General features: G+C 41.5%; 2 protein-coding genes across 4 annotated transcripts; both read left to right on the top strand.

Moving 5' to 3' along the window:
• The first annotated feature begins 5,348 nt into the window (after positions 1–5,348).
• On the top strand, positions 5,349–195,460 carry megf10 (multiple EGF-like-domains 10). The gene is made up of 25 exons (XM_087995653.1): positions 5,349–5,628; positions 42,441–42,574; positions 44,293–44,394; positions 44,830–44,930; positions 65,901–65,993; positions 105,024–105,270; positions 117,455–117,575; positions 121,261–121,397; positions 133,876–134,088; positions 147,073–147,247; positions 149,358–149,478; positions 153,308–153,471; positions 156,477–156,579; positions 163,207–163,353; positions 166,016–166,150; positions 168,538–168,666; positions 169,988–170,116; positions 170,735–170,863; positions 180,437–180,565; positions 185,014–185,250; positions 186,795–186,922; positions 189,394–189,520; positions 190,352–190,399; positions 191,887–192,093; positions 193,852–195,460. Exons 2-25 carry the CDS (start codon positions 42,459–42,461, stop codon positions 194,010–194,012), a joined length of 3,399 nt encoding a protein of 1,132 aa, XP_087851779.1. The 5' UTR covers positions 5,349–5,628; positions 42,441–42,458; the 3' UTR covers positions 194,013–195,460.
• A 9,954-nt stretch (positions 195,461–205,414) lies between these two features.
• On the top strand, positions 205,415–243,450 carry prrc1 (proline-rich coiled-coil 1). 3 transcript variants are annotated; one of them, XM_043717006.2, is made up of 9 exons: positions 205,415–205,459; positions 210,932–211,044; positions 214,022–214,405; positions 215,209–215,354; positions 219,841–219,943; positions 225,279–225,442; positions 236,260–236,363; positions 237,530–237,632; positions 240,449–243,450. In XM_043717006.2, the coding sequence occupies exons 2-9, from the start codon at positions 210,954–210,956 to the stop codon at positions 240,656–240,658; spliced, it is 1,305 nt and encodes a 434-aa protein (XP_043572941.1). In that variant the 5' UTR covers positions 205,415–205,459; positions 210,932–210,953; the 3' UTR covers positions 240,659–243,450. The 3 variants fall into 3 exon arrangements, with proteins under 3 accessions (XP_043572941.1, XP_043572957.1, XP_043572964.1); XM_043717022.2 differs by having other exon boundaries at positions 214,022–214,402; XM_043717029.2 differs by lacking the exon at positions 214,022–214,405.
• Positions 243,451–248,135: the final 4,685 nt, after the last annotated feature.

The following is a 248,135-nucleotide window of genomic DNA, read 5'->3' on the forward strand; positions in this document are numbered from 1 at the left end:
TTTCAGTGCTGATGTAGAGTAATATCTGGCAGATCATATCAAGCAGCATGTTCCTTCAACTGTATGCAAGTTATTGACCACATTTGCAAACCCTAAACAAAATGTCCAACATCACATGTGGTTTCAAGGTTTGTCAACATTTGCTAAATAATCTTGAGTGTGTTACGAATTATGCAGATAACTAAGTTAAGATTACCAGATAAAAACCACCAGTTTAAATTGGAATTTGCACTTGTGAAAGCCTCATTCCATCTCACAGAGTCCAAAAATCTACAGAGCAGTTCTACAGGCATACTTTGTCATTCATTAGAAGCCTGAATGACCCCTGCTTTTCTCATCGGGAAGAAAAATGGATGATAACAAGGAGTTAACAGTTGAGACATGAATGTTCAATCACCTTGACCATCACAATGGCTGACAAAGTATCAGAGATTACTTGATTTTCTTTTGTTGGAGGCATCAAAATTGACAACAAGAGGTAAGGAATGGTCTGGTGTGATCACAATAATACCTCCTTTGAAACTATGACTCAGCAGTTTTGAAAGCCAGTCACATGGCAGTAGGCACTTTGGCAATCAAGGATGAAAAAGTCAGGACCAGCTGCTACCAGGCAGAACCATCGCAGCTCTTCCTCTCCAGAACCATCCTGCAACATTGTAAGAGGTTGACACAAGGACAAAAGGACAATAGCTTTATCTGTCTCTGAGATCTCTCAAAGCTTGCACCTTGTTTGTTGGAAACATTGAAAGCATATCCATCTCAGAGAGATATTTAAAGGAAACTGTCTGCTCAATACTACTACCTCCAGGAGAATAGCCCAAAATAAATGTTTACGTTTTTATACTAATATCACAGATCATTGACTGTAAATTTCTTTTCCTTATCAATGTTAACTTTCATCTATCTTTCTTTCTCTACCTTGTACTTTGTATTTTTGCCTGCATGTATTTGTATGTCACAGAATGGAATGTATTTTTATCTGCTATTAATTTTCTGTCTTTTTATTAAAATTTTAATTAAAAATTAACTCTTTAACTCAAGAAGTCTAGCATATCGCTTTGCATTGAGCCACAGATAGCGCAATTCAACATGTACTTACCTATCACAAACTTTTAAAATTCTGACTCTGTTCTAGCCAACCCAGAAGAGAGGAATCAGTTCATCCCTCCTAACCTAGTGTAACAACTGAACATTCCTAAGTATAATATGCCAGATACAAAGATGCTTACACATGCAAGTTCTTTCTTTCTGTTAAGTTGACTTTGTGGTGTGATCATGTTGTAATTTGGACTAAACATTATGTATGGGTATCAGTGCAAATAATGAAGCATGCAGGAAAAAGTATAATACTGCTTTGATGGATAAATTTGTAATTTGAAATCTATAAGCAATTTGACAAACAATTGCCTTTGTATTTTGTTTCTTAACCTGCTGGGGGAAAAAAGCTAAAGCTCCTATTGTTCATAAAACAAAGGAGCAACAATGTTGAAAATGTTAACTCATTCAGAATATTGCTCAAGAGTTTGCCATTACACGGGAGCACAGAAAGGCAGCTACAATGAGTTGAAAATAAAGACAGTTGTTTATAACACTAGTGCACAAGACTGACTCACCATTAAGATGCTGGCTGAATTGAATTGCCTTTTCTTATCCTTTATTTCCGTTTTAGTGTAGTGATGACTAATGTTTGTGCCAATGTTTGCCATTTATCTAAAAAATAAGTGCTTATCTTGTTCACAATTTTTATTTACTTCTGTTACATTCTCTTCAGTTTTTTAAAAGTACTGTAAATAATGAATGTTGTTTTCCTTTCACTAATCTATATGTAAATGTACATGGATAGTCAAACTGGTTAAAATATTGTTTTACACTTCAAGATGAATTTCAATCATTCAGTATGCCTATTGGACTGATGATGCAGTACAGTCAATCTTTGCTGTAACAATCACATTAGATATTCTTTCAAACTCAAAATTATGAATAAACCAAATGCAGAAAAAAAAATGCCAAAATTCTACAAATTAAACATTAAGCAGCCTAGATTTAGAGGGACTGGAATTTAGTGAAAGCCAGATCCCAACCCGAATTGATTCCCATATCCCTGTGACGAACCTAGGGAGGGAGAGGTAAAGAGAAATAGAATTAAGTTTGAACTGCATGCCTTTGTTTGTCTGATAAAGTAAGAGCACCTGAGACAAATCTGCTTTTGGAGTAACAAATTGATTGAAGTGTCTGTATATGAGGAGAAAGTGAGGTCTGCAGATGCTGGAGATCAAAGTTGAAACTTTATTGCTGGAACAGCACTGCAGGTCAGGCAGCATCCAGGGAACAGGAGATTCGACGTTTCGGGCACAGGCCCTTAATGTCTGTATATATTCACAGACAACAAACCTGCTGAGTACAAATTTAGATAGAAAAAAATCAGATTAAGAATCTGTGTAAACTACTATACTGTAAATAAGAGCAGAAATTACTTTGATCTTTCATTTTTAGATGAACTATGTAGCTGTTTATTGGAATTGTATTGCTGGCTTTTGTAAGTAAAGTATGGAGGCAGCAGTTGGGATCCAGTGATTATTGGAAGTGGACATTGTGTGTACCTGTATACATAACCAAACATTGATCTGTGTAGACTGATGGAATTGAGAGATGCTTCCACCCACAACTTCATGCATGTTAATTTTACTTGCAACATGGAAGTCAAGTCCATTTGTGTTGATGATTTATACAGAACCTCAGATCACACTTGCACTTACATCAACTGCACCTGAAAACTGTGTCCTGTAGGAAATGAAGGACCAAGGACAGGAATAGTTGTGTGAAGTACAGGTAAAGTGTTGTAGAGTCATAGAGTCAAATAGCATGGAAACAGACCCTTTGGTCTAACTTGTCCATGCCGACCAGGTTTCCCAAACTAAACAAGTCGGTTTTACCTGCTTATGGTCTATATCCCTTTAAATGTTTCCTATTTATTTACCTGTCCAAAAGTATCTTAAATGTTGTAACTGTACCCACCTCTATCAACTCCTCTGGCAATTCATTCTATGTGTGCACCACCCTCTGTATGAAAAAGTTATCCCTCAGTTCCCTTTTAAATCTTTCCTCTCCCACCTTAAACCTGTGTCTGCTAGTTTTGGACTTCCTTACCCAAGTAAAAAGACCTTTGCTATTCACCATATCCATGTCTGTCCTGATTTTATAAACCACTATAAGGTCACCCCTCCGCCTTATGTGCTCCAGCCACAGCCTATTCAGCCTCTCCTTATAATATGAATTAGAACCAGTAATTTTGCACCCTCAAGTGTTCAGTCACCACTATCATGTCCAAAACCTTTATCCATCATTAATAAAGAGTTGGTCAAGAGGTTGTTTAATCAAGAGGGTTAAAAGATGCTGAAGGAAATTACAGTTCAGGAGTTTCTACATTTAGTGGCGTAGATGAGTGCTATAAGTGATTAATTAAATCAATTAACTTCTCTAGTTAAAGGAAAAATAGCTGTGATGAATGATAACGCTGAACTTAGTAGTCATATAGGGGACATCACCAACAGTGCTACTTTTCAGAACGTTAGCATCTTAGAATCCCACGCCGGTGCAATTAACAAGTTAATGTGAGAAGCAGGAAAGAGATGTCAACACCAAATGAATGTAATCTTGTGTAGTATAGATGTCAATTGGTTGTTAGATCAGTAGAGAGAAAATGCTAAATAAAATCAAAAAGGGGAAAGTTCCCACACGGGTTGATGACACTAAATTGAGGAAATTAGCTGATGGGACATGGACTTTAAGTAAAATGTCAATCAGTGAGTTAAGGAGATTTTTAGTTCAATGCAAAATTAGATTAGTAAAGCAAAATGAGAGGGAAAGAGATGAAACTGAAGGAGACAACAACAAAACAAAAAGTTCCTCTTTATTTTCATTTTCTGAATCTTGAACAATTAAAAACCGAAGGACTGTTAACTTGTTGAAGTTAGTTTTCAGGGCCAGAGCGGTTACCTAGCAACAATTAAAACTTATCATATCTTTAAAAATTTACTGACACTGAAATGGAAGCTCTAAAGTTTTCTGATAATATAGTGGATAACCATCATCTAAGTATTTGTCTTATTTCATGTGTTTTAAAGAATCACAGAATTGTTATAGTAGAGAAGGAGGCTATTTGGCCCATTGGTCTTCTAATGACATCACTGCCGATTGCCAATCTCCTGCTTTTACCCCATACCATTGCACACTATTTCGACCCAAGTAATCATCCAGTGGTCTCTTGAATGAACCTGCCTCCATCACATTTCTAGATTGTGCACACCTTAATTACTTGCTGTGTGAAAACATTATTTCTCATATCACCCTTGCTTCATTTGCTCATCATTTTCAATCTGTTTCCTCTCATTCTTGCTTCTTTTTATGAGCAGGAACAGCCTCTCCCTCTCTACTCTGTGCTGACCATTCATGACTTTGAAAAGCTCTATCAACTACAAAATCTCTTTTCAACCTTCTGCTCACAAAGGGAAACAGTCCCATCTTCTTCAATCTATCCTCATAACTGAAGTTTCACATTCCCAGGACGATTCTTATGAATTGCTTCTGCAGCCTCTCCAATACATTCACGTTTTACAATCATGTGGTGCCCACAACTGTACACAATACTCCAGCTAACGGCGAATAGCTGTCTTACACAAGTTCAACATCACCCCCTTGTTCTTCTATTCCTTATCCCTATTAATAAAATCGAGAACACTATGTTTTATCAGCTGCTGTATCCACCTGTCCTGCCACCTTCAATGATCTGTGCACATATATGCCCAGGTCCCTCTGCTCCTACTTTAGAATTATAGCACTTTTTAAATTGACTTTCAATGTTCTTCGAAGCAATTGCCGTCTCATTAATTTTTGCACACTCAAGGACAATGTTTTTTTTTTAATGAAAATAGAGAATATATGCGTTAACCGAATTTCGAGCGCAGTGGTGAACAGCTCCCAGTTGAAAAAAAAACTTTGCCAAGGAAAAGACACTAAAATTTGCGAATGACAATATTATACTGCATCGACTTGCTTTGTATTCCCCAGAGCACAGCTCCAGTAAGACCAGTTTGTTCGTTGCTATTGTGTTTACCTCTAACATCCGCGGTATTGCTTGTGATTTGGGGGTCAAGCTGGATGCTACTCAACAACATTATTTTAGGGTCCCCTTGAGAAGAGGATCACTTTTATTGTGGGGTTCTGCTCGATGACATTTTGGCAACCCGGCTTTCTGAAGGAGAAGCGATGCCACTGGCGTACATCCGGCGCTGGCCACTGGCGTAAATCTGGCGCTGGCGAGCCGCAGGAGGCAAGTCCCGGACTGTCAGAGCAGCGCAAAGTTTTCACTCAAAACACAAGGACACTTCAAATCAAAAGTGCAAGACACTGTCTTAGTTGGGAGGAGGAGAAGGAGAAAAGAACTTACATAGATGAACGGGGCCCCTACTCCAAAGCAAGACAACCTTGTGACCAATTTTATCTCGTTGACTCTGCATCTGGACGCTGCGGTGCAGAAGAAAATGATTTAATTGTCTTGAACTAACTGAGTTACAGAGAGGGAGGAAAAATATACCCTCGGGAATTGCACAGTAAACTGCCCATGTTGAGGTAAGCTTTTCAACAATTTTTTTCTTTGCGCTGCTGTTCAATGGATGTGCAATGCTGTCCTCTTTTGTTTAAAGACGCCAACGTGTAATTTCCATGAATCGGCTTTGGTTTTGTTTGTACGTGTAAAGTCTTAGTCGGAAGAATGTTTTACCGTCAGGGGGCAAAGATTTGCAAAGTGTAAACACATGGGAAAGCATAACAAAACCAAGTGCAAACTGAAGGAACATCTGGAGTTAAGGGTTTAATGTTTATAACATCAAATGATTCAATATAACAGGTTGGAAACTGTATTTTTCACAGGCGACAATTGGAATAAACTGTAGGAAAACGTTTTTTTCTTGTTAGGTCAGGTGGAAAGCTTTTAGAATTTACGATTCAAAAACATTTGCATGCAACTAGGCTCTTTGTTACCTCTTTCATATTGTAAACTTAATCACTTCTATGCGAGATCTTAAAGTTTGTGTAAAAGATTAGGGACTGGGTGCGTTGGTTGCAGTTAAGAAAGCATTGGAATCAGTGTGAATTACAAGTAAGTTACTGACAATAAATAAAGCCTGCTCCCCATTGCAAAAGTTTGAGACAGTCAGGTACCGAAAAGGAAACTTGCCATGCGCGTGCACGGGTGTTCCAGTGCACGCGCGATCTCACCAGGAGAGTTTGCAATGGGGTTGGATCGGGCGAGTGAGCCCTCACATTCAAAGTTCGAGGATGGATCACCATTGTTTCAAAATAAACTTTATATATGTATAAAAAAGATCTTTTAAAAATAAATAATCACTGTGTAGTACTATATAAATGAAACAAACGTTGGAGTTTGACTCTATCCAGACAAGCCAAAGGCATCTCTTACTTGAACAAAACGATATTTACCTGCATTTCAGGCACCAGGAGAGTCCAATAACTGAACGGACCCCAATTTAACTTCGGAGGATGGACCTCAGACAGTGGTCTTGCCCCACTGCACTTTGGCTAGGAGATGATGTGGAGGTGCCTATGTTGGACTTTCAAATAAACCTGTTGGATTATAATCTGGCGTTGTGTGATTGTTATCTTGGGCTGGAATAGGTCACTGACCTGTACGATAATGAGTATGAAAAGTTTTGTATTTCCATCTAAAAACAAACTGGTGAGCAGCCTCCAGCCCTGCAACTGGCCTTACAATGCGTGTGATTTGTTATCCTTACAGAATAATGATCTCAGTAAACATGATTCGTTCACAGTTCCAGTTCTGTTATGCTTTACTTTCGTGCTAAGGGTGAAAATTGGATTGGGGTTGGCTTTGTGGTTGAGTGTTGGGTTTGAGTAGAGGTTAGGACATTGGGGAGTTAAGGATTGAGATTGAGCTAAGGGATTGGGATTGGTGGAGTGGGAAGAGATTACGTGTTGGCACAGGGAGTAGGATTGGGTTGCTGTAGTGATTGGGGTAAGGTTTTGGGGTTGAAGTCAGCATTGGAACTGTTGGTGGAAAGTGGAGTAGGAAACTAGACATTTGTTAATAGGGGCTTGTGAGCCAAGGGGGTGGAGAGACAAATGGGAGGGGGGTGGGGCTGAGGAGAAGGTAACTGAGTTGCAAGTATGGGTAATGGTGATAGGTCAGAGAGGAGGGTGGAGTGATAGGTGGGAAGGAAGATGCACACGTAGGACAGGTCATGAGGGCAGTGCTGAGTTGGAAGGTTGAATATGGGATAAGGTGGAGGGAGGGGAAATGAGGAAACTGGTAAAATCCACATTAATCCCATGAGGTTGGAAGGTACCAAGGCAGAAGATGAGGCGGTCTTCCTCCAGGTGTCGGGTGGTTAGGGTTTGGCAATGGAAGAGGCCCAGGACCTGCATGTCCTTGGAGTGGAAGGGAGAGTTGAAGTGTTCGGCCACGTAGAGGGGACCACAACAGGAGCAACGGATACTGTAAATGACATATGTGGAAGTGCAGGTAAAACTCTGATGGGTGTGGAAGGCTCCTTTGGAGCCTTGGACAGAGGTGAGGGAGGAGGTGTGGGCGCAGGTTTTGCAATTCCTGTGGTGGTGGGGAACATGCTGGGAGGGGGCAGTGGGTTGTTAGGGGGTGTGGACCTGTTGAGAGTCACAGAGGGAATGGTCTTTATTGGGGTGAGGAGGGAAATATATTTCTGGTAGTAGGTTCCAATTGTAGGTGGCAGAAATGGCAGAGGATGATGTGATGTATATGGAGGTTGGTAGAGTGGAAGGTGAGGACTGGGGGGTGGTGGTGGTGTTCTGTCCTTGTTGTGGTTGAAGGGGTGGGGTTTGAGGGCAGAAGTGCGGGAAGTGGATGAGATGCGCTGGAGGGCAGCACCGACTATGTGGTAGGGGGAATTGTGGTCTTTGAAGAAGAAAGCCATCTAGTGTGTTCTATGGTGGATTTGCTCCTCCTGGGAGCTGATGTGGCAGGTGCAGAGGAATTGGGAATAAGGGATAGTGTTTTTTACAGGAGGCAGGGTGGGAGGAGGTGTAGTCCAGGTAGCTGCAGGAGTCGGTGGGTTTGTAGAAGATGTCTGTATTGAGTCAGTCACCATTAATAGAGAGAGAGAGGTCCAGGAAGGGGAGGAAGGTGTCCGAGATGGTCCTGGTGAACTTGAGGTCAGGGTGGAATGTGTTGCTGAAGTTGATGAACTGTTCATCAGGAGCACGAGGTGGCACCAATACAGTCATCAAGGCAGAGGAGGAATAGGTGGGGAATGGTGTCAGTGTAACTGTAGAAGTTCCACATAATTGACAAAGACAGACAGAGCTGGGGCTCATGCGGGTGCCCATGGCTACCCCTTTCGTCTGGAGGAAATGGGATGCTTCAAAGGTGAAATTATTGACAGGACCAGTTCAGCCAAACAAATGAAGGGAAGGGACCTGGGAGTGGACGAAATGGAGGGCTTGGAGGCCCTCGTCATGGCGGATGCAGGTGTATGGGGACTGGATGTCCATGTTGAAGATGAGGTGTTGGGGACCAGGGAAACAAAAGTCTTGGAGGAAGTGGAGGGTGTGGGTGGTGTCTTGAGTGTATGTGGGGATTTCCTGGACCAGGGGAGATAGGGCAGTATCAAGGTATGTGGAGATGAGTTTGCTGGGGCAGGAGCAGGCCGAGACGATAGATCGGCCAGGGCAGTCAGGTTTGTGAATCTTGGGTAGGAGGTAGAATCGGGCAGTGTGGGTTTCCTGAACTATGATTTTGGAAGCTGTGGGTGGGAGTTTCCCTGAGGTGATGAGGTTATGTACGGTCTGGGAGATGATGGTTTGGCGATGGGAAGTGAGGTAGTGGTCGATGGGGCAGTAGGAGGAGGTGTCTGTGAGTTGGTGCCTGGCTTCAGCATTGTAGAAGTCAGTGCACCAAACTACGACTGCGCCCCCCCCCCCCCCCCCGGTTTGATGGTGAGGTTGGGGTTGGAGCGGATGGAGTGGAGGGCTGTGCATTGCGAGGATAAGAGGTTGGAGTGGGTGAGAGAGGTGGACAGGTTGAGGCAGTCAATGTCCCAGCAGCAATTTGAAATAAAGTGATTGAGGGCTGGTAACAGACCAGCACGGGGTATCCAGATGGATGAGGGGTGTTGGAGGCAGGAGAAGGGGTCCTCGGAGGGTGGGTGGGAGTCTTGGTGGAAAAGTAAGCCTGCAGGTGGAGGCGACAGAAGAAGTGTTTTATGTGTGTTGAATTTGTTGATCTGGGAGTAGAGGGGGATGAAGGCGAGGCCTTTACTGAGGACTGATCATTTATCCTGAGGGGGAGGTCTGGGGGGATGTTGAAAACACAGCAGGACTGGGAGCTAGGATCTAGTGTAGGGCTGGAGCTGGGAGTCGGGTTGGAGACCCCAAAGGAATCTTCTACATCCATCAAAGTTTTACCTTCACTTCCACATATGTTATTTAATGCATCCGTTGTCCCTGTTACGGTCTCCTCTATGTTGGGGAGATAGGACACCGACTTGTAGAACACTTCAGAGAACATCTCCGTGGCACCAGCACCAACCAAACCCACTGCCCCGTGGCCGAACACATCAGTTCCCCCTCCCACTCCGCCAAGGACATGCAGGTCCTGGGCCTCCTCCATTGCCATTCCCTTAACCATCCAATGCCTGGAGGAAGAACACCTCATTTTCCGCCTTGGGACCCTCCAACCACACAGCATCCATGTGGATTTCACCAGTTTCCTCATTTCCCCTCTCTTCCACCTTATCCCAGATCTAGCCTCACAACTCAGCACTGCCCTCAAGACCTGTCCTAACTGTCCATCTTCCTTCCCACCTATCCACTCTACCTTCCTCTTCAACCTATCACCATTACCCCCATCTTAATCTACCTATTGCACTCTCAGCTACCTTCTCCCCAGCTCCACACCCCTCCCATTTATCTCTCCACCCCCTTTGCTCACAAGCCTCAATTCTGATGAAGGGCTTTTGCCTGAACCCTCGATTCTCCTGCTGCTTGGATGCTGCCTGACCTGCTGTGCTTTTCCGGCACCACACTCTCGACTCTGATCTCCAGCATCTGCAGTCCTCTCTTTCTCCATTAGTTAATAGGGGCTTGGAATTGTGTTGGAGATTGTGGTAGGTTTGGGTTAAGTGTTGGAATTGGAGTTAACAGTAAGGGAAAGCATTAAGGTTGCAATGGAGGGTTGGGTGGAATTAGTGAATGGGGAACAACATAAGGTGACTCCTCAAATTGACTGACTTTGATCATTAAGTTTCTGCAGAGATTGAGCTTCTAGTATAATTGTAGGCCTTGCTGGAGCATATCAATAATCTGATTACTCATATTATTTTGTCAACATATTTATTAAAACGAAGACACAATCTAAATTTTGACAATATATGTGGAAGTCTAATTTATTCGTGGCTGGTTGTCAGTCCAGTGCCACTGGTTGTTACGATACTAGTAATACAATCTGCACAATTCATATTTATGTTCTTTTAATATTCTGGAAATGACTGTATTCTGAGTCAAATGTCAAATTCTTTTTACCCATTTGGTTTGTTCAATTCTGAACTTTTACCATTGCTCAGTCTTGTTCTCAAGTTAGCAAATTATATTTTGTGTCTTAAGGTGCTATCTTTGGAATTTGCTCCCGGAACCTCTCCATTGTTTGAACTCAAATTCCTCTTTTAAGATGCTTGTGAAACATATTTCCTTGGTACTTATCCCAATATGTCCTAATATGTTGAATTCTGTTTGTTAGTGCTCCTGTGAAGTGCTTTGTAACATTTCGTGCATTTAATTTACTAAAGTTGTCGGTGCACTCAGATGGAAATGAATTGCTCACAGAAAAGTGATTAGCTTAGAAGTGCAGAATTAATTGATCTGCACTGTATAATTACAGTGAACTACAAGCATTAATCAAAATTCAGAACCTGCTGAATAATTCTAGTTATGATTTTCACAATGATGTAGATTGGGGAGAGGGCATCATTTGGGGTGATGAGCATGAGTGTCGGGTATAGAACAGATCATGAATAGGTAGGAATTGGGACAATGCTTTGGAGCTCGCAGTTAGTTTAAAATCCCTTTAAAGGCTGCAAACAAGAACTTGAGCAACTGAGGGAAGTGCATATGGCACAAACAGGTTTTCAGAGAAGGGGCTATATAACAGGCATTAGTTCCCTTATTGTGTGTGTCAGCCATGGCTTGGTCGGTATCAGTCTCACCAGATTTAGTAGGCTGGGAGTTCAAGTCCCATTCTAGGCTCTTGAATGTAGAATCCAGGTGTAGTATTCATTGAATGCTGCAATGGTAAAAGTGCTACCTTTCTGCTGAGATGTCAAACTGAGGTCCCATCTTCCTCCTCAAGCAAGATAAAAGCAGCCATCACAACAATTTGAAGAGGAATTTGAAGAAGACTTCTCCCAGTGTTCTGGCCAATATTTATCCCTCCCCAAAAAACCTCACAAAAACAGATTATACATTCATTACTCTCAATGCTGATTGTGGAAGCTAGCCATGATCAGATTGGTTACATTACAGGATCAATTAGCATTCAAAAATTATTTAATTGACTGGAAAGGACTTTGGGATGTTATGAGGTTGTAAAAGGCAGTAGAAAAATATAAGTTTTTCTTATTTTTCTTTGCTTAGCTTATATAAAGTGATAGTGATCTGATTTGTTATTACATTTAATCGCATCTCCTGAGACTTTCTTGCCTAAAGGTAGCGATTCTACCACTGTGCCACAAGAACCTTGAGCCCTGGCTTCAGTTAGTGACCAAAAACGCCTGAAAATTGCATGAGTTAAAATTGTATTTTAGGCATAGGTATGCTCTGCAAAGTTAGTTGTTTTTGAACCTATTTTTATGTTTAGATAGCAGGCCTAACCTTGTCCAGCTAGACTGAATCCAAATAAGGTCGTCAGCTTATCCACAAGGGAATATAGCCATCTCACCCTGTTAGAGAGCCAATTGATTAAGCAGAGAGACACCACTCTGTAACAAGCATGAAGCAAATTATCAAGTTAGGCCTCCATGACCTACCACAGCCAGTAAAGGAATTGATTCCATACAGTTAAATCTCTTCTGGACCATTGTGTGGCCACCTAACCGACCAAGCTAACTAACCCACATGTTCTACTGATAAATGCCCACTGTGTCATCAGGAGAAAAGGAAGTTTTCTTTAGCATCTTTTGTGATGTCAGGACATCCCAATGCAATTTACAGCCAATGATATACTTTTGGAAGTGTAGTCATTGTTCTACCATAGCAAGCACAGCAGTAAATTTACACACAGCAAGATCCCTCAGATGGCAATGTGATTATGACCAGATACTCTCGTTCAGTAATGCTGATTGAAGGATAAATTTAGCCAAGACACTAGAGAGAAACCACCTGCTGTACTTCAAAACTGTGCCCTGGGATCTTTTATGTCCACCTGAGAGGCAGATTGAGCCCTCGTTTTGTCATTATATCAATAAGACTCTATTTAAGTTTATAAAATGCCCATTAAACACTGACAAACTGAATAGATTTGGAGCCAGTTTCTCATCAGATTATAGTACTAAAAGGATGTCTTCCTACTTGGCTTAGATGTTCATGTTAGTTAGAACAAGTATTGCACCCCAGAAACTGCTCTCCGTTCATACAAACTGTGACAGCTTAATTGCTGCTTAATACGATTTTAAATATAAAGTAATTGGTTATAGTTGATTGCCAGCTTTTTAATTTTTCTTTTGAGACTAACTATTATACATAAAACCCTCACAAATAATTTGTACAATACGTCAGTCATTGCTTACATTTGATCGTACTAATTGCATTTGCAAACTACAAATAACACTCTACCAAAAAGTAATTTCTTGAAATTAATGTTTTTGCAAAACTGCAAGGAAAAAGCTTTTTTTCAGTCATTATTTAATACACAAAATTAGTTAATACTTGACAAGCAAGTGCTCAGCAATAAACTACTCCTCTATTAGATTATTCAATTTGGCATGCTGTACTGGCATTTAATCAAAATGTTGTTGTTTTGTGTATATAGTAAATCCTACTTCTGTAACTTTTAAAATTTACAAGCTATCATGATTTGGAGCCAATCCCATTACACAATAAAAATTGCATTAGCCAACAAATACTTAAATGTGCAAAGTAACATTTTTAAACTGATCAGGGATAGATTGGTATGATGAAATTAAAAAAATAACATAAACAGTATTCAGAGATTCTGAAACTGTAAAATTCTTTGCTAAGCTCTTGAATGCCACAGGGCGAAAACATTTTAGTCATAGTGATCCTGCTATAGCAAGCTCAGTCGAATTGGTTGATGTGAAAGCTTGCTTCACACAATGAGCCTGAAGTGAAGATAATCAGAGTGCTAGACTGTTCATGTGACAGCAGGACAAAGGAGGCATTATTAACGGCCGGTGGGCATGCACGGCAGTTGTGGTCACACTCAAATTGGCAGCCTGAAGGGAGTCTGGAATCCTCAAAACTAAAAGTGGCCAGTAGATTTATTTAGAGTGTGTTAGTGCTCTCAGTGAGTTTCTGCATGTTCTATTTGTGATAAATGGCAACCAAAAATACACGTCATTTCTACTTAAATATTTGTTCATGCATCATGAGACCAGAATCTCTTGGATAATATATAAATTACCTAAACAAACAGCAAAAAAATTAGAATGTTCTAAATTACAGGTATCACGTGCAGACGAGTCACATCATTGACTAGACATGACATGTATGGCTAAAAAATTTTGAAAAAATAAAGTTTGATCTTGCTACCACAAAAGAAGGAGCTGTGGTTGATAATCTCATATCTATAATGTTTATGTAGAACATCGTGAGCTACTTAAAAGCATTAGCCCGTTGGTCATATGCTGTTCTGTGATGTTGTCTATTTTAAATTCAGCCTCAGACCAACTTAAGCACCTAAAGCTCTGTTTTCTTTACTAGGATTTTACTTTCATATATATGCAGTGTCTTCCTTAATTTGAAAATGATGGTAGAATTTATGAATTGAGAAAGTTCATTAATGGATATATGACTCCTATCTTGATTTTTGTGCCAGTTTAATTGATATATTTATTAAATTCTGTGCACAAATCTGCCCTTCAGCTTTTGCAGAACAATCAATGATGTTGAACAGACTGAAATTTTCTTTTGTTTCTACACTTTTGTGATGGTGTTTTGAACTTATGCTCATTTAAGTCATCAAAGAATATAACATGATAAATAAATTGCCTTGGTTCTGTGGTTTCAAATATTAGATCCAAAGGGCTTGGTGAGTTTTTTTTATTGCATTTCAGAGCCAGTAAACAATAATTACATGAGAAATAGAAATATCAAAATCAGATTTAGCAAATCAGACTTGGGGACCTGTTCTCTTCTCTGCATCCTCAGTCCCACCTCTTGCATGTCCCATCGTGGCATCACTAACAAACTTTCCTGGAAAATTAGTCTCTACTGTAGAGCTCAGCTAAGTGAGTCAGGTGAACGCAAAGCTTTTTCTAGTTGACAGCCAGACTAGACATACTGTGTTTATTCAATGCACAACAATTTTCTTTTCAAAAACAAGCTGCACTCCAAGCTTTATTGAGAGTTTTCGAAAGTAATTCGCATTCAGACTCTGCCAAGAATGTAAGAAACGTCTTTCATTTGTGACAATCTTTATAAGTTCTGAAAAGCACACAAAGTGAGCTTAAAATGGAAAGAGAGTTGAAAGGCATGAATATTAATTCTGATAAAATTAACTTGAATTATTCACTTCTTTAGAATGGATCATTAGTCCTAGTGTTTTCTTTAAATTAAAATGCATGAAAATGATTATTAAAGACAGCAGGTGCAATGGAATGGTTGAAACTGGCAACACTTCAGAACAGTTGTCATTATTTCTGTACATTCTAAAAAAAACTTCCAAAATCTATTTGATTTTACATTTGTTCATTACACAAGATCTTCTGTTCTTCACAAATTCTGTGGTTAAACTGGCAATGTCTTGGCGATTAGTAGATGGTCAGATTTTTTTTCCTTCACTTGCTGAATTTCTACCTAAGTTACAATGGGTTAAAAAATGTTTTTTTTCCTCTCACTCCCCCACTCTGGTCTCCCTGCTATAAGAAGGATGTTATGAAACTTGAAAGGGTTCAGAAAAGATTTACAAGGATGTTGCAAGAGTTAGAGAATTTGAGCTATAGGGAGAGGCTGAACAAGCTGGGGCTATTTTCCCTGGAGCGTCGGAAGCTAAGGGTGACCTTATAGAGGTTTATAAAATCATGAGGGGCATGGATAGGGTAAATAGACAAAGTCTTTTCCCCAGGATGCGGGAGTTCAAAACTAGAGGGCATAGGTTTAAGATGAGAGGGGAAAGATTTAAAAAGGATCTAAAGAGCAACTTTTTTCACGAAGAGTGTGTTGTGTTTATAGAATGAGCTGCCAGAAGTGGTGGCTGGTACAGTTACAACATTTAAAAGGTATCTAGATGAGTATCTGAATAGGAAGGATTTAGAAGCATGTGGGCCAAGTGCTGGCAAGTGAGACTAAATTTATTTAGAATATCTGGTCGGCATGGACAAGTTGGACCAAAGGGTCTATTTCTGTGCTGTATATCTCTATGATTCGATGATTTATGAAGAGGGACAGTGCTCATGCAGTGACTTGAGAGCTCTGTATGTCAATTACGTTTACTCAACTTTTTGGCACTGTTATGGACAAGTATCAGTTGGAGGCTTAGAGTCTGATTCAAAAAAAGGAAGAAATCATGTTTAGTTCCACTAATTCCAAGTGAAGTCATAACTTGTGAGTAACTTAATGGGAACATTGGCTCTTCAATGATATGCTGTCTTTGATCTTTGATATAAAAGGGCACTATAGATGGTGAGACTGTCACAATGGAGGAGTGTCACTGATGGCTATTATGTAAGAGGATCTAAAGATAGCAACAAAGTCTGGGCTTGTGGTCATGTTTAGTCTGAAATCAGACAACGGCATAAACACCATGGAGGTACAGTAACATAATATACATATATACCCTGTGACAGAAGAGGTTGGGTTGCAAAGCTACACAATGCACAGCCCTGGCTTATGAAAAAGTTCACTGTGCTGTATTACTTTATAATCCCAACACATTTCACTTGCCACAATATAGACAGGAGACTCCCTTGTTCCTTAGTGGAGCAGTTGTTGAAAGTTTGTTTTGCAGCTGTGTTGCTGCTTGAGAGCTGGTGGACATCAATCAGTGTAACGTGACCTTAAACCCACATTCACAGCTATCATAAATAGCAAATGTCTCAGAGCCACCAACCACCAATTTGAATTTTTATAGTCACAAAGATAAAATACAAAGATAGTCTTCAATATAAAATAATATTTGAAGAAATCTGCCTTTGACTAACAAGAAAATTTCAGATGTTATATTACAACATTATATTTCTAAATCTGTTACATATTTAGTTTCCAGATATACACTGTTCAATATTTCTGCTCTAAAGCCAGTGCTAAATGCTAACTACTTCAGTTGCTGTTTCTTTGAAAGAGATATTAAACCAAGTCCCTACATGCACTGTCATGTAGATGCAAAAGATTCCATGGTGACAGTCTAAAGGGGAGTAATGGCGATCTTCACAGTGTGCTGGCCTAATATTTTTACTATTCAAGCAAAATAGATTACAGATTACTTGGTCATTACTAATCTTACGTTTCTGGAATTTTGCACTGTAAAAATCAATAGCCCTGTTTCCTATATTTAACAGTGATAAACACTTCTGTAGCTGCTTTCTAAAACACTTTGGACCATTCTGAAGTTGTGAAAGATGATAGGGAAATCCAAGTCTATTTTGCATTCAATAAGATTGTATCATTTAAGAATAATGGGTGTGCTTCCCACCTCGAACGAACTCGTTAACTGTAAAACTTCTGGCGTAATCCAACATATCAAATCAGATTTGTAATAGGAGTTTTCCACCTGTAAATGGGATGATGGCTTCTACAGTTCTCTGCCCAAAGGCAGGTGCAAACCAGAGTGCTATAGTTTTTGTCCTAGGGCAAAGAGACAGGTTACAAACCTCAGCTGCAATGGGGATCAGACTCTGGACTGTTGACACCAATCTGATCTACACTGGCTGTCCTGCCAACTAAACCAAACAGCCCCTGAGGAGTCTGCATTGCTGTGATAATAAATATTTATTAAATATTTATTAGATATTATATACATTTATTATTTATTAAATATAATAAATATTGCTGTGATAATAAATGTGCCAAGTTGTGAGTAGCAGAGGTTCCAATGTTCCTACTGTCACTTGGTTGACAGGATATCTTCCCTGATCTTAGCACATACTGTTGGTATATATTGAAAGGATTTGATCAAGGTTGATATTCAACCTGCTTGGCCAAGTTAAGAACACACCTTCCATCAGGATGTGGAGTAGTCTTGAACTCAGAATGTCTGGCTCAATCCTGAGCATGCTAAGAATTATACAAACAACCAATTGAAAACTATAGCCGACTCCTGCTTGCTAGAAACTTCATATATTCTTACACAATAACCTGCCTTCTGTCAGCAAAAATAACTTGCCCAGACATGATGTCTTTTTTGAATTAACCAAAAGCATGGGGCCAATAGCTCCTTTATTTTCTACGATAAGTGAAGGTAGTCACCCAGTGGTATTGTCACTAAGCTATTAATCTAAAGACTCAGTGTTTGGGGAACTGGGTTCAAATTCTACATAGCAGATGGTGGAGTTTGGTTTCTTAAAAAACAAATCTGGCATTACAAGTCTAATGATGACCGCAAAACCATTATTGGGGAGATTAAAAAAACCCATCTGATTCATTAATGTGTTTTAGTGGAGGAAACTGCCATCCTTAACTGGTCTGGCCTACTTGTGACTCTGAACTGTTAAATGTAGGCAATCTAGCAAAAAGTGCTTGTCTCGTCAGTGACACCAAACTGTTGTGAATGAATAATTTTAAAACTCAGAACTGATTTGTTTATTCAATTTCCCCTCCCCCCCCCCCACCTCAACTCATGCAGTATCAAATTGTAAATGGAATAACAATTAATATTCTTGTGTCGATCCTAATGAATGCAAGGCAAAAAGCTTCGACAGTATGTTTCTTCTTTCACTATGCTCAAAATGTCTTTCTGTTCAAAAGCAAGTTGATAGTTTTCTCTTGTAGTTTGCACCCTGTTCAAAGAGTTATATAGTGTTGTTGCAATGGAATACTCAAATGCGGAAATAAATGGCACAAAGTTTTGCAGAAATCTACTCTCTTGGTTTTAGCAATTGGACTTTACCTGTTACAATTCTTCTCAGGAATTGTTGAATCTAAGTTTACAATGTGCATATTGTAAAATTGGCAAAAGCTCTGATTCAAAGAAGTGTACAGTATAATCCACACAAATAATGGCTCAGAAATGTTGGATTTGAAATTATTTCTCAAAATTGCAGTTTACATTTGTGGATTTCTGTCATGTACAAATTTGGCTTCTGTTATAAACGTGTGATTTAGTTCAAAGGCATTCATCACTCCTGTAAGTAGATTAAGCATTAATGACTTTAGTATAAGTTTACACATTCTGCACTGCGTCTACTTGTATAGTGAACTGACATGTTGATAGAACAGTTGTATTCCCTTGTGATCTTGACCACTACCTCTCCAAAGACAGGTTGAACAAATACCACAGTAAAGGCAAACCACTGTGGATATATAAATCTGAAATTAAAACAGAAAGTGCTGGAGAAACTCAGCAGATCTGGCAGCATCTGTTGAGATAGAAAGAGTTAACATTTCAGGTTTGAAATGATTCTCCCTGGGAAATGTTCTGAAGAACCTACTTGACTCAGCGCTTCAGGGAACATCTTCGGACACCCACACCAATCAAACCCACCACCCCGTGGCCCAACATTTCAACTCCCCTCCCACTCTGCCGAGGACATGCAGGTCCTGGGCTTCCTCCACCGCTGCTCCCTCACCAACCGATGCCTGGAGGAAGAACACCTCATCTTCTGCCTCGGAACACTTCAACCCCAGGGCATCAGTGTGGACTTCACCAGTTTCCTCATTTCCCCTCCCCCCACCTTACCTCAGTTCCAACCTTCCAGCTCAGCACTGTCCTCATGACCTGTCCTACCTGCCAATTTCCCTTCCCACCTATCATCTCCACCCTCCCCTCTGACCCATCACCTCCATCCCCACCCCCATTCACCAATTGTACTTTTTGCTATCTTCCCCCACCCTCCCCTCTGATCTATCACCTCCATCCCACCCACATTCGCCTGTTGTGCTCTTTGCTGCCTTCTCCCCAGCAGACTGTTGTTAGTGAACTCCTGGGTGTGGATCGTTGGGCCGAATGGCCTGCTTCCACGTTGTAGGGATTCTATGAATACCTTCTATGAATGAATAAAGATTATTCTGTCATTCCCATATCAGTTGATTCTTTTCCTTGAATTAAAGTGTTTTATTTCTGATTCCTTATATTAGTGAACCTAAGCAACAACCTGGACAACATACGTCTCTCATCCAACATCGTTAAACAATGAATTGACTGGTCATTTACTCGCTGTCTGTGGTACCTTTCTGTGTACAAATTAGCTGTTGCTTGTGCCTATTAATACTTAGAGACTTATAAGTGGCCATTTTGCTGAAAGCTTTCACAACCTCTGCTTTAACGAACACAATCCTTTTAGTGGGAGAAATATCTGTGTCTCTGTCTTTTTCATCTCAATGGATAGAGTTTGAAGGATTTTACAACAGAATGGGTCTGAAGTGTTTTTATGCTCAGACATTCTATATTTATTGTTTTAAACTATATTAGGGAAAACAAACTGTTGTATATTGATCTGAGAGGGTTAATATTTGATAGCATGTAATAAGCACTGCTGACTATAGGAATGTCTTGGGGATTTGGTCAAATACAGAATTTGTGGGAGATAGACCTTGTTAGTGAACTCCTGGCAGTCTCTGTAGTAGCTGGAAGTAGGTACTGCAGATGTTGGAGATTAGAGCCAAGATTAGAGTGGTGCTGGAAAAGCGCAGCATGTCAGGCAGCATCCGAGGAGCAGGAAAATTGATGTTTTGGACAAAACATTGATTCTCCTGCTCCTCGGATGCTGCCTGACCAGTCCCTGTAGTTGTGTATACTCATTCATCCATGGGGGTGTGTGATGGCTTTGTGGTGTTACTGCTGGACTGTTAATCCAGAGATCCAGGTCATGTTCTGGGGACTCAGGTTCAAATCCTACCTTAACAGATGGTAGATTTGAATACAATTTTTTAAAAAAGCCTGGAATTGTTGATTTTCAGGAAAAACCTATCTGGTTCACTGATGACCTTTATGGAAAGAAAAATTCTTACCTGGTCTAGCCTACATTTAACTCCATATCCACAGCAATGTGTTTGACTCTTAACTGTTCAATAGACAATAAATGCCTAGCCAGTGACACTCTCATCCCATGGGTGAATTTAAAAACAGTCTCTGGTTGCAACAAAGTACTAAAGTTAATATTGTCTACTTCATAAGACTCTTCTATTTAGACCAAAAAGATAGATATCCTAATTCACACTAAACCACTTTAGGCTTGAAGGAACCCATAAACAACATGAACCACATTTCCAAAGTTTTGAGAGGATCTAAGATATTTTTAAAACAATTAAAATAGTGGAAACAGGATTGATGGCTTCTTTCTATGTTATCTTCCAATTATTCAATGACAGAAGAAGGTTACCAGCGCTGAGAGGTTATAACTTTCAGGAAACGCTCAAAAGATTGTTAGTTACTGTTTACTCCACAAATGGTTTACTCTAGAAAAGTCTTTAAAATGATGAAAGGGTTAAATAGATGTGGAGATGTGTTAGATGTGGAGATGTGTGCAGCATATAGTTGTTGGGGGGAAGGTGATGCTCAAATAGAGGAGCCATACTGATCACTTATAATCCTAGTGAGAAATTTAGGAGAAGCTTCTTTACTACAGAGGCGTAAGCCTATGGAACTCACTATCACAAGGTATAATTAAGATGAATAGCTTTGGTGTATTTAAAGGAGAATTTCGATAAGCAAATGAAGCTAAGCAGATAGAAGGCTACTCTGACAGGTTGAAACGAAGAAGGGTGAGTTGGGAGACATATGAGGGTCATAACAGTGGATGGACTAAATATGATGGATGGCCTGTTCCTGTGCTTTAAAATACAATGTAACATGGAGGGGACATGGTGCCACGGTGGTACTGTCACTTGGCAAGTAATTTGTAGAGGCCCAGATAAATGTTCTTGGGGCATGGGTTCATATTCCACGATTTAGGGAAGGAAATCAGTTATAGTCATGTTAGAACATAGAATATAGAACAGTACAGCACAGAACAGGCCCTTCAGCCCACGATGTTGTGCCGACCATTGATCCTCATGTATGCACCCTCAAATGTATATGACCATATGCATGTCCAGCAGTCTCTTAAATGTCCCCAATGACATTGCTTCCACAACTGCTGCTGGCAGCGCATTCCATGCTCTCACAACTCTCTGTGTAAAGAACCCGCCTCTGATATCCCCTCTATACTTTCCTCCAACCAGCTTAAAATTATGACCCCTCGTGTTAGCCATTTCTGCCCTGGGAAATAGTCTCTGGCTATCGAATCTATCTATGCCTCTCATTATCTTGTATATCTCAATTTGGTCCCCTCTCCTCCTCCTTTTCTCCAATGAAAAAAGTCCGAGCTCAAAATAAGCCCTCCAGTCCAGGCAGCATCCTGGTAAACCTCCTCTGAACCCTCTCCAAAGCATCCACATCTTCTGTATAACTGGACGCAGTATTCCAAGTGAGGTCTAACCAAAGTTTTATAGAGCTGCAACAAGATCTCACGACTCTTAAACTCAATCCCCCTGTTAGTGAAAGCCAAAACACCATATGCTTTCTTAACAACCCTGTCCACTTGGGTGGCCATTTTAAGGGATCTATGTACCTGCACACCAAGATCCCTCTGTTCCTCCACACTGCCAAGAATCCTATCCTTAATCCTGTACTCAGCTTTCAAATTCGACTTTCCAAAATGCATCACCTCACATTTATCCAGGTTGAACTCCATCTGCCACCTCTCAGCCCATCTCTGCATCCTGTCAATGTCCCGCTGCAGCCTACAACAGCCCTCTATACTGTCAACAACACCTCCAACCTTTGTGTCGTCTGCTAACTTGCTGACCCATCCTTCAATCCCCTCATCCAAGTCATTAATAAAAATTACAAACAGTAGAGGCCCAAGGACAGAGCCCTGTGGAACATGACTCACCACTGACTTCCAGGCAGAATATTTTCTTTCTACTACCACTCGCTGTCTTCTGTTGGCCAGTCAATTCTGTATCCAGACAGCTAGGTTCCCCTGTTTTCCATTCCTCCTGACCTTCTGAATGAGCCTACCATGGGGAACCTTATCAAATACCTTGCTGAAGTCCATATACACCACATCCACAGCTCGACCCTCATCAACATTTCTAGTCACATCCTCAAAGAACTCGATAAGGTTTGTGAGGCATGATCTGTCCCTCACAAAGCCGTGTTGACTGCATTTAATCAAGCCATGCTCTTCCAGATGGACATAAATCTTATCCCTCAGAATTCTTTCTAACACCTTGCAGACGACAGACGTGAGACTTACTGGTCTGTAATTGCCGGGGATTTCCCTATTTCCTTTCTTGAAGAGAGGAATTACATTTGTCTCTCTCCAGTCCTCCGGTACGGCTCCAGTGGAGAGCGAGGATGCAAAGATCTTCGCAAGGGGTGAAGCAATCGCATTTCTCGTTTCCCAAAGCAGCCGAGGACAAATCTGGTCCGGGCCTGGCGACTTGTCAATCTTAATGTTAAAAAAATTTTCAGCACATCAGCTTCCTCTATCTCTGTCCATTCCAGCATGCACACCTGCTCTTCAAAGGTTTCATTCACAACAAAGTTCGTTTCTTTCATAAAGACAGAAGCAAAAAACTCATTTAGGGCTTCCCCTACCTCCTCAGACTCCACACACAAGTTTCCTATGCTATCCTTGATCGGCCCTACTCTTTCTTTGACCATTCTCTTATTCCTCACATAAGTGTAAAATGCCTTTGTGTTCTCCCTAACCCGTTCTGCCAAGCCTTTCTCGTGCCCCCTCCTGGCTCTCCTCAGATCATTCTTGAGCTCCTTCCTCGCCTGCCTGTAATCCTCTAGAGCTGAGGTTGACCCTAGCTTCCTCCGCGTTATGTAAGCTATCTTCTTCCTTTTGATGAGACGCTCCACTGCTCTCGTCATCCAAGGTTCCTTTATCTTACCCCTTCTTGCCTGTCACAGAGGGACATATTTATTCATCATTCGCAACAACTGTTCCTTAAACAGTCTCCACATGTCTATAGTGCCTTTACCATGGAACAATTGCTCCCAGTCCATGCTTCCTAACTCATGTCTAATCGCATCATAGTTTCCTCTTCCCCAATTAAATATCCTCCCATTTTGCCTAATCCTCTCCTTCTCCATAGCTATGTAGAATGAGAGGCAGTTGTGGTCACTATCACCAAAATGCTCTCCCACCACAAGATCTGATACCTGCTCCGGCTCGTTTCCGAGCACCAAGTCTAGAATGGCCTCTCTTCCCACGTCGGCCTGTCAACGTACTGAGTTAAGAAACCCTCCTGAACACACCTTACAAAAACAGCTCCATTCAAATCTTCTGCTTGAAGGAGGTTCCAATCAATATTGGGAAAGTTAAAGTCACCCATTACAACAACCCTACTACGTCCACACTTTTCCAAAATCTGCCAACCTATGCTTTCTTCAATCTCCCTGCTGCTATTGGGGGGCCTGTGGTAAACCCCTAACGAGGTGACTGCTCCCTTGCTGTTCCTAATTTCCACCCATACTGACTCGGTAGGCAGATCTTCCTCAACAATGGAAGTTTCTGTAGCTGTGAAACCCTCGCTGATTAGTAGTCCTACACCCCCTTCTCTTTTTCCCCCCTCCCTATTCTTTTTAAATGCTCTAAACCCTGGAACATCCAGCAACCATTCCTGCCCTTGAGAAACCCATGTCTCTGTTATGGCCACAACATCATAGCACCAGGTACTGATCCATGCTCTAAGTTCATCACTTTTATTCCTGATACTCCTTGCGTTAAAGCAAATACACTTTAGCTGATCCCTTGGTTCCTTCCCAGGAAAATCCTTCCCACTAGCTGGTCTACCTCTTGCTATTGCCTCAACTGCATCAACTCTCACCTCCGGTATACAGAGCTGAAAATGTGTTGCTGGAAAAGCGCAGCAGGTCAGGCAGCATCCAAGGAACAGGAGAATCGACGTTTCGGGCATAAGCCCTTCTTCAGGAAAGGGCTTATGCCAGAAACGTCGATTCTCCTGTTCCTTGGATGCTGCCTGACCTGCTGCGCTTTTCCAGCAACACATTTTCAGCTCTGATCTCCAGCATCTGCAGCCCTCACTTTCTCCTCCGGTATACAGCTCAGGTTCCCACCCTCCCGCCATACTAGTTTAAACCCTCTCGAACTACTCAAGCAAACCTTCCACCCAGGACATTGGTCCCCTTCCAGTTCAGATGCAACCGGTTTTTCTTGTACAGGTCCTACCTTCCCCAGAAGGCATCCCAATTATCTACATATCTGATGCCCTCCCTCCCACACCAGCTGAGCAGCCACGTGTTAAGCTGCGCTCGCTCCCTGTTCCTCGCCTCGCTATCTCGTGGCACCGGTAGTAAACTAGAGAACACTACTCTGTTCGTCTTGCTTTGCAGCTTCCATCCTAACTCCCTGAAATCACTTTTTATATCCTCAATCCTTTTTCTGGCTATATCATTAGTGCCAATATGTAACATGATTTCTGGCTGTTCGTCCTCCCCTTTTAGAACCTTATACACCCGATCGGAGACGTCCCGGACCCTGGCACCAGGGAGGCAACATAACTTCCGGAAATCCCGATCCTGACCACAAAATCTCCTGTCGATTCCCCTAACTATTGAGTCTCCTACCACGAGTACTTTTCTATTCTGCCCCCTTCCCTACTTTGCCACAGTGTCAGGCTCAGTGCCAGAGAACTGACTACTATGGCTTTTCTCTGGTAGGTCATCCCCCCCAGCAGTATCCAAAACGGTATACTTATTGCTGAGGGGAATGTCCACAGGGGATCTCTGTTGTTTGGTCAACACATGAATCCAGATCCATTCAGTTCAAGGGTAATTAGGGATGGGCAATAATGCTTGCCTTTGTCAGAGATACCCATACCCAATGAAAGGGTAAGCATGTAATAATATGTTGAAATATTATGCAAGTAATAGTTTCATTAGAATTTTAATGATGGCATTTGATTTGTTGTGTTGAACATGAGGAACTGGAGGTTGTTTTATGTGTTGGTCCAGCACAATTCTCTACGTGAAGATAATTTTCAAATCTGGTGCATGTTTACCAGAGTGAACTATTTACAATTTTCTTTGAGTTATTAACATGGTATATAGATTACAAGATTGTTAACATAGATTTTTTTCATATGAATTGTTTCTGAATCATTCAACAAAATGAATACAAGTAACAGATTAACCTAATTGTTTCTTTATGTACTCAGTTATGGTTTACATCTGTTGAGGGTGATGAAAAGGTTAAATAATGGAGGTTAACAATTTTGGCATAATTATTAATGAGAATGTGATGACTAACAAAGAACAGCCTCTTCTTTTTCCAATTATCTTATCACAGTGCTACTTTCCCTTTTGTCTGTGGTTTATCCCACCAAAACAAATGATGTCCACATTAATAATTGTTATATAATCATTGACTGAAATGCCCCATCTGGTACAAATCTCTAAAATTCTTAATCTGTTACTTATTATCTGTTGGCTACTGTCAGTAGCTGTTTAGTTATTCATATCATTTGATGGTCAATGAGGAACTTAGAAAATATTTCCAAGTAAATGTATTTTTCAGGAAATCATTACTATTTATGTGTTCATGCGTTTAACATAAGCTATCCTGTGTATTCTGACCCAGAATCTTGTATTCAAATACAAATAGGTCTACATAGGGAGCAATTAAATCAAATTTGTCCCAATTACTGATCAAGCCATAAACCATCATAGGATCTTAGAAGTAAGAAGAGGCCATTCAATCCCTCAAGGTCTGTTCCCCACTCGGTGAGGTAGCTGATCTGTATCCTAACTCTTCACATCTACCTTGGTTCATATCCATGAATACACTTGCCAGCAGATGTTTGCTGTGAAAAGTACCAAGACAAGAAAATGTAGGGCCGTGGAGATTCTGATTGTTCCTGTTTAATACTAAATAATTAACTAATAGAAATGTCAAATATACACGGTACTTGTGGAAGAATGTTAATGCAATGGAAGCAGGTCAAAGAAGGTTTACAATAACTGGAATGAGCAGATTGCCTTATGAGAACAAGCTGGACAGGCTAAGCTTGTATTCTCTGGAGTTTAGAAGAGTCAGAGGTGACATGATTGAAATATATAGAATCCTGAGTGGATTTGACTGGGTGGCTATTGAAAGCATGCATCCTTTTTGTGGGAGAATCTAGAACTAAATGTCATAGCTTAAATATAAGGCAGCAACCATTTAATACAAAGAAGAGGAAACACTTTTTTCTTTTAGATGTTTGTGAGTGAGGAATTTCCTTCCTCAAAAGGCAGAGGATACAGAATTTAAAAATATTTTTAAGACATAGGTTGGCAGATTCTTGATTACCAAGGAGATGAAACATTATTGGAGATAGGCACAAGTATAGAGTTGAGGTTAAAATCAGATCAGCTATGATCTTATTGAATGGCAGAGCAGTTTCAAAACTGACCCATTCTTCTTCCTTGCTCACATATACTATAAGTAATTGATAAGGGCTAATAAGCCTAACAGGGACTTCAAGAGAATTCCAAAGAGTTTTGAGAATGTGGAACTCACTTCCATGATGGGTGGCTGAGTCCAAAATAAGAGGAATCAAATTTAACTTAGTATCAGGTCATTCAGAAATGATGTTAGAAAACATTTCTTCACTCAAAAGAAACTGTAGTAATCTGGAATCTCTTTCCCCCAGGTAAGCTGTTGAAACTGGAAGTCAATTGATACTTTCAAAACTTAGTTTTTTTTGTTGGGTAAGGGGATTAAGCAATGTTAAACAAGCTGGTTAGGTAGAGTTAAAGTACAGATCAACGATAATCTAATTTATGGGAAGAAAGGCTTGAGGAGCTGAATTGCTCTATACTTTTCCACATTTGATGTCACGTTACTTCCCAACTGGGACTTAGTTCATGTTGCAACATTTGTTGGAGTTCTTCATTGTGGAAGAATAGCTTATCTTTGAATATTTAAAACTGATCCAAATAGTTGACGTCAGTTGAAGCCCTGGTGAGTAATGAAACCATCCTGTCTGAAGGAAGTCTCAGGAGAAATATTAGTTTCTACTCGGAAAGACATGATAACTTTTATTATGTAAAAATAAGATTAATTCTTGGGAAACAGGCAATATTTATCTCTTTCATGATGTCAGGAAATTAGCTTTTAAATAATCTACATATCTACAATTTTTATCTATCTTATAGCTGAGCACTTTCAAAGGGCCCTCTGTTGCTCTGCTCAATGGGAATACTTGCACTTTGTTCAACTGCCGCCTAGCTGAGCTTCAGCAGAGATTTTCTCATCATGGTTTGTCTTCCTCCTCCCACACCATTTCCTATGGAGTTCCTTGGGGATGCATTCTTGTTTCCTTGTTTTGTATTCCATGCAGATATATGGACATATTTAACAAGACTCCATGCATTGACCATTCCTTATTTCCTCTTGAGAAGATAAGGGCATATGGTGTTGGGTGACATATTAGCATGGATAGAAGATCGATTCACGGATGAAAGCAGAGTGTAGGGAGAACTGAGGCATTTCCAACTTATTAGGGTGCTGCAAGGATCGGTGCTGGGACTTCAGCTAGTTACAATTTATGCTGATTAGACAAAGAGACTGCGAGTTTTATATCTTAAGTTATCAAAGTTTGCTGATTATAGAAAGTTAGGTGGGAATGCAAGCTTTGAGGAGGACATGGCTGCAATAAGTATTTTGATAGATTAAGTGAGTGGACAATTAGATGAAATTATTCACTATGGATGTAAGAATAGAAAAACAGAAAATTAGCATGCAGCTACAGCAAACAATTGGGCTCCCAAAAGTTTACAATACTTAGATTAGATACCCTAAATTATGGAAACAGGCCCTTCAGCCCAACAAATCCACACCAACCCTCTGAAGAGCAACCCACCCAGACCCATTCCCCTACATTTACCCTGACTAATGCACCTAACACTATTGGCAATTTAGCATGGCCAATTCATCTGACCAACACATTTTTGGATTGTGGGAGGAAACTCCACACAGACAGTCACCCAAGGCGGCAGTCAAACCCGGGTCCCTAGTGCTGTGAGGCAGCAGTGCTAACCACTGAGCCACCATGCCACTCTAACTTAAGATGCCATTTGGATGGTACTGTGTCTGATGGTTACCATTTGTATTTTCAGTTAGCCAGGAAGTATTTAAATTATTGAGAGTGCATCTGGTTATATTTGTATAGTTGACCAGATCATGGTCATGGATAAGACAAAGGCAGAATATTACCACAATGTTCAAGTGTGGATGATAGCACCACCACAATAAGGATTGGTCAGTAATGAAGTATGAAGTATTATTGGTCAGAGTATTGAGTACAGGAGTTGGCAGGTCATGTTGCGGCTGTACAGGACATTGGTTAGGCCACTGTTGGAATATTGCATGCAGTTCTGGTCTCCTTCCTTTCAGAAAGATGTAGTGAAACTTGAAAGGGTTCAGAAAAGATTTAGAAGGATGTTGCCAGGGCTGGAGGATTTGAGCTATAGGGAGAGGCTGAACAGGCTGTGGCTGTTTTCCCTGGAGTGTCGGAGGCTGAGGGGTGACCTTACAGAGGCTTACAAAATTATGAGGGGCATGGATAGGGTAAATAGACAAGTTTTTTCCCTGGGGACGGGGAGTCCAGAACTAGAGGGCATAGGTTTAGGGTGAGAGGGGAAAGATATAAAAGAGACCTAAGGGGCAACTTTTTCACGCAGAGGGTGGTACATGTATGGAATGAGCTGCCAGAGGATGTGGTGGAGGCTGGTACAATTGCAACATTTAAGAGACATTTGGATGGGTATATGAATAGGAAGGGTTTGGAGGGATATGGGCCGGGTGCTGGCAGGTGGGACTAGATTGGGTTGGGATATGTGGTCGGCATGGACAGGTTGGACCGAAGGGTCTGTTTCCATGCTGTACATCTCTATGACTCTAATTACCAGGTCAAGTTCAGCCAAATAAACTGCTTTGGGTATGTTTATTCCATCTACGGTGTCTGTCCCAAATGAGGTTAATAAACAAATGCCTATCCTAAAGAATAAAATTAGATGTTTATTTTCCTATCGCACTATGTTCCCAACATGGGGAGCAAAGTATCTTTGCACAGAGCTTTGTTGGAGAAGGACATGCTGTCTGCGTGGCAAGACAGTATCCTTCGTGTCTTTCATTCCGTCAAGCAGGGTCTGTTTGCAAAATATTGTCTATTGAAATATTATGACCCCAGGAAAGATGCCATTTCTGAAATGGATGCATCAAAAAAAACGTATCAGTGTAGGTCTTCTGAAAGACAAACTTGTAGCTTTTGCTCGGAAAACCCTGTCATCTGTGCAAGCCAGCTATCTCAATATTGAGCACAAGTCATTTGCTCTGATATTCAGCACCTTGAATTTTCACACATACTTGTTGCCCAACAAGTATAACAGTTGAAACAACGTGTCCACCACTGGGTATGACATGCCACATGCTGTAACAAGGAGAGGGAGCCTCTACATTCAAACGGATGCTCTACTGTTTGGATCAAAGTGCCAACAGACCTTTAAACAGTCCATGGCGGAGATTATCTTCTTGTGACAAATTCCTTCTCTAAATTTTCCATTATTCTGATGACTTATCAACATAGCAGTTTTACTCAGAATAAGTTTCTTGGATGCTGTGCTATTGGCAATGATATCTGGATGAGCGGTTTATTTCTCCTGTTGGTCTGTGGAAAATAAAATTACAACTCAACTTTATTGTGGCATCATGTAGATGTCGCAGTATCATTATCTGAGGTTTTTTTTAAGTAGACTGGTTTTCAACATCTGTGTTTTGTTGATTCTTTGGAGTGGAATCTTGCAGCGATCTGAACAGCATGAACTAAAGAAAAAAATGTGTCAGAACAACACAAGAAATCCAGTGAAGCCTATTTCAGCTTTGGGAGCAGATCACTGCCTCTTTTAACTACTTTCTTGACATCAAGGCATGAATTTCAAGGGACAGTGTAAAGTTGTCAATGAAGAGGGATTATTGCTTGTCAATGACCTTGTTAACTGTGCATATCACCTCATTAATATGCTGCTTTCTATCCTACCACCTGCTATGAGCAAACTAGAGGCTGAGAATTCTCATTATGGAGGTCAGATTTTTATCTGGTTATATCAGCTCACTGCTGGGTGCAAAGTGCTTCTACATTGCTCACCACCAAACAGCATTTTAAGGCAGGATACCAGTCACACACACCTCTTATCCTTGGATGTCGGCACCTGATATTTGCCCATGCCATAGTATCCTCACGGTACCTCTTTCACCCATTTGCAGGAAGCTTAGGAAGTATGAACCTGCACCACAGACTGCATTAGCATCTCGTTTTGAATGTCTGCTGCAAGACCAATTGATGCTCAAGAACAGCATTCTGTGTTAAAACCTTCACCTATTGGTTATCGGTACAGCTGTGTTGATGTACTATTTATTGCAGACGCGTAGAAATTATGCTTGTGATTGTTGTCAGTAGGGACCTGTCAGAGGATGCAGGGAGTGGGTGGGGATGGGGATAATCTTGCTGTACAATAAAGCAAAATGTTGATCTAACATCTGCAGCATGTGCAGCAGAAACACTGTGTTTATTGACCAAGATTTGGAGATGCCGGTGTTGGACTGGGGTGTACAAAGTTAAAAATCACACAACACCAGGTTATAGTCCAACAGGTTTAATTGGAAGCACACTAGCTTTCGGAGTGACGCTCCTTCATCAGGTGATAAAGAATCAGAGGAAATCAGGAAAAAAAGGGGACATGAGATAGCTTTGGCAAGTAGGGTTAAGGAGAATCCAAAGGGTTTTTACAAATACATTAAGGACAAAAGGGTAACTAGGGAGACAATAGGGTCCCTCAAAGATCAGCAAGGCAGCCTTTATGTGGAGCCGCAGGAGCTGGGGCAGACACTAAACGAGTATTTTGTAACAGTGTTTACTATGCAGAAGGCCATGGAAGACATAGAATGTAGAGAAATAGATGGTAACATCTAGAAAAATGGCCATATTACAGAGGAGGAAGTGCTGGATGTCTTGAAATGCAAAAAGGTGGATAAATCCCCAGGATCTGATCAGATGTACCCTAGAACTCTATGGGAAGATTGGGAAGTGATTGCTGGGCCTCTTGCTGAGATATTTGTATCATCGATAGTCACAGGTGAGGTGCCGGAAGACTGGAGGTTGGCTAAAGTGGTACCACTATTTAAGAAAGGTGGTAAGGGCACGCCAGGGAACTATAGACTGGTGAGTCTGATGCAGTGGTGGGAAGTTGTTGGAGGGAATCCTGAGGGACAGGATTTGCACGTATTTGGGAAGGCAAGGACTGATTAGGGATAGTCAACATGGCTTTGTGCGTGGGAAATTATGTCTCACAAACTTGTTTGAGTTTTTTGAAGAAGGAACAAAGAGGATTGATCAGAGCAGAGCAGTGGATGTGTTCTATATGGACTTCAGTAAGGCATTTGACAAGGTTCCCAAGGTTAGCAAGGTTAGATCTTGTGGAATACAGGGAGATCTAGCCATTTGGATACAGAACTGGCTTGAAGGCAGAAGACAGAGGGTGGTGGTGAAGGGTTGTTTTTCAGACTGGAGGCCTGTGACCACAAAGATCAGTGATGGGTCCTCTACCTTTTGTCATTTATATAAATGATTTGGATGTGAGTATAAGAGGTATAGTTAGTAAGTTTGCAGATGACACCATAATTGGAGGTGTAGTGGACAGTGAAGAAGGTTACCTCAGATTGCAACGTGATCTTGATCAGATAGGCCAATGGGCTAAGAAGTGGCAGATGGAGTTTAATTTAGATTAATGCGAGGTGTTGCATTTTGGGAAAGCAAATCTTAGCAGGACTTATACACTTAATGGTAAGTTCCTAGGGAGTGTTGCTGAACAAAGAGACCTTGGAGTGCAGGTTCATAGTTCCTTGAAAGTAGTGTTGCAGGTAGATAGGATAGTGAAGAAGGTGTTTGGTATGCTTTCCTTTACTGGTCAGAGTACTGAGTACAGGAGTTGGGAGGTCATGTTGCGGCTGTACAGGACATTGGTTAGGCCACTTTTGGAATATTGCATGCAATTCTGGTCTTCCTATAAGAAAAATGTGACACTTGAAAGGGTTCAGAAAAGATTTACAAGGATGTTGCCAGTGTTGGAGGATTGAGCTACAGGGAAAGGTTGAACAGGCTGGGGCTGTTTTCCCTGGAGCATTGGAGGCTGAGAGGTGACCTTACAGAGGTTTACAAAATTATGAAGGTCTTGGATAGGGTAAATAGACAAGGTCTTTTCCCTGGGGTGGTGGAGTCCAGAACTAGAGGGCATAGGTTTAGGGTGAGAGAGGAAAGATATAAAAGAGACCTAAGGGGTGACTTTTTCTTGCAGAGGGTGGTGCGTGTATGGAATGAGCTGCCAGAGGCAGTGGTGGAGGCTGGTACAATTGCAATATTTAAAAGGCATCTGGATGGGTATATGAATAGGAAGGGTTTGGAGGGACATGGGGCAGTACTGGCAAGTGGGACTATATTGGGTTGGGTATCTGGTCGGCATGGACAGGTTGGACCGAAGGGTCTATTTCCGTGCTGTCCTGTTTCCGTGCTATACATCTCTATGATTCTGTGAATAAACCATGGCCATGGAGGAAGACTCCCATGCACTTCTTAAATAGATCTTTTAGAGCCACCTAAGAAGATAAATAGGGAATCAGTTTCGCATTGTATCTGAAGGACAGCATCGCCAACACTGAACTGACCCCACCCCATACCATACTGGGCGGCTAGATATTTATCTTTAAATCTCTGCAGTAGGACCTGTTCCATTGAGCCACAGTTTAAAAAGTCCATATTTACATTGATATTTATGTAATTTGTGCAATTAAGTAAATCTAAATACAGTACTATGCAACCAACGTCAAGTTAATTTAAATGTTGTTTCTGTACAACCGATTTAGTGTTTAAATTTATTTTTCAAATACAACCAAAAATATCTTCAATAAAATTTACATTGAGTGAATTAATTATTGGTTTGTTCGAATGTCTTGTCAGTTATAAATAGAAAATTGCGTTGTTAGTTAAATATGGAAACCTTAAACAGCAAAGTACATGCTCAGATGTTGTCTCTATTGAGCTATTTAATTATCTCTCAGAAATTTACAGTTTGAGGGATTTGGGAATTTAAGTGCAGTAACAGCAGTACAACAATTATGATATTAATTAGAAGAGCTTGGATCCTGCTTTTAAAACTAGTTGGTAGCATCTGATTAGATGTGTCTGCACAGTAATTAAGATGAAAAATGGAACCTTTCTCCGCCCAACTCTGTCCATGTTGGAAGGTCATAAAAGGACAAAATTGTTGGGAGCTCTGAGTTATAACAACTTTTTGAGTTTGTAGAGCATTCCATGAAACACTGTTTAGGTTGAATGGAAGTAAGAATAAATAAGGGTTTAAACCTTTGTTACTGTTCATTCGTGGGCTGGATGTGGCATTGGTTTGGCCAACATTTATTGCCCATCCCTATCTGCCTTTGAGAAAGTGCAGGTGAACTGCTGCAGGCTTTGGGGAACCAGATGGGGTTACTCATTGGAAGATTCCTAGCCTTTAACCTGCTCTTGTAACCACTGTATTTATATGGCTAGGCCAGTTGAGGTTCAGATCAATGCTAACCTCCAAGTATGGGCAGTGGGGGTGAAATGATGATGAAATCATTGAATGTCGAAGGGTGACGGTTAGATACTTTTTTGTCGAAAATGGTCAGTGGCTGGCACTTGTGTGGGTGTGAATATTACTTGCCACTTATTACTCCAAGCCTGGATATTGTTCAGGTCTTGATGCATATGCTTCAGTATCTGAGGAGTCACAAGCGGTGCTGAACATTGTGCAATCATCAGCGAACAATCCCACTTCTGACCTTATGATAGGTGGAAGGTTATTCCTGAAGCAACTGAAAATGCTTGAGCCTAGGATGTTACCCTGAGAAAATCTTGTAGTGATGATCTGGGGCTGAGATGATTGACCTCCAACCATCCATTGACTCCAATTTTGCTGGGACTATGTGATGCTATTTTTGGTCAAAATTGCCAAGATCATAGGCAGTCAGTCTCACCTCTTCAGTTCGGCTATGGTCGACTTTTGAATCTAGGTAGAAAAATGAGGCTATAGATTCTGGGTGAATACAATTCTGCTGCTGATGGTCTGCAATGCCCCATAGATGTCCACTTTTGAGTTTCTAGATCTGTTTGATATCCACCCCATTTAGCATGATGGTAGTGCCACACTTGGAAGAGGGTGTGTGTAGTGTGAAGGTGGGATTTTGTCTAAGGGGTGGGCACTCCTACCAATATAAGGAACAAATGCATTTGCCACAGATCAATGAGGGGAAGGTTGAATAGGTTTTTCCCTCTTGTTCACCACCTCTTGCAAATCCAGGCCAGCAGTTATGTTATATCTGTATTGACATTCTGTGTGGTGTTTAATTAAAGTGACCCGAGTCTATGTCTGGATCATCTTCAATTTGTTTGGTGCAGTTTCCTCCCTTCATTTCAGAATGTCTGCTCTTATACCATTATCATTGACAAGAACAAACTCTCCATCCTCTCTTTCCAATTTATGTTGACTGTTATTGCCAAACCAGACTTTTATTTTTGGGAGGCTCTCAAGGTCGCCTAACTTATACCTTCACAGCTCATCTGTGTAATATTTGACCAGTTGGCAGATACCTTGCTGAACAATCAATTCAGCAGGTTCTTTCAAATAAATTTGGTTCTGTTATCAGGTAATTAATCCTAGGTTTGAATCAATTATTTAGTTTCCTTATGACTACCGTTGAAAATTCAACAATCCTTTGGATAATATGGGAGAAGGAGCTATTTAAATGGAACAGTTCTTGAAATAGTTTTTATTTGCATCATTCCATCTATTCCTGTTATTCGCTACAAGAAAGAATAACATGAAACCGAAAAGTGATAATTTGTTTTAGATAAAATATGTTTGTTCTTGCTGTGGAGTGTGTATTTCAGTGAAACTACACAAGACTGATTTTGGGATTTGATCCATTATGAGGTATGGTTTAGTTGGCTTGACAACTTGAATTAACCAAAATAAGTACTAACGATCATTAGTGGCAACTGATCCAATCCTTTAATATACAACTTAAGAAGTTTATATAACATACGCTCCAGTAACCATTTAGGAGGTATGACGGGACCATTAGTGTGTCCTCAAGGGTTGGATTATGAAGAGTGTTGGCATAAACTGAGCTTATTTCAGCTCTTTGAATGAAGCTTTTAGGATTTTGCAAGGAATTGATAGAATTATTAGAAATGATTTTGTTTTGTTTTGAAGCCAAGGATGAGGGAATGTACATGTTAAATCGGAACCATTTCAGGAGAAAAGTCAGGAAACATTCCTTTACACAAAGGGTAGTGGAAGTAGGAGATCTCTCCCATAAAAACAATTGATGTTGACTTGGAATAACTTTAAATCTAAGATTGATAGAGTTCAGCTAATTAAGGATTTTAAGAGGTATAGAACCAAGGCAGATAGATGGAGTTAAGGTACAGCTCAGTCAGGATCTCATTGAATACAGAATAGGCTCAAGGGGCTGTGTAACCTTCTCCTGCTCGTAAGCTAGAACGTCATTACTTTGGTAGCTCTTAGGTATTTTTAGCAAGACTAAATGCTGTCCAAAATTGTCTGCTTCATTTTATGTCGGATGCAGCAGGAAAATGCTACTTTCTTTACATTTAGTGTTTTCAGTTCATTAGTAAGTTTATTCAAGTCCGTTTTCCTGACTAGTGCTCAGGGAGGCTGGTATTAAACAGCAGAATGTCAGGAAATCTGACCTAGCTGCCTGTTTAGTTGTAATTCTCAGTTTTCTGTTGGTAAAAAGAAACACACGAATGCACATTTAATCACAGAATCCCTACAGTGCAGATAGTGGCCATTTGGCCCATCGAGTCCACACTGACCCTCCCAAGGGCATCCCATCCAGACCCACAACCCCATCCTTTCCCCACAGTCCTGCATTTCCCATTGTTAATCCAACTAATCTGCACATCCCTGGACACAGTGGGCAATTTAGCACTGCCAATCCACCTAACCTGCACATCTTTGGACGGTGAGAGGAAACTGGAGCAATTGGACAAAACCCACACAGACATGGGAAGAATGTGCAAATTCCACACATGCAGTCACCCGAGGCTGGAATCGAACCCAGGTCTTGGCACTGTGATGCAGCAGTTCTAACCATTGAGCCACCTTGAATGCAAAATGGCTTAAAACCGTTTAAGGTGCCTTACCGATCTTAACCATAATTGGTGCACATTGCAGTAAAGTGATTTCAATGGTAGTGGAATGCTCTCCCCTCACACCAGCTGTTGAAGAATTTCAGAACTGAGGTTAACATATTTTTGTTGGGCAAGGACATTAAGGATTTTGGAACCAAGATGGGTCAAAAGTATTGAGATACAGATCAGTCATGATCTAACTCAATGTCAGAACAGGCTTGAGAAACTGAATGACCTCCACTTGTTCTCTTTACTTCACAGTGAAAGGGCTGTGTTATCACAGGGGACAGTGTGGTGGAGAATAAAGAAATGCATTTACTGGATCTGCTCAGATTTTCTCTGGCAGTGCAGTCTGCAATCCTGCTCCATCTGAGTGAGAGCTCCTCCTCACTGTCCCTGCTGTTTTCTTACCTAAGACTCCTATAGTGACAATCAGGGTCAATTCATTTATCATTCACATGGCACAACATTCTTTTTCACTGAAGGTACCATGGCTACTGTCCTTTGTGGGAAATTGGTTACTACATTTCCTATGCTACAACAATAGTTACACTTTGGTAATTACTTCATTGACTGTAATGTGCATTGCGATGATCTAAGGATGTGAAAGGTGCAATAGAAATGCAAGCTTGAATGCCACAATGCTTAATGCAGTTGCAACTTGGGTAGAATGGTTGATAAGATTTGAGCGATTGGAGGTTTTTATCCAGAGTGACAATTAAATTTTCCTAAATATGATGGAAACTCACAGACTTGAAACATTATTTCACCCCACGCAGATGTCTCCTTGATCTGCTGAGTATATTTCCAGGATTTTCTATTTTAAAATTCCAAAATGTTTGTGTCTGGTGAGTTTCAATAAAGGGAAGTTCTTGTCTAACTATCTGCCATAGCTCTGATAACTCTCCCATAACTGTCACATTCGGGAGGAGTAGTTTGTAATCTAGTATTTAAAGCCATGTTGCACAGGAGGATGTACAACCTAAAATTTAGCAAATGGTGCATGTAAACCTGCATTTGTACAGTGCCTCACACATGGTGAGGCATTCCAAGCTATTTCACAAAAGTGTGTCAGACAACATTGGAAACTGAGCTGCATGTAGACATTTTAGGATCGGTGGTTTGCCAAAGAGATGATAGGTTTTATGGAGTAAATTAAAGGAAGCGAGGGAGGCCAAGAGCTAGAGAATTTAGGGAGGTAATTTCAGAGTTTAAGATTTCAGCAGCCAAAGACCAGTCATGAAGTGATGGGAAGTGGGGATGTGCAAGGGACCAGAATTGTGAAGCAGTGTAGAGATCTCAGGGAATTGTACAACTAGAGCAGGCCTCAGAGATAGCTATCCATGAAATTGAATACGAGTGAGATGATGCTGTGGTGTGCTTTTAGCTATATTGGATATATTTTCCTCCTCCCATAGAGGTGGTGAGAGAAAGCATGAGCAGTCTAAGTAAGTTGGGCCTATAGAGATTCTTCTCGCCACCTCACCAAAACACCGCTGTGAGAGAACGTCCATCAGGGACTTTCTCAGCTGGCCAATAATTCAAGCTGCCAAGTAAAAACTGAAAATACTGCAGAAACTCAGCATGTCTGGCAGAATCTGTGGAGAGAGAAACAGAAAAACAAAGGGCCTCAACCTGCCACCTCTTGACGATGCACCTTCCTGACAAGTGAGAAAGTTACCCTGACTGGGAAACAAGGGTGACTTGCCAGTTTGGTTATGGGGAAGGGGGCACCATTTGCTCCAATCTGCACCCTGATGCCCCTCTCCTCAAGACCCCTGTGTGGCAAGAAGCAAAAGGAAAATACCTACCTCTCTGCCATTGGATCCCCTGACGAATAGGTCTTAGTTGACTATCATTAGGGCACAGAAACAGTTCAAGACTCATTGGGCTGTAGCTTGTGGTGGGCTGGAGTGCCACTATTGAGGCCTGAGGAAGGCTGAGAAACTCATTGGTTAGTCCTTAACAAGCTGATATACACCCAACATAATGGGACCAGCCTATTATGCAATACCTAACAAGCCTGTACCCAACAATTATTGTCAGAAAGGGAAAATATTGGCAATTGCACAATTATCATCACCTGTAAGATAAGGCAGTAAACACGACTTGATGTAGACTATATCTATAACCAATAAAGTGTGGCACTGGAAAGTGTGGACATGATGAAGGGTTATGCCCAAAATATTGACTCTCTTGCTCCTCAGATGCTGCCTGATCTGCTGTGCTTTTTCCAATGCCACACTTTATCAACATTGACTTCTCCAGCATCTACAGCCCTCACTACCTCCTTAGACTATATCTATAAAAAGAAGTATATTTATAAAGCAATGCTGTTTTAGTGTATAAGTCATGAAGATCTTCTTTAATTCTACTTACAAGTTGACTATCCATTGATCAAATGGAACTCCAATTTTATAAAGCAACTAACAAAAGGATAATTATATCCAGGAAGCAACCCTGTCAGAGTTCTGGAAAACATCACATTTTCAAAGAGATAAAAAGAGTGGCTTTTACAGGTTTTTTTTCAAATTAAAATCAATAACAAAATCTGTTTTTTTTATTCCAAATGTTGGTTTTGTAATTCCAAAAACTTGTATATTTAAGGTTGACTAAGGACACTGAAGAAAAATTGTGAAATGAAAATGGTAACATACAAAAATATGCTTTTTGGAGGCAGGGGTTCCTGTCATTAATTTTGTAAAGGAAGATGTTGCTTCAAAGGAGGAAGAAGGTTGGTTGAAATCTGCCAACCACGTACTCTGGATGACTTTCTGAGATTGGCAGAGACCTCATTTATATTGATAAATTGCCACTAGGGTCACATCAATGATGCTGCCATGCTGAGGCTACTTTGGCAGAGGTTGCTATCATTTTCTTGCCAAGGAGTGAGCTTTTGGCAGGAGACCAGGCTGTGCCACTGGCTTTCTTCAGATGCATAAACCATTTGTACCTTCAGCTGGCTTCCTGGAGATGGAGGCAAGAACCCAGCACAACGAATTTCTGCCTCCCACTCTCAATTCTCCCTTTTTGCATGACTGACCTTTGACAGAAGACGGGTGTTGCATCTGTGGTTAGATGGAAACACTTGAGGCAAAGTTTGGATCTAATGCGCTGGATCTTGCTGGAACTGTAACAGTCTGCTGAATCTTATGGTTTGTCGTCATGCAGTTCAGCAAGTTCTTTTGTCTTTTCTTACTAATCTTGTAGCATTAATTCCTGATCCTATTCCAGTGGCACCACTCATGTCAGATTTCCACTCCATCTTACCATACATCGTTCCAGGAACAACTTGCCACTCAGAGGATTTCTGCCGGAAGACTTGCATCCCTTGTGCCTAACGCATCTTTCAAAGTGCTTGTGCACTCCCACCAGCACTGTCAGTCTGGAGTTGGCCTGCCTGATTTCTGGCATTTGTCCCAGACATGACAGACAGGAGGAAATCAGTGCCCTGCTTTGTGGACAGGGTCCCTGAGGTCTTGCTGGATGGGATGGTGCAAACATGCGACTTTGTCTTCCCAGTGATGGACACCATGACCCAGACCATGCTAACCTGGTCTGAGGGTACCACTGGGTTAAAACATTCTCAGCTATCCGCAGAAATGCCTGGTATTGTAGGTGGAAGGTCAATGACCTTCTCTACTTTGCCAGCTGCCATCCTCTCTCTGAAACCATCCACAATCTGTTTCTGTAGCCATCTCCCATCAAGGCTCACACTCTACCATTTCGCACTAATGCCTGCAACATCTTCCCTCACTCTCTGTCAACACAGTCAGCCTCTGACAACAGTAAGCTTACATGCCTCCTGTGCTGCCTACCCACTCACTTGGGACACCTCCCTACTTGCACCAACAGTGATACTGTGTCACCCATTTTCATCCCTTAATACCTGCTCCCTCTCTCACCTTAGGAGAGAAACAGCCCGCAATAGGGCAGAAAGAGTCAAGACGTTTGATGGGGGGCCCTGACATCCCACCACTCCTCCCTTACATGGAGAGAATTTTGTCTCTTCCTGGCCTGAGCAGACCTTGGAATAGTTAATCCAGGCTGCTCTTGACTTACTGTGCCAGAACCCCCTGAGTAGAGGCTGTCCTCCCTTTACTTGACTGAGGCCTGCTGACAACTGTAACAAGCTTCCTTCCTCTTTGTCTGTGCTAAATGGCAAGGTGAAACAGAAGTACGAGGAGCCTGGTATCTCTGGCTGAGGGGAAAAGCACAAAAAGGCAAGGCAAGGCAATGCAAGGATGAACATCCAGGTAATTCAGAGTTACTAAGCCTAAAGAGAGCAAGCAAAGAGCCCTGGATGGAGCCTAGTCCATCCATGAACTGGGTGATGTGTGTCCCTGAATGCTCAGTGTCCTGTCTGCAGCATGACAATGACAGTTGTTGGTGCAGCTCAAAGTGCAGCACTGAAGTGCAGAAGTGATTTGTATATCATTGGATATATGCCCTGAGAGTTCTCGGAGGCTCGCACAGCTCAGATGACAATGTTCGTGGACATGGGATGCATGTGGCCAGTGTTATTGAGTGTGTCCTGAGATGTAGGTGCCTGAACTGGTTCAGAGCGAGTGGTGAGCTGAATTCACCAGGTACATGCTCTAGTTTCCATGTTGGGTTTCCTCAACGTCTAGTTTGTTCAGAGCATTTGGTAAGATAAAAAGCTGACTATTAATGAGATGAGTTGGGCTGTCAACTTGGCATTTAACAAGCAATAGCCCCCTTTAATTGTTGACTCACTGCTGCCTAGAGAGAAACTCACTTCACCAAAGCACAAATGACAAAGCGAGATGCTCTCGATGTCCAGATATGCCTCTCTGCATTTGTTGTCCAATTCTGCATATGTCTTGCCATAGCTCACATTACACAAACCCTATAAGATACTGCCCAATAGTTTTGTTAGTAGGTGAAGAGCTCCACCACATGTTATGATTCCTTGGAAATTGATGGTTGATTTATTCCGTTCCCTGATTACTTTTCATGAATGGTATCTCATCCTAGGCTTCCCTATTATTTTTAAGAACTTGCTGGCTTTGCATGTTAACCCATTAAGCTGATTGCAAAAAGTTTGGATTGGACCTTAATAACCTATATACCTACTTAATGAGGAGATAATAGTTAATGGAAAGCCAATCAATCTCACTTGTCCAGAAACAGAACAATTTAACCTGTTGCATCTTATTGTTTAAAGAATTGAAGTGACGGTGTTTTAAAGATCCCAAAATTTATGTATTTTTCTTTTATGTCTACTCCTCTCTTCATCCATTTTTTCCTTTTTTTTGTTGTTTCTGTTTTTGTATTGGATTTGATTCAAATCCATTTGATTTCCTTCCAATTTGTTCCTCTGTTATCTCCTCAACCCTGAATTTGTGATTAAAGAGAGAAACTCTCTCTCGAAAATTCACCATGGTTCCTGATTCCTTTTGCCTTTGCCCTGTTTTTATCGATGTACTGAACCAACGAGTTACAGTGTAAGATTAACTCAAGCTGAACGGTACCTTCAGCGGGAGGCCCAATTCCAGGAAGATGGGAGCCAATCTATCCAGCTCCTCATCTAAGTTGTGACCTATTGTACACTGCTGTCAGTTATAGCATCAATGTATCTTAGATGGCTAGGTGATATTTAACACTGGCTATTCTGTATGTACTGTCTTGTAGCTTCAGCTGTTTAAATTGTTTAGCTTCTTGAGATGCTTGTGTTATGCAATAAGTAAATGAAACATTTTCTTCATAAACAGGTCCTGACTTCTGAGAGGATGATTTCTTGTTCCCGTTTCCATTTGTTCTTCATGATCACCCTTTTGTATGGTTTCTGGTACAACGTGGAATCACTAAACCTCGAGGACCCTAATGTATGCAGTCACTGGGAGAGGTAAGGCAACATCACATCTGCCTGAACTGGTTACAATTGACCAAGTCTTTGATTTTCTGATCATGTTTATTTCATTTAGAAGCTCAAGAAATGTGTCAGTTTATATATCGTTGTTTTCTGCATGAATGGGAACTTAGATTTCTATGCATGTTTAAAACGTTAAGTGGGTTTTAACATCCTATTTTAAAATGCATTGGAAACTCATGCTTCAAGCTCCCTCTGTGGCAGAAGCTATTGAATGTAGTACCAAGTACACCTGTCAATGGATACATGCTGTCACATAACATTAGCAAAATGAGCTGTCAATTGCGTTTAATGTTCTGAGTTTATCACAGTGTAATAGGAAGATTAATTTACCTGGCGCTAACAGTATCAAAATATGAAATTATGTAAATAAGATTGATATAAAGTGTGGATCTATTTCTTTCTATGGCAGTCTATTGTTCTGAACTCCCCTACATGAGGCATGTTGCCGAAACTCTCTGGTTTGGTCTTGCCAGTGAAACTTACATTCTATTCATGATATTTTTATAAAAGTTAATCATGGACATAAACTGAAGTCATGCTGTTGGCATCCCTCCATATCACAAACCAGCTGTCCAGCTAGCTGAACCCCTTAGGCATAACCCTGCACCCCTCTCAATCCAAAAAGCATTGCTAAGGATGAGTGTATTACTGACAAAGCCATCACTAATTGTCTTGAGATAATTTTATGGTGAGCTGTATTTTTTAGCTCACTATAATTTGCCTGAGTAGCTATGCTCAGTACTGGTATGAAGAGTGTTCCAAGTTTTTAATGAAGGAATGGCAATATATTTCCAAGTCAGGATTCAGTGTGAATTGAAGGGGAACATGTGGTTGTTCCCATGTATCTGCTGCCCATGTTCTTCTAGGGATGAAAGTGTATCTACCTGCTCGGTCGTCAATTTATCAAGAGTGAAATTGAATACCATTGTTCTGAACAGTAAACAGAAACGGTGGCACGGTGGCACAGTGGTTAGCACTGCTGCCTCACAGCGCCAGAGACCCGGGTTCAATTCCCGACTCAGGCGACTGACTGTGTGGAGTTTGCACGTTCTCCCTGTGTCTGCGTGGGTTTCCTCCGGATGCTCCGGTTTCCTCCCACAGTCCAAAGATGTGCAGGTCAGGTGAATTGGCCATGCTAAATTGCCCGTAGTGTTAGGTAAGGGTTAAATGTAGGGGTATGGGTGGGTTGCGCTTCGGCGGGGCGGTGTGGACTTGTTGGGCCGAAGGGCCTGTTTCCACACTGTAAGTAATCTAATCTATAGAAAGGAGGAAATCCCAGATGGTAGCATTTATTCCTCAACAATATTGTTTTCTCTATCATTCATGGGGTATGGGCACCAGTGGCGAGGCCAGCATTTATTGCCAATCCTTAATTGCCAGCAATTGAAAGCAACCTTTAGGCTAGTTTTTTTTTAAAGTTCCATATTTTAAAGATTTAAATTCAAATTCCACTATGGTAGGATTTGAGCCCAAGTTCCTCGAATGTTAACCAGGACCTCTGGATTGCTAGTTCAGCAATATTACCACTACACCATCACCTCCCCTTGTTTTAGGTTTGTGTTAAAGTATTTATTGGAAAAGATATTTTAAAGTTTAACAAGCACTTTTGGAGACTTTGGACTTCAAAAAATTGTGTCAATAAATTCAAATTCACTATTATATGACAAGTATCTCACTGTTTTCCTTCCAAGCTATTCAGTAACTGTACAGGAATCTTACGCTCATCCATATGATCAGATATACTATACCAGCTGTGCTGATATCCTGAACTGGTTCAAATGCACAAGGCACAGGTAAGATGTTCTCAGAACCTCAAGGTAATCTCTTTGTGGAAATTAAATTAAGTACCCTGTCTTGATATTCTCACATTTGATTCATTACTAAAGTAAAAGAAAGTAAAGATCAATTTAGATATTGGATTGAGCTTTTCGTAGTGGGTCTGGTCTCTGAAAACATTTGCATCCCAACATGGGTGGGACATGCATGGCCCAATTTCTGAAAGAAATGCAATTATTTAGTAGCAGCTGTATTCTTCAGTGGGTGGGCTCTCTAAGCTGGATGGCGACTTAAATGTGATCAAAACATTGTCTTGGCACAAAGGGTACTGGGAATCCAAAACTCCAAAGGCTAACTGAACATACTTTCATGTCAGTTAAAGCTCATTTGATTGTTTTAGCAGCTCGTGGTCTATTATAATATAAACCGATGTTCTGGGATTTGTCTTCCAGAGTAAGTTATCGTGCAGCCTATCGGCGTGGTGAGAAAACAATGTATCGCCGTCGTTCTCAGTGTTGTCCAGGATTTTACGAAAGCTTAGAGATCTGTGTTCGTAAGTACAGCTTTTATCTGGAAACAACTTGGGGCGTATTTTTGAGGCTTCAGTTGGCAAGGCAGTGGGTGTCGTAGAAGCACGAAAATATCATTTCCTGCACCTTATCGTTTATGCGCTACCTTTTTTATTTGAAACTCCATAGGAAGCCAACACAATACCATGCAATCTACTGTGGATTTATTATGATGGCTTCATATTCACATGCAAGCCGCCAGCAAATCTATAAATACTTCTTTCACTACAGCCAAACTATGTGCATGCTTGCAGATTACTCGGTACTGCAAAACATGTATCTACATTTGATCTTACTGTGACATTAATAATTATTTAGTCATAGTGTCATAGACTCACAGAGATGTACAGCACGGAACCAGACCCTTCAGTCCAACTTGTCCATGCCGACCAGATATCCTAAACTAATCTAGTCCCATTTGCCAGCACTTGGCCCATATCCCTCTTACCCTTCCTATTCATAAAACCATCCAGATGTCTTTTAAATGCCGTAATTGTACCAGTCTCCACCACTTTCTATGGCAGCACATTCCATACACGCACCACCCTTTATAAGGTCACCCCCTCAGCCTCCAATGCTCCAGGGAAAACAGCCCCAGCCTGTTCAACCTCTCCCTATAACTCAGATCCTCCAACCCTGGCAACATCCTTGTAAATCATTTCTGAACCCTTTCACGTTTCACAACATCCTTTCAATAGGAAGGAGACCAGAATTGCATGCAATATTCCAAAAGTGGCCTAACCAAGGTCTTCAACAGCCGCAACATGACCTCCCAACTCCTGTACTCAATTCTCTGACCAATAAAGGAAAGCATACCAAACACCTTCTTCACTATCCTATCTATCTGCAACACTACTTTCAAGGTGCTATGAACCTGCGCTCCAAGGTTTCTTTGTTCAGCAACACTCCTTAGGACCTGACCATTAAGTGTAAACATCCTGCTGAGATTTGCTTTATCAGAATGCAGCACCTCGCGTTTATCTAAATTAAACTCCATCTGCCACTTCTCAGCCCATGGCCCATCTGATCAAGATCCTGTTGTAATCTGAGGTAACCTTCTTCGCTGTCCACTACACCTCCAATTTTGGTGTCATCTGCAAACTTACTAACTGTACCTCTTATGCTCACATCCAAATCATTTATATAAATGATCAGGTCCTGGTGATTTATCTACTTTTATGCGTTTCAAGACATCCAGCACCTCCTCCTCTATAATATGGACATTTTTCAAGGTGTCACCACCTATTTCTCCATACTGTATATCTTCTATGTCCTTCTCCACAGTAAACACTGATGCAAAATACTCATTTAGTATCGCCACCAAATCCTGCGGCTCCACACATAGGCTATCTTGCTAGTCTTTGAGGGCCCCTCTTCCCTCTTTTTCTCCTTCATGTATTTATAAAATCTGAACTGTACAGGACATTGGTTAAGCCACTTTTGGAATATTGCGTGCAATTCTGGGACAGGATAAATAGGCAAGGTCTTTTTCCTGGGGTGGGGGCGTCCAGAACTAGAGGGCATAGGTTTAGGGTGAAAGGGGAAAGAAATAAAATAGATCTAAGGGGCAACTTGTTCACACAGAGGGTGGTATGTGTATGAAATGATCTGCCAGAGGAAGTGGTGGAGGCTCATATGATTGCAACATTTAAAAGGCATCTGGATGGGTATATGCATAGGAAGGGTTTGGAGGGATATGGGCTGGGTGCTGGCAGGTGGGACTAGACTGGGTTAGGATATCGGGGCAGCGTGGACAAGTTGGACCAAAGGGTCTGTTTCTATGCTGTACATTTCTATGCCTTTAGGTGCACCCTAGAATTCTGTGGGAAGCTGGGGAAGTAATTGCTGGATCCCTTGCTGAGATATTTGTATCATTGATAGTCACAGGTGAGGTGCCAGAGGACTGGAGGTTGGCTAACGTGGTGCCACTATTTAAGAAAGGTGGTAAGAAAAAGCCAGGGACCTATAGACTAGTGAGCTTGATATCAGTGGTTGGCAAGTTATTGGAGTGACTCCTGAGGGACAGGATTTGCATGTACAGAGGAACCTCGATTATCCAAATATCAATTATCCGAAGGAGATCTCGAGGTCCCGATAGAAACATTACATCAAAGCGGTGTTTCCAACAGTGATCGTGCCTTTTGTTTACAATGATTAAAAATGAACTCGGCCTTCTGCTGTGCTGCCGAGAACAGTCCTGGACATCGATGGGAGCCCAGGCACCATCTCCAAATGACTGACCACCTGCTCTCTCTCTCTCTCTCTCTCTCTCTCTCTCTCTCTCTCTCTCTCTCTCTCTCTCTCTCTTCTCTCTCTCTCTCTCTCTCTCTCTCTCTCTCTCTCTCTCCCCCCCTCCCCCCCCCCCAACACTTTCCCTGGAGTTCTACACAGGCGTGTGCCCTGAACCCCCTTTCCTTAGAAAATCTCTCTAACATTGTCCTGTACAGGGCAAAGGTGGGACGTGCAGTAAAACATTGTGTGTGTGTGTTTGTTTTTCACCCCCCAAAGGTAGCAGCAGTCTTACTGTTGGTGCCTAGTGTGGCTGCCCCAGGGGAGGGGGGAGATGGGGGGACGGTGGGACAGACGGGGCAGGATGGGGCAGACGGGGGCGCGGATGGGGGAGGCGGTGCAGACGGGAGCATAGATGGTGGTGGGGGCAGACGGACGTGCGGGTGTGGACAGGGTTGGGGGCTGACAAGTGTGGGGTGGATGAGGTGGGTGTGGGGTGGACTGGGGGTGGGGCGGGGTAAGATTGGACAAGGGGCAGGGTGGACAGGGTTGGGGGTCGCATGGAGGCTGGGGGTGCATGTGAGGTGGGAGTGGCGGCAGATAGGGGGTGTTGGATGGGGTTGAGGGGAGGACAGGGGGGCAGGGACCCGCATGCAGTGTGCTGCTGCCTAGTCTCCTGAACAGGGAGGGAACTTAGCAAGTGCTGGCTGCGTCAATCCCATTGAACTGATGGGGTGGTGGGCGGGTTCGGTGGGGGGGGGGGGGGGGGTTGTGCTAGACGTGAGCAATGCTGCAGGTCCCTTACACACAAGCATGTGTCTGCTCAGAAACAAACCCTGAGACAGAGAGAGGGACCAAGGCAGGCAGAGCGAGGAAAAAGGAAACCAGAAAACTCCAAGCCCCAGAGGAGAGGTATTAAATGGATTAATCAATTATCGGAACGAAATAGTGCCCGCCCATCTCATTTGGATAACCGAGGTTCCTCTATATTTCTAAAAGCAAGGACTGATTAGGGATAGTCAGCATGGCTTTGTGCATGGGCAACCATGTCTCACGAACTTGCTTGAGTTTTTTGAAGAAGCAACAAAGAGAATTGATGAGGACAATGCAGTAGACGTGATCTACATGGACCTCAGTAAGGCATTCAACAAGGTTCCCCATGGGGGACTGGTTAACAAGGTTAGATCTCAGGGAATACAGGGGGAACTAGCCATCTGGATACAGAACACAGAGGGTGGGGGGTGGAAGGTTGCTTATCAGTCTAGGGGGTTGTGGCCAGTGGAGTGCCACAAGGATTGGTGCTGGGTCCACTGCTTTTCGTCATTTATATTAATGATTTGAATGTGAACATAGGTATAGTTAGTAAGTTTTCAGATGACAACAAAATTGGAGGTGTGGTGGACAGCGAAGAAGGTTGCCTCAGATTACAACAGGATCTTGACCAGATGGGCCAATGGACTGAGGAGTGGTAGATGGAGTTTAATTTAGATAAATGTGAGGTGCTGCATTTTGGAAAAGCAAATCTCAGCGGGACTTAAACACTTAATGGTAAGGTCCTGAGGAGTTTTGCTGAACAAAGAGACCTTAGAGTGCAGGTTCATAGCTCCTTGAAAGTAGAGTTGCAGGTAGATAGGATAGTGAAGAACGCATTTGGTATGCTCTCCTTTAATGGTCGGAGCAGTTATGGAAACAATTGGTCTAAATTCATTTATAATTTTATTTCACCCCTACTAATATGAACATTACCTGTGGCAAAATATTTTACCATTTAACAACAGAGCGTGAGGTATCTACTCGATATTTTATTTGAACAGTACAGTTGAAGGAGTAGTACCCTCCCCTCTGATTCAGTAGTTTCTTCAGTTCAATCCTATTACAAAGACTTGAGAACATACTCTATGCTGACCTCACATTGTAGTGCTAAGGGAGTGCTGCCCTGTGGAAGTTGAGGTCTAATTTGTTACAACTGGTCCTTGAGTGTGAGTCCTAAATCGATTACGATCCTGGTTCCCCTTCATTAATCAACTCCTTTGTTGGTTTGCAACAAAGTTAACTTCCTTTGTGGATACCTTCCTAGTTCCTTTGAATTTATGTTTTTAGTGAGCCAATTTAACCAGGTTTTCTTGGTTTGAAGAAGGAATGCATTCACTGGTTACTAAAAGTTGAGGACCCGCATGGGCCCCAGCTATGCCTGCCTCTTCGTAGGATATGTGGAACAATCCATCTTCCGCAACTACACTGGCCCCACCCCCCACCTTTTCCTCCGCTACATCGATGACTGTATCGGCGCCGCCTCGTGCTCCCACGAGGAGGTTGAACAGTTCATCCACTTCACCAACACCTTCCACCCCGACCTCAAATTCACCTGGACAGTCTCAGATTCCTCCCTCCCCTTCCTCGACCTTTCTATTTCTATCTCAGGCGACCGAATCAACACGGACATCTACTACAAACCAACCGACTCCCACAGCTACCTGGACTACACCTCCTCCCATTCTGCCCCCTGTAAAAACGCCATCCCATTCTCCTAATTCCTTCGACTCCGCCGCATCTGCTCCCAGGAGGACCAGTTCCAAAAACGCACATCCCAGATGGCCTCCTTCTTCAAGGACCGCAATTTCCCCCCCGACGTGGTCGACGATGCCCTCCACTGCATCTCTTCCACTTCCCGATCCTCCGCCCTTGAACCCCGCCCCTCCAACCGCCACCAGGACAGAACCCCACTGGTCCTCACCTACCACCCCACTAACCTCCATGTACAGCGCATCATCCGCCGCCATTTCCGCCACCTCCAAACGGACCCCACCACCAAGGATATATTTCCCTCCCCTCCCCTATCAGCATTCCGTAAAGACCACTCCCTCCGTGACTCCCTCGTCAGATCCACACCCCCCACCAACCCAACCTCCACTCCCGGCACCTTCCCCTGCAACCGCAGGAGGTGCAAGACTTGCGCCCACACCTCCCCCCTCACCTCCCTCCAAGGTCCCAAAGGAAACTTCCATATCCGCCACAGATTCACCTGTACCTCCACACATATCATCTATTGCATCCTTTGCACCCGATGTGGCCTCCTCTATATTGGGGAGACGGGCCGCCTACTTGCGGAGCGTTTCAGGGAACACCTCTGGGACACCCAGACCAACCAACCCAACCACCCTGTAGCTCAACATTTCAATTCCCCCTCCCACTCCACCAAGGATATGCAGGTCTTTGGACTCCTCCATCGTCAGACCACAGCGAAACGACGGTTGGAGGAAGAACGCCTCATCTTCCGGCTAGGAACCCTCCAACCACAAGGGATGAACTCGGATTTCACCAGTTTCCTCATTTCCCCTCCCCCCAGCCTGTCTCAGTCAAATCCATCAAATTCAGCACTGCCTTCCTAACCTGCAACCTTCTTCCCGACCTCTCCGCCCCCACCCCAGTCTGACCTATCACCCTCACCTTGACCTCTTTCCACCTATCACATTTCCGACGCCCCTCCCCCAAGTCCCTCCTCCCTATCTTTTATCTTAGCCTGCTGGACCAACTTTCCTCATTCCTGAAGAAGGGCTAATGCCCGAAACGTCGATTCTCCTGTTCCCTAGATGCTGCCTGACCTGCTGCGCTTTTCCAGCAACACATTTCCATCATCGAAAAACTGACTGTAACATGGAAATATACAGAATTGAGCTGAGTAAAGGATGACATTTACAAATGATGTATACATCAATTTTTGGTTTGTCTGTACAAAGTGGTGGGTGAAATATTGCAGCCATTATGTTTGGTGATCCTGGTGACATAGACTTCAGCAGCTGAGGAGTTGATTGGGTGACTCTGAGTTTAACAAATTAGCTGAAAGGAGTTGCATGATTTCCTATTTGACTGTAGCTTTTGACTGGTGGCTTAATCTAGCAATCAGAGAGACGCAGAGACCTTCTGTTCTTCTCCTGTTTATCTCCAAGTGCAGAGGTGTCTAGTAGTTGTTCTCATCTGCAACCTTCACAGCAGACACTAGCCCAGTGCACTCGAGCGCCACACCAGTATCAAAAAAAAAACAATCTAGCGTCAGAGGTGCAGCTGATTTTATTACCATCTTTCATCTTATGCGTTCCTGACAGGAGAGAACATAGACATAGACTGCCCACACATTATGTCTCCAGTCTTGGGGTGGAAGCCACAGAAGATGGTTCAGTTTGCATTGTATCTCTCTCTTTGAAGTGATTCACGAAAATTCTTTGACACCCTTCTGTCCTCTCAGATGGACACAAAAGATCCCATGTCCCAATTTTGAAGAAGAACGAGCATTCTTCCTGATGTCCTTGGCCTATGCTTAACCCTCAGCAACATTAAAACAGATTGTCCAAGTCACTATTACATAACTCTTTGTGGGATCTTAATGTGTGCAGTTTAGTTGCTGAATTTCCTGCACTAAGACAGTGACTGCAGTTCACAATTTCAATCCCAAAAACAGAGGTTGTGAAAAGTGTTGTATAAAGATTTTCTTCTGATGCAGTGTAAACTAATGTTGTACTGTACCAATATATAACTTGATTATCTCTGGAACAGCTTAATTATGCAAGTTTCTATATTTATTAAAGAATAAAGAGATGATATAGCCTCTTCGAGACAAATGTGATTTTCTTTAATCGATATGAAATTGATTGTTGAAGCAGTAAAAGGATTTAGTATATACCCTTAGTCCTTTGAGAAGAAACAGTAAGATGGCAAATGGTTTATTACTTTGACTGGCAATAACACTTAAAGTAATATTAATAAAATTGTGTTCATTTTGTGTTGAGGGACCTTTCAGGTTGAGAAAACAGGTGGCAGCTGAGAGATTGGATGTTGTGAATGTGAATGAGCTTGGTTACACCAGAATAATTGGTTTACTTGATAACTGAGGCACAATAATGTACAAATTAACTGAAACAAATGGGGGAGGGAAAGGAATGAATAGCATTTATATAGCACCTTTCACAAGCTTGAACATTTTAAATTAGGTCACAACCATGAAGCACTTTTGCAACTTGGTCACTGTCACAACAGTGGAAACTTGACAGGCAATATGCACTTGGCAATGGCGCAAGTATATATTACTTGTGATATGTAGCCAGGATGTTGGTTTAAACTCACTGCTTTTCGTTGACATGGTGCCAAGAGATCTTTTATATCCATTCAGGCAGGCAGAAAGGACCTCATAACATCTCATCTGAAATACAGTACCCTCTGACAACATAGTACTCCCTCAGTAATGCACTATATTGTCTGGCTTGATTTTTGTGTTTAAGCTTTGGAGGAAGATTAGCATTTCGAACATTTCTGTTCAGAGGCCAGAACGTTAGTCACTGAGCCACAGGTGATGCGTAACTATGTAAGTAATGCAGTTAGTTTCTCAGTACATTGAAAGCAAACCAAGATTTTCAAACAAAATGCCATGCACTTACTAACAAATATGAGTTGTAGCTCTGTAGGTTGCACTCTGGACTGAAGAGACTGAAGGTTTTGAGTTTAAGGCCAACTCCAGAAGGTTGAGTACAAATAACAGACTGGCACTTGTAGTGTGGCCTCCTGGACCCTCTCTAGTGGCCATAAGATATTTTGGTGCATTCCGCTGGTGTCGTGGCCGTTATTGATTTTAAACTGGTATCAACAACACCAATTATTATGCTGTTCTGTTTGTGGGATATTGCTGTGCATAAGTTGGTTGCCACACTTCCAAATTACAAGAGTGACTATACTTCAGAAAGAGCTTCAGAAGCATTAAAGCACTTTGCGATGACTGAAGCGTGTATAATAATAAACATAATTTTTTTTTAAATTAAAGCAGTATCCTTTTATAAAAAAAGCCTTTTATTTTTAATAAGAGTAATGCCTTTTTTCTGCACAGGTTGATGTGTATGATAACTGTTCTGTTGCTTTCTGCAGCAGCATAGATTTTACACGGGGACAATTCTATGTCACCACAAAGGCATGGTTGTCTGTTTAATCAAAGCTGAATCAATATACACGCTGATTATTTTCCATCAGACTTGACAACTGATTAATTAGACAATGAAGTGTTACTGAAGTTGAACTAGCAACAAATATCCCTAATCAATTCATTTCCCTACAGGTCGTTTGCAGATGCTATTGCAAGCGGTGTAGGAGATAAATATTGAGATGTAAGGGTGAATCGATATAAAATCTGAGCGAGACAATTGCAGTGGTACTGGGTGCATATTTAGGCTACACTATCACATGTGAAAATATTGAAGCTTCAGAGGTAGTCCAGCACAGATTTACTGCATTGTTATCTGGCAAAAGAGTATACAAATGTACCAAATATTTAAACATTGGGTCTGCTTGCATTAAATCAGACAGATTAGGAATTGGATAAAGGCTTAAAGGCAAACATATGCATTCATGTGGAGGTGAGGGGAAAAGCAGGGGAATGAAATTAATTGCACAGTTCTTTCAAAGAACGGGTACAGGAATGATAGGCTGAATGGTCTCCTTCTATGATTTGAGAGAATTTTTAAACATTTTGGATGGTGTAGGCAGAAACAGTTTGATTCTAAATAGTTGAGGGGTCAGGATTAAAGGGACACAGACAGATGATTAAGTACAAGAGACCCACAACTAGGATTGGAAACAATATGTTTCCATAGACAGTTGCTCATCACTGATAAAGCAGATGCAATGTAAACATTTCAAGAATAGGCCATAAAGATGCTTAGAAGAAAGGAAATCAAGAATATGAAACCAGGGTCGACGCTGAATAAGGGGGGCAAAAATGCATGTGCAGGATAAACACCAAAATCATCTGACTAAGCTGACTGATCTATTCTACTGCTGTCATTCTGAGGGTTGGATTTTAAATAAGAAACATTCAATATTAATCCTTGAATATTATGAGGGATTTTGACAGCATAAATAAGGAAAAACAGTTTCCAATAGCAGGAGGGTCAGTAACTAGAGGGACACAATTTTAAAATGACTGAGTAAAGAACCAGTGTTGGTGAGACTTCTTCATGAAGCAAGTTGTTGTGATTAAATTAGATTACCTACAGTGTGGAAACAGGCCCATCAGCCCAACAAGTCCACCCCGACCCTCCGAAGAGTAACCCACCCAGGCCTGTTCCCCTATCCTACATTTACCCCTGACTAATGCACCTAACACGATGGGCAATTTAGCATGGCAAATTCACCTAATCTGCACATCCTTGGATTGTGGGAGGAAACCACAGCACCCAGAGGAAACCCATGCAGACAAAGGGAGAATGTGCACACTCCACACAGACAGTCACTTGAGGTGGGAATTGAACCCAGGTCCTTGGTGCTGTGAGGCAGCAGAGCTAACCACTGAGCCACTGCACCATTCCAGAGAAAACATTACAGTGCTTATAGAACTTTCTTTCTATGAGGAGCAGTTCAGCAGTCTGAGTCTGTACTCAATGGATTTTAGAAGGATGAAGAGGAATCTGATTGAAACCCACAGAATATTGAGAGGCCTGGATAGACTGGATGTGGACTGGTGGGAGAGACTAGGACCTGAAAGTGCGCTAAAGTGAAGGGATGACCCTTTAGATTGGAGGTTAGGAGAAATTTCTTTAGCCGGAGGATGGTGAATCTGTAGAACTCATTGCCACAGAGGGCAGTGGAGGCCAAGCCATTGAGTTTATTTAAGACAGAGATAGGTTTTTGATTGGTAAGGGGATCGAGAGCTGTGGGGATAAGGAAGGAAAATGGTGTTGAGAAACATATCCGCCGTGATCAATTGGTGAAGTAGATTTGATGGACCAAATGGCTTAACTCTGCTCCTGTATCTTATGGTCTTTTTACTCATTCATGCAATGTGGGTTTTGCTGGCTAGACTAGCATTTGTTGTCCATCACTAATCATCCAGAGGGCAATTAAGAATAATCCACATTGCTGAGGATCTGGACTCACACGTAGGCCAGACCAGATAAGGATGGCAGATTTCCTTCCCCTAAAGGACATTAATGGATGGTCTCAGATTTTTATGCTCAAGTCTCTGGAATGAGGTTTGGACTGTAAATCTTTTGACTCAGAGGCAAGGGCAAAACATCATCCTTTAGTACTGTAATCATCCTATGGTTCTACCACATTCCTCAAGCAATGTGCTGCCTTAAAAGGTGGTGAAAGCAGATTCAATACTAATTTTCAAAAGGGAATCGGATAAATACTTGAAAAGGGAAAATGGAGAACAAGCTGGGAATGAGAACTTTTACAAAGTTTAGCACAAGCACAAAAGACTGCCTTCCTCTGTGCTGTATGGTTCTCTTAGCCTTCCTACAAAGGTTTAAAAATATGTTGATGCTTGAAGCTATGCTAGAACACTATTATTTTACCAGCCAGGGATTTTGCTTTTTAAATGCTGTGCATGACGTTTATTGCAGTATGAAATTGGCAGAACATTGCATGCTTTGTTTTACTGTATAGTCCGGTAATCAAAAATAACAGTATTTGCACAAAGCGACATGTGACGCTGGTCACCGTAACTCTTGGCATTTTTTCTAACTCATGATTAAAGCTGGTTGTTCATTTTCAATAATACTTTATTCAGATATAATGCTTGTTATTGTGATCATGTGAATGATTACTTAGCATAAAGAAGCTCCCAATATTGAATTTGCCATTTCTTTCATGCAGCTGAGTGTCCTGTATTTATTTCATACAAAAGTAAAAAGTAATGATGGTTGGAGATTCCTACATATGATATATGTTTATTCCACTCATTTTCTGGAACTCGTGTTCACACCATGAACATCTTTCTTGTTACAACCTATTTGTCTGATGTGGAGGTGCCGGCATTGGACTGGGGTGGACAAAGTTAAAAAAATCACACAACACCAGGTTATAGTCCAACAGGTTTATTTGGAAGTACAAACTTTCAGAGCACTCCTTCATCAGGTAGCACACGTACAGACACACTCTTACACATGATCACACTCACACACCCATGCAGACCCTCTCTCATACACACCCTCTCAGATGCACAGGCATAAGGTTTTATTTGGAGTCTTCTGTGTCTTTTATTTGCAAAGTAGGAGTTTATAAATTGTGTGCTTTTTGAACAAAATAGAATTTATCTTCAAACAGGGCCCAATTTATAGACAGTCAGTCAATGTGGCATTTTATAAACTACACAGACAAACTCCAAACAAGACCTCATGCCTAAAATACATTGTCTGACGGGAGGTAGCACCTCCTATATATTGATAACACCTTAAGTTGTCTCAGGGCTGAGACCTGAAAGAAATTCTGGGATTTGCATATTAATCAATCAAAACTGAATCTCCATTCTAACTGATTAAAGATTTAAGAGCCATCTAATGTGTGTTCAATTCATTCGCATGATTTGTGTGACCCTTTGATCTTTTCCTTGTAAATTCTGTGTCTAAGGTCTTCCTCTCTACTAACACCTGATGACGGAGCCGCAATCTGAAAGCTAGTGTTTTCAAATAAGACCATTGGTCTGTAACCTGGTGTAGTGTGTTTTTTGACCTTGGACCCCCTGCGTAGGCAATGTGTGTTTGGTCATTAAAACGCTATCCCTTTACAGCTAAAGAACTTTCTCCTGACTTCTTTACTGAATATATTTGTGACTGTCCCATACTTATAGCCTTTAGTTGAGGATTTTTCTCTTGGGAAAACACTTTTCTTTGTGAAACCCCTTTTAAACTTTTATCAGGTCCTCCGTTCCTCTGCCCCCACAAATGAATATACCTGTTTCTCTGTCATGGTTTTCCTCATATTTTCCTCCTTTTTATTTCTCTTGTAAATTTTCTCTGCTGTTTTATCTCTCCACTCTCTTTCACGTGTAGAGCACATTGTCATTTGCACCCCACCTCACTTTCCCATACCCACCAACAGATTGCCAGATATACATTACTGTATATCACTGGAAAGGAACTTACTCTTATATGGATATCATGGGCAGAATGGCCCAATTATGTTCTGTCACCATTCTCTGATTGAATGCATTTCAGTTCTGGTAATCTTTTTAGCTGTTTTAGAGATTGATCATAAAGCCTCACTGTATTTCATATTTTCAGTAAATACTTGTCTCTGGATGTATAAATGAAGATAAAAGGATTAAGAAAGTACCCAATAAGAAATTAAGGAAGTCCATTTCCATATTTATCCACAGCTTGTAAATATTATTTAATATGATGTGATGAATACTATTTTTCAAATTTGTGTTTTTTCCTAATTTTTGCAAATTAATTGCAAGTTAACATTTGCACCAAGGCCAATAATTCAAATGTTTGTTGTCATGTCCTTTCTTACATCATATAAATTGTCCCATCGCTATTACACTTCCAAAGCTGTTTGTTAATTTCTACAAAGACTAGATAACCTTAATTTCTATAAAATAGCTCTGTACAGTGAGCAGGATTATGAAGAAACAATGTGAAATAAATTTTTTTAACTGAAGATGATGCTCCTTATACCTTTTAAAGCTAACAGGTTGGAAACAAATAGTGCAGAGAATTTCTAGGTGCATAAACAATTGGGTCTTATTAATATTGTAAGCCAAACGTTGCTTGTGATGTAGCAGCTTGTGTGATCAGAATATATAATGATTTTGTTATCACTATAGTCATTGATTTGCATACTGAGAATAAACATTCTGAGTCTATTGACACTTCTTACCCCTCTCTCCCCCCCACCCCCAAGCCCACCAGTGCAAGAATAGAGCTTGGATTCTGAAACAAAGCCCAGCAATATCAATATAGTTATCTTGAAAATGTTTTTTTCATCCTGCACAATAAACATTTCTATCATTACCCTGTTAGTCAATGTAAATTTCCTTGAATTTTCTTTTGCTGTGCTTCATTTTGATTATCTCCCCTTCAGTTTTCCCTTTTGCTATGCATTGTGAGCTGACTGGACAAGCTGATGTGGTATCAGGTCTCCTTCAATGTCTGTCTTTATGTAATCAATTACCAGGAAGGGAGTAGTAGATCTACAAAATTATCTTAACTCTCACTAGGTCCTGTACATGCATCACACCTTCATACCCTGATCACATTGACTCTTGATAAATCAATGTCTCACTCATATTTAAAATTGTTTAACCTTGCATTCACATCCCTCTATGACCTTAGCCTCCACATTTAGCCTCTCCCTGTGATCTTTGCCAGCCCTATGAACCATTGACATTCTGCACTCCTCCAATTCTGTACTTCACTGATCCCTATCACTTCACTGTTGTCACCCATGTTTTCATTTGCCTGAACCCTAAAATCTGGAATTCCCTTTTTATACATCTCTGCCTCTTTATCTCTCTCTTCTCCTCTAACATTCTCTTTCAAAACTCCTGTATGGACTATAACTTTGCAGTGGCTCAGTTGGTAGCACTTTTAGGATGGTTGCAACGTGCAAGGAGACCAATTGTATCTGTGCAGACTCTCTGCCAGATCAACTGGTATGATTCTGGTATGGATTGAGGATTGGCTGTCTGACAGAAGGCAGAGAGTTGGGATAAAAGTTTCTTTTTCGGAATGGCAGCTGGTGACAAGCGGTGTCCCACAGGGTTCAGTGTTGGAGCCGCAGCTGTTCACATTATATATTATTGATCTGGATGAAGGGACTGGGGGCATTCTAGCGAAGTTTGCCGATGATACAAAGTTAGGTGGACAGGCAGGTAGCACTGAGGAAGTGGGGAGGCTGCAGAAGGATCTAGACAGTTTGGAGGAGTGGTCCAGGAAATGGCTGATGGAATTCAATGTGAGCAAATGCGAGGTCTTGCACTTTGGAAAAAAGAATAGAAGCATGGACTACTTTCTAAACGGTGGGAAAATTCATAAAGCCAAAGTACAGAGGGATCTGGGAGGATTATCTAAAGGTAAACATGCAGGTTGAGTCCGTGATTAAGAAAGCGAATGCAATGTTGTCAATTATCTCAAGAGGGTTGGAATATAAAAGCACTGTTGTGCTACTGAGACTTTATAAAGCTCTGGTTAGGCCCCATTTGGAGTACTGTGTCCAGTTTTGGTCCCCACACCTCAGGAAGGACATACTGGCACTGGAGCGTGTCCAGCGGAAATTCACATGGATGATCCCTGGAATGGTAGGTCTAACATATGAGGAACGGCTGAGGATCCTGGGATTGTATTCACTGGAGTTTAGAAGATTAAGGGGACATCTAATAGAAACTTACAAGATAATACATGGCTTGCAGAGGATGGACGCTAGGAAATTGTTTCCGTTAGGCGAGGAGACTAGGACCCGTGGACGCAGCCTTAGAATTAGAGGGGGTAAATTCAGAACAGAAATGCGGAGACCTTTCTTCAGCCAGAGAGTGGTGGGCCTGTGGAATTCATTGCCACAGAGTGCAGTGGAGGCTGGGACGCTAAATGTCTTCAAGGCAGAAATTGATAAATTCTTGATGTCACAAGGAATTAAGGGCTACGGGGAGAATGCGGGTAAGTGGAGTTGAAATGCCCATTAGCCATGATTGAATGGCGGAGTGGACTCGATGGGCTGAATGGTCTTACTTCCGCTCCTATGTCTTACGGTCCTATGGTCTTAACTCCTCTCATCTCACTCTTCTGATCACTGATTACAAAACTTGGTGATCTTGGACTAAGCCCCACTCTCTGCACCTGGATCCTCAATTTCCTGACCCACAGGCTACAATCAGTGAATATTGGGGACAATATTTCATCCTCACTAACACTCAACACTGGAGCCCCGCTGGGGTGCATACTCAGCCCCCTTCTGTAATCACTGTATACCCATGACTGCATCGCCAAATACCAGACTAATGCCATTTACAGGTTTGCTGATGACACCATCATAGTTGGTTGAATGTCAGATGGCGACGAAATAGACTATAGATGGGAGATGGAAGATCTGGAAAAATGGTGCACTGAGAACAACCTAGCTCTCAATGCCAGCAAAACGGAGGGACTCGTTATTGACTTTCGGTGGAATGTTAATCATGCACCCCCTACACATTAACAGCACAGAGGTGGAACAAGTGGAGAGTATCAAGCTCCTGCGATTGGTCATCAACAACAAGCTTTCTTGGGCTCTTCATTTGGATACACTGGTTACAAAGGCCCAACGACATCCCTTCTTCCTCAGGCAGCTGAGGACATTTGGCATGATGGCGTATACCCTTGCCAACTTTTATAGGTGCACCATCGAGAGCATTCTGTCTGGATGTATCACTACCTAGAATGGCAACTGTACCATTCAAGATCGGAGATGATTACAGTGAGTGGTGAACTCGGTCCGGACAATCACAAAGGCCAACCTCCCATCTATAGAATTCATCTACCAGCCCCACTGTCAGGGAAAGGCCGCCAGCATTCTCAAAGATCCATCCCCCCCACGGCAATGTTTTTCTACAACCTCTATCATCGGGTAGAAGGTACAGAAACCTGAACACACACACCGGTTTCGCAACAGTTTCTACCCTACTGTTGTTAGAATACTGAATGGACTCTCAAACTCGTAACATTCACCTGTACCTGTGTTTTTGTTTTTGCTGCTGTTTACCTATTATTTATTTATCTATGCTACTTAACTATGTGATCTGGCTGTATTGTTCACAATACAAAGCTTTTCACTGTGTCTCAGTACACGTGACAATAAATTCATTTCAATTCAATTCCTTTCTCTCCCCATAGTCCTAAGCATTGTTTTTCTTTTCTGCTGTTTGTCCAATTCGCTTATCAAAATCACAATGGAATTTATTACAGGCTTAAGCAATGTGGTAAACCATAGACTGATTGCAGCACTAAAGGATTTAATTCACCCCTTGCCTCTGAGTCAAAAGATTGAGAGTTCAACTCCCATTCCAGAGAATTGAGCAGAAGAATCTAGGATGATACTTCCAGGACGGTATTGCATGTTATCATTAGAGGTGTTGTCTTCTGGATGAGATATTAAATTGAACCTATGTTTGCCCTCTCAGATGGCCTTCAAAGATTTCACGGTACCATTTTGAAGAGCAAGAGGGGAGGTAGGGGTGTTTTCCCCAATATTCCACCCCTTAATCTACATTGCCAAATAAAACACTATTTGGTCATTATAATATTGCTGATGGTTAGAGCTTGCTGTACGGGAATTGGCTCCCTTGCCTCCTACAGTACAGCACCACGAAAGCACAAAACTAGCTGAAACATGGAGGTTGTGAAAACGTTTATATAAGTACAAGTCTTGTATTATTTGTCTTAATATCTCCATATGTGGCTTGATGTCAGCCTTTGTTTGATAATGTTTGATAATGTTTTACAAAAGGGCAACTTGTTATTTTTGCTCTCCCTCCAAATTTTTCTTTGTCAGAACAAAATTTGTCACCTATTCCGATGGGATTGCATGCTTAAGATTGGAAGTCCCCTTCTCGGAATAATGAAAAATAAGGCCACATCTTACCACACACTGAAACAAATTATCAACAGAATAACCTGTGAGACCAGAGAGAGAAATTGATAAAATAAAGTTTCAAAAGCAAAGATTTGTTGGTCTAATTCCACAAGAGTGGGAAGTATCTTTGCTTTACAAACAACATTATTTTCCAATATTTTCACAGAATGTAGGTGGCTCTGACAAGGCTGGCATTTACTGCCTATCACTATATGCACTTGTTTATTTAAAAATTAATATTAGGATTATGACATTTCCTTTGGCATGGTTTGAATAATTGAACAAAAATATTTGTGTTGGACCCTTCAAGTCATCTGTGTCAGTGGGATTTCAGCTAATGTCTGGTGTAAGAGAGGCTGAATTAGTTCCAAGAAACTGATGAACTGTTTCATGGTTTCAGTACTGAGACAGTTCAAACCATTTATATATTTGTCTAAAATGTGTTGGAGGGAGTTAGCCTTTTTTTGCATCTATTATATTGGAAGGAATCAAGGATAGATATAAAAATTAACCAGCCTCTACTGAGCACTGCCAGCGAGGAACCTAAAAGGTCCAAGTTCATCTTGCTTAGCCAAATCTTTAGGTGTTCCCAATGACCACCAAAAAAGAGCAATAGGTCATTTACATTTACATGATAAATGAGCCTCACACCAATTTTTAGAAGATCCCAACAAAGATCAGGCATGAAGTCAATTGGAATAATTGAAATGAGCCTTTTATTTCGTGGCAGAGCTATCTGAGAATAGTTGTAAACTTCATGATACAATGGTAAAATGGGCAGAAAGATGGCAGAGACCTGTGAGGTGATGCACTTCGGGAAAACTAAACTGGAAAGTCAGTATGCTACAAATGGTGTTATTTTGCAAAGTGTAGAGACAGTCACGAAAAACAAGCTCTTACACATGGCAGGTCAAGTGATTAGCTGCTTGAAAAATGCCTGTGGGTTGTTGAGTTTGTAAATGAAGATAAGGAAGCTAAGTTATAGCCAAGCTGGAGAATTGGGTCCAATTCTGGCCACCACACTTTAGGAAGATATAAAGACCTTAGAAAGGGAACAGAGGGGGTTCACTAGGATATAATCAGGATGGGGGACTTCAGGAATGAGGAAATGTTAGGACTGTTCTCCTTGAAATAAAGAAGGCTAAGAAGGGACTGGAGCTACAGATGTTTCCAAAAGCAAGATTGTAAAAGAGCAGAGAGTGCAGAATTGCAAATATTTTAAATTAATGATAAAAGATCTAGATGAAAGAAAGAGGAAATGTTTTCATTGAGTAAATTGCTGGGATCTGGAATATGGTTTTTCTGGAAATATGATGTAAGGTAATTCCACAGATCATTTTAGGTACTTGCAGATTTAACAAAAATGTGGGACCAAGCATGTCTGTTCTATCAGCAGGGACATATGGGCTGAATAGCTTTCTATAGATAGATTCTCTACAGTGCAGAAAGAGGACATTTGGCCCACTGAGTCTGCACCAACTCTCCAAAGAGCATAACCGTCCCCTCCCCTCCCCCCCGCCCCCCCCCACAAATCCCATGTAAATCCTGTTTACCATGGTTCAGCCATATAACCTACATGTTCCTGGACACAACAAGGCATTTTAGCATGGCCAATTACCCAGCCTGCACATCTTTAGACTGTGGAAACTGGAGCACCCAAAGGAAATGGTGGCTCAGTGGTTAGCACTGCTGCGTCACAGCACCAGGGTCCCAGGTTCGATTGCAGCCTTGGGTGACTGTCTGTGTGGAGTTTGCACATTCTCCCCGTGTCTGCGTGGGTTTCCTCCGGATGCCCCGTTTTCCTCCCACAGTCCAAAGATGTGCAGGTTAGGTGAATTGACCATGCTAAATTGTCCCATAGTGTTAGGTGGATTAGTCAGTGGTAAGTGTATTGGAATGGGTCTGGGTGAGTTGCTCTTCGGAGGGTCAGTGTGGACTTGTTGGGCCAAAGTGCCTGTTTCCACACTGTAGGGAATCTAATCTAATCGAAACCCACACAGACACAGGGAGAACATGCAAACCCCACACAGTCACCCGAGGCTGGAATCGAATCTGGCCCTGTGAGGCACTTTTTTTCCTTCTGTGCTGTACGACTGTAAAAACTGGTTGTGGTCCTCATCTATCCTGTTTTGTAATGCATTTAATTATCTTGTGTTGAAGATTAAAGTGAACATTATTCAGGCAAAAGATACTGATTGTGAAAGACAATGCAGCGAACTTCAAATGATAAAATATCATCTGTTGTCGATAATAAAACTGTTAGGCGATTTAGACTGTCGGGGCATGGCTTTGTTTTATCGTAGGATGCAAATTGAAGTCACATGGATGGGAGGTTTATTCTGCAATCAACCAAAGTAACATTGAGGTGAATGTTTCCAAGGATACCTTTCAGTCTTTTCTCAGCCGGAATAGTAGCAGTTTAAATTAAAAAAAACCCAAAGGACTGCAGATGCTGGAAATCAGAACCATAAACAGAAATTGCTGGGAAAGCTCAGCAGGTCTGGCAACATCTGTGGAAAGAAAGCAGGGTTAATGTTTCGGGTCCAGTGACCCATCTTCAGGACTGATTATAGCGAGTTAAAGTGTTGGGACACTATCACTGCACCACAACAGCTCCATCCATGAAAGAGAAGCTGAGTTGAAACAGCTGGCCTTGCCTGAAGTTGAGAAAGTATCTAAGTGAGGATTTAGTGGATGAGATTCAATGGTAGATTTCCCCTGCTGCTTTGCTACAGCTCATCTCAGTACAAAACAGCTACATGGAGGTAAATCCAACTTCTAAAGTCAAGTTATATAGAAAATCTGCTGAATGAATTCAAATACTCTTTAAGCTGCAATATTCATTTCAAAATGAATCCGTGATTATGAAGTTCTTGTATTTTGTAACGTTTTCTTTTTACATTTAAATACTTAAAAAGAATAGCATGATTATTTCAGCCATAATTTCATCGTCAGCTGAGTTTGGTGAGTGAGTTAATGCACCTGTATCTCAGCACAACAGTCAATTAAAATGCTTTGAAGCTGACCCCTAAGAATATATTATTTTTCAAAGATTCTGTTTGGAGTTCTGAAATCTTTAAGTGTTGAATTAAGCTTTGCAGTCTTTATTTCTAGTGAAGTTTTATTTCAACTTTTAAAGCATCATGCTAGTAATTAAATTTTTTTTTATAATGAGTTTCTAGCCGAGTTGTGTTTACCTGTTAAAAGTTGTCTTCTGTAAGTTATTTTTGTGAATTTTTTTCTTTTCTAGCAAGAATGAACAGCAAAATTTTCATTATGATGTAATAAAGTCATGAACTACCCTATTTTCCAACAGCTTTTTGTCCTTTGATTATTAAACATCATGAACAAAGAGCTGAAGGTGGCATTGTACTGTTGAAATAACATAATTTCCCCAGTGTCATTTGTGACTCAGTGTTCCATTCTCTCAGTCAGAAAGTTGTGGGGAACTCCAGAAGGTTAAGCACAAGCTCCAGGCTGACACCTCCTAGGAGTGTTGAATATCCAATGAGATGTTACACCAGGCCCTACCAATCCTTTCTGGAGGATGTTAAAGATCCCACAATACTTGTAGATCCCCATTCCAAAGAGCTGTGGCGACATCCATGTTGTCTAGCAAATCCTCACCTAGTATCTCACAAAATGCAAATTGTCTGATCAGTTATGTGGCTGTTGTGGAATCTTGCTGTGCCTAAATCAGCACTGTTTTTCACACAAAACAATAGAGACTATACAGTAGTCCCTGTGTACCCGCAGGGATATGTTCCAAGACTTTCTGCGGAAGCCTGAAACTGCAGATAATCACAAACTCATTTATTTAAATGGGAAATTTACTTTCCCGGCAGCCCCCGGTTCTTGCTTCCGGAACATTCCCTGTAATATGTTTGTGCCATGGTAAACCATGGGTAACTGAAACCACGGAAACCGGACCCATGGATATGGTGGTCGGCCTGTTTTTCCAACGTACTTAATTAGCTGCAATAAAGTATTTTGGAACTTCCTGAGGTCATGAAAATTACTGTGTAAATGAAGTTTATCTCTTTCCCTTTTTCTCTCTCTCCCTTTTTCTTTCTCCCTTTCTGCTCTCTTTGTATTCAAAAGTATAAATATTGTTAAGCAGATGTCACTGATTGGAGGTAGCAATTGAACTAGAATTTTGGGATGTAAATCTGTTAAACTGAGACCCTTTTCTGCTGAAAAGTAACTTACGGGAGGCCTCTGCCGTAGAAGTGATCTGAGGAACAGTAGGTGTTTTTGTGCAGTAAAGCACATCTGAACTAATCTGCTGCAGCTGTTATTACAAATTGTTCACTTTATATTTCTCTCTCCTTTTCCCCTTTGTCTCTCACAAACAGCTCACTGTGCTGAGAAATGTGTCCATGGAAGATGCATCGCCCCCAACACCTGTCAGTGTGAACCAGGCTGGGGAGGCCTAAATTGTTCTAGTGGTAAGATCTCACCTGCTTGTGTCCATCTTGTTTGTTTTCATTGCACACTCTGTTTGTTACTGCAGCCAGTTTTATCCGAAGTATTCCTCAATGCACAAAATAATCCTGATATTTATTTTTGAAATGTAGACATACTTAATAAAAAAAGAGTTTATAAATACTGGTTATAAGAATAGGGGCAGCACGGTGGCTCAGTGGTTAGCACTGCTGCCTCAGAGCGCCAGGGACTTGGGTTTGATTCCTGCCTCGGGTGACTGTCTGTGTCGAGTTTGCACATTCTCTCTGTGTCTGTGTGGGTTTCCTTTGGATGCTTTGGTTTTTGCCCGCAATCCAAAGATGTGCAGGATAGGTGAAATGGCAAGGCTGAATTGCCTACGGTGTTCAGGAATGTGTAGGTTAGGTGCATTAGTCAGGGGTAAATATAAGATAACAATGTAAGGGAATGGGTCTGGGTGGGTTACTCTTCAGAGGGTTGGACATGTTGGGCCGAAGGGCCTGTTCCCACACTGTAGGGATTCTGTGATTACTACAGAGACTGCTGTGAAGAACTAGCCATTACTCTGTCTTCAATCACATCCTTCTTTACTCTCTCACTGTCCTCATGTCATCTTCACAGTGGTTATTACATATAACCAAGCACTAATCCTTTCAGACCCATAATGTAACATTTTCCCCCAAGCTTTTTTCTGCTATTGTTGTATGCTTGTAGTAATTATATTTACTACAATCCCATCTTCCTGTTGGTCTTTATAAATTCTGATGATCTGGAGAATTCACTGTTCTCTGCAAACATGTTCTCTAAGGATGTGTAAAAAGTAGTAGTTGGTTAGGGAGAAGTAGTTGTTCTGGACTGTCTTCCTGATGTTCTGGAGTCTAAGGTTCTCTTCTGAACAGTAGGAAATTTCATCTTTTGTACTTCTTTCATGGAGGGCACGTCCCTGCTTTAGTAGGCACTTCTTTGTTGCAGTATCTTGAATCTTTGGACATTCCTTGTCTCTTCTTAGTGGTATTGGACTGTGACTTCAAACAGTGTGCTGGGAAATGGATGAGTAAGGAAATCTTAAATTCTTTCTCAAAATTGAATTTTGACTGTATTTTATATTTGATATTGAACCGTAATTTGACATTTAATATCTCAATTTCATCCAGGCTTAAATGGGGACATACAAGCTCCCAATTTGAGAATATTTAATATTAGTTAATTAAATAAACCATCTTAAATAATTGTTCTGTACTTGAGTCTGACCTAATGCAGTGTATTAACAGAAGCATTGCAGGAGTGAACAGAATGCGGGGGTCAACTGATCAAAACCAACCTATGTTAACTTCATTAACACTAGAAAGCAGTGTTTGTTAGTCTGATGTTTATAACTGTTTTTCTATCTCTGTGACTCAATTGGTCAGTTCATTCAGCTCTTACCTGAAAGGCTGCTGATTTGAGACCATAGAGGGATAACAGCTTCCTCCTACCAGTGTTTATTTTAGGTACTTTTGTGGGGTAGTAGTCATGTCTCTACCTCTAAGCAAGGAGTGCAGGATTCAAGTCCCACCTGCTGAAGAAACATCTCTGAACTGGTTGATTAGGAAATACCCCCAAAAAAAGAGGCCTCTCAGTCAGACACAGCCATGACAGGAAAAGAAGCTATTTGTTAAGGTGTATTCTACTCCTGAGGTTGAAATCATTTTTTATTTATTCATGGAATGAAGGCATCGCTAGTTGGGCCAGCATTTATTACACATCCTTAATTGCTCAGAAGGCAGTTAAGAGTCAACCACATTGCTGTGAGTCTAGAGTCACATGCCAGACCAGGTAGTTTGGCAGTTTCCTTCCCTAAAGGACATGAAAGCACCAGATGGGTTTTCGGACAATTGATTCATGGTCACCATGGTTATTTAGACTCTTGATTCCAGATTTTTATTGAATTCAAACTCCACCATCTGCCATAGTGGGATTTGAACCCAGAGCTCCATAACATTACTTTGTTCTCTGGATTAGATTTGGGAAGGGTTCCATTTGACTGGAAAATAGTGAATTTAACTCCTTTATTCAAAAAGGAAGAGAGATGGAAAACAGGAAACTAAAGACCAGCAAGCTTAACATCTGTCAGAAGATGCTAATGTGCTGAAGGTTCATAATAGAAGTATTATTATTTGAGAACTTTGGTTCTAAAATGGAGGAAACATAGCTTTTACTTTACAGTTTTATCACAGTCTGACTTTTATGTAACAAGGTCAGAAAGTAATTTTGAGCAATGAATTCAAACAGGAATTACACAATGCTGTCTAATTAAGCTAAATGACCAGAAAGCCACTTGGAGAGGTCATTGTTGACTGGAGACTTACCATCACAGAGACAGAGAGCGACAGAGATGGATCACACCGAGAGGAGGTCCATAACAGCAGAGATTACTATTATTAGATGTGATAATGCCACTAGGCTGTGGCCTCCCATTGTTGTAACTGGGGGTTAGATTAATAAAGCATAAGAAACAGAAAATAATTAGTTTAGTAAGTAATTAAACTGTTAAGTAGAACATGTTATTAAGGATGGCTGAAGAGGTGATATCTTACACTGCAGATGTAGGCCAACACATCTGCAGTAAGTGTTTGTGGTGTGAGGAGTTTTGGTTCGGAGTTTATGAGCTGAGCTATAGGCACTGTGATGCATCAAGAAAGGAGAAAGTTACCTGGATATCTTGTACTAGGAGGCAGTCACACGTGGCATCCCTGCCAGCACCGGAGCTTAGGCCTTTCTTTGGGCTGGCAAATTATTATGGAAAGTTCACACATAACCTGCCCACCATCCTGGCACTTTTGCATCACCTCTTAAACAAGGGTCAGCCTTGGAAGTGGTCATGAACCAAGCCATAGCTTTCAGGGAAGTAAAGAAACAACCTCTCCTCTGAGTTGTTGGCACACTCTGATCCCAAGTGATGTTTAGTATAGACATGCGAAGCCTCATGGTGTGGCGTCAGGGTGGTATTAGCTCACAGGTGGCCCAGTAGAGAGAAAAGCCCAACAGAATGTGCATCCAGGACTTTGGCTAATGCCGAGCATAAAAATGTCCAGAGAGAGGAGAAAGATTCGGCTGTCATATTTGGAGTTAGGAAGTTCCACCAATACCTTTACATACATAAATTTGTCCTAATAACATACCAAAAACCCCTGTCAGGTCTACATAAGGAAGACAAGAAGGTATTACCCATAGCTTCAGGCTGAATCCAGTGGTGGGATCTTATATTACGTGTGTATAATTAGAAGGTGGAACACAGTCCGGGAGGTCAAGTAGCCAATACAGATGCATTGAACCACCAATAGTACTGCCACTGGAAGAATTGGTAATGGTTTTAAATTTTCTCAACACACTTCCAGTTAAAGCTGACAATATCAGACTTTGGATGCAAAAAGATCCAGTCCAGGCAAAACTGAAACAGCTGGTGGTAATGGGGAATATCAAAGGGCTCTCACAACCAGAATTGAAATCTTTCTGAACCCGGAGAGATTAGATCCCAGTAGAGGATGGCATATTATTATGGGGAGTAGTGTGATTGTCCTGAACAAAGGTCACCGCCAGATTCTTGCTGAACTCCACCAGTATCATCGAGGGGTTCCAAATGAAAATGTTAGCGAGAGGTTACATCTGTTGGCCAAGATTGGATGTAGACATAGCTGTGTTGGTGGGGCAGTACCCAGAGTGCCAACAAGGACAAACATTACTGCCAGCAGCTCCCGCACATTCATGGGAATGGGCGAGTAAACCTTAGACTCGGTTACACTTTGACTATGCAGGTCCTCGCATGGGCTCAATGTTCTTAATCAGTGTGAACGACCACTCAAAATGGTTGGACGTGCACATTCATCTGTCAAATATGGGGACGACAATAGAAAAACTGTGCGCATATTTTACAATACGTAGACTCCCAGTGGTTTTGGTCACAGATAATGTGCCATCATTTACCAGCAGGTAATTTTGAGTATTTCCTATAATCGAATGGTATTCAACAATTTAGGACAACTCCTTACCATCCATCAACCAATGGTCTGGCAGAAAGAGCAGTCCAAACTTTGAAGGCAGGTTTGAAGAAACAGCCTACACTTTCACTAGCTACCAAACTGTCCTGGTTCCTATTTGATTGTAGGACCATCCCTCATGCAACTACAGGGATAGCTCCACCAGAGTTGGTAATGGAGAGAAGACTCCACACCAGGTTAAATCTGATCTTCCCAGACCTGAGGGGGGGACGGTGAAATGGGATTAGGAACCAGATACATGACTCTGCTAAGCGAGGGAGACAGTTTGTTACAGGGGATGGAATTTGAGATAGGCCTTAACTGGGTAAAAGGCATGGTCAACGTAAGGTTCTGTCCATTGGCGTACAAAGTTCAGGTAGGTGTGGTGGTCCGGAACAAGCACATGGATGATATGAAAGCTGCAAACTGGCAAACCATGCAGGAGCAAAATGACAGCCTTTCCAACTATTCCAGAACCCTTGAGTTCTCCTTCTCTGTCAAGCTTTGAAGACACCTCAGAATCTGGGATGGACAGTGCAGATTTCGCCATCTTGATGCCTTTGCCGTATGAAGAAGAAAATGAATTTCTTTTGGGTGCAAGAGATGAGCTATTGTGTGTTACAAGCTGCACCCATCAACACAGTTGGAGGAACCTAACCGAGTACTAAAATGCCCCAAGAGGAGCAACAAAAAAAGAACCGGCCTATGTCCTCAGAGGGGGAGGGTTATAATAATTGTGGTGGGGTCAGCCAGGTATACCTTATCAAATATGAGTTCCCTGACTGGGGCTGGAAGTCTGGAAGCCCTGGCTGATGGATATAATCAGTAGTGTCAGAGGTTCTGTTCACTCTGAAAACTGGCTCTGAGGAAGCTGGACTCTCCGTGTTTAAATAAAGGGTGACTTGATAATGGGATACTGGCCTCTGTGGAGTATTATCAGTTTCAAATATAAAGAAAAAGTATTTAATTGCACCAATTTGGATGGCATGTCAGTAGATTGGACAGAATACAAAAAAAAGACTGATAAAGTGGGAATAATTATGGGAGAAAGCTAGCCAGAAATGTAATAGTGGTAGGTAAGAATTTCTGGAGATATTTGCAGAATAAAAGATAATAAAGTGAGCATTGATCCAATCAAGAGTGATACTGTGGAATTAATAACATAAAATAAGAAAATGGCAGATGAGTTGAAGAAGTATTTTGCATTAGTCTTCACTGTCGAGGGTATCAGTAGCATCCCTGAAATAACGCAAAATTAGGAATGGGACGTTAAGGAGTAGTCAAAAGATAATTATAATCATCAGGGAAGTGGTACCGAGCAAATGTGGGAGCTGTGGGCTGACGATGCCAGGGTCCTGACAGACTTTATCTCCATATCTTAACAGAAATGGCTACCGATCGTTTTAATTTTCCAAGATTCTTTAGATTTGGGAAGGATTCCATTTGATTGGAAAATAACGAATGTAATTCCTTTATTCAGAAAAGATTGGAGGCAGAAAACATGAAACTATAGACCAGCTAGCTTAACAACTATCTTCAGATGTTAATGTGTTGAGGGTTCATAACATATTGTGATTATTTGAGATCTTGGGTTCTGAAATGGAGGAAATACTGTTTCTCTGTCAAATTTTGACTTTTTGTAAAAGAAAGGTTATGAAGTAATTTTGAGTAGTGAGTTCAAACAGCAATCATACAAAGTTGTCTAATTTAGGCCAAATGACTAGAAAGCCACATGGAGAGATCATTGCTTCCTTGGGATTTGCCATCAGAGACAGAGAGGGGCAGAAGCAGTTTGATACTGGGAGGAGGTCTATAATCTTTCAGCAGTCAGGGCTGGAGTAATCCTGAGAAAAAGGCTCCTAAAGCAGAAGGCTGTTGAGGTATCAGAGAGGAAGACATCCTACAAGGTAGTTGAATATGTGAGGTTAGGAAACCAGTGTTAACCATAAATATTCTGAGTTCATGACAGAGTTGGGATTAGGGTTTAAGGGGCTTGGGGAGACAGAGAGACTAAGTACAATATATGTGACAAATGGATTGTTAGACCACATCGAGAGGGCCTAGAATAAATAGAGGAGGAAGTTTTCCTCCACCAATGTAAATCTCCGCTTAGACCACATAGAGTCATAGAGAGGTACAGCACGGAAACAGACCCTTCGGTCCAACCTGTCCATGCTGACCCATTTGCCAGCGCTTGGACCACATCCTTCTAAACTCTTTCTATTCATATACCCATCCAACTACCTTTTAAATGTTGTAATTGTACCAGCCTCAACCACTTCCTCTGGCAGCTCATTCCATACACGAACTACCCTTTGCATGAAAATGTTAGGTCCCTTTTAAAGTTTTTCCCCTCTCACCCTAAACCTATGCCCTTTAGTTCTGGACTCCCCTAGCCCAGGGAACAGACCTTATCTATTCACCCTATCCTTGCCCCTCATTATTTCATAAACCTCTCTAAGGTCACCCCTCAGTGTCTGACGCTTCAGGGAAAACAGATCCTCCGACATCCTTGTAAATCTTTTCTGAACCCTTTCAAGTTTCACAACATCCTTCCGATAGGAGGGAGGACCAGAATTACATGCAATATTCCAACAGTGGCCTAATTAATGTCCTGTACAGCTGAAACATGACCTCCCAACACCTGTACTCAATACTCCGAGCCTCTGGCATCAGAACGAATACATTTAACCTTGGAACAAGTGCAGGGCAAATTGCCCAGAATGCTGCCAGGCCCTAAAAGTTAGATCATGAGGAGACATTACACAGTAGGGTTATATTCATTGGGATATACAATGTTCAACAGTGATTTGATTTGTTTTAAGATTAAAAAAAAAACAATTGACAGTTTAAATTTGACAAAAACTTACTTCCACTGGTGGGAGAAGCCTGGCACAAAGCTGTGTAATGTTAAAATCAGAATGGGCCATCTAGGCAAGGAATTAGGAAACAGTTTGTTGCATAAATCTCCTAAACCTACAATCTCTAACTCAGAGGTAAGAAAACTATCTGCTGAGCTACAGTTAGCATTATCAAATGTTGTACTTTGTTTCAAATGAACTGAATTGTGAGACTTTGCAAAAAAACTGTAACTGAGCAGCAATGTAGAGCTGGATAAAAGCAAATTACTGCAGATGCTGGAATCTGAAACCAAAAGGGAAATGCTGGAAAATCTCAGCAGGTCTGGCAGCATCTGTAAGGATGGAAAAAAGCTGACGTTTCGAGTCTAACTGACCCTTTGTCAAAGCAATGTAGAGCTCTTGCTGTTTGAGGTAAATAAGAACCCCCTCAACTTAATGTTGTTTCAGTAAATCTACCCACTGGCATTAAAATATTAAAGAACGAGTGACGAATGCTCTTTGGCATGTTCTTGTACACACTGTGGATGAGAGGCTCATTTTTGTAATCCTACAGCTCTTTAAATATAAACAATTTTTAGAAACACTGTTTGAGACTCCTCCTGAGCTGGGTGCATAGTTTCCAAGGCTATGTATTTTTTTGAATGTTAGTAAGCTCAAACATGGAAAATGAAGGACAGAGGCTTGTCTGTTCCTTCTCCAGCATGTTCCAGTTGGCTTGGTAATGCTAGGAAAATAGTAACATACCTTTGGCTCCATTTATTATATTGTCATTTTTCATTTCCATACTCTGAAATTATTGGCCAACAATATATTCCGTAAGAATTAATCTTGTCCTGAAAATTACCATTATTGAATACATAGAATTCTTCATGTGGTGATAGCAAAATATTTTAATCACTCTGTTTATACTAAAATGACACTAAATGCTTTTGCAGTTCAACCAAGATAACCTGAACATCAAGACAGGGGAATACATCTGTACCTCAAAGTAATGAATTAATTTCAGAAGTTCAAGTTTGTTTAGACCAGGAAAATATTAAAATATCAAAGTTTTATTAGTATTAATATCCAGAAATTCCATATACACAGCCTGATTTTATCATTCTCTGATGTATAATATTTATGAAACTTCACTCATGCTTTGGTGCTTTGTGGTTAGGTATTTGTCAGATAGAGTCAAGAGTGTGATGCTGGAAAAGCACAGCAGGTCGGGCAGCATCCGAGGAGCAGGAGATTGACATTTTGAGCATAAGCCCTTCATCAAGAATGAGGTTTGTGGGTCAGGGCAGAGAGATAAATGGGTGGGGGCGGGTCGGGTTGTGGGGAGTTAGCTGGGAAAGCGGAAGGTGGATGAAGGTGAGGGAGAAGGTGATAACTCAGAGGAGGCAGTGATAGACAGGTCCGGAGGACGGTGCCGAGTTGGAGGCTTGGGATAATGTGGGGGGATGGGAAATGAGGAAGCTGTTGAAATCCACATTCATCCTATGTGGTTGCAGGGTTCCAAGGCAGAATATGAGGTGTTTCTCCTCCAGGCGCCGGGTGGTAATGGTTTGGCGGTGGAGGAGGCCAGACATATCCTTGACGGAGTGGGAGGGGAGTTGAAGTGTTCAGCCACGGGGCGGTGGGGTTAGTGGGTGCAGATGTCCCAGAGATGTTCTCTGAAATGTCCGCAAGAAGATGTCCAGTCTCCCCGATGTAGGGGAGACCACACCCAGTGCAATGGATGCAGTAGATGACTTCGATCCGCCATTTATCTGGTAGAGCTCAGCTGAGAAACATGCTCACCCACTGAGTCAGAAGGTTGTGGGTCTAAGTCTCATTCCAGAGTCCTGAGCATAAAGTACTCCCAGCACTGCAGTACTGAGGGATTATTGCACAGCCAGAAGGTGCCATTTCTTTTAAAGGTATAAACTGAAATGCTTTCTCCCCTCGATGAGGTAAAATATCGAGGAGCAGGGAGGTTCTCACTAGTCTCTTCAACATTATTTATCTCTCAGACAATATCACTGAAAAACAGACTATCTGGTTATCAACCACCTGACGGTGCAGGTAGAACATTGCATCTGAAAGATTGCACCTTTAAAAGAGCAGCATTCCTTCTGTTCTCTCATCTACTCTTGCCTCATTGCCCTGATTATTTTACTTGCTTTTCCAGTATTTCTCCAGTTCGCCTGGGTAGTTCTGGGTGAGATGCTCTTTGGCTCTTGCAGAGATCGATGTTGCTTTTCTTCTTTAGATCCTCCTTAAAACCTAGAAAACTTTCCCCCTGCTTCCCATTGCCGCTAGTGTTAAAAGGGCTTCTTGATGTCAAGGGCAGTCACCCTCACTTCCCCTGTTGAATTGAACTCATTGTCTATGTCCGGCAGAACCCAAACTGGGTGACGTTGAACAGGTTATTGCTAAGCAACTGCTGCTTAACAGTTGACAACACATTCCATCACTTTTGATGATTGAGAATATACTGCGGCAGTAATTGGCCAAGTTTGATTTGTCCTTTACTGAACTGGACGGATAATGACTAGATAATCTGCTTTTGTAATCTTGATTGAGAGGTTGATTATTTGCCTGGATGCCAGAGATAACTTTCTGGCTCTTCTTTGAAATAATGTCATTTTTACACCTACAGGAACCGAACAAATTGGGCTTCAATTTAATTACTCATCTGAAAGCAGCATCTCTAACAACACAGTGCTTCTCCTGTACCTATGCACTCAGACTCTAGAATGGGACTTGAACCTAGTCCTTGTAGTTCAGAGATAAAACTGAGCTGAGGGTGTTTTCATGACTTACCATTCACAGCTTTGTGATTAGCTTTCCATCCTGTCAATAAACGTGAGGACTGAATGCCACAGGACACACACTGTATTGATCCATGACCAGCTGAGAGACAGCTCCTGTGTTTCTTACGTAAGATATCTGTTAAATATTCATTGAGACTGTATCATTGCTGGGTACACTTTGGTTCTCGTATTGATTTTATGTTAAAGCAGTTAATTAGAATGAAGGCATATGGTTATTACAGCGTTGAAATGCAAATAGAATTTAGTAAATCAAAGGTTCATTAAGTTTTTTAATGGCTTTTCTCAGCTGGTGAGAATGTGGCTACCACATGGAGTGTTTGGGTTAAATGATAAAGCAGTGATAAGTGGAGAAGGAATCACTTCCCGGGATGATTGAGGACCTGACCTTCTGGAAGATACAATCTATAGAGCTACAATAAAAAAGGAAAAACAGTAAGGAGCTTTCCATTCCCTGCAGAAATTATAAAAGGATGTTGAGAGAGGGCAATTAAAAAATTGGTTAACTTAAGTCGAGAGTGGAGCAGTAAGGCAGAATGGTTGGAAGACCTTTTGAGGAAGATTGTAAACTCATTGGGGAAAAAATGGTAAATTTCTTGAGATGTGAACGGCATTACACCATAACTGTAATATTTAAGATCCTAACAAACATATTGGAATCAAAATAAACCATTACATGGACTATGATCCATTGGATTTGGGGAAGGATTTCAAACTAGTGGGACCAGCTGAAAGAAGCAGAGAATATCAGTAAAAATTACATGCTTGATTATGAAAAAAACCCTCAGCTGGGTGAGCTGTAGATGCAGTGTATCAATTAATTGAGGATGTAATGGAAAGATGTTAGCTTGCTGTATGGATGAGAGATGATCAGCACAGCATTTGGTGACGCTAGATCAGGTATAATCAAACAGAGTATGAGACAAGGTTATCTAGTATTAATCACCATTGCTTTTTAACTTTATGTGAAAGGCATGAGAGAACAAGCACCACCTGATGCACAGAAAGATGTCAAAGTGGAAAGCTAATTGATGAAGGTGATGGGATTGCTGATGACCAGGTCTTAATGGTTAGCTCAACAGATCTACAGCTGCTATGGATAAAGTGAATGAAGTGACAAAGATTGTGAAATGAAAGTTGTTGTGAAAGAAGTAAAAAGAATCAAAGCAATAATGGTGGGAAAGTAGAGGTCAAGATCAATAGTCAACAGCTGGAAACACACGGAAGAATCTTGTAAACATGGATACTGCCATAAAGAAATCAGAGCTAGAAATATTGGTCAGTGCAAGAAGGAGTAGACAGCTGAAGACTGATTTCAGCGTCTTATAGTTTGGGACTGAAAGATGGACCTGGAGGAAATTTGAGATCCAAAGATTGGAAAGTTGTGAGATGTGGTGCTCAAGGAGGCTGGAATACGTCAGCGAGAGAGAACACAAAATCATTGATCAAGGTGTCAGGTTGATGTAGGAGGAAGGATTGATGGTGACTATCATCAAGAAAAGATTGGATTACCCATATTCTGAGGCATGAAATGTTGCTGAAGGAACTGATTACAAGAAGATTTGAGGATTGTAGACAGAGAAGGGAAAGGAGAGTGACTACCTTGGACAACTCCATTAAGATTAAATGGAACAGTACAGAGGCCAATGTCAGATTCGGAGTGGAGCCCAGAATGTACATACTAAGTAGCTGGAAGCTGGGTGTCCAACTTGACAGCCAAAACTCTCAATGGTCCTCCCAGTGAAGATACCACTCCATTAGTGGCAGATACACAATCCTAAACTGGAAGTGCAAGGAAGCTATAGTTTTACATGGAAAGAGGATTTAGGGTCTTGCACCATGCTAAGGATGAAAGTAAAAGATCATGTGTGGCTTCCAATAATTTCACATTTCCAACATGCTGAGTATTTTGCTTTCCAGTTGATATTTAGGTGTTCCAAGAATGGTCTTGTTCTGTTGCTATAATTTGCAATTATAAATAATTTAGTTTGTAAATTGTGGCAATTGATTAAATTTTGGCAGTGGTACTGGACGTAAATTCAATTGGTTAGACTGTTACCTTGTTTTCAAGCAAGATGGCAGTTAAGTGGAGACCAAAACTCCAGAAGGAATAGGAATAAGAGTAGGAGGTTTGGCTCCCTGACATTCCTCATGGTGGGTGAAGGGTTTTTGCCCAAAACAACGATTTTCCTGCTCCTTGGATGCTGCCCGAACTGCTGTGCTTTTCCAGCACCACTCTAATCTAAACTCTGGTTTCCAGTATCTGCAGTCCTCACTTTTGCCTCTTCTTAGTTTGCAAGGTTAGGGAGGGGCAAAGGTGGAGACTCTGATTTTACTATGTCTTGAGTATTGACCCAGTCTTTCTATTTTTGAAGCTGGCTCCTATCTGTACTTCATTCACTTTTAAACCTGCTTTTCATTTTCAGGAGAATCCTCCCAGTGATAATGAGCTTCAAGTTGTGAAGACAGATTGGAGAAGTATGGAGGGTTTTCCTTGGAGAAAAGACGGTTGTTAGGAGATTTGATTAAGATATTCAAAATCTTGAGATAAGGAGCAACCATTCCCCACTGATGAAACAATCAAGAGCCAGACTTCATAGATTGACATTATTTGGCAAAAGAAACTAAAGCAATATGAGAATAGCAAGTGGTTAAGGTCTGGAATGCAATGCCAGAGAACGTTGTGGAGGCAGGTTCAATCGAGGTAGTCAGCAGGGAGTTGGACTATTACCTGAAAAAGAAGAATTAGATTAGATTAGATTAGATTAGATTATTTACAGTGTGGAAACAGGCCCTTCGGCCCAACAAGTCCACACCGACCCGCCGAAGCACAACCCACCCAGACCCATTCCCCTACATTTACCCCTGCACCTAACACTACGGGCAATTTGGCATGGCCAATTCACCTGACCTGCACATATTTGGACTGTGGGAGGAAACCGGAGCACCCGGAGGAAACCCACGCAGACACGGGGAGAATGTGCAAACTCCACACAGTCAGTCACCTGAGGCGGGAATATGTAGAGATAATGAGGGAAGACCATTTATTGGAATTGAGTGAGTTGCTCCTATGGAGAGCCAATGCAGACATAGCATCCCTACAGTGTGGAAACAGGCCAAACAGTCCATCAAGTCCACAATGACCCTCCAACGATCATCCCACCCAGACCCACATCTCTACTCTATCCCTGTAACCCTGCATTTCCCATTGTCAATCCACTTAACCTACATACCTGGAGGAAGCCCTTGCAGACACAGGGGCTCCACAGAGACAGTTACCCAAGGGTGTAATCAAAACCAGGTCGCTGTTGCTGTAAGGCAGCTGTTCTAACCATTGAGCCACCATGCTGCCCACTGTGGCCAAATGACCCTCTTCTGCACTGTAACAATTCTGTGATTCTCTGACTTCATACTCAACTGACAAGTTTTCAGTAATTTCCATACTTTTTCACTTTTTCCTTTGGACAACCATTGCTCCACACATTTCATGCGCCCATCTTGGCTGAGATGATCCTGCACCTTTTGAAAAGTGTTATTCCACCAGTAACTCTGTTTATTTTTCTCTTTCTCTCCATTTTCCTGTTTCCTGATCCTATTAGTATTCACAATTTTCAGTTCTGAATTCATTCTGAACGTCCATTATCTGCTCCCTCCAGAAGTACTGAATTGGAAGGGGACTAAAATACTGCAGGGAGATTTGCTAGAGCTGCTCAGGAGGATTTAAACCAATGAGGTGGCCAGGGGGGATCCGAGGGAGATAGTGATGAAAGAGATCAACCTGAGACTGGTACAGTTGAGAAAAGGAGCAAACAGTCAGGGCAGGAAGAAACAAAGTAGAGAACAAGGTAGGTCTGATAAATAAACTGCATTAACTTCAATGCATGAGGCCTATCAGGGAAGGCAGATGAACTCAGGGCATGGTTAGGAACATGGGACTGGGATATCAATCGCAATTACAGAAACAGGGCTCACGGATGGGCAAGACTGGCAGCTTAATGTTCCAGGATACAAATGCTATAGGAAAGATGGGGGTGGGGTTGGGTGCAAGAAAGGAGGGGAAAGTAGCATTTTTGATAAGAGATAGCATTACAGCGGTACTTAGAGAGGATATTCCTGGGAATACATCCAGGGAGGTTATTTGGGTGGAACTGAGAAATAAGAAAGGGGTGATCACCTTTTTGAGATTGTATTATAGACCCCCTAATAGTTAGCCGGAAATTGAGAAATAAATTTGTCAGGAGATTTAAGTTATCTGTAAGAATAATAGGGTAGTTATGGTAGGGGATTTTAACTTTCCAAACATAGACTGGGACAGCCATAATGTTAAGGGTTTAGATGGAGAGGAATTTGTTAAGTGTGTACAAGAAAACTTTCTGATTCAGTATGTAGATATACCTACTACAGAAGGTGCAAAACTTGACCAACTCTTGGAAAATAAGGTGGGGCAGGTGACTGAGCTATCAGTGGGGGAGCAGTTTGGGGCCAGCGACCATAATTCCATTAGTTTTAAAATAGTGATGGAAAAGTATACGCTGGATCTAAAAGTTGAAGTTCTAAATTGGAGGAAGACTAACTTTGACAACATTAGGCAAGAACTTTCAAAAGCTGATTGGGGGCAGATGTTCGGTAAAGGGATGGCTGGAAAATGGGAAGCCTTCAGAAACGAGATAATGAGAGTCCAGAGATAGGATATTCCTGTTAGGGTGAAAGAAAAGGCTGGCAGGTGTGGGGAATTCTGGATGACTAAAGAAATTGGGGGTTTGTTTAAGAAAAACAAGGAAGTATATGTCAGGTATAGACAGGATAGATCGAGTGAATCCTTAGAAGAGTATAAAGGCGGTGGGAGTATAATTAAGAGGGAAATCAGGAGAGCAAAAAGGTGACATGAGATAGCTTTGCCAAATAGGGTTAAGGAAAGTTCAAAGGGCTTTTATAAATACATTAAAGACAAAAAGGTACATAGGGAGAGAATAGGACCCATCACAGATCAACAAGGCAACCTTTGTGTGGAGCCACAGGAGATGGGGAAGATACTAAATTAGTATTTTGCATCAGTATTTACTGTGGAGAAAATATGGAAGATCTAGGGAAATAGATGGTGACATCTTGAAAAATGTCCATATTACAGAGGAGGAAGTGCTGGATGTCTTGAAATTCATAAAAAGTGGATAAATCCCCAGAACCTGATCAGTTGTACCCTTGAACTCTGTGGGAAGCTAGGGAAGTGATTTCTGGGCCTCTTGCTGAGATATTTGTATCATCGATACTCACAGGTAAGGTGCTGGAAGACTGGAGGTTGGCTAATGTGGTACCACTATTTAAGAAAGGACAAGTCAGGAAATTATAAACCAGTGAGCCTGATGAAAGTGGTGGGCAAATTGTTGGAGGGAATCCTGAGGGACAGGATTTACACATATTTGGAAAGGCAAGGACTGGTTAGGGATAGTCGACATGGCTTTGTGCATGGGAAATCATGTCTCACAAACTTGATTGAGTTTTTTGAAGAAGTAACAAAGAGGATTGATGAGGGCTGAGCAGTGGATGTGATCTATATGGACTTCAGTAAGGTGTTCGACAAGGTTCCCCATGGGAGACTGGTTAGCAAGGTTAGATCTCATGGAATACAGGTAGAACTCGCCATTTGGAAACAGAACTAGCTCGAAAGTAGAAAACAGAGGGTGGTAGTGGAAGGTTGCTTCTCAGTACACGTAGTGAAGGAGGCCTGTGACCAGCAGTTTGCCACAAGGGTCCACTACCTTTCGTCATTTATATCAATGATTTCAATGTGAACACAGGAGGTATAGTTAGTAAGTTTGCAGATGACACCAAAATTGGAGGTGTAGTGGACAGCAAAGAAGGTTACCTCAGAGTACTACGTGATATTTATTAAATGGGCCAATGGGCTGGGGAGTGGCAGATGGAGTTTAATTTAGGTAAATGTGAGGTACGGCATTTTGGAAAAGCAAATCAGAGTCGGACTTATATACTTAATGGTAAGGTCTGAGGGAGTCTTGCTGAACAAAGACACCTTGGAGTGCAGGTTCATAGTTCCTTCAAAGTAGTGTCACAGGTAGATAGGGTAATGAAGAAGGCATTTGATAAGCTTTCCGTTATTGTTTAAAGTATTGTGTACAGGAGTTGGGAGGACATATTGCGGCTGTACAGGACGTTGGTTAGGTCACTTTTGGAATATTGCGTGCAATTCTGGATTCATTACAATAAGAAGGAAATTGTGAAACTTGAAATGGTTCAGTAAAGTTTTAGAAGGATGTTGCCAGGTTTGGAGGATTTGAGCTATAGGGAGAGGCTGAACAGGTTGGGGCGTTGGATGCTGAGGGGTGACCTTATTGAGGTTTATAAAATCATGAGGGGCATGGATAGAATAAATAGAGAAAGTCTTTTCCCTGGGGTAGGGAAATCCAGAACTAGAGGGCATATGTTTCATGCAGAGGGTGATGCGTATATGGAATGAGCTGCCAGAGGAAGAGGTGGAGGCTGGTACAACTGCTACATTTAAAAGGCATCTGGATGGGTATATGAATAGGAAGGGTTTAGATGGATATGGGCCAAGTGCTGGAAAATGGGACTAGATTACATTAGGATATGTGGTCGGCATGGATGAGTTGGACTGAAGGGTCTGTTTGCGTGCTGTACATCTCTATGGAGCAAGAGGTCATTGTCCACATTGGAACCAACGATCTAGGAAGGGAAAAGGTTGAGATTCTGAAGGGAGATTACAGAGAATTAGGCAGAAATTTAAAAAGGAGATCCTCAAGGGTAGTAATATCTGGATTACTCCCAGTGCTACGAGCTAGTGAGGAATAGGAGGATAGAGCAGATGAATGCATGGCTGAGCAGCTGGTGTATGGGAGAAGGATTCACATTTTTGGATCATTGGAATCTCTTTTGGGGTAGAAGTGAACTGTACAAGAAGGACAGATTGCACCTAAATTGGAAGTGGACTAACATACTAGCAGGGAAATTTGCTAGAACTGCTTGAGAGGATTTAAACTAGTAAGGTGGGGGGATGGGACCCAGGGAGATAGTGAAGAAAGAGATCGATCTGAGACGGGTACAGCTGAGAACAGAAGTGAGTCAAACAGTCAGGGCAGGCAGGGACAAGGTAGGACTAATAAATTAAACTGCATTTATTTCAATGCAAGGGGCCTATCAGGGAAGGCAGATGAACTCAGGGCATGGTTAGGAACATGGGACTAGGATATCATAGCAATTACAGAAACATGGCTCAAGGATGGGCAGGATTGGCAGCTTAATGTTCCAGGATACAAATGCTATAGGAAGGATAGAAAGGGAGGCAAGAGAGGAGGGGGAGTGGCATTTTTGATAAGGGATAGCATTACAGCTGTGCTGAGGGAGAATATTCCTGGAAATACATCCAGGGAGGTTATTTGGGTGGAACTGAGAAATAAAAAAGAGATGATCACCTTATTGGGATTGTATTATAGACCCCCTAATAGTCAGAGGGAAATTGAGAAACAAACTTGTAAGGAGATCTCAGCTATCTGTAAGAATAATAGGGTAGTTATGGTAGGGGATTTTAACTTTCCAAACATCGACTGGGACTGCCATAGTGTTAAAGGTTTAGATGTAGATAAATTTCTTAAGTGTGTACAAGACAATTTTCTGATTCATTATGTGGATGTACCTACTAGAGAAGGTGCAAAACTTGACATACTCTTGGGAAATAAGGCAGGGCAGGTGACTGAGCTGTCAGTGGGGGAGCACTGTGGGGCCGCGACCATAGTTCTATTTATTTTAAAATAGTGATGGAACAGGATAGACCAGATCTAAAAGTTGAAGTTCTAAATTGGAGAAAGGTCAATTTTGATGGTATTAGGCAAGAACTTTCGAAGCTGATTGGAGGCAGATGTTCGCAGGTAAAGGAACGGCTGGAAAATGGGAAGTCTTCAGAAATGAGATACCAAGAATCCAGAGAAAATATATTCCTGTCAGGGTAAAAGGGAAGGCTGGTAGGCATAGGGAATGCTAGATGGCTAAAGAAATTGAGGGTTTGGTTAAGAAAAAGAAGGAAGCATATGTCAGGTATAGACAGGATAGATCGAGTGAATCCTTAGAAGAATAGAAAGGAAGTAGGAGTATACTTAAGAGGGAAATCAGGAGGGCAAAAAGGGGACATGAGATAGCATTGGGAAATAGAATTAAGGAGAATCCAAAGAGTTTTTACAAATATATTAAGTACAAAAGGGTAACTAGGGAGAGAATAGTGCCCTTCAAAGATCAGCAAGGCAACCTTTGTGTGGAGCCACAGAAAATGGGGGAGATACTAAATGAGTATTTTGCATCAGTATTTACTGAGGAAAAGGATATGGAAGATATAGACTGTAGGGAAATAGATGGTGACATCTTGCAAAATGTCCAGATTACAGAGGAGGAAGTGCTGGATATCATGAAATGGTTAAAGGTGGATAAATCCCCAGGGCCTGATCAAGTGTACCCCAGAACTCTGTGGGAAGCTAGAGAAGTGATTGCTGGGCCTCTTGCCGAGATATTTGTATCATCAATAGTCACAGGTGAGGTGCCGGAAGACTGGAGGTTGGCAAACGTGGGGCCACTGTTTAAGAAGGGCGGTAAAGACAAGCTGGGAAACCATAGACCAGTGAGCCTGACGTCGGTGGTGGGCAAGTTGTTGGAGGGAATCCAGAGGGACAGGATGTACATGTATTTGGAAAGGCAAGGACTGATTCGGGATAGTCAACATGGCTTTGTGTGTGGGAAATCATGTCTCACAAACTTGATTGAGATTTTTGAAGAAGTAACAAAGAAGATTGATGAGGCCAGAGCAGTAGATGTGAGCTATATGGACTTCAGTAAGGCATTCGACAAGGTTCCCCATGGGAGACTGATTAGAAAGGTTAGATCTCATGGAATAAAGGGAGAACTAGCCATTTGGATACAGAACTAGCTCAAAAGTAGAAGACAGAGGGTGGTGGAGGGTTGTTGTTCAGACTGGAGGCCTGTGACCAGTGGAGTGCTGGGACTTCTACTTTTTGTCATTTACATAAATGATTTGGATGTGAGCATAAGTGGTACAGTTAGTAAGTTTGCAGATGACACCAAAATTGGAGGTGTGGTGGATAGCGAAGAGTGTTACCTCAGATTACAACAAGATCTGGACCAGATGGGCCAATGGGCTGAGAAGTGGCAGATGGAGTTTAATTCAGATAAATGTGAGGTGCTGCATTTTGGGAAAGCAAATCTTAGCAGGACGTATACACTTAATGGTAAAGTCCTAGGGAGTGTTGCTGAACAAAGAGACCTTGGAGTGCAGGTTCATAGCTCCTTGAAAGTGGAGTCGCAGGTAGATAGGATAGTGAAGAAGACGTTTGGTATGCTTTCCTTTATTGGTCAGAGTATTGAGTACAGGAGTTGGGAGGTCATGTTGCAGCCATACAGGACATTGGTTAGGCCACTGTTGGAACATTGTGTGCAATTCTGGTCTCCTTCCTATCGGAAAGATGTTGTGAAACTTGAAAGGGTTCAGAAAAGATTTACAAGGATGTTGCTAGGGTTGAAGGATTTGAGCTATAGGGAGATGCTGAACAGGCTGGGTCTTTTTTCCCTGGAGCACCGGAAGCTGAGGGGTGACCTTATAGAGGTTTACAAAATTATGAGGGGCATGGATAGGATAAATGGACAAAGTCTTTTCCCTGGGATTGGGGAGTCCAGAACTAGAGGGCACACATTTCGGGTGAGAGGGGAAAGATATAAAAGAGACGTAAGGGGCAACTTTTTCACGCAGAGGGTTGTATGCGTATGGAATGAGCTGCCAGAGGATGTGGTGGAGGCTGGTACAATTGCAACATTTAAGAGGCATTTGGATGGGTATATGAATAGGAAGGGTTTCGAGGGATACGGGCCGGGTGCTGCCAGGTGGGACTAGATTGCGTTGGGATATCTGGTCGGCGTGGACAGGTTGGACCGAAGGGTCTGTTTCCATGCTGTACATCTCTATGACTCTATAACTCTATGTATCTAAGTACTGATTTAATTTGCTCTATAGATCTGCAAAGTCTGTTCACCAAGTTTACAATTTCTTTCACATAAAACAAACATATGTCGGTCTATCTACTGAGAGAACCAAAAACACTTCAGTTTTGTTTTGTAATTTATTTGTCTGAAAATGATGGTAGATTGTTCGATGCAGATTAAGTGAAAAGGGTATGTCCTGAGAGTTACAATGTGGTGCACTGTAGAAATAAATTCCTTACCAAATTGGATTTTAATCTCTGTGACCATGTGGACTATAAACCACCTGCTTTGCTTTTCAGTGAGTCTCTAAAGTATCGTAATCCTTGGAGTTTAAAAGCATTCACTATTAACAGACAATAACACTTCAGTCAATACATAGAACTTTTGATTTGAAGCAAATAAGATTGAATTATGGAATTCTAACTTGAAGCTTTCAACACAGCCACTGCCAGGGATTAATCAGATTGCTGAAAGTCACCTTTTTGTCAAGATTATTGGTATTTTTCCTATTACGTAATTTCATAGAGCTATTTTTGGCATATTTGGCCCATTAAATCTATGCTGGCTCTCTGGAGAGCAATCCAGTCACTTCCACTCCCCTGCTCTATCTCCATAATCCTTTATTTCCTTCAAGTGTCTATCCAATTTCCTTTGGAAATTATTGATAATCTCCGCTTCCATCACTCATATATGCAATGGTCCTTTTGAGTTTTCAGAATAACTCTTCCTTTTAAAAAACAGCAAAATAGTCATGATAGTTAAAACAATTTTAATCTTAAATCGGGTCCGATTGTAACAGTGTGCAAGTATTTATATTTTAAAGGAGTTGAGATGAGGCCCAAATGTTAGTCATGTCTCAGTTTGTCACATGCTCGTGTCTGAGTCAGACTGTTGTAGGCTCCAAACCCAGCCCAGAGCGTTGACCATATAATCCAGGGAGTGCTGCACTATTGGAGCTGCCTGAAGACTTTTTTAGTCACCTCCTTCACTGGTAGCATATTTACCCCATAGGTATTTTTGAAATGCTTAAATTATTTTTGCTGTTTAGTATTATCATTTCACACTTGCTGTCTGATTTGCAGAGTTATCTCTGGTGATAAATTAATATGCAAACCAAAAATGTTCACTCTTCAGGCAATAAATGCTGGCCTTACCAATAACATTCACCTCCTGTGAATGAATTTTTAACCACGCACATATTTTCAGGGAATGCAAATACATTGCAGATGTAATGCTTGAATTTGATTGTGGAAAGAATGAGTAGTCAATGGCTAACTGTCAGTTTAGAACCTTGAACAAATAATGGATGCAAACTCTCTCTGATTTCTTTGGTGTTGTGAACTGTCTTCTTGAGAAAAGAGCATATAATTACAGAACCAGGAGCGTAACATGAAAACAAATATAAAAATACTCTAGGGAATATTTGGTGCTGAACTAAAATGCATGTCGAGGTATTGCTATGAATAAACACTGCTTTCAGGAAATTGTTTCTTACATCCAGACTCCATCTGAGTGCAGACCGAGGTATGTGAAATTGCAGTAGTCTGACAGTAATTCCATTTGTGAGCAGCACCTCCATTTTAAAATGCTTAATTTTGTTTCCAAATCTCTTCCTGGCTGTGCCCCTACACTTCACCTGATTTATCTCCGTAATCACCTCTGGCCCCTCAACACCTTGAGATCTCCACACTCCTCCTATTCCAGTCTGTTGAATACCTCTGATTATCATTGCTCCTACATTGGCAGCTGTGCCTTCAGCTGTCTGCTCCCTCAGTTCTACAATTCCCCCCTACCCCAAAAAGATCTCCACACTTTTATCTGGATGCGTCATCATCTCTCCCAGCGTCTTGTGATGTGGTTTGGTGTCCAATTTTGATTTTTAATTGCCCCCAAGAAGTGCGTGTCGAACATTTTGCTATTTTAAAGGTGCTACAAAGTTGAAAGTTACGGTTGTTGATGTCTTGTTGTTACTGTTATGATATCACTTTTAGAGTGAAGTCCCTTTCAAAGATCAACATGCAAAAGCACCGTGTACATGATTGTTGTTATATGATCACAGGCCACTGCTCCTTTCACTTGAGACACAGGTTATGTCTGGAGATTACTTTATTGAACACATTAGTTTTGTAAATAAAAACACTAAAGATTTTCACATTAATAGAGTTCACATGCTCATATAAAGGTTATATTTTGTTACATTTAAATAACACAAGATTATTATTAAATGGGCATCCAGGATTCTTTTTCCTGAAATTTGAGTAAGAGCAAAGAAACCAGACTTATCAGCTTAAAGACCAAGAGAATCAGCAGGAAATAAAATATAACAATAATCTAGAAGTTCCCACAAGTTCACAAAATGAAACAAACTTCACAGTGAGTATCTCTAAAATGGCCAACTTTCTGAGGGGAGGGCAGCTGATTAAACCCACCTGATCTGAAGGCTATTTCAAATTTGAAACGTTGTCAAAAGGCAGTCCAACGCTGAACAAAGAGAAAGTGTGCCCAAATTCAAATATGATGTGGAGGAGCCAGTGTGGGACTGGGGTGGACAAAGTTAAAAATCACACAACACTAGGTTATAGTCCAACAGGTTTATATGGAAGCATCTAAAAGACGAAAGACTTAACAGAAATCTAGGTTTGTTTAATATATCATTTCAGTTGCATGGCACTGTAATCTTTTGGTATACATTCTGTGTCTTTTGGTCCTGCTCCACAGCCACTTAATGAAGGAGCGGCTCTCCAAAAGCCAGTGCTTCCAAATAAACCTGTTGGACTATAACCTGGTGTTATGTGATTTTTAACCAACTTCAGATAACAAGCAAAAAAATTAGCTGTTTCAGGAAAAATGCAGAGCCAACGAAACAAGCCTGAAGGTTAGTTTTAAGACTGAAAACTAAAAAAGGAAAATTAGGTACAGTGCTAACACCATATGAGAATGGATACCAAATCCTCCAGCATGAACTGTAAAGCTATTGATCTACTATCTTAATTCAAACTTTCAAACAAAGGACGCAGCTATACTTCATGGAGCATGCAGTTGAATAATCAGTTAAACAAGCTGTTAAGATAGCACTTGGTACCAAGAGGTTGCATGGAAAATTGAGATTTATCTGATGAGGACTTAAAGTTCTCAAAAAGATATGAAAAGTTCTGGAAGGTCAGATGCAGTAAAAGAAAACTTTGGAATTCATCACTTAGAATTGAAGTCTTACAATTAGTCAGTACATGCCATAACAAGGACAATGAATAAATCCTTTTGGATACTAAGCCATCACAATGAATAGCGGAGTTACTTTTTGTCATTTACATAAATGATTTGGATGCGAGCATAAGAGGTACAGTTAGTAAGTTTGCAGATGACACCAAAATTGGAGGTGTAGTGGACAGCAAAGAGGGTTACCTCCGATTACAACAGGATCTTGACCAGATGGGCCAATGGGCTGAGAAGTGGCAGATGGATAATTCAGATAAATGTGAGGTGCTGCATTTTGGGAAAGCAAATCTTAGCAGGACTTATACACTTAATGGTAAGGTCCTAGGGAGTGTTGCTGAACAAAGAGACCTTGGAGTGCAGGTTCATAGCTCCTTGAAAGTGGAGTTGCAGGTAGATAGGATAGTGAAGAAGGCGTTTGGTATGCTTTCGTTTATTGGTCAGAGTATTGAGTACAGAGGTTGGGAGGTCATGTTGCAGCTGTACAGGACATTGGTTAGGCCACTGTTGGAATATTGCATGCAATTCTGGTCTTGGAAAGATGTTGTGAAACTTGAAAGGGTTCAGAAAAGATTTACAAGGATGTTGCCAGGGTTGGAGGATTTGAGCTTATAGGGAGAGGCTGAACAGGCTGGGGCCTTTTTTCCTGGAGCGTCGGAGGCTGAGGGGTCACTTTATAGAGGTTTACAAAATTATGAGGAGCATGGATAGGATAAATAGACAGTCTTTTCCCTGGGGTCGGGGAGTCCAGAACTAAAGGGCAAGGTTTCGGGTGAGAAGAGAAAGATATAAAAGGGGCAACGTTTTCATGCAGAGGGTGGTACGTGTATGGAATGAGCTGCCAGAGGATGTGGTGGAGGTTGGTCAATTGCAACATTTAAGAGGCATTTGGATGGGTATATGAATAGGAAGGGTTTGGAGGGATATGGGCCGGGTGCTGGCAGATGGGACCAAATTGGGTTGGGATATTTGGTTGGCGTGGACAGGTTGGACCGAAGGGTCTGTTTCCATGCTGTACATCTCTATGACTCTAGTGATTGCCTCAACACCTATGAGAGCACTTCAGAAAGATCTATTGGGGCTGGGGTGCAGCAGAGGGGGAATGTGGAAAGTAAGGTCACACCATTGATACACTACTAGCAGATAGCACAAAATGGGAAGTACTTGTAACTGGACAACAGCCTATACAATCATTGAGTGGTACAAATAGTATTGACACTGTAGCCAAGACATAAAAATCAAGCAAGCTGTGTGACAAGTAAAGTCTATTGCATCTATTGTGCAGCTGTCCTGCCCTCTATGTCTACATCAAACATGCAGTGTAAAAAAGCACTGGACCTGCCTATGCAAGCAGATTGACTCCAGCCAGCTACTCCAGCTACTACCAGCCTCAACCAAACGGAAGACTGGTGCACATATTCAAAACCACGGTTGACTTGAGAGCTCGTGCAAATATACTACCCATCTAAATTCTGAAGGATACAACTGGGATTGTTGGACCTCAGTGAGGTACCTAATAACTGCTAAATTAACTTAATTAAGACATCTCGAGGCAATACCACCAACGCTGCCTGCACAAGATCCTGTGAATGCGCTGAGAAGAAAGATGCACCAACATCAGCGTCCTCCACCAGGCCATCATCGAGGTACTCACCACCCTTGATTGGCTATGACGGGTTGGACACATTGTCTACATGACCGCCACAAAACCTCTCCAGCAGGTGCTCTACGCTCAGCTCCAAAATGACAGGCGAGCCCCAGGTGGACAGAGGAACTGCTTCAGTGACACTCTCAAGGCCTCACTGGCGAAGTGCAGCATTCTCACTGACATCTCACCATCCAAAGTAGAGGAGGAACATCCAAGACTGTGTTGAGCACCTTGAGACTTGCCATTATAAATAACTGGAAGCGTTGCCATCTGGAATAAATGGAAGCCAGTTGAAAACATGAAAGGAGTGCTCTGCCACACCTACCCCTTCCCATGACCACCACATGCCCAAATGTAACAGAGCCTGTGGTAGCCATACAGTCTGTACAGCTACCTACAGATTCACCCTGAGAGCGGAAGAGTGTCATCCTTGTCTGTGAGGGATGGCCGATTATGATGATGCTAAGTTAATTGCATACAAGACATCTCCCTCACATCACTACACCAATGTAACTCAGCTATGGCAATTTGGCATGAAAACTTCAAATATTTCACCAGGTAACAGCAAACACGTTGGCTATAAAATAACTGCTAGCAATGTACAGCTTTCAACATTGTCATATCCATGATATAGTTGAGGTAGCTATGCTGGCAGAAGAGACCAGGAATATTTTCAGTCCAGGTTTTACCACAATTGGATTCTAACAGGTTTAACACCATAGCTAGTTTCAGGGCTGAAGCCAGTTGCATCTCAGCAAAGACACAATTTTATCAATCGATCCTCCCAGAAAGTGTGGTGTTCGCAGACAAGAAAAGCTGATGTGTGAACTGGATCACAATGGCATCTTCTGCCACCTGGATTACCTTACAGACTGGTATAGTTCAATGACATAAATATCATACAAACTAGTATACTTCAATTATGTGAATACCAAAGAAGGATAGGACAATTATGGTACGTCTAGATCTAAGATATTGAAATCGCTCCCTAAAGAGATGCCCATATGAGATTTCAATACTAGGGGAGTTGAACACCAACTTCTTCTCCAAACAACCATAAATATTGGTCAGTAGACTTAGCCAAGGAATCTCATGGAGTCATTATGTTCAGAATACCATTCAGAAGATATCGCTCCCGGTTTCTGATCATTCTATCAGTCAAGATCTGTTCTAACAATATATGGACAGAATTACAGAAAATGTATCTGAATAAGTGTGCATTGCATATCATGTTGTGGTAATAGGCAACAGCACAGAAAAGCATGATCAGAACTTTCACTCACTCATAGATGGCAGTAACTTGCTGTGAGAATAAGAGAGTAAGACAGATTAATTTGTTTGGCTCTGTGTATCCAGGTTACAGAATATGCCTGATGTAAGCCAAATGCCTACTCCATAAGACAAAGAATACTACAGCAATGCCTTGGATTCTTCAACATCTTGGCATTATACATTCTGAATTTTTCCAACAAATCATCGTAATTGAGAGATCTTCTAAAGAAATATATAGTATATGACAGGAGGATTGTAAACGTTGGTTTGAGTCTGTCAAACAAGTGTTATCAGCAGAACGCTGCACTTTGCTGTGTTATGGCCTAAGGAAGAAGACAATGCTAGAAGTTGTTGCTGTGCATCATGCAAGATGGTAGACCAATTGCACTTGAATTCAAAAGTCTATTGTAATTGCCGTTCAAGTATCCCAGCAAAGAATGTGAAACACTTCAATATCAGTATTCAGTATCACAAGTTGAAAGTTCAATATCTGCATAAGGCAATTTGTGCAGATTTAGGATGGCAATGCAAGTTGCTATTATGGGATTGGGTGGAGGCTTCAGAGCATGTTGCAAGGGGTGTGGAAACATTTTAGTGATATTTGCTGCATGTAATTACAGGGAGTTTTGAAGCTGCTGAATTTAGAATAAGTGCACACAACTTGCTTATCAACTTTAATTCTGAATTTAGCTCTCTACTTTAATCATAGAATCCCTACAGTGAGGAAGTAGGCCATTTGGTCCATTGAATTCACACTGACCCTCTGAAGGCTATTCCACCCAGACCCAGATCAACAATGGCTAATCCACCTAGCCTGCTTATGTTTGGATGGTGGGAGAAAACCAAAGCATCCAGAAGAAACCCATGCAGATATGGGGAGAATGTGCAAACTCCACACAGACAGTTGTCCGAGGCTGGAGTCAAACATGGGTCTCTGGCGCCGTGAGGCAGCAGTGTTAACCACTGTGTCATTCAGATAAATTAGTCAGGACTCTGAATTACCAACTCAAAGATAATACCAGTATGCTGCCAACTCTGCTATTTCCAAGAATATTGCTGAAATGAAATGTGAATTCTTTATGTCTTGGCTTGTGTCTGACATTTGTTTGTCTGTAACATTATGATTAAGCAACCGGTTAGCACTGTTAATTTTCTTAGAAATGTTTAGACCCTCTTGAAGCTCATTTTGTACCAGTATTTTTGATCGGGTATACATCAAGTACCTTAAACATTCACAACCTTTATTGCAGCAACTGCAGTGTGTATCATTCATATGATGTGTTCTATCAATCTGCAAAATACTACTAACCAGAATTATGGTAGCAGGTGCATGGGAACACAACTTGCAAGTTATAGAGTCATATAGTAGTGTACAGCATGGAAACAGACCCTTCAGTCCAACTTGTCCATACTGACCAGATTAAGCTAGTCCCATTTGTCTAAATGACTTCTTTGTATAGTCCTATTTGCCAGCATTTGGCACATAGCCCTCTAAACCCTTCCTATTCATATAGCATCCAGATGCTTTAAAGGTTGTAATTATACCAGCCTCCACCGCCTCCTCTGGCAGCTCATTCCTAACTCACACCACCCTCTATATGAAAATGTTGTCCTTTTGGTCTCTTTTAAGCCTTTCCTATAGCAGGGAGACCAGAATTGAATGCAGTATTCCAAAAGTGGCCTAACCATTATCCTGTACAGCTGCAACACTGACACTTTTAAGACTTGAAAGTACAACAGTGATTCTACAGTCATCATCATCACTGGGTCCAAATCCAGGAATTTAATTCCCTAACAGCGAGAATAATTTCTTCACATGGCAGAAATTCAAGAAGATTGTCAAGGGATAATTGGAGATTGGGAATAAATGGGGGCCTTGCCAGCAACACGGCTTTCCAAAAGTAAATTTTTTTTAAGAGAGCTTGCAATACAGGGAACATGCTGTTTCTTGAAAAATGTGAAACAACTGACAAACAGCATGATATATAGGACAGGAGGATAAGTAGACCATTCAGCCTCTTGATCCTCTTCCTCCAATTATGCACAATCATGGCTGATTTGTTTGTGTTTCAAATTCCAATTTCCTTTTACCCTCAACAAGTCTTGCCTGACTTAACAAGAATTAATCAATCTCTATATTTAAAGTATTCCTTTGCCCTGCCTCGAACACCTTCTATGATAAAGAGATCAAAAGTTGCACAACTTTCTGCAAGAATTTGCGTTTCCTCCTCTCTGTCCTGACCCATAATTTTAAAATACTGGCACCTAGACTGGACTGATCCACAAGAGGAAGCATCCTTTCTGTATCTACCTTATCAAGGCCATTCAGGATCTTCAATCAAATTACACCTCATTCTTCTAAACTTTGGAAAACTCCAGGCAGCTGGCAGCAGCTATAGCTTTCTCTTTGGCTAAGGTCTGCAGAGTGTAAAAGCTGCCAGCCACTTATTGGCTGGCATCTGTCCACCTCCTCTTCCTCCCCAGGGTGTTGGTGAAAGTTGAGGACCCTGCAGTTTTCTCACTACCTAACTGCAGTGTGGTTTGATGGGCTTTACAAGAAGAGATAGCTACGGTATCTCATCAGCTCTCCAGCCAGCTAACAATATGCCCAGGGCCTCACCCTGATCCTGTAACCTTTAATGCCACTTAACATTAAGAGTAAACCTGGTTTATTAGTGCAAGTGATTATGAAAGTTCCTTCCCTTTCCATTAAGGTCAATTGAAATGTCAGTAACATCAGTGTGTCTGTGTAACAGCTGGTGGTTTGTAACTTGATGATGGTGATGAGCTCAAAGGGATTCCTTACAGTTGTTTTTCTCCTCACATTCCCTTGCGGTCAAAAGTTACAATTTCTCTGTGAGGCGAACTCTTGATATCGTCCCTATGAATCATTTTGTAGCAATACTGATTCTGCAAAACAAAACCCTGTAGTTTTGTTCAATGGGAAAGTTATCAAACCAGTTCCCAGGTGGCCATGGAGTGATACAATATACAAAAGTTCCATTTGGACCATCATTCCGGCCCTGGCAATTTGAAAATTCAGTTATTCAGTTATTCAGTTAATTCCCCTGCTTTTTAGCACAATTCAGCCCTTTTAAATATGTAGCCAATAACCTATTAAAAGTTACGATTGGGTTTGTACAGGAAGTGCGCTCCAGAGCATTTTGAATTTTTGCAAAGTTGAGAAATCCAGGTATCAGTTTTGAATAGAAGGTATCGTAAAGACCTGTTGGACAGAGTGGTCTGTTTCTGTGCTGGCAATTCTGTGCTGGCGATTCCATCTATCTCATCATAACTATCCAACGTACCTTAATGTTCCCTTTTCTCTTGTATGGTTGAAGCCTGGTTTCTTTTTGAAAGTAACAAAGCTGTTTGAGTCGATCCTTTTTTGTCAAGGTTCTATGCTCTCACCAGTGTGAAAGATTTCCTTCCATCTTCCTCATTAGATTTATTAGTAACTATGGGCTGGATTTTATGAAAAGTTGGCCAAAATATTAATTCCAGCAGACGTGCAAAGAGGGCTTCTCTCCGTCAGCGCGAGCATGCTGTCTCGCCCAGTTTTATCTGAATTACTTTGTTATGAATGCCCATGTCACTGTGGTGCAGCTCTCACCAGCATTAGACGCACTAGCCATCTTCAGAAGTTTTGGAGATCCCCAGCTCCAGCACCATTTTAAACCAGATCAAGTGATCTTAGTTGCAGTCGTGGAAGAATTGCCTTGGACGAGGCCAACAGAGGAAAAGCCCAGCTGGCTGGAAGAAGGTGCATTATCGTCCCTGCTCTGTAAAGGTAAATGTCGCCATCTTCTCTCTGCTACCTCACATTCACTCTAACCCTGCCACTTTAGATTACATTACAGCGTGGAAATAGGCCCTTCGGCCCAACAAGTACACACTGACCCGCCGAAGCGCAACCCACCCATTCCCCTACATTTACCCCTTACCTAACACTACGGGCAATTTAGCATGGCCAATTCACCTGACCTGCACATCTTTGGACTGTGGGAGGAAACCGGAGTGCCCGGAGGAAACCCACGCAGACACGGGGAGAACGTGCAAACTCCACACAGTCAGTTGCCTGAGGCGGGAATTGAACCCGGGTCTCAGGTGCTGTGAGGCAGCAGTGCTAACCACTGTGCAACCGTGCCGCCCACTTCACCCAACTCCCACCAAGGATCATACCTGGCACTCTTTAATGTCGCCTGCAGCATCTTGCCTCACTTGCTCTCACCCAAAGTGATCCTTTCTGTGCCCTCTGCGCTGCCTACTGATTCACTCAAGACATCTCGGTACCTGCACCAGCAATAATAGCTGTGCCATACATTTTCACCTCATGCATGCCCTCCCTTTATCTTGTTCCAGATTATTAAAAAATCCCACACTACGGCAGAGTGGGTGGGTTCCTGATGTCCGATTCCTCACCCACTATGAGCAGAGACTCTTTGATATAAGGGGAGGAGACTGTGACCACTTTTATTGATATTGAGACATAGATCTTCATGTGCTGGCAATGAATTAAGATTCATTGTCAAGTGCTGTGCTGCTGTCCTATGACCACTACTGTGAATGTACTCTTAACATGCCTGAACCTCTATCCTACTTCACAACTCAATCTCCCTTTTCTCTCCTGCAGGTACCTACAGTATTTGCACAGTCTCTGCCATAGAGCAACTGGCCACTGTGATTTTGTCTCCTCTTTCTGCCATGAAGAAGCAGCAGGGTAGCCCTCAGAGGCTGCATCAAAGCTGCCTCTTGCCTCCTGTCCCAGCTCAGATACTAAAGATTCAGTTGGTACATGAGCCAGATACTGTCAGGAGTACTATCTGGTGAGCACATCATTGCTACATCTCCATAGCTCATCTTGGAGGAAAGACCCCAGGGCACTGGCACTCAGAAGACTGCCAGAGATAAGGTACCTGCTCAGCCCAAGGCAGGACACAGCACCTTGGTGTTGGCCATTCAAAACTTCATCCAAATACACAAGCAAGCATAGGCAGGCTTGCCGGAAGCACTGGGGAAAATAATTCGAAATTTGGAGGAGTAAGTCAACACTATCTGCACTGTGCTGCCTCAGACATGTAATCATTGGGCTGCCAACAGGGCAAGGTTGGCATTTGCTATGGAGAGCTAGGTCCAGCATATGCAGTGTCTTCCAAGTAGATGCATAGACCTGCATTCCATTTCTCTAGCCGTTGGTGCTCAGCACCAAACATGAGACTAACAGAGAAGGCTGAGGAACCTTGATCTCACCCGGGGTGCCCTTTTCTCACAAGGAGTCAAGTGTGGTGCCAATAGGTACACAGCCGGAAGGGGAACACATACAAGCTCTCCAGAAGTCTCTTCTCAAGTGACAGTTGATGTGGCCATGCCTTCACCTTTACCCTGTCTGTGGGAGTTCAAGCCATAGAGAGTGAACTTGCATCTGAGCAGGAAACTCACAGCATGTTTAGGCCCTCTGGACATAAATGCTGCCAGGGTCACCCAATGAAAATACCAAGGCCAATGATGCACTATAGTAGTGAAAACAGAAATTGCTGGTGAAACTTAGCAAGTTTGGCAATATCCAATGAAGAGTCAGTGGACTTGAAACATTTACTCTGCCTTCTCCCCACAGATGCTACCAGACCTGGTGAGATTTGGGAGGAAATTATAGTTTCAGATCTCCAGCATCTGTGGTTCTTTTTTTTTTAATTTTCAGGCTCTATATAGGACAGACTCTCTCCACCCCAGAAATATTCACTTTATACATCAACAATCTGAGCGAAGGAATTGAAAGCGTTGTTGTTATGTTTGCAGATGACACGAAGACAGCTAGAGGGACAGGTAGTGTTGAGGAAGTAGGGAGGCTGCAGAAGGATTTGGACAGGTTAGGAGAATGGGTAAAGAAGTGGCAGATTAGATTAGATTACCTACAATGTGGAAACAGGCCCCTCAGCCCAACAAGTCCACACTAACCCTCTGAAGAGTAATCCACCCAAACCTTTTTCCCTCTGACTAACGCACCTAACCTATGGGCAATTTAGCATGGCCAATTCACCTGACTTGCACATCTTTGGACTGCGGAAGGAAAGCCACAAATGTGCAAACTCCACACAGACAGTCACCCAAGGCTGGAATCGAACCTAGGACCCTGGTGCTGTGAGGCAGCAGTACTAACGACTGAGCCACCATGCCGCCACTGGAATACAATTTGAAGAAAGTGCAGGTTACACACTTTGGAAGGAAGAATAGGGCTGTAGACTATTTTCTAAATGGGTGGAGGCTTCAGTAATCTAAAGCACTAAAGGATCTTGGGAATCTTCATTCATGATTTTCTTAATGTTAACATGCAGGTTTAATTAGCAGTTAGGAAGACAAATGCTATGTTAGCATTCATTTCAAGAGAGCTAGAATACAACAAGAGATGTTCTGCTGAGGCTGTGTACATTTTATTAATTCATTTATAGGATATAGGCTTTTGTTAGACTGCTTTTGGAATATTATGAGCTGTTTTGGGTTCCCTTTCTAAGGAAGCATGGGCTGACCTTGGAGATGATCCAGAGGAGATTTAAAAGAATCATCTTTGGAATAAAGGGCATTTCACTTGTGAAGCAGTCTTTATTTGATGACGTTTAGAAGGATGAGGAGGATCTCATTGAAATGTATAGAATGCTGAGAGGCTCAGATACAGTGAACACAGAGAAGATACTTCCACGAGTAGGAGGGACTGGAACCCGAGTGAAGGGACGACCCTTGAGAATTGAGGTGAGGAGGAATTTCTTCAGCCAGAGGCTGGTTAATCTGTGGAACTTATTGCCTCAGAGAGCTGTGGAGGCCAAGTCATTAAGTGTATTTAAGACCAAAATAGGTTCTTGATTGGTAAGGGGATAAAGGGTTATGGTAAAAGGCAGGGGAATGGGGTTGAGAAATGTATCCGCCATGATTGAATGCCAAGGCAGACTAAATGGGCTAAATGGACTCACTCTGCTCCTGTATCTTATGGTCTCGTTCAGCAGCTTGGATACATTTCTTAATCAGTAAGACTATCAGTACAATATTAAATTCAAATTTTCACTGCAGCCCAGGAAATCCACTCAAATTGTGACAGTAGACAAGTCTTTGCATTTTGGAACAGGCAGAAAAATGAGAGGTATATCTAGCTCAGCTCCACCACTGCCATGACTCCCCATTTGCGAACAATTAAAGGATGTTCAATGTATCATCCTTTGCACAAATAATCTTGCCCTCATCATTGCACAATAACTTTCCACACTTATATATCTGCAGCATGCAATGCCACTCCAAAATGAAAAAATATTTACACGAAAGTTTCAAGAATGCACATTTCCAGAAATGAAACCCAGGGATAGATAAATGCATAATCCATATAGCACCATGCAGCTGATAGGCATTAAAGAATGATTTAATAGTATCAAGCTATGTGTAATGAATGAATGATGGGCTGAAGTATCATACTCTAAATTCAATGGGACTTCTTTTTTCAGGAGACTGATAGATTATAGAATCCCTACTGTGAGGAAATAGGCCATTGGACCCATGAAGTCCACACCGACCCTCCAAAGAATATCCCACCCAAACCCACCTCCTACCCTACAACCCTGGATTTCCCATGGCTAATCCACCTGAACTACACATCTCTGGACATGATGAGCAATTTATCATGGTCAATCCACCCATCTTTGGACTGTGGGAGGAAACTGGAGCAAACACATGCAGATACGGGGAGAATGTGCAAACTACACATGGACTGTCACCTGATGGTGGAATCAAACCTGGGTCCCCTGGCACTGTGAGGCAGCAGTGCCAATCACTGAGTCTCCACACCAACCCAACTCAAGGCACCATTAAAAATACATGCATTTCCCAAACCTTTGCTGAAGGATCCTTGAAATATTCACTTGAAATATCCACCAGGTCAGGATTTTTTTTTGCATTTCTTCATAGATTGAATTAATATTTAAGATTAACATAGCTCCTGTTTAGATCATCTGTTACAATATATTGTCAATGAACAAGGTTTAAAGCAATATCATCCCCCAGGCAGAATTGAGTTAGAATTACCCATAGTGACCATTGTCAAACTGTTAAAGTCCTGTTCTGATGAAGAGTCACCAAACCTCTGCTTTATACAATACAATACAGCACAGGAACAGACTCTTTGCCCCACCAAGCTTGCGTTGGTTCATAGTTATTATTTAGACCCACTCCTTATTGTCCATGTGTGGTTTCTATCCCTTTATTCACTTCCTGTTCAGGTGTCTATCACAATATGCTTTAAACTGGGCTAATGTGTCTGCTTACACTCCAGGCACCCACCAGTCTCTGTGTGAAACATTTTCTCTAAAGCTTTCCCCCTCTCACCTTGAACCTTCTTGTAGTTGGCCTTTCCACCTTGTGGAAAAAAAACCTCTGATTGTCCACCCTATCTATGCCTCTCGTAATTTTGTATACCTCTATCAGGTCAACCCTCAGCCTCCATCTTTCCAGTGGAAACAATCCAAGTTTATTTAACCTCTCCTCATTAGTAAAACCGTCCAGACCAAGTGACATCTGGTTCTCTGCTTCCTCTCCAAAGCATCCATGTCCTTCTGGCAGTGTGGCGACCAGAACTGCATGCAATATTCCAAATGTGGCCTAATTAAAACTCTGTACAGCTGTAACATAACCTGCCATCTTTTATACTCGATGTCCTGCCCAATGAAGGTAAGCATGCTGTATGCCTTCTTGGCCACATGTGTTGCTACTTTCAGGAATCTGTGGACCTGTATACCCAGATCCCTCTGTATGTCAATGCTCTGACAGGTTCTGCCACTTATTGTATAATTCGTATGTGAATTTGGTCTCCCAATGCATCACCTCTTATTTGTCCAGATTAAACTCCATCTGCCATTTCTCTGCCCAAATCTGCAATCTACATATTTCCTACAGCATCTTTTGACAATCCTCCTCCTTATCTGCAACTCCACCAGTTTTGCACACACCTGCAAACCTAATAATCCAACCAGCTACATTTTGCTCTAGATCATTTATATATATTATGAACAAGAAAGATCCCAGCACTGATCCCTGCAGAGCACCACTAGTTACTGAACTCTGTTCTGAAAAGCACCCTTCCACTGCTACTCTCTGTCTTCTGTGACCAAGCCAGTTTTGTATCCATCTAGCCAGCTCCACCTAAATGTCATGAGACTCCACTTTCTGTAATAGCCTGCCATTGGATACCTTATCAAATGCATTACTAATTTCCATGTTCGCAACATTCACTGCCTTTCCCTCATCAAGCATTCTTGTCTCCTTCCCAAAATACTCATTCAAGTTGGTGAGACATGACCATCCCCTATCTTCCCACAGATGTTGCCAGACCTGCTGGGTTTTTCCAGCAGTTTCTGTTTCTGAATTTAAAAATCCTCTTCAAACATCACAACTTGGACATAGATCACCTTTTCCATCATTGTCACTGGATCTCAGTTTTGGAACTTGCTAACAAATAGGATGAGTGTTTCTGAATATAGAATGAGATGATATAATTTTCTGAGCAACTCTTAAGTTAATCCTCCATTACACCCGAGTTCCAATAATATTAAAGCAACCAGGAAATACTTTACATCTTTGGCTGGGTCAGATATTTGTTTGCCTGGAACATGTTTTTAAATGAATAAATTTAAAGAGGAGATAGACAGATTTTTGATTAGTAGTGGGATGCAGGGTTATGGAAAGTGAAATTGAGGCCAAGGTGAGATCAGTGGTGGTCACATTAAATGGTGTTGCAGGCTCAAGCGGTTGAATTGCTTTTTTCTGCTCCTGGTTCTTGTGTTCTTATGTTATTTAATCAATCAATTGACACTGCAAGTTTCACCAAGAAATTAAACAGTTACAGAAAAGATCTTCACCTATGCTTTTGGCCTGTATTATGCCAACCTCTCCACTACCTTAAATATTCACTCCCCCCACTGCCAATGCACAGTGGCTCCAAGCCTCCCTGTACCATCTCATCAAACTTCCTTCATTAGTCCCTCCAAATCTCCCAACTCTACCATCTAGAAGGACAAGTATGAATGATACACAGGAACACCACCACCGTCAAGTTCCCTTCTAAGTCACTCACCATCCTGACTTGGCAATAGGACACTGTTCCTTCACTGTCACTGAGTCAAACTCTTGTCACTTCCTCTTAACAGCATTGTGGATGCATCTGTACCACATGAACTGCAGTCCTTCAAAATGACAGGTCACCACCACCTTCTCCAGGGAAATTTAGGGAAGAAAAATAACCACTGGCCTTGCTAGAGAGATCAACAGTCTGAGAATAGGGTAATATGTAGTTGAGGTATTCTTTAATTAACCTGGGGGTTCAAAATAATATGCAGCCTGATAACAGGATTAATCTGGGGAAAGGAGGAGAAAGTGAGGACTGCAGATGCTGGGGATCAGTGCTTAAAAATGTGTTGCTGGAAAAGCGCAGCAGGTTAGGCAGCATCAAATGAGAAGGAGAATCGACGTTTCGGGCATAAACCCTTCTTCAGATTCTCCTTCTCCTTTGATGCTGCCTGACCTGCTGCGCTTTTCCAGCAACACATTTTTCATCTGGGGAAAGTCAAATCAAATAGTGATAATGAACATGAAATTTAAAATGTGAGTCTCCACCCTTGCATGTATCATCTTTTATAATAGTTCAACATTCCCTCTACCTGACCCATTGCCAGGTCACAATGTTGAGCTTCTGTCAATTGCCCCACTGCCTTGGGTTCGGGGGGTTGTGTATGGAGAGGTCATTGGTGTTTTGAGAGTCCATTCAACATTTCCACCCAGATTCCTGGCAGCACAAGGTATCTTCAGTCACATAATACCAGAGTTAATCATCTGAAACAGTGACATGAAGCCACAGTTTGGTTTTGCTACTGCAGTGATTTGAATTAGTCTGGGTATGTACTATTGCATTTGCAAGAACGGGATGTGACATGGAATGTGTTGTGCGTATCTTCCGTGCAATTTACGGATTGTGCACACGAGCACAAATTCCTGCCCCTTGTTTCATGTCGTTGGTTTGGCCTATGCTTTCTATCTTAAATACATACCATTTGTGTCTGCAGGAGAGAAGCAAGAGGCTATCAGTGGAAATCACCCCAGGGAATGCCTCCATAGAATATCTAGCTTTAATTGGATTGCATCCAGACTGCAGTCAAATAAAATACCCAGGAAAACGTAGATTGCATCTCGAGAAGTTTCATCTATGCAGTTAATAAGCTCTCATGCTGTGAAAAATGTTTACTCTGAGGGCAATCCAATGCTTTTTAATCAATTGGATTAAAGGAAGACTGGTTTCTTCTCTGTCCCAATTTATTCACCCTTAAGCGCAGTTTCACTCAGACAGTGGAAGTTAGTCATGAGGATCAAAATGCCCACAAGTAAATTTTAGTAAATTGAAAAATACTTATCGCACAAGTCTTTTGCTCTACGTGATCCTCAGTGCAGGTCAACAAGATTGTGATTGTGGTTTTTGGTTGTGTTTCACATTTGGCTGTCAATTCAGTTGAAGCAGATACTTTGGAACTTGACTGCATGTAATGAAATGCAGAGGCAGAGCCAACATCTGGCAGTTGGCAAGTTTTGCCTTCCTATTATTATCTTGTTATTCTATTGCCCTGCTGAAGTTGTTATAGATTGGTGACTGGTTTAATTACGTTTTATTTATGGAATACTAAGTGAATGTGAAATAATGATTCAGATACAAACTGGAAACAAAATACAACGTGCCAATCAAGGACATGTTTGCTTGTACGTGTGACAAAGCTTCGTTAAATTGGTTTTTGCACTGAGTAGCGTATGCTAGGAGGGGACATTGAGTAGAATGGACCTATAATTCCTGATGTTTAAAATAATGAAATGTGTAAAATTATTAAGGACTTGACAGGTTAGACGCTGAAAAAATGTTTTCCTTGGCTGGAGAATCTAGAATATGGGGTTATGGGATCACAACAAGGGATCACCTTTAAAGATTGAGATAAGGAAGATGTTTCCATCCAGAGGGATGTGAATCTTTGGAAGATTTTGACCCACAGGACTGATCAGTACATTTAATAGGTATTTTGGTTTTAAGTGAATTAAGAAATAGGGCAGAAGGACTGAGTTGAGATAGAGACTCAGTTGTGATCTTGCTGAATGAAGTAAGTTCAAAGAGCCAAATAGCCTACTCTTGCTCCTATTTCTTATGTTCTGCTGTACAATGGGGTGATCAAGTACAGGGGATGAAGAGCTACAGTGAGTGAATCTCCAGAACTTGCTGAACATACTGTTCTCCACTTATTACCTTGTACAAATGGCATCCCACCCTCGCTCCCCTTGTTATTTTTAATAGGTTTCTGGATTTACATTTTAATTATTATTTAACTCACTTGTCGAAAGTTATAGCTGGTGATCAAAATCTTAAGTACCTTTTTAATGGCATGATAATTGCTAATTTAATGGCAGTCAACCTCTCTGAACTAGGAAGAGAACAATTTAAAATGTTCATTCTTACATCAACGCAGTCAATTATTTGAGATTTAAATCATTTCAAATTCCAGTAATTACAATTTTTTTCTTACATTTCTTTCTATCTTTGTCTTTCTCCTTCAATACAATCTTTTCTTTCATATTTCTTTTACCATACCTGATTTGACTCTAATTCACCTGGTTTCCTTGTCCATCGTTCATCTGTTTATTTCTCAATGCTTAAATTTAATTGGTGAAGCGGATAGGTTCTTTGTACCATCTACAAGATGCATTGCCATAACTTGCAAAGCCTCCTCCAACAATCTAATCTAGGTTCCTACCATCCAGAAGGACAAAAGCAGCTGGTATGTGGGAATGTTATCTCCTTCAATTTCCTTCCAGGTTACTTCACTGTTGCTGGAACTTCTTTCCTAACATCATTGTCGGTGTGCACGTAGAATGGACTGTATTGGTTCAAGAAGGCAGCTTACCGTCATCTTATCAAGGGCAGTTGGTAGAGGCAATAAGTGCTGGTGTTGCCAACAATGTCTACAAGCAATGAAATGATACAAAAAAATGAGTTGGTAATGATGAATACACCAAGTCTTAATTTTACATGCCATATTTGGGATAACTTGTTGATTATATGCTTAGCAATTCTACATAGATTCTGCATTAAGATTTTAATTTGAAGATGACTGTGACCTTACTTGACAGAGAACTCTCTTTTTTATCTCTATTTCAGCATGTGACAGTAACCATTGGGGCCCACACTGTAACAACCGCTGTCAGTGTAAGAATGGAGCTCTGTGTAATCCCATCACTGGAGCCTGCTTCTGCACACCTGGATACCAAGGTTGGCGATGTGAGGAGATCTGCAGTGTTGGAACGTATGGGAATGGATGTCATTTAAAGTGCCAGTGTCAAAATGGGGCAACGTGTGACCACGTGACTGGCGAATGTAAATGCCCACCAGGATACACTGGCGCATTGTAAGTACAGACTCCATCAGATGGTAGTTTATTTTCAGGAAGATAGCATCTTTATATTAGATTAGTATTAATAGAAAATGTTGTGGGTCCAATTGAGGCTCCACATTGTCTATTTGATTTTTTAAAAAGTGTCTGTTTTCTTTGGTGATAGAATCAATGTTGCATGGGATCCCCAATACTTTGATACAACATTATGTTTACTCATGGATTTGTGTTTAACCACAGAATCTCATGATTTTTACAGCACAGAAGGAAGCCATTTGACACACTTAACGTCTATATGAGCTGTCCAAGTGTGCAGTTCACTGAGTGGTATTTTCTGATCTTCTCCCATAATACTGCACATTCCTCTTTTCAAATAACAACGTAATTCTCTTTTGAATGTCTTGATTGAATCTGCCTTTACCATGCTGTTAGGCTGTGCACTACAAAGCTTAACTATTGACTGTGTGAAAAATTTCTGATCCTTACCTGAGTGGGCACACTTTGAGTGCAAGTTCATACAGAGTGCTGGGAGTTTGGTGAATAAGGGGACCTTTAGTCACTTTCCATCTTTGTTTGTATTTCACATTGAATCTGTAACTGAAATTTACTGTTCAACATGAGTTGGATGTCATGTTACACTTCGACAGGACATTGGTGAGGCTACCTTTGGAGTACTACATACAGTTCTGGTCACCCTGCTCAGGGAAGGATTTAATTAAATTGGAGTGAGTTCAGAAAAGATTTACAAAGACATTGCCATGAATGGAGGGTTTGAGTTATAAGGAGAGACTGGGATATTTTTCACTGGAATGTAGGAGATTGAGGGGTGACCTTATTGATGTTTATAAAATGATGAGGGGCATAGATAAGGTGAGTAGCCAAGATCTTTCCCCTAGGATAGGGGAGTTCAGAACTGGAGGTTTTTTTTAGGTGAGAGGAGAAAGATTTAAAAGGGATTGGGGGGGCAATGTTTTCACACAGAGGGTGGTTCATACGTGCAATGAACTGTCAGAAAAAGTGGTGGATCCAGGTACAGTTACAATATTTAAAAGATATTTGGACAGGTACATGAATAGGAAAGGTTCAGAGGATATTGACCAAATGCAGGCAGATGGGACTAGTTTAGTTTGGGAATCTTGGCCGGCATGAACGAGTTGGGCCAAAGGGATTGTTTCTGTGCTGTATGACTGAATTATTCTATCAGTGTATAGGGCCAAATTAATGTATTTTGCACATAGTGTAATGAAATCTTCCAGTTACATCATTTTCTCACATTGTTCTCGGCATACTATAACATTCAGAGTACGTTATAGGGAAGTGATAGCCTCGTGGTACTATTGGTGGAGCAATAATCCAGAGATCCAGTTAATTTTCTGGGACCCAAGTTCGATCCTGCCATGGCAAATGGTGGAATTAGAATTCAATAAAAATCTAGAATTAAGAATCTGATGATGACCGTGAATTCATTGTTGATTGCTGGACAAACCCATCTGGTTCATTAATGTCCTTTCGGGAAGGAAACTGCCATCCTTACCTGGTCTGGCCTACATGTGACTCCAGACCTACAGCAATGTGGTTGACTCTTAACTGCCTTCTGGGTAATTAGGGTTAGGCAATAAATGGTGGTCTAGCCAGTGGCGCCCTCATCCCATGTTAGAATAAAAAAAGTATAGTGGAAATGTTCAGTTCTGCCCAGCAGCAGGTGAGGGGGTTCATTGAAAGGTATTCAGTAGATCACGCAGAACAGTTCAGGTTCACTGAAGAATAGTTTTGCGGGGGAAGGGGCCATAACTGGTTGGAGAAACAGACAAGAGAGGGGCAGACTCAATTTTTGAAGGGTGGCAGCAAGCTGTGTTTGTGGTAAGGCTGCTGAATATACAGATTCTGTACAGGCTCACCAATAAAGAGTAAAGCACAGTCACCTGGCTCCTTGCTGCTATAACAAATTTAGAAAGAAATTCAAATATTTAATAGGCAGCAAAGGGTTGAAGTCAGGACTCAGAAGAGTCCCAGGGAGCTTAGAAAGTGGGAAGCTTAATGTTGGGGAAACCACATGGTATTTGGAATAAACCAATGAGCATTAAAACTTCAGTGCAGCTGAGAGAGTGTGAGCCGACGACATCACAGGCAGAATTTGCTTAATGTAACTGAGCAAGACTCAAGTTCAGGAAAAACCCAGAGTCAGGACTGGCTCAATGAAGCTAACTTTGGTGAAGAACTGGAGCTACGCTTCTGAATGAGTACAGCAGTGCAGAGATGCATGGACCCAGGACACATGGATGATTGATTAGAACAGGAGCAATCATTAAAACAGTTCATGATGGAATAACCCCTGAGAAGGACTTTCAAGGCCAGATCAGCAAAAACAGTTTAATGAGAGTTGATGACCCATTGTAGTATTAATGTCTGGAGGGTGTTGATGAGAAATCCATAGGATCTGTCTTGATCACATTTGCTACTTGATGTGCTCTGTCACAGCTTACCACATATTAATTTTGGGAAAAATATGTTTTGAAGATTATATCATTTTTCTAACTGTTTAAAGTTAGCTTGATGTTTGTTCAAAAATGTGGGATCTTATGATTTTATCCTTATAGCAAGTACTCAGGATCTTCCCATTTGTCAACTTCAAAAACAAAGGTTACTGATCTCCAAAAACAACATTTGGTGACCTTGGTTGTATGTAAGGTTGGTGGTCTGGTCTGAGATCATAGAATCACACAGTACAGAAGAGGCTTTTCGGCTCATCAGGCAAAAGTGAAGACTGCAGATGCTACAAGTCAGAGTCTAGATTAGAGTAGTGCTGGAAAAGCACAGCAGGTCAGGCAGCATCTGAGGAGCAGGAAAATCAATGTTTCGGGCAAAAGCTTTGGGCTCATCAGGTCTATACTATCAAAACTATGCTGCTACCTGCACTAATCCCACTTTCCAACACTAGAATGTTGGAATGTTATGACATTTAAACTACACATCGAAGTGTTTTTTATAGGATATGAGATTTCTTGTCCCAACCACCACCCCAGACAGTTCATTCCAGATTCCCACCAACCTCTGGGTGAAAAGATATTATATCAAATCCCTGCAAAAATCACCTGCCTTTCACTTGAAAATTATGCCTCCTTGTTGCTGACCCTTTGACAAAGGGGAACAGTTGCTTTTTATTCATTCTGGAAAAAGTGAGGACTGCAGATGCTGGAGCTTAGAGTCAGAGTGTGGTGCGGGAAAAGCACAGCTGGTCAGACAGCATCCAAGGAGCAGGAGAATTGACGTTTCAAGCATAAGCCTTTCATCAGGGGTGTCAAAATGGCTCAGTGGTTAGCACTACTGCCTCAGAGTGCCACAAATCTGGGTTCGATTGCAGCCTTGATTGCATGGGCTTCCTCCGGGTGCTCCATTTTCTCCTGCATCCAACCCCTTGCCTTCAATTGCAACAAGGACAGAACTCCCCTGGTCCTCACCTTCCACCCCACCAACCTCCAGATACATTGCATCATTCTCCGCCATTTCCACCACCTACAAAGAGACCCCAACACCAGACATATAGTTCCCTCCAAACCCCCATCTGTGTTCCCTCCGTGACTCCTTTGGTAGGTTTGGTTCCCCCCCACCAACCCACCCTCCACACCTGGCACCTTCTGACACAGCAAGAAGTGCAAAACCTGCGCCCACACCTCCCTCTCACCTCATCCAAGGCCCCAAAGAATCATTCCACATCTGACAGAGATTTACCTGTACTTCCACATATGTCGTGTACTCTGTCCGTTGCTCCCGACGTGGTCTCGTCTACATTGAGGAGACAGGATGCTGACCTGCAGAACGTTTCAGAGAACATCTCTGGGACACATGCAGTAAACAATCACACTGCTCGGTGGCCGAACACTTTAACTCCCCCACCCACTCCGCCAAGGACATGCAAGTCCTGGGCCGCCTCCACCGCCAAACCCTAACCACCTGATGCCTGGAGGAAGAACACTTCATCTTCCGCCTTGGGACCCTCCAACCCCATCTGATCAATGTGGATTTCACCAGTTTCCTCATTTCCCCTCCCCCCACTTATCCAGATCCAAACTTCCACTCGGCACCACTCTAACTGTCATAGAACATAGAACATAGAACGTAGAACACTACAGCACAGAATAGGCCCTTCGGCCCACGATGTTGTGCCGAACATTTGTCCTAGCTTAAGCACCCATCCATGTACCTATCCAATTGCCGCTTAAAGGTCACCAATGATCCTGACTCTGCCACTCCCACAGGCAGCGCATTCCATGCCCCCACCACTCTCTGGTTAAAGAACCTACCCCTGACATCCCCCCTATACCTTCCACCCTTCAACTTAAATTTATGTCCCCTTGTAACACTCTGTTATACCCGGGGAAAAAGTCTCTGACTGTCTACTCTATCTATTCCTCTGATCATCTTAAAAACCTGTATCAAGTCACCCCTCATCCTTCGGCGTTCCAATGAGAAAAGGCCTAGCACTCTCAACCTATCCTCGTATGACCTATTCTCCATTCCAGGCAACATCCTGGTAAATCTCCTCTGCACCCTCTCCAAAGCTTCCACATCTTTCCTAAAGTGAGGTGACCAGAACTGCACACAGTACTCCAAATGTGGCCTTACCAAGGTCCTGTACAGCTGCAACATCACTTCACGACTCTTGAATTCAATCCCTCTGCTAATGAACGCTAATACACCATAGGCCTTCTTACAAGCTCTATCCACCTGAGTGGCAACTTTCAAAGATCTATGAACATAGACCCCAAGATCTCTCTGCTCCTCCACCTTACTAAGAACCCTACCGTTAACCCTGTATTCTTATTTATCCTTCCAAAATGGACAACCTCACACTTGACAGGGTTGGACTCCATCTGCCACTCCTCAGCCCAACTCTGCATCATATCTAGGTCCCTTTGCAGCCGACAACAGCCCTCCTCACTATCCACAACTCCAGTCTATCAGTCCTACCAGTCTATTTTCCTTCCCACCTCTCCACTCCACCTTCCTCTCTAAACCTATCACATTTACCCCCAGATTCATCTACCTATCGCATTCCAAGCTACCTTACCCCCAGGTCCATCCCCCCTCCCATTTATCTTTCAGCTTTCTTGGGCCACAAGCCTCATTCCTGATGAAGGGCTTATGCTCGAAATGTCGATTCTCCTGTTCCTTGGATGCTGCTGGACCAACCATGCTTTCCCAGCACCACACTCACCCTGTCCAATTCTGCCTCAGAATCATATTCACCTCTGTCATGCCCCCCCCCCCTTCTCAACTTTCTTGCATCAAAGAAAACAACCAAGGCAACATCCTGGTGAATCTCCTTTGCACCCCCACCAGTACAATCTCATCCTTCCTATTGTGTGGTGACCAGAACTGCACACACTACTCCAGCTGTGAGCTAACAGAAGTTCCTAATGTAGTAAATAAAAACCAAAACAACTGCAGATGTTCTAAATCAGAGACAAAAATAGAAATTGCTGGAAAAGGTCAGCAGGTCTTGCAGAACCTGTGGAGATAAATCTTAGTTAACATTTCAGCTCGAGTGACCCTTTCTCAGAACTAATTACAGTTAGTAAAATGTCAGTTTATATGCAGAAGATAGGGTGGGGGCAAGGGGTAAGAAGTAAATGATAGGTGGGGATGGAGCCCAAAGGGAGAAGAACACTTAGACAGACAAAGAAATGGATAATGATCTGGCTCGGAGAGTGAATAGCAGTTAATGGAGACTGTTAGTGGCTAACATTAGGTAGTGGGTAATGGCATCTATGTGATAACAAAGCTTGGTTGTGGGGATTGGGGTAAGGACATGGGAGAGCTCAGCCCCTAAAGTTATTGAATTTGATATTGAGTCCGGAAGGCTGCAGGGTTCCCCGTGGAAAATGAGGTGCTGTACATCTAGTTTGCGCTGTTCTTCCAGCTTGCACTGAGCTTTGCTGGAGCACTGCAGCAAGCTGGAGATAAATTGGCCAGGGAACAAGGCGGTCTGTTAAAGTGACGGGCAATTGGAAGCTCAAGGTCTTTTTTTGCGGGCAGAACATAGATGTTTTGTGAAGCGATCACCCAGTCTACGCTTTGTTTCCCCAATGTAGAGGAGACCACATTGTGAACAGCAAATGCAGTAGACTAGATTGTGTGAAGTGCAGGTAAAATGCTGCTTCACTTGGAAGGTGTGTTTGGGCCCTTGGATACTGAGGAGGGAGGAAGTAAATGGGCAGGTGTTACACCTTCAGCGGTTGTAGCAGAAGATGCCTTGGGGCAATGGGGTCGTGTTGGCAGTAAAGGAAGAAGGGACCAGGGTATCCTGGAGGGAACAGTCCCTGTGGAAGGCTGACAAAGGAGGGAAGGGGAGGGGAATGTGTGTCTAGTGGTGGCATCTCATTGGAGGTGGCAGAAATGGCGGCTGATGATTCTCTAGATGTGGATGGTAGGTAAGGACAAGGGGAACCTTAATGCTGTTGCAGGAGGGAAGAGACAGGGTGAGGGCAGAAGTGCAGAAGATGGTTTGGACCCAGCTGAGGGCCCTGTCAACAACAATGCTGGGAAATCTTCAGTTGAGAAAGAAGATAGACATTTCAGAGGCTCGCTTTTCCAAGTTGGCATCATCAGAACAAATGTGATGGAGACGGAGGAACTGGGAAACTGGAATGGAGTCTTTACAGGAAGCAGAATGTGAGGATGTATAGTCCAGATAGCTGTGGGAGTCAGTGAGTTTATAGTGGATATTAGTATCCAGTCTCGCCCCAGAAATGAAAACAAAGATGTCAAGGAAAAGAAGGGAGGAGTCAGAGATGGACAGGATGAAGGTGAGAGCGGGTGGAAATTGGAAGCAAAATCGATAAACGTTTCTAATTCTGGATGAGAGAGGAAGGCAGCACCGATGATATTAATATATTGGAGAAAAGGTTGTGGATGGGGCCAGAATAGGACTGGAACTAGGAATATTCCACGTACCCTATGAAGAGACAGGCATAACTGGGGAGGCCATGTGAGTACCCCTCTGACCTGAAGAAAATGAGAGGAGTTGAAAGAGAGGTTGTTGAGGGTGAGCATGAGCTCGGCCAAGTGGAGGAGGGTGGTGAGGTGTGGGGACGGTTCAAGCCTTTGCTCAATGAAGAAGCAGAGAGCCCTGAGACCATCCTGGTGGGGAATGGGCATGTAAACGGATTGCACGCCCATGGGAAAGACGATGTGGCTGAAGCCTGCAAAACAGGAAATTCCAAAACTGGGGTAAAACATCAGCGGAATTGCGGATGTAGTGCGCAAGGTCAGGATCTGGGGAGAAAAGACTGAGTCAGAGTAGGGAGAGATGAGTTCTGTGGGGCAGGAGCAGGCTGAAACAATGGGTCTGCCTGGGCAGTCCTGGTTGTGAATTTTGGGAAGGAGGTAGAAATGAGCTGTGAGGGGCTGGGGGACTATCAGCTTGGGGGCAGTGGTGGGGAGACCACCAGATGAAGTGGGGGTCAGTGACTATAATTGATACATTGGCCTGATGTGCCATGGTGGGGTCATGGTCCAGGAGAAGATAGGAGGAGGTATCTGAGAGTTGGCGCTCAGCCTCTGCAATGTAGAGATCAGTACACCAGACTACAACAGCACCACCCTTATCAGCAGGCTTAATAACAAAGTCAGGGTTGAATCTGAGAACACGGAGTGCAGTCAGTTACTGGAGGATAGGTTTGAATGGGTTGGGAGCTGGGCAGAGAAATTGAGGTGTTCAATGTCATGTCGACAGTTCTCAAAGAACAGATCAAGTACACGTAAAAGGCCAGAGTGAGGAGTCCAGGTGGAGGGAGACTGTTGAAGCTGGGTGAAGGGTCTGTGAGGTGGGCAGAAGAATCTTGTCTAAAGAAATGGCCACAGAGGCGAAGACAATGGAAGAAGTATTCAATGTCATGTTGTGCTCAAAGTTCATTAAGGTGGGAACGCAGAGGGATAAAGGTGAGTACAGAACGTTCAGCATCAGAGAGCAGAGAGTCAGGAGGGATAGTGAATACCCGACAGGTTGGGGGAGGGGATGGAGTCAGTGGGAAGGGAAGGGGAGGAAGGTTCTGGAGGGCTGTGGGTATCTTTGAGTTGTTGCATCTTGTGGGCCTTGATGCCTGAAAGGAAAAGAAAAAGTTTCTTGTTGGCACGGTGAATGTGCCGGACGATGAACTGGAACTGGGAGTGGTGCAGCTCTGAGCCAGTGTGATGGGACACTGTTGGAGAGGGAGGTCAAGAGTGACGTGTCTACACACTGAGTGTAGATCTTAGGATGCGGTGGGGGCTGCTGTCTGTAGCACGTTAAACATTGAACATCTCACCATAGATGCTGCCAGATCTGCTGAGCTTTTCTAGCAATTTCAGTTCATGTTCCTAATGTAGTAACCTTTTCCAGGGTCATAAAAATATAATTTGTAAATACAGGCAACTCAGTGTGTCATTGAACAGCTAGATGGGGGTTGGGCAAATGGTTGAATGGGTTGAATGGGGGAAGGAAATGCTGCTCTGCTTTTTCTAAATGTTTTCAACCTGTAGGAATTGGTTCTAGCTAGCTCTTAGGTAATTTTCTGCAAAGTGGTTAAGGTCTATTCTATTTCTGAGGTTTGAAGTGGCATGTGAACTGGTGATAAGATTAATAAAATATATTTAAAAAGAAAATAACTAATTATATAGGAATTGAAATTGCTTTTAAGGATGTGGGAGCACTTGGATGCCATTGTGTTTCAAAGCATACATTTTTATATTGAATGTTTGAGGTTCGAGCAGCTTTTGGTCAGATTCATTAAGCTGGAGTCTGAGCTGCATGCATTGGAGTGGGGAAACACTACCTGGGTATTTTGTAACAGGGCATGCTTGCTTAAGGTCCTCTGTGATCAGGGTCAGGAGAGTATTATGGTTACAGCTGAGGTTGATAAGAGGATCCAGAGGATAGGAATGCAAGAGCCTCAGTCTTTGGAATTGTTCAAAATGTTTGAAGTTTTCAGCTTGTTTGGGTAAGAGTGGGGCTGCATCCTGAATGAGTTAACTGACCATGGCACTGTAGTCTAGAAAGCTATTCAACTGGGGAGGTGAAGGTTAGCAAAAGGGAATGTAGTGGTAAGAGAGGATGGTATAACGGGGGAGTTCAACATTTTTCTTGGCAGCAAAGATGCAGAGTTGAAACTACTGTGTTCTTCCTGAAAAGGTGGTGGAAATAGAGTCTTTGAATCTTTTTAACACAGAGCTGCATAGATTCACAATGAGCAAGGCACTGGAGGTTCCCTTGGGACAGTATGACTGTGGAGTGGACTGATCAGCCCTGATCTAACTGAATGGCAGTGCAGGCTTGAGAGGGCCAAATGGCCTTCTCCTGCTCTTTACTTGTATATCTATATTTATGTTTGCATGCTCCATACATATCTGTCCAAAGACATTGGTATTTTGTATCCTTCTATCCAATTCACTCAGCCCCCTCTCCTTCAAGGAAAATATTCCTAAATGCTTCAAACTGTCTTCATACCCGGGCACCATTGTCAGAATCTTTTCTCTACTCTCTCCAATGCCTTCATATCCTTCCTAAAATGTGGCATCCAGATCTGGGCCTCAGGCTGAACTAGTGTGTCATATAGATTTAACCTTCTTGTTTGCATACTCTATAAATTCTGTCTGCCATATAAATATTCTCTCAGCCTGTTCTGCCACGGACAATGACCTACACACATAGACACCCATATGCCTGTGCTTCTGAATCCCTTTTAGAATTGTACCTTTAGTATATTATTTTCTGTCCACATTCTTCTTACAAACTTCACATTTCTCCACATTGAACTTTATTTGTCATCTGTGCACCCATTCCATCATTTACAGTAACTTTGATCTCTTTTGTCATCCAGGAGCTCTGACTTTGGTTACTCCTTTAAGGATTTTTACCACGTTCAGAACCAGCAGAATACTTGACCGTGAGATCACTGATTTACGATCAAGTTGGAAAATTTATTTAGCACAAGAGTCTGAAACGTAATAAACTAGGCAACAATTATTAGGTTCAGACAGGCTTTACTTCCTGTCTCAACCTTGGATGTTGGAGCATGCTGACACAGCTTTAGCTGTGCTGATATTGTCATTCTTCCCTTGATCATAATTATTGCTTGTTTGCTGTGTCAAGCTCCTGGGAGTGGTCATCAGCAACAAACTTTCTTGGACTCTTCATGTGGACGCCATGGTTACAAAGACCCAACAACGTCTCTTCTTCCTCAGACAGCTGAGGAAATTTGGCATGACAGTGCATATCCTTGCCAGCTTTTCTAGGTGCGCCATCGAGAGCATTCTGTCTGGATGTATCACTACCTGGTACAGCAACTGTACCATTCAAGATCAGAGACAGTCACAGAGAGGTGGTGAACTTGGCCCGGAGAATCACAAAGGCCGACCTCCCATCTATAGAATCCATCTGCCAGGCCCGCTGTCAAGGAAAGGCTGCCAGCATTCACAAAGATCCATCCCACCCTGGCAATCTTTTCCTACAACCTCTACCATTAGGGAGAAGGTACAGAAGCCTGAACACTCACATGAGCTGGTTTCAAAACAGTTTCTACCCTACTGTTGTTAAAATACTGACTAGATTCACAAACTCTTAGCATTCGCCTATACCTGTGTTTTTGTTTTTGCAGCTGTTTAAATATTATTTACTTATCTATGCTATTTAACTCTGTGATCTGCCTGTATTGCTCGCAAGACAAAGCTTTTCACTGTGTCTCGGTACATGTGACAATAAATTCAATTCAATTCAATCAATTGGCACTTGGCTTATTCCTGCACCATCTTTATACTTACTTCAATGTCCGTAGTATTTGGAGCAATACTGATTGAAAAGGAACGTGACTCACTTGGGCCTACCTCTGTCAGTGGATAGTACGCAGTATCAAGCGGGAACTATCATATCAATTAAAACCCTAGATGTATGACCGCTTAGATTGAATAAAGGATGGAATGAGACTTAAATGCTTTTTTTCTAATATTTATTTCTACAGTTTACAGGAATAAAGTAATGATCATGCAAATAAAATGCTTTGACTAACAAAAACTGCCTTTGGCTGTAATCTATAATAACATGGGGCTCATTTAACATTAAAAAAGAATGTGATTTAGAATGATCTATTGTTTACGATCAATATTTTGAAATCAAATAAAAGCCTTCGGGTTTCTATAAATAAAACCATCAGAATGTTTATGCTGATCAGTGATAATGATTGGTTCTCTTTTTCTCATCTGTTCACTTATGTCTGCCTTTCTATTCATGTATGTCTATCCATCTTTCCAATTATCCAGCTATCTACAGATCTACATTGAAATAACTCCACAGAGGCTGGTGTCCCTTCACCAAGTCATCCTTTATTTACAGGTGCATGGTACTTGACACTGATCCAGCCTCCTCAGAACCAGCTCTAAGTGAGCAGAGCCTACAACACCCTGTTTATATCCATCAGCCAGGGTTCCCTGATTGGACCAGGTTAACAGACCCAATTGGGGAACTCATATTCTATGATGTCCACCTTACTGACCTCAATGCAATCCATACAGATATGCTTTTCTCTTTTTGGATAGCTCTTTAAAGGGAACAGCACACAGACGAAGTAACTCCTGTTGTATTACTTGACTGTAAAAGCAGATGAGATCTTAAAATGTCGAATGGTATGATTAACTTTTTAAAAAGATATAAACTATCTTTGATAAAATGTAATGATTCTGTCTCTCTTTATCTCAATGCTTTGCATTCATCATGCTTAGTTGATAGCATGCTCACCTTGATTCAAGATGCACTCCTGATACCTGAACACACAATTTATCTCAACATTTCAGTGCAGTCCTGAGGGAGTGCTACATTGTCAGAGACATAAACTGAAGCCCTGTCTGCCTCCTTAAGTGGGTACAAAATCTCCTGTGACACAAATTTTAAAGCAGCACATTGAGGTTCTTCCTGATGTCCAAGCCAATATTTGTTTCTCAATCAACTTGACTGGAGAACCATTTGCCTAGTGATTATTATATTGTTGTGGGAGTTAACTATGTGCAAAATGACTGCTGTGTTTATGATATTACAACAAAGACAACATTTCAAGCAGTACTTTGCTGGTTGCTTTGGGATGTCCAGAGTTCACAAAAGGTGCTGTATAAATTATTGCTCTTCCTTGGTTGTAATATGTGCCTGGTTTCTGTATTTTCTTTGGTTTTCTAGTTGTGAAGATTTGTGTCCACCAGGCAAGCATGGACCTCAGTGTGAAGAGCGATGCCCTTGCCAAAATGGTGGGGTGTGTCACCATGTGACAGGAGAATGCTCATGCCCCCCAGGATGGATGGTAATCCTGTTTAATTATATAAAATACAGCCATATATCAATGCATGTACCTCACATGCACAACCTTTACATTCTGCTGTCATTCAATTCTTGGAAAAGTTTCCATGTTTAAAATGTCAAAGACATGTACAATTGAAACTTCCCATCTAAACATTTTATGATGTGCCTTCCCAATGTAGTCAATTGTCTTTATAACAAAACATTCAAATTGATAAAATTGCCTTTTGAACCTCTCTGCTCCTTGGTCCCCACCCTCAAATCTCCTTTATCTGAAATAAATTTTGAAACAAATTCAATGAAACACATATTTCACAGCAACTTGATGAATTATATCGACTGGATTGTTTTAATGCCTATTATTAAATCCAGTCAAATTTTTACTTCTGAGGTCTCTCCAAACATTCTATTTCATACTTATGCCTGAAATAGTGACTTTGTTTAATGATAGGTGATTCAGTTTGAACAAACAAATCTACAAATTAGAAGGAGGAGTAGGCCATTCAGCCCCTTGATGCTGTTGTCCCATTTAATGACATAGCTGAACAGAGTCACCTCAAATCCATATTTCTGCACTCCCGCCAATAACTTTTCATCGTCCCTTCCTTAACAAGAATCTACCTGTACTGTGAAAACATTTACAAACTCTCACTTTCTCAGGAACGGAATCCAAAGATTCATGACCTTTACCTGTTCTCTGTTTTAAATGGCTGATCCCTGATTTTTAAGTACTGACTCCTAGTTTTAGATTATCTCATAAAAGGACACATCTTCTCCATATCTACCCAGTCAAGACCCCTCAGGATTTTAAATGTTCCAATTAAGTCACTTCTTGATGTTCTGAATGCTAGTGAATACAAGTCTAGCCTACGCAAACTTTCCTCATAAGCCAACTCTCTCCTTCCATGTCTTAGTCTAATAAATCCAAAGATGTGCAAATTAGGTGGATTGGCCATGCTATATGGCCCATAGTGTTCAGGGATGTATAGGTTAGGTGTGTTAGTCATCTGAAAGAGTAGGGAGATGAATCTGGTTGTTCTTCGGAGGGTCAGCGTGGACTTGTTGGGCCAAATAGCCTCTTTCCACACTGTAGGGATTCTGTGATTCTGTGAAATATTTTCTGAACTGCCTCCAATATATGTACATCCTTCCTTAAATAAGATAACCAATTTTGTGCACAATACTTCAGATGTGGTCTACCAGATCCCTGTATACCTGAAGCAGAACCTCACTACTTTTGTGTTCAATTCCCCTTTTGATAAATGAGAACATTCTATTAACTTTCTTAGTTACTTACTGTACCTACGTATCACCTTTTTGTGATCCATGCATTAGGACACCTAGATCTCTCTTCTACAATATCTCACCATGTGGATAGTACAGTTCTTTTTTTAATATTCCCACCAAATTGGGCAATTTAATATTTATCCAAATTATAAGACCATAATAACATAAGAAGTAGGAGCAGGAGTCATCTGGCTGACGGAGTCATTCAACATGATCATGGTTGATCTTTTCATGGACTCAGCTCCACTTACCCGCTTGTTCGCCATAACATTACTCACCCACTCACCGTATTATCCTCCATTTGTCTGACTGTTTCCACTCACTTCACCAAATAATGTCTTTTTGTACCCTGTTTATGTCCTCTTCACAAATTACTTTTCGACCTAGCTTTGATTCATCTGCAAATTTGGCAAAACTTATTTTTTGTCTTATTATCTAAGTGATTTATGTAAATTGTAAACAATTGAAATCCCAGCACCAAACCTTGTGGTACACCACTTTTTACATCTTTCCAATATGAATAAATAACCTATTTATTCCCACAATCTGTTGTCCGATAGCCAACCAATCTTCTATTCATGCCAATCTGTTAACCCCTATACAATGAGCTTTTGTTTAGTGGCACCTCATCAAATGATGTCAAAACATGGACAGTGTATGCAATTTCCCAGGTTGTATCAGTTGTATTTATATCACACAAATGGTGTGATGCTTCTTAGTTAGAGTCTAAACCAAGGAAGCACATGCTAATATTTATGTTTCACACATACCTTTTCCTAACCTACTTCATATCAACATACCCTCTGTTCCTTTCTCCATCCTATGTATCCAGCTTCCCCTTAAATACATCTGTGTTATTCTCCTCAACTACACCTTGTGGCAATGAGTTCTACATTCTCATAATTCTCCTCAGTTCCTGTTTCACTTACCAACGACTATTTTATATTTATAGTTTGTAGTTTTGATCTTCCCGAGCCCAAGTAAGTGGGAATGTTTCTATACATTTACCCCATCAGAATGTTAAAGATCTGTTCTGCCTCTCCTTTGTCTTCTCAATTGCGAAGAAACCTAGACTGCTTAGATGTTCTGATACATATATTTTAGTACTGTTATTGTGCTTATGAATCATTTTTGCACCTTCACCTTGTGATATCTTGAAATCATTTTATAATATGGAATCAGAATTGTGCACAGATGTACTGCTAGCCTGGTCTAACTAAAGTTGATACAAGTTTAATAAAGCTTCTCTGCTTTTCAAGGTTCTCCCTGTCTGATCTAATCCAGCTAGTACTTTATCAAAATCATTTATTTTATAAAAATGTGCTTTTAGTATATTTAATTTATTTATAAATTTATGGCTTGAAAATTAGATTTTTGACATTGACTATTGAACGTTATGGGGAGAAATATCACCTGTCAAAAATAGCTCTGGTAATATTATGTTTTGAAGGAACAGGTTTTATGAATTCAAAATAATACAGGTTTTGGTGCCCTGTGGGAGGCAGCCAAAGACAATCCTTTCTTGATCATGTGAACTGCAGAAATGTCCTAGTCTTGTTGACCAATTTCATGGGGTAATTTTACCAACTTGTTTTTCTAACTTTGCCTTCTATCGGTGCTATTCAGGAAATCCACCCCTCATTATCACTCCACGGAGTTGGAACAATTCTGAACCTGACAAAAGTGCCTTGGAACTTGGGATTCCCATTCCAGAGTGGGATGGGTGCTTTTTAGGTTTCAGTTATGGGAGGTGGTCACTTGTGTCTCTCACATCCTTAACATTTTGTCCTTCCACCCTCCATGCAAACTCACTCAGCATCCACCATGGGTAACCCTCACGACCTATGGTAGAGATCAAATAAAATAAAGTTCTGAGTATCTATTGCAGATTTTAAAAAATGTTTATTCTTAAAACCTCAATTACCCAACATTTAGATTCCTTCCACTCTGTAACCCCTAGGAAAATGAAATATTTATTCAAGTGCTTAATCCCTATAAAAATAAGTATTGGAATACGGAATTCTACTTAAGATAGTTTAGAATCATTTGGATTTGTTCATTGAATTGTGAGATGGCAGGCACCCCACTGTTATATTTAAAGGTTCTGAAATCAGCCTGGCAGCATCAGTTTAGTTATGATAGCCCTCAAATTTCCAGAGAAATAGGACAGGACAGGATACAATAGCAAGCAGTGATTTTTTGTTTTCCAAATATTTAAGGGAGGAGATTTCGATGCTGTAACAGATTGACAGTTATTTTGGACAGTTACTTTTGTTCGGGCAGATCTGGATATTTTATTTACAGTTGCTTCCATCATTTAAACTGGTTTGAAAAACAAAATCTAAATCTAACAATTAACAAACAAAAGACAAACAATTGACTAAAATGCTTAATTTTTAAAGGGAACAGTATGTGGCCAGCCTTGTCCTGAGGGAAGATATGGAATAAACTGCTCACAGGAATGCCAATGCCACAATGGTGGCCAATGTGACTCAGCCACTGGTCAGTGCCAATGTGGAGCTGGCTACACAGGAGAGAGGTAAGGAAACCTAGCAACACTGTATTCATTAAGTAATCACAGTTGTGTATCCTTACATTCTGTGCAAACCACTCCATGGTCTTGTTGCTAAACGCAACTTTAACCTCATCCATCCCTTTAGCCGACAAGATCTCCATGTTCCTCTAATTCTGGCCACTTCTTCACTCTGGATTTCCATTGCTCCCAATGGTGACCATGTAATGGCTCCAGCTGCCTGGGTTCTAAAGCATTGGAATTCCCTTCATAAGTCTCCCTGCCCCTCTTCCTGCAAGACTCACCTTGAAAGTTAACTCTTTGCATCAAGCTTTTAGTCAGCTACCTTCTTATCGAGCTTGATGTCAAATTTTTTCCTGTGAAGCACCTTATGAGGTAAAAGTACTACATAAATTCATGTGGCTATATGATTTTGAAGAAGTTAGTCAATAAAAACTGCTGACCAGCTTCAAGATCAATTTAGCTTGAAGTCAAATAAATTGTTCTGAAGCTAGCATTCTCTGGATAGTAACAAGCTAATTGATTTCTAGAGTGACAGGGCTGATGTATGAAGAGAGACTGGATGAATTAGGATTATATTAACTGAAGTTTAGAAGAATGAGGGGTGTCTCATAGAAACCTATAAAATTCTAACATGACTAGACAGGGTAAACACAGGATAGATGTTCCTGTTGAGCAGGGAGTCCAGAACCAGGGGTTACATTTTAGAATAAAATAGCCTTTATTGTCATGCGCACGCGAATGAGTCCAATGAAAAGTTTATAGGTCACCACTTACAACGTCATCCTAGGTCCAAAGGGACCCAGGTATTATCCTTAGTTATAGAAGGGTATGGGTGAGGCCATTTAAGACTGGGATGAGGAAAAAGCCACAGGAAGTGGCTGAGACCAAAACTCTGAATGTTTTCAGGAAAGAATTATATATAGTTCTTCAGGCTAAAGACATCAAAGGGTATGGGGAGAAAGCAGAGACAGGGTACTAAGTTGGAAGATCAGCCATGATCATATTGAATGGCTGAGCAGGCTGGAGGGCCAAAATGACCCATTTCTCCTATTTTCTACGTATCTAAAAATACTTCTGCTTTGGTCTAATCTGATAGAATGTAGTATGTATCTATTATTAAAGCATGAAATGCTAAGGAACAAAATATCCAGTTTAATTCTTACAATAGTGATACAACTCAGAAAGACAAAGGGGCAGTAAAATCGATGTTTCGGGCAAAAGCCCTTCATCAGGAATACAGGCAGAGAGCCTGAAGGGTGGAGCCCTTCAGGCTCTCTGCCTGTATTCCTGATGAAGGGCTTTTGCCCGAAACATCGATTTTACTGCTCCTCGGATGCTGCCTGAACTGCTGTGCTTTTCCAGCACCACTCTAATCTAGACTCTGGTATCCAACATCTGCAGTCATTGTTTTTACTTCAGAAAGACGAAGGCCAGAATTTGCTGCCAAAATAAGGTGACTTTAGCAGTGATCTCCAGTATTAATGTGTAAATTATTCTCCACCTCATGATAGGCAAAAGATATCTCTTGAAATGTGATTCAGTTTAAGTTACAGGATGATTTACGTTGCTCCACAACCCTGAAGAAGGGTTACACCCGAAATGTTGACTTCTGTACCTCCTGATGCTGCCTGGCCTGCTGTGTCTACCACTATTACTTTCACTGAAATAGCATCCCACCCCAAAGTCCTGCAAGTTTAATCAAATTGTAACATTAGCTCATTAGAAACCCATTAAACCCATAACAGTAAGTTATGTTTCATACTTAACAAGGCCTTTGCTGCTCAACCTCTCCTAAAATGGAGGCCCACTCTGCCCCTCAGATGTGTATAAAAGATTCCGTGGCACTATTTCAATGAAGAGAGTGAGGGTTCTTTTTCAGTGTTAAGGCCAGTAATTATCCTTCCATCAATATCGCCATAAACATTGGGCGGCACAGTGGCACAGTGGTTAGCACTGCTGCCTCACAGCGCCAGAAACCCGGGTTCAACTTCCGCCTCAGGCGACTGACTATGTGGAGTTTGCACGTTCTCCCCGTGTCTGCGTGGGTTTCCTCCGGGTGCTCCGGTTTCCTCCCACAGTCCAAAGATGTGCAGGTCAGGTGAATTGGCCACGCTAAGTTGCCCGTAGCGTTAGGTAAAGGGTAAATTTAGGGGTATGGGTGGGTTGCGCTTCGGCGGGTCGGTGTGGACTTGTTGGGCCGAAGGGCCTGCTTCCACACTGTAATGTAATCTAATCTAAATAAACTAATTATCACAATTTGTCGTATTAGCTTGCTCTGGGCTAATTACATTAGAACAGTAACTACACAGCAAAATTATTTGCTTCACTCTAAGCCACATTGGGATATTGGCAGGTTATAAAAATCACTATAAATACAGATCATTTCTCTCTTTGTCAATTATTAAATCTAATTGGTTGTGGAAATTAACATACAGTTCTTTGGTTCATTGAGTTCGCAGAGGTTCCATTGTCTTGCCATTACCAGCTTTCAGACCCAATGAGTTACAGCTCAAAACATGTTGAAGCTGAAGGATAAGGTCCAACTGACAGAGCATAGGAATGGCTTACCCCAGGAAAATCTCAGCTACAGTTAAAAACAAGGAGATCCAATTACGCAGAGAATGCATTAAGCAAATGCCAAAAGATCTGATCACTGAAAAGAAATAATGTCCCCTCCCTAATACCTTTGCAACTGAATGTATTACAGTTCAAGCTTAGTATTAGCACAAATGTGTTTGCAATAATGCTGCTGGGCCACTTGTTAAGCTGTGGAATATGCACTTAACAATTTTAAACCGTCAAATATTGTCTAATTCACCCATGTACTGTGCCTTTATCCATTTATTTTTCATCAACTGAGGTAAACTTAATAGGGTGGTCAATACAGCTAGATGCTTCAGCCTTAAAACATGCCTCCAGTGTAAAGATTTTTGCTTTATACTTCTAAAAGGTTCAGCCCAGCAGTGTAGCTATTACCGGGAATGTTCATTTCTGTCATTTCCATGTAACTTACCGTGTAGCTTCAAGATATGTTTTTATTGACTCATGGGGTTAAATCAACAACAACAAAATTGTTTATATATTTTTAGCAAACTCCCCTCATCTCCTTTCTAATACTGTACCTTGACCAATTTCCTTACATCTATGTGACCTCTGATTGTTAATCCTCCTTCCAGCGGAAACAATTATTCCTTATTTGTTCTATCAAAGCTCTTTGTAATTATACAGCATCAGTCAAGGGAATGTTTAATGCTGAATGTCTCAGTCTGAGCTGTTTCCGATAAGTAACTCCTAAAGCAGGACCACAGCAAATCACACTTATACAGTGCTATTATGGCAGATGTGAATTTGAATTAGAAACTATACATAAACATAGAGTTAAAACTGGACCCTCTAATGTAATCCCAGAACATTTCTCAGGGGTATTATCAAGCAAAATTTGACACTGATCCACATAAGGAAGTATTGGGATGGGTCACCAAAGCCTGGTCAGTGAGGTAGGTTTTAAATTGTAGCTTAGAGGAGGAGAGAGAAAGAGACAGGAGAGATGTAGAGAAAGAGATGGAAGGGATGTAGAGCAAGAGACAGGTGAGATGTAAAGAAAGAGACGGGAGAAATGTAGAGAGAGAGAGAGAAATGGGTGCGATTTAGAGAAAGAGCCAGGAGAGATGTAGAGCAAGAGACGGGTGAGTTGTAGAGAGAGAGAGACTGGTGAGATGTAGAGAAAGAGATGGGTGAGATGTAGAGAAAGAGAGAGAGACTGGTGAGATGTAGAGAAAGAGACGGGAGAGATGTAGAGAAAGAGACGGGTGAGATGTAGAGAAAGAGACGGGAGAGATGTAGAGAAAGAGATGGGAGAGATGTAGAGAAAGAGATGGGAGAGATGTAGAGAAAGAGATGGGAGGGTTGTAGAGAAAGAGACCGGAGAGATGTGGAGAAAGAGACGGGAGGGATGTAGAGAAAGCGACGGGAGGGATGTAGAGAAAGCGACGGGAGGGATGTAGAGAAATAGACGGGAGAGATGTAGAGAAAGAGACGGGAGAGATGTAGAGAAAGAGACGGGAGAGATGTAGAGAAAGAGACGGGAGAGATGTAGAGAAAGAGACGGGAGAGATATGTAGAGAAAGAGACGGGAGAGATGTAGAGAAAGAGACGGGAGAGATGTAGAGAAAGAGATGGGAGAGATATGTAGAGAAAGAGACGGGAGAGATGTAGAGAAAGAGATGGAAGGGATGTAGAGATAGAGATGGGAGAGTTGTAGAGAAAGAGACGGGAGAGATGTAGAGAACGAGACAGGAGAGATCTAGAGAAAGAGATGGGAGAGATGTAGAGAAAGAGACGGGAGAGATGTAGAGAAAGAGACGGGAGAGATGTAGGGAAAGCGACGGGAGGGATGTAGAGAGCGACGGGAGAGATGTAGAGAAAGCGACGGGAGGGATGTAGAGAATGAGACAGGAGAGATGTAGAGAAAGAGACGGGTGAGATGTAGAGAGAGAGACAGGAGAGATGTAGAGAAAGAGATGGGAGAGATGTAGAGAAAGAGATGGAAGGGATGTAGAGATAGAGACGAGAGAGTTGTAGAGAAAGAGACGGGAGAGATGTAGAGAACGAGACGGGTGAGATGTAGAGAGAGAGAGACGGGAGAGATGTAGAGAAAGAGATGGGAGAGATGTATAGAGAGAGACGGGAGAGATGTAGAGAAAGAGACGGGAGAGATGTAGAGAAAGAGACGGGAGGATGTAGAGAACGAGACGGGAGAGATGTAGAGAAAGAGACGGGTGAGATGTAGAGAGAGAGAGACGGGAGAGATGTAGAGAAAGAGATGGGAGAGATGTAGAGAAAGAGACGGGAGAGATGTAGAGAAAGCGACGGGAGAGATGTAGAGAAAGCGACGGGAGGGATGTATAGAGAGACGGGAGAGATGTAGAGAACGAGACAGGAAAGATGTAGAGAGATGTAGAGATGTAGACCGTGTCTTCAGAATCCTTAAGGGGGAGGGTGTGCAGCCAGAAGTCGTGGTACACATTGGCACCAACGACATAGGTAGGAAGAGGGGTGGGGAGGTCATTCAAGAGCTCAAGGAGTTAGGCTGGAAGCTAAAAGCTAGGACAGACAGAGTCGTCATCTCTGGGTTGTTGCCGGTGCCACGTGACAGTGAGGCAAAGAATAGGGAGAGAGTGCAGTTGAACACGTGGCTGCAAGGCTGGTGTAGGAGGGAGGGCTTCAGATATTTGGACAATTGGACTGCATTCTGGGGAAGGTGGGACCTGTACAAACAGGACGGGTTGCACCTGAACCAGAAGGGCACCAATATCCTGGGGGGTAGGTTTGCTAGCACTCTTCGGGGGGGTTTAAACTAATTTGGCAGGGGGATGGGATCCGGACTTGTAGTCCAGCAAGTAAGCTAGCTGTGTGTCAGGATGCCCAAGACTGTAGGGAGGCTGTGGAGAAGGTAGCACTGACAGGGACTACTTGCGGACACAGAGATGGGCTCAAGTGCGTATACTTCAACGCAAGGAGTATCAGAAATAAGGTGGGTGAACTTAAGGCGTGGCCATCACGGAAACGTGGATAGATGTGGGACAGGAATGGCTGTTGGAGGTTCCTGGTTACAGGTGTTTCAGTAAGATTAGGGAGGGTGGGAAAAAAGGAGGGGGTGTGGCATTGCTAATTAGAAATGGGAAAACGGCTGCAGAAAGGAAGTTTGAGGGGGATCTGCCTCTGGAGGTAGTATGGGCTGAAGTCAGAAATAGGAAAGGTGCAGTCACCTTGTTGGGTTTACTATAGGCCCCCCAATAGCAGCAGAGATGTGGAGAAACAGATTGGGAAACAGATTTTGGAAAGGTGCAGAAGCCACAGGGTCGTAGTCATGGGCGACTTCAACTTCCCAAATATTGATTGGAAGCTCTTTAGATCAAGTAGATTGGATGGGGCGGTGTTTGTACAGTGTGTCCAGGAAGCTTTTCTAACGCAGTATGTAGATTGTCCAACCAGAGGGGAGGCCATATTGGATTTGGTACTCGGTAATGAACCGGGACAAGTGGTGGGCTTGTTAGTGGGTGAACATTTTGGTGATGGTGACCACAATTCTGTGACTTTCACCTTGGTTATGGAGAGAGATAGGTGCGCACAACAAGGTAGATTTTATAATTGGGGGAAGGGAAATTACGATGCTGTAAGGCAGGATTTGAGGAGCATATGTTGGGAGCATAGGCTGTCAGGGAAGGATGTGGTGGAAATGTGGAACTTTTTCAAAGAGCAGATACGACGTGTCCATGATATGTATGTACCTATCAGGCAGGAAAGAAATGGTCGTGTGAGGGAGCCTTGGTTGACGAGAGAGGTTGAATGTCTGGTAAAGAGGAAGAAGGAGGCTTACATAAGGTTGAGGAAACAGGATTCAGACAGAGCAGTGGAGGGATACAGGATAGCCAGAAGGGACCTGAAGAAAGGGATTAGGAGAGCTAAGAGAGGGCATGAAAAATCGTTGGCGGATAGGATCAAGGATAACCCCAAGGCATTTTATGCGTATGTGAGAAACCTGAGAATGACGAGAACGAGGGTAGGTCCGATCAAGGACAGTAGTGGGAGACTGTGTATTGAGTCGGAAGAGATAGGAGAGGTCTTGAACAAGTACTTCTCTTCAGTATTTACGAACGAGAGGGACCGTATTGTAGAAGAGGAGAGTGTGAAATGGACTGGTAAGCTAGAAGAGATACCTGTTAGGAAGGAAGATGTGTTGGACATTTTGAACAACTTGAGGATAGACAAGTCCCCCGGGCCTGACGGGATATATCCTAGGATTATGTGGGAAGCAAGAGAGGAAATTGCAGTACCGTTGGCAATGATCTTCTCGTCTTCACTGGCAACGGGGGTGGTACCAGGGGACTGGAGAGTAGCGAATGTTGTGCCCCTGTTCAAAAAAGGGAATATGGATAACCCCGGGAATTACAGGCCTGTTAGTCTTACTTCTGTGGTAGGCAAAGTAATGGAAAGGGTACTGAGGGATAGGATTTATGAGTATCTGGAAAGACACTGCTTGATTAGGGACAGCCAGCACGGATTTGTGAAGGGTAGGTCTTGCCTTACAAGTCTTATTGAATTCTTCGAGGAGGTGACCAAGCATGTGGATGAGGGTAGAGCAGTGGATGTAGTGTACATTTATTTTAGTAAGGCATTTGATAAGGTTCCCCATGGTAGGCTTATGCGGAAAGTCAGGAGGCATGAGATAGAGGGAAATTTGGCCAATTGGATAGAAAACTGGCTAACCGGTCGAAGGCAGAGAGTGGTGATAGATGGTAAATATTCAGCCTGGAGCCCAGTTACAAGTGGAGTTCCGCAGGGATCAGTTCTGGGTCCTCTGCTGTTTGTAATTTTTATTAATGACTTAGATGAGGGAGTCGAAGGGTGGGTCAGTAAATTTGCAGATGATACGAAGATAGGTGGAGTTGTGGACAGTGAGGAGGGCTGTTGTCGGCTGCAGAGGGACTTAGATATGATGCAGAGCTGGGCTGAGGAGTGGCAGATGGAGTTCAAGCCTGCCAAGTGTGAGGTTGTCCATTTTGGAAGAACAAATAAGAATGCGGAATACAGGGTTAATGGTAGGGTTCTTAGTCAGGTGGAGGAACAGAGGGATCTTGGGGTCTATGTACATAGATCTTTGAAGGTTGCCACTCAGGTGGATAGAGTTTGTAAGAAGGCCTATGGAGTATTATCGTTCATTAGCAGAGGGATTGAATTCAAGAGTCGTGAAGTGATGTTGCAGCTGTACAGGACTTTGGTTAGGCCACAGTTGGAGTACTGTGTGCAGTTCTGGTCGCCTCACTTTAGGAAAGATGTGGAAGCTTTGGAGAGGGTGCAGAGAAGATTTACCAGGATGTTGCCTGGAATGGAGAGGAAGTCGTACGAGGATAGGTTGAGAGTTCTCGGCCTTTTCTCATTGGAACGGCGAAGGATGAGGGGTGACTTGATAGAGGTTTATAAGATGATCAGAGGAATAGATAGAGTAGACAGTCAGAAACTTTTTCCCCGGGTACAACAGAGTGTTACAAGGGGACATAAATTTAAGGTGAAGGGTGGAAGGTATAGGGGAGATGTCAGGGGTGGGTTCTTTACCCAGAGAGTGGTGGGGGCATGGAATGCGCTGCCCGTGGGAGTGGTAGAGTCGGAATCATTGGCGACCTTTAAGCGGCATTTGGATAGGTACATGGATGGGTACTTAATCTAGGTTAGAAGTTCGGCACAACATCATGGGCCGAAGGGCCTGTTCTGTGCTGTATTGTTCTATGTCCTATGTTCTATGTTCTAAAGAGACGGGTGAGATGTAGAGAGAGAGAGAGATGGGAGAGATGTAGAGAAAGAGATGGGAGAGATGTATAGAGAGAGATGGGAGAGATGTAGAGAAAGAGATGGGAGAGATGTAGAAAAAGAGATGGAAGGGATGTAGAGATAGAGACGGGAGAGTTGTAGAGAAAGAGACGGGAGAGATGTAGAGAACGAGACAGGAGAGATGTAGAGAAAGAGACAGGTGAGATGTAGAGGGAGAGACGGGAGAGATCTAGAGAAAGAGACGGGAGAGATGTATAGAGAGAGACGGGAGAGATGTAGAGAAAGAGATGGGAGAGATGTAGAGAAAGCGACGGGAGAGATGTAGAGAAAGAGACGGGAGAGATGTAGAGAAAGAGACGGGAGAGGTGTAGAGAAAGAGACGGGAGAGGTGTAGAGAAAGAGACGGGAGAGATGTAGAGAAAGCAACGGGAGGGATGTAGAGAAAGAGACGGGAGGGATGTAAAGAATGAGACGGGAGGGATGTAAAGAATGAGACGGGAGAGATGTAGAGAAAGAGACGGGAGAGATGTAGAGAAAGAGACGGGTGAGATGTAGAGAAAGAGATGGGTGAGATGTAGAGAAAGAGACGGAAGGGATGTAAAGAATGAGACGGGAGGGATGTAGAGAAAGAGATGGGAGGGATGTAGAGAAAGCGACGGGAGAGATGTAGAGAAAGCGACGGGAGAGATGTAGAGAAAGAGACGGGAGAGATGTAGAGAAAGAGACGGGAGAGATGTAGAGAAAGCGACGGGAGGGATGTAGAGAAAGCGACGGGAGGGATTTAGAGAGAGACGGGAGAGATGTAGAGAAAGAGACCGGAGGGATGTAGAGAAAGAGACGGGAGAGATGTAGAGAAAGAGACGGGTGAGATGTAGTGAAAGAGACGGGTGAGATGTAGAGAAAGAGACGAGAGAGATGTAGAGAAAGAGATGGGAGAGATGTAGAGAAAGAGACGGGTGAGATGTAGAGAAAGAGACGAGAGAGATGTAGAGAAAGAGATGGGAGAGATGTAGAGAAAGAGACGGGAGAGATGTAGAGAAAGAGACGGGTGAGATGTAGAGAAAGAGACGGGAGGGATGTAGAGAAAGCGACGGGAGAGATGTAGAGAAAGAGACGGGAGAGATGTAGAGAAAGAGACGGGAGAGATGTAGAGAAAGCGACGGGAGGGATGTAGAGAAAGCGACGGGAGGGATTTAGAGAGAGACGGGAGAGATGTAGAGAAAGAGACCGGAGGGATGTAGAGAAAGAGACGGGAGAGATGTAGAGAAAGAGACGGGTGAGATGTAGTGAAAGAGACGGGTGAGATGTAGAGAAAGAGACGAGAGAGATGTAGAGAAAGAGATGGGAGAGATGTAGAGAAAGAGACGGGTGAGATGTAGAGAAAGAGACGGGAGAGATGTAGAGAAAGAGACGGGAGAGATGTAGAGAAAGAGATGGGAGAGATGTAGAGAAAGAGACGGGTGAGATGTAGAGAAAGAGACGGGTGAGATGTAGAGAAAGAGACGGGTGAGATGTAGAGAAAGAGACGGGAGAGATGTAGAGAAAGAGACGGGTGAGATGTAGAGAAAGAGACGGGTGAGATGTAGAGAAAGAGACAGGAGGGATGTAGAGAAAGAGATGGGAGGGATGTAGAGAAAGAGACGGGAGGGATGTAGAGAAAGAGACGGGAGAGATGTAGAGAAAGAATTAGTTATGGCTCGGAAGCTGAAGGCTGGGCCTGTGATGATGGGTTAATGGAAATCAGGCAATGCACAGTAGGCCTGAATTGGAGGAGCATAAATATCCAGTAGGACTCTAGGGCTGGAGCAAGTTACTGAAATAGGAAGGAACTGAGGCCATGATGGGATTTAAAAACAAAAAAGAGTATTTTAAATTTATTTGCATATGTTCTTTGTTGCACTTTCTGAATCATAGTGGTGATGGAAGAGAAAATCTGAGTTCTCTTTTAAGTTGCACAGGAGGTGAGCTGTTGCTATCTAATTTAATCACAAGGTTTTTTTGCTTTTTTTCAAAATTATTGTTGGTATGTGGGTGCTTTTGGCGAAACTGTGTTTAAGCTGATCACTAACTGCCCTGAGGCATTGGCACTGCTCTGCTTTTCTGAGCAGCTGCACTCCTCGTGGTAAAACAAGCACTCCTCAATATATTTTGTTTTTGTATTCTTGCTCTTTTCAGTGTTAAGTCAAATATTTTGTTCCTTTTGCAGCGAGCAGATGTTGGATGAACATTTGTGTTCCATTAGTTGCAGATGGCTCATCAAAAAAACAAGTTTGAATTATAAGTGCAAAAAAAACCTTCATACTTCTTTTAATGCAGTGATTTATGATTAAATGATTCAAACATTGTGGCTTTGGGCAATAGATTGCTGAAACTCTGCTGTATAACTATCCGTGTATGTTGTGGTCATGTTGTTTCAATGCTGCTAATTATCTGGCTACTGCAAACGTTGAGTCGATGAACTTTAAGTTGGATGTTTGTTTCGGTCATGCCTCAGCAGGTAGCACTCTCAGCAACTGAGTTAAAAAGTTGTGGGTTCAAGTCTCACTCCAAGAGACATGAGCACTCATTCCAGATTGATACTTCAGTGGTAATATTGATGTAGTGTTGCATTAGTTGTTAGAGTTGCTGTCTTTTGTGTGAGTAGTAACTGGAGATCTTATATACTTCCTTAGATGCACATTAAAAATTCTGGGGTACTACTTCAAACATGAACAGGCAGTTCTCGCTGTTATCCTGCTGATATTTATTTCATCACATCCACATCACTGGAAACAGAAATTTGGTAGTTATCATGATGCTGTTTATGCATACTCACTTTGTGCAAATTAGCTTTGACTTTTACAGCTGCATATTTTTAAAATAGATTATACAGAGCTTTATGAAAATTAAATGGATTCATTTGGCAAAGAGGCACCATTTGCCCAAAATTAGTGGCCATCCATTCACCTCATATGGCACAATGAAACCCTGAGCTATGAAAGCTTTCCCTTTATTGATCTATAGCAGCATTCTGTAAAATTACCAGGACACCATGAATGCCCAATATAGTCAATCCATTAACATGGTATGCACATTTTATGATGTTTTTATTCCTTTCCTATCTTGAACTTAAGACTACTTTTTATCTTTCTCCATGATATTTATTTTTATTGTATATTTGGTTTATGATATTTACAATGAGATAACTATTCTTAGAGACTCATAAGATGTGATCACATTCACCATAATTGAACAATGCTTTGCCCTGAACATGGTGTTTTGAGTATTTTGTTGAAAATCTTAATGTAAAACCATTTATATATAGATAAACATCTTGGAAGGAACACAATAAGTGATTAATGGCAACCAGCATTTGCAGTTTGACCTGCTTTGCAGGAAATGTTTCTGTTTCTTGATGACTCTGTTGAAACATTAACACATTAGTGCTTTCATATGGTGAAGATATTAATCCATCACCCCACTGTCAAATTGTCTAAAATTGTACCCCTGCAAAAAAAGGGTTGATGTCACAGAGCTTTTCCTAATTCACAACAGAAATAGAATAGGCTTTGTCCAAATTTTGAGGGCTGGACAAAATCAGTCGCCAACTGACAAACGAGTCATTGTGTTGCAGTCACGTCCAGGCTAGATTTTGAGTGACAAAGTAATTTTGCCTGCTGTCTGTAGGAAGATTGCTCAAATAGGAAAAATGACTGTATTAAATATTATTTAAAGAAAAGAGATAATTTTACTTCAAATCAGTGTACATTGGCCGTACGTGCGAAACATGCTCCTCAAAGGTACATGCTCCTCAAAGGTTCCACTGTTGTTTAGGAACATTATTTTTGATTATTTAGGAACAACTTTGCATGGTATTTTACAATACAGAAATTAACCATTTGAATAAGTTAGTCAGAAGAAACCTCTCGAAAGAGGGTGATGAATTGATACATTTAAGGGGAAATCAGATGAGCACAAGAGAGGAAAGAATAGAAGCATATGTTGATACAGTGGGATGAAGAGGAGTGGGAGGACACATGAGTGGTGGTATTTACCAGCACAGATCAATTGAGATTATTTCTCTGCTGTAAATTCCAATTGAATTGTATTGTGATGTAAAACTTTGCCAGTGCTTGTTATTTAATTTTTCCAATGGTGTGTTATTTCCCGCAAGGTGTCAGGATCAATGTTCCTTTGGAACATATGGAGAAAACTGTGCTGAGAGGTGTAGTTGCCTCAATGGAGGAGTGTGTTACCATGTCAATGGCGCATGCCTCTGTGAATCAGGCTTCATGGGAGATTCCTGCGAGATTCGGATGTGTCCCGACAGAGTTTACGGAATAAACTGCGACAAGAGCTGCCCCTGCCATCCAGAGACCACACTGAGGTAAGCTGTGAGTGGACAACATATTGACTCACCGTTAAAAGTGCAAAAACGCCACTTGTGAATGATTGTATTTTGAGCTTGACCACAAACAAGTTGGTCTCAGTCACACTAATGTTGTCACTAAAATATGCATAAAAATGAGTGCAAAAATTGCGCACTGGCATCAGCACAATGTCATTTCTGCACATTTTCTATCTAACTTGCTGGCACTTATGCTCCCTAAAACTGAAGCTGCAGTGTAGTGTTGTGCATGCTACAGAATGTGCTGTAAGTTCATTTGGCTGTTTTCTTCATAAATAGTTTCATTGTGGTTATTGGATCTATTTTGTAAGGAGCATACCTAAACCATGCACATTTCTGTAAGCTATTCTGCTCTGTTTGGGTACAGGAGATGGAATTAGATATAGTTTTGCAGCAGGTCTATCTGCATCTGTGCAGAGAAAACTGAGTTAATGTTTTGAGTTCCAGTGATCCTTCTTCCCAGAATTGAATCCTGAGTTTCTCAAGGATTGGGTGGAATGCTGATTCTCCCAATAAGATTCCTCAGTGACGTCAACGAAAGTAAAATCAGGGGCTGCTAAAATAATGTTTCTCTCACTCTAGTCGATATCCCACTGTAACATTCATCTGAAATCCAACTGCCCCCACCCCAATGAAGTTCTCTGAGCTCTACTATCCTGATTATACAGTTGAGTTTACAAGGTTCCAATTTAGGAGGTAAAAACAATGACTGGAGATGCTGGAAACCAGATTCTGGATCAGTGGTGCTGGAAGAGCACAGCAATTCAGGCAGCATCCAACGAGGAGCGAAATCGACGTTTCGGGCATAAGCCCTTCATCAGGAATAAAGGCAGAGAGCCTGAAGCATGGAGAGATAAGCTGGAGGAGGGTGGGGGTGGGGACAAAGTAGCATAGAGTACAATAGGTGAGTGGGGGAGGAGATGAAGGTGATAGGTCAGGGAGGAGAGGGTGGAGTGGATAGGTGGAAAAGGAGCTAGGCAGGTTGGACAAGTCCGGACAGGTCAAGGGGACAAGTGCGGACTAGAAGTTTGAAACTAGGATGAGGTGGGGGAAGGGGAAATGAGGAAGCTGTTGAAGTCCACATTGATGCCCTGGGGTTGAAGTGTTCCGAGGTGGAAGATGAGGCGTTCTTCCTCCAGGCGTCTGGTGGTGAGGGAGCAGCGGTGAAGGAGGCCCAGGACCTCCATGTCCTCGGCAGAGTGGGAGGGGGAGTTGAAATGTTGGGCCACGGGGCGGTTTGGTTGATTGGTGCGGGTGTCTTGGAAATGTTCCCTAAAGCGCTCTGCTACGAGGCGCCCAGTCTCCCCAATGTAGAGGAGACCACATCGGGAGCAAAGGACACAATAAATGATATTAGTGGATGTGCAGGTAAAACTTTGATGGATGTGGAAGGCTCCTTTAGGGCCTTGGATAGAGGTGAGGGAGGAGGTGTGGGCACAGGTTTTACAGTTCCTGCGGTGGCAGGGGAAAGTGCCAGGATGGGAGGGTGGGTCGTAGGGGGGCATGGACCTGACCATGTAGTCACGGAGGGAACGGTCTTTGCGGAAGGCGGAAAGGGGTGGGGAGGAAATATGTCCCTGGTGGTGGGGTCTTTTTGGAGGTGGCGGAAATGTCGGCGGATGATTTGGTTTATGCGGAGGTTTGTAGGGTAGAAGGTGAGCACCAGGGGCGTTCTGTCCTTGTTACGGTTGGAGGGGTGGGGTCTGAGGGCGGAGGTGCGGGATGTGGACGAGATGCGTTGGAGGGCATCTTTAACCACGTGGGAAGGGAAATTGCGGTCTCTAAAGGAGGCGGCGATCTGGTGTGTTCTATGGTGTAACTGGTCCTCCTGGGAGCAGATACGGCGGAGGCGGAGGAATTGGGAATACGGGATGGCATTTATGCAAGAGATAGGGTGGGAAGAGGTGTAATCCAGGTAGCTGTGGGAGTCGGTGGGTTTGTAAAAAATATCGGTGTCAAGTCGGTCGTCATTAATCGAGATGGCGAGGTCCAGGAAGGGGAGGGAGGTGTCAGAGATGGTCCAGGTAAATTTAAGGTCAGGGTGGAATGTGTTGGTGAAGTTGATGAATTGCTCAACCTCCTCGCAGGAGCACGAGGTGGCGCCAATGCAGTCATCAATGTATTGGAGGAAGAGGTGGGGAGTGGTGCCGGTGTAATTACGGAAGATCAACTGTTCTACGTAGCCAACAAAGAGACAGGCATAGCTGGGGCCCATACGTGTGCCCATGGCTACCCCTTTGGTCTGGAGGAAGTGGGAGGATTCAAAGGAGAAATTGTTAAGGGTGAGGACCAGTTCGGCCAAACGAATGAGAGTGTCGGTGGAAGGGTACTGTTGGGGACGTCTGGAGAGGAAAAAACGGAGGGCTTGGAGGCCCTGGTCATGGCGGATGGGGGTGTAGAGGGATTGGATATCCATGGTGGAGATGAGGCGTTGGGGGCCTGGGAAACGGAAGTCTTGGAGGAGGTGGAGGGCGTGGGTGGTGTCTCGAACGTATGTGGGGAGTTCCTGGACTAGGGGGGATAGGACAGTGTCGAAGTAGGTAGAGATGAGTTCAGTGGGGCAGGAGCATGCTGAGGCAATGGGTCGGCCAGGGTGGTTAGGCTTGTGGATCTTGGGAAGGAGATAGAACCGGGCAGTGCGGGGTTCCCCGACTATGAGGTTGGAAGCTGTGGGTGGGAGATCTCCTGAGGTGATGAGGTTCTGTATGGTCTGGGAGATGATGGTTTGGTGATGGGGGTGGGGTCATGGTCGAGGGGGCAGTAGGAAGAGGTGTCCTCGAGTTGGCGTTTGGCTTCAGCGGTGTAGAGGTCAGTGCGCCAGACTACCACTGCGCCCCCTTTATCCGCTGGCTTAATGGTGAGGTTGGGATTAGAGCAGAGGGATTGGATGGCTGCGCGTTGTGAGGGTGAGAGGTTGGAGTGGGGGAGGGGTGTCGACAGGTTGAGGCGGTTAATGTCCCGGCGGCAGTTGGAAATGAAGAGGTCGAGGGCAGGTAATAGGCCAGCATGGGGTGTCCAGGTGGATGCAGTGTGTTGGAGGTGGGCGAAGGGGTCCTCGGAAGGTGGGCGGGAGTCCTGACTGTGAAAGTAAGCTCGGAGGCGGAGGCGATGGAAGAAGTGTTCGACGTCACGGCGTGTTTTAAATTCATTGATGCGTGGACGGAGGGGGATGAAGGTGAGTCCTTTGCTGAGGAAAGATCGTTCGTCCTCAGTGAGTGGGAGGTCTGGAGGGATGGTGAAAACTCGGCAGGGCTGGGAGCTGGGATCTGGTGTGGGTGTGGAGCTGGGAGTGGGGTCGGAGCCAGTACCTGGAGTGGGTGTGATGGTGGGGGGAATGGGGGTGGAGGCATGAGCAGGGGTAGTGTTCCCCTCGGGGTTCGGGTGGGGACAGTGACAGTGGGGTCTGTGGGGGGCGTGTCAGCAGAATGCAGGTGAGTGACGCTGGTGGAGTCGGAAGTGGTGGCAGACACGGCAGTAGGGGTGGCGGAAGTCACTGAGCATGTGGCATCGGCGATGATGTGAGGGGCGGAAGTGGCTGTGGGAGTGGCCATGATGGGGGCAAAAGTGACATCATCAATTAGCATGGGGGTGGTAGCTACATCAGCCGCATGGCTAATGGTGTTTCCGAAGCCAGGGGAATCTTCTGGAATGTTTGAGGAGCGCTGGTTATGGAGGTGGGTAGATAAAAGTTTGTTGTACTTACAGTTTTTGATGTTTGAGATGGAATTGAAATACTGTTTGTTGAGAGTATGAATTCTCCTGAGGATGTAGTACAGAGTGGGTCCTTTGCAATTCTGAGAGAGTGTGGCCCTCAGCTGAGGCAGGGCAGACTGTAGAGAGGCTAGGTGCCGGCGCATTGCTGCAAGCGTGGAGCGGAGGATCTTGAAGGAGAACTGTTGCTGGTGTTTTTGAATCTGTAGTCTAGTCAATGGGACTGATATCCAAAGACATTGGAGCTGTACAATTTCAACTCTTATATCTCTGTCTGTGTCTGTCTCTCCGTCTCCCTCTCTGTCTTTCACTGCCTATCTCTTTCTGTCACTGTTTGTCTGTTTTTCTTTCTTTCTTCCTATCATTCTCTCTCCCTCTGCTGCTTCTGTTTTCCTCCATTTCTGAGTGATTTCTACCTAATTCTGTTTTTGTTGTCTCTCTCTCTCTCTCTGTCAAAGTAAGACACACACACGTGCAGATATGAATGTATTCTTAACTGAGCCAGAAAATAAGTATGTTTGTCCATTTTTTTAATCTATTGCCTGTTCAAAGTATTGTACTTTCCATTTTAGTTCATAGTGCCAGAATATAGCAGCTGGGTTTCACTGAAGCCCTGTGTAGTGTCATTTATCAAACAGGATGATGTCTAAACTGGGCTCTCAGAGGGAGACACGTCAGTCTTGAATAACTTGAAAGCAATGTTTCTCAGCTGTCAGTTACTGAGTGAAATGTATTCTTCGAGGGGACAATAGTGTATAAGACAAGAATTTCACAAGTGAAGACTGAAATGTTTCTCAGTATTCTCAGAGCATAACACTATCACTTAAACAACATAGCACAAGGATATAAAAGTAAAGCATGGTCAGTTTATTCACTGCTGCTGAGCTAGGTTGCACACTGAAACACATCATGTTTCATTTGCTACAGTCCATGGTTGAGTCATGGTTGAAGCAGTTGGTATTCTTGATCTCAACAGCCCTCCCTGCTGTCCCCCACCTCTGAATGAAATACTTGCAAGGATTAGAACAGCTGCGGTCTTCCACAACAGGTATTTCAAGTGGGACAGCTGCCCATTGAACAGGTAACATAACTGAGAACAATAGTCTCTCAAGACCAGTCTGCACTGTCATGTCCAATTACTGGCTTGATGATGAATTCCTGGCCACATGCTGGCCTTGTTTCAAGCTTCCAGTTGATTAGCGGAGTTATTTTTTATAGTCCCAGTGGTGGAACACATTATGTTTTGTGACCAGCTTGCTAAGGGGCATTATGAACATAGGAAATAGATCCTCTAGTCCCTCAAACCTCCTGTGCTACGCAATAAGATCATGACTAATTCAACACTAATTCCAACTTCCCACACTGTCTCTACGTTGCTTAAGTCCCTGAGTACCAAAAATCTATTGATTTCTGTCTTAAATGTATCCAGTGACTATATCCACAACCTTAAGGGGTAGAGAATTCTAAGATTAACAACCCTTCAGGGAAAGAATTTTCTCATCCTCTCTATTTAAATGAATAATTCCTTCTCTTGAGACTGTGACTCCAGATTCTTGAATTATTCAGCCAATTGAAACATTTTCTCAGCATCTAGGCTGTCAAATACTTAAGAATCGGATACATTGCAATTTTATTTGGTTTAATTTATTATTGTCACATGTACCAAGGTACAGTGAAAAGTTTTGTTTTGTGTGCAGTACAGGCAGATCATACAATACAAAGTGCATAAGAGTAATAGAACAGAACAAGAATACAATATTGCAGGTGCAGAGAAGATGCATCAAGACATCAACATTAAGTTTAACATTTGAGACGTCCATTCAGAAGTCTAGTAACAGCAGAGAAGAAACTTTCCTTGAATCTGTTGGGCACATACACCTGTCATTATTTTCCGGGAAACATTTCCAAAATCATTTCCCACAGTAAAATCCTCTCATTCCACAAACCACGAAATCTAGTGAACTGTTGTCTGATTTCCTATAATTTGGTCCTGATTAGCCTTGGATGGGAAGATCCTATCCCAGAAGACATGGATCTAAGTGCTTATCAAAAGCAAGAGAGTAAGGTGAGAAACTTGCAGGAATAATGATTTTTGACTTCACTGGGAAGATTGTGTCAACAATCATGCCCAACTATTTCACAAGCCATCACAAAATGCATGGAATCCCAATTAGGCTATGAATGTGATCAATTTGTCTGTTTGACTGCTGTTCAGTGCAAAAACAATTCACATCACATTTCAGCATTAGTAGAAAATATTATAATACATTTGAGTCTAACAAATGGCAGAGTGAAGAAAGGAATACTAATCATGCACTTTAAATTTAGCCTTTTAAAACATCTCAAATGTACATGCATGATTAAGACAGATGAAAGGCAGACAGTTTTGCACACATTGTATGTGATAAAAATTATAGACAACGAACAACATTCTCCTGATTAAAACTCCAGATCACAAAGTTTGCTTAAATTGTCTCTCTTCACCACCGATGACTACCCTGCTTTCTATAAAAAGCAGTGGCCAGTCATCACTTTGATAGTTGATCTAGGTCTTGTTTTAATTCTCTCTTTTAAACTTTATTTGTTCCTCTATCTTTTCACGCAAATGGAGATAGAAGGGAAGAAAGAGATGTTTTCAACTCACTGCCTCTGGATGTTTCTGGCTGCCCTGCACCTTTGGGTTTGTGGCAAACTACAGTTCAACCAATCAGAGGACGTTGTCAGGCAGTCTTTCCTTAAGTCAAAGACGTTCGGTACCACCCCATTGCAAAGTAACAATCTCACTGCTTTAAAAAAATACCATTTTGCACCATTTAATTTTTGCATGTTGAAAATCTGTGCTGGTCTTTCAGCTATATGGTCGTGCCCAACCTCGATTTCCAATTTATAGACCAGATCGGAAAAATATGTGCTTACTTACAATAATCAGGCTGAAGTGGCAGGGGCAGTTCTTAAAGGGGTATGGTTGTGCATGAGACAAACATTATTTCAGCCATAAAGCTCTTAAATAGTTTTCTCACCCTAGCCAATAGTGGCAAGGGAAGGGGTGAGGTTGGTCAGGATGGAATTAGTGGCTGCAGAAATAAGCAAGGCAAAGGCAACAAGCAAAATATGCTGCAGAGTCAAGGAATTGAGCCTCTATGTAATGATCAGTGAGATAGGTTTTTAATGAGTTTTCATAATGGCTTCACTTATTGGTTGGGCTCATGGATCCAAGGCCACCCATTTTTCTCTAAATCCTACCTGGAATTTCCCCCCCCCACATCAGCCCAGTCTTTGTTGTTGGCTCCAAGATGCTCTTCCATAGCATTAATGATGTGTTTACTGCCTGTAACACATAAAGCACACCTTTATGGTGGGCTTACTGATCGCTTATGCCCTCACCTCTACACTTGGTTTTCTGACAGGATGGACATAACTGGAATATGAGGTGAGGGCATGTGACTTCATATTTTGGATTTGATTTTAAAAAGCACAGCTTTATTTACTGGGATATGTTCTCTCTCTTTGGAGCATACGTGATGCTAAGGGGGTCATGGATAGCACGTTTAGTAAATTGGTTAGGATCGGTTAGGGAGAAAGGGAATTGGTGACCAAAAGGCAGAGAAAAAGCAAGAAGGCAGTGCAGGTGTCCCCTGTGGTCATCTCCCTCCAAAACAGGTATACAGTTTTGGATGCATTTGGGGGAGATAGTTCACCATGGGAAGACAGTAGTAGCCAGGTTCATGGTACCGTGGCTAGCTCTGCTGTTCAGAAGGGCGGGAAAAAGCGTGGAAGGGCGATAGGGATAGGGGATTCAATTGTAAGGGGAGTAGATAGGTGGTTCTGAGGTTGAAAATGAGACCCCTGAATGGTATGTTGCCTGGCGGGTGCACGGGTCATGGATGTCTTGGATGGGCTGCAGAACATTCTGAAGGGGCAGTTTGAACAGCCAGTTGTCGTGGTGCATATAGGCACCAATGATATAGGTAATATATGGGATGAGGTCCTACAAGCAGAATTTAGGGAGTTAGGAACCAAGTTAAAAAGTAGGACCTCAGAGGTAGTAATCTCAGGATTGCTACCAGTGCTACGTGCTAGTCAGAATAGGAATGATAGAATAAGCAGGATGAATACATGGGAGAGATGGTGCAGGAGGGAGGGGTTCAGATTTTTGGGACATTGGAACTGGTTATGGAGGAGGTGGGACTATTGCAAATTGGACGGTCTACACCTGGGCTGGACTGGAACCAATGTCCTTGGGGGTGCTTTTGTTAATGCTGTTAGGGAGGGTTTAAACTAACATGGCAGGGTACTGAGAACCAAATAAGGGGGTTAATGAACAAGAAAGAGGTAGTAACTAAAGTCTGTAAGGAACTAGATAAGGAAGTCAGCGTGACTAAGGGGAAGCATAGGCAGGGAGATGATGAAAGCAAAGGACTGGTGGTCTGAGGTGCATTTGTTTTAATGCCAGAAGTATATAGTAGGTAAGGTAGATGAATTTAGGTCTTGGATTAGTACCTGGGATTATGATGTTATTACTGTTACCGAGACTTGGCTGATTGGCAACTAAATATCCCAAAATATTGATGCTTCAGATGGGATAGAGTGGGAGGTAAAAGGGGTGGAGGAGTTGCATTACTGGTCAGAGAGGATATCACAGCTATGCTTAAGGAAGGCGCTATGCAAAAGTTGAACAGTGAGGCAATATGGGCAGAGCTCAGAAATAGGAAGGGTACAGTTACTTTGTTGGGGCTGTACCACAGGCCTCTCAACAACGAACGTGAGATAGAGGTAAAAATATGTAAATAGATCATGGAAAGATATAGGAGCAACAAGGTGGTGGTGATAGAAGATTTTAATTTTCCCAACATTGACTGGGATTCACTTCGTATGAGAGGTCCAGATGGAGCAAAATTTATAAGGGTCATCCAGGAGGGCTTTCTCAAGCAGTATGTAAATAGTCCAACTCAGGAAGGTGCCATACTGAACCTGGTATTGGGGAATGAGCCTGGCCAGTGGTTAAAGTTTCAGCAGGGGATTACTTTAGGAATAGTGATCGCCATTCCATAAGTTTTAGAATACTCATAGACAAAGATTAGAGTGGTCCTAAAGGAACATGTTAAATTGGGGGAAAGCCAACTATACCAAAATTTAGCAGGAGTTGGGGAATGTAGATTGGAAGCAGTTGTTTGAAGGGAAATCCACATTCAATATGTGGGAGGCTTTTAAAGAGATTGATTAGAGTTCAGGAGAGATATGTTGATGTGAAAATGAGGGATAGAAATGGCAAGATTAGGGAACTGTGGATGACAGGTGAAATTGTGAGACTGCTAAGAGGAAAAAGGAAGCATACATAAGGTCTAGGCGACTGAAGACAGACAAAGCTTTGGAAAAATATCGGGAATGTAGGACCAATCTGAAATGAGGAATTAAGAGGACTAAAAGGGGTCATGAGATATCCTTAGCAAACAGGGTTAAAGAAAATCTCAAAGCCTTTTATTCATATATAAGGAGCAAGAGGGTAACTAGAGAAAGGGTTGGCCCACTCAAAGACAAAGGAGGACAGTTATGCGTGGGTGAGATTCTTAATGAGTTATTTAAGTCAGTATTCACCAAGGAGAGGGACATGGCAGATGTTGAGGTTAGGAATAGATCTTTGATTACTCTAGGTCAAGTCAACATAAGGAGGGAGGAAGTGTTGGGTATTCTAAAAGGCGTTAAGATGGACAAGTCCCCAGGTCCGGATGGGATCTATCTCAGTTTACTGAGGGAAGCAAGAGAGGAAATAGCTGGGGTTTTAATAGATATCTTTGCAGCATCCTTGAACACGGGTGAGGTCCCGGAGGACTGGAAAATTGCTAATGTTGTCCCTTTGTTTAAGAAGGGTAACAAGGATAATCCAGCTAATTATAGACCTGTGAGCCTGACATCAGTGGTAGGGAAGCTGCTGGAGAAGATACTGAGGGATAGGATATATTCCCATTTGGAAGAAAATGGGCTTATCAGTGACAGGCAACATGGTTTTATGCAGGGAAGATCATGTCTTACAAATCTAATAGAATTCTTTGAGTAGTTGACAAAGTTGATTGATGAGAGATGGGATGTAGATGTCACATACATGAACTTTAGTAAGGCATTTGATATGGTTCCCCATGGTAGGCGATGGAGAAGGTGAAATTGCACAAAGTCCAGAGTGTTCTAACTAGATGGATGGAGAACTGGCTGGACAACAAGAGGCAGACAATAATAGTGGAAGGGAGTTTCTAAAATGGAGACCTGTGACCATAGGTGTTCCACAGGAATCTGTGCTGTGACTACTGTCATTTGTGATATACATGAATGACTTGGTGGAAAGTGTGGTTGCCTGATTAGCAAGTTTGCAGATGACACTAAGATTGGTGGAGTAGCAGATAGTGAAGGGGACTGTCAGAGAATACAACAGAATATAGATAGATTGGAGAGTTGGGCAGAGAAATGGCAGATGGAGGTCAATATGGACAAATGCGAGGTGATGCACTTTGGAAGATCCAATTCAAAAATGAACTATACAGTAAATGGAAAAGTCCTGGGGAAAATTGATGTACAGAGAGGTCTGGGTGTTCAGGTCTGTTGTTCCCTGAAGGTGGCAATGCAGGTCAGTAAAGAGGTCAAGAAGAATTATGGCACGCTTTCCTTCATCGGACAGGGTATTGAGTACAAGATTTGGCAGGTCATGTTTCAGTTGTATAAGACTTCGATTTGACCACATTTGTAATACTGCGTACACCTTACCAAAAGGATGTGGATGCTTTGGAGAGGGTGCAGAGGAGGTTCACCAGGATGTTGCCTGGTATGGAGGGTGCTAGCTATGAAGAGAGGTTGAGTAGATTAGGATTATTTTCATTAGAAAGAGAGAGGTTGAGGGGGGACTTGCTTGAGGTCCACAAAATCATGAGAGGTGTAGACAGGGTGAATAGCAAGAAGCTTTTTCCCCGAGTGGGGGATTCAATTACTAGAGATTATGAGTTCAAAGTGAGAGGGGAAAAGTTTAAGGGAGAAATGCGTGGAAAGTTCTGGGTGGTGGGTGCCTGGAACGTGTTGCCAACAGAGATGGTGGGACTGGAATGATAACATAATTTAAGGTTATCTAGTCAGATACATGAATGGGTAGGGAGCAAAGGGATATAGACCCTTAGAAAATAGGCGGCAGGTTTAGATAGAGGAACTGGATCGGTGCAGGCTTGAAGGGCCAAAGGGCCGGTTCCTGTGCTGTAATTTTCTTTGTTCTTTGTTCTCTCCTTCTCTCCCTCCATCTTCCTATCCCACTTTCTCTCCCTTGTATATCTGCCTAGATTTATATATTTCCCTCATGACGCTCACCAATGGTATGCACGCGGCGAAAGTGAGGACTGCAGATGCTGGAGATCAGAGTCAAGATTAGAGTGGGGCTGGAAATGCACAGCAGGTCAGGCAGCATCTGAGGGGCAGGAAAATCGACGTTTTGGGCAGAAGCCCTTCATCAGCAATAAGGCTGGAATCCACGAGGGTGGAGAGATAAATGGAAGGGGGTGGGGCTGGGGAGAAGGTAGCTTGCACTGCAATAGGTGGATGGAGGAAGGGGTAAAGGGTATAGGTCAGAGAGGAGGGTGGAGCGGATAGGTGGGAAAGAAGATTGACAGATGGGACAATTCATGAGAATGGTTCTGAGCTGGAAGTTTGGAACTGGGGTCAGGTGGGGGGAGGGGAAATGAGGAAACTGGTGAAGTTCACATTGATGCCATGGGGTTGGAGAGTTCCAAGGCAGGTATGCACACAACCAGCTTCTTCAAACTCAGATTTGCATAAACAATCATTGGGTTGATTTGTGTGGAGACTGTCACATTTCATCATATCTAACTAGCTTAAAGCAGACATTTCAATGAAATGTAAAGAATTTACACAGACAAGTTGAATTGTCTGATATTAGCAAAGCACTCAAATATCATTTACTTTGTTATTTTAAAAGCTGTATAATGTGTCTTGGTTGATAATTCTATCAAAATGGCAAATTAAGATGTTCGGTCGAGTGTCAGAATTGTTGAAGCTTTAACATTGCAGGGCTATGTGGTATATTGTTTTGTATGTGTTTGTCATCGGATGCAAAACTAACAGGGAGGGAAAATCCAACCACTCCATCATGTCATTTCTGTATCACAGAGGTTCAAGCATCCTGATTAAATATTCCTCTTCACTATCCCATTGTCTCCTGGAAAAGATGAGGCCAGTGAGTGAAAAAAGTTTGGTTTGATCACAGTCCCATGAAATGCCTTGAAACACTGAAGACTCTATTTAAATGCAAGTTGGTGAATTCCTCTCTGACCCTTCAGCTGAGATGTAATAGCTGTGCCAAAGCATCTACCTTTCTTATGTAAGTCTGGAGGGTGAAAATTGGCACATTATCTCATTATAAGGGCATTCATAACATGCAATCCCATTTTATCTTCAGTCTCTCCTCTTTTAACACCCTCTCGGACTCAATTATAGCACAACAACAACTTTCATTTAAATAGAGTCTTCAATGTTTCAAGGTGCTTCACAGGAGTGTGATCAGATCAACATTTGAAGCAGAGTCCATTGAGACGATTTTAAAGCAGGGAACACAAGCCCTTTGTTTTCTTTTGGACTGTAGGGAATGTTTCGGACATTAAGGGATTGAGGGAAATTGAATAGGACATGAAAGTAGAACTTTCATAGCCCTGATCTTATTACAAGTTCGAAAAGCAGGCTGGCTCACTCTAGCTTTTATTTCTTATGTTCATGCAGTCAAAGAGGTAGGGTTTAATGGGCATCATAAAGAAAAAGAGGGAGAGAAAGGGAGACAGAATTGCAGACAGTCAGGGAGGGATTTCCGGATCTTACTGTTTTGACATGGCTGCCAAAGGAAAGGCGAAGGAAATCAGGCATTTCTGAGAGGCCAGAGTGGAGGAACACACAGATCTCAGAGGGTTGTGGGACTGGACGAAACTACAGAGATAACAACTGTTAACTGTGGTTCTAATTCAGAGAAACCTTTCTGTCCCATACAACTTGGCTTCTCATCACTGACTGAGTTCACTAAGCTATAACTTTGGCATTTTGCAGTGGTTTGTTTAAGAAAGAATGAAAATGATAGAGCCCCTCTCTGACGAAATGATTAACAAGAGCAGAGACTGGCAGGAAACAAAAACAAGTGTTTTAAGTGAAACAGTTGTGCTCATAAGGCTAATCGCTATGCTGTGAAAGACTAAGGCGCCTTTTATCCTCTCTTACCAGCTGTCACCCCATGTCTGGCGAGTGTACATGTAAACCTGGATGGTCTGGGCTATACTGCAATGAGACATGTGCCCCTGGATTTTATGGTGTATCTTGTCATCAAATCTGCAGCTGCCAAAATGGGGCTGACTGTGACAGCGTAACTGGCAAATGCATCTGTGCCCCGGGGTATAAGGTAACAGGACTTGTTTACTCTGCTAAGGATTTATGTGAGGCTCTTTCTTTTCTTTAAATTATACAATGTTTGGCAGGCAAGTTAACCTTTTAGTTTCTGCTAACCTGTATTGTTCCACAGCCCTCTTCATCCCAGAAGAGCAGCTGACAAAATTTCTCACATCTGCTCCCTCTGCTGACCTTACAGAAAGCTCAGAAACAGACCATTCAGCCCAAGTGGCCCATTCTGGTGTTAATGATCCATGTAAGATCCTGACCATCCCCTCTACAACTCAGCTGATCAGGATGTCCTTCTGTTCCCTTCTCCCTCATGTGTTAACCTAATTTCCCCATAAATGTACCGATGCCATTCAAATCAGTCACTCCCTGTGGTGAGTGTTCCTCGTTCTTGCCATTCTCTGAGTAAAGAGGTTTCCCCTGAATTCCCTACTGAATTGATTAGTGAATGTCTAATAGTTGTGGTGGAAATGTGTTGCTGGAAAAGCGCAGCAGGTCAGGCAGCATCTAGGGAACAGGAGAATCGACGTTTCGTGCATTAGCCCTTCAGGAATCTTTTCTGAACCCTTTCAAGTTTTACAACATCCTTCCTACAGCAGGGAGACCAGAATTGCACACAATATTCCAAAAGTGGCCTAACCAATATCCTGTACAGCTGCAACATGACCTCCCAACTCCTATACTCATTGCACTGACCATTAAAGGCAAGCATACCAAATGCCTTCTTCACTATCCTGTCTACTTGGGACTCCACTTCCAAGGAGTGTGAACTGCACTCCAAGGTCTCTTTATCCAGCAATGCTCCCCAGGACAGTATCATTATGTACATACGTCCTGCCCTGATTTGCCTTTCCAAAATGCAGCACCTCACATTTATCCTCAGCCCATTGGCCCATCTGATCAAGATCCCATTGTAATCTGAGGTAACCTTCTTCACTGTCCACTACACCTCCAATTTTGGTGTCATCTTTAAACTTACAAACTATACCTCCTACATTCATATCCAAATCATTTACATAAATGACAAAAGACTGTGGACACAGCACTGATTCTTGTGACACATCAACGGTCACAGGCCTTCAGTCTGAAAAGCAATCCTCCACTACCACTCTCTGTCTTCTACCTTTGAGCCAGTTCTGTATCCAAATGGCTAGCTTTCCCAGTATTCAATGTGATCTATCCTTGCTAACTAGTCAACCATGAATATCTCTTATATCAAGAAGTACTGAACAGACTGGGACTCAGAAAAGAAAAGACTCAGGGTAGCCTGACAGAGGGCTTTGAAATTGTAAAAATCTACATTAAGGTAGACATAGGGATAGTGATTCCACTTGTAAGACAAAGCACAACCAGGCACCACAACTATTAGGAGAAAGTGAGGTCTGCAGATGCTGGAGATCAGAGATGGAAATGTGTTGCTGGAAAAGCGCAGCAGGTCAGGCAGCATCTAGGGAACAGGAGAATCGACGTTTCGGGCATTAGCCCTTCTTCAGGAATTTACAAGGATGTTGCCAGGGTTGGAGAATTTGAGCTACAGGGAGAGGCTGAATAGGCTGGAGGTACTTTCCCTGGAGTGACGGAGGCTGAGGGGTGACCTCATAGAGATTTATAAAATCATGAGGGCCATGGATAGAGTAAATAGATAAGGTCTTTTTCCTGTGGTGGGGGAGTCCAGAACTAGAGGGCATAGGTTTAGGGTGAGAGGGGAAAGATATAAAAAGGAAGCTAAGGAGCAACCTTTTCTCACACAGGGTGGTACGTGGATGGAATGAGCTGCCAGAGGAAATAATGGAGGCTGGTATAATTACAACATTTAAAAGGCATCTGGATGGGTATACAAATAGGAAGGGTTTAGAGGGATATAGGCCAAATGAAGGCTAATAGGTCTGGATTAGTTTAGGATATCTGGTCAGCATGGACAGGTTCAACTGCAGGGTCTTTTTTTTGTGCTGTACATTTCTATGATTCTAAAAGAGAAAGGATTTGAAACAATCCATATTTTTATCTCTCTGGGTGACTAATAACTGATTCCAGAATGTCTACCATTTCTTTCTTTTTAGCGTCTCTCTCTTCTTTAAATGATTAGCTATCATTGCCTATCAATTGTCTCACAGGGACCTGATTGCTCAATTCCTTGTCCCGTTGGTACCAATGGAGTCAACTGTTCCTCTTCCTGTGACTGCAAAAATGGAGCAGTTTGCTCACCTATAGATGGTTCATGCACCTGTAAGGCAGGTAAGGAAATGTCTGTAAATCCTGAGACAGAAATCAGGAAATATATTTTGCCATGTTATCTTTCTTCAGCTCTTTGAGAATTTTAAAGCAACAGTCAATGTTACAGACACCAGTCTTCCATTCTAAAAATTCATGTGTTCGGGTGCTTTTATATTGTTGCTTTGTTTTGATCTTGCATTTTATTTGCACCTTTAATGTAACAAACTCTCCAGGTGCTTCACAGAAGTGAAGGCGACATGAGATATTTGGACAGGTGACTGAACAGGAGAGATAAGGAAGTTTAGGGAAGTTAGGGAAGGGAATACCAGCATTTAGAACCTCAGCAGCTGAAGGTCTGGCCACTAAAGCTGGGATGATCAGATTTGAAAACAAGAAGTTTCTGAAAGATAAGATATACATGCATTTGGAAAGACAGAGTTTGATTCGGAATAATCAGCATGGCTTTGTGCATGGGATATCATTGATGAAGTGTCCAGGAAGGTTGACGAGGGCAGGGCAGTAGACATAGTCTGTATGGATTTCAGTAAGGCCTTTGATAAGTTTCAACATGATAGGCTACTCTGGAAGGTTAGATCGCATGGAATCCAGGGACAGCTGGCAAATTAGATGCACAATTGGCTTGATGGCAGGGTAATAGTGGAAAGATGCTTATTGGACTGGAGGCCTGTGATTGTGGAATGTCTCAGGAGTTGGTGGTGGGCCCATTGCTGTTTGTTATCTGTAACAAGGATTTGGATGAGATGTACAAGGCATGATTATTAAGTTTGCAGATGACACTAAAGTAGATGGTATCGTGGACAGTGAGAGGGAAGTTATCGGAAATTGCAGCAGACCTTGATCAGCTGGGGAAGTGGGCCAAGAAATGGCAAATGGAGTTTAATATAGATAAGTGTGAAGTCTTGCATTTAGGAAAGTCAAATCAAGGCGGGAGGTTCATGGTGAATGGTAGGGCATTAAGGAGTGTAGTGGAATGCAGGGATCTTGGAGTTCAGGTTCACAGTTCTCTGAAAGTGGGGTCACAGGTAGACAGGGCAGCAAAGGAGGCTTTTGGCACACTGGCCTTCATCAGTCAGGGCATTGAGCATAGAGGTTGGGAAGACATGTTGCAGTTGTACAGGACTTTTGTGAGGCCACACTTGGAATATTGTGTTCGGTTTTGGTCACCTTGCTGTAGGAAGGATATTCTTAAACTGGAAAGAGTGCAGAAGATATTTACAAGGATGTCACCAGGACTCGATGGCCTGAGTTATAGGGAGGTTGGACAAGCTAGGACTTCTTTCTTAAGAGTATAGGAAACTGAGGGGGTGATCTTATAGAAGTGCATAAAATCATCAGAGGCATGGATAAAGTGAGTGCACTCAGTCTTTTTCCCAGGGTTGGAGAATTCAGGACGAGAGGGCATCAGTTTAAGGTTAGAGGGGAAAGAATAAACAGGAACCTGAGAGGCAACTTCTTTTAGACAGAGCTGCTAGCAGAAGTGGTTGAGTTGGGTACATTAACAACATTGAAAAGGCATTTGGACAAATGCATGGACAGGAAAGGATTAGAAGGATATGGGCCAAGTACAGGGAATTGGGGTTAGTGTGGATGGACATTTTGGTGGGCATGGATGAATTTGGGTCAAAGGGTCTTTCTCCAGGCTGTCGGACTCTATGACTCTAAGAAAGAGGATTTTTAACATTGAGGCTTTGGTGAGCCCAGGTGTCAATGTAGGTCAGCCAGCACTGCAACTGAATGAAACCACTATTGACCTGTGCAAGGACATTAACACTTGTAGGCTTTGTTTCCACTGGCTCACTAAAGTAGTTAAAAATACTAACACTTGAAAATTTGCCAAATAGATCAGAGTGTGTTGGAAGAAATCAAATTAGGTTTCTCATTTTCATTCCTAAGAGACAAATAATGCCTATTTGATACAAGAACTGTATTTTCACTGAGCTAACTTTGGGAAGATAGTATTGAAAACTGGTGCTCGAGACGCTGCTATTGTTCTGCCCTGATATTGATATGAGGGCTTTACAATACAAACTCCAAATTTCCATGTAAGTGGAGCTGTCGGAAAGTAGGTTAAGGGAAAGGAATTCAATTGTTTTCTAAATATTGTTAGAGTATCTGGAAAAAATACATTTTGCTCATTTATTTTTGACACTCTCTTTTTTTGTATGGTGATGGGATATTGTTCCATAGCCCCTAGCAGTCCTTATAACTTCATTACATTAGCCTGGCAAGTAGCAAAATGTGGGGGGAGGGGCCAGCTCCATTGTCAAACTGTATTCTCTACTCACCTGAACTTCATGAGATCTATTTTAATCCAGTGATTGTTGTGATCTAGAATGCGCTGCTTGAAAGGGCTTTGGAAATTGATTCAAAAACAAGTTTCAAAAAGGAATTGAATTAATTAAAAGACAAAATTTGCAAAAGACAAAAAACCGAATGGTTTATTCTGTGAGTATATTTGCCTTCCCAAACAAACCAGAAGGTTAGATTTGTGATAAATAGGTTATTGAGGGAATTGGAGGTAATGCATTTTCACCGTTGTCTCTGGTTAATCTCACAATAATGATCTAAGCTAAAGTAGCCTATACCACAACGTGGGAGAGAAATTGTTGCTCAATGTTGCAAGTACACTATCAGATTTAGAAAGTTAAAAAGCAGAGGAGTAGGCCGTTCAGCACTTTGCACCTAAGCTGGGCTCCTTGAAAGGTCTATTCTAAAAGTTCCATTTCCCTGTTCTTTCATTATAACGCTACAGTTATTTTCCTTTTTGAGTAGTTATCAAATCCCAACTGAAAATTACTGTTTTATCTGCATCCACTGCCCTCTCCAGCAGCACATTCCAGGTCAAATCAACACATTGTGCAAAAAATTTCTCCCATTGCTGTTCTCTATTTAATCACCTTAAATCTGTGTCCTTTGGTTACTACCGTCCTGCCAGCAGCAGCATTCTCTCTCTCTCTCCCTCTCTGCTCTTCAAACCTGCCATTGAGTGCTCATTGAGATCCTTTTTCCAGGAACTGGAGAAGCTCTTGCATTGTGGAAAAAATGTCTCTGACAAATACACTGGACTAAACTTACATCAAATTCTTTTTGACCATACCCAACTCCAGCTTGCATTCTCATTCAAACTAATCATTCTTGTGATGTGGGTGTTGTTGGCAATTGGTGTGTATTCTCCGTTCCTAGTTACCCCTTGTAAAAGTGGCAGTGAACCTTACTCTTGGAGAGTGCAGACCATATGGTGAAGGTGCTTCACAGTAAGGAGGTCCAGGCTTTTCATCAAGAAACCACAAAAGAAACTTTGAGTTGAACTACATTGCTCCATATTCACTTCCGATTATTGACTTTCATGTTTGTTCAAATTTGTAAGTTGCATTCAATTTATTAAATTTTGCAACAAATGTTAGTTTTTTTGGGACCTCCTTCAGCTACCCAGGCCCTAAGATTTGGAATTCCCACCCTTAGCATGTCCATCTCTCTCCTCCTCATTCCTCTCTTAAGATACACTCTAAAAATCTACCTCTTTGACTCACTTTGAGTCCTAATCTATCCTTATGAGCTTCCATGTCACTTGATAGTGCCCCTGAAAGCCTTTTGGCACATTCTGCTATGTTAAAAAATGCAAGAAGTCTCTAGAGGGAAAAGGAAGGGAGAGGAGACATTTATTTTCAGGGAATGGATGAAGATCATGTTTTTCTGGATATTAACACAACTCTCATGACAACACTTGACCAGGCAAATCTGTTTGTTGTATAAGATTGACTTTCATTGATATGCTGGACATGGAGTTGCTGTGTTATGGTGTAAATCATTATCAATTTGGCCCTCACAGGTTGGCATGGAGTTGATTGTTCGATTCCCTGCCCTCGTGGTAAGTGGGGCCTTGGCTGTAATTCAACTTGTCGCTGTGCCAATGGAGGAGCATGTAATGCACAGGATGGAACCTGCACCTGTCTGGCAGGATGGCGAGGGGATAAGTGTGAACATCCATGTCAGGTAACCAGCAACGCACACCAGCTTCTGCAGAAAATTATTGTATTAATCCAAAGGGCCCAAAAATGTCAGCATTTAAAGTATGGATACTGTTTTCACCAGAAGTATCACTTTACATTGGAGCTTTGGAGGCAATCAAATGTTTAATGTTATTAAATTCAAAATTAATTCTAGTTGTAGGAGAATGAATGAGGAAAGAAATTGGTGTAACTTGATTCTGCAAACTTAGAAAATATTGATTATCTTCTAATTTATGGATCTCCTAGATTACTTCTGATAATTGTCATTCTAATATTTCTTCATGTACTTTAATTATTATGTTTTGAGAAGGAGTTAATTCAGCCTGTTTTCTGCCCCATGCTATTGTGTCTCAGCCAGTCAGCTGTCCTTGCTGAGATGGCGAAGTCTGAATCTAGACCCTTAAGGTCTGGAGTGATTCAAGCGTGACACTTTCAGTCTTCCCCACAATGAAATTCAGCAGCCTTCCACCAGCAATGCTGCAATCCCAAGGCAGCACTACAAGAGGAGCACCAGAATAGGTACAGCACATGCAAGACAGAAACTAAAGGAAAGAATAAAAGTGATCCATTCAGTTCAATTTGTATCATTTGATGTGTTGCTGGATAAAGTTGTTCATGGAAATGTTTTTGGTGTTGGATTTTACTGCAGAACGTTGACCAGGACCAGCTGTGATAGAGTACCTCAGACGAATGCAGTGGTGGGGAATGAGGGAAGCCATGGTGGTAAAGGGAAGTTGTCAAACAATAATGGAATTCTGACCAGACATTTTTGCATAATCCTTTCAGAGTGAAGAAGCCCAGGATGCATCCTCCTTTGCCTTCTCTTCCTCTTCCTCATCATCTTTTTTCTCCTCCTCAGCTCACGGTGGGAATGGCTGCACCACCTCATGACAACACAATGGAGAGTGCAACAGACCACAATGAACTTAGACAGGTCACTCAAATGTATATTAGAAGGCTCGGTCCCAGCAGCTTAGGCCTGGTAGCATCACTTCAACATGCTGATGGCCTGCTCCACCATATCCCAGGTGTCCCTTTTGTGTTTTATCCTTGTACGGCCACATGTTGATAAGAAACGGCAAGTGGAATTTCAAAGGGTTTGGAATATAAAAGTAGAGAGGCTTTATAAGGCACAAGTCAGACGCAACAGAAAACCTGCAGTTTTGTCCCCTGTATCTCAGGCTGACATTAGAGGCAATCCAGAGAATGTTCAGTATGTTGATGCATTGAGTATCTTATGAGGAGAGTTTAAATAGGTCAGGCCTGTACTCATTGGAGTTTTGAAGATTGAGGCGTCCTTATTGAAACATACAAGATTCTTGGATGATTTGACAGGCTAAATGTGGAAAGGTTATTCCCCCTTGTGGGAGAGTCTACTACCAGAGGGTATAACCTCTGGGTAAGGGATCATTTATTTGAGACAAGGGATTTCCTCTCTGAATGGCTATTAAGAACACGTCATTAAGTATATTCATGGCTGAGATAGACAGACAGATTTTTAATGAGTCACGGGCAAAATGTAGAGTGGTAGGGTAGGGAAATGGGTCTGGGTGGGTTAGTCTTCAGAGGGTCGGTGTGGACTTGTTGGGCTGAAGGGCCTGTTCCCACACTGTAGGGGTTCTATGGTTCTATGGTAAGGGAATCAGGGTTTATAGAGGAAGTCTGGAAAGTGGAATTGAGGATGATCAGATCAGCCACACTTATTGCAGCCAAATGGCCTACTCTGCTTCTATTTCTTATTGTCTTTTGGGAGGAGCCTTTGTCTTTGAGAGGCCATCCTGTGGCTTTTCTTCGAAGCACAAGGATGCTGCATGTTCAATGCCTGGCTCTGCAAAAATGCTGATGGAAGGGTTCATTGTGCCCTAAGAATCTGGAAATGAATTGTGGGACCAGCGCAGACCAAGTTTGTGAAGAGAGAAATGGTTATACTTGAAATGTTTTTCTCCACAGTTGCTCCAGACAGGGTGTGTTTCTACAACATTTTCTGTGTCTAATGGGAAGCATGCATCAAATCAGCTGGAATGGTTTGGCATCATAGTCAGTAGGCTGCTGGCAAAGCCTGAAATCAGGGCCTTTTGCTTTTCATCTCTTTTAAACCACAAGATTCACAGCAAAGGAAATAAAGCCTCTGAGGTGTTCCTCAAAGGCCACTTGGTTTTTTTGCCTGCTTACCAAAGCTTATAAACGTCAAAGTATTTGCAGATGTCAGTTATCTTTTAACAGAAATCAGTTGGTACCTTGATCCATGTAATTTAAGATGTAGGTCTACCTACATTGTGTCGACTAATTGGACCTCAGACCTGCTGAGGTTCAGTCAAAACTGATGTCGATACTGCTAGCTAGCTTCCCGAATTGAAAGCCCCTGATCTAGCCCAAGGGTATGCAACTGAAGTGGAGCAAACAGGAGCATACAAATATTACGTTCCTGAGGTAGAAGTGGTGTTTTATTTTAAACCTCTGCTTGCTGTTTACCACTGAGTGTAAATGGCAATGACACAAACTATGAAGCCACAATTATCACTTGTGATTTCAACAGGAGATCAGGCTGTGGTCAGGCCTGGCCCACCATAAAGAGCTGAAGTTGGAAAAAAAAATGTTGAAGTGCATTGGTAAAATTAGACATTTTTTTTTAACCTATCTAATTGTAGTAACAAAGTGCTCAAGGTTATGGTTGATCTGTATGGAAGATTGGTCTTCTGTTCTACCATTTCAATTTGAATATGCCAGCGTTGTATCATAACTCCAACTGACCAGTTTGGTTCCATAGCCATTGATATCCTTACCGAACAAAAGTCCATTAGTCTTCGTTTTGAAATTTTCAATTGGTCCCCAACTGTAACAGCTTTTTTTTTGAGGGGAGAGAATTTCAGATTTCCACCAACCTTTGTGTGAATAAGCTCAGTATTGTTAACAAGGTTGGTTGTGACAGGTACATCTTTGTTTACTTTTGCAATGTAATCATGAGGGTACATATGTTTTGCTTGCCAGGATGGTTCCTATGGAATGAACTGCAGTGAGCGTTGTGACTGCAGTCACGCTGATGGTTGTCATGCCACCACTGGTTATTGCCGCTGTCTTGCTGGGTGGACAGGTCTGTTGTTTTTTCTCTCTCTCTAATTTTAATGTAAGGATTAGATTGCACTGAATGTACAGCACAGGAACTGGTCTTTCAGCCTGAAAGCTGTACGCTGTTGTTGATTCTCCACATTCTCGTCCTCCTCCCCTTCATCTCACAGTATCAGCATATCCTTCTACTCCTTTTACCCTCATGGGAAGAATTGAGTGGGTGGTGGAATTTTCAACCCTATGCCAATCTTGGCCTGCCATAAAGTCAAGGACAGACCAGTAATGGGGAGGAGGGCTCACAGGAAGACAGCTAAGAATTTAACAGGCTGTCCCCATCTGCAAATCTGCCAGTGGTTGGAGGTCTGTTAAATTCTGCCTTACATGTTTATCCTGCTTCCCCTTTAATTGAAACTATATTCTCTAGCTCAATAATTCCCTAACACCCTCTAATCACTCTATGAATGTTTCTCCTATTATTGGTGTGTGACAATACCATGACAGCAGATTTCTCAGCATACGTGACTCCAAGCAGAACAATTAATGGTTATCATATAACTCTGGCTATAGTTTGCATCTCTCTTTGAAGTGGAAACATTTTCGCTTCATCAATTATGTGAGTTTTAAGAAGGACTCTAGCCCCCAGTGTCTGGAATTCCCTCCCTAACCCTTTTCATCTCTTGCCTTCTTTAACATGCTTCTCAATATCTGCTAATGTGCCTTGCTGTCAAATTGTGACTGATAATGCTCCTGTGAAGCATTTTTGGACATCTTACCAGGCTGAAGATGCTGGATGAATTCAAAATAATATGAGTTGCCTTAAGTTGCCTCTGTGTTATTACAATGCAGATGGATAAGTGTGGAACAAAGAACAAATTCAAAGACTTATAAATGAAAAATACCATGCAACTCAAATACCGTGCAAACGACCAGTCACATTGAACTTGATTGATGTAATTTTTTGGCATATTCCAGTTGCAACATCTTTTGGAAACCCTGAAAATTGGCTTTGAGTCAGGAATGCAGAGAATAGAACAATTGTCACCCCAAAAAGAGAAGGTTTACTACACCTGCACCAATCAATCACACCGCCCTGTGGCCCAACATTTCAACTTCCCCTCCCAGTCTGCCGAGGACATGGAGGTCCTGGGCCTCCTTCACCGCCGCTCCGTCACCACCAGACGCCTGGAGGAAGAACGCCTCATCTTCCCCGTCGGAACACTTCAACCCCAGGGCATCAATGTGGACTTCAACAGTTTCCTCATTTCCCCTTCCCCCACCTCACCCCAGTTCCAAACTTCCAGCTCAGCACTGTCCCTATGACTTGTCCTACCTGCCTATCTTCTTTTCCACCTATCCACTCCACCCTCCCCCCCCCGACCTATCACCTTCATCCCCTCCCCCACTCACCTATTGTACTCTATGCTACTTTCTCCCCACCCCACCCTCCTCTCACCTATCTCTCCACCCTTCAGGCTCTCTGCCTGTATTCCTGATGAAGGGCTTTTGCCCGAAACATCGATTTTACTCCTTCTCGGATGCTGCCTGAACTGCTGTGCTCTTCCAGCACCACTAATCCAGAATCTGGTTTCCAGCATCTGCAGTCATTGTTTTTACCTAGTTGATTTTAACCCTACTGCGAATCCTCTTGCAAGGATGCCTGCCTTGAAGAAGTTTTCCTCCTCTCTCTACAAGAATCTCAGGGAGTCCTTCTCCCACATTGACTTGGGCAGCTAGCCCTTGCTTCTATTCAGGTCTGAGGCTCAATTTACAAAGACTAGGGAAGTTTCAATAGAGCCCCATTTACGGCCTTCCTTCAGGGCAGAATTCCAGTGGAAACTTGGGATACGTGCTTCCCATCTCCTCGCCAGATGGAAGCCATCCTTAGGCAACTTTGCCTGGAATTGGAAGCTGTGTACTGAGTAGCAAATGTTCCTTACCAGAGGAGGTCTGCTCAGGGAGAGGATTCCAGCAACCACAGTAAAGGAGCAGTGCTTCAACACTAGAGGAGGTGGCAAGATCCATTATAATGGGGCAAAGCTGACCCATAGATTAGACCAGGCAGATTGAAGTCCTCAAACATGACTGGGGACTCCAGCAGACAGATGTCTGTGGACTCTGCCTTCTCTCTCTTCAGGGGTGCTTTCAGAACTCTTCACTACCATGTTGGCAGCCCCAGAAAGCAATGATGAGTGAAGGAAAAAGGAGGGCCACTGAACCTGCAGCTTCCCAAATCATCATTGGCCATAGCCATAGAGAGGGATGCAAGGATTGTCCACCTACATGTAATGGGAAGAGATAATGGTCAGGCCAGTGAGGCACCTGCAGACTGTACCTGCCCAACCTCTTCCTCCCTCTCTGTTCGTTGATGGACATTTGTCCTAATTGTAAGTAATTCATCCATTTATTCTTCTTGCCTACAACAGAATAAATTGACCTGATATGTAGTTATTTCCAATTAAATAAAGTAGAATTTAATTTAAATCCCTTTAATTAAATCACTTTTCCAGCAAAACAACAACATGAAGTTTATTTTTTTTATTGTTTAATCCTATAAATGTCATTTTGGCACATGATGTTGCTATCTCAATGGCTGTTTGTCTTAGATATGGGCTGCAATCCAAATCTTTATGAAGAAAATAAATTCATTTTATGGTATAAAGTGCCTTAAGAAAGAATTATCAAATGTAAAAGTTATTGGATTAAATATTCTCAGTGAATGCAAAGTGATAGTAAAAGCGCAAATCTGTAATGATATGTTTAAAAATAAACAAAGTTCTCCATAGTACAATATGGATTATGTAGTTGATAACTGCATCTTATTTATAGCACAGACACAAGCCATTCAACCCAGCTGCTTCATACTGGTACTTATGTTGCTCACAGGCCATTCTCACCCCAACTCCTACCATATTTTCATCTCACTCTATCAGAATATCTTTCCATTTCTCTTTTGCTCACGTGTTTGTCAGCTTCCCTTTAAATGCTATTCACCCCAATCACTCCCTGTGAGAACAAACTCCACATTATCACCATTGTAAAGATTTTTTTCCTGAGTTCTCCATTGGTTCTGTTGGTGACTACCTTAGACTTATGGCCCCTAGTTCTGGTTTCCACCCAAATGTCAAACTATCTTCCCAATCTCTATTGTATAAAAAAAAAACTTCCTAATTTTAAAGACCTCTATTGGCTCAGCTGTCTCTTTCCTCACAGAAAAGAGCACCATTCAGTTTTTCAGAAATAATATGGAAAATACTTCAGTTTTTGTCTGTGATTTAACTGTATTTCTATGTTTGTACCCTACTGTATAATTTTCATTAACAGATTGGTTTCAAACTATTGAAAATTGAATTTTCTGCAATTGCACAATTGGACCTTTGATTCTGCTTTAGATGAATGCTGAATTAAATTTAAGAGCCCCACGTGTAAAGCATCGGGCATAAAATGAAGGTGCATTTTTTTTTAAGAGCGCTGCCTCGCTGAAGTTTATCGTGTCCGCTGTGCAATTGCCTAGCAACTTGGATGGCTCTCAAAGAGTTCTTTGTCCTTTTCATTGACATTCCATTCCATCATTGTACTACTTCTCATCATCACAACACACAAGGATTCGACTAAATTATCATCTTTCTTCAACTGAAGGGAAAATTTTATATATTCGTTTAAGAAAATGAAAGCTACTCCCATAATGAAGGAGAACCGTTGGATTTTGTTTTAAAAAAAAGGTTCAGTTTAAAAATATTATGCTTCCCTAATTAGCTTTATTTACGCTGTTACATAATACAGCGTGCTTTCTGTGGGATCCACTCAGCTTTCTCATCAGCTGTGGCCAAATGATTCATTCACTAACAAGACAGGCCCAATTGTAAGGCAAGTAGACACAATAAGGACTAAACTCTGCGATGGATGTTTACTGGCATTCCATTTTAAAAGAGATATTCACTGGTTGGTGCTGCAAAAATAAAAGGCAAGATTGTTTCTGTTGGATAAAATTTTCTGTTTCATTAATATGCCACAGAGTTATGTGGCGCATCTGCTTGTGTGGTCTCGGATAATTTATCACAGGAGATAATGACATTTTTATCTTCCATCACTGCATCTGTAAAATTGAATCTAGAAACCTCCCAAGATAGGTACCCTGTTGTCCTCACTCCCTTTCTTACCATAGCATTTGCTGTTTGTATCATTACCTATCTGTTGGACAACTTATTTGAAAATGTTCAGCTTATCACCAAACACCAACCGCACCCCCATCCCAGAAATTCGGAAAGCCTGTTTAGCAGAGCAGTCTGGCCAGGATCTGGTTGATTGGCAGACCAGGCTGAAGAGTTGAATGACCTCCTGTTCCTTCAGTTCCCATCGTTAACGTGACAAGATGTTTTCCTTTTGCCTGTTATTTCCAAGTTCCTTATTTGGAAACTGTTAATCTCTTGTTGACTGTGATGCATTCTTGCATTAGTGGACTGGGAACACTGTGAATAAAGAAGTTTAGTCAAGCTCCCATCTTAATTTAGAAACTTGAGTAGTTTATAGAATCATACAGCACAGAATCAGACCCTTCAGCCCAACTCGCCCAAGTTGACCAGGTTTCCTGAACTGAACTAGTTCCATATGCCTGCATTTGGCACATATCCCACTGAACCTTTCGCATCAATGTACCTGTCCAAATGTCTTTTATATGTTGTGATGATACTCACCTCTACCACTTCCTCTGGCAGCTCAAGGTCAATAATGTTAGGTTAATGTTGAGAGAATGGTATGGATTTCCTCAGGAGCTTCTGTTATAACTCAACCAGCAGACTGAAGGCAAGACTAAAGAGCAAGTTGTACTGATTCTTGACATTTGCAACTTTTCTGTGAGGAACAAAATCTCGTTACTACAACAACTTGCATCTATATAGCACCACTGAGTATAGTATAAGATCCCAAGGTGTCTCATTGGATTGGTTATCAAATAAAATAGATACACACCAGGTCACAAAAGGGAAGATGGTGGCAGAATGATAATATAATTTGAATAATATTTGGAGGCCCAGGCTGGTGGGTTCAAATCCTGCCACAGCAGCTGATGATATTTAAATTCTGTTAATTAATCTGGAATTAAAAACTAGTCTTCGTGATGTTGATCTTGAAATTTTAATTGATAGTTGTAAAAACCTATCTGATTCTTAAATGTCCTTTAGCAGAGGAAATCTGCCACCTTTACCTTGTCTAGCCTACATATGACCCCAGTCACTTATCAATGTGGTTGGCTCTTGACTGAGGTGGCTCTCGTAAACCATTCAGTTCGAGGAGAATTTGGCACGGGCAACACATGCATGTCTTGCAAGCAACTCCTATATCCCATGAAAAAAAGTAAGAAGGTATTAGGACAGGTGACCAAAAGCTAGGCCAAAGAGATAGGCTTTAAGGAGTATTTTAAAAAGGAAGAGAGAGGCACACAGGGAATTCCAGAGCTTATGGCCAAGATAAATGAAGGTAGTGCCATCAATGATGTAGGGTAGGTAAAGGAGCAGTGTTAAAACACATTTGAATTAGAGGCTCCATCAAAACTAAAGCTGTATAGTAAACTATGGGCACCTAGTGAGGTTGGATGTGCAAACATCAACGCAGCTATTGTGGACCTCAACTGTTGTGGTCCAGCGTCAGAAATTACACGACACCAGGTTATAGTCCAACAAGTTTATCTGAATTCACAAGCTTTCGAAGCATTTCTCGTTTGTCAGGTGAAGTAGAGGGAAATGCACAAGCACAGAATATATGGACGGAGTAACAAGTTGTTACTTTGGTTAGACCCTCGTCATCTGACTCAGATACCTATCATGTTATTCCAGCCATTTGGATTGTTCTAGCATCATCTTTTTAAAACTTATTTGTAATTATCTCTCTGCCTTAATTAATCGGTTCATAAGGTCATCCTTCCACTTGTTATTGACACTTTACTCATGCCATTTGACACTTTTGATCACCTGCAAAGACTTGTTATTCAGCCTGTCGACACTGCACTCTCACTATTTGTACTATCTGTTAACACCTATAATTACCTGAAATTATCTTGCCATTATTTCTCCCCCATGTATCCTGTGTCTATGCGCTTCCTTTCACTTTACCTGATGAAGGAGCAATGCTCCGAAAACTTCTGATTTCAAAAAAACCTGTTGGACTATAACCTGGTGTCATGAGACTTCTGACTTTGGACCACCCGAGTCCAACACCGGCACCTCCACATCATGCTGTGTTTGAAGATAAGGGAATTGGTTCTAGATCCCAGCAGAAAAGAATATTTAATTTTCTCAAATAGAGGGACATTGTGTTGGGAAGGGAGGCCCTGGGATTTTAATGACTCTACCTTTAGTGTCCATGCCTTCAGCTGCATGGATTCAAAACTCCGGTATTCCCTTCACAAGCTCCTTTGTATGCTACTTAAAAGCACACCCTAATATTGCCTAATTTGACTCTATGTCATATTTGGCCTGGTAATGCTCCTGGGAAGTGTCTTCGGACATTCTTAGCAAGTTAAAGGTACTGTGTAAAAGCCAGATGTTTTGGTGAAGCATTAGTGACATTGATGCTTTTGTATTGATTAAGCAAGTGTCTGTAAGGTTTGTGTGTTGGAGCTGCTCTAATTGACAGAGGTTTCTTTTCCCTCTGTGTTTAGGTATACACTGTGATAGTGTGTGTGCGGAAGGACGCTGGGGACCAAACTGTACACTGCCATGTAATTGCAAGAATGGTGCTTCCTGTTCACCCGATGATGGAGCTTGCGAGTGTGTGCCTGGATATAGAGGCACGACCTGTCAACGTAGTAAGAAATACATGGATCTTTGGACCAGTTTGCATTCCTGTATTGCAGTATTGTACTTAGAATTGTTGGGATGTATCTTAATATCCAGACATGGGAGCATTAGCTCAATTGGGATGTTAAAATTCTAAAATTCTAAAAATCTCAAACCTTATCTCCAACCTGCTGACTTTTAGCTTTAAGTGAGGTGGGATAAGAAAGGTTGGTATAGGGGTGAAGTGCAGTGTGGTGTTAAGGCTGGTATCCCATGATTTGACTTGCTTTACCGATTCTATAGGCGGGAGCTGTGTTTCCCAGAATTTAGGAAACTTGCATGCCTTTGTGCAATACGTAAGAGCCTTTGCAGTGCAGAAATACTGCCTCTAGCCCTCCATACCCTTATCAAGCACCCCCAAACATCAGGCAGTGAAATCAGTCAGTAAGGCTGAGATCTGGGCCCAGAACCTGTCAAGGGTGACACACAGTCTTGTCCATTCCAACTCTCTGCCCAACCCCTGACAATGCCAATCACCCATGTTCATAATAGGCCATAGAATCATACCACAGTTGGAGGACATATGGCTATTACACCAATCCTGGTGCTTTGGCTAGAGCTCTCCCATTGCAGACCAACTTCATCTCCAGCTCTCTTTTATCTCCAACATCTTGCGGTATGCTTTCCACTATTTGCTACCATGCAGTTTTGGATGTAATGGTTATTGGACATGTGTTGTGGCTTAAAACAGAATGTGGTTGGACCTTTAAAGGCTGGCTTCCCAAAACCAATCAATCAACTGCTGCAGGAAAAGCAGCAACTTATAAAACAAATATTTATCACTTGGGCTAGGAATCTTCTCAGTTGGGCCAGGAATCTTCTCCAGCTGATCCAAACCTCACTGTGACTCAATAATTCACCCTGAAACCTGTCTACTCTCGATCATCAATAAAGTGCTGGAAGATGTCAGCAACAGTGCTATCATGCAGCACCTGCTCAGTGATGCCCAGTTTGAATTCCACCAGGGCCACTCAGCTCCTGATCTCATTACAGCCTTGGTTCAAACGTGGACAAAATAGATTCAGAATTCAGATTCTGGAGATGAGATGAGAGCCTTTGACTTTTCACTGCTTTTCACTGAGTGTAGCATCAAGGAACCCCGGCAAGATGTGCATCCATGGGAATCGGGTTGTGGGGGGGGGGGGGGGAGAGTAGGGGAGGGGGTGAATGGGGAGGCCAAAATTCCTCACCAGCTGGAGTCATACTTGGCACACAAGGCAGATGGTTGTGGTTGTTGGAGGTCAGTCATCTCAGCTCCAGAACATTTCTACAGGAGTTCCTCAGGGTAGTGTCCTAGGCCCAACCATCTCCAGCTACTTCATTAACAACCTTTTCTCCATCATAAGGTCAGAAGTGGGGATGTTCATGATGATTGTACAATGTTTGGCACCATTCACAACTGAAGCAATCTATGCTCAAATACAATATCCAGCTTTAGGCTGACAAGTGGCAAGTAACATTGATGCCACACAAATGCCAGGCAATGAACATCTCTGATAAGAGACAATCTAACCACTGCCCCATGACATTCAATGGTGTTACCATCACCGAATCCCCCACTATTAATATCTTTGATGAGAAATTCAACTGGACTTGCCACATAAACACAGTGGCTACGAGAGCAGATCAGAGGCTGGGAATACTGCAAGTAACTCATTTCCAAACTTCCAAAGCCTGCCCATCATCTACAAGGCACAAGTCAGGAATATGATGAAATACTCCTCACATGCTTGGATGGGTGCAGTTCCAATAATACTCAAGAAGATTGACACCATCCTGACAAAGCAGTCTACTTGATTGGCACCACATTCACAAACATCCACTCCCTCCACCACCAACACTCAGTAGCAGCTGTGTGTACTATCTACAAGATGCACCACAGAAATTCACCAAACATCCTGAGACAGCACCTTCCAAACCCACTTCCATCTAGAAGGACAAGGGCAGAAGCTACATGGGAACACCACCGCCTGAAAGCTCCCCTCCAAACTACTCACCATCCTGATATGGAAATTTATTGCCGTTCTGTCACTGTTGCTGGGTCAAAATCCTGGAATTCCTTCCCCAAGGGCATTGTGGGTCAACCTACAGCACGTGGACTGCAGGGGTGGTTTAAGAAGGCAGCTCACCAGTACAATCTCAAAGGCAATGGGCAACAAATGCTAGTCAGCTCTCAATGCCCACCTCCCATGAATGAATTAAAACAAAAATATTAAAGCAGATTTACCCAAAGCAGTGATCATGTGGTCAAATGATAAACTGTAAGAAGATGATTAAGGGACGTATTTATAGAAGCATTGAAAGTCATGAAGGTCTTTGATAGGGTAGGTTATTGGAAACTCTTTCTGCAGGCAGGGTTATTGGTACAACGACAACTTGCACCTTTCACACAGTAAAACATTCCAAGGAGTTTGCAGGAGTGTTCACAAGCAGAATTTAACACTAAGCTATAGAAGGAGATATTAGGGCACAAGGTTAATCGGAGAGATAAGTTTTAAGGAGCATCTTCACGGAGGAGCTGTTGTAAAGAAGCGTAACTTTGGTACTGGCTTTTTGTAAGCTCAACTTTAACATTTTTCAGTTGTGAACCATTTTGTTGATTGATTATGATCAAGAATGTTTCCATTGCAGTCTGTTCACCTGGGTTCTACGGACATCGTTGCAGTCAGGCGTGTCCTCAATGTGTGCACAGTAACGGGCCATGCCAACATGTCACAGGGCAGTGTGACTGCTTACCTGGTTTCATGGGAGCTCTCTGCAATGAAGGTAGCTTTCTCATTTTAAGCTATACTGAAAGCTTTGTGTTTTCTGTTTGTCTTGAGATAAAAATAACAAACTCAATTAGTAACATTATAATGGTGACAGGCCACCCTGGAAAGAAACCATTAAACCCCACCCTCACTAAACTTCAGCTCATCCAAAAGTCTTTAGTCTATGTCCTAATGCAGACTAAGTTCTGTTCACCCATCATCTCTTCTTCTCACTGACCTGCACCGATACTCAGTCCGGTAGAGCTTTGTTTTAAGAATTCTTATTCTCGTTTTTAAACCATTTCTGAACCTCACCCCTTCCAGCATAACCTGTTCCTGAACTACAGCCCTCTTGAGATCTGTAGATTAGATTAGATTCCATACAGTGTGGAAACAGGCCCTTCCGCCCAACAAGTCCACACCGACTCTCTGAAGAATAACTCACCCAGACCCATTTCCCTCTGAATAATGCACCTAACACTATGGGCAATTTAACATGGCCAAATCACCTGATTGGCACATTTGTTGGGGTTGATGAGAGGGAAGTAGGTTGGTATGTGTCGGTCATGTGGTGGCATGAGTTGGCATACATGGCAAGTGTGCGTGTGGCTTTTGGGGTTTAAGGGGTGAGCGTTATGTAACTGTTTTGTTTCACTGCTTTTATTGTAACTGAGACAAGGTTGCAGAGCATCAAGGTGGACCCTTCAAGCAGCCTACCTTGGCGCTTAGCATCCCATATGATTAGATTAGATTCTTTACAGTGTGCAAAGAGGCCAGTTGGCCCAACAAGTCCACACTGACCCTCTGAAGAGTAACCCACCCAGACCCATTTCCCTTTGACTAATGCACCTAACACTATGGGCAACTTAGCATGGCCAATTTACCTCATCTATACATCTTTGGACTACGGGAGGAAACCAGAGCGCACGGAGGAAACCAACGCAGACACGGGTAGAATGTGCAAACTCCACACAGTCGCCTGAGGTGGGAATTGAACCAGGGTCTCTGGTGCTGTGAGGCAGTAGTGCTAACCACTGAGCCACCGTACCTGCCTCCACATCGTTTCTAAGTAAACTGCCTCTAGTCAGCAGCTGCGCCCCTAAAATTAAAATCAGATCACTTGGGGAACTTCCATCTGATTTTGGGTTTGCTAGTTGGATTTAAAATTTCCCAACACGGTGGCATCCGACTCAAGAGCAAAAATTTGGTAAGCCCTCCTTCAAGTTTTATTTGTCTGTTTGTGCTCCTGCAAAAAGCATTGAGCTTTTAGTTTTAGTATTAGTATTAGTTGTTACAGTTGTTGAAATGGCAATGGTTGAGATCACAGAGAAACATAGAAAACTTGAGAGTCAGAATTAGGTAAGTCTACTTTGTTAGCAGTCTGCAGAGTCAATTTAAACCAAGCGAAAGCAAACTGAACTCACTCTGCAAACTGCTGAAAAATGCACAGTTAAGGATTGGATTATTTCTCCTGAAAAATGCAGTCGGTGGAGGATAATTAAATTGAATTAGCTTTTTCTCGCATTTACTCAAATGAATATATTGAAAAGTTTAAAGTCACCATATTATGTCGCCTTTTAGGTTCAAAGGTCCTTAGGAACAGATTCTTAAAAAACAATCCTCAGAAAAATAAAAAAAATAAAAAATCTAGTATTACAAATCAAGGGAATAAATTATTAAAAATAAAGAAATTAGAAGTTCAGAATGTTCTGATATAGTGCCATAGTTCCGTTCCTGTGCAATTCCGCTTTATCAACAAATCGCGTAATAACAGCACCAGTTAACCTAATGAAACCAGATTCATGTTATTGCCAATGTAAGTAAAGAAAGTTTGCGTTCTACAAATAATGGTCTAAATTCTTCAACTACATTATAACCAATTCACATTGACAAAATGAGTGTTACAGCAGAACCGACAGTACACAATACAGAACTCTGTGCGTTAAGTCAATCTCAGACACTCCTTGAAAGTGTTAGGGGCTGAGAGCATAGTGGAATTACTCAGTCATCTTCATTCCAGCTGGGACTTGTGCTGTTACTAAGAGCAACTTGAAAATATTGAACAAAATCATTGCCTGCATCATTGAATGTCAAATAATTGTACTTAACTTACTGACCCTGCTATATTTAGGTAATCAAACTCAGTGAAAGGCAGTTAGTGCAAGTTGATTAACCAGGAATCTATAAAGACAAAGGATTGGGACAGGACTGTATCTTCTCTGATTTGCAAATCTTGCTTTAACATCAGTGTTGACACTTCTGAACATATTGGTGTTAGTTTTCAAACATTAAATAAGCAAGCTCAGTATAATCAAAACCATGTTGCCTCCTACAATCTTGTGTTTGGCTTGTTTTTCTTTCACCGACAGTTCTGAGTCTAAAAGTTACATTGCTGTTTTCCAGTGTGTCCCAGCGGTCATTTTGGGAAAAGCTGTGCTGGTTTCTGTACTTGTACAAACAATGGGACATGCAATCCCATTGATGGTTCCTGCCAGTGTTACCCAGGATGGATTGGAAGTGACTGTTCTCAACGTAAATATCCACATTTATTCTTAAACATTTCCTGTACATTGCTTAAAGAGTTATTGTTCAAACGGGATTAAAAGGAAGTGTCAGTCCTCCTGTGTTAAGATCCTCAGAGAATCCAGTAACTTCAAAAAAGAAATATAAACTTCCCACTGAAAACTGAAAAGATGATATGATAGGATTTTCTGTAGAAGACTTTTATTGTAACAAGCAGTCTTGAAGCATTATTGACTAAAACCTATCTTTGTAGATGACTTAAACTTCAAAGAACAGACCTGAAATTTAGTTTTTATTTTAAAAAATACATGCTTGACAGATATATTTTCCACTATCCCCAAAATAGTCATTCAGTTTTCCCAAAGAAACCCAAAGTGATTTTTGACTTGCAAGGGTATACTTCCTTCCCTTTCCCAACCAGGTAATTTGGAACCCCAAAACTGGTTTTCAAAATGGGGATTTCCTTGGTACTTCTCCTTCTGGTCCAAGATTCCAGTTGAGTCTTCTAGCCTTATTTCAAATTATTTGAACCTTTTAGTCCAACCAAGCTTCCACCCACATTCCTGGACAGTGAACCATAAAAACTTTCAACTTCTATCTGTTTTCTCTCTCTCAGATCCTGCCAGACTGGCTGTGTCTTTGAGAGTTTTGGGGGATATTTTCAAAACTGAACCAGTCTCAAACCCATCTCCAGGGTAATGTGAATCACATGAGTCTTGTACTCAAGCAGAAATTCTGTTTTGTACACAAGCACATTCGTGTTGTAATGAATCAAAATGTGTGGAACGTCCTATATCTTGTAAATCTCTTCTAATATGTATAGGGAGTGAGTAGAATGGACCGATGTTCTCTGGAATTTAGAAGAATGAGAATTGACCCTATTGAAATATATAAAAGGTCTTCGAGGCTTGACTAGCAGATGCTGAGAGGTGTTTTCTCTAGAGTCTAGAACATGGGGACACTGTCGAAGAATAAGGGATCAGGCTTTTTAAACTGAGATGAGGAAACAATTCTTCACTCAAACAGCTGTGAATCTTTTGAAAGTCTGTACCCTAGAGAGTTCAATCATTGAGAGTATTCAACAGTGAGACTGCTCAATTTCTGGTCATTGAGGGAACTAAGAAATATGGAGAAAGGGCAGCAGAGTGTAAGTTGAGGCAGAACTTCAGCAATGATCTTTCTGAATGATGGAGCAGGTTCCACAGACACATGACTAACTTCCTCCTGCTCCTATTTCCAGTATTTTTAGAAGATGTTTAGAAGGGGGAAATTGAGATATAATTGATGGTCAAGGCAGAAGCTGCTCATTTTATCGATTTTGTTTTTTCAGCCTGTCCACCTGGATACTGGGGTCCAAACTGTATCCACACCTGCAACTGCCACAATGGAGCCCACTGTAGTGCGTATGATGGGGAATGCAAGTGTACACCAGGCTGGACTGGACTGTACTGCACACAGAGTAAGGACCTGTCTGTATGACCACAAGTCTCTTCTGTCTGTCTGTCTATCTATCTGTCCATCTCTGTATGTCTCTCTCTATCTCTCTGTCTCCTGCCTGTCTGTCTGTCTGTCTGTCTGTCTCTGTCCATCTCTCTCTCTCCTCCCCTTTCTATTTTTGTCTGTCTCTGTCTATCTGTCTCTCTCTTTCTTTCCATCCCTCTGTCTGCCTTTGTCCATCTCTCTCTCTCTCTTTCTGACTACTTGTCTCTGTCTCTCTGAATCTGTCCATCTCTCATTTTCTGACAGACTGTCTCTTTCTGTCGCTGTCTGTCTCTCTCTTACTGACTGCCTCTCTCTGTCTATATCTATGTCTGCCCCTCTCTTCGCTCTCTTTCTCTGTCTCTCTCTTTCTCTCCCACTTCTAAACCTAAGTTTTTTCCTGGCTCCTCCAATGTTCTTTAAGTGGGGTGTGTACCATTAGTAACAAGTCGAGTGCTGATTATTTTGGTTTTGGATGCTTTGTGACATAATGAGTCTGGGAGATCAAGAGCAATGACAATTGTAAATACTTTGAAAGTAGATTGGGCTTCTCAGTGACTAAATTTGAAACCATTCTATCTTCTTTTTGTGACTACAGGATGCCCATTAGGTTATTACGGCAGGGATTGTGGCGAACTGTGCCAGTGTCAAAATGGAGCAGACTGCGACCATATCTCAGGGCAGTGCACCTGTCGTATTGGATTCATGGGCAAACATTGCCAGCAAAGTAAGTGCAAATATTGACCAGATTGATGGCAAAGGTGGAATCCCTGTGAGAACAGGTGGCTCAGTGGTTAGCACTGCTGCCTCACAGCGGCAGGGACCCGGGTTTGATTCCAGCCTCGGGCAACTGTCTGTGTGGAGTTTTCATATTCTCCTTTTGTCTGCGTGGGTTTCCTCCAGCAGTCTAAAGATGTGTGGATTAGGTGAATTGGACGTCTTGAATTCCCAATATGGGCAGGTTTAGGTGGACTAACAATGGGGAAATCCAGAGGAACTGGGATAGGATAGGGTGGCTGGGTCTGGGTGGAATGCTCTCCGATGGGCTGGTGCAGACTTAATGGGCCAAACGGCCTCTTTCTCCACTGTAGGGATTCTGTGATTCTAAGGTTTCAGTGGAGAAAGGGCACAGGCTGGTGGGGCTGAATGGCTTTCTCCTGTGATATATCATTCTCCAATTCTGAACAGCAAACACATTTTTACTAATCCAGAGAACAGGTTAGCATTAGGATCTGGCATTTAAAACAAAGTTTTGTTGCCCCAGGCCTTTTGATTCTAAAATACTCAATTTGTTTTGGTTCTTCTCATTCTAAATTTGACATTAGTCATTAGCACGTTGAGGGGCTTTGCAATTATTGTGGCAAAAGAAGTTGTGCTTGGAGAGTGGTAAGCATTCCACTCAGTGTCATCCTCAGCTCATAGAAACAAAGGACCTGGGGGGGTGAAGGAGGCCATTTGGTCCCTCAAACCTGCTCCATAGTCAGACTCGACCATGGCTGCTCTTCTATTCTAAGCAGCTTTCCTGCACTGTCCGCGTAAACTTTGATATCCTTGCTGTCTAGAAATCTATTAGTCTGTTGAATGCAACTTAAAACTGAGCTTCCACATCCCTTTAAGATAGAGAATTGCAAAGAATCAATACCCTCTGAGTGAAGAAGTTCTTGCTCCTCTCATTCCTTGTTCTGAGGTTGTGTAACCTGGTTCAAGATCCTGCCATTTCCCATAGACAGGGGAAGCATCATTCCTGTCTCAGTTTTTTTTTTAGTTATAGAATCACTACAGTGTGGAAGCAGGCCATTTGGCTCATTAACTCCATACCAACCCTCAGCCCCCCCTCCCATAACCCTGTATTTCTCATGGTGAGTACACCTAGCCGACACATCCCTGGACATTCTGGGGAATTTAGCATTGCCAATCCAACTAACCTACACGTCTTTGGATTGTGGGAGGAAACCCACGCAGACATGGGGAAAATGTGCAAATTCCACACACAGTTGCCCAAGGATGGATTTGAACTCAAGTCCATGGAGCTGTGAGGCAGCAGTGCTAACCATTGAACCACTGTGCTGGCTGTGCTAGCTATGCCAGCTATAGGTTGTTAAGCTCTGTTTGTTCCTGCTTGCTTGGCTGGTAAAAGATCTCACAGATACTATTTTGCAAAAGTGTAGGTGGGCACTCCCTAGTGTCCTGTCAATATTTATGCCTGACTTAGAGGTAAAGACGATCTCTTCATTAATGTTTGTATTGCTGTTTGTAGGAGCTTGCTATGTGCATATTTGCAGCTGTATTATAGCAATAAGTAGATTTTAAAATTAGTTCATTGGCTGTGAAGCTGTTTATAACATTCTGAGGTTACAAAAGCTGCTATAAAAATGCAAATCTTGTTTCTAATATCTGAAGAGAAGGGGCACATAATTTAAAAAAAAATGTTCTGGAAAAATATGTCCATTACATAGAACTAACATGACTTAAGCAGTCAAAAGTTGAAATATTTTTGAGCAACCAAGTTTGAATCTTGCATACCACGACAGGCTAAATATAGAGAGCTCATTGAACTTAACATCAACAAGTCTTTCTTTCTGTGAACCAAACTCAACTCCAACCAAATTGAGCATTAACCTGTTTCCTCAGGGACTTCTGGTAGTTCCCAAGTGTGAGATAATCATAGCTAAACTTTTCCCCAATTCTGTGTTTTCAAAACCGTGAATTCAAAATATAAGACAGTCCTTAAGCAAAAAATTATTTTCTTTTGTTTGAAGTCACTGACAGTAAACCAAAAAGTAGCTACTTCTGGCAGATTGTGAATGCAGTTGGGAGGTTATTCAAGATAAAATGTAATCTCTCATTATTTCCCTCATCAGGAAAAGCTATTGTTTGGCTTTCCAGTGATTTCACAGCCTGGGAAAGTAATTTGATCAAGATCCTTTCCAGGCAGCTTGTTCTCCTTACTTTCTAGTGTCTGAACAGGAAAATCTCAGCGTGGTCTGTAACAATCACAATTATAAATCCACATTCACTTACTGATGTTATAGTCATCAATGAAGAATTAGCTGTTGTGTTGGCTTTGTCTATTTGAGCTGCCTTCATGAAAGATTTTTGTGTCTATTCGTTCAAATGAGGTGGGCACTGCTGGCTGAGTCAGCATTTATTGCCCATGCCTAATTATCTAGTGAGGGTGAACTGCCTTATTTAACAGCTACAATTTTTGGGATGACCATTTGCCACTAGCCATCAAGAGTGCTGTTAGGAAGGGAGTCACAAGATCTTGACCCAGCAACACTGAAGGAATGGTGACATAGATCCAAATTAAAATGGTGAGTGACTTGGAAGGGAATTTTCAGGAAGTGGTCATAGAGATCTACAGCACAGAAAAAAATCTCTTCAGCCCATTAAATTAGCACCAGTCAAAAACAACCATGTAACTTTTGTAATCGCACTTTCCAGCTCTTGACCCATAGCCTTGTACATTTTGTCATCGCAGATACACATCTGTATGCTTCATAAATGTGATGAGGGTTTCTGCTTCTACAGACCGTACCACCCTGTGAGAGAGGTGGTGTTCCATAAGACCATACGACCCTAAGACATAGGAACAGAAATTCAGCCATCGAATTTGCTCTGCCATTCAATCTTGGCTGATAAGTTTCTCAACCCCATTCTCCCAGTTTATCCCCATAACCCTTGGTCTCCTTGATACTCAAGAACCTAACTATCTCAGTCTTAACTATACTCAATGACCTGGCCTCCACAACCTTCTGTGGTAATGAATTCCATAGATTCATCACTCTCTGGCTGAAGAAGTTTCTCCTTATTCTAAAAGGTATTCCCTTTACTCTCAGGCTGTGCCGTTGGGTCCTAGTCCCCTACAAATGGAAAGATCTTCCCAACATCCACTCTGTCCAGGCCATTCAGTATGCTGTATGTTTCCCCCCACATCCTTCTAAACTCCATCGCGTATAGACCCAGAGTCCTCAAACATTCTTCATATGTTAAGCTTTTCATGCCTGAGACCATTCTCATGAACCTCCTTTGAACATGCTGCAGGGCACATCCTTCCTGAGATATGGGGCCCAAAACTGCACACAAACTCCAAATGTGGTCTGATCAGAGTCTTATACAACTTCAGAAGTACATCCCTGCTTTTATATTCATGTCCTCTCAAACTAAATGCTATCATTGCATTTGACTTCCTAACTACTGACTCAACCTGCAAGATTACCTTGAGAGAATCCTGGACTAGAACCCCAAGTCTCTTTTCACTGCAGACTTCTAAATTTTCTCTCCGTTTACAAAATAACCTATGCCTCTATTCTTCCTAACAAAGTACATGACCTCACACTTTCCCATGTTGTACTCAATCTGCCACTTTGCCCACTCTCCTAACCTTCTGCAAATCCTTCTGCAGTCTCCCCGCCTCCACAATGTTACCTGTCCCTCTACCTATCTCTGTATCATCTGCAAACTTAGCCAGAATGCCCTCAGTTCCTTCATGTCGATTGTTAATGTATAAAGTGAAAAGTTGTGGTCCCAACATTGAGCCTTCTGAAACACCACTTATCATCAGCTGCCATCCTGGGCAGGACCCTTTAATGCCCACTCTCTGCTTTCTGCCAGACAGCCAGGCTTCTATCCATGCTAGCACCTTGCCTCTGCACCATGGGCCCTTATCTTACCCAGTAGACCCCCATACGGCACCTTGTCAAAGGCCTTCTTGAAGTCCAGGTGGTTGACATCCATTGGCTCTCCTTCATCTAACCTACACGTTACTTAGAGTCATAGAGATGTACAGCGGGAAAACAGACACTTCAGTCCAACCTGTCCATGCCGACCAGATATGCCAACCCAATCTAGTCCCACCTGCCAGCACCCGGCCCATATCTCTCCAAACCCTTCCTATTCATATACCCATCCAAATGCCTTTTATATGTTGCAATTGTACCAGCTTCCACCACTTCCTCTGGCAGCTCATTCCATACACGTACCACCCTCTGCATGAAAAGGTTGCCCCTTAGGTCTCTTTTATATCTTTTCCCTCTCATCCTAAACCTATGTCCTCTAGTTCTGGACTCCCCGACCCCAGGGAAAAAACTTGTCTATTTATCCTATCCATGCCCCTCACAATTTTGTAAACCTCTAAAAAGGTCACCCCTCAGCCTCCAACGCTCCAGGGAAAACAGCCCCAGCCTGTTCAGCCTCTCCCTATAGCTTAAATAATCCAACCCTGGCAACATCCTTGTAAATCGTTTCTGAACCCTTTCAAGTTTCACAACATCTTTCTGATAGAAAGGAGACCAGAATTGCAGGCAATATTCCAACAGTGGTCTAACTAATGTCCTGTACAGTCGTGACATGACCTCCCAACTCCTGTACTCAATACTTCCTCAAAGAATTCTAGAAACTTTGTCAGGTATAACTTCCTCTTGATGAAGCCATGCTGACTTTGCCTTATTTTATCATACATTTCCAAGTATTCAGAAATCTCATCTTTCACAATGGATTCCAGGATCTTACCCATGACCAAGATTAGGCTAATCGGTCTGTAATTTTCTGTCTTTTGCCTTACTCCATTTTTAAACAGGGGTGTCACGTTACTAATTTTCCAGTCCTCTGGGACCCTCCCTGATTCTAGCGATTCCTGAAAGATCATCGCTAATGCCTCCACTGTCTCTTCAGCTATCTCCCTTAGAAGTCTGGGGTGTAGTCCATCTGGTCCAGGTGATTTATCCACCTTCAGGCCATTCAGTTTTTCTAGCACTTTCCTCTTGGTGATGGCCACCATACTCAGCTCTGCCCTCCACTCTGTTGATTTTTTGGGATATTATTTGTTTTCCATCATGAAGACTGATGTGAAGTAATTATTCAGTTCCTCAGCCACTTCCTTATTCCTGTATACTATGTCTCCAGTGTCATTTTCCAGCAGCCCAATGCCTACTTTAGCCTCTCTTTTGCCCTTTATACATCTAAAGAAACTTTTACAGTCTTCCTTTATATCACTGGCTAATTTACCCTCACATTTAATCTTCTCCTTTATTATTTCTTTTATTGGTGCCCTCTGTTGGTCTTTGCAAGTTTCCCAATCCTCTGGTTTCACACTACCCTTCACCACATTATGTGTTTTCTCTTTTGCTTTTATGCTATCTCTAGCTTCCCTCGTCAGCCAGGATTGTCTCATCCCCCTGTACCATGCTTCGTTTTCCTTGGGATGAATCTCTGCTGTGTATCCTGAATTACTCCCAGAAATTCCTCCCATTGCTGTTCCACTGTCTCTCCTGCTAGGCTCCTCTCCCAATCAATTCTACCCCAGCATCTCCCTCATGCCCTTCTAGTTGCCTTTATTCAGCTGTAATACCATTACCTCTGATTATATCTCCTTCTCAAATTGCAGAATAAATTCAATCATATTATGATCACAACCTCCTAAGGGTTCCTTCACCTCAAGCTCCCTTCACAAGTCTGCCTCATTGCACAACACTAAATCCACAATGGCCTGTTCCCCAGTAAGCTCCACCACAAGCTGCTCCAAAAAGCCATCTCATAGACATTCCGCAAATTCCTTTCCCATGCATCTGTTGCTCTTGTACTTTTAGGTGGTAGAGATCACAAGGTTTGGAAAACGCAGTTGGATGCACAAAGGTAACCTATTGTAGATGTCAGTGTGCATCTCTGGTAAAGGGTGTGAGTGTTGAAGATAGTGGATGGGGTGCCAAGACTAAGCAGCTTTGTCCTGGATGGTATGAAGCTTGTTGAAATAGCTGGTCCTGCCCTCATCCAGACAATTAGAGAGTACTCCAGCACAGTTTCAACTTGTATCTTTTTATAGTGTCATACAGTGCAGAAACAGACCATTCCAACCAGTCCATGCCAAACATAATCCCAAACTAAACTAGCCTCTCCTGCCTGTTTCTGGTTCAGTGTTTGGCAGAATTTGAGGAGATAACAGACAAGTTACTCAGCACAGACCTTTGGCATCTGACCTGCTTTTGTATCTACAGTATTAATCTAGCTGGTCCAGTTCAGTTTATTGTCAATGTAAGCCCCCAGGATGTTGATAGTTGGGGATTGAACAATAGTACTGCTACTAACAGGAGGTATGAATAAATTCTCTCTTGTTGGACATGGTCATTGCCTGCATTTTTGTGGCCACTTACCAACCCAAATTTGGATATTATTGGTGTTGTTGCATATAAATTTGGATTGCTCCAGTAGTTGAGGAGTGTTGGAAATTGAGGTCCCCTTTAAAATTGAATTATTTTAGTATTCCATATTTAATGTTTTCTGCATAGCACGAGAGTTCATTTAACTGTTACAGTAATAACTAGCCTTTTATGGGACTGAAACAAAGTCAGAAACTCAGCAGGTTTGGCAGTGTGTGTGGGAGAGAAAACAGAGTCAACATTTCGGGTTCAGTAATCCTTTTTCAGAATTTGATCTGCTGAGTTTCTCCAGCAATTTCTGTTTCGTTTCAGATCTCCAGCATCTGCAGTGCTTTGCTTTTGTAAACAAAAGATTGAGTGGGTGCTGCACTACATAACTATCAATGCAGTATTCAGGAATATAGGACATTTTGGTCTTAAATGGAAACTAAAATTCAGATGGCGGTGGGCAAGGGGACAACAGTCATCTTGGCATCATGAGTAGTTGTCCGATGATCACTGGCCTTTACAACATTAATAAGACCAACACATTCCACACCAAAAGCCTGTTGGTCCTCTGGTCTTAATGAACCTTCCTTAATTGTCACGGTTACTTTATTTGTCTAATTAACTAATGCTTCTTACAAACTTAAACGAGAAAATTCCTTCTAAATGTTCGACTGCTTATATTTAGGTAAGCATGATCATGAATCCCCTGAATCTAACAGAAGTTGTGAATGGTGCTGAACACTGTGCAATCAATGGAGCATGTAAACAGTGAACATCCTCACTACTGACCTTATGGATGATGAGAAGGTCATTGATGATATATAAAGGTCAGGTAGTTGTGACAGTCCTGAACAAGCATGTGGACCATAAGAAAGCTGCAAACTCACAAACAGAGCGGGAGAAAAACATATCCGGCTCCATGGCGGCCAATCAAGTATTCGGGAACCCATGGGTTCTCTCTCTCCATCAAGTGTTAAAGCTACCTCGGAATCTGAGCTGGACCCAGTGGTAAAATGTCCCAAGCGGAGCTAGAAAAAAAAATCCAGCCGATGTGCTTGGACTCAGAAAGGGAGGGATGTAGTGATTGTAACAAGGTTAGCCAGGTGGTCCTCATAGAAGGGGTTCCCCAATTGGGGCTGTTAACTTGGTCCAATCAGGGAGCTCTGGCTGACAGATCAGAACAGGAATTTCAGACATTCTGTTCGCTCTGAGAGTTGGTTCTGAAGGAGCTCGACCAGTGTCAAGGACTCGCCACATGTGAATAAACAGTGACAAGATGATTGTCTACTGGCCTCTCTGAAGTTATTTCAGTTCTGATTCAGAGGAATTGTGCAGGGGTCCGAGGGCAGAATGGAAGATGAGCAGAAAATTACAATTACTGCTGGCTCAGGGTAGTGATTGCAGGGCGATTGTCTAATCTGAATTTGGACTCTGCAGTGTCAGCATTGAATCCCCACCTGTTAATGACTCCTCTGTCTGCTTTTCACTATATTTGTAACTACACTATGAAATATAGAAAAAATTCAGACATCCATGTAGTTCTGTCCCATTCAGAGCCGCTTTGAAAACTGAAGGCAGAAGAGCACTCCCTGCTGCTACGGTATGTCTCCCCCATCTAGTGGCCACAAGGTAAACCGCAGTTTAAATCAGACTATTAATTTGAATTGGAATCACAGAATTGTAAATCAGGTCATGCTCTCTGTGACCTATCCAATTGGTCCCACTCCACAGCTTTATTTCCCATTGCTCTGCAAATATTTTGTTTTAGTGGTATAAATATTTGTGGAACTGTTAATGTGCTGATAGCAATCATTATTCACAGTTCCAATTGCAGGTTTGGATGTGTTCAATAAAAGGAACTTGTTTTCACTAAAGTGCCTTTACTCTCGTAAAGTATCTCAGGTGCTTCATGGGTATGATTACCAGACGTTTGACTCCCAAGCCTCATCGGGAGAAGAAGCATCTTAAAGGAGGAAAGCAAGGGAGTTTAAGCTCCAGGCAGCTGAAGACCCAGCTGCCAATGATGCAAGGAAGTAGTGGAGATAATCAAACAAATCTCTCAACAGTTTCGGGCATGGCTATTACAGGCTACTAGTCTGTATATGTATGTATATATATATATATATATATATATATATAATATCCAACGAAATGTGTACCTAGATGCAACAGAGGTGAAAATTAGCCTCATTACTCGAACTGTGCATTTTTAAAATGAGATCCAGCAATGCACAAGACTTTGTTACATGATTAACCTCAAAGTTGCTGCTGCAGTTCATTATTAATGAAATGTGTTGCTGCAAAATGTTACTTTCCAACTTTCTTTCTGATTTTGAAGCTAACCAGGCAATCATTTTATTCATTTGTCAGGCTGTGGCTCTGGTTGGTACTTGTGGGTCAGAGGATTGTGGCTTAAATTCTGAGAAAGAAGCTTGAACTAAAATTCCAGGCTGATTAATGCCATGCAGTACTGTTGCAGTAGTATCACTGTCAGAGATGTTCTCTTTAGAATAAGATGTTAAATGGAGGCTCCTCTGCCCTTTCCAATGCACACAACAAGTCCACGGCATTATATTGAAGAAGGGCAGACGAACTCCCCATTTTGGGATGGCTAGTATTCATCCCTGAATCATATCCCTATTGCAAAAACCGATAATCACATTGCTGTTTGTGGGAGCTTCCCCTGTACAAATTGGCCACTGCATTTCTCTTCCTCACAGCAATGACGTCCCCAACATTTGCCTGAGAGCAGCCTACTCAATGAATACTGCTGGGCTTCCTGCACTGTGGGTAAAATGCCAGTGGCAGCAGCATGGATCCATTAAGTGATTGTTAATTAGCCTTATGAAATCTCAGTAGGCCAAGGGCAGACAAGCTGTCTCATGCTACCCCTGTTGCTTACAAAATATCAGAAGGGTTGGGGTGTGGGTGGCAGCAATGCCAATCACTGGATTTTATGTGCAGTCATCCCCCTCTCCCCACAATTCCCAGCCAATGGGAGCATAAAATGCAGCCCCATGTAATAGATCAAAAAGAAATATTTTAATTTTCTGAATAATAGTGAGTGGGTCAGTGTGACCAATTATAAAAACAGGAGACTACCAGTCAGGAATGTTTATTATAGCTTGTCTGACCAGCCTGATATTGGTGTCTTGCAGGATGTTTACCAGGCACGTATGGTTATGGCTGTCGCCAGGTGTGTGACTGTTTGAACAACTCCACGTGTGACCATATTAAAGGCACCTGCTATTGCAGTCCAGGATGGAAGGGTTCAAAGTGTGATCAAGGTATGTTATTCATTCTCAGTCCAGCACCCTCACTTTATATCTGCTCACAATCTTGCTTGCTGCCTTAAATCTTGACAATCAGTGAATCTCTTTAGTTTAAGAAAATGTTAAGTTCAGCATTGATCTGCCACTTCCTGCGTGTGTATTAATAAATATGTTTCAGTGTAATACAAAATACTCGGAAGGCTACATTTTAGAAGGCAAGTTCTATGTGGAAGTCACAGGCCATTCAATCCATCAAGTTAGCCTTTACTCTCCCATAGGAACAAGTAGTTCCAAGCACATCTGTGTACCTTGTTCCCACATTCTTTCAGTGCAGTTTTATTCTGAATATTGACAGGTTTCTATCTCAAGCACGCACTAATCCTGAAAGTGAATTCTTCACACAACACTCTAGCTCAAAATATCCCACCATTTTGTTTGTTCCATTGCCTCTTACAATTAATCGTGTATCCACAACCTCCTCTTCTTGACTTCACCTCCTGGAAATTGTCTGCTTCTATCTTTGATGATGACAAATATTTTAATCAGATTGTCCTATAATTTTCTAATGAGACAAATCACCAATTTTTTAAATATTTCTTCTTCATACTTGTATTTCCTCATATGGGTACCATCCAAGAGAAGGGTTGAGAGTGTCTTGCACAGCAGGTCAGGCAGCATTCGAGGAGCAGGAAGATCGATGTTTTGGGCCGAAGCCCTTCATCAGGAGACTTTATAATCCTCAGCTCCACTTCCAGCTTTTCCCCCATAACCCGAGCATCCCTTACTGATTAAAAATCTACCTATCTCAGCCTTGAAGACACTTAATGACCTAGATTCAACAATCCTCTGTGATAACAAATTCCCTAGATTCACCGTTCTCTGACAAAAGAAATTCCTCCTCAGCTATGTCTTAAATGGGTGACTCCATCCTCTGAGATGATGGCTTCTAATCCTAAATTATCCCATAAGGGGAAACAAACTCTCTGCATCCACTCTGTAAAATCCCCTGTATTTTATATGTTTCAATATGTCTCTTCTCATTCTCCTAAACTCCAGTGAGCACAAGCCCAACCTACTCCACCTCTCCTCATAAGAAAATCCAGTCTTACCCAGGATAGACCAAGTGATTCTCTATGGACTGTATTCAATTCCAATGTGTCTTTATTCATTTTTGGAATACCCTTCCTCTAAAAACAGTGGATGCAGAATTTTTAAATGTTTTTAAGACAGAGATAGCTAGGTAGATTTTTGGTTATCAAGGGGATGAAAGATTGTCAAGAGTGTGTAGGAATGCAGAATTGAGGTTAAAATCAGATCAACCATGATCTTATTGAATGACAGCACAGGATCAAAGGGCAAGGTGGCCTACTCTTGTTCCTTGTTTGGATGTTCATCTGTAGATAAAGGGATCAGAACTGTTTGCCATATTGCAGCTGTGATCTGACGAGTGCCTGATATAGTTTTAACAAGACCTCCTTACTTTAATGCTCCATTCCTTTTCACATAGAGGACAGCATTACATCAGCCTTCCCAAATACATGCTGCGTTTGGCTGCTAGCTTTTTGTGAGCCATGCACTAGGACCCGCAAACCCTTTTATGCTGCAGCTTCCTACAATCTTTCCCATTTAAATAAAGCTTCTCTTCTTCCTGCCAAAGTGCACAACCTCGCATTTTATTATATTATATTCCATCTATCAAGTTTTTCCCACTCACTTACAGCGACTGTATTCCTTTGTTGGAGTCTTAGTGTCATCCTCACTACTTGCCTTCCCATTTATTTTTGTGTCATCGGCAAACCTGGCCACAGAACATTCAATTCTGTCATCCAGGTTATGAATATACTTATACACACAAATATATAGTAAATGATTGTGGCTCCAGAAGTGATCACTATGGAAATCCACAAGTTACAGGTCCTGAAAATGCCCCCTTTATCCCAACCCCCTGTCTTCTACTGGTTAATCAATTCTCATCCATACTAAACCAATGCCATGGACTATTATTTTATGAAGTGGGCGGCACGGTGGCACAGTGGTTAGCACTGCTGCCTCACAGCGCCAGAGACCCGGGTTCAATTCCCGCCTCAGGCGACTGACTGTGTGGAGTTTGCACGTTCTCCCCGTGTCTGCGTGGGTTTCCTCCGGGTGCTCCGGTTTCCTCCCACAACACAAAGATGTGCAGGTCAGGTGAATTGGCCATGCTAAATTGCCCGTAGTGTTAGGTAAGGGGTAAATGTAGGGGTATGGGTGGGTTGCGCTTCGGCGAGGCGGTGTGGACTTGTTGGGCCGAAGGGCCTGTTTCCACACTGTAAGTAATCTAATCTAATTATCTTGTGCAGGACCTGATTGAATTCCTTTTCAAAATCCAAATATATTATGTCTACTGCTTCCCGCTTATCTATCCTGCTTGCAACCTCCTTAATGAACTCTAATAAAATTCTCAGGCCTGATTTTCCCTTTCATGAAGCCATGCTGAATCTGCATGATTATACAAAAGGTTTCTAAATGCTCTGCTATCACATCCTTAATAATACGCTGTAACGTTATGCTAATAACACATGTTAAGCTAACTGGCCTACAGTTACTTGTTTTTGTCTACCTCCCAACTAGAATAAGGATGTTAAATTAGCGTTTACCAATCCCCTGGAGTTCTTCCACAATCTTAGAATCCTTGGAAGATTACTACCCGCCCTCTGGTATTATGCAGTGAAAAAGAGCTAATTAATAATTTTCTTCTGAAAGAAACTTGGCAAAAAGTGACCATATGATATAGTATATTCCATTAAGTTTGAAAATCTGAAACTTAAATCTAATCATGAATTTACAAAGATGGGAGGCGTACATTTGCGTGAATTGGACAAAATGCATTATAAGGTCTGATAGTAAATAGAGAATGGCTATTGATTAAAAGAATTTTTTTTATAAGCAAGTTAAAGATAATGGAAAATCAAAGGAAGAGTGTTGTAAAGTCACCAAAAGCAGGTTAAGTCAGAGGATTGGGATAATGTTAGTATTCAGCAAAGAAGAATGAAGAAATGATTAAAGTAAAGTAAATAAATATGGACATAAGATAGGAAGTAATGTACAAATTAATTGTCAGAGCTTCTATAGCTTTGTGAACAGGAAATGCCCATCAAAGGCAAATATGTGTCCATTACAAGTAGAGACAGGAGAATTTACAATGGGAAATTGAGAAATGGCAGAGAAACAAAATAATTATGTTGTGTCCATTTTCATGGAAGAAATTACAGGAAAATGGCCTTGAAATAATTGAAATCCAAGGGCCTAGTGAGAGTGAGGACCTGAAGGAAATCAATCTTAATAAAGAAGCGGCATTTTGATGGGACTGAAAGTTGACAAATCCCCAATGCCTTTCACTTCAGTGTTGAAAGAGATTTATTTAATGGGTTCTTTGGTTTTTCAAAATTCTATTAATTCTGAAGGTTGTAAATATAACCCCATTTTAAGAAAGGCAGGAGAGAAAATTAGAAACTGCATACCTGCGTGACACCTGTGGTAAGGAAAATATTAAAGTATATTGCGCAGAATGTGATTACTGGATGTTTAGAAAATCATTGCCTGATTGGACAGAGGTAACATGAATTTATGAAAGGAAAATCATTATTAACCAACCTAAATATGTTAATTGAGGATTTTACTCATGGAGTCGTTAAAAGCAACCAGTGGATATCGTGAGTTTGCAGTTTTGCTGATAAGATCTGACGCAAGAGATGCATAAACAAAATGAAAGTACATGGGACTGGGAGCTAATATACAAGAATGGATTGAGGATTGGTTAATGAGCAAAAAAGAAGGGAGTAGGAATAATTGGATGATTTTCAGGTTGGCAGGCTGTGACCAATGCAGTATCATTAAGATCCCTGTTTGGATCCTTGCTGTACAGAATCTATCTCAGAAGACCAAAGACAATTGTGGGTTCGTTGCAGGAGAATTTACAATGGGCAATATGGAAATAGCAGAGAAGCTAAATTATTACTTTATATCTACCTTCATGAAGGAGGCTACAAGAAAGCTCCTAAGATCAAAGGGCCTAGTGAGAGCAAGGAACTGATAGAAATGAGAAATTTGGATGCAGGAGTGCAGTTGTTGAGGAGCTGTAACTCCAGTAACTCCAGCACATGGAGGATGAAACCATTTGAGTTGAATACTGCAGCTTCTGTGGAATCTGTGCTCAGTCCCAGCTACTGTAATTGGGTTGATTCTGAAGCGTGGGGATTTTAAATCTGCTGGTTTCAACTTGTGAATTACTACTGACAGAAGATTTCCACTTTGATCAACTCTCTCTCAGCCTCCAATTATCACAAACCCCAACAGCCAACAAAACAAATTTATAGAGATCCTATCCAATCCTTGCAGGGAACTCAAACCCAGAGTGATGGGGTCTTTCATGTGTTGAAAATGCTGTGCCATTCTAAATTCAATTCCCTCTTTGTGTTTTCCAGCGGGGGTTATAATTGTGGGAAACCTAAATAGCCTCAGCCGGACCAGCACTGCCATTCCTGCTGATTCGCATCAAATTGGGGCAACAGTGGGGATTGTCATCCTGCTCCTGATTGTCCTCTTCCTCCTGGTGCTCTTCATAATGTATCGCCGAAAACAACAGGGAAAGGAAGCTAACATGGCAGCCGTCACCTACTCTCCCGCTCTGAGAGTCATGAATGCGGATTACTCTATTTCAGGTAAGTAACTTCCTGCACCAAGTTCCAAATACCAGTCAATATTATGTTCATTATGGCAAACAAAAATGTTATTCTGCAGGCAACTGTAATTGGCTCCTCAAACCTAATCCACCCGCCATTTAATAAGATTATGACTGATGTCTTAATCTCCCTGCCTTGGTTCCCCAAAGCCTTTATACCCAACGATAATATATTAATGAGAGCAAAATACTGTGGATGCTAGAAATCTGAAAGAAACACAGACAATGTTGGAGATACTCAGCAGCTCTGACAGCATTCATGGATAGAGAAACAGAGTTAATATTTCAAATCCAATATGACTCTTGCTCAGTTCAGTTCTATCCAGACCCCTCATGACTTGGAAAACGTCTGTCATATCTCTTCTTACCCTTTATATATGCATACATGTATACAGTACATCCAGGTTGTTGTGTTCCTCAACCCCATTAATTATGGCTCCCCTTATTTTGTATTGTCTACACACAATTTCTCTACAAAATCATCACCTCACACTTCTCTGCACTGAACATTAATTGCCCCCTCCTGTCATACTCATTTGGAATTTTGCACTGTCTTCATCACAGTTTGTAGTGCTTCCATGTTTTATATCATCTGCATACTTTGAAATTGTCCCCTGCACACCAAGAGCTAGATCACTAATATATCAACAAAAGCAAGGATCCTTATACTGATCCCTGGAGAACTCCAATACATGCCTATCTCCAACCTGAAAAATATCTATTGTTCTGTTTCCTATCACTCAGTCAATAATGTATTAATTATCCAAATTATTCTGATGCAGTATAATGTGTGGCACTGTTTTTTGAAATTCCATGTACTACATATCAAAGACATTACCCTTATTAACCCTAACTATGAAATCTTGTGAAACACAATTTCGTCTTTAGAAATCCATGCTGGTTGTTTCTATATAATCTATCCTTTTTAACTAAAGTGATTTTACTGATTGCATTTAACTTTCACCAGCTGCCACAGTAGGATTTGTACGCATGTCCCCAGAGCATTAGCCTGGCCCTCTGGATTCTTAGTCCAGTGACAATATCCATACACCATGATCTTTCACCCTGAGCAAAGGGACAGAGGAGGCCATTCAGCCCTTCAAATCTATTCTGCCATTCATTGAAAGTATGGCTGATATGTGACCTGCTATGACTTGCTTTTGTCACAACCTGCTATTTTCTTTGAGTAACAAGCAGCAAAAGTAACAAGCTCAGATTTAAATGAACACTTTATCTAACAACAATTGTAAGGAGAGTGCTAAACTTCTACCACCCTGCGTGTGTGAGACCGTTTCCTAATTTTGCTGCTGAAAGGTCAGACTGTAATTATTAAATTATGATCTTGGATTCAAAAAGCAGTGAAAATAGTTAATAAAAGTGAAAACAAAAAGTGCTGGAAATATTGAGCAGTGTCTATAGAGTGAGAGGAAAACAAAGTTAAATTTCAGGTCCAATGTATACTTTTGGCTGACTCAGCGGTTGTGAGCAGAATTTTCCAAGTCTCATTGACTGTTTTTTCTACAGAAAATATGCAACAAGGTAATGCTGGGAATGCAAACAGCCATTATTTCTCCAACCCAAGCTACCATACCTTAGCACAATGTGGGAGCCCCCCTCACACCAACAACTGTCAACGGAATGGGTCTGGAAAGGTAAGATATATTGACAAATGACCTAATTTATAATAATTGCAGTTTTTGTCAAAAGTGTGTGTCAGTTACTAGCAGTTGTCACAGTCAACAACAATTAGCCTCAGAAATTAGATCAATTTAGGCTTTGCAGCCTCAAAGGAACTTTAATAATAGAACAACAGATTACATGCTACACCGAATTACATAGGATTTATATGGGAAGAGTCCAGGAATTAATTGTTAGTTCGACCAAAGAACCAGCACAAGCATGATAGACTAAGTGGCCTCCATTTGTCCTTATCATTCCATGAATTACAGCACAAGCAGGCCAGTCACCCCAACTGGTCTATGTTAGTGTCTATACACCATATGAACCTCCTCCTACTTCCCTTCATCCCATCCTATCAGGATAACCTCCTAGTCCTTATTCTCTCATGTGCTAATCCACCTTTCCTTGAATATATTTGTGGACATTCAGTTCAGCACCTCAAACTGGTAGTGTTTTCCACATTCTAATCACGTTCTAGGTAAAGACATTTCTCTTACATTCTTTATTCATATTAATGGTTCCTGCTGTTGATCTTACCAATGTAAGATACTCCTGTTATCATAAAGTAGGTATGGGATCCCTGATTTGCTGTGAACAATGTCGGAGTTGATCAATGGCAGAAATGTGAAGAGATTTACGGTGGCTGCAGCCAACAGAAATTTAGGAAGTTTATGTCATAAATTTATACCAAAGTTTTCCCATAAACCTGAAGCTGATTGCACAGTGGGGAACTTTGGCAGTCAATGAGAGCTCTCGTTGGAAAACCACGAGCCCCAAGTTTTTTTCCATTCATTAGGCAAGTTATATTTGCTTTGGTTATATTGATTTATTTTCCATATTCTGTGAACATTTATGTAACTATCCACAGCAGAACCAGATACGACTTACAAACCTGTAATCCTTATCATTAAAAAATTGCAAATGGGGAGAATCTAAAATTAGGTCTTGCAGACCCCAAATAATTGGGCTGTGACCATTTTTGGTAGGTTGTTCCATTGTTGAATTGTCATTGGGAGAACAGATTGTTGATACACTGACTTGGAAACAAATAGTTTTTGTAATTGTGTGAATAATTCCATCAAGTTATTGTTTTCCTTGAAATTTGTCTACATTTTAAAAAAATTCTATTTCTGTTCTACCTCACTCAAAAGGTAATATAGTTTTTAGATGTGATGGAGAGTGTATTATTGGGAAACATGGCATATCTCAATTGTGTAGAAGAAGCTGAACAGACCAGTTGTTTGTTATCTGTCCAGTATAGTTCATATTCAATTGGTGGAATATCAAGATCTGTGGACCCAACATTTTCTGACCAACACCGCTGCTTCTACTGAAAGTGTCTAATCTGGGAATCAACGCATGATTACCTTGGTGAACAGGGAAAATATCTAGACCAATAAAGATCAGCAGGAAATAAAAGTTCCAAAATAATTTTTAACTGTAATTACTTTGTTTTGGAAGTGTCTTCAGGTTCATAAATCTCAATTGATACCAACAGAAAACACACCTCACTTACTGCATTTAAAGTAACTCTCAGTGCAGTGAGATGGTTTCGAAATGCTAGCACCTTAACCTTGGTGTCAGCTGTGTCTCAGTGAGTTATAGTCTCTCCCCTGGTTGTGGGTTCAGGAATCACTTCAGAGACCAGAGCACAGAACTCCAGGCTGACAGTCCCAGTGCAGTGCACGGGAGTGCTGTACTGTTGGAGGAACCATCATTTGGATACCTTGTCAAAACTGAGTCTTTGATTTTGATTTGATTTATTATTGTCACATGTTTTGCGTGCTGTCCGGGCAAATCATACTTTACATAGCTACAAAGGGTAATAGAATAGAATGCGGAGTATGGAGTTACAATTAAAGAGAAAAATCAACTCTAATGTATGAGAGGTCTGTGCAAAATTCTGAAAACAGTATGATCTTAAAAGATACCACAGCGTACTTTGAAGCAAAGCAGAGGGTTTTTCTGCAGATCTGGGTCATATTTATCCTTTATTAACATCACTTAAAACACATAATCTGGTCATCATTATATTGCTGTTGTTGGAGCTTTCTGTGCACAACTTGCCTGCTGCATTTCCCATAAGAGTAATCAAGCTTCAAAAGTACCTTATTGATTGTCAAGCATGCTGGGATATACTGAAAAGCACAATATCAATTTACATTTTTCACTTCTTTCTTTTAATAAATGCTAACAAGCTCCCAATATCTTCAAAGAATCTGTGTATGGTGGGATGCTAGTTGCAACTAATTGCCTGGGTAGAAGGGATCTTCCCATTTGAATCCAACATCAAATGACCTATTCATATAAAACCACAAGCTCAACAAAAGTGGCAAATAGACATGTGGTCTGTGTGGCTTTTGAAACTGTAACTTAGCAGTGAACACTATAAAAATAAGTTCTTCTGGAGACCTACTATAATGACTTATTTCCAAATTAACAGGCAAAAAACAATCAACTTTTCGTAAACATCAAAAATCTCAAGAGTCAAGGAAAGCACGGTTCCATTTTGGACTACACAGCAACACTGCCTGCAGATTGGAAGCAAGGTGGCTACCCGAATGATTTAGGTATTCCATTCTCTAACTGTGTGTGTGCGTGTGTGTATGGGTGGAGTTTATTAATGGGATCAAGTTACGCAGGTGGTGATATCTGACTTTCTCCACCTGCTGTGGGTAGCCTTTGGCTTAACCGGTTGCTCTACCCAAATGTCACCCCAACAGGTTTGACTTCATTTGGTGGGAAGACACAGAGCTGGGTGTTGTCAAGACCAGGTGACTCCAACCCCTGACCCCAGAAGATTAAGATGGGAGGTTGGATCCAATCCTTGACCACAGGGGTTGTATGGGAGTCTTAAAGCTTGGGAATCCAGACAGTAGCACGCCTGCTCCTCTTAGCCCACAGGCAATGCTGTAAGGAACTTACCTTTTCCCCAAAGCTGCCTGCACCTCCTGTTTCCTGAGTACATCCCTTAATGGCCTGGATGTAAGTTTAACATACTGCCCCTTTGATCTGAACTCCGAGCACTAGAGAATGTAATTTCTCTTTATCTACACTAACAACTTCTTTAATCATGTTAAACACCTCAGCTGGATCACCTTTTAATTGTCTATACTCAATGGCATACAAGCCTAGCCTGAGTAACCTGTCCTTTTAAGTTTTTCCTTTCATATATAGTTATACAGCCTGAAACACACATTTCAGTCCAACCCATTCACATCAGCCAGACATCCCAATCTGACCTAGTCCCATCTGCATGCATTTGGCCCATATCGCTCTAAACCCTTCTTTAATGCAATGCCCAGAACTAAATGCAGTTACTCCAGATGATCCATATTTGTCTTTCTCAGTTGCTAAACTATAATTAGTCAGAAGCTTACTGTGCTGTTATTTACTTATAGGTGGTGCTTTTGGTATTGACCGAGGTTATGTTGGAAAATCACTTAAAGGTATCATTTTAAACAGCTTCTCTCTTCTCAAAATCATTTTTCTCTTCTCAGACTTTTCACCTCCTTTCAATACAGTTTTGGGAAATTCTCCTGAGCATGGGAGAGAGAACACCACCAGAGGTGGTGACTAGGCTTTGGGGAGGCAAGAGCTGAGTGACTTGCTGCATAATCCATGACCTCTGACCTGCTCTTGTAGCTACAGTATTTATATGCCTGGTTTGGTTCAGTTTATGTTCAATGATAACCTCCAGGATGTCGATAGTGGGTGATGATTATACTGGAGAAAATCAACAGGAGATGGCTAGATTTTCTGTTGTTGTTGAAGATGACCCTTTCCTGGCCTGAAAGCTACTTGCCATTTACTGTCACTCATTAGCAAATATCCCCACTTCTGACCTTATGATGGATGGAAGGTCAATGATGAAGGTGAATGGAGCTGAGAAGCATCCTGAGAAGCATCTATGGTGACTTCGAACAATCACAACCAGCTTCCTTTGTGCTAGCTATGACTTCAATTCGTGGAGAGTTTCCCTCTATTTCCAGTAGCTCAATGTTTGTTCTGTGGATCCTTAAGGTGCTACCTTGATGTCAAGGGCAGTCACTCTCACCTCACCTTGCTGTTTAAACTCTTTTGAACATATTTGAATCAAGGCTATATTGAGGTCAGGATTTAAGCAGTCCTGGCAGAGCTCAAACTGAACTTCACTGTGCAGGTTATTGCTGAGCACATGCTGCTTGATAGCACTGTTGACACACCTTCCATCACTTTGCTGCCAATTGAATACAGACTGAAGTGGCAGTTATTGGTCTAGTTGGATTTCTTCTGCTTTTTGCAGCCAGGACATACCTGGGAAATTTTGCACATTGCTGGGTAGATACCTGTGTTGTAGCTGCACCAAACAGCCTGGCTAGGGCACAAGTTTTCAATACGAAGCTGTTATGTGAATCTGTCAAAGTTAATATTCTTTGTGTGCGACAAGGTATAGGCAAGTTACAGATGAAAGGAGGTATTAAAGAGGAGGAGGGGGATAAAGGAAGGAAAAGTAAAGAAGGGATAGAAGCATGAGGAGGAGATGGATTTGAGAGGTGGAGAGATCAAAGGGAGGAATTTAAGAGATGGTGGAATATAAGGGAGGGTAGGCTGTACAGGATGTAGAAGTTTAAGAGGAGGAGTTTGCATTCCATTTGTGAACATTCAAATTTAATTATGGCCATTAGATGTAATCTTAGCACAAAAGCAAATGACTGCACATGTTGAAAATCTGAAATATAAACAAAATGCTGGAAATGCTCAGCAAGTCAAACAGCATCTGTGGGAAAAAAAAGAGTTAACATTTCGGGTGGAGATGACCCTTGTCATCTAGTCAATGACCCGGAATACTAACTCAGTTTCTCTCCATGAATGTTGTTTCATCTGATGTGATGTATTCTTAATGTCAGTCAGCTTTTTGATTCTGATGAATGATTAATGTTTGAACATTTTTCAGATCTGGTGAAGAATTCGGGCTGTAGTGCCAGCACCTGCTCACTCAACAGCACTGAAAACCCATATGCCACCATCAAAGACCCTCCAGTTTTTACATCTAAAAACTCAGAGTGTGGTTATGTTGAGATGAAGTCCCCAGCTCGCAGGGACTCGCCTTATGCTGAGATTGGCAATTCCACTTCAGCCAATAAAAACGTCTATGAAGTTGGTAGGTTTGGGGTAATCATCATTATTTTATAACAACTTCGTTAATATGTCTAACAATTAAGTACATTTATTGTTGTTTTAAAATAAGCATTAATCTTAAGACTGCAGAGAGAGCAACACACTGTCCTATTTGTCAACAATCATGAGTAAAGAACTGTCTGGCAATTGTGAACAATGCCTATTCACATAATCTCTCCTTGAATATATGAATGTTCCTATATGAGTGAAACGTTTTATTCCAAACTATTTAAAACAAGCTTTCGGTGATTGCTGAGCTTACCTCTGTTGGACATTTTAAGACTGTCAGTGAGCAAACTGATTGGCGAACATGCACAAACATTAGAGGTGCTTTCTGGTCACTATCATTTCCCTATGTCTGCAGGTTCATCCTCCACCAATGATAATAATAGTGGTCATCACTGTTAAAGCATAAGATCTGTAAACATACCACTGAAACCAATTCTACCTTCCTTAGCTGTTCTGCCTTCCAACTGGTAATGTAAAAATATGTGCATGTTCTTATTGTTGGGTGGGATGCCAAAACCCGGAACTGCAAAACCACATCACATCTGCTGAAAGGAGACAGACAGGTACTGAGAGCTGTATTGCTCTGGGAAAATGTAAAAGCGTAAAAGGAAATGACCAGGTGCTTTGCAATGGCAAAAACAACATAAAGATTCTTCAACATTGTATAACACATTAAAATACCCAAAGGTAGTTCAAAGAAGCATTATCAAACAAACTGTGACCCCAAATCCATAAGTAGATATTAGGACAGATGACCAAATGTTTAATCAGAAAAGGTAAGATTCCAAAAGCATCATAAAAAGAGAGATGGGGGACAGATGTGGGCAGGGAATTCCAGAGCTTAGGGCCTATGGACACCTATAAGGAGCAACCAAATTCAGATTTATTTTTAAGATGGTGGTTTTCTGTGATGTTTGATTCTCTGATTCTACATTCAGATTCTTGTAAAGTTGGAGACTCTCAAATGCAGAAGACTAATGATTCTGTGACAGATCTTTCAAAGATAAGTCAGTTAGTCTCACTTTCCTATCTCCTTGTATTTTGTTGTCTTGCCAAGTATCCCACTCTCGTCGCTGTTATTTTGGTGGGTGGCACGGTGGCACAGTGGTTAGCACTTCTGCCTCACAGCGCCAGAGACCTGGGTACAATTCCCGCCTCAAGCGACTGACTGTGTGGAGTTTGCACGTTCTCCCCGTGTCTGCATGGGTTTCCTCCAGGTGCTCCGGTTTCCTCCCACAGTCCAAAGATGTGCAGGTCAGGAGAATTGGCCAAGCTAAATTGCCCGTAGTGTTAGGTAAGGGGTAAATGTAGGGGTATGGGTGGGTTGCACTTCGGCGGGTCGGTGTGGACTTGTTGGGCCGAAGGGCCTGTTTCCACACTGTAATGTAATCTAATCTTTATGTAATTCCTTTTTGAAATCTGCCATCTAGTTTGTAATCATCACCTTTCCATGCAGTGCATTCCAAATCTTAACCACTGTGTATGAAAAAAGATTTTCCTCAAGTCACATCTTTTGTCAATTACTTTAAATCTGTGCTTTTAATTATCAACCCGTTGAACATTGGAAACAACTTCTCTTTATTGAAACACAACATGATTTCAAATACTGTTATTAAATCGCTTCCTGACGTCTGTTCTGAGGAGGATGGTGTGAATTTCTACAATGTAGCATGTATGCTGAGGATAAGGTTGAATATACATGGTGACTAACTATGATATTCTTGTATTGTAGAACCAACAGTAAGTGTCGGCCAAGGAACATACTGCAACAACGCACCTTTAGGTCAGGATCCCTACGATCTGCCCAAGAACAGCCACATTCCATGTCATTATGACTTGCTTCCGGTCCGAAATAGTCCTTCGCCGTCACAGAACACAGATGACAATGAATGAGTGAAATGGCATCAATTTACTGTTGGCAAATAGTCGAGGTTACACACCTCTGTCGGGGTTTATCAGAAGAATACTGACCAATGTCTTGCCACCTCTTCTGGCTCGTGTTTAGATGATGATTTAACTCCAGAGCTCAGCTGAAGTGCAGATGGTGAGCAGGGAAACATTGGAGACAGCTAGACCACAAAAAAGGACTCCCCCGCTTTTTAAAATGTCTTTCTTACTTTTCATAATTTTGAGGTGTCTGAGATTTTTTGAGGACTGAGATTAAATTGGTGTCTGCTTTACAGACATGTAGAATTATTTGGGCATTTGAGGCTAAGAGTTATACCCTGGTACTCACATAGTGAAAATAAAATGTCAGTGAAAAATTTATTTGTCCAACATTTTCTAGAAAGAAGATCCATCTCATTCCTAATTGCTACAAGTATTTCTTTTGAAACAAATCATTCCATGTATGCATTACTAACATTTAATGTAACATATTACGGATAATTTCTCCAATAGGTCACTTAGGAATATTTTAGTTCTTTATATTTTTCCTGGAACTTGGCTCAACTGAGGAAAACTTGAAGAAAACAATCAAATGACACTGCATGATCTTAAGCAAGGCGCAATTAATTGCTGAATCCTTGAATTCAGAAATTAAAACACGCATTTTTCATGTATTAATGAAAGGGAGATTTCCATTGCATTGTAGCCAGACCCATATGTCTTTGAATCTGTGTAGCCGCAGCCATTCACTGTTCCTATCTGCGCGCTATTTGTAAAATAAGCCAATGCTGTGCTTAAGCTGGTCTTTTGTGCATCAGAAATAAGTTTGTAAAGATAGCTGTGAGTTTGCTCTTTCAGTAGCTGCCTGTGTTTTCAATACATGTTTCTCATGATCTTTGCTCTTATTTTTACATTTAATTCTGTGTTCAGATTAATATTTCTGTATATTGATTTTATCGTTAATTGAGAGTATTACATTTTGTTTGTTGTTATGAACTTGCCTCAGCTTCCTGAGCCAGTATTATTAGTCTGGTTAATGTATAATAAGTTGTACATAGATGTAAAACCAGGTTAAACCAACTGACAAGTGGTAACTTGTTTAATGGACTTAAACTGTACAGTGGAATATCCTGCTCCATTAGTAAACATTAACTTTTAAGTGCTGTTGCACTGTAGCCATATATTGCATTGTGACATTAAATGTACTATCCCACAAAAGACGATTGCCTTTACCTGACTGATAACATTTTTGTTACGTTATTTATGTTTTTTTCTCAACCAGTTTATACCATACATAAAATTGAAGTATTATACTCTTATTCACTTATCCCAAACAAAAACTAGCACTAAATCTTTTTCATCCATCCTCTGCTCTTTAAGTGTTACATCTGATACTTTTTATGTATAGTGTGTCTGCCATCAGCTTTCCAATAAAATTTACTTTTGAAAGAGTACTCAATCTGTGTCTGTAAGTACAATAATCTTATCCATTTCACTTATTTTTATAAAATATACAGGTCATTTGTGATTTAATAAGATGGTGGAACAGGCTTAAGGCTTCACATGATCTGATTTTGAACTTAATAACACCTAAGCTCCAAGACAGTGCATTGTCAGCTGCTGCACAGTGAGCTTCACTTTCATCTCAAAGTCAGATGTTTATTCATTTCAAAGTTTATTGAATTAAAAATCATACGACACCATGTTATAGCCCAACAGGTTTAATTGGAAGCACTAGCTTTCGGAACACTGCTCCTTCATCAGGTGGTTGTGTACAGCTCCAAATCAAAGCCCATTGACTAATCTTTGCGAAAATCCAGGGAAGCACTAGTCATTTCAGGAGGTCCTACCACAGTATTTCAAAAGGTCTTGTGAAGGGGACTATCATGTCTGCAGGAGGTGGGGGAAGAGATAAGGTGTAGATGGGAAGGGGGTCATGGGGGAGGGTGGTTTGTGCATGGTGAGATTGGGGATGGGGGCACAGTGAGATTATTTATTACCACAACTGGCATGGTCACTTCAAATACCAGGGGCTGGAGGGGTAAGGTTGGCAGGTGCAGGGTCATGTAGATGGATTGGATGGGGACTGGATATGTATTCATGGAAGGGGGCATGGATGTTTGGTACTGAGTGGCATGTTCAGGTGGACATTGCAAGTCACGGGCTGAGGAGCCTTCACTATGGCCTTGCCTTACGCAAGACATTAAAAGAGCAAAATGGAGAAAAAAGTGGCTATGTCCCCACTTGGAAAGGGCAGGGTAAATGTCTTGATTCTGTTCGCCGAGCTGGAAATTTGTGTTGCAGACGTTTCGTCTCCTGTCTAGGTGACATCCTCAGTGCTTGGGAGCCTCCTGTGAAGTGCTTCTGTGATATTTCCTCTGGCATTTATAGTGGTTTGTCTCTGCCGCTTCCAGTTGTCAGTTCCAGCTGTCCGTTGCAGTGGTTGGTATATTGGGTCCAGGTTGATGTGCTTATTGATTGAATCTGTGGATGAATGCCATGCCTCGAAGAATTCCCTGGCTGTTCTCCGTTTGGCTTCTCCTATAATAGTCGTGTTGTCCCAGTCGAACTCATGTTGCTTGTCATCTGCGTGTGTGGCTACTAAGGATAGCTGGTTGTGTCGTTTCGTGGCTAGTTGGTGTTCATGGATGCGGATCGTTAGCCGTCTTCCTGTTTGTCCTATGTAGTGTTTTGTGCAGTCCTTGCATGGGATTTTGTACACGACATTGGTTTTGCTCATGCTGGGTATCGGGTCCTTCGTTCTGATGAGTTGTCTGAGAGTGACTGTTGGTTTGTGTGCTGTTATGAGTCCTAGTGGTCGCAGTAGTCTGGCTGTCAGTTCGGAAATGCTCTTGATGTATGGTAGTGTGGCTAGTCCTTTGGGTTGCGGCATGTCCTCGTTCCGTTGTCTTTCCCTTAGGCATCTGTTGATGAAATTGCGCAGGTATCCGTTTTTGGCAAATACATTGTATAGATGTTCTTCTTCCTCTTTTTGCAGTTCTGGTGTACTGCAGTGTGTTGTGGCCCTTTTGAACAGTGTCTTGATGCAACTTCTTTTTTGTGTGTTGGGGTGGTTGCTTTCGTAGTTCAGGACTTGGTCTGTGTGTGTGGCTTTCCTGTATACCTTTGTGGTGAATTCTCCGTTCAGTGTTCTCTGTACTATCACGTCTAGGAATGGGAGCTGGTTGTCCTTTTCTTCCTCTCTAGTGAATCGGATTCCTGTGAGTGTGGCATTGATGATCCGGTGTGTGTTCTCTATTTCTGTGTTTTTAATGATTACAAAGGTGTCATCCACGTATCTGACCCAGAGTTTGAGTTGAATTTGCGGTAAGACTGTTTGTTCTAACCTTTGCATTACCGCTTCTGCTATGAGTCCAGAGATGGGTGAGCCCATGGGTGTGCCATTGATTTGTTCATATATTTGGTTGTTGAATGCGAAGTGTGTTGTGAGGCACAGGTCCAGTAGTTTGAGTATGTTGTCTGTTCTGTATGTCCAGCAGGTTGGCTATTGTTTCTCTGGTTAGGGTTTTGTCGATAGAGGTGAACAGTGCCGTTACATCGAATGAGACCATGGATTCTTCCTTGTCTATGTGTATATTTCTGATGATGTCCAAGAATTCCTGTGCTGATTGTATAGAGTGTCTGGATCCACTGATCAGGTGTTTCAGTTTCTGCTGTAGTTCTTTATATGGACAGCTGGAACTGACAACCGGAAGCGGCAGAGACAAACCACTATAAATGCCAGAGGAAATATCACAGAAGCACTTCACAAGAGGCTCCCAAGCACTGAGGATGTCACCTAGACAGGGGACGAAACGTCTGCAACACAAATTCCCAGCTCGGCGAACAGAACCACAACAACGAGCACCCGAGCTACAAATCTCCTCACACACTTTGTACATGTTTTGACTTGTGTGGGGAGGCGCAGGGAACACTGATGTGTGGGTTTTTTAAAGAGAAATGACAATGGAAACAGAACCACATATAGAACAGAACATGGACTTTCGCAGTCCTTGTTCACTAGCCATCCTCATACATGCCCCCTGTTTGTTGTACCTCCCTGCTGCATACATCACTGGTTAACACTTATGGACACAGAGTTGGGTGATTGTACATGGAAGAGAAGGATGTAAGCAGCTCTGTGGGGGCCTTGCTCCTCTGGGGTCCAGAATGTGCAACAGGTTTTCAGCACAGACCTCAATTCATGGAAGTTCATGGAAGCTGTGGCCATGAAGTGATATCTCATAATGTAATAATGATTAAACAATTAGGGACAAACAACTAGATGTAAAGTGAGATCAGTAACACTTATTTAAAGAGCAAAATGATATATATGGTGACAATGCACTATCAAAATGCTGTATATAGATCTACCTCCTCTCTCTTCACATCTTTGTGTACTCCCTCATTCTTCAGCTAAAGTGGAGTAAGCCTGCTTGGTAATAGAGCCCCACATATGCTGAGGGAAGAGTAAAGTTGATCCTCCTCAGCATGAACCTCCAAAGGTCAGAGGGGCACAGGCAGGGAGCAAGTGGAGGACTCAGGTACCTGAGAGGAACATTCTGAGGTTGTTGCATGTGGTTCTTCTTCCTGGTATCTCCTGGCACTGCCCTGTCTCCTGGTGAGGAGGGACCAACTGCTACTCACATCTGAGTCACCATTCCCTGCCACTATGCCTTTTTGGTCCTACGGCCTAATGGTGTGTAGGTATGTGTGCGTGCCTCTCTGGCAGCCATTGAGGGGATCGGATCTAGCTCTCCTTGGAAGCTGCTATCCTGTTCATGGAAGGAGCCAGACAGTGACAATACTTACTGTGCTGCTGCAGATAATGATGGCCATTGTGTCACATATGACTGAATACAACTCCTAATCCACCCCTGCTCATATGGATGAAGTTCTTGATTGCTGACACCATAGGGTCCTCTCCTGCCTGGGGCTGTGCAAGTGCCCAGTCCAGAAGTCCTCCAGGTGCCAATGGCCTGAGCCATTTCTTCCTTGCCAGCTGTAGAGCTGCCACAGTGAGGTGCTCAGCAGATTGCACTCCCATATTCTCTAAGCATAACATTCCCATTGAGGTATCAGTATCTGAACTGGTTGGCAGTGCAGGAGGCAGACTTACTGGTGTTTACTCTGTGGTCTCCATCCTTTTGTCCTCAGAGCTAGCTTCTGGAGGAGTCAATCATCTCATTAGGGCTGCTGACAGTAACTGCAATACAGAAGAGAGTAAAGTCTTCATGGCCATTGGTTAGAAGGGGTATATGCAATGAATTACACTGACAGGGATTAATATGAGTAGCAATGCAATGAGCTGACTTGGTTGGCAGGACATGGATGTCTCAGCATCCCTGCAGGAGTTGTCCCAGTATTTTCCTGTAAGGACCAGGATTCTTTTCTCCCTGGGGGTGAAACCCTTAATGTCGGGCACCCTTCTACGGCCTCTCTCTGCCCTGTCTTCTCATGTAATGAGGGATTGAGTGAGATAAAAGTAGGTAGCACAGCTGTTAGACCTGATGCAGCTGAGCAAAAGATGGATTGATATCCCGAGGTAGTGAGGAGGCAGCATTGAGGTCATATAGGGATTGGGAATTTGGGGGCAGTAATTGCAGGTGGGAGCATGTGAGAGAAGTTGTTGTAAGTTAGAGTGGTAGGGCATGAACCTTGTGGGTGCAGTAGCAAAGATCGAATGAAAACCGAGACAAGAGTGAGGCACGTAACCCTGGTGCCACGGAGGAGGATCTTGACCCTTTTACAACACTGCGGGCTGTCCCTCCACAATTTCAAGATGGCCTGTTTGCAACCTTGGGCCATGCAGAAGAGGACCTGGCAAGAAGACGGCCCTCCCCAGAAATCCCCTCAACCAGGAATCCCTCTGCATCCTTTCAGATATTTGTGGTGCCATCCTCCCTTTCTCTGGCATGTTCAGAATCTGTCTGTGACTGAGCAGGGCAGCCATTCAAAGGTGATGTGGGCTCAAGGGAAGACAGTCTTTCAGCAGATATCTGCTGATTGGCAAGTTGTAAGATGGGGCCAGAAACGGACATGATGGACGCTTATGGCACTAGGCAGTTAGTTAAAAGCAACTGGTTTGGAAAGACAAAAAAATTCAATAGGCCTTGCAGCAAAAAAATCCCTCAAAAAATACTCAACACAACTCAGATTTAGCCATTGAAATGCAATGGGAAGTGTTTAGTGTTTTATCATGCTGCTTTACTCATATAGGAATTAGGTTGTCATGTTGAGGTTGTTCAGGAAGTTGGTGAGGCCTGTTTTGGAGTACTGTGTCCAATTCTGGTTGCCCAGTTATAGGAAGGATATTATTTAGCTAGAGGGGATTCAGAAGAATTTTACCAAGATGTTGCTGGGATGGTTTGAGTTATAAAAAAGGCTGGATTTTTCCCTGGAGTGTAAGAGGTTGAGAGGTGATATGTAGAGTATAGATAGGGTTAATGGTTGGTGTCTTTTCCATAGGATGGGGGATTTCAAGTTCAGGGGACACATTTTTAAGGTGAGAGAGGGAGATTTAAAAAAGATGAGGGGCAAAGTTTTTACACAGATGTGGCTTACGTGTGGAATAAACTTCCTGAGGAAGTGATGGGTGCGGGCACAGTTACATTTAGACATTGAGATAAGTATCATAGAATCCCGAAAGTGTGGAAACAGGTCCTTTGGCCCAACAAGTCCACACTGACACTCCAAACAGTAACCCACCCAGCCCCATTCCTCTACCCTATTACTCTACATTTACCCAAACTAATGCACCTAACCTACACATCCCTGAACACTTTGGGCAATTAAGCCTGGCCAATTAACCTAACCTTGGGCAGCACGGTGGGTCAGTGGTTCCGGGTTCAATTCCTGTCTTGAGCAACTGTGTGTGGAATTTGCATGTTCTCCCTGTGTCAGGATGGGTTTTCTCTGGGTGCTCTGGTTTCTTCCCACAGTCCTAGGATGTACAGGTTAGGTGAACTGGCTGTGCTGAATTGCCCATAATGTTCAGGGATGCGTAAGTTGGGTGCATCGGTTTGGGGTGGATGTGGAGTAGTGGGGGAATGAGTCTGGGTGGATTGTTCTCCAGAGGGTCAGTGTGGAGTTGTTGAGTCGAAGGACCTGTTTCCACATTGTAGAGATTTTACGAAGTACACAAATAGGAAACGATTGGAGGTATTTGGGCCAGGAGCAGGCAGGAGGGTCTAGTCTAGTTTGGAATTATGCTCGGCATGATTTGCTTAGACCAAAGGGTCTGTTTCTGTGCTGTATGACTCTATGATTCAGGTGTTGTTGCTACACAGTAGCATAATCAGTGTGATGGTTGGTAGATTCTAATCTTAGAATATCTATCACTTTTCAATAAATTGCATGACTAACTCAGAATATACCTCCCAGGAATAGGACATTCAGTCCAATCTGTCATTATTGATCTTCATCGTGTACTCGAGCCTTCTCTCATCCTTCATCATCAGCATAAATCTTCAAATAAAAGCCAAGCACAGCAACTACTGGAAACAAAAAGTGCTGGAGAAACTCAGCAAGTCTGGCAGCATCTGTGGAGAGAGAAATGGAATTAACGTTTCAAGATAAACATGAAGAAGAGTCATTTCTAACTCAAAGTATTTCCTTGTTTCTGTCTCAACAGATGTTGCTAGACCTACTGAGTTTCTCCAGTACTTTCTGTACTATAGCATAAATCTTGTATTCTTTTCTCCAAGATCTGTTTATCAAGGTTCCCCCCGCATCCAGATTATGCATTTCATCTCTCCATGGTATTGGTCGCCAGTCTCTCAAAATGCCTGAATTCTCTATTGGATTCCTTGGTGATTGTCTTAAATTGTGGGTCCCTAGTTTTGCTCTTTCCCACAAGTAAAACATTCTCTCTGTATCCATTCTCATGAAAATCTTTCATTATTTTAAAGATCTTCCTGTTAGAGCATCCCTTAACCTTCTATTTTTCAGCCTGTTCACTCATCCTAATAGATATAAGTGTTGAATTCTGTTTTTATGAGATGATGTTTCATAGATCCCTCAAAGTTGCCACCTAAGTTGATAGGGTTGTTAAGAAGATGTATAGTGTGTAGACTTTCATTAGCGGGGGATTGAGTTTAAGATCTGTGAGGTTATGCTGCAGCTCTATAGAGTTCTGGTTGGACCACACTTGAAATATTGTATTCAGTTTTGGTCGCGTCATTAAAGGAAGGATTTGGAAGATTTAGAGAGGGTGGAGAGGAGATTTACCAGGATGCTACCTGGACGGGAAGGCATGTCTTATGAAGAAAGGTTGAGGGAACTAGGGCTTTTCTCATTGGAGCGAAAAGGGGTGAGAGGTGACTTGATAGAGGTGTACAAGCTGATGAGAGGCATAGATAGAGTGAATAGTCAGATCCTTTTTTGCAAGAGCAGAAATGGCTATCACAAGAGGACATAATTTTAAGGTGATTGGGGGAAGATTCAGAGGAGATGTCAAAGGTCGGTTCTTTACGCAGAGGGTGGTGGGTGTGTGGAATGATTGCCAGTGGTGGTAGTAGAGTCAGATACATGAGGGACATTTAAGCAACTCTTGAACAGGCACATGGATGATAGTAAATTGAAGGGTATGTAGATTAGTTTGAACTTAGAGTAGGATAAAAGGTTAACATAACATCAAGGTCCAAAGGTCCTGTACTGTGCTATTCTGTTCTATGTTCTATGTTTCACATGAAGCAAAGAAGTTCTATAGAAACAGAATCATCACTGCCAACTCATAACTTCAAGTCTGCAATCCCGATATAAAGCATGAAGTCTAATATAAATAAGGATACCTCCAGTTGACTACTACCTACTGCCTTGCCTCTGTATTCGTCCACGTTGAACAACACTTGGAAGCAGCACCGAGTACAGCAAGGGTACAGAATATCTATTGGATGGGGGGTATCAATGCCCCTTACTAAGAGTGGCTCGGTAGCTCCATTAATGATCAAGTCCTGAAAATAATATTTTCCAGAATGAGACAGCAGTGGTTTAGAAAATCGAGGGAAAAGGCAAAATGCTTGCCATTTTGGAAGGGAAATTGAGTATAAGGATAGACAAGTTATGCTACAGTTTTATAGAGCTTTAGTTAGGCCACGCTTGAAATATTGTGTACAGTTCTGGTCACTACACTACCAGAAGGATGTGGACGCTTCAGAAGGGCACAGAAAAGGTTTACTGGGATGTTGCTTGGTATGGGAGGTTTTAGGAGAAAGTGAGGACTGCAGATGCTGGAGATCAGAGCTGAAAATGTGTTGCTCGAAAAGCACAGCAGGTCAGGCAACATCCAAGGAGCAGGAGAATCGACGTTTCGGGCATGAGCCCTTCTTCAGGAATGAAGGTCCATGGGAGATTTTAGCTATAGACTGGGTTTGCTTTAATTGGGATGCCGGAGGTTGAGGGGGCGACCTGACAGAAGTTTATAAGATTGTGATTGGCATGGATAGAATGGAAAGTATGAGGCTTTTTCTCAGGGTGGGAGGGTCAATTACGAGGGGACACAGGTTCAAGGTGCATGGGGGAAGTTTAAAAGAATGTGCAAAGCATGTTTTTCACACAAAGGGTGGTGAGTGCCTGGGTTGCCAGAGAAGGTGATGGAAGCAGACACAATAGCAGCATTCAAGAAGCACCTGGACGAATGAGAAGAAATAGTGGGATATGGATCATAGATTCATAGAATCCCTACAGTGTGGAAACAAGCCATTCAGCCCAATCAGCCGACACTGACCCTCCGAAGAGCATCCCACCGAGACCTAGCACCCCCACTCTATCCCAACAACCCTGCACCTCCCATGGCTAATCCACCTATCCTATACATCCCCTAGACGGCCAAACCATCCTACCTGCACATCTTTGAATTGTGGACGGAAACCAGGGCACCCAGAGGAAACCCACACAGACATGGGGAGAATGTGCAAACTCCACACAGTCGCCCCAGGCTGAAATTGTAACCGGGTCCCTGTGAGGCAGCAGTATTAACACTGAGCAACCATGCTGCCCATTTTTCTTTCTTAAAAGTTTTCTTCCCCAAAATAAGCAAAGATAGTTTTAATATGGAAGGGCAAAATGTGTTGGCCCAGGCTTGGAGGGCTGAAGGGCCTGTTTCTGTGTTGTATTGTTCCTTACTCTTCTTTGTTCTTTGACCTCATCTTCACCAATCTACAGATGCATCTTTACATGACAGCATTGGTAGGAGTGTTAACTGTACAGTCGTTGTGGAATTGAAGATCTGTCTTCATATGGAAGATACTCTCCATTGTGTTGTGTAGTATTATTACTAAACTTGATAGATCAGGTTCAGCACAGATCTAGAAGCTCAAACTAGGCATACATGAGATGTTGTGGGCCATCAGAAGAATGTCATGATTTGGAGACGCTGGTGTTGTAATGGGGTGTACAAAGTTAAAAATCATACAACACCAGGTTATAGTCCACAGGTTTGTTTGGAAACACTACCTTTCTGAGCGCTGTTCCTTCATCGGATGGTTGAAGGAGCGGCACTCCAAAAGCTGGTGCTTCCAAATAAACCTGGTGGACTGTAACCTGGTGTTGTGTGATTTTTAATGTTGTCCACTCCAGTCCAACACCGGCACCTCCAAGTCATGACTATTAAACTATAGGAACAACTCCTGTTCAATGAGGAATTTGAGATAGTATGTTAGGTGCAGCACAAACTCAAAAATGATGTTCCAACCTAGTGAAACCACAACACAGGACTATACACCTGCCAATACAAGCAACATGCAATAATACATAGCTACAATATCTTAGAATCGATGGATCAGATCAAGGATTTGCACTCCTGTCACATCCTATTGGAAAGGTTGTGGACAATTAAGCTATTAATGAAAGGAGTTGCCTCCATAAACATTCCCATCCTGAGTGAATATGGAGTCCAGGACATTAACAAGGCTGAAGCATTTACACACAAATGCAACCAGCTGTGTCAACTGTATAATCTCATTCCCTTCAGAGATTGCCAGTGTCACACCATGAACGTAGGCAAACTGTTCCAGGACAGTTGTAATGCTGGCATGTACTAAACAATGTGGAAAATTGTCCAGGTATGACCTGTCCATGTCCAATGGTGTCAGTGAGAGTGGGGGGATGTCAGTAAGGGTGGGGGATGTCAACAGGTGTGAATGAGTGTGGGGGTGGGGGGGACAATCTGTCAGTGAGGTCGTGGGTGTGCATGTCAGTGAGAATGGAGGAGGGAGTCAGTGAGTGAGAGGGTCAATCAGTGTCAGTGAGTACGTGTGGGGAGACAGAGAGAGAGGTCAAGGTGGATCAGTGTTATTGTGGGGTCCACCTGTCGTGGGTGAGCGTGTTGCCCGTTTAAGAGGCTTCCCTGGGACGTGGCAGCTGATGATGCACGCGCCGCTGACGTGGCCGCTGACGTTACCGTGGCGACGGAGCCATCTTGAGCAGAGGTGGCGGGCCGGCGGCAGAGAGAGGTAAATGCACATATGTACTGGGGAGGTGAGGGAGGGAATTATCACCCCCCCCCGGGGACGGTGAAGAAAGAGAGGGAGAGACATGTATACGCCTCGGGAGGAGGGACGTGGACCGTGTGATTTAGGGGATGCTGACCTTCCTGGGATCTTCCCGTGCCTGTTGCTCCTGTCCCCGGGGCCGAGTGCCCGAGTTTTCAGGCGGGCCTGTTGGTTTGTGAAGCTCGCCCGGCGGTTGCACGGCAGTCCCAGGGCAGCTCCTTAAAAAAAAAGGGGTTTCCGAAAGGTCACTGCTGCTGCTGAGCAAATGAACGTCAACCTGCTAAACCGTGCCAAGGGGGTGAGAAGCAGCTCCCCGGCCTCCACAACTTGCGGGGGTCAAGCCCCGCTTCAGGGTCTGATGGCCTTGGGAGGTATGTCCATCATGTTGTAGCCAAAACAAAGTTGAGTTATCAACTTGTCACGCATGCCAATGGAAGACGATAAGGCTGCAAGAGATTCCTGGTCAATCAGAGTGTGTGGTACCTGCAGGCTCTTGGCTTTCCCTTCAACCCGCCCCACCACCACCTTGAAGACTCTCATTTCCAGCTTCCAAGGTAACCCCCTTCCCAAACACATACTGTCACTCTCTATGATGTAAAGCATCCCCAAGCTATGGCACATGGGTTATCAGACAAATTTTGATCAGAAGCCCCATTAGACAATGTTCGAGCTGACAACCAGCAGCTTGATTTGGGTGTTAAGCAATGCCTTAGAGAGCGGTGGAGATGGAGGGAATGACAGAGTTTTTGGAGTGCTGGCTTTTGCAAATGAAATAAACACCAGGCTCCTAAACCACTTGAGGTGGATTTTTAAAAATCTTGATATTTCAAAGAGGAGTTAATTCTGGTGTTCTATTCAATGGTTGTTCCTCAACTGAAATTTTTAAAACAAGTTCTTAGGAATGATTAAAATGCTGTTCTTGGAGCTTGATCTGCACAAATTGGCTGTTGTTTCTTACATTACAGCACTGAATATTGTACATGCCAAACAGTATTTGGTTGTGAAGTGCTTTGGGATATCCTGTGTGTGTAATGTTTGCTGTATAAATGCAAGTCTATACCTATCCAACTATTGTCTGCTGGTCTATACACTTTCTGTCCAAGTTATGTCTTTACTTTTACCTTTAAAATATCTGTGAGCATCAACATATATAGTCACAAAGTATTGGTTTAAAGTTGAGCTTTTAGAGGAATAGGTGGTTCCCTGCAACCTTTGTGGGCAATATTTTACCCTGTTACTGTAAACAGTGAATGGTGCTCAGTAAGATGTTTTACTGAGGGCACCATAGTAGCTCTAGTTAGCACTGCTGTTTCACAGCACCAGGGACTCTGGGACAATTCCACCCTTGGGTGACTGCCTGCATATATTTTGCACCTTCTCTCCATGTCTGCATTTGTTTCTTCCCACAGTCCAAAGATGTGCAGATTGGTGGATTAGCCATGCTAAATTGTTTGTACTGTGACATTTTGTATTATAGGTCACTTTGCTAATTCACTCTCAAGCACTTTACATGCACTCATTCATAACCCCTTTACTAACCCACTCACAAGTCAACACTTTGTTTGTTTCATTCGTTCATAACTCTTTACTATAATACGGTTTCATTCATTCATTCATTCATTCATAACACCATTGTTTTGTGGTATATTTTACTGTTACAAGATAGTTTAAAATGAAAACATTACTTCCAAACCCATTACTGCCTCTTTGCACCTTTGACCCTTATCAGGCTTTCTACATCAAAAGCTACCGCTGAATAGTATCGTAAACCATACTGTCCCCATCAAGTCTCCGCAAAACATTATAATATTAATCAGCCCTTATCAACTGTCACTCGGACCTGCATAGATTATAGAGCACCACACCATTTTTCCAATTAATATGTATCTTTTAACTGGGCTGCTATCGCTTTAAGAAACTCTCAAAACTGCATTTATGTGAAATTGAATGAATGAATGAAGCTCTCGCTGGCAAATATTAAGCAAGTCTCTCAAGCCAGTGGCGGAAATCTGTTTAATATCCTTTGTTCTTTTATTAAGTACAGCTATAATTTCTAGCTTATTTGGAGCACAAAGCTTATTATTTTTACTAACATTTACAAACTTAAGACAAAAGGACTAACTCCTCTTAATTGTGCAAGTAGACCAGACAGTCTTAATCCCATCAGTAGTAACAGCCACCATTTAACAGATGTTTAACTCATCTCCTGTCTCCCCAGGACAGAAGCCCATTAATACTTTATGTACTATTGATAAAACAATGTAACACCATAGTAATGGAATTTTAATATGTATAAGACCTGCGTATAAAGAGGCTACTGTAAGAACTGTATTTCGGGATTCTATTGCCGCCTCAAACTTGAGCTACCGCAGTCGCTGAATGAAGAAGCTATTTTCACCACTCACTGATTTTGGTTGTTATTTGAACATGATCCCACAGTCGTGACTAGGGATGTGCAGACGAGGTGGATTGGCCATGGTAAATGTGGATTATGGGTAGGCTAGGAGTCTGAGGGATGCCATTCGGAGTACTGGTGCAGATTCAATATGTCAAGTGGTCTCTCTTTGCATTGTAAGGATTCTATGATTGTCAATAAATGAGCTGACCTGTATGGCCGAGTGTGTGGCTCAAATACTGATATCCCTGGAACCTTATCCTTCTGGATCTTGGATGTAAAATTTATAGGGCTGCAAAATGTTTTTGACTAGAAGTTGCTGCAGTGGATCTTGTATCTCATGTATCCTAAAGCTACAGTGTAAGAGTTGTGAGGGGGTATTGTATGAAGTAACAGCACTTGCACTGGGCTACAAATGTTTGCCTAACTAGTGATAGAAAGATTACAGCACACTTCCAACTGACCAGCCTTTGTATTTGTTTTCTTCTTTGTGTACATTGCATGGTGTGATGCGAATCAAGGGGCAAGGAGGTTCCATATCTGATCACTGGTTTGCAATATGTTACCTGTTGATGGAGGGCGATTTTCCTGTTTAGAGATGTATAAAAACATGCAAATGAGAATGTTTCTCTGGTATTTTAAGGTGAATTCACATCTTATTTCTCTTTAGTATTTCCCAACATTCAATTTCTTTGTCTATGCAGTCTGGTCATTTGACCATTGATGTCTATGTACCTGCGGAAATAAATTCTTCTACACTGCCACCATCAGAGTGGAAGCAGCATGCCATGCAATAAATCGTCCGATTTGCAATTCAAAGCAAAAAGTAAAACTGCATATCATTGTGGGTTATGAGTGGAAGTAGTAAAAACTTGAACCGCATTGACTTGATAACTTGCTGGGACATCACTTTTTAAAGCTCACTTTTTAGTAGATTCCATGTAACGAGTCTTTTTAGAAACGACTATTGCATAAATTTCTAAAGCTTTCAAACTGTAAAGTTACTGGAATTTACCAAGTATACAGTGACAGTCCAATTACAATACTGATCCAAATGTTTTAAACTCCATCCTTTTGCTTTGCAGTTATTTTAAGCCTGATGAAGTTTCAACTGTTTCTGATGTTTTGGTGGTTATAAGAATCCTTCTGAGGTTCTGTTTCATGTCTTCCTAAATCTACATTACTCATCACACCTTTTTTTAAATTTTAGGAAAATATGCTTCGTGTCAACCATCTTTTGTGATATTGCATCTGTGTGTGCATTCAGCAAGCCTTTGACAATTATTGGAGTTCCGACTATCTACTTTGTTCACAAATGCAATCAAACAATAGCTTTGAGTTTTCTTGATTTCTCGAAGTCCATGCCAGTTGTTTTTCCTTCATTATTGCTGATGGAAATGGTCTCACTCAGCCATTAGAATGGCCTCAGTTAATTTACCATTTAAGGCCTTTCTAAGTACCATATTATTTCTGAAGTAGAACCAAAATTAAACTTAGTTTGCCAGTTGGAGGTATTTTAGTCTGCAAATTAAACAATTTGACTCCAATGTTCTAGCAACATTGGTACGCTTGGAACTCTCAGCTAAAAAGTACAAAATTAGTTGTGATGTTGAAGTTATCATGGAAGTGATTCATGAAGGAAATGTTGCCATTAACACAAGAGTAAGTCTGACAGACTTCCTGATGAAGGGCTTTTGCCCGAAATGTCGATTTTGCCTGTCCTCGGATTTTGCCTGTCCTCGGATGCTGCCTGAACTGCTGTGCTCTTCCAGCACCACTAATCCAGACTATTCTATTCCAATCTGGCCAAGTGTTTTAATTGCTCTTGTGCATGGTGCCAATGAAGGTGAGGCCATTATGAGCTGGTGATAAAGTGGAGTTGCATAATTTCTGTGGAATAGAATCAGCACAGGATGTTGAGAGTATTCATTCTGCCACAGAGTACCAAAAGAGCCATTTAGCCATTTATACTTGTGCTTTTTTATCACTACCTCCACCACTTGTGGAGAATGGCAGCAACGTTTACAATCTGCACAATGCTCTGCTTTAACTCTTCAGATATTCAGTATGGTTCAAGCTCAACCTGTATCACAGGAGAACAAGGGTAGCAGGTACATACCACCAGCTATAACCTCCTCTATGTTGCACCTTAGTGAAAATTTATTGTGTTCCTCCATGGTTACTAGATGAAAATCCTGATACTACTTCGCAAACAGCACAGCACTCTGGATGATTCTTCATGTGGACTGCAGCAGCTAAAAGCATCCTCCACGTTTACAAGGATCACTAAAGATGGGCAATATATATTAGCTTAATGAAAAATGCTAATATCTTAGAAATTAATTCATTATAAAAACTCCCCTTTTTAGAGTTGTAAATGAATTTGCTTCCACTATCCTTTATAAGGCAGTGAAATCCAAATCATAACTCTCTGCCTAATTATTTCTTCTTAATTCCCACTTTTTTTTTGCCAATTACCATGAATCTCATGGAGCCCATTTGCTAATACTGCAGTGAATGTACCTACACCGTACAGACTCCTGCATTTCAAGACAGTGGTTCACTGCCACCTTGAAGGGCATTTGCAGTGGGCAACAATTGCTGGGCTAACTAGAGATAGAATTTTTATAGCAGAGAAGGCTGTTGGAGCAATTGTGAAATTGTTGGCCCAACCAAAGAACAATTCACATGTCTCCTGTCCATTTCCCCCACATCTTATCAGGAGACTAATATAAAATTGTGACCTGTTACTATCCAACCATCTCACCATTGGAAATAGCTTTTACTTGTTCTATATGAAAATTTTACAGCCCTATTGCCTCAGCCTACTGATTGAGTTTTTTTGTACTGATGTCCCTGGATCGACTGTTTGAATTTAATAGCATGGTGACTCTCTGCTATCAACATTTGAATGAATGAATAAATGTAGCTAGCCACTTTTCCAATCAGAGCAAATGTGGGTACTTCTTTCTAAGTGATCCTGAATTTTGAATTAAGAAACATAATTGTTGTATGTCTTTGTTTTCGTATGCTTGCAGCAAATTGTGATTGAAGAAAAAAATGATGGAGGAAAGTGGGATTGAGACGACTCCCCCCGGTACCCCACCACCTAACAACACAGCGATTGCAAGCAGTGCCCCTGTCCCTACAGGTAGTGCTGTTTTAAATTTCAGGCAATTTCTATTCATAGACAAGAACATGTCAGTGAGTAAATTAGTACTAATTAATTAAATAACAAAGAATACCTTGACAAACATGCAAGTAAGTATGCATTTTAATTTTTTCTGATGTTTGGAACAAAACAGTTCTATGCTATGATGCTTATTTGGTTTATGGGATCTTCTGTACAACTGACTTAACTTTTAACAACATATACATTTTAAGTATCTTCTCTGAATGTGAAGGATTTCAGAAAACATTTTTGCAGATTGTGTCTCATTGCATGAAAATATCTCAAAGATTTAAAAGTTATGAAAGAAGTTAAGAGGGTAAATGGTGAAAGATTATATTTTTAGATCAGTAACAAGAACATTAGCATGGAAAATAAGTCAACACCATAAATAGTTTCCCATTAAGCAAACTAATTGATTTCCAGATCAGCTTCTAGAGAGTCATGAGAATGTCAGGCTCACTATCACAGGAAGTGAGTGAGGTGAAACACTTGGACACGTTTTATGGTGATAGAGTGAGATGAAGATTGAATGGGATTAAGGTCATGTAGAGAATTAACATAGCATGGGCAAGAGGGGCTGAATGCCCTTTTTTCTGTATTGTAAAATCCCTTGATAGTTAGAAATCCATTATCTGTAAAACTATAATGAAGTTTTAAGATTTTCTTTTTTGATTATGAAGTGCTTTATGACAGGTGCCTGTAGAGACAAAAACTACAATATCACTAGAATGGAATTTCTGTATTTGAAAATAGTGAATCTAAATGCACAGGATGTTAATGGAGAACAGAACGTGGCATTGGTTTGAAGTATTAATAAAGCTGTACCAATGAACCAACTCTGTGCAATCATTTCCTTACCTCTAGATATTGCAGTTGAAGTTGACATTTTATTTGGATACTACGATGCAATTTGAAACATTTATCAACTATTTTCGATCAAAAACTTAATCTCTTGAAATGTGAAAGTTTCCTTTTTCAGTTTTTATGAGCAAGCTTTATAGTATTCAACTACAATTTTTTTACCATGGGTTCAATCTTGCAACATTTTAAGTCTAAAATCCGATATGAGGCTAAATTTTTCATTAGCTAATAATCTGAGCGCATCCACATATCATCATTCCCACAGAAAAACCCAAACCAAGATTGAAATAAGAAAGTTGTATTCAGCAGATTCTGGTTTGTTGAAATGGGATATGTCATAAATGATTCTGTGGTTGAAATGTTACATTGTAATGAATGGGAATGTGTTTTTGTGCAGTAGAGTTGTCTAACTTAAATGCTTTGAGCACAACTAGGTTACTATTTACATGTTTTTTTGCCATGTTGATTCCTTTGAGTTTGCCTGCCTTGTAGGTGTACATATTGTACTGTTATTATGGAGCTTAGAAATGAGAAATTGACATCAGTTGGCATGTAAATGCTGAGAGCCATTATGAATGTGGTGATAACACTACACTTAGAAAATCAAAAATATGTAAAGGCGGGATTGGCATGGTTTTATTAAAGGAAGTGGTATATTTTGCTTTGAAAAGTTGTTACCAAAGGTGGTTGAACAGATTTAGGGCTTGAGGAATGGGGGTAAGATATTCACAAAGAGGTTTGGTTAATAGACAGGAAATTAGAAGTAGTAAGGAATTTCTTATGATTTATATTAAATCAATGGAGGTACCAGTGAAGTATAATGTATCCAGATCTGGTGACAGGCAGCAAGTTGGGAAAGCTGTGTGGAGTCCACAATGGTTACAAAGGGATATAAATATGTTCAGTGAATGGATAAGAGGTAATAGATGGAGTATAATATGGAAAGAAATGTGATTTATCACTCAAAGAAAGCTTAGAAACACTGAAAATTAATTGGTTGCATACTACTTAATGGTATTCAGAGGGATTTGGGTCTCTTTGTGCAAAAAACACTTTTATCATGCACATACATCAAGTAACCAAAAAGTAAATGACATTTTGACCTTTCTTAAACAAAGGTAAGAGTAGATATTGCTGCAGTTGTATAGGGATTTGGTGAGATGGTGTACTTGATGCTTGCTTTCCACATTGAAGGTAGGATATTTTTGGCTGAGGGGATAATGAAGGTTCATAAATTGGTTCCTGAGATGAGAATGTTGATATTTGGAAGAGATTATTTGAATGGTCATTTATTCCTGGTGTTTTGATGTATCAAAAAATTGGCCTCAATATGAGGTTCTTGAAAGGCTTGATAAGATGGATGTGGAAAGGCTGTTTTCACTTGCTGTATGATGCCTCAGTGGTTAGTTCTGCTGCCTCTCAGTGCCAGGGACCCGGATTCAATTCCAGCCTCTGGCGACTGACTGTGTGAGTTTGCACATTCTCCCCGTGTCTGGGTGGGTTTCCTCTTGGTGCTCTGGTTTTCCCCCACAGTTCAAAGATGTGCAGGTTAGGTGAATTGGCCGTGCTAAATTGCCCATAGTATTCAGGGATGTGTAGGCTATGTGCATTAGTCGGTGGAAATGTAGAGTAATGGGATAGATGAATGGTTCTGGGTGGGATACTCTTCAGAGAGTCGGTGTGGACTTGTTGGGCTAAATGGCCTGTTTCCACACTGTCGGGATTCTATGAAATTCTATGCTATGGATATCTAGAACTAGAAGGTAGTCTCAGGAGAAGGGGCTGGCCATTCCATACTGCAATGAGAACGTTCTTCATTCAGTTCAGAGTCTTCGGGATTCTCAGTTATGAATGTTTCATCATTGGGTGTAATCAAGACAGATATTAATGGGTGTTTGGACTCAAAGAAAGGTGTCTGAGATTGGTGGGAAAGTTAAGGTGAAAAATTAGCCATGCCTTTATCAAATTGTGGAGTTAATTTGGGGTGGGTAGGTCAATGTCCTTTTTTTTAAACAAGAACAATGTTTATGTTGATTATATGCTTCTAAACCTTCTCATGTTTGTTTTGTTTCTCTTTTGGCTTATCTGTCTGCAGTTCTACCCAGTCCTTTATCTAATCCTATCACCAGCTCTTTCTCTCCATTACCTCCCTCAACCTTTTCCACACCACCACCACCTCAAACCCACATGCCTCCTGCTAGGTCTTCCACACCCTTGACTATGGGACCTTCTACTGTCGCTTCCACCATACATCCAGCTGTTACTCATTCTGGGACTGCAGCTTATAGCAGTCCCATAAACTTTCCTCCTTCAGCCCCTCCTGTGGGTTCTCCTGCTGGTCCTGTCTTCTCTGCACCTCCCATAGGTCCACCAATCACTGGTTTCTCCATGACTGCCAATTACGACATCACCCGAGGTCACGCTGGTCGAACCCCTCAAACCCCACTGATGCCAACATTTTCTTCATCTGTTGCAGGTGGTAGTTTAATTTTAATGTTCCATCTTTGTTCATAGAATAGTTTGTACTTGCTTAACTTAGGAATTGTACAAGGGTGTTTAATATTGTCAGTATTATGTAATGTGAATCTTTTTAACACTAGCTGACACAGTTAAAATGTTTTCTTCAGTCCTCCCAATATCACTATATCTTTTAATAATAACTATTATCACAGGGACTATCAAAAGTGTAATAATTTAATTAATAGGGATGGGACATAATTTTGTTTTTAGTTCTTGAAAAGGAAGGCAATCATGTTTCTCTTTATTCACCCTCCTGTTTTGCCTCATTCCCTTGTTTATGCTACCTGGTCTGTATCATGGGATACTGTCTGATCCCTGTGACTCCAGTGTAACAGGCTACTCCAAGGAGAGCTAGTTTTTCTAATAGTAGATTGGGTCGGGATATCTGGGCGGGTTGGACTGAAGGGTCTGTTTCCATGCTGTACATCTCTATGACTCTAGTGCTCCTCACTATGATACACTCTTAGTACCAGCATGCTTGAGGGGTGGTAAGCTGGTTTACCTAACATTAAGAAAGCAATTTAATGACAGGATGTTCTGTTAAATGTATTTTCAGCATTAAACTGAAGTCGACTTGCTCGACTTATAGATGGGGGTCATTGTTTAGCAGTAAGGAACAAGAATTCTGGCTGACACTTTCTTTTAAAAGCACCAATTGTTTAATGTTAGAATATCTTTTAATTAACATTCTCATTCCAAAATAAGTCCTGCTAAACATGAGCATCATAAACCTGGTTCCTAAAGTTATTAACATATTGACAGGAGTTGCGCCAAACACAATGCCTCAGGCCTCTGCTCCCACTAGAGGTGGCTCTTCCATTACTTTCCCAGAAGAGACTGAAGATCCCAGAATGTCTGCACATTATGATCAAAGCGCCTCTGGTGGAGGACTGTGGGGCTTCTTTAAGGTAAATCTTGAATGTAATTCTTGAAAGTAATTCTTGAAATGTATTTTGTGATCTGTGTCGCAGTGGCATTTGCTATTCACGTTGCTGATACCTAGCAGCCAAATTTAAACAGGTTTTTAATGCAGTATTTGATTGTATGGCACTTTGTGTAACATCTATGATGTTAGTGAACAGGAAAAGTAACAGCAAGGCTCTTCATCAGTGACATTGAAGAATTCAACTTGGGACATGTAAAGTAGAAATCATGAGTTATAAATCATAATTAAATCATGATTAGAAAAGAAAGGTTGAGAATTAGATGCAAATACAGGAAACTTAAACTTTTTAAATTAAATTCTCGACCTCAGTTTGCCAATGAGGGAATGATACTTAACAGTCAGAAAACACAATCTCTCCCCCCACCCCCCCCCCCCTCGAGTCTGTGAATATTGTTAACGGTAATTATTTATCAAACTGTTAATTTACTGCAGTCCAAGAGCTTTACATCTCTCTGAGCTTCCACTGGACAACCTGCGAGTTTTTAGTATCAACTATACTTGAATGGTAATTTGTCATTGAGTAAATCTTATAGAGGAATGCTTATCCTCTATTAGTTTCTGGATCACCTCAATGTTTTTATTCTTTTGATGCTTACACGAGATTCCACAATGCTGTGAAATCTGTCCACAAATTTGTCTGCTGGTTAGTCACCAATCCTTGCTACTCACAAAGTCCAAATTCAAGAATTCACTTTAACCATATCCACGATTGATTTCATCCAAATATAATGACAAGAAGACACTTGCATGAGTTACCAAAACACTTTTTTCCTTTGACAGACTTTGCACATCATTCTGGAAGCAAAGGGGAGTGAATTTGCCGAACAGAAGTCTGTTGATCTGTATGCATTTGAGGCTTGGACTATGATCCAGCATCATTCTAAGAAGCTCATTCACTCGTGAACTGCCATTTGAAGCTTCTGAAGATCAAATGGCAAGACAAAATAACCAGATGCTGAGACATAATTTTCTAATGCTAGTTCCTGAGAAGTAAAAATTAGTCATGTTTTTCTTCATTCTTCTTGCCCTGGTGTTCTGCCTCATTGCTTTTTTCATGATACCTGGTCTGTATCTTAGAGTCGTACAGCTCGGAAATAATTATTCTTAACATTGAAATCTAATACGTTGACTGCTAGCAAAGGCTGGGGTCTCCAAGGAAGTATTTTACAATTTCCTGTTTGCTAATTGGCAGCTGCACAGTTGGACCTGGACGTGCAGCGTAGCATGGATTTGTTTTCAGTTGCTGTCAATAACCCCAACCTCATGATTACCAAAACAGGAGTGCAGTAATGTATTGACAGGATCCAAAAAAGCTCGTTTTGCAGCACACTATGTCAAGCTATCTATAATGACAACAGAACACTTGCAACAACTGCCAAAGCAGTTATAGCCTTTTAACAGACTTTACGCATCAGTCTGGAAGCGAAGAGAAGTACATTTGTCTATTAGATTGGAAGTGTGTCGAGATCTATGCATGAGAGGCTTGGTCTACCAGCAACATTCCAAGAAGCTAATTCACTTTGAGAGTTTCCTTGGGGAAACTGAAGATCAAGTGGCAACACACAATACCAAGACAAACTATCCGACGTTTAGGTACTTGCCAAGCATAGGTACTATCTTGAGACAATCTCAACTGAGTGGGAGTGGAGATATGATGTTGCAAATCTTCTATGCAGGACTTGAGATTGGTGTGTTCTTTATGGCAGCCAAAGGAAGCACTGCAGGGGATACTCTGAAGGCTTGAATTTAGGAATTTTTGATATTGACCTGCAGTCCTGAAAGAAGTTCACCCAAGATCACTGCACCTGGCACATGCAAGCAAAAGAAAAATACATGGATTCCCTCAAAAGCAAGTCTGAAGCAAAGAGGAATTCAAGGAAATTTAAATCCTGAACTAGCAATTTATACAAATGTTAATCATCTGAGGAACCTTCTGGCTACAGATCTGCTTTAACTATCACTCATTTACCCACTAGAGTTCTTCCAGATATCAAAGATGATGAACACTGTCATCTTTGCCTTGAAGGACAAACACAAGAATAATTCATTTACTCTAGAATGCAACTCCTGCAGAGATCTTGAAGTTAAGATAAGATATTGACCTCTAATAACCCCACCATGTTTTGCGCTGGTTTTAATTCCAACCAGCAGAATTTTCCCTGATTCGTTGATTCCAGTTTTGTTAAGACTCCTTTTAATGCTACTCTCAATTAAGCCTTGCCAGGACAGTCACTCAAATCATTTCCCTGAGGTTCAGCTCCTATGTCCATTTTTGAACAAAGGCTATGCTGAGGTCAAGAACCGAGTAGCCCTGGTGGAATCCAAAGTAAGTGTCCATGAGCGTTTGTTACTCAGCAATTGGTGTTGTTAGCTCAGTTGTTGGATGGCTGTTTTACAATGGAGAGTTACTTGGGCTCCATTCCTGCACTGGCTGAGGTCACCATGAAGAATTCTCCTTCTCGATGTCTCCCCTTGCCCAAGGTATGGTGATCTCAGGTTGAATCATCATGACTTTTGTGTGTCTCTCTCTCATGAGAAAGCAGCCCGATGGTCCACGAGGAGTATGACGACTACTTTTGTTGCTGCCTGATAGCACTATTGATGACTTTTTCATCACTTTACTGATGATTGAGATTAGACTGCTCATTGGCTGAGTTACATTTATCCTGCTTTGTGTGCACCGCGCACTCATAGGCAATTTTCCACATTTGTCCGTGCTGGTGTTTTTAGCTGTACAGGAACATTTTGGCAGTGAGCAAGTTCAGTAGCATAAGTCTTCAGCGCTGCTGTTACAATGTTATCAAGGCCAACACTGGTGAAGATTGCAAAGCGCAAATTTATGAAGGAGCAGGATATCTTGTGGCTAATTTCCAGAATTTGAATTGAAATGTGTGTACTCCAAAGGTTGCTGTTTATTTTACTCCATTAAAATGATGTATTTTGGTGGCTGTTGGTATCTACACTGTTAATATCGATACCAGATTCTTGCACTTGTCTTCCTTTCATTCCTCTGTTATAAACGGAGTTTAAATTGATGTACTGTTTAAGGGTCCACATAATATTGTGAAAATATATAGTGGTCAGTTACAAACTCATCTAAAATACTTCATTTCTAGCTCTAGACTATGAGAATTTTCTATAAGTAATAGAAAAATCCTAGCTAATCACATCTGAAGTACCATATACAGTTCTGTACACCATGTGAGAGATGATTTATTAGCCATTTGAACAAAATACAATGTAAATTTACCGGTTGCCAGTGTTATCATGGTTAGATGATGATAAGAGACCATGTGTACTGGGTTTATATTCAGAATATAGATTAAGGTGTGATTTAATGTTGAAGCTTTTAGGATTTGAGGAATTAATTGGGTAGTAAGAGAAATTGGTGACTGGAGCCTAAGACACAAGGACCTAACCTTAAAATCTGAGAAAGTATGCAATCCCTCCTCATGTAAAGTTTGGGACAATTATGAAAATAATTAGCCTCTTACTAAAATTCACAGATGTTAACTCAATTAACTGTTTTAATCAAGGATTGATGGCTTTTCATTGGGCAGTTGCATTAATGGATTTGGGGGTTCAGGCAAGTGTATGAAGTTAAGATACAGATCAGCCTTGATCTCATTGAATGATTGCTGACAATCTTCTGTCACTATTTTTCTGTTCATCCTTTAGTCAGAAGGAAGTCTGTTTGAGGGAGTTGAATATTTCCTGTCCTTCTTGACGCCCAGTGGCATCATAAACACTCCTAGGTCAGTTTACTTGTTGCTTTTGATAGAGATGAGATAATGTTTCTGTACCAAATCTGTGTAATACTTGTCTGTGTTGATAGTGAGGTGGGCTCATGTCTATGAAAGAGCTTAGAATGTAACTTTCTGCTGCCCTCAAGAATTGGTTTTCTTTATGGTAATGGAAATAATGGCTGCTTGTTTTCATCACTTTGATATTGGAATAGTATCATAGTTATGAGGTTACATCTATTGAAAGAAATCTGAAGAGGCTATGGCATTTGTTTCCTTTCTCTAGAAAGGCAAGACTAAGGGGTCACTTGAAAATATTGGAAGTTTGAAATAAGTGCAGAGATGCTGGTTTAATTTATGATCTTTGCTATTGTCCCCTTCCACCCATCCCATAAATCCAAAAGGAATTCAAGAAACACCACTTCACCTGGAAAATGGCGTGTGCACTGTTTAAACTGAGTAGAATAGATGTTTTAAAGGGGAGATGAAATCTTGAACTTGGGAAAAAGAAGTGGAATAGAAAGCTATTAGGGTGAGATAATATGGAGTGGATTTGTGAACTTCTTTGACCAGTTAAGTCAAGGGACCCATCACTTTACTGCTTTAGTAACCTTTGACCACTGTGAACACTCCTTGTTGCTGATTGTGTTTATGGTAAAATCAAACATTGAACGTTTTAAGTTTGAGGTTTCACTTGTTACGCAGGGTGTGGCAGGAAACCCAGTCGTGAAATCAGTTTTGGATAAAACAAAGCATTCTGTGGAGTCCATGATCACCACCTTGGATCCAGGCATGGCTCCCTATATCAGTAAGTATAATGCCTTAAAAATTCTAATTTATTTTGCTTTAATTATTCAAAATATTAAGTAAATCAGAAAAAATACTTTGGAGTTTTTGATAATCCATTTCCTTACTATAATCCAATACCATCCTAACTTAGCCCATCTTTTGTGCCTTTCTCACCTCTAGAGCTGTCTGGTCATCTCGATAGCTTTCCACTCTCTGTAAACCTCAGCTCATTTGAATTTCTGTTGCCTGCTCGTTGCCCATCAATTTTACAGTGATTTCCCAGATCACAGCAAATTTATTTTCATTTTTAAATCCACTTGCTTTCATCCCATTATTTTTCTCTAACCTTCAGTATTAGACCCTCAACATGCCATTTTCAGTAGCAAATGCACTGTTAAAACTTCTGGATATTAACAAAAAAATCTGTTTCCTTGCTTAAATTCTGGGCCTGTGTTGTATTTGAGCAAAGGCAGAACGCAAAGAGTAAAACACGTTTTTGATTTGTAAAGTATATTAGCTGAAAAGCTTTATAGATGGCAGTAATTCACATTCTTGGTAGCTGTATAGGTTTTGGGTTGTGATCTGCTAAAGCTCTTAAGTTTCTGTTGAAGTGGGTCAATTTTCTGATTTGTTTTTATCTGCACTCTCGGTTCTTTATTAGTCTGGTTTTCTCTGGCTCATTAATGTTTGCAAAATGTATGAGAAGCCACTGATAAAGCAGTGTGTTAGCAATGTGCATTATTGCAATACTCTTTATTTTCTTTGTAGTTGATCAGTTTGGAAGTTTATATTACCTGTTATCACTGAGGGGCAATGAAATGTTGGCTTTGTTTGCCTTTTATGACTTCAGGACATCTGAAAGGCTCCAACCAATTTAATACTTCTGAAGTGTAGTCACTGTTAGAATATAAAGAGGTTGATTTTAATTTCTTCACAAATTGTGGCCATAGGCCCATTTGTGGCCTTGGTCTATTTCAAACTTATTCCTTTATCTATCTGAGGTTAGTGTACTCCAATTCTTGCCGTGTGTTATGGTCACCACCCCTAAAATCTCCTTCAGTGACTTTGTGCCAAATTTTATTTCCTCCAGTGATGTGCACTTAAGAGAACTACGTAAATACCTATTTAAAATCAGTTTCTGAAACTAATACTCTGTCAGAAATGTTCGATGATTCTTTCCCATTGTTCTCATACTTATAGACTGTGTGTAATTGGTTAAGGTGCATGAAGTGAAGGTAACCATATTGCTGTCTCAATAGAGAGAGAGAAAAACACAAAGGATAGTGAGTTTAACTGCAGGTCACCATGTGCCAGGCGAGCGACGAGATTGTGAAGGTAATGGTAATTTCAACTGATACGGGAATTGAATCTGTTCAATTGGCACCACAATATATAGCAACCATTTGAAATTGAGGATCATTTTTAGTATTTCCAAAATTGCAAATGTTACAAAGCTATGTTATGAAGAAGGTGTAATTATAGCTTGATAACGATTTTGAGAGGTTTAGTGAATGGACAGGAACATGACAAGTGGAATATAATTCGGAAAAGTGAGGTTATCTACTTTGTGCAGAATGCTTCTTAAATGGTATGAGGTTGGAAAGTGTGGTTGTGTGAAAGTGTGGTGTCTTTGTCACTCCAGGCAGGTGCAGCAAGCTATTATTAAGGCTAATGGAATGTTGGTCTTTATTGTAGGAGGTTTTGAATACAGGAGTAGTGAAGTTTTGCTCTAATTATATAAGAAGAGTTTGGTTAGACTGCACTCGAGTACTGTGTGCAGTTTTGGTCCTGTTCCATGAGGAAAGATATTATTACAATCAAGCTAATGAAACAAAGTTCACCAGATTTGTCCTGGCCTGGCTGGACTGTCTTAGGAAGACAGATTGAGCAAACAGCTCCTGTATTATCTGACATTTTGAAGAATGAGTGAGCTAATTCAAACAAAATATTTTCAAGGGATGGACAGGGTAGATATAGGCAAGATGTTTCCCCTGTTGGAAAGTTGGAGGATGCCATTTATTTCTGAGATTACTTATTTTTTCTCAAGAAGTTGTGACTCTTTGGAATGTATGTCACACAGAGCTGCGGAAGTCCTTGGGTAAGCTCAAGGTAGAGATATACAAATATGGGGATGAGGTGGCTACCAGGCATTGAAATGCTTGGTCTGCCATGATCATATTAACTGCGGGTAGGCTCAACTGGCTGAATGACCTACTCCTGTTCCTGTTTTACAGACAGCCATCCAGGTAACTACACCGTCAGGTCGCTATTAATGTTGGTTTTTAACCAAGGATGTATGACAATAAACAAAGTAACAGAAGATGTTCAATACCAAGTTATGACTGAAACATAGACAAAAACGCTGAAAATACGGAACATTAAGCAGCGTCTGTTGAGTTGAGAAAAAAATGTAAATTGAAACAGGTTTGAGTGGCTGAGTGACCACCACCTGCTTGCATTTTGCTAGAACAAAATACTGGATGCTGATGGCCTGCATCTATGCTTTTTGCAGAAATTGACAGGAGAAATGGAAGTGGACTGATACTCTTATAGAAATCTCTTGACGATGGATGGAAAATCATGAAAATGCTAATGTAGTAACCATTTTCAAAAGGGAGGAATGACGAATCTTGATAGTCAAAATAGTTAAATATGTAGATTGGAAAAAATTGTCATGGCCAACATGCATTTCAGAAAGGGATATCATATTTGGGAAGCATAACTTTGAGGTGACATCAGTGCAGTGGGTGTGGTGTAACTGGGCTTCCATATAGGCTTCAGTAAGTTGCCACATGGGGCTAGCGTAGAAATGAAGGAATATGAGATTTGTGAGAGGTATCACATTACACATTGGTTAAAAAAATACAAATATAAGAGTTGATTGTTTCTCAATGGCTTGACGTCAGAAGCATTGTCCCACGGGGTTCTGTGACTGTGTCTATTGAGGTCAAGGTGGGTGGTATCTGAATTTGCAAAGAATGTGAAGAGAAGGCTTAAAACCAAAATAGTTATGTGTTACATGTGATGAAAACCAGCAATGCAACAGAATGCTACAAATACTCACCAGTTCAAGCAGCACCTATTGAGGAAAACTGGAATTCGTGTTTCAGGATTTGTGGTGCACCAACTAAAATATTTGTTAGTCAGCATCTGGAAGGCAGATGTTCGTTCATGATGGAATCTGTCAACTATTCATTTGCCTGTCTCTTTCAGAGTCCTGCTGTTAAATTTGCACATCTCAATTGGAATTCTCAACATTGATGTTAATCTGGTAATAGTAACAATTTACAATCTACGTTGCTGTGCAGAATTTGGAAGGTGAAATAATGGGAAATAATAATGGCAGAGACACTAAACCAATATTCTGTCTCTGTTTCACAGTGGAAGGTAGTTTCTCCCAGAAACTGCAATTACTACAGAGGAACTTGGTGAAATTACTATTGCTAGAGAGAAACTAATCCCATCAGTAAACTGATTAGATTAAAGGTAGATAAGTCACTGGGACCTGATGACGTGCACCCTGGGGTATTAAAGCAGGTGGCAGCAGATACATCAGATGCATTAGTTATGGTATTCCAAAATTCCTTGGATTCTGGAATGGTACCAGTGGATTGGAAGCATGCTAATGTGAAACCCTTATTCAAAAAGTGGAAAATTACAGATCAGTTTGTTTGACCTCTATTGAGGAAGTTGATTGAGTCAGTCATTAAAGGAAGAGAGAACTGAGCACTGGAAAAACAAAGCTCAGTTCACCAGTATCAGCATGATTTCATGAAGGGCAAATCATGCTTGACAAATTTGCTGGAGTTCTTTGAGGATGTAACTAGCAAGGTGGATAATGGGATTGTGATGGCATATCTAGACTTCAGGAAAATATTTGACAAGGTGCCATATAAAACACTGATCCAGAAGGTTAGATCTCAGAGAAATGTATTAGCTTTGATAGAGGATTCACTGGCTGACAGAAAGCAGAAGACCAAGTACTCCTTTTCTGGATGATAAACTGTATCTAGTGGGTACTGCAGGTTTCAGTTCTGACCTCCGCTATTTACAGTCTATTTAAATGATCTGCAAGCAGGGATAGTGTAACATAACAAAATGCATGGATGATACTAAAATAGATGGGAAAGCAAGCTGTGATGAGAGACAATTTACAGGTGGATATTGATAGGGCAGGAGAATGGACCAGAATCTGTCAGATGGAGTTTAATGTGGATAAGTGCGAGGTTGTCCATTTAAATGGGGTTGAAAATGTGTCGCTGGAAAAGCGCAGCAGGTAAGGCAGCATCCAAGGAACAGGAGAATCGACGTTTTGGGCATAAGCCCTTCTTCAAATGGGGTAGCAGATTCAAAGTGTGTCAGTGCAAAGGGATCTGGGTGTCTTTGTGCACAGATCACAGGAAGTGGATGTGCAGGTGCAGCATATAATAAGAAAGGAAATGGAATCTTGGCATTTATTGCAAAAGGGTTGGATTATAAAAGTAGAGACATGTTGTTACAACTATATAAGGCATTGGTCAGACCACACCTGAAGTATTGTGTCCAGTTTTGGTCTCCTTACTTGAAGAACTTGGTGGCACTGGAGGCTGTTCAGAGAAGGTTCACCAGGTTGGTGAACCAGATCTGGTTGAGGTACAAACAGGTTGTTCTGCTATAATGTGTGTTTTGTTAACATGAATTTGCTATAATGCAATTGATGAGTTGGGGCCACTGTTTCTAAAGTGTCAAGTTTTAAAGTGTGTATTGGTTATAACGCGATTCTGCCCCAGTAGTTTAAATGGTGCAGCTATTACACGATTCTCTTAACACAGGATTGTACAAGAACAGAACTACCAAATTATAGTAGAACGGACTGTAAAATGCTAAAAGGAATTAATCAGCTGGATGTCGAATAGATATTCTCCCTTGTGGGGCAGTCTCGAATAAGCATTCAGAGAGTGAGGGGGTGTAGGTTCAAAATTGGGATGAGGCTAAACTGCTACTTAGAGGGTTGTGAATTTTTGGAACTCATTACCCCAAGTGCAGTGGAGGCAGAATCCATCAACAGATTCAAGAACGAAATAGATATGTTTCTCACAACTGGTCCCCGTAGCCCTTTATTCCGCTTTTCAAGAAAGTAGTTGAGAACCAGGATAAGATCAGACATGGTCATGTTAACGGCGGAGTGGGTTCAAAGGGCTGAATTGCCTACTCTCACTGCTAACTCATGTTTCTATGGTAATGTTTTAGAGTTAGTCCAAATAAGTTTTGTTTGTGGCATGATTGAGCATGTACATTTATAATGATTGGATATTTCCTGGAGGGCAGAGCCTTCTCTGAGTTACTTGTCATTTTATTTTTGCTTCTCCCTCCAGAATCAGGTGGTGATCTGGATATTTTGGTAACTTCCATCAAGGAAGTTAAAGTGGCAGCTATTCGGGATGCATTCCAGGAAATGTTTGGATTGGCCACTGTTACTGGGGAGGCTGGCCAATCAAACATTGCCCCACAACCTGTTGGTTATGCAGCAGCATTAAAGGTAAGTTTGGTTTTTTTTTCTGTTGATTTCATTTGTTTGTAGCAAGACCAGCTACACTGTTAAAATTTCTTTCCCTTCCCCCTCTTATTTGTATTGTATACCACCTTTGAAATCACTCGACCTCCCAGGGGGTATCAATGTACCAAATGTCCCATTCAGACTGGATATGATAATCATGGAGCTGCTGATCTTTTGCTTAAGTCCAATCCTGCATTTCAGAAAGCAGTGTTAAAGGACAAAATGCAGTGCCCAGATTCTCTTATTCAAAATACAGTGAACCCTTTATCTCCACATGTCTCCTGAACATATAAAAAGTCATCTGGTAGTACAGAATTTGGATATTGCTGAAAGACTTTTTTAACCTTTTAGTCAGTTTAGGATTATTGGTCAGACTCAATCTGGTGCACTTGCTTGTACTGGAAGCTACATCTGTTAATACACATTTTATTCTTTGAAGACAGAATAGGTCCACACATTATACCCCTTTCAACTCGACAAGAACAGGTAATGATCAGTCTTGCCTTGGCAATGTCTTGATCAAAGTGAACCTACTTGCTTTAAAGTTAAATAAAACTTAACAGTTAACTAGCAGTCATCAGTGTCTAGATTAGAGTGGTGCTGCTACAGCAGAACAGGTCAGGCAGCATCCAAGGAGCAGGAAAATCAATGTTTCGGGCAAAAGCTCTTCATAAGGAAACTTGAATAAAGTCTTTTTCCAGCAATGCAGGTATAATTATTGTTTTTGTAGGCAAATGAAACACCAATTAACTCAGTAAATTCTCAAAACTGCAATAGCATGGATGATCAGAGTCTGTTCTTAGTGTTGGTTAACTGTTAAGTGTTGGCCTAATGTCTGAGCATCCTAATCCTCTTGATTGTTGTGGAGTTTTCCCCATCTGATTACATTGGTGTCTTGTCTATCTGTATAAGTTATTGTAACGTTTGAAACAATGAAAGTGCTGCATTCCAAATGTCAGCAAGATAATGTGTTGTAGTTTCTGGACTAGACCTTGAACATGTGGCCTTTTGATGTAATGAGAATGCTATGAGAAACTGTTACTGGCACTTGTTATTTCACATACAATCTTGTCCCATGCCTTAGTTTGGCATCTTCCAGCTCCTCAATCTCAGTACTGCAGAGAGATCTTCTCTCCCTAAATTACTGTGTTTGGCTTACAACTTATGGTCACTAAAGCAACTTCAAAAATTGAGAGCTCAACACCCATTCATGGGCCAAAATTTTTAGCACTCCTTGTCCACCACTGAGTATCTCTGTTCAACCAATTTCCTATCCATTCGAATTCCTGGAGTAGTAATTACTGTTTTCTAAGCAGTTGCTTAGTTTGAGGGTGGATAAAGGTCAAAACAATGGTACTTTAAAAAGGAGGAAAAGAGATAAAGGTAGCAACCATATGGTCAGTGAATCAAATGAGAAAGAAACCTATATTGCTGTCTGACACAGTGAATCTGCACAGCTACTGCCTTTGCTGTTTGAGTTCAAGTATCTCTGGAGTGTGTCTAAGAAAAAATAGTAAACCGGGAAATTCACAGCTGACTTTGGAGGGACATGTGTGGGAGAGTTCACAGCCTGAGAGCAGTTAAGTGCATAGTTTTTAAGTGTAACCTTGCTGTGTTTTTTAAAAATCTACAATAGTGAGTAGAGTGGGTTCTTTTTTTGATTATGTTTTATTTAGATGTCTCTTGATTAAATTTAAAAAATATAAAACATAGGTACTAAGTTAGTCTGGAGCATTGTTTTTTAGAGCGGTGAGACTGCTACTTTCTGTGTCCGTGGATTAAGGTGCAAAGATGGCCTTTAGTAGAGTGATATGCTCTTCCTGCCGGATATGGGAGATTAGGGAGAGTTTCCATGTTACTGATGTTATGTCTGCAGCAAGTGTTTGGTTGTGAATCCAATCAGATCACATGGATGGGTTGGTGTGGCAGTTAGAGGCAGTAAGGAATTTACAGGAGCTAGGGGATGTGATGGCAGTTACAAGAAGAGAGTCAGGTAAATGGGTTACCTCTAGGAAAGGTAGGAGAGGGAGGCAGATAGTCACAAGAGACTCCTGAACTATCTCCATCCCAAACATGTATGCTGTTTTGGAAAATGTAGGGGGTGATGGACTGTTAGGAGAATGTAGCACAAACAGACAACTTTCTGGTACTGAGAATGGCAGAAATGTGATGAGGGATATGTCAGATTCCAAGCGATCGATTGTGATAGGGGACTCTCTCTAGGCAGAGGCACAGACAGATCTTTCTGTGGCCGACAGTTAGAAATCAGCATGGTATGTTGCCTCCCTGGTGCCAGGATCCAGGATATCTTGGGGGGGAGTGCAGAATGTTCTCAAAGAGGGGAGGAACCAGCAGGAGGTCATTGTATACATTGGAACTAACAATATAGGAAGGGAAAAGGGTGACATTCTGAATGGAGAAAATAGGAAGTTAGGCAGGAATTTAAAAAGGAGGTCCTCGGTAGTAATATCTGGATTACTCCCGGTGCTATGACTAGTGAGGGTCAGAATAGGACGGTAGTACAGGTGAATGCATGGCTGAGGAGCTGGTACCGGGGAGAAGGGTTCACATTTTTGGATCATTGAAATCTCTTCTGGGGTAGAAGTGGCCTGTGTATGAAGGACATATTGCACTTGAATTGGAAGGGGACTAATAATTTGGCTAGGGAGATATGCTAGAGCTGCTCAGGAGGATTTAAATTAGTAAGGGGGGGGTGGGACCCAGGGAGGTAGTGAGTAAATAGATCAGTCTGAGACTCGTACAGTTGGGGAAAGGAGCAAGTCAAAGTCAGGGCAGGCAGGGACAATGCAGAGAATGAGGTAGGACTGATTAAATTAAACTGCATTTATTTCAGTGCAAGAACATGGGACTGGGATATCATAAAATGATAGTGACTTGAAATAGGGATGTACAGGACCGTAGCTTAATGTTCCAAGATACAAATGCTATAGGAAGGATGGAAAGGGGAGCAAGAGAAGAGGGGGAGTGGTGTTTTTGATCAGGGACAACATTACTGCTGTACTTAGAATATTCCTGGGAATACATCCAGGGAAATTGGGTGGAAATGAGAAAGGAAGGATCACTTTATTGGGATTGTACATTTGACCCCCCCAATGGTCAGCTGGAAATTGAGACACAAATTTATAATGAGAGCTCCGTTACCTGTAAGAATAGTAAGGTGGCTATGGTAGGGGATTTTAACTTTCCAAATGTAGACTAGGACTGCCATAGTGTTAAGGGTTTAAATGGAGAGGAATTTAAGTGTGTACAAGACAATTTTCTGAATCAGTATGTGGATGTGCCTACTAGAGAAGGTGCAAAACTTGACCTACTCTTGGGAAATAAGGCAGGACAGGTGACTGCTGTGTCAGTGTGGGAGTACATTGGGGCCAGCGACCATAATTCTATTAGTCGTAAAGTAGTGATGGAAAAGGATAGACTGGACCTAAAAGTTGAAGTTCTAAATTGGAGGAAGGCCAATTTTGACAATATTGGGCAAGAACTTTCAAAAGTTGACTGGGGGCAAAAGATCACCGGTAAAACAATGGCATTCAAAAATGAGAGTGTGTCCAGAGACAATGCGTTCCTGTTAGTGAAAATCAAGGCTGGTAGTTGTAGGGAATGTTTAATGACCAGAGTAATTGAGGTTTTGGTTAAGAAAAAGAAGGAAGCATATGTCGGGTATAGACAGAAGAAATTGAATGAAACCTTAAGAGTATAAAGGCAGTAGGAGTATTCTTAAGAGGGAAATCAGGAGGGCAAAAATGGGACATGAGATGGCTTTGGCAAATATGGTTAAGGAGAGTTCAAAGGGATTTTATAAATACATTAAGAACCAAGGGTAACCAGGGAGAGAAGCAGGCCTTGCAAAGATCTGCAAGGCTGCCAATGTGTGGAGTAGCAGGAGATGGAGAAGATACTAAATGAGTATTTTGCATCGCTGTTTACTGTGGAGAAGGATATGGAAGGTAGAGAACATGGGAAACTAGGTGGTATCACCTTGAAAAATGTCCTGAGGTGGTGGTGTTGGATGTCTTAAAATGCATTAAGATGGATAAATCCCCATGACCTCATTAGGTCTACCCTAAAACTCCGGAAAATGATTGCTGAACCCCTTACTGAGATATTTGTATCATCGATAGTCACATGTGAGGTGCTGGAAAACTGGAGGTTGGCTAACGTGCCACTATTTAAGAAAGGTGGTAAGGACAAGCCCAGGAATTATAGACCAGTGAGCCTGGCATTGGTAATGGGCAAGTTGTTGGAGGGAATCCTGAGGGACAGGATTTACATGTATTTGGAAAAGCAAGGACTGATTAGGGATAGTCAGCATGGCATTATGCATGGGAAATCATGTCTCACCAACTTGAGTGAGTTTTTTGAAGAAGCAATGAAGAGGATTGATTAGGGAAGAGCAGTGGACATGATCTACATGGACTTTAGTAAGACATTTGACAAGGTTCCTAATGATGGACTGGTTAGCAAGGTTTGATCATATGGAATACAGGGAGAACTAGCCATTTGGATACAGAACTGGCTCGAAAGTAGAGACAGAGGGTGGTGTTGGAGGGTTGTTTAGAGGCCTATGACCAGTGGAGTGCCACAATGATCCGTGTTGAGTTCACTGCTTTTCGTTATTTACATAAATGATTTTGATGTGAACATAGGAGATATAGTTATAAGTTTGCAGATGACACCAAAATTGGAAGTGCAGTGGACAGTAATGTACCTGTACAACGGGATCTTGATCAGATGGGCCAATGGGCTGAGGAGTGGCAGATGGAGTTAGATAAATGTGAGGTGCTGCATTTTGGAAAGGCAAATCAGAGCAGCACTTATACACTTACTGGTAAGGTCCTAGGGAGTGTTGCTGAACAAAGAGATCTTGGAGTGCAGGTTCATAGTTCCTTGAAAGTGGAGTCGCAGATAGATAGGATAGTGAAGAAAGCATTTGGTGTGCTTCCCTTTTATTAGTCAGAGCATTGAATATAGGAATTGGGAGGTCATGTTGCAGCAGTACTGGACATTGGTTAGGCCAGTTTTGGAATATTGCATGCAATTCTGGTCTCCTTCCTATCAGAAGGATGCTGTGAAACCTGAAAGGGTTCAGAAAAGATTTAAAAGGATGTTGCCAGGGTTGGAGGATTTGAGCTATAGGGAGTGATATGAATTGGTTGGGGTGGTTCTCCCTATATACTTAAGGTCCTGGGGAGTGTTGCTGAACAAAGGGGCCTTGGGATGCAGGTCGATATGATAGTGCAGAAGGTATTTGATATGCTTTCCTTTATTGGACAGAGCATTGAGAGTATAGGAGTTGGGAGGTCATGTTGTGGCTGTACAGGACGTTGGTTCGGCCACTTTTGGAATATTGTGTGCAATTCTAGTCTCCCTGCTTTCAGAAGAATGTTGTGAAACTTGAAAGAGTTCAGAAAGGATTTTTCAAGGATATTGCCAGGGTTTGAAGATTTGAGCTACAAGGAGAGGCTGAATATGCTGGGCCTGTCTCCCTGGAGCATCAGAGACTGAGGGGTATCCTTAAGAGGCATATAAAATCATGAGGAACATGGATAGGGTAAATAGACAAGGTCTTTTCTCTGGAGTGGGGGAGTTCAGAACTAGACGCATAGGTTTAGGGTGAGAAGGGAAAGATATAAAAGTAACCTGAGGGGTGATGTTTTCATGCTGAGGGTAAATGGAATGAGCTGCCAGAGGAAGTGGTGGAGGCTGTTACAATTACAACATTTTAAAAGGCATCTCTATGGGTATATGTATAGGAAGGGCTTAGGGATGTGGGACAAGTGCATGGCAAATAGGACTAGATTAATTTCTGATATCTGGTCAGCCTGGATGAGTTGGACCAAAGGGTCTGTTTCCATGCTATATATATATATATCTGTGACTGTATAACTCTTAACTGGCACATTGTGAACTGGCACTCTTGATAGATGAGAAGAAGAATTATGTACCTCAAATACCATGAAGTTTACTGTATTATTATGTCCAGTCATTATAATTTTCTAATTTACTTACTCCATGTAAATACAATTGTTCAGTTGAATGGCCATATGAAATACCAACAGTTGATTCAATTTCCAGTCACTTATTACTCAAATACTATGATTTACCACGATGTCCAAGTAGTCAGTTTAGAATGTGAGTGAGAAGCCTCTGCTGGTAAGTTACATTATTACGTGATTTGTGCTGTAAATAAAGTTATAACACTCTGCATTATGTTTCTATTATTTAGTGTGTATTTTTGCATTGATTATGTAGACCACTTGATCAGCTGGCACAGTCCTGGTTCCAAAGGTGCCAGTTAATAAAATGTTTGCTGTTAGGAAAGTCTGTGCAGTTTGTTTTACAGCCATTTAAACATCACTTTGAATTGTAATCAATATTGTAATGTAGAAAATGCCACAACCAGTTTGTGCACAATGTGGCCCCAGAAACATTTCCTGTATGTAAAGACTGCTTTTTATTTTTATTTTTCTGGATTGTGGGCAGAAGGATGAGAAAAGAAAACTGCTGTAAACTAAGGAGACTGTTGAAGGAGATGTTGCAATTTCAAAACTAGTCACTGGAATTCGAGAGCTGTTTTTACGTTGTTGCCACCTTCAAGAAGTAGGGAGGATTGCTGGACTCATCAGCATAGTGGGTCTGTGTTCAAGATCATTTTGTCCAGAGCCTGTCTGTTAATTTGTCTTTTCAATCAATACTAGTGGGGAGAGTCAGTATATCAGTAACTCTTTGGCCTTCTGACACCTGTGTCAGTGTAATACAACAGCAAAACAGCATTCTCTGTACTTGTAGAGAAGTAACAAAGAATTGGAAGATAGTACTCTCGCTCTCCCCACTTTGTGCCATAAGCTGATGCCTCTAATGAACAACCAAGCAATTGACCAATTAAGTGTGCTAACTGCGATGTGTCCTCAGGAAAGAACTGAAGTGACTTAGAAAGATGATCAGAATTTGGAAGGACTGAAGAAGCAAAAGGATACCTTCTCGAATCAGTGGGCTGCTGCTACTGAACTGTGTTCCTTTAATTTTTTTTCTCTAACATCGATTTCTTTTTTCTGTCATTAGCATGTACAGGAAATTAAGGAGTAGACTCTAACTTAGAGCAGAAGTTGATCTTTCATATCATCTTTGCCTGTGTTTGAACTGATTTGTTTATTTTTTTTAGAAAAGTTTCTCATTAGCTACAAACTTGTTCAATTATTTTTGTTAACCTCAATTCATCAAACAGGAAAAATAGGAATTTTAAGTACTTTGACAAAATCTTTAACTTTCAATGAGTATTGATGCTCAAATATCAATGTGCTTTCCCAAGTAGATTGTGATATTGCCCTATAGCCCTCTTCACCCAGAAAATTACTGGCAGCCTTGACTTTATGCCCAGTGTCATATGTGATTGACCAGTGATATGAGCATTAAATTTCAGCATTCACTTCAAATGATATTGAATTTATCCATTGCACAGAACTGTGTTTGTAGAGTATGGTTATTTACAAATTAAAAGTAACCCTGGAATTAATATCAATGTATGCATTATTGAGAAGTAAATATATCATATGAAATGCTGAAATCAGCTTCCAGTTGTGCCTTTTGTTTACTTTTCAGAATCAGAGTGTTCTTGTTAGAAACGAAAATCGCTTCTCAATAATCGCTCTAGACAAATTCAGGAAAACAAAGTTTTATTAACAAGTCAAGTCTGCAGAGTCGGGCACCCTTAAAGAAAAGGCGCGCTGAGGCTTACAAAGTCTCCCATTATATACAGCACAAGTCCCTCCTCTCCTTGGCTCCAACAAGCCATGAGGTTCACATTCTTAAAAACATCATTATTTTTATCACAAAGTCTGCAACAAATGTTTTCAGAGTCTCTAAAGTTGTTGTTTTTCTCACCCTGTAGTCTCATCAGTCAAAGACTTATTCTTCTCTGTCTGTGCTAGCAGTCTTATCAGTCAAGGACTCATCCTTCCCTGCCTGTGTTAGTGGCTTCATCAATCAAGAGCCTGCTTGTTTTTACTATCGCTCACAAATTGTCAGCATTCTGCACAATTTAAACTATTCTACTTTTGAGTATATAAAATGGTTGTTAGAAAAGAAACAAAAGTTTTGTCTTTTATTATAGATCAGTCTGTGGTCCAGGCACATCTTAAAGTTTAAACCGAAATTACCTCTCACAGTTCTTTATTAGAATGTGAGATTAGATCCCTTCAGCCAAGAAATCTTCTCTAAGTGAACAGACTGTGTTCCACTTGCAGTCTTGGATTTATAATACTTATTAATCTACAGTTAGACACATTTGTTGAATTGTCTCAGGATCTGTCCACTCAGCGAACACTTTTTGTTTGTCAGCAATATTCAGTTCAATCATTTCAAAGTTCAGAGACCACATTGAGTTATAAACCAGAAACAAGACTACAATACAAAAGCAAGGAAGATGTACAGAACCTTTCTGAATTACTGATCAGACCCCGAATGGAGTAATGTCATCCCCACACATTTACATAGATATGCTGCAATTCCTTGTGCAAACAAGCCTATTGGAAGTATACTTTTTTTTACTGTAAGATAGAAACTAGAACTGTGCACAGAACTTCTGCAAATGTTGTCTGATGAGCACATTATGCAATTTGATTAGAAACTTCCTCTGACTTGGTAAATGTTTTTCAGTTATTTACCTGTTCCATTTTGCTGCTACTTTTGAGTGATTGGAAGTGCTGATATTTCGTCCTTGGTCCCTTGATGCTACTTTTAGCTATGTTGTTATCTTGTCTGCAGGACTGGTTTTGACACCTCTTCTCACGTGCAACATTTTACATGTTTGTTTTCTTATGTTCAGTTCATTTTATACAGATTCATATTGATGTTTACAACACAAAACAATGCCATTTGATCCAACTTGTCTGTGTCAGTAAACCAAAGATAAAACTAACGTAATCCCGTTATCCCACTTCTGGCCCTTATTCCTGGAGGTTGTGGCAACCAGTCTGTTGATATCCTCCTGCAATTTCATGACTTTTCTCCTCAATCTTTACCACCCTAACAGTTTTCATATCATCCACAAACTTTTATCCCCTCCATTAAAGTCCAAATCATAATGTACACCGAAAGGGTCCCAGCACAGAGTCCTGGAGAACCCCACATAAAGCAGAGTTCCAATTGCTGAAACCTCCTGCTCTGCCAATTTGTGTTCAACATGGGCTCTTACATTTTTGAGTAGTTTGTCATGAGGGGCCTTAACAACCGTATCAAAACCTTTGTAGAACAAAACAAAATCCGTCAGTGACGTCAAATGCATCACTTTCATCAATGCTCATAGTTACCACCTCACAAAAATTGATCTTGTTCTTTCCACTGCATTCCTTTTTGTGTGTAATCTTTGAGAATTTTATTTATTGCATACTGTTTCTGATTGCAGGCTGCTGGAACAAATTCAAAAATTGTCTCAATGCATCCACTTGCTTAGCACTTCTTCCACTATTCAAGTGATTCCTCACTTGTTTCCGAAATTTATCCCAACCTTTGCCACTTTAAGCTTTTTGTAATACCAGGAAAGACCAAACAGGCTGAGACTTTCTTTCTCTCGGTGACCCAACAGATGTCTTTAAACACTACGAAAATGGCGTCAGTAAAATAGATGTGCAGAAGATTTGATTTGACTCATGGGGGATGTCAAGCTATGGTTCAGCAAAAAAGAACAAAGCATAGGTGGAAGTTAATCGCATAGGTGCAGAAAGGACGAGGGAGTGAAATGAGGAGTGGTGAGAGGAGGCTTGTGCAGAACTTAAATGCCAGCACAGACTACTTGGATTAGTTGGCTTGTTTCTATGCTGTAAAGTATTGTATAACTCTATGGCACTGAACATGAGGCATTCAAGCACTGCGAGGAGCTCAGAGATCACATGGTGGTTCTCTAGCAGAAGGCCTGAAGTTCAGCAAAAGCTGGAAAAAGGTTAACGCAAGAAATTATACAAGGGTAGATCAAAGGAACCAGTATCATTTACAAATTAGAACCTATTTGAGGCCAGTGTGGGACAAGTCACAGGGTGACCATGTCATGGAATTGGTAATGAGACTAATGAAGAGGAAAAGCCCAGAATCCTTAAAATGCAATGAACTATGTGATGATGGAAGCTAGAGCTTATTTGAGGGATTGATGGGCTTAAAACTTTCCATGATAGTTCAAAGATAAATACAAATGGAATGTAAAGAGTTGGGAAATTTTACCATGTTCTGTTATGGATTGGTAGGTGAATAGGAAGGGTTTAGATGGATATGAGCCAAGTGCTGGCAAATGGAACTAGATTAATTTAGGATATCTGTTTGGCATGGATGAGTTGGACTGAAGGGTCTGTTTCTGTGCTGTGCAACTCTCTGACTCGGTTAAAGGTGCTCTGTATATGTAAGTTGGTAACTTTTTATGATGTTAGGGTCTGTTTTACAATCTTGCCACAGGAGGGCACAGGTGACCAAAATAAAATAAGCACCTATGAAGTGAGTTGAAAGGGAAATGGCAGCTGATTTACCATAATGTATTTGTTGCCTCAGCAGTTGAATTTAATGATCCTTGAGGCTTGTAATCAGGTTTTTTTAACCATGCAGTTATGGATCAACTTAGGCTGATACCCCAGATAACTGACCATTTCTGAAAATTCTTTTGTAGTCTTCTGAGGTAATATCAATGCGCATCATTTGCTACGCAGCAAAATAATCTACAGTGCTTTGAAAAATGAAATGTAGATGAAGAGTTTGTGTTTAATGCCCAATTGTTTTATTGTCATTTTGTTTTCCAGGGAGCTCAAGAGAGGATAGATAGTCTGAGGAGGTCAGGAGTGATTCATGAGAAACAAGTGACTGTTTCCATTGAGAGCTTCATTGCAGAATTGCTCCCAGACAGGTGAACAATGTTTTCTCTTTTGTGAAGTAGGCAGGGCATGTCCCCTTTGCATGCCACTCACCACCAATTGGCAAGTGTGAAAGTCAATTCTGAATGTTAATGGATGCGTGCATATTATGGAATGCCTGAGTGCATGAATGGGCAGATGGGTGCTAGTCTGACCTGAGGGTTTTCAAGATTGGAGATGGTTAATGATGGTGACTCGCTGTCATTTTTGGTCGTATCCAGGTCTGACATTCCCTGACTAATTTTTCAGCTAAGTCATAAGGAACTATCCAGCTCTATCTCAGAGTTGGGGGTATATTTGCAAATGATTCCAGGGTGGAGGGAAATTACCTATTAGATCTTTAAATTCCAGTGCAGTACCAATGTTGGTTCTCATGTTAAGAGTTCCAGAGCATTCTGATGTGTGTTTCTGGGCATACATCCGATCTGGCAAGCAGAATCCAGAATGTTTGAACCACTATTGAGCAAAAAGATAAGGCTTGCGAGGAGAAGTAGAAATCCTTCAAAGTGGAAGAGCTGTTCTATTTTTAAAAAAGTACAAATAATGTAACTAAATACAAAGCCAGAATATTTTTAACAACAAATTTGTAAAGATAATCAAATATAATGTTTTAACATCAAAGTGAAGAACAAATTAAGTTCTGGATTGTTCATAAGTTTCATTTGAGGGACAAAATACTGACAGTTCTTGTTTTGCCATGTGGAAATAACATATCTTGCATCTGCAAATTCTGCCTAACAGCGATTCCATGATGACTAATAGTAATGAATTTTAAATGATTTAACATTGCTCCTTACACTAGCTATCATAGTGGGAAAATTGTGATCAACCCATCATGCTTGCTATTAACACCAGGGATTGGAGCAGTAAATCTTGTCTAGTGCTTATACAGCTCCTGTGCAAGTGAGGCAAAGACACATCAGTGGTGTAAGGAAAAACCTTTGTTGAAATAGCTGTAGAACATTGCAAAGTAGGTGGTGTACTGCATAGATTTTAAACCACTGCAGTGCAATTTCCTTTGCGCAGATTCCCCATTTATATCAGATATGTGCTGTCCATAATTTGTTGTCCATGTTTATATTAAAAAGTCATTTTTGTATTAACTTGTGTCCTGGCATTTACCGGATATAAATATCTGACTTCACTTATAACTTTCCAGGTGGTTTGACATTGGTTGTTTGATTCTTGAAGATCCAGCTCATGGTATTCATTTGGAAAATTTCACACAAGCAACACCAGTGCCTTTAGAATATGTGCAACAGGTCAGTATGTTACTAATACTGAACCCTGATGTTTGCATAAAAATCATTTGCTTTATAAATCTGACTGTAGTTCAGTTTAATATATGTCATGTTGACTTTAACAGTGAATAATGGAATAGCTTCAATTATGAAAGTGGTCAGTCAACTTTGCATCAAACCAGAACATAGATTTACTGTCTAGCTTTGTTGCAAATGTAATTCCTGTATATTGGCTCTGGGCATGCAACATTGTATAGCCATAATGACTTTGGTAGGAAATTTGTGTTTAATTTGTTCTTTAATGTTAGTCTTTTAAATGTTTCAATAATGTTAATTCAAAAATCAGTTTTTTTATGGTATTCTCCAGGTAATTTCATACTGTGTGAAAATATTCTCTTCAGAAACTATTTCATGTATAATGCGAGATCCAGTTATAAATTACAGTGAAAATTCTTTATCCAAAAAATGGTAAAAATGCAGAGCTTACCATACTGCAGGGAGTGGTTGAAATAAATAGTGTGCATGTGCTTAAGATAAAGCAGATGACCAGACATGTACAAGAGGGAAAAAGATCTATAAAGTTATGCTAAGACAGTAGTAAGGTGGGAGCAACTCACAGAACCTAATATAAATCAGTTGCTCCAAATGACCTGATATGGTGCCGTAAATTCTATAAATGTGCTTAAACTGTTTTGGGGTGGGGAGAAGACAGAAGAATGGTTTTGAGCAACATTAGTAGAGCAGACTTGATGGGCCAAATGGCCTAATTCTGCTCGGGAATCTTGTGATCTTTATGGGTGACTTTCATATCCAGTTACAAACTATTATGTTTTTTTTTCAAATGTAGGAGGGGGACCATGGGCCAGGTGATCCTTTCCTGTACATATTCAAATTCATCTCTCTGCTCTGTTTGTGCAGGCATTAAATTATTTCCTACTTTGTCTTTTCTTTAGATTACTTAGTGTGGAAACAGGCCCTTCGGCCTAACAAGTCCACACCGACCCTCCGAAGAGCAACCCACCCAGACCCATTCCCCTACATTTACCCCTTCACTTGACACTACGGGCAATTTAGCATGGCCAATTCACCTAACCTGCACATTTTTGGACTGTGGGAGGAAACTGGAGCACCCGGAGGAAACCCACGCAGACATTGGGGGAATGTGCAAACTCCACACAGCAATTGCCTGAGGCGGGAATTGAACCCGGGTCTCTGGTGCTGTGAGGCAGTAGTGCTAACCACTGTGCCATCGTGCCACCCATGCTTCTAGCAAAATAGCAGCCAAAGAATCAATAGATGCCTTGAACACTTATTTTCCTGCAGTACAACTTCAAATTTACTTTGAAATGGGATGTAGATAGTTTGTCATTTATTTGACTTCAACAGCAATTTGAATTGATATGGCAACCTTTAATGTGATAAACATGAAAAAGCAAAATTTTGACACTGGGCTGCATATTAGTATTAGATTATATTAGAGCAGATAACCAAAATCTTGGTCCAAGTGTTTCTAAGGAGCATCTTAAGGGAGGAGAGAGGCTAAGAAATGTCAGAGCTTGATGTGTAGGCATCTGAAGGTGTAACTTGTAACTTAGAGCTTGGAGGTGAGATGGAGAGAGGGAATGGCAAGGTCATAAAGGGATTTGAAAACAATTGAGAGTTTTTAAATTGAGTTGTTTAACTGGGAGCCAATATAATTCGGCAAACATGAGCGATGAAGGAAATGCCACCTTTCTCTTAACTCTAATACATATTTACTTCCTTCAAATCTCTCTCTTGTGTCTTGATCAAAAGTGTAGAGAAGAGTCTTCGGGTGTGGTGAAGAGGAGAAAAATAAACAGATGCCTTTTCAGTCACTTTATGATCTAGGTTATCTTTGGAGAACTAAAATTTCCACACTAATGCAAAGTCATTGAAGTTCATCACCTTTAATCTTGAATGATGGTTTAACATCGATCTTATATTAATTATTTCTGTTAAACTTCGTTTAGTTTTTATAAAATGAGTACATTATTTTTGCCAATTCACTGTAATGAAATGTCACATTTCTTTTTGACCCTTTAAGTTTGTCCTTGGGCCCAGTTCTCAGGCATTCTTAGTTTGTGATCCATATGCTTATTTGGATTGACACAAGCAATGTTAATAAACAAAAATAATCAGGTGTAGGAATCTGCTGTGATTTAAATCTTAAAGATTGGAATCATAGAATTATACAAATCAAAGTCCAGTCCATTGTTCTTGCATCGGTTCTTTGAAAGAGCTGTCCAATTAGTCCCACTCCCCTTCTGTTTCTCAGTCGTGTTAAACTTGTGTTTGTATATTCCAGACCAGAACCCCAAAAAACCTCTATTTCACTTTGTTTGACAGTTATCTTAAATTTGTGGCCTCTGGTTACCAACCCTCCTCTCAGTGGAAACAGCTCCTCCTCATTTTACTTTTAAACTCCTTAGTTTTGAAAGTCTCTTAAATCTTCCCTGACCCACCTCTGCTGGGGTGTGTTCTTAGGTTTTGTTCAAAATCCCAAGATTATTTCCATGTTTTGAGAAGTATAATTTGGTGAATATTCTTTCTGGTTTCTTTTCTACTTTTAATCCACACAAGAAAACCTGTTCTTGGGATTAAGGGGATCTGATGAACAAGCCCATTATGTTTGAAGTTTGCTGCAATTACATTGAAGCAACTGCAAGGCAATTTTGGTTTTTAACGAGTAAAGATTTTTCTAATTGTATGCCTTTTTATGTTCCTTGCCATTCCATTTACGTGAGAGACAATGTATGTCTTGGATATTCTGATGTATTTGCTTAAAACAGGATTGGCTATGTTTTCTTTTTAATCAGGCACAGAACCTCACGCCAGTTGATTACAATTTGAGATGGTCCGGCCTGATGGTGACTGTTGGTGAAGTGTTGGAAAGGAGTTTACCTCAAGTCAACCGGACTGATTGGCACATCATGTTTACAGGCATGTCTCGAAGGCAGATGATCTACAGTGCAGCCAAATCATTAGCAGGAATGTACAAACAGCAATTACCGTCAAAGAGCATTTAACAAGTAAAACCATGGCCTTCTGTTCAGTGGGGAATTTTTTTTTAAAAAATGCTTCACTACACTTGAATGGTTTGACTTTTTTGTATTTTTATACTCAAACAAATTCATCAAAACTCAGTTGCTGAACCAAAACATGTGTCTCGTAGCTGCCTCGTATGCCAGAACAGGGACTGGTTAGATGGGGCATTCCAGAAACTGAAGATCCAGTGTCATGGGATATTTGAAATATGCCGCATCTTGCATATTACAACCTTATATTGAAATAATTTTGCGATACTTTTGGGTGTTGAAATAGGGAACTCAAGGAAGTTAAACACTAAGACTTGGTAATATTTATGACCGATATTGTCAACATCTTCAGCTAATCATCATAAAAAACATTCCAAGTAATGATTAATGTGGAGGCTATTTGGGTGCCAAGTTTTTATTTTACTATCCCCTACCTCTACCCTAGTAATTATGGCTTAAAGGCTCGTAAATGCAAAATGATGGATACATGATTTACAACTTGTTAACCCTTTTTTTTGAAAAGGTAAACAAAGGCTTAGAAAATGAATGGTCAAGTTAATTTGGAACAAGGTACAATGAAAAACAGCACAATCTGTCCAATTCTAATCTAATGGAAACTCACTCACTCTCTCTAACTAGATCATCTCACTGCTAAGTGAAGCTATTGCTGGGCTTGTTTGGATTATTTTTTACACTATTTTGTCACTTATTTCTAAGGGAATAAAACTGAAATATCACAGTTGACGCTGCTGTTTTCTTTAAAATGCTGCCTTAATTGCAACATCAATCTTCAATGTTTTTAATGCAATATGCTTTTAAGTTGAAGTTTAATAGATTGTACTTTCTCATGCTGTGCTGTAATAACTTGTGTGTACACTTTTTCTAATCAGCCTGTTCAGAGATGTTGTTATACATCTTGAAGCAGGTGAGACTTGATCCCTGACCCCTCAATCCACCATTGTGCCACATGTACATACACATAACCTATTCCTTCCTTTAGACTGTACAATTGACCATAATGCAAGGAGTCTATAAATAAGCTATAGCCAAAGTATTTTAATATTAAAGTTTCAGTTTGGTTCTTGTTATGGATCTACGTCCCAGACTGGGTCGCTCACAGTTTTCACAATGGTATTGCACCTGTGAAGTTTTCCCCTAAGCTTATGCAGTCACATTAATAACATTACAGGTTAATAAATTTACTTCTCATTTATATAGCTGCAGATATTTGCCAAAAACTGTACAACATAACTTAAAAACACTGGTCAATTTTCATTTTATCTTTCCCTCCTGAACATTCTTTTTAAAAAAAAAAAAGTGGTCCAGAACAGGAAGGACATGGCCTTGAACTTTGAACTGGACCATTTGGCCTATTGAGTCTCCTCTGCCATTCCTATTTTATCATGAGTTATGTGAAAACAAGTCTTCTCACAAATTGTAATGGAAATCTGGACGACACCCCTAAAAAGTTGATGTCTGCAATGTCAGTTGAACATTTGCAAGTAAATTAGTAGTTTTCTGTTAATCAAGAATTTTATTAAGATTTGTGCAGCCAATGCAGTTGGGTGAATATAAGTAGAGATCAGCGATGATCTAGTTGAATGTCTGAAGAAGCTCGAGGGTTGAATGGCCTCCTGTTCCTGTGTGGAGTTTGCACATTCTCCCAGTGTCTGCGTGGATTTCCTCCGGGTGCTCTGGTTTCCTCCTGCAGTCCAAAGTTGTGCAAGTTAGGTGGATTGGTCATGTTAAATTGTCCATAGTGACCAGGGATTAACCATAATAAATGAGTTATGGGGATATGTTTGGGGTCTGGGTGGAATGCTGTTTAGTGTGTCGGTGCAGACTCGGTGGGTTGAATGGCTTTGTTCTGAGCTGTAGACGCTCTTTGATTCTAAGTTCAATTCCATTGTGAAAGGTTAAAAGTTTCACAACACCAGGTTATAGTACAACAGGTTTGTTTGGAAGTACAAGCTTTCAGAGTGCTGCTCCTTTATCAGGTAGCTACCCAACACCAGCATTTCCACATCATTGTGGAAGGTGACATTTTCAATAGCTTCCTTTTTGCTTTTGTTAATTGTGTTAAATGTCCTTGTCAGCATTTCTCATAGGGACTTTTGTATTGAGAGGTAAGTGGTAGCCAAATCAAAGAACATATGGACCTACCAAAGGCACCTTTTGAGAGTCCATAAGCGATCAAAGATAATGGTTCAGCAAGCAAAAGCAGATCGTCCATTAGCAGCAGCTAGATAATGGATACGTGGTCATCTGCCACAGGCCTGTTCTATTATGGGGACCATGATTTGACCAGTAAATGATTTTGAAGCAAGTTTTCTACTCTATTTAGTTTCTTGATTTGCTGATCATTAATTGAAAATGAGAAATAAGCATCAGAAAACTCTATTTGGCAGTTTCTTTTGTGCAGTAGTGACAAAGTGGTATTTATCAGAAAGTGCAAAATGGAACATTCCATGTTCTTTAATGGATTAAATTCACTATTTTCTACTCCATGGTTGAGTATAATGGCATCACTGCCTTCCTCTCAGTATTGATTTGTTGAGATTTTAAAGTTACTGAACTTGTGTATGTGTCCATGTGTTCAGTGCAAAATTGTCCTGTTTTTAGAATGTGCCCCCATTAATCATGGGCATTTATGACCTGTGTTGTTTAGAAATAATTGACAAGGCAGGTATATATATTGATTTGGAGATTTGTTATTTGGGTATGCCTTGTCACTAAATTTACATTGTTTTGAGTTGCAATAAAAGGTCCTTTCAAAGACTTGACAGTAAATGCTTCCTTGTTTTGTTACGGTTCATTATTCTGGAATACCTTCAGTTCAGATTTAACTTGTGTTTGAATGTGGAAATAAAAATCATGTTACCCACAGAATAAGCTAACTTATCTGGTTTGTGGCATATTAGCTAGAGTCCGAGAACCATAGAATAATCAACACAGGAGGTGGCCATTCAGCTGGTGTCTGTTGGCTGTCTGAAGGCAAAATTTATCTGATGGTGCTCTATTGACCTTGCAAACATTTTACCTTTACAAGTAATTACCCAATTGCTTTTTGAAAGTCCGAGTTGAACCCCTTTCCAATACACAGTGCATTCCAGTTGTAACACTTTAGCTATCTCCTTAGTATCCTGATATGTTCTAGAGCTCAGAGGAATGAGAGGTCATCTAATTGCAATATAAAACATCTTCAGGGGCTTGTTTCACAAGAGAAGAACTTAATAGGAGCAGAGCCAGACCAAATCAGCCTTTCGCATGTTGCACTATTCAATAAAACCACAATTGATCTTCAGATTCACCTCACCTTTCCCCACTCCTTGATATCCCTTGAGTGCCTGGAATTGCTAATCTATTTTGGTCATTAAATATGTTTAACAGTGGAGCATCCCACACCTATTTGAGATGGGGGGGCGTATGTTTGAAGACACTTCACTTCATGGTCCTAAATCATAAATCTTTCATCCTGAGATTGTGGCTGTGTTCTGAATTTCGCAGCCAGTGGAGTTGGGATGGAGGCAGGAGGCTGTTGAGACCCTTCAGAGACTTATGTTTCAATTAGGTCAGTTTTTTGTTCTTATACTCCCAAGTATAGACTCGTTTTATTTAGCATCTTTTAGGGATCTTGTGGTGCAGTGGTAGTGTCACTACGTCTGAGCCAAAAGGCCTAGATTAAATCCCACCTGTTAGAGAGGTGCATCATAACATATTTGAACAAATTGATTTTAAAAGTATCCAGTTTTGATTTTTCAACCAAAAGTTCGGACAGTTTCCTCAGCCCAGGAACTAATCTAGTGAACTTTCCCACAGATTCAAAGCTAGGGTATTATATCAGGATATTCTATCAACTATTTCAGATGGAGTTGAGAAAATATCTTTATTTTAAGGGTTTACAGAACTGTTGATTAGTCATGGTGTGTATAAATTAAGTGCAGGCTATTGAACATTAAGGCATATAGAGATAGAGTTGAATTGGGAAATCAGCCATGATGTTACTTAGGGAATCAGCTCAAGGGTTTTAAATACTCTAAACTTTTGTGCATTCTTGAGTTATTCCTTATCAATTTTAATATTGGTTGGTCAAAGGTCAGTCTACATCAATGTGGATAAAGTATTACTGGTAGACATATTTTTGTCAAAAAAGATCTGGTAAATAAGATGAAGGCAACAATAAGTTATAAAATGTGTGGATCATTCCTAATCCTAGTTTCTGCTAACCTGTCATCACAACAGACTTTCTTTTATTTATCATTGAATGTCTTGGAGGATACAAGGTGATTGGTACAGAGGAGCAGGAAGTGGATATTCAGCCTGTTGAGCCTATGTTATAACATAAATATAAAACATAGATTAGCCATTATTTTCTCATCATGGTTCTCTAATCTTAAGTGTTCATGTTTACCAAAAATCTACGAAAATGCCAAAATTTTAATTTAAATTCTTTTGGGGAGTATTCCAAATTCCCATTTTTTGTTTATGCGACATTACCCCTGATTGACCCACCTCATCTCCAACAATGCAATGGATTCTTTCCAACCCTTTTTTTTTCCAAGGGAACATGAGGCAAGCCAGTCTTTTTGTTAGTTAACACTGAGTAGCATGAAACACCACAGACTGACACAAGAGGGTGCTGTTGATGTGAAAAGTATCTATTGTACTTTATTATGGATGTCGATGGTTCTTCCAAGCCTGATTTACAGGAGTGCTTGAGTATAGAAAAAGGATCATTCTTGCATCAGCCTGATGAACTGAATGTTGTTGTCTTCTGGCAGTATGTGTAATTCAAATGCTGCTAACACTGGGTGCTATTCCCCAGAATGCATCAGAAGTCGTTTGATATGAATTACATTGCACATGTCCTCATAGGAAAGAGAAGGCTTTGCAGAGAGGCCTTGTTGAACAACAACCTGTGTTTAGTTTCTAGTATCTTTAAACTAGTAAAATTTAAATTCAAAACACTTCTCTTCACTGGAGTGTTAGGAAAAAAAATGAAATTGTTATTCATGATGAACAGTTTGGCCAAAGAATTATATTTTAAGGAGCATTTTGGAGGAACAAAGACGTAGACAACTCTAGGGAGAGAAAGCCAGAGTGCAGACATCTAAAGGAATAGCTACTCTTTACAAAGGGGAAAAGGTAATAATTATCTCTCTGATAATTAAACTGGAACACCAGCGCCAATCTGTTTTGGTGGGAGTAGAGGTTCCTTTCTAATAATTAAACCAAAACACCCAGAGAAGCTCACCTTGCCCTGTGTAATCTATTAAAAGAATGGTTAAATGAAAGGAATTCCTGATACTTTTATAAGTAACAAGTAACAATTTATTTAACCCTAACAATTAACAAACTGAACAATTCCCTCCAATCTAACTGTTCTCTAACTGAACTAAATTCTACAGGTATGGTGTTCCAGTAAACATAGGTCCCACTTATATAAATCCAAGTAATAAAACAATAAATTAAAACGTAGTCTCTCAAAGTTCATGTGGAATGTGTCTCCTGGAATGCTATGCCTGTGCTGTCTCTCCAGCCTTTCTTCTACTGATCCTGCTGTCAGGGATGTTTTGTCTGTAATTTCTTCCATGGGGCCTCTTAGCTAGAAATGCTGTGGTACCTTTTTATGGTTTTTTTAAGGGAGCTTAGTGATTGTGTGAGAGCTAGGTATTTATTCCTCAGATGGCAGGTTTGCTGTCTCTTCAGATGGCAATTGGCTAGCACCTCTCTGTCCTCTGTCTTTTATACCCATGAGGGCATTGCAAGAAAATTGCTATAGCATTGGTTTGAGGTTGTCGAACCCATCCAATTTAAATTTGGTTGGTTTTCAGTTTGCATATACTTGGTTTAAATTCTTTGGCTGATTTCAAGCTTGTTGCCAAAACATCAAAACAAGCCTAAGCTTTCCAATCACAGCTAATTGATACATGTTTCAATATTAGAACTGTCTGTACATTTTCAGCTGCCTACTGACACCATTTTCTGTGTAAATCTCCAAACTTAGAAAAGTTCTCTCCCTCTTAGAGGGAGTCGAATTTGTGGCTCCTTTACCTTTGCTACAAACAAATTCAAGCTTCCTGTCTTCCACTTTGAGTACTCTACATAACTTTGTAACATACTTCGGTGGTGGAGTAACTTTACAACGGAGATATGTAAAAATCAAAATTGCAGTGGAGTGATCTCAGGGTTGCATGCAGGTTAGAGATGTGAGAGATCTAAATGAATGTTATAAAAATCACTAGCGGCATATAAAATGCTCAATAATTGCCTGAGAAAATTATTGGAGGCTTGTTTGAAAAGGCAAATGTTCAAAACTGAATTTGCTTTGGGATCCTGCATCGGGTGACTCCAGTTTAACTAAAAACACTTATTTTGTCAGAGCTTCATCCTAAGTCCTCCTGCTTTGGTTTTGAGTGATGTTCTATGCTATTTGGGATTATATTGTCTGCAAGTAAATTTTATAATGTATTCCACTGTGCATATCAGCCGCATCAGGTTCAAAATGCTATATTTAAATCTGTTTAGAGCACCATTATTGGTAATAGAAACAAGAAGGTTCGTATGGAGCAATTGGGCTTGAAGGTTTTGTTTATTTATAAAAACAAGTTACATTTGGTTTATGAAAGTACCTCTAACTTTTTTTAAAAAATACTTATTTCACCAGTGTTAGCAGTCACTTTCTGACAGAATCACATAACTAGTTGTTACGACAGATGACCAAAAGTTTGGTCAAAGAAATAAGTTTTAAGGAGTCTGAGATTTGAGGGGCAAAAATATCATCAATAGGAACATCTCTTTATTTAAACACAGTGCATACTCGCATTGTGTACCACAGCTTGTTTAAACAATGTAAATACTACCTGAACATGTGCAGCTACATAGTCATAATGTTGGGTCTTCCATGTTTAGTGAATTGGGTTGTATACTATCTAAAATCTTGTAATTTCAAATATGGCCAGTAGTTGTGTTCTTCTCCAACATATGATAGGATACTATTTTTATGGAATTACTGAAAATGAAACAATTTGAAAAAAGCATGCACGGGTGAGAGCACATTCATTATTGGGTTACATCAAGTAAGCAAGCATTAAGTCAAAGTATTTGGGAATGTTTATGTCCGGAGTAAGTGATGTACCAAGATAACCAACTTCTACGTAATGCCGTATATATAATTCTACAAACGTTAATCTGTTAATGGGAATGTTACGATTTTTTTAAAATTTGCATTTCTGTCGCGCCACTTGTTCTTTGGATGTGGCTTAAAATGAATAACTTGTTCAAGTCACATGGAATACAGCAGCAATACATGATCTTGTAAATAGCAATGTCATAATCAAATCATCAGTATGTCAATATGGGATATTGGCTAGGAAAATGCGGAGGACCTCTATAGTTCACTGATTACCGTATTGTAAAATCTTTTACTATTGACCCAAGTGAGTGGACTGGGTCTCTGTTTGGCTTC

Source organism: Chiloscyllium plagiosum, unplaced genomic scaffold, assembly GCF_037043375.1.
Source record: "Chiloscyllium plagiosum isolate Xiang-an unplaced genomic scaffold, Cpla_swu_hap1 HiC_scaffold_2, whole genome shotgun sequence".
Taxonomy (NCBI): domain Eukaryota; kingdom Metazoa; phylum Chordata; class Chondrichthyes; order Orectolobiformes; family Hemiscylliidae; genus Chiloscyllium; species Chiloscyllium plagiosum.

What these genes read in the sequence shown, in the direction of transcription:
- megf10 (XM_087995653.1), top strand. Translation starts at nt 42,459, where the DNA reads ATGATTTCTTGTTCCCGTTTCCATTTGTTCTTCATGATCACCCTTTTG. An exon ending in AGGCACGACCTGTCAACGTA is followed by an intron (nt 163,354 to 166,015) that starts GTAAGAAATACA and finishes TTTCCATTGCAG; the next exon opens with TCTGTTCACCTGGGTTCTAC. An exon ending in TAAAAACGTCTATGAAGTTG is followed by an intron (nt 192,094 to 193,851) that starts GTAGGTTTGGGG and finishes CTTGTATTGTAG; the next exon opens with AACCAACAGTAAGTGTCGGC.
- prrc1 (XM_043717006.2), top strand. Translation starts at nt 210,954, where the DNA reads ATGATGGAGGAAAGTGGGATTGAGACGACTCCCCCCGGTACCCCACCA. An exon ending in GTTATGCAGCAGCATTAAAG is followed by an intron (nt 225,443 to 236,259) that starts GTAAGTTTGGTT and finishes TTTGTTTTCCAG; the next exon opens with GGAGCTCAAGAGAGGATAGA. An exon ending in GCAGAATTGCTCCCAGACAG is followed by an intron (nt 236,364 to 237,529) that starts GTGAACAATGTT and finishes ATAACTTTCCAG; the next exon opens with GTGGTTTGACATTGGTTGTT.